The sequence below is a fragment of the Saccopteryx bilineata genome, chromosome 1 (assembly GCF_036850765.1).
Source record: "Saccopteryx bilineata isolate mSacBil1 chromosome 1, mSacBil1_pri_phased_curated, whole genome shotgun sequence".
Classification (NCBI taxonomy): Eukaryota; Metazoa; Chordata; class Mammalia; order Chiroptera; family Emballonuridae; genus Saccopteryx; species Saccopteryx bilineata.
Genome location: NC_089490.1, coordinates 115,268,026 through 115,556,383, shown reverse-complemented (window position 1 = coordinate 115,556,383; position 288,358 = coordinate 115,268,026). Strand labels below are relative to the sequence as shown.

The 288,358-nt window shown below is 37.8% G+C and overlaps 1 protein-coding gene and 1 pseudogene across 3 annotated transcripts; both read right to left on the bottom strand.

Annotated features, from left to right (window-relative positions):
- Positions 1 to 46,862: 46,862 nt before the first annotated feature.
- PTPRO (protein tyrosine phosphatase receptor type O) lies at positions 46,863 to 285,882 on the bottom strand. Of its 3 annotated transcripts, XM_066264542.1 has the most exons (27): positions 285,463 to 285,882; positions 157,610 to 157,883; positions 140,583 to 140,741; positions 138,230 to 138,382; positions 136,082 to 136,525; positions 134,110 to 134,271; positions 131,584 to 131,780; positions 127,653 to 127,773; positions 127,141 to 127,334; positions 125,619 to 125,730; positions 121,613 to 121,764; positions 119,432 to 119,552; positions 104,851 to 104,990; positions 102,561 to 102,693; positions 100,636 to 100,756; positions 89,092 to 89,160; positions 86,654 to 86,737; positions 80,405 to 80,440; positions 76,484 to 76,565; positions 65,540 to 65,630; positions 64,355 to 64,431; positions 63,638 to 63,772; positions 63,288 to 63,410; positions 57,964 to 58,118; positions 53,751 to 53,886; positions 48,884 to 49,004; positions 46,863 to 47,213 (listed from the first exon to the last, which is right to left on the bottom strand). In XM_066264542.1, exons 1-26 carry the CDS (start codon positions 285,535 to 285,537, stop codon positions 48,900 to 48,902), a joined length of 3,651 nt encoding a protein of 1,216 aa, XP_066120639.1. In that variant the 5' UTR covers positions 285,538 to 285,882; the 3' UTR covers positions 46,863 to 47,213; positions 48,884 to 48,899. The 3 variants fall into 3 exon arrangements, with proteins under 3 accessions (XP_066120639.1, XP_066120640.1, XP_066120642.1); XM_066264543.1 differs by lacking the exon at positions 86,654 to 86,737; XM_066264545.1 differs by lacking the exon at positions 157,610 to 157,883 and having other exon boundaries at positions 285,463 to 285,872.
- Positions 71,197 to 71,351, bottom strand: LOC136321422 (U1 spliceosomal RNA; annotated as a pseudogene).
- Positions 285,883 to 288,358: the final 2,476 nt, after the last annotated feature.

Genomic DNA, 288,358 nt, shown 5'->3' with positions numbered 1-288,358 from the left:
ATCTTCTCCCCCTTCAGCTCCCTTCCCAGGTGGCTGCCCTTCATCAACCTCTGCGGGCCACCACTCTCCACTCTCCAGTTCAATCTAGGTTTCAGAAAATGGTCTCATTCTGATATGGTTTATTCTTTAGATTACTTACTTCCCCTTTCTCTCTGTTGTATCTTCAGAGTTGGTTTTGGGAATTGACAGTCCCTGTTGATTCACCATTTTGGTAAGAAAAGGTTGTCATTACACATATAAAAAATTATCCCATCGAAGAAGAAATATTTTAAGAATAACATAAATATTTACCATGTTTGACCCAAACTATAAAAATATTAGCAAATAATACATCAAATTCAAATCTTTTAATTACCCCTTATATCTATGATGAATCAATGGTTAAAATGCTATTTTAGGAAAATCTATAGATAACTATAAATCTCTAAGAGTGATCAAAGATATACAAAATGCACAAATTTCTGCCAGGTAGAAATCAGCAAGACCTCTGACATAACTATTAATCAGATATTACCAAAGATGCAGGATGTTTTTCTGTTCATCATTAGGCCGATTTGTGTGTATAACCATTGTGGTACGTAACAGGAAGAAAAATTTTGCTATATCAAAACAAAACAAAACAAAATCAGATGTGTTCCAATTCAGAAAAACGGGTAGGTGTTGGGTAATAGTAGTAAAAGTTTATGTTCTATATGTGTATTTTATTATAGGAGGTCTGCCTAGTGTCCAAAGATTATAATTGGACTCAGATTTTTTATAATAAATCTGCTATGTGGACAACATTTCTATGAGTACCTACTAACTGGAATAATCTGTTTATATGTTAAAACTCTGTCATGTTCTTATACACAAATTTAGGCAATCCCTGCTAGACCAAAGCACAAAGTGGGCTTAAACTCCAAATAGGCAAAATGAGCGAATCCTGTTTAGTGGGGACGACTTGTGCACAAAAATACCTCAAATATGAGAATCAGGGAACCAAAAGCTGGCCAGGCAGTGAGTGCTAGAAAAATAAAGCCTTTCTCTGATTCCTTGCCCGTAAATCAAACATACAGTATCAAGTGGACAAAAATCTTCTACTTTGTCTCAGTTGGAGAAGGAATGTTTTATTGACTTACTCTCCCCTTACCTCCCTGAGGCAAGATGCTCAATTTCAAGAGACCTGTGGGAGGCATTTCAAAACATGTGAGAGAGAGAAATTAGGAAAGATCAATAGAGAGACAGAGCATGTGGGCTAAGTCATGGTGACAGTTGGGGTTAAAAAGGAAAGAAAAATTCCCTTGAGCAAAGTAGAAGAGAGAACAATAGTGAGATATTAAGATTGTCAGATTTTCTATTTATATATTGTGCCAAGCTATATTTTCTCCACAGCCCTCCCTTTTAACACTGGACTTCAATAAATGTTGACTACATGACATAATCTTTTTTTTTTTTTCATTTTTCTGAAGCTGGAAACGGGGAGGCAGTCAGACAGAATCCCGCATGCGCCCAACTGGGATCCACCCGGCATGCCCACCAGGGGGCGATGCTCCGCCCCTCTGGGGCATCACTGTGTTGCATCCAGAGCCATTCTAGCGCCTGAGGCAGAGGCCCATAACATAATCTTTTGATAGCAATGTTTTGGAGGAGGAAGAAGCAACAAAACGCTCTCACGTTCAATGGTGATGGGGCAAAGAGTTGATAGGAGACGTATGGGGGAAAAGGAAGAATACAGAGGATTAAAAAAAAACACACTTTCAGGAGGCAATAGAAGTACGGTAGCCCAAACACACTCAAGAATTATTAGAAATAGTAGGGATAGTATGCAGAGCTAATGATTCAAATCACATTTCTTATAGTTCTTATTACTCAAAAGACTTGAGAACTTAGACATGTTATATGTAGATGATATATTTGTTCCCATCAGATGTGTGAACTCTAATAATTTTCCCAGGAAGCTCAGAAATTTAGCAAGTCGGACCCTAGTCTGTCTAATATGTGATCCTATTTACCCTAACACAACAGCTCAGAAATAAAAAGACCTCATTTCCTTCCTTTTCCAATGACAGGCACATATTAGGATGGAATTTGGAGATAAATGTAGGAACGTTTTTCCTTTAAGAGTTTATCATTTGACTCTCCTATATTCCTACCTTGGATCTAGGGAGCTACTTCATTTCTTCAAAATAAGTGAGCTACTCAGAGATATTGGAATAGAGAATAATTTTACAGAGAGAGTATTACTACTTATAATAGAGCTATTTCCTAACATGTCATGCAGCAGTGTCTTCTGGGATCTGAATTGAGAAGACCATTCAAATTCACCATGGCCATGCTGAGGGAACAAGAATGGCCCAACTCCTAAAGGGACATCACGAACCCTGATCCTGATCCAGCTTCCAGCACTCCTCTCATCGTCCAAGAGACATATGGTTTCTGATCTTTTTTTATAGCCAGAGCAAGGGAGAACAAGAAACTGAAAATTATTTTCCCAGTAAAATCTAGCCATAATATAGGGTAACTCGAAATGATTTACATTTTAAAAGATCACTGTACTTGAAGATATAAGAAATTATCTTCATATTAAGTAACCATACAGCATACATTATGTGCCACACCAGTAACTCAACCATGAAAAGACAGAATTGGATTTTGAAATAAGTTGAAGATTAAGAATCTTCACAGCCAAAGCCACAAAGTTAACATGAAATCATTCTGCTTCCAAGTAACTTTGTACTTCCCTATTCTGACTGTGCCTCTGAAAAGCTTTAAGAAAGTTCTAAGTGACGTCAGAGAAATGGCGCCATGAGGAGCACTTGCAATATCTCCCCCTGATATTTCAAGATTCAACAACTAGAGACAGAAAAATCTCAATAGCATCTGAAATACACATACATCAAACATAGGTACAATTGGGCAAAAAGATGGCTGCATATATAATCCACTCTGAAGGAAATAAGACGGAGAACGGAGTATTCCGCTTTCCTCACTGACCTGAGGAAGGGCTGCTTTCACTTGGAACTGAGAGGAAGGGAGGGCTGGGGGTGAGGGAAGAAGCTGTTGTGGAGCTACTGCAAGCAGCACACCTTGGCAGAGGTGGGCAAGCGGGTTGCCTGCAGAGGCCAGCACCAGAGCAGCTTTGGGCTTTGTTTACTCCTGGTCTATGATCGCGGGTGGTGTGCCAGTCGTTCCACCTGGCGCTTCTGGCGTGGATGTGCGCATTCACAGATAGAGGGGCTGGGCTGGAGACTGTTAGCAGTGGCCTTCTGCATGAGCTGTAGCCAGAGTTTCTGTGTGATCCCGATCCCCAAGCAACAGGGCAGGAAGTGCGCAAGGGCGAGGTTCCCTATGCCTGGACCTGTCCAGGCAGGGTGCCTCCACCAGCAGATATCGGTTACAAAGCACATTCCTGTGGAGCAGACCTGCGGAATTCGTAGGGGGCTGGACATGCAAGCAGCTTGCTGCAGGCTACCAAACGGCACAAAGGAGAAGCCTGAAGACCCATGGAGCGCTGAGACATACTAATCATACCTGGGGTCCCTTAGAAAGGAGCCTGACCAGAAGTCAGCTCACTTCCCTGCCTGCTTACACTGATGGTTCTGGTTGACAAAACCTTACCCAGAGTTGTTCTTGGAGTGAACCAGGAGGAGGGACTTGGCAGTTCTTAGGGCCTCTTGGCTCTGCAGGCAGTGGCTGGGGCAACTTCCCGCCAGCTGATACAGGTTACAGAGCACATTCCTATGGAGCAGACCTCAGATAGCACTGCGAAAGTTGGGCAGGCTGGGCTGTGGGCTTCCCAAACAGGGCATAAGGCAGAAGACTGTGGATATCAGACCCATGGAGTGCTGAGGTGTACTAGACATACCCTTAGAAAGGAGCCTGACCAGAAGTCAGCTCACTGCCATGCCTGCTTACACTGGTGACTGTGGTTGACAAAGCCTTACCCAGAACTGTGCTTTGAGTGGACCTGAAAGAGGGACTTAGCAGCTTTGGGGCCTCTTGCTCTGCAGGCAGTGGCTGGGGCATCTTTCTGCCAGCTGATACAGATTATAGAAAGACACCTGAAAAGCAATTGGCTCCCAGTCCTGCCTGCATACACTGGCAGTTCTGGCTGGCAAAACCTTAGCCAGCATTGTGTTTTGAGCGGGGCTGGAGGAAGGACTTGGCAGCTCTTAGAGCCTCTTGCTCTGCAAGCAACTTCACAGCTGGGTCCCCAGGCTTCTTGATCAGGAAGGAGAGATGTGGGGAGAGGTACCGGGAAAACTGACTCTCCCATTGTCAGAGCCTGCAATTGCTAACAAGCCCTGCCTACCAGCAAGACTGAGGCCTAGCTTATGTCATCACCATAGCAACACATTAACTGCAAATCTCTACTCAAGAGTGCCACAGGGGCAGAACCTGAGGTACAGTGCCACCAGCCAAAAAGAAAAAGAAAAAAGAAAAAGAAGAAAACCTCTCAAAACCAAAAAACCCTCACATTTTTTATAACTTTTTTCATTTTTTCATTTTTTTCTTGTATTTTTTATCTTTTTTTTCCCACCTTGGTCATTTTATCCTCTTTCTGTTTTATTCTTTCCTTTTCACTTTAAACATCATTACCCATAGGTGTTACATTTTTCATTGTTGTTTTTTTTTCCTATGAGGATTACCTTCCAAACACTTTAACTTTTTTTTTTGGTTTTTGTTTTCTTTTTATTTTTTTCCTTTCTCTTCTTGTTTCTTTTTTTCTCTTTCACTTTTTCTCCCATTCAGTTGTCATTCACAAACAAATTATTTTATTCTGGATTCAAACTTTTTGTGGCATTTTGTGTGTTTTTTACTTTGTTTTTTTATCTCTTTATCATTTCCCACAACTCTGGCTCTCCATTCTATGTAGTTTTTGTTTCACTTACAATAGAATTTTCATTTTTCATTGTATTTTTTCATTTTTCTTCATTTTTCTTTCACTTTTTCTCTCACTCAATCATCACTTACAAACAAATTATTTTATTCTTGATTCGAATTTCTTTCCTTGTGGCATTTTGTGTGTTTTTACTTTGTTTTTTGCATCTTTCTCATTTCTCCCCAACTGAGGCTCTTCATTCTATATAGTTTTTGTTCCACTTAGCACAATAGAATTTTTATTTTTTCACTGTATTTTCTTAATTTTTTTTATCATCTCTTATTAGTGTTATTAACAACACCACTTTCAAATGCCATTAAGGAAAAATAAATCATATATCATGGCTACAAAAGACAGAGATGTAGCTCAGATAGATGAGGAAAAATTTATAGAAAAAATTTTCAATTGCTTGGAAACCTTGGAGTTAAATGACAGAGAATTTAAAATTGAAGTCCTAAAAATATTCAAGGAAATACAAGAAAGCAGAGAAAGGCAGCTTAAGGAGTTCAAAAAACAATTCAATGAACAGAAATAACACATCGCCAAGGAAACTGAACCTATGAAAATAAATCAAACAGAGATGAAAAACTCAATTCATAAACTGAAAAATGAGGTAACAAGCTAATAGAACAGGCCAAATAGAGGAGAGAATTAGTGACATAGAAGACAGGCAACTAGAACAACTACAGAGAGAAAAAGAGACTCTTGAATTTAAAAAAATGAGAAAGCCCTACAGGAATTGTCAGACTCCATCAGAAAGAGCAACATAAGAATAATGGATATGGCCCTGGCCAGTTGGCTCAGCGGTAGAGCATCGCCCTGGTGTGCGAGGGACCTGGGTTCGATTCCCGGCTAGGGCACACAGGAGAAGGGCCCATTTGCTTCTCCAACCCCCCCCCTCCTTCCTCTCTGTCTCTCTCTTCCCCTCCCACAGACAAGGCTCCATTGGAGCAAAGATGGCCCGGGAGCTGGGGATGGCTCCTTGGCCTCTGCCCCAGGCACTAGAGTGGCTCTGGTCGCGGCAGAGCGACGCCCCAGAGGGGCAGAGCATCGCCCCCTGGTGGGCAGAGCGTCGCCCCTGGTAGGCATGCCGGGTGGATCCTGGTCGGGCGCATGCGGGAGTCTGTCTGACTGTCTCTCCCCGTTTCCAGCTTCAGAAAAATACAAAAAAAAAAAAAGAATAATGGATATATCAGAAGGAAAAGAGAGAAAAAATGGAATGGAGAACATATTCAAACAAAAAATAGACAAGAATTTCCCAAGCCTGTGGAAATAATTAGAGCCTTGAATTCAAGAAGCAAACAGAACACTTAGTCTCATCTGTAACAAACCTACTCCAAGGCACATCATAATGAAATTATCACAAACCAATGACAAAGAAAAAATTCTCAAGGCAGCCAGGGAAAAGAAGAATACAACATATAAAGGAAGGCCCATTAAATTATCATCAGATTTCTCAGCAGAAACTCTACAAGCTAGAAGAGAGTGGAACCCAATATTTAAAATTCTGAAAGAGAGGAACTTCCAGCCAAGAATACTATATCCATCAAAGCCATCCTTCAAATACAAAGGAGAAATAAAAACATTCACAGATTCAAAAAGATGAGGGAATTTATCACTAGAAAACACCCACTTCAGGAAATACTAAAGGGGGTTTTCCAACCAGACACAAAGAACAAAAAAACCCAAAACTACAAGTAAAAGCTCCATCAAGATCACAATAAAAACAGGATTAATATTTGTGACAACAAAAACAAAAAAGGGGAGAGGACAAAGATTAACAGTAGCAAAGGAGGATGGAGTGCAGAAGCAATCATGAGATGATGTACTACAATGAACATGAAATGTATCCTTTCTATTATTTAGTGGTAACCACCCCTGAAAAAATCACCACAGAAACACATGGCTTAAAAAAAGAAGTAATAGAGGAATGAAGTATGGAATACAACCACACAAAAACAAATGATAAAAAAACAAAAGAGAAGAGCCAAACAAGATACAAAGCTATCAGAAAGCAATATATAAAATGTCAATAGGAAACCATAAAGTGTAAATAATTACACTAAATGTAAATGAATTAAATTCACCAATAAAAAGACACAGAGTAGCAGAATGAATTAAAAAAGAAAATCCAAATGTATGCTGCCTTTAAGAAACACAACTAAACTATAAGGATAAAAACAAATTCAAAGTGAAAGTTTGGAAAATGATTCTCCAAACAAATAACATCCAAAGAAAAGCAGGTGTAGCCATACTTATGTCTAACAATGCTGACTACAAGACAGCAAAGGTAATTAGAGACAAAAATGGTCATTACATAATGATTAAGGGGACAGTGAATCAAGAAAACATAACACTTCTTAATATATATGCACCAAACCAAGGAGCACCAAAATATATAAGACAGCTACTGACTGACCTAAAACCAAAAACTGACAAATATACAAGCATAGTTGGAGACCTCAATATACCATTGACAGCTCTAGATTATTCATCCAAACAGAAAATCAATAAAGAAATATTGGCCTTAAATGAAACACTAGAACAACTGGATATGATAGACATCTACAGGACATTTCATCCCAAAGCTCCAGAGTATACATTTTTCTCCAGTGTACATAAAAGATTTACAAGAATTGACCATATGTTGGGCCACAAAAATAACATCAACAAATTCAGAAAGATTGAAATTATACCAAGCATATTCTCTCACCATAGAGCTTTAAAACAAGAATTCAACTGCAAAAAGGAAGTAAATAAACCCACAAAAATGTGGAAATTAAACAAAATGCTTTTAAAAAATGAATGGGTCTAAGAAGAAATAAGCGCAGAGATTAAAAGATACATACAGACAAACGAAAATAACAATACAACATATCAGAATCTCTGGGATACAGCAAAGGCAGTAATAAGAGGAAAGTTCATATCACTATAGGCCTCTATGAACAAACAAGAGAGAGCCCAAGTAAACAACTTAACTTCACATCTTAATGAACTAGAAAAAGAAGAACAAAGGCAACCCAAAACCAGCAGAAGAAAGGAAATAATAAAAATCAGAGCAGAAATAAATGAAATAAAGAACAGAAAAACTATAGAAAAAAATCAATAAAACAAGGAGCTGGTTCTCTGAAAAGATCAACAAAATTGACTAACCCTTGGCAAGATTCACTAAAGAAAAAAGAGAAAGGACTCATATAAACAAAATCCAAAATGAAAGAGGAGAAATCACCACAAATATCATAGATATACAAAGAATTATTGTAGAATATTATGAAAAACTATATGCCACCAAACTTAACAATCTAGAAGAAATGGATAAATTTCTAGAACAATACAATCTTCTTAGACTGAGTCATGAAGAAGTAGAAAGCCTAAACCAAGGGTCTCAAACTCGCGGCCCGCGGGCTGCATGGGCCCACCCACCAATTTTGTGTGGCCCGCAGACTGGCCCGCAGATTAATCCACGAAGTTTGATTAGTCTGCAGGCAGCACAAAATTGGTGGGCGGGCCACACGGCCGTGAGTTTGAGACCCCTGGCCTAAACAGACCCCAAAACAGGGAGGAAATAGAAACAACTATCAAAAACCTCCCCAAAAATAAAAGTCCAGGGTAAGACGGCTATACTAGTGAATTCTATCAAACATTCAAAGAAGACTTGGTTCCTATTCTACTCAAAGTCTTCCAAAAAATTGAAAAAGAAGCAATACTTCCAAACACATTTTATGAGGCCAACATAACCCTCATACCAAAACCTGGCAAGGACAACATAAAGAAAGAAAACCACAGACTAATATCACTAATGAATATAGATGCTAAAATACTGAACAAAATACTAGCAAATCAAATACAACAACACATTAAAAAATAATTCATCATGATCAAGTGAGATTCATCCCAGAATCACAACATACATAAAACGGTTAATGTAATACACCATATCAACAAAAAAAGAAACAAAAACTATATCCTATCAATAGATGCAGAAAAGGCATTTGATAAAGTACAACACCATTTTATGTTTAAAACACTCAATAAAATGGGTATAGAAGGAAAATATCTCAACATAATAAAGACCATTTATGATAAACCATCAACTAACATTATTCTAAGTGGCATAAAACTGAGGAATTTTCCTCTAACATCAGGAACAAGACAAGGTTTCCACTCTCTCCACTCTTATTCAATGTAGTGCTGGAAGTTCTAGCTAGAGCAATCAGACAAGAGAAAGAAATAAAAGGCACTTATATTGGAAAAGAAGAAGTAAAGGTTTCACTTTTTGCAGATGATATAACCCTATACATCAAAACCCCCAAAGAATCCACAAAAAGACTACTAGAAACAATAAGCCAATACAGTAAGGTCACAGGATACAAAATTAATATACAAAAGTCTATTGCTGTCCTATATGCCAACAATAAAACATCTGAAAATGAACTTAAAAAATAATCCCCTTCATGGTTGCAACAAAAAAAATAAAATATCTAGGAATAAACATAACAAAGAATGTAAAGGACATATATAATGAAACTACAAAGCATTGTTAATGGAAATCGAGAAAGATACAATGAAATGGAAAAATAGTCCTTGTTCTTGCATAGGAAGAATAAATATAATTAAAATGACTATATTACCCAAAGTGATATACAAATTTAATGCAATTCCCATCAAAATTCTAATGTCATTTTTTAAAGAAATGGAACAAAAAATCATCAGGTTTATATGGAACTATAAAAAAAACCTTGAATAGCCAAAGTAATCCTAAGGAAACAAAACGAAGCTGGAGGCATTACAATACCTGACTTCAAATTATATTATAGAACCAGGACAATCAAAACAGCATGGAATTGGAAGAAAAATAGACACTGAGACCAATGGAACAGAATAGAGAGCCCAGAAATAAAACCACATATATATGGCCAAATAATCTTTGATAAAGGAGCCAACAACACACAATGGAGAAAATGGCATGGGAAAACTGGAAATCCACATGCAAAACAATGAAGCTCTATTACAGTTTGTCTCCTTGTATTAAAATTAATTCAAAATGGATCAAAGATTTAAATATAAGACCTGAAACAATAAATTACATAGAAGAAAACATAAATACTAAACTCATGGACCTTCGCCATAAAGAACACTTTATAAATTTGACTCCAAAGGCAAGGGAAGTGAAGGCAAAGATAAATGAATGGGACCACATCAGACTAAGAAGCTTTTGCACAGCAAAAGAAACTGACAACAAAACAAACAGACAGACAACTAAATGGGAGATGATATTTTCAAACAACAGCACAGATAAGGGCCTAATATCCAAAATATACAAAGAACTCAAAAAACTCAACAATAAACAAGCAAACAATCCAATAAAAAATAGGAAGAGGACATGAACAGACACTTCTCCCGGGAAGAAATACAAATGACCAACAGATATATTAAAAGATGCTCATCTTCATTAGCTATTAGAGAAATGCAAATCAAAACTACAATGACATACCACCTCACATCTGTTAGATTAGTTATTATCAACAAGACAGGTAATAATAAGTGTTGGAGAGGCTGTGGAGAAAAAGGAACCCTCACCCACTGTTGGTGGGAATGGAAAGTAATACAACCATTATGGAAGAAAGTATCGTTGTTCCTCAAAAAACTAAAAATAGAACTACCATATGACCCAGCAATCCCTCTACTGGGTATATACCCCCAAAACTCAGAGACATTGATACGTAAAGACACATGTAGCCCCATGTTCATTGCAGCATTGTTCTCAGTGGCCAAGATATGGAAACAACCAAAAAACCCTTCAATAGATGATTGGATAAAGAAGATGTGGCACATATACACTATAGAATACTACTAAGTCATAAGAAATGATGACATCGGATCATTTACAACAAAATGGATGGATCTTGATAACATTATACTGAGTGAAATAAGTAAATCAGAAAAAACTAAGAACTATATGATTTCATACATAGGTGGGACTTAAAAATGAGACTCAGGGACATAAACAAGAGTGTAGTGGTCACCGGCAGTGTGGAGGGGAAGGGAGGGGGTAGGGAGAGGAGGGGCACAAAGAAAACCAGATAGAAGGTGACGGAAGACAATTTTACTTTGGGTGAGGGGTATGCAGCATAATCAAATGTCAAAACAACCTGGAGATGTTTTTTCTGAACCTATATACCCTGATTTGATTAATGTCACCCCATTAAAATTAATTAAAAAAGAAATTAAATATACAATCAGTTTAATATTTTCATGAGTTAAACTAGGTAAAATTAATTAAATTAAATAATCAATGTCACCTCATTAAAATTAATAATAATAATAATAATAAAATGGAAGTTCTGTCACATTTACATCTACGTTAATGAAATCAAATTCCTGAGTGTATAGGAAAAAGAGACAAAATTATGTAAAAAAGATGATGTAGGTATGAAAGAACATTTCTGGAATATTCAAGTGTTTTTACTGTGAGGTCATCTTAGAAGGAAAGGCATCTCAACTCTGGATCTAGACTCAGCATCTCTCTCAGTCTGACTTTAGATCACTCACCTAAGGTTTCACCCAGGTGAAGAAAATATATACTCTGAGTTCAAATGTCTAGGTTATGACTACTGTAGAAGCAATTGTGTTAAATTCTCTAGAAAGTCACAAAGATTTCTCAATAACACAGATTTGGTCTTAAAGAGCCAAAGTATTTATTGTTGAACAATTTGTATGAAAATGTAACACAAGAATATAGACAATGATATTTTCTGAAACTCTAATATGAACCAAAATGTAACAGGAGTTTCAGTGAAAGCATATTTGTTCATAGGACATCCCACTGTCCCCAAGCTCAGTATCACCACAGTCAACCTCATCTTCTTCTTTCAGAAGTTTTTCCTTTCCAAGATCTTCTTTCCTTGAAGAATGTGAAAACCAACCTGCAGTAGAAAATTCAGGGCCTGGTTATAACTTGAAGATGAATCAGAGTCCTCTAGAACAGCAGTTCTCAACCTGCGGGTCGCGACCCCGGCGGGGGTCGAACGACCAAAACACAGGGGTCACCTAAAGCCATCGGAAATACATATTTTACTTAAAAATGTATTGTATAATAAATATGTATTTTTAAAAAATGTATTGTATAATAAATATGTATTTTTAAAAATGTATTGTATAATGAATATGTATTTTCCAATGGCTTTAGGCGACCCCTGTGTTTTGGTCATTCGACACCCCCCCCCCCCGGGGTCGCGACCCACAGGTTGAGAACCACTGCTCTAGAAGCATCATAATGCTGAACAAGGAGAAAACAGCATTTCTGGGGCCCCAGATTGAGATAATTTCTGCACAGCAGAAAACATATCAGGAAAATCTTTTTTAGAATCAAACTGTTGGTCTCATAATGATTGTCTAAGAAATACCTAAAATAAAAACTAAAAACCTCAGTGAAGAGCTATTTTGTAGTCTATTTAAGCAGCAGAGACATAAAATTGGAGAAAAAAATAATTGTGAACATCCTATTTTTCCCAGTAAGATTGGGCCTAATTATAGGAATTTGGTAACAGGAAGATATAATTCCATTAGTATCTTTTCCATAAGGACACTTAAGAACCAGATCCTGACTTCTCAGATGTTTCACACAGTAATCCCAGCCTGTTCTGAAAGTCCTCAAGTGGATATAGCTGCTTCAGTTTGTAATTTTTCTCCTCCAAGGGACCCACACCCCTTACATGGTCTATTGCAGCAGATGCTTTATTGGGCCTTCCAGCTCCAAAATTCTGTAGATTAGAGCCAGTTTCATGGACATGCAACCTATGCAGTTGAGCAAACTCTCATGCTGTCACTGTCTTCTTCAAAGTCTTAATAATTTTTGGGCAAGGAATCCCATGTTTTCATTTTGCATTGGGCCCTGAAAATTATGAAATTTATTCTGCTATGGATCTTAAGGATATAAGAAATAATTCTCACCCTTCATCCCAAACCTGCCCCCATGAGAACATATACTTATCAGAGTAATTTAATATATTAATAACTATACAGTACCAAAATATAGCCTAGTATTAATGTTTTGCCATCTTAACTGTATTTCTCACTTTGTTGCACCTTAAAGTAACCTCCCAAAATCTCTCAATTCTGTATGTTTAGTGATTGTGAAAATACAACCACAGCATCAAAAAAACATGTGTGGCTGTAACTGCAGTAATGTACCCATCACAAAATCTAGTTATTCGCACTCTCCCTAAAGATACCCAAAAATGACAGAAAGGATTTTTTTTACATTTCTGTAGAAACCAGAAGGTAACTGGTTGTAATTAAGAACTATGGACCCACTCAAAAACTTTCTTTGCAGGGAGGATTTTCAGGAAATAATATTTTCTTATATGTAATTATATATAAAATAAAAATTTAAAAATATACATAAAAATTTTAGATATCATATATAAAAATAAATATAATATATAATAAATATTATTATTTCCCAGAAAATAAGAATAAGACTACAAGAGATTAAAGCTCTCTACTTGTGGGCTAAAAAACAATTTATGGAGTCCAGTGCAAAATAAAATGCAGAGTTTCTTGTTCAAAAACTATCAAGAGCCCTGGCCGGTTGGCTCAGCGGTAGAGCATCGGCCTGGCGTGCGGGGGACCCGGGTTCGATTCCCAGCCAGGGCACATAGGAGAAGCACCCATTTGCTTCTCCACCCCCACCCCCTCCTTCCTCTCTGTCTCTCTCTTCCCCTCCCGCAGCCAAGGCTCCATTGGAGCAAAGATGGCCTGGGCGCTGGGGATGGCTCCTTGGCCTCTACCCCAGGCGCTAGAGTGGCTCTGGTCGCGGCGGGGTGACGCCCCGGAGGGGCAGAGCATCGCCCCCTGGTAGGCAGATCGTCACCCCTGGTGGGCATGCCGGGTGGATCCCAGTTGGGCGCATACGGGAGTCTGTCTGACTGTCTCTCCCCATTTCCAGCTTCAGAAAAATACAATACAAAACAAAACAAAACAAAAAACCAAAAAACAAAAACAAAAACTATCAAGAAGTTAAAGATGCAACAGGAGAGCAATAAACCAAGTGTGAAGTTGGGTCCTATAGGCATGATGACCTGTTGCAATTGCACAGGTCTCCTTCCCATGAAGGTGGCCCTCAGCATCTCCATCTCATCCATTTTACATACAAACGGCTTCAGGAAGACTTTCAGGCACAGAAAACCCTCCATTTTGTAATTGCATTCTAGATCACCTGTCTTCTGCCTGTAACAGCAATATCTTTCTCAGATAGAAAGTATATAGGTAAAGTAGACTTATTCCTAATAATGAGAAAAAGCATCATCCTGGACCTAACAGTGACTTTTTTGTGTGACTTCAAAAAAGTCACATGTTATCTACTTTCTGTTATTTTATTTATGGAGTAGTATTTGGCCATATAATCCCTTTGATCCCTTCAAGTACCAAATCCTAGAATCTATAATTAAAGGTATTCTGGGTAATTGGTAACATCATGCCCATAAAATGTGAAAATGTTCACCAAATCTCAATATATTTCAGTAAGATAATATTTCTCCCACCCTAAAGGAATTTTTAAAGGAGGATTTAAGATATACAAATTGTCTGTTATGAAAACAGTCATGGTGATGTAAAGTACAGCATAGGGAATGTAGTCAATAGTATTGTAGTAACTATGTATGGTGTCAGATGGGTACTACAGTTATTGGGGTAATCACTTCATAAATTATATAAATACTTAATCACTATATTGTACACCCGAAACTAATATTGTATATCAATTCTAATTGAAAAAGATAATTAAAAATTATTTTTAAAAGTTTTACAATTTTTTTGCCTAACCAGATATCTTGGTTTGGAAAATACAATTACATTATCTATATATAAACACATATCTGAAACTGTTACAGCAGCTATGCACATGGAGAACTCAGTCTATTTGAAGTCACGAGGCAATCAATGAGATGTCAGGAAAAAAGCAGACCTGAAGCCAGCTGGAGAAATGGTCCTTTGATTTTCAGACAATGGTCCTTAGAAAACCAGACCTTCCTTTTCAGAGGACTGAGGCTTCAGTTTCCCAAAGCTCGAGTCCCTTCATTGTTTCCTCCACACAAGACCTTTCTACCCTCATCCCCATTCCCGAGAGCAGATTGGCCTGCCTTGGCTGGGCCATGCCCAAAACCAACTTTGTCTTCACATTCCTTGGAGCACAGTGACACCTTGGCCACAGAATCATTTGACAAGTAAGAAATATTCTAAAAACAGACATGAAAAGAGAAATTTGAACATGTGAAAACTAAATAAACCCTTAGAACAGAATCTCAGACTTAAAATATTTTCTTTCTGAAGAGAAGACTCGGTGTTCACTGGGGCCCAGAGAGATATGCTGATATCAGCAGAGAGCTATGATTCCAAAGAGGGACACAGTAGTGCTGTAAATAGCTGCTGTGCCTGCAGATGCTGCAAAATCACCCCAGAGGATGGTTAATGGTCAGAATATGTGAGCAAGGTGAGCGGCCTCCATCTGACTCCAGCTGTTTCTCCTTCCCAGCCTCATGGTCATCATCTATGTCCTCACATAGATATTTACATGGAGGCAAAGGTAGATACAAAAATCTGAATCTGAAACTCACATCTTGAAACACCTTTATATAGAACCACCTTCAAAGTCTCCAGGGCTGCTTTCAGCTCATCAGAACCCTTATCCCTTCATGAATATACCAGGAATTTCTGACCTGGTCATGTGTCCCCATCCCTGGTGCTGAAGTTACTGCTGTCATGTACAATAGGTTTTCTTGGCACTCCTCATCCAAAGTTACTGAGGCTTAGACTCCACAGAAGTAAAGGTATCATTTTCCAGAAATATAAGCTGCCAATTTATCCCCCATCACAATGGACTCCCTTCTCCTTCACTGCCCACAGGCTTCCCTCACCCTCAAGTCCTCCTCGGAGCCTACCTTTGCACTTTTTCTTTCTGCACAGCCGAACTGCCAAGATAAGGAGACAAAGAAACAGGCAGGGTCCCAAGATGAAACTGAGGATACCTGTCACAAATAAGAACCCATGGTTAAGATTTGAGTCTGAATGGGTCCCTGAAGAAAACATATTCTCAGGATAGAAAAAAACATGGGGGAATCCTGCCCCCTACTGTCACCAGTTGGGTGCTCAGAATAGTGAAGTCATAGCTTCAAGCACAATGGGAGATTGTGAGAGCCTGGCAGGGACCGGCTCGGTCCCTGTCCTTTGCAGACCTCAGCCCCATCCTATACTACTCTGAAAAATTTACATAAGACAATTGTAAGTAATGTCAGGAAGTTTCACAACTGGTTCAGAAGCATCATGTTCAGCCCTCTTTCCAGGGATAGGGCTTACCCACATCAGAGCAGGGAGAAAGCTCAGAGGGTTCCCGTTCAGGATAAGAATATCCCCTAAAGGAATGGCACCCATGTGCATGACGAGTGATCTGCCGCTGCAACGATGATTTGAGAACAGAAAGTTTAATGAGAAATACTCTCTTCAGAGACTAAAAAATGCAAATTGGACAGAGGGATGAGTGGAACTATGCAAACAGTCACAACAAAGCCTCAATTGGTCTCACACTAGCATGGCCCTTCCTAGTTGTCCAAAATGAAGACAAATGGGTTGGGCCTACATACCCATGTACTAGAGTCATTAGATAGAAACTATCCCCAAGGAGGGGACAGCCATCAACACCTGTAGCAGCTGAGAAATGAGTGTTTTAGTCAGAAAGAGGGTCACACCATGGCATTTTCCATGGCCACTCTTGGTTCCCCTCTGATTCACTTGCTTTATATGTTAAGTATACATTATTCATTAAGTTCTGATAGCTTATTTTGGTTGGACTCTTACACACTCCTTAGTCTGAGGAAACTTGCAGGAAGAAGGTTAGTAAAACGAGCTACAGATCTTGTCAGTCATTGCAGTTGGGTCTTTTTCTTTCTCTTTCTTTCTTTCTTTCTTTCTTTCTTTCTTTCTTTCTTTCTTTCTTTCTTTCTTTAAGTATTTCCTTCAAGTGTTTATTCCACAATCAAAATAAATCATAATTTAAAAGCAATAACATTTTAAAAAGTAAATGAGTCTGTGTCACAGTTGTATTAATAAAACAGACATAGACCTAAAATGCAAAACTAAACAAGTGTTCTGCTTCTGTGATGCAATAAATACATAACATTTACACATAACATTTCAGTAAAGGTCTAAGATGAAGCAAAACAAACAAACAAAAACTCCTTGGAAAGTGACTGCCCAATAAATAGTGGCATGCTACAGATAATTTATTTATTTATTTATTTATTTTTATTTTATTTTATAATTTTATTTTTTTAATGGGGTGACATCAATAAATCAGGATACATATATTCAAAGATAACAAGTCCAGGTTATCTTGTCGTTCAATTATGTTGCATACCCACCACCCAAAGTCAGATTGTCCTCTGTCACCTTCTATCTTGTTTCCTTTGTGCCCCTCCCACCCCCTATCCCTCTCCCATTCCCCCCTCCCCCCCGTAACCACCACACTCTTATCAATGTCTCTTAGTTTCACTATTATGTCCCACCTACGTATGGAATAATACAGTTCCTGTTTTTTTCTGATTTACTTATTTCGCTTCGTATCATGTTATCAAGATCCCACCATTTTGCTGTAAATGTTCCGATGTCATCATTTCTTATGGCTGAGTAGTATTCCATAGTGTATATGTGCCACATCTTCTTTATCCAGTCATCTATTGATGGGCTTTTTGGTTGTTTCCATGTCCTGGCCACTGTGAACAATGCTGCAATAAACATGGGGCTGCATGTGTCTTTACGTATCAATGTTTCTGAGTTTTGGGGATATATACCCAGTAGAGGGATTGCTGGGTCATAAGGTAGTTCTATTTTCAGTTTTTTGAGGAACCACCATACTTTCTTCCATAATGGTTGTACTACTTTACATTCCCACCAACAGTGGGTGAGGGTTCCTTTTTCTCCACAGCCTCTCCAACATTTGCTATTACCTGACTTGCTAATAACAGCTAATCGAACAGGTGTGAGGTGGTATCTCATTGCCGTTTTGATTTGCATTTCTCTAATAGCTAAAGAAGATGAGCATCTTTTCATATATCTGTTGGCCATTTGTATTTCTTCCTGGGAGAAGTGTCTATTCATATCCTCTTCCCATTTTTTTATTGGATTGTTTGTTTGTTTGTTGTTGAGTTTTATGAGTTCTTTGTATATTTTGGATATTAGGCCCTTATCTGAGCTGTTGTTTGAAAATATCATTTCCCATTTAGTTGGCTTTCTGTTTATTTTGTTATCAGTTTCCCTTGCTGAGCAAAAACTTCTTAGTCTGATGTAATCCCATTCATTAATTTTTGCCTTCACTTCTCTTGCCATTGGAGTCAAATTCATAAAATGCTCTTTAAAACCCAGGTCCATGAGTTGAGTACCTATGTCTTCTTCTATGTACTTAATTGTTTCAGGTCTTATGTTTAGATCTTTGATCCATTTTGAGTTAATTTTTGTACAGGGGGAGAGACTGTAGTCCAGTTTCATTCTTTTGCATGTGGCTTTCCAGTTTTCCCAGCACCATTTATTGAAGAGGCTTTCTTTTCTCCATTGTGTGTTGTTGGCCCCTTTATCAAAAATTATTTGACTATATATATGTGGTTTTATTTCTGGACTTTCTATTCTGTTCCATCGGTCTGAGTGTCTATTTTTCTGCCTATACCATGCTGTTTTGATTGTCGTGGCCCTATAATAGAGTTTGAAGTCAGGTATTGTTATGCCCCCAGCTTCATTCTTTTTCTTTAGGATTGCTTTGGCTATTCGGGGTTTTTTATAGTTCCATATAAATCTGATGATTTTTTGCTCTATTTCTTTAAAAAATGTCATTGGAATTTTGATGGGAATTGCATTAAATTTGTATATTGCTTTGGGTAATATAGCCATCTTGATTATATTTATTCTTCCTAGCCAAGAACAAGGTATATTCTTCCATCTCATTATATCTTTTTCGATTTCCCTTAACAATGGTTTATAGTTTTCATTATATAAGTCCTTTACATTCTTTGTTATGTTTATTCCTAAGTATTTTATTTTTTTTGTTGCAATCGTGAAGGGGATTATTCTTTTGAGTTCCTTCTCAGTTGTTTCATTGTTGGCATATAGAAAGGCTATTGACTTCTGTATGTTAATTTTGTATCCTGCGACCTTACTGTATTGGCTTATTGTTTCTAGTAGTCTTTTTGTGGATTCTTTGGGGTTTTCGATGTATAGGATCATATCATCTGCAAAAAGTGATACCTTTACTTCTTCTTTTCCGATATGGATACCTTTTATTTCTTTGTCTTGTCTGATTGCTCTGGCTAGAACCTCTAGTACCACATTAAATAAGAGTGGAGAGAGTGGACAACCCTGTCTTGTTCCTGATTTAAGGTGGAAAGCCTTCAGTTTAGTGCCATTTAATATGATGTTAGCTGATGGTTTATCATATATGGCCTTTATCATGTTGAGATATTTTCCTTCTATACCCATTTTGTTGAGAGTCTTAAACATAAAATTGTGTTGTATTTTATCGAAAGCCTTTTCTGCGTCTATTGATAAGATCATGTGGTTTTTGTTCTTTGTTTTGTTGATATGGTGTATTACATTAACCGTTTTACGTATGTTGAACCATCCTTGAGATTCTGGGATGAATCCTACTTGATCATGATGTATTATTTTTTTAATATGTTGTTGTATTCGATTTGCTAGTATTTTGTTTAGTATTTTAGCATCTGTATTCATTAGAGATATTGGTCTGTAGTTTTCTTTTTTTGTGCCATCCTTGCCTGGTTTTGGTATGAGGGTTATGTTGGCCTCATAAAATGTGTTTGGAAGTATTGCTTCTTCTTCAATTTTTTGGAAGACTTTGAGTAGAATAGGAACCAAGTCTTCTTTGAATGTTTGATAAAATTCGCTGGTATAGCCGTCAGGGCCTGGACTTTTATTTTTGGGGAGGTTTTTAATGGTTTTTTCTATTTCTTCTCTACTGATAGGTCTGTTTAGGCTTTCTGCTTCTTCTTGACTCAGTCTAGGAAGGTTGTATTTTTCTAGAAATTTATCCATTTCTTCTAGGTTGTTGAATTTAGTGGCATAAAGTTTTTCATAGTATTCTACAATAATTCTTTGTATATCTACGGTGTCCGTGGTGATTTCTCCTCTTTCATTTTGGATTTTGTTTATATGAGTTCTTTCTCTTTTTTCCTTGGTAAGTCTTGCCAAGGGTTTGTCAATTTTGTTGATCTTTTCAAAGAACCAGCTCCTTGTTCTATTAATTTTTTCTATAGTTTTTCTGTTCTCTAATTCATTTATTTCTGCTCTGATTTTTATTATCTCCTTTCTTCGGCTGGTTTTGGGTTGTCTTTGTTCTTCTTTTTCTAGTTCCTTAAGGTGGGAAGTTAAGTGGTTCACTTGGGCTCTCTCTTGTTTGTTCATATATGCCTGAAGCGATATGAACTTCCCTCTTATCACTGCTTTTGCTGCATCCCATAGATTCTGATATGTCGTATTGTCATTTTCATTAGTCTGTATATATCTTTTGATCTCTGCACTTATTTCTTCTTTGACCCATTCATTTTTTAAAAGTATGTTGTTTAGTTTCCACATTTTTGTGGGATTTTTTTCCTCTCTTTTGCAGTTGAATTCTAGTTTCAAGGCTTTATGATCAGAAAATATGCTTGGTACAACTTCAATTTTTCTGAATTTGCTGATATTGTTTTTGTGGCCCAACATATGGTCAATTCTTGAGAATGATCCATGTACACTGGAGAAAAATGTATACTCAGTCACTTTGGGATGAAATGTCCTGTAGATGTCTATCATATCCAGGTGCTCTAGTGTTTTGTTTAAGGCCACTATGTCTTTGTTGATTCTCTGTTTGGATGACCGATCTAGAGCCGTCAGCGGTGTATTGAGGTCTCCAAGTATGATTGTATTTTTGTCAGTTTTTGTTTTAAGATCAATAAGTAGCTGTCTTATATATTTTGGTGCTCCTTGGTTTGGTGCATATATATTAAGAATTGTTATGTCTTCTTGATTCAGTGTCCCCTTAGCCATTATGAAATGGCCATTTTTGTCTCTAAGTACTTTTCCTGTCTTGTAGTCAGCATTATCCGATATGAGTATTGCTACACCTGCTTTTTTTTGGATGTTATTTGCTTGGAGTATTGTTTTCCAGCCTTTCACTTTGAATTTGTTTTTATCCTTGTTACTTAGATGAGTTTCCTGTAGGCAGCATACAGTTGGATTTTCTTTTTTAATCCATTCTGTTACTCTGTGCCTTTTTATTGGTGAGTTTAATCCATTTACATTTAGTGTAATTATTGATACTTGTGAGTTCCCTATTGCCATATTATATCTTGCTTTCTGTTAGTTTTGTGTCTTGTTTGATCCTTCTCTTTCGTTTTTCTATCTTTTGTTTTTATTTGGTTGTATTCCATACATCTTTCCTCTGTTGCTATCTTTTTTATCTCATGTGCTTCTGTGGTGGTTTTTTCAATGGTGGTTACCTTTGAGTAATGAAAAGGGTCCCTACCCTGTTCATTGTAGCGAACTATTTTGTGAGTACTTTTGCACTCCATCGTCCTTTGCTACTGTTAATCTCCGTCTTCTCCCCCTCTTTCTTTTTGTTGTTGTCACAGTTTAAATTTGGTTTTATTGTGTTCTTCTTGGAGCTTTTACTTGTGGCTCTGTTTTTTTTTGTTCTTTGTATCTGATTGGAGAACCCCCTTTAGTAATTCCTGGAGTGGGGGTTTTCTGATGATAAATTCCCTCATCTTTTCTGTATCTGTGAATGTTTTTATTTCTCCTTCGTATTTGAAGGATAGCTTTGATGGGTATAGTATTCGTGGCTGAAAGTTCCTCTCTTTCAGGACTTTAAATATTGGGGTCCACTCTCTTCTAGCTTGTAGAGTTTCTGCTGAGAAATCTGATGATAATCTAATGGGCCTTCCTTTATATGTTGTATTCTTCTTTTCCCTGGCTGCCTTGAGAATTTTTTCTTTGCTGTTGGTTTGTGTCAATTTCATTATGATATGCCTTGGAGTAGGTTTGTTGGGGTTAAGAAAACTTGGAGTTCTGTTTGCTTCTTGAACTTGAGGCTTTAGTTCTTTCCACAGGCTTGGGAAGTTCTCATCAATTATTTGTTTAAGTATGTTCTCCATTCCATTTTCTCTCTCTTCTCCCTCTGATATACCTATTATTCGTATGTTATTCTTTTTGATGGAGTCAGATAATTCTTGTAGGGCTATCTCATTTTTTTTAATTTTTGAGTCTCTTTCTTCTTCTCTCTGTTGTGCCTCAAGTTGCTTGTCTTCTATTTCACTAATCCTCTCTTCTATCTGACCTGTTCTATTAGCTAAGCTTGTTACTTCATTTTTCAGCTCGTGAATTGAGTTTTTCATCTCTGTTTGATTTGTTTTTATAGTTTCAATTTCCTTGGACATATATTCTTTGTGTTCATGGAGTTGTTTTCTGAGCTCCCTATATTGCCTTTCTGTGTTTTCTTGTATATCTCGGAGGATTTTTAGGATTTCTATCTTGAATTCTCTGTCATTTAGCTCCAAGGTTTCCAATATATTAAATTTTTTCTCCATAGATTTTTCCTCATCTAGCTGTGTTACCTCTCTTTCTTTTGTATCCATGATATTCGATTTTCTCTTCCTTAATGGCATCTGAGGGTGGTTTTGTTGATAGTATTAATGAGATTTAATAAAGAATAAAAAGTTAAAAAAAATAAAAAAATAACAAATCGAAAAGAGTTGTTTTTTTTAAAAAAAATTAATAATGAAATAAAGAAAAATAAAATAAAATAAAAATTTTTAAAAAAAGGAAATTATTCCCCCCCTCTTTTTTTCCTCTCCTCTCCTCTCCCCTCTTTCTTGAGAAAATCTTGTGGTGGACTGTGAGTTATAACAAACAATGCCTGTGATGGAGGGCCTGAATTGGGGAAAAGTAATAAAGGGGCAAAAAAGAGAGAAAGAAAAAAAAAAAAAAAAAAAAAAAAAAGAGCGTATGGACCCACAAAAAGCAAATAAGGAAAAAATTTGGGTCAAGAATAAAATGATTTGCTTTTAGGTGTTGGTTTTCTAAGAGTTATGATGAGAGGAATAAGAGGAAAATGGAAAAATGGGGGGACAAATTAAAAAATTACTATTGTATTTAGTGGAACAAGAACTAGATAATATGGAGAGCCAGGGATGGGAGCACTGCTAGTGAGTTAAAAAGGTGAAGTAAAAACCCCCCAAAATGCCACAAACATAGGTTTGAGTCCCAGATAAGATAATTTGTTTGTTATTGAGGTTTGAATGAGAGGAGATGTAAAGGAGAAAGGAAGAAACTAATATAGAGGGAGAAAAGAAAGAGAGAGAGAGAAAAAAAGAGGGAACCACTAAAAGAAGAAAAAAGAAAGGAGAGAGAGAGAGAGAGTTAAGGGTTTTGGAGTGCAACCCTCATAGAGAGAAAGGAAGAGAAGAGAAATGATAATGGGAGATGTAACACTTATGGGTAGTGTAGTTCAGGGAGAGGAGAGAGTAAGACCGGTAGAGAGTTAATCGGTCAAATTGGAGGAGGAAAAAAAAGTCTCAAGAATGAAGATAATAGAAACAAACGAACAAATATAATAAAATGGGATAGGTTATAAAGTCTGCAGATTATTCTTGATTTTGAGAGGTTATCTTCTTGCTTTTTCTTTTCTCTCCCTCTTCCTGGTCGGTGACTCTGTACCCCGGGTTCTGCCCCTTTGGCACGCTCAGGTAGAGGTTTGCAGTTGATAAGTCTCTATGGCAATGTCATGTATTGTGCTTTATTCTCGTTGGGAGTCGAGGCTCATTAGCATTTATAGGCTCCGACAGTGAGAGAGTCCGTGTTCCTGGAGCCTTTCTCCTAGTCTTTCCTTCCTCAATTAGTAGCCTGATAGTCCAGGTATGGGGTTGCTGCTGCCTCTGCCTGGATAGTAAGAGGCTCAAATTGCTGGCAACTCCCCACTCTATTTCCACTCAGCACAGGGCTCTGGGTAAGGCTCAGTCAGTCAGAGCTGCTAGCATAATCAGGCGGGCTTTCCGCCCACTCGAAGACCTCTGGCTCTGCCACTCTATCCGGTAACACAAGCGGGCGCCCACTTCCGGGGCGCTTGGAGGAAACTCTCACTCACTGTCTGCAACCAGGATATCCGGCCAGCAGTCTCACGCTCTGAGTGAAACCCCCAACCGCAGGGAAAAGTTGCAGCGTTGGAATTGAGTCTCGCTCCGTCCCCGTGTGCGGCTTTTGCAAGGCGCTGGGGCGGCCCGAGATTCCGCTTTGGCCCACACAAAGGCCCCTGACTCTGCCCCTCTGTGCGATAACACGGGCGCGCACTGCCGAGGCACTCGGAGGAATCGCTCACTCCTTATCTGCGCGCGCAAACCAGGATATGAGGCCGGCCGCGTTTCGCTCTGAGTGAAACAGCCTCCAGCACGGAAAATCTCCACCGTTGGGATTAGTTCTCACTCCCTCCCGTGCGTGGCTTTCCCAGGGCGCTGGGGCTGCCCAGAGACTCTGCCCTCAGCCCACAGAAAGGCCTCTGACCCTGCCTCTCCGTGGGGCAACACGGGTACCCACTTCCGCGGCTTAGGAAGAAATCTCTCTTCCACTAACTGCGCACCGACCAGGAGACCGGGTAAAATGGCCACTCCGCTTGTCTTTCTTTGTTTGGGTTTGGCGCGAGTGTTAGCTTGTATTGCCCGGGTTGCCACAGGATCAGATTTTCCTCGGCTTGGATCTCTGAGCCACAGCCTGGTTCGGCCGTTTTTGCTGCGGCGGCCTGGATCTATTCACCCCCTTTGCCCGCCTCAGTTTCTATATTCACAGTTACCAGAAAAAGCCGCCCTGTTTAGGTTAGTGAGGAAGGCGGAGCATTTCTTACTCCCTATTTCCTTCGGGGTTTGGTTATATATTTAGCCAATTTTTCACTCAATCATACCTTTGGGTGTATTGCGAAGATTCTGGAAGCTCCAAGTATAGGTTTTTCTGTTTCTGGTTGAAGATCTTGTTGAGTTTTGGGGGAGATTTATCGGTATCGCTTCCTACTCCGCCATTACTCTGACGTCATCTCTCCAGATAATTTATTTTTAACACTTTATTGCAAGATGATAAAAATCTAACTCAAACTCATCATTTTATGCACCTGATTTTGACTTTTGTCTTTCTTCCTCAGACACATCCAAATCCAGAAAGGCTTCTGCACCTCATGCTCAAAAGTGCCACCATAAGACCCAAGGACTTCAGAGCAGACTGCTATTAATGAGTTTGTCTGCAACCTTCACCCAGAACCTCCAGGGAAATTAATTATTTGAACAAGAGTTTTAACTGTCAAATGAACTCTGACAGGCCATATGCACTTCATAAAGAAACCAAAATAGTGTCTTATTATTTTTTTATTTTTCCTTACAAAATGTTAAGTTAGCCACCCAAGTTAAAAAAATTATTTTACAGAAACAAAATTTCAAAGGGTTTATGCCAAAAAGCAAACCAGCCTTTACCCTAACTCATTTGCTTCTGGGCTGTGAAACCACATAGAGGGCAATCAGGCGGTAGATGGTCCCCCCACCCCATCAGAGCCATGGTGGTCCAGTAAGGCATTTGCTCAGGCAGGCTTCATTTCAGGTGGATGAACACACCATTACATTTCTGGGAAAACTTCTGCAGCTCTGGAACTTTGTTTTTCTCAACATAATTATATGCAGTATAATCGAAAGACAGTTGGAGTTGGTGTGCCCATTTGGAAGCAATGAGGATGGTAGGGCAAACATTGCAAGCACCACAAACATTGCAAGAAGACACTGCACAAGCCTGAACTATTCATCTCAGCAACCCCTCCCGTTGGGGAAAAGGTGAGCAGTGAGTGAGTGTCCAGCTACCCCAGTTGAGCAAGACACAGTTAAAGAAACGCATTTCTCTTCAGAAGCACCTAAAATACTTATTATGCAGGGTCATCCTTTCTGGCGGGGGTGAAAAGATTAAGAAAGAGATAGTTACAAATAACAGAGAGTGTTAAAGGGACATAATTCCTGATACTGTGCCTGGGATGTCAGCAGAAAAAGAAATGAGACTTTCCAGTACCAGCCTGGTGAGTTGTAAGAAGAGAAGACAAAAAAGTTTAAGAAATCTGCCACAAGAGAGTGCAGAAAAGTGGAGCACTATGTCCATACAGGTGAAGAATACCCCAAATAAAATAGCATCAACAAATAGTATAACCTATCTGAAGAGAACTGGTAAAGATTTAAGGAGGTGTCTGCCACTACTTCAAATGAATAAACATCAATACAAAAAGCAAAAGAAAAAAGAAAGAAGAGAGAAGAAATCAAAGAAACATCAGCAGCAAAAGATAACAATAATTATTCAGTACTCAAGTTCAAAGTCATGAAATTTTACTATGTAATTGTATTACATAGTAAATTAATAGAATTTATGTATTACATAGAATTTAACTGAAGAATTCAATAAACAAAATGAAAAATGTAATAAAGAGCATCTGCAATGGTACTCTGCAAGTGAAAGATAGAATAAGTGATCTGGAGGCCAGGAACTTTGAAATATTAAGTCAAAGGAGAAGAAACATTATATTAAAGATTTATAAAAGTGAATAAAAGCTTACATGATTTATGGAATTTGATCAAAAGAACTAATATTGATATAATTAGGTTTCCAGAAAAAGAAGAAAGGGAGGAGACAGAAAATTTATTTAAAGAATTAATAGCTGAATATTTCCCAAACCTGGGAAGATACTTCAACATACAAGTTCACAAGGCTAATAAATCACCCTATTGCCTCAATGCAAAAAAAGAGAGAATTTATTCAAAACACATTATGAGACTGTCAAAATAAAAAGTAAAGAGAATACTAAAAGCAATCGGGAAAAAGGATTGTAACTAATAAGAGACACTCTACAGTCCAGGAGAAACATATCCAAAGGGTTAAAAGAAAAATAAAATCAGTCAAGATTACAGCAAAGTTAACTTTCACACATGAAGGAAAAGAAATTATTTTTTAAGCAAACAAAACTGAGGAAGTTCATCACCACTAGACCTGCCTTGCAAGAAATGCTATAAGGAATTCTTCAAGTTGAAGTGAAAAAATGCTAATCAGCAACATAAAAATATATGACAGTATATAACACACTGGTAAAGGTAAATACGCAGTTTGATTTAGAAAACTCTAATTCTGTAATAAAATAGTTTGTTAACCACTTAGCTATAGTATACAGGTTAAAGAAAATTATTATTAAAAATACGTATAGCTACTAAAAATTTTTAACAAATACACAATTTAAAAAGAGGTAAATTATGACATCAAAAATATAAATAGAGAATGAAAGCATGCAGTCTTAATAGGCAAACAAAGGTAAGTTGTTATAGATTAAAAATGACTGTCATCACTGAAATGGTTTATGTAGGCCTAATGGTAACCACAAAACACAATTCTAGAGTAGATGCACAAAAGGTTTTTAAAAGAAGAGAGCATACTAACACAGAAAATCATTAATTTTAACAGGTGGGCAGAAAAAAAGAGAAAAGAAACCATAAAAAATATAAAATAACTAGTAAACAATAAGATAGCATTAGTAATTCTTTATATATCAGTAATTACTCTAAATGTAAATAAATTGACTTTGCCAATCAAAAGGCACATAGTAGCTCAATGGATTAAAAGAAAAGGAGAGGAAGAAAAACCCAAATTATGCTGCCTACAAGAGACTCATTTAATCTTTAAGGACATATATAGACCAAATTGAAAGAAATAGAAAAAGATATTTCAATCAAGTACAAATCAAAAGAGAGCAGGGTAGCTATACTTACACACACAAAAAAATTAACTTTAAGCTAAAGCAGCGACAAGAGACAAAAAAGGTCATTATACAGAATGAAGAGCTCAGATTATTAAGAAGATATAGTGACCATTAATACACACATCTAACACTGGAGCAACTAAATATATTAAGCAAATACTCACAGATCTGAAAGGGGAAATAGGCAGTACAACAACAGTAAGAAAACTTCATTCCCCTCTTTCAGCAATGGAGAGATCATCTGGAAAGGAAATCAAAATGGAAATGTTAGACTTAAACCACACATTAGACCAGCAATTTTCAACCAGTGTGCTGCAAAAATATTTAAAACATGCAATAGCAGACTATTTAGTCAGGGACACTGACCTCTTTTCCCTCAGATTGTCAAATTATAAAAATGACAACAGCTAACACAAAAACACTGCATGGTTTAAATGAATCAAAATTATATCTCTACAATAAAAACTACAAGAATTTTGTAAAAAAAACCCACAGAAAAACCAAGTAATAAAATATCCAATGTTCATGTATTAAAAGAACTAATATTGTTTAAATGTCCATTCTACCCAAAGCATCTTAGTTTCAACACAATGTTTATCAAAATCCCAATGGTATGTTTCCCAGAAATAGAAAAAAAGTCTTAAATTTTATATAGAACCACACACACAAAAAATCTAATAGACAAAGCAATTATAAAAAGAAGAACAAAGCCAGATGCTTTATACTTCCGGATTCCGAACCTGGAATGCTGAGGTCGTCGTTCTAAAGCTTGGGCTTGCCCTGGTCAAGGCACATGCGGGAAGTAACTGTTTCTCATTCCTCCCCCACTTCTGTCTCTCAAATAAATAAATAAAATATTAAAAATAAATAAAATGGTGTAGTAATTAAAACAGTACGGTACCAGCATAAAAATGGACACATAGACCAATGGAACAGAATAGAACACCCAGAAGTAAACCCTCACATATATGATTGACTAGTATGACAAGAGAGCCAAGAACATTTAAAGGAAAAAGAATAGTCACTTCCAAAAATGTTGGAAATATTGGATAATCACATGTTGAAAAATGAATTTGGACCTCTATTTTAAATCAACTCAAAATAAATTAAAAACTTGAACATAAAACCTGACACCGTAAATATCCTAGAAGAAAAATAGGGAAAAGTTCACTGGCATTTGTGTTGGACATAAAAAATTTTTTGGATATGACACCAAAAGCCCAAACAACAAATGCAAAAATTAACAAGTGGGATGACATGTTAAGTGGGCATTATGCTAGATGAGATAAGTCAGACAGAGAAAGACAAATACTATGCGGTACCACTTATATATGAAATAAAAAACAAACAAAAAATCCCCTCAAAACAGAAACCAGAGTGACAGTTACCAAGAACTAGGCTGGGTGAATTGGGTAAAGGAACAAACTTGCAGCCAGTAGATAAATAAATCCTGGACACCTAATTCACAGCATAGAGATTAGAGACAACAATAATGTATTATAAATCTCAAAGTTGCTAAGAGATTACATCTTAAATTTTTCCATCAACAAAAAAAGAAACAATAATTACGTGATATGATAGAGGTGTTAGTTAATGCTATGGTGGTAGTCGTTTTACAATATAAAATATATCAAGTCAGTATATTGTATACCTTAAATTTACATAGTGTTAATTATCAATTATATCTTAATAAAAATATTTTTAAGTGATAACATTAGTACTTGTTTTATTGCTATCAATGGTGAGATAATCAATTTGTATAAAATTGATTCCATTTTCAAACATTTTAATGAGATTCACCTTACTTATTTATTTGAAGAGGCCTGAAAAGAATGTGAAGGTGGACTAACTGGTTTTTATGAAAATAAACAAAAGGGAAGGCATAGGAACAGAAATGTTGGAAAGAGGACCCAGGAGCAGGAAGGCATGTACTTTCTAACTAACAAGACTGGACTGTCAGGTGCAGATTGCTACATTACTAAATGGGGATTAATTTTTAAACTAATTTATAATCTGTACTCCCACGATGTTCCCAGGAAACTACAATTATTCCTAGGTGAAGGGTTTGTTCTGATTATGGTTGTCTTGGGGGCAAAAAATTCTCTGTAATATTGTTACTCAAACAAGTTGGGATTTGTGTTGCCTGTCACCCTTCAAGCCCAATTCATGAGAGACAGAGACCAACCAAGTAGGTATAAGAGTGTCTTTTAACCCAGGCTGGATAGCTCAGTTGGCTGGAGCATAGTCCTGAAGCACAGAGGTTGTCAGTTTGATCCCCCATCAGGACATAAACAGAAAGAGATCAATTTCTTGTTTCTCTCTCACTCTTTCCCTTCCTCTCTCCAACTAATGCATAAAAAATTTAAAAAACCAAGCAAACAAATTGTCAGAAACCTGAGAAGGCAGCGGATCTCAGGTCTGAAAAATTGCCTCAACAGTCTCTCTCGGCTGACTGGCCAGTTATATATCTTTGGGGAGGTTATGATTTATTATTGAGCATGCAGTTAGTCACATAGTAGGGTGCAGGCGATCAGGATCTGGCAGGCAGGAATGTTCTCCAGGATACTTGCTTGACATCAGTGATGACCTGATAGGTGTCCTCAACTTTATTTACAAAGCCCTAGGACCATTGGTCTGCTGTGAACACCTCCATTCTTTTCATAAATTGAATTTATTGGAATGACATTGGTTTGCAAAACCATACAAGTTTCAAGTATACAATTCAACAAAACGTAATCTGGATGCTGCATCGTGTACCAAGCAATGTCTCTTTCAGTCCCCATTTCCGCCCACCTTTACCTAGTCCTCACCCCTTTCCCTCTGACTAGCACAGCATTGTTACCTGTGTCTATGTGTTTTGTGTATATGCTTTTTGACTAATCCTTTCAGCTTCTTTCATCTAGTCCCCCCTTTCACCTCCTCTCTTAATGGAAGCAGAAGTTCTAAGTTTTATTCTCGTTTATCATTTACTTAAATTGATAGACATTGTTTAACTTCTCTTTACATCCTTTTCTCATGTGTGAAAAGTAGCAAATAATAATACAACAGATCTGTCAAAACTGTTCAAGTATTTTTCAGAGCAGGAATATAACCTATTTCGGCTCTACGATCAAGTGAGAAATACATGATATTTTCCCTAGAGAACAAATAACTTCAAATTTTGAATAATAGCAAGTCCTGGCATGAAGATTTGATTAGTTTGGGGGAAGAAGAATATTTTGTGATTCCCCATGGAAGGTCTGACCAGTGTCGATCAATATCATCTAACATCATCTCTCTTCTTGGGAGAAGTGTCTGTTCAGGTCCTCTGTCCATTTTTTAATTGGATTGTTTGCTTGTTTGTTGAGTCTTTATGTATTTTGTATATTAACCCCCTTATCAAAGCTGTTGTTTGTGAATGTAACTCTCATTTGGTTGGTTGTCTGTTTTGTTGTCAGTTTCTTTTGCTGTGCAGTTTTTTTAGTTTGATATAGTCCCATTCATTAATTGTCTTTACTTCCTTTGCCTTTGGGGTCAAATTCATAAAATGTTCTCTGTGGCCAAGGTCCAAGAGTTCAGTACCTACATTTTCTTCTATGAAATTTATTGTTTCAGATCTTATATTTAGGTCTTTGATCCATTTTGAATTTATTTTTGTGCAGGGGAACAAGATGTAGTCATTTCATTCTTTTCCATCTGGTTTCCAATTTTATCAGCGCCATTTATTAAAGAGTCTTTCTTTTCTCGATTGTGTGTTTTTGGCTCCTTTGTCAAAGTTTATTTGTCCAAAGTTTATTATATCTGTGGTTTTATTTCTGGGCCTTGATGCTGTTCCATTGCTCTGTATATCTGTTTTTCTGCCAATAGCATGCTGTTTTTGTTTTGATTATTGGGGCTCTATAGTATAATTTGAAGTCAGGTAGTATGATACCTCTGCCTCCATTCTTTTTTCTCAGGATTGCTTTGGCTATTCAAGGTCTTTTATGGTTTCATACAAATTTGGTGATTTTTTTGGTTCTATTTCTTTAAACAATGTCATTGGGATTTTAATGGGGATTGAATCAAATTTGTATATTGCTTTGAGTAATACGGCCATTTTAACTATGTTGATTTAACTATGTTCATAGTTTTTAACTATAAACATAGGATATTTCTCCATTTCATTGTATCTTTTTCAATTTATTTTAATAATGCTTTATAGTTTTCAGTATATAGAGCTTTCACATCCTTTGTTAAGTTTATCTCTAGGTATTTTATTTTATTTTGTTGTTGTGCTTGTAAAAGGAATTGTTTTTTCGATTCATTTTCTGAAGTTTCATTGTTGGTGTATAGGGAAGTCATAGACTTTTTAATATTTATCTTGTATTCTGTGACTTCACTGTATTTGTTTAATGTTTCTAATAGTTTTTTGGTGGAGTCTTTGGGGTTTTTTATATATAAGATTATGCCATCTGTAAAAAGTGATATTTTTACTTCTTCTTTACCAATATGTATGCCTTTTATTTCTTTTTCTTGCCTGATTGCTCTGGCTAGGACTTCCAGAACTATAATGAATAAGAGTGGAGTGGGCATCTTTGTCTTGTTCCTGATTTCAGAGGAAAAGCTTTCAGTTTTTTATCATTTAGTATGATATTGGCTGACAGTTTGTCATATATGACCTTTATTATGTTGAGATACTTACCTTCTATACCCATTTTATTTTACACATAAATGAATGTTGTATCTTATCTAATGCTTTTTCTGCATCTATTGAAAAAATCATATGATTTTTGTTCTTTGATATGGTGTATTACGTTGATTGATTTGTGTATGTCAAACCATCCTTGTGCTCCTAGGGTGAATCCCACTTGATTGTGATGTTATTTTTTTTTAATGTGTTATTGTATTCAATTTGCTAGAATTTTGTTTAGGATTTTTGCATCTGTCTTCATTAAAGATATTAGCCTGTAGTTTTCTTTTTTGTATTGTCCTAGCCAGGTTTTGATATCAGGGCTATGTTGGCCTCATAAAATATGTTAGGGAATATTGCTTCTTCTTCAATTTTTTGGAAGTCTTTGAGAAGGATAGGTACCAAATACTTTTTAAATGTTTGGTGGAATTCACTAGTGTAGCTATCTGGTCTTGGACTTTTATTTTGGAACAGTTTTTTAAAAAATTTTTATTTATTGATTTTAGCAAGAGAGAAGGGGGGAAGAGAGAGAGAGAGTAATATCGAGTTGCTCCTGTATGTGCCCTGACAGGGAATTGAACCAGCAACTTATGAACTTTGGGACCATGCTCTAACCAACTGAGCTATTCAGCCAGGGTTTGGGAAGGTTTTTAATAGTTGTTTTTATTTCCTCTCTGCTAGTAGTTCTATTTAGGTTTTCACTTCTTCATAACTCAGCATAGGAAGATTGTATAATTCTAGGAATTTATCCACTTCTTCTAAATTGTTGAATTTGGTGGCATATAGTCTTTCATAGTATTCTAGTATGATATTTTGTATATCTATGATGTCTGTGGTAATTTCTCTTCTTTCATCTCAGATTTTGTTTATATGAGTCCTTACTCTTCTTTCCTTTGTGAGTCTAGCCAGGGGTGTGTCAATTTTATTGATCTTTTCAAAGAACTAACTCCTTGCTGTATTATTTTTCTCTATAGTTTTTTTGTTCTCTATTTCATTTAGTTCTGCTCTAATTTTTACTATTTCTTCTGCTGACTTTTGGGTTTACTTGGGATCTCTCTTGTTTCTTGATATAAATCTGTAATGATATAAACTCCCCTTTTATTACTGCTTTTGCTGCATCCCAGAAGTTTTGATATGTGGTATTGTCATTCTCACTTGTCTGTATATATCTTTTGACCTCTGCTATTATTTCTTCTTTGACACAGTCATTTTTTATAAGTATGTTGTTTAATTTCCACAGTTTTGTAGATTTACTTCCTTTTTGCAGTTGAATTCTAATTTCAAAGACTTATGGTCAGAGAATATGCTTGGTATAATTTAAATCTTCTTAAATTTGTTGAGGTTGGTGTTGTGGCCCAACATATGATCTATCCTTGAGAATGTTTTATGCACACTGGAAAAGAATGCATGATCTGATGTTCTGGGAAGAAATGTTCTGCAAATGTCTATTATGTTCATTATGTTTAATGTGTCATTTAAAGCCAATATTTCTTTACTGATTTTCTGTTTGGATGATCTATCTAATGCCGACAATGGTGTCTTGAGATCTCCAAATGTGATTGTGTGTTTGTCTGTTTCTATTTTTAGATCTGTTAGTAGACGCCATATATATTTTGGTGCTTCCTGATTTGGTGCATATATATTAAGAAGTGTTAGATCTTCTTGATATAGTGCTCCCTTATCATTATGAAATGTTCATTTTTATCTCCTGTTACCTTTCTTGTCTTGAAGTCGGTATTGTCAGGTATAAGTATGGCTATACCTACTTTTCCTTTGGTACTTATTTGCTTGGAGAATTGTTTTCCAACCTTTCACTTTGAGTGTACATTTATCCCTGCAGCTTAGATGTGTCTCCTGAAGGCAGCATATGGTTGGATTTTGCTTTTTGATCCAATCTGCTACTCTGTGTCTCTTTATTGGTGAGTTCAGTCCATTTACATTTAAGGTCATTATTGGTACACAAGGATTTCCTGTAGCCATTATATGTTTTGCTTTCTGGTAGCTCTGTATCTGCTTTGGTTCTTTTCTTTTGTGTTTCTGTCAGTTGTTTTTGTTTGGTGGTATTCCATGCTTTCCCCTCCATTTCTTCTTTTTTTACGTGATATATTTTAGTTGTTTTTTTCATGAGTGTTAGGTTGTTGAGAAAAAAAAACTTCAAATATACAAGAGTCCTTTGTCTTATGAGTGCTTCTGTACTCCATCCTCCTTTGCTACTGCAGATCTTTATTCTCTCCCCTTTTATGTTTTTATTGTCACAGATTATCCTTGTTTATATTGTAAACTTGTAGCTTTTACTTGTAGTTTTGTGTTGTTTTGTTCTTTGTATCCAGTAGAATGATCCCCTTGAATATTTCCTGCAATGGAGGTTTTCTGGTGATAAATTCCCTCAGCTTCTGTATGTCTGGAAAAGTTTTTATTTCTCCTTTATATTTGAAGGACAACTTTGATGGTTATATATAGTATACTTGGTTGGTAATTCGTCTCTTCAATACTTTGAATGTTTGAGTCCACTGTTTTCTGGCTTGCAGAGTTTTTGCTTAGCAGTCTGATGACAACTTGATGGGCCTTCTTCATTTCTTTAACTGCCTTGAGGATTCTTTCTTTGTCATTAATTTTTGACATTTTTATTACAGCGTGCCTTGGAGAAGGTCTGTTTCGGTTGAGGTAACTAGGTGTTCTGTTTACTTTTTGGATTTGAGGATCTAACTCTTTCCATAGGCTTGGGACATTCTCATCAATTATTTGTTTGAATAGGCTCTCCATTCCTTTCTCCTTCACTTCTTCTTCTGAAATATCCATTATTTTTATATTGCTCTTTCTGATGAAGTCCAACAATTCTCGTAGAGCTCTTTCATTAAAAATTTTTTTTCTTTTAATGTCATTGCTATTCTTAATATTTTAAAAAATTGATTTTAGGAAGAGGAGAGAGAAGGAGGGAGGGAGAAGCAAGAAAGAGAAGGGTGGGGGAGTGGAAAGAATCAACTTGTAGTAGTGGCTTTTCGTATGGGCCTTGACTGGGCAAGCCTGGGGTTTTGAACCAGCAACCTCAGCATTCGAGGTCAACACTTTATCCACTGTGCCACCACAGATCAGGCATTTAAAAAAAATTATTGAGTCTCTTTCTTCTTCCTTCTGTATCATATCTAGTTGCCTGTTTTTGATGTCACTGATTCTATTATCTGACCTGGTTTATTAGCTAAACTTGCAAGCTCATTTTTTAATTGATTCATCTCTATTTTTAAAGTTCCAATCTCCTTGCTGAAGTATTCATTTTCTGAGCTTATTAAGTTGCCTATTGGTGTTTTCTTGCATCTCGCATCTTGTTGAGTATTTTCAGAACTTCAATTTTGAATTCTCTCTCTCTATTTTTTTGTATTGTTTTCCAAAGTTAGAAGTTTTTCAGTATCACACCAGATTCTCCCTAATCTCTTTGCTCCTTTCAGTGGAAGAAGATCCAGTCACTCTGGTTTTCCTGGGGACAAAAGCCTTACTGTTCGCTGTGAGTGCATCTTATCTTCTGCCTCTGTTTTTTTACCCATTCCACCTTTAGTCATTTGGGTTTGAGGAGCTTTCCAGCAAGACTGTGAGCCCAGCTGGAGTTCCTTTGCTGAGTTATAGCTCTTCAATTTGTTGAAATTTAATGGAGAGAAATCAAGGGTATCTCTAACACTATCATTACTCTGACATCTCTTTTTTTATTTCTATAACACATAAAGGCTACTTATAATCTTTATCTGCTAAATCCAGCATTTTGGCCAACAGGCTCAGTGTTTATTGACTTTTTTTTTCTTCCTCATTATGAGTCCTAGTTTCCTCTTTCTTTGCATGTGTAGTAATTTGTGTCTACAAACTCTTTTGCATATCTGGTTAGACTTGATTTTAGGCTTTGTCTACACTTGTCAAAAATAGTTTATAGTGTGGTGTTTTTACTTATAAGGAACACCTGATTTTAGATGAATTTCTAGAATATTTTGTATCTCTGCTGGATGCCAAGGTGTTTAAAGGTATAAAATGGGTCTCTTCACTTTTGCTGGACTGGTTTTCTAATGTCCCCCAGCATGGCTAACTCTGGTAGCTATTTTCCTCTCTTACCCTTATAGCAGCCACTATCTGGTAAGCATTGGGTAATGTTGCTGTATGTGGCCTGGGTGGATTTGGTTAGAGATTTCTGCAGCTACTCCTTGCCCAACTGCCTCCACTCTGGTGCCATTCTTTGGAAATTACAGCCACTTCCAGTGCCCTGAACTCTAATCTTTACCTCCCCAGTTCAGGACCAACTTGCTCTGTTTGGATACAGTTGTTGCACACAGTGGGGGAACTGTCCCCAAGCAAAGAGCTATTGATTTTCCTTAGCCCCAAGGATTAAGTCCTGTGTTGTTTATGAAAGATGAGCAGCAAGTTTTATTTATCTACCCTCTACCTTTTAAGAGGCACTGGGTCATGGGAAGCTAATGTGAGAGATACTCTATTTAAAAAGTTTCCTCTTATACATACTTTTCTGTAGGAAAATTTGAGATTGACTTGTTTTCTAAAATTAAATTTGTAGAGGCTGCATTGGGGGTTGGATAGAGATATTACCAGGGTTGGGTCTTCTCCCTTTCTTCTCAGTGCTTGCCTAAGGAATATTGTTAAAAAAGTTGTACAGACTTCAATGAAGGAATTTTTTTTTTTTTTTTTTTATATTTCTGAAGCTGGAAACAGGGAGAGACAGTCAGACAGACTCCCGCATGCGCCCGACCGGGATCCACCCGGCACGCCCACCATGGGGCGACGCTCTGCCCACCCGGGGGCGATGATCTGCCCATCCTGGGCGTCGCCATGTTGCGACCAGAGCCACTCTAGCACCTGGGGCGGAGGCCACAGAGCCATCCCCAGCGCCCGGGCCATCTTTGCTCCAATGGAGCCTTGGCTGCGGGAGGGGAAGAGAGAGACAGAGAGGAAGGCGCGGCGGAGGGGTGGAGAAGCAAATGGGCGCTTCTCCTGTGTGCCCTGGCCGGGAATCGAACCCGGGTCCTCCGCACGCTAGGCCGACACTCTACCGCTGAGCCAACCGGCCAGGGCTTCAATGAAGGAATTTATATACAGACTGGCGGTGTCTGAGTAAAAGACAACTTTCATTCAATAAATATTTAGTAAGCATCTACTTTAAAAATTGGATATTAAAGGGAATTCTAGGCATATCACCTGTCCCCCAGGGAACATACAATCTAAAGAACTGTGCAGCTTGCCTTATTTTTTCCTCGAGCTAGTCTTATTGATCTTCTAAGCAAAATTACACCCCATACCTGCCTATTTCCTGGAGGCTGTGGTTTAAACTTGTTGCATTGAGTTTATCTCAAAGAGCATGCCTTGCACAGTTCTGGGTCTGAGATAGGAATTTAAGTCTGAACTCACATCTTTCCTCCCCATCCATTCTGTCTACATAATTTTGGGTTGTTAATCCCCTCCTTCTGCAGGCCCCTCCAAGACCCTCCCCCCTATCACATTACCTCACAGCCTCTTCCTAGACTCTTGTTCCTTTTTATCTCAGAGTTGAGGACAAGAAAAAGCTGAAGAAGCCATCTGCCATGAGCACAGTGTTAGCAGCTCAGTTGTTTGGTGAAAAAGTACCGAAATGTTCAGGTTTCTCATCACATTTGTGAAAGAAAGCTTATGAAAGGAAAAGCTAGCAACATTCTGGTAAGATAGAAGGAATTCTAAGAACTACACTATTAAATTCTAAACTGAATTGGGGGAAGATACGGCTATCAGGTGCTCTGAGGAAAGTGAGGCACTTATGGAACTGGGTTTCTGTATCAGTTGGGATCCTTTAATAGCTGAGATGCTGCCTGAAGAGCCTTGGGCATATTGCCTTTATTTGGTGCTGAGATAAGTTGGGCAATGAACCACAGTTCCTGCCAAGCCAGGCCCAGATGGTCCTGGACCAGGCTAGTCCCAGGGCTCTTTTCTTCCCAACTATGGTCCCAGGCACGTGGCCCAATTTCTGCTTCTTTTCAGGGCTTCCCAGGCAGCTCTCAGGCCACCAGTCTTATCTTGCAACCCTGGGTGAGAAGTGGAATGTCTTTTCTTCGACTTCAATCATTCTTATCACTATAAATGAGCAAACAGTCTTAGTAATGGAAAAGTAAGGAATCACATGTGCACTCTGGTGTGAAATTAATATCTACAGGCCTTTCACAGCTTGTCTTACTTTACCATTTCTGGCTCTTAGATGGAAAGATATGCTAAAGCCTTCTGCCCTCCCATCTATTCTTAAGGAAAGGGAAACAAGGCCTGAACTGGTACGTGCTGAGAAGTTTCACAGACATCCCCCTTTTAACAGATGAAGAAGTTGAAATCCAGATATAAATTCATATATAAAGCCACAGAATAAGTGGAACAACTAAATTTAGACTCAATTCCCTTGAACTTCTATATCTCCTACACATCTTTTATCTCAGATATCATAGGTCATTACATTAGAAAATTTTAAGCAGAAAGTGTTTTTTAAAATGTGAAATTGTATGTAGTGTACCCCTGCATAAGCTAGGTAACAGCGGAGTGTCTCTCACTGCAGCTACAGAGAGGATGCTGCAGCCTCACTTGGAAACTCCTGGTCCGGGTCTCACAGTGCCCTCCATGGAGACCAGTGCAGGTGGACACAAAGGTGGCTTGGGAGCTGACCATTCCAGGGTAACATCTAGACCAGGAAATACAGTTCTCGGTCTCAACAGTCATTTACATCTTTGGGCATTTTCAGATGGTTGACCACCCCTTCAAACATCATTTGTTTAGCTAGGGAAATTACCTTAGGATGTCATCTCAGAGTTTCATATTTATACTTTGGAGTAAAAGTTATATAAAATACTAATAAATCAGGGCAAAATTAGAATTACTTAGATGCTTCCCACTTCTTATACCCCTGTCAGAAATGTGTGTGCGGATGAGCCCTCTAGGACCAAGTTGCAGACTCCAAGTTCGGCAGCACAGAGCATAAAGGGGAGCTGGTCTCGTGCACGGTGTGCTGGTTCTAAACGAGCTCATAGGAAGCTTGGACCAGTGTGCATGCTCCGTCTGGGGTTTCTTGGTGCTCAGATGCGTGGGAGGGTTCGATGGTCTAAATTTGTGGAGAGAGATTCAGAGATTCACATGTCGTTTGTTTGTTGCATGCTGACTCTGCCTGGCCCTCAACTAGTGCTTTATACAACCAGTTCTGCATTTTCCCACAACTCAGTGGGGTAGATATATCCTTTTATTCCCCCTTTTGTAGGAACACTTAAGCTAAGAGATAGTAAGGGACTCCTCAAGGGAACACTGTTAATAAGTGTCAGAGCACAAGCTGCTGTGACTCGAAAGTCGATACTTTTAAAGCATGTCACTCTGCATCCCCCAACCACCAGGCACCATGCTAGGGGCTTTACAGGCTTTACGTGCATCCTTAACGCAACCACGTGGAGGAAGTGCTCTTATTTCTGCTAAGAGGAGGAAACTGTTTCACAGATTAAACAGCATTCAAAAGTTGTGCACACCTAGCCTCTCCTCTTAACCCTACTTGGGCAAACTTACATGTTACCGGCTTCTCTGTCTTAGAAGAAGTAGCCAGCTTGTCAGAGTTTTAGAGCAAAAAATTCACAGTTTGCCCAAAGAATTGCAGACCCTTTCACTAAATGTGAATCAGGCTCTGGCATTGCTCGGCTGAGAGACCCTCTAGCACGGGTTACGTGTACAGGACACAGAACACACACCTTGCCAGTGCACTGGGTAGTGGAGAGTCAAAGCAGACAGCCAGGCGTGGCAGCCCCAGACTCTGACTTAGAGGGTCTGCCCTGCTTTGGCACCACTTACCTGTGACACAAGAGTCCATGCTAGGTCACAGGCTACACTTCCTTCCTATTCCCAGGTTTGAGACTGTATATATGGGGGGCGTTCCGGCGTCACCCTGGGGAAACTGAGCCAGTCCAGCTCAGGGACCAGCTTCAAAAGTTGTTGTGATTTTTCTTCCAGAATTCTCAGATGGCCCTTGGAGACTGTGGGAGGTTTGCTCGTATTGGGGAGCCATGTATTATCATATACTAAGTGATTCCATGTGTTGTTCTCAGCCCTGACATGTTTTCTTTTCCATCTTCTTGAAGCCCTGTGAATCCGTTTCACACTTGAGACAACTGAGTCAGAGTCAGGTGTGGAGTCTTAGCTGAAGTTTCTCTCTGTCCACGGCCCTTCGTTCTAAACCGCTCTGCTCTGCTCTGCTGCTGGGCTCTGTGCTGTGCTGCTGCCAAGTTCATTGGTTAAGAAAGGATGTGATTTAGTTTGGTTTTGAACATGAAGGAACCCTTCCAAGACCATCCTGTTTTGCATTTGTAAAGGCAGTAGTGGTTGCAGTTAACTGTTCCTAGTTGAAACAGTCCTTTGAACTTTGTGATGTTCTTAGACTTGCATAAAGCTATTTTGTGTAAGCTGGCTATGAACTCCCATCCACTGCCTTGGAACTCACCGTGACACACATGAGCCAAAGGCCTGGCTGGCTTGGCATCACCCACATGCCAAGCCTCTTGGCCTCCTGTACAAACTTGGGCTTTTATAGATGTGAGACCTCTGTGAGGCCTATTGTTCATAGGATTCCAGGCCACTGATTCAGAGCCAACAGTCTTGAATAAGGCTAAAAAATTTTAGTGAGTTTCTTAAGTAATGTCCTTGTTATGGGCTTTGGAAAGGGACAAGAGAAAAAGAGAACTGACTTGGAGGAAATCCACTTCTGGAGAAGAATGTATGTATTTTCATATAAAAGTTTATTAAAAGAATCATCATTGTTCTTTGGTCTTTTCCTGACCCCCTGTTTGGATTGTGGGTTAACCTTGCTCTGATCTGTTTCATCTTTAACCTGTTGTCCTGGAATGTTATTGGGTAGTCTCATAGCACTGCTCTGAAAATCTCCACTGCAACTGAGACCAAACAGTTATAAGATGTCTTTTTGCTGCCAGGTTAGTTAAGGGCAGGCTGACTGCCATAGTAGACAATACCAAAATCTCAGTGTTGACACGATAGAAATTTGTTACTTAATCACATCACGGGCCTATGCAGGCAGGCACTCCTCCAGGTGGTGAGGCAGGGGCCCAGGCTCCTTCCCTCTCTTTGGCACTAAAAAAAAGGAGAGGAGGAGAGACAACAGAAATAAAAATTTGATCCCGGGTGATTTTCAGAGGTCAGAGCATGGCATCTTCCTTCCATTTCCCAGAAGTAACTACAAGTGGCTGGGAAGTGTTGCCCCAATGTGCTCTGCTATATTTTCAGGAACAGTATATCTAGTGAATTCTGCTGAGTAACACATGAGCATCTGTGAAGGCCAGGAAAGAAGTTGTTATTTTGGAGTCAGCCAGGAAGAAAAGCTTCAGAAAGCAGGGCGGAAGGTTGGGTCCTGCGCGTGGGCCCCAGAGCCTGAGGCAGCGGGAGTTTTATGAAGGTCTACTGCAGGCAGGAATGAGTGGACATCTTTAATATTCTTTCATGCAGCTCCACTGTCTTGAACACTTTAATGTGGAGAGTAGTTTTGCCTGGACCTTCCAGAAAAAATTTGGTTGCCTTTCTCTTGGGCCTGCATTGGATGTATTGTGTGTCTGTCACAGCACTTGTGACAATTGGCTGCCCTCAGTTTCACTTCTGATTTCCTCTACCAGAATGTGAGTTACTTGGGGAAGGGACCCTGTCTTATCCATCTTCATATGCTGGCCCCTCCTACAGTCCCTGACATGGGCTGCTAAGTAAAATTATTTTCTTAGAGGGTTAGAAATTTAATATTTCTCACATTGAAATGTTACCCTCTATGTTAAACACATTACCTAAAATGAAGCTGGGAATTCTATGCTAGTTTATCAATGAAAAATATGAATAAGAAGCAGCATAAAGTGGAAAAAAAGGTGTTGTTATTTTTAGTTTGTTTTGTTTCTTTTTTCTTTATTTGGCTACCCAGAGCTGGGTTAGAACCCCCAGTAGTTGTCATCATTGACTTAACCAACAGCTTCTCTAGATCTCTGCCTATTAAATTGGTACCTTTTTTTTTTAAATGTAAAGACTTTTTTTAAAAAAAATTTATTTATTGAATTTTTAGATAGAGGGGAAAGAAGGGGGTGTGAAGAAGCAGGAACATCAACTTGTGGTAGTTGCTTCTCATATGTGCCTTGACTGGGCAAGCCCAGGGATTCGACCTGGTGACCTCGGCATTCCAGGTCCATGCTTTATCCTACGTCACCATAGATGGGTACTCTTAAGATATTAAGAGAATATGCACATAGAGAGCTTACTGTTTTATAAAAAACAAACAAACAAACAAAAACACCATTACTCCCCTGGGAATAAGGTATAAATGCCTAAAAGAAAAACCAGGCCTGTTTAAAGCTTTGGGCAGCTTATATTTAGTGATTAAGTTTCATGCCCTGGGCCGCGGCATGCTCACAGCATCTGCCCTTTTATCACAATAGGGAAGTATATTTGGACTTCACACTTATACCCATGAGAAGCATAGACTCGTATGTCCTTGAGGTTAGTAAGGTCCTTAGCTATATAAACAGAAGAAAATGCTTTCTGACAAATGAAGGTATTGAATGCCTTGGAGGTGGCAGATCCATATACTGGACGTGTTCAATAAAAAAGAATTAGGCCCTGGCCGGTTGGCTCAGCAGTAGAGCTTTGGCCTGGCATGTGGAAGTCCTGGGTTCCATTCCTGGCCAGGGCACACAGGAGAAGCGCCCATCTGCTTCTCCACCCTTCCCCCTCTTTTTTCTCTCTGTCTCTTTCTTCCCCTCCAGCAGCCAAGGTTCCATTGGAGCAAAGTTGGTCCAGGCACTGAGGATGGCTCTGTGGCCTCTGCCTCAGGCACTAGAGTGGCTCTGGTTGCAAGGGAGGAATGCCCCAGATGGACAGAGCATTGCCCACTGGTGGGCATGCCGGGTGGATCCCGGTTGGGTGCATGTGGGGAAGTGTTGAGGAGGTTCCTGTTTTGAGAAGGAGGCTAGGCTAGCTTGGAATATCTCATCAAGAAAGAAGTATCAAGTCTTGAAAAAGACTAACATTTTTTTTCTTGGTCCTTCCACAAACAGCAACAAAACTCCGATTTCATAACATTTTTTTTTTAAATCATCACATAGCACCATTTTTACTTATAGTGCCTAGCATATTGTGAGTGGTGAAGAACACTTTCATTGGTTGATTGGTCATTCAACATGATTACATGAACAAGCATTTGTACAGTGACTGGCTGACTGAATAAATGATTCCCTTTATTCCAGGCTTAACACCCCACTTTTCCCAAGGGCTATCACTATGATCTGTTATTTTTGACATCCTTAATGGTTCTGGTGACCTTGTCCTGGACAATCTTCCGTTTGTTAACGCCCCTCTTATAATGCAACTCCCAGAGCTAAACATTGCACTCCATGTTTAATCCAGTGACTCACCAGGATCAGGCCTTGTGCTGAGCATCAGCTGAAACCGAAAACAAAAATCCTGTTGTTCTGGAAGGCCAGGCATCAGAGAGGTCACAGCTTAAATTTCCTTCTAATGTATCCTAATGGGGCTGTTAAGAAACTGGGGGTAGAAGTTTGCAGTTTTCCTATGTGTTGTGTTTTTGTTGTGTTAGAACCCCTTTGACCAAACTGGACATTGTGTTCAGTCTTGGGTATGGCCTCTGGACGCTGAGCCCATGCCAAGTACCAGACGAGAGATCTGTGAGCTAGGAAACGAGCCAGCTAATTTGAAGCACATTACATCAGACATTTCCTGAGGTGCAGAGGAAGGCCTCCTTGCTAGAAAGCAGGGAGGTTTTTGGCTCTTAGAGATTGGCTTCAGTAACTTGAACTCCTTGGCTAAGGCCCAAGCCTCCAGCAAGCAGCTATCATACGGTCTGCAAAAAGTTCAGATCCAAAGCCTCCATCCCCCACCTTACAGGTTGACACCACCACGCACAGCCTTCTTGGAGAGATACACACCTTTTGGGGGGCAAGGAAAGCTTTTAGAAAAAGAGAGACATTATAAAATCTGATTAAAATTTTATAAGAGATTAACTAGGTTTTATAAGAGATTTTAAAAAAATCTGACTAACCTTTATAATTGTTAATTCAGGGGAATAGGGGCAATGGTGGTTTTGTAGTGGAAAATTGTAAACCCTGCTGTCCCTCCAAAATGCTGTCACCTATCATTTTCTTTTTCAAGTTACACAGAAGCACACAATGTGCAGTGATGGGTATATTGTTAACTTATAAATTTGTAAATCAGACCCTAGTGGTCATTTTTCAATGAATTTCAGAAATTGGCTTTGTATCATAGAGATGTTATGAATTGCATGTGCTAATGCCTCTGTATTCAGTGAAAAACAGTACTGAGATTATTTTAAAAAGTAATTAATACTTTAGAGGCCCTGGCAACCTCCCTTCTGAATGCTTAACATTGAGTCCGAGGGTGGAAATGAAGCTGGTTAGAGTGACATTTATGAAAGGACAAGATTCAAAGCACCTTTGTGGGAATTATCACATCTGATACTCTTTATACCCTCAAAATATGGAGCTCTTATTATGTTTTTCAAAAGTTTATTGACTGAGACTCAGGAGAGATAAGTTCCAAAGTCATCTGTGAAGATTAAAACCCACATCTTCTGACCAATTGATGCCTTTCCCACCACAAGCTCACAACCTGAGGGGCAGCAGTGTAGCGGTGTAGGGAGCAGCGATGGAGAGACTGAGGACTGAGACCCTGAAGGGACGACCCAGTAAAGTGCTTTAGTGTGACCTTCCTGTAGTCTAAACTCTGACTCTTCACTCTAAAGTCTGGATACTTCATCTTCTCCTTTGGGAAAATCTATCTGGTACAATTTGATCCCTATCGTGAAGGGGTGCTCAAGAAAAACATGAAGTATTTATGAAGTGCTTTAAGTTTCAGGGGAAGTAATGTTCCCGTCTACAAAGACTGGAAATGTATTCCGGCATCCCCATGTGTGTTATCGGCTAATCCAAGGCTGCCACACTTCCCTCCTGACCTGTCCCTGTGTGAAACTCTAAGGATGTCACATACACATTTGCCACCTTTCTTAGCTGTGTGTGTTCCTGAGAATGGAGTGATACATTATTAACATGTTCAAGAAGGGCGATAAAGGAGGGGGGGGTGAGAAGAGGAGGTGACAGTAGTGAGGCAAGAAGGAGAGAAAGGGAGGTGAATAAAATGACAAGCCTGAGGAGCCCAAGCTGTTCACCTAAAGTCTCTGGGCATCCCCTGCCATTCCCCCTGCAAGATGAACCTGAGCCTCACTGCCAGGACTGGCAAAGAACTGTGCCAAGGTCTGCTGTGGCCAGGTCTTCTCAGTGACGAGAGGCAGTGGGGAGCAGAGCTGTTCACTTGGCATCCTTCACCATCACTAAGGTCACTGATAAAATATTAAAACGATCTTATGTACACAGCTTCATGAAGATGACCGGGAACAATGGAGGGGAGCCAGGGTGAGGGGCAGTGATCCGATCTGCAGAGGAGCAAGGACTCCTGAAGCACACACAGGAAGGCTCGCGACAGACACCCTGCCATAGCGGAGCAGCCAGCTTGTGCTGACTCTCAACTCAAAGTGTTTTCCTCTGTAGAGCCATACCAGCGCCCCTTAGTTCTCAGGAAGGGACACAGAGTACCTGGCTTTAGGATGCCATCTATGCCCTTTTCGACAGCATTCACATCACAATACACAATCATGTACTGTAATTATACAAGATCTAAAGAATGGAATGAAATGTTACTAGTTACACTGGTTCAGATGAAACTGACAACCAAAAAGAAAATCACTGAAAGAAATATCTGTCGAAATTCATAGTGACACTTGACAACAACCCCCCCCCCCCAAAAAAAAAAAAAAAGTAGCCCAAGAATTGTCCTAGCATGCTGCAAGTTCTTTGCCATAACTTCATGAATTCCCAACTGTTTGGGGGAAAGAAATTGCATTTTCACATTCTAGATAGTTCTCACAGAAATAGCTTTCCATGGCTGTGGATCAACAGAAAAAGAAATGCAAAGTCTAGGCACCAAGACTGCTCAGACAGCAATGGAGTCTGAAGAGTCAGACTTCCCTTCCTCTGAGTCGGATCTGGTGGGTTGAAAAAGACCCTGGATGGTGATACAAGTCCAAGAGGGCCAAGGAAGAAACACTCAACTGTTAATATGGAAGAAAACCATCAAGAACTAGAATAAAGACTTAAATATTTGTTTCTACTCTACTTTGAAGCTGAATTACAGCCTGTTGTATTTGGAAAATGTAGGTGACTCATCTCGGGGGAGAACCTTTCCCCCACCCACCCTCCCCATTCCTAATCCAGTAGCTTCATGTTGGAGCGCAGGTATTGCTGGTTCAATGTTCTTGAAGTAGAATTACCATTTCTTTACATGTGGCCATGCCTCTTTTTAACAATGAGGTATAATTTTAGACTAACAATGCCTATCCTTCCTGAGCTATGGTCTTGATCAATCATGTGGGTGGAAAACAATTCAACTTTTTGATAAAATCACACACATACAAAAATTATTGCACTTAAAAACAACAACAAAAACAAAACACTCAGCCCAACCAGCAAAGGGCCAATGCACATCTTCGGAAGGGGCTGTGCTCCCTCCCCTTTGCAGAGCGTCTGGACCTTTCTGGTGTTCAGCTGAATTTGGTCCATTATTAAATGTCCAGAAATGAAAGAGTCCAAAAGACACTGTAGGCTCTTTAAGGCTAAGTCTTCCCATTGCTTCTATGAGACAAATTATTTCCTTGGCCACATATTATAAAGCAGGGGCTCCTTTTAGCAAAATGGCTAGTAGGGTCCTCCAAAACTCTGGATGCTGGGGAGGATGGGTACACATCATGACCTGTCCTGTGAATAAGAGAGAGAAACAGTAAGCAGCCTGCGAGGGGAACGTTGCACATCAACAGCCCTGTGGCTGGTAGTACAGTATATTCCTCTGACTCCAGCACTAGTGCTCAGTACACCCCTCTCACAGGCCAGCGGGCATGGTTGAGCTGTGCATCTTTCTCTGTGTAATTCTTACTTTCTGTGGATCTCAATGTCTTTCTTTCTACCTGCAAACTGCTCTTTCTCTCTTTACTTATTGTTTATCTTTCCTGCTGCCTTGTGATTTGTCCCTTTCTCTTGTGTGTGTGTGTGTGTGTGTGTGTGTGACAGAGAGAGACAGAGAGAGGGACAGACAGATAGGAAGGGAGAGAGATGAGAAGCATCAATTCTTCGTTGTGGCTCCTTAGTTGTTCATTGATTGCTTTCTCATATGTGCCTTGACTGGGGGGCTAGAGCAGAGTGGGTGACCCCTTGCTCAAGCCAGCAACCATGGGCTCAAGCTGGTGAGCCCTGCTCAAACCAAATGAGTCTGCACTCAAGCTGGTGACCTCAGGATTTTGAACCTGGGTCCTCTGTGTCCCAGTCCGGTGCTCTATCCACTGCACCACTGCCTGGTCAGGCTCTTTTTCTCTTTTTTTTTTTAAGTGAGAAGAGGGGAGATAGAGACAGACTGCTGCATGTGTCCTGAATGGGATCCACTGAGCAACCTCCATCTGGGGCAGATGCTCAAAACAGCCGAGCTATCCCCAGCACCCAGAGCTGACACTCAAACCAATCAAGCCACTGGCTATGAGAGGGGAAGAAAAAAAGAAAAGGGAGAGGGAGGGGAAGAGAAGTAGATGGTCACTTCTCATGTGTGTCCTGACCAGGAATTGAACCCCAGATGTTCAAATGCCAGGCTGATGCTCCATCCACTGAGCAAACTGGCCAGGGCCTATCTCTCTTTATTGATGTATATAAAGGCTCAATGCTAGCTCTATCCTGCTACTGACTGGTCCATATGCTACTTCCTCCATATATTTCCTACAGTGTACCTGTTCTTGTCCTCTCCTCACCCTGTCAATGGTCCTGGCCCCTTAGTGTATTCAGACACAGTCCACATTCTGCTCACTGAGTTGAATGGGCAGGTTACTTGTTACTTCAGTCAAGATTACTCACACCTCTAAAATCTAGTCTTCTAGTCAAATTTTGAGCACATGCATTGAATCCTAATGTATTCATAAAGTTTTCAAGTTAAGAGCTTACAATGGAAAAAAATCAAGGCATTTCCAGACTGTGCTATCTCGAACTTTCTACTTTAGGGTGTTTTCTCCAGCTCATGTTTTCTTTGTGATCCCTGTATGACCCTATGTCATCAATAAAATATTTGCACAAAATGTCTAGATAAATAGTGTGGATAATAATATCCTGACATTTATAGGCACAGAGCCAAAATCAGAATAATTTGTGTTTCAGGGTGGAAGGAATGGAGGTCAACTCATCATGAGTTGCTGAAGCTCCCTCACGTCATTCATGCCCACCGACCTAGGTGCCCTGAAGCTCTAAGGTCTGCTGCAGTGTTGTCTCCCCCTACACCCACCTCCCTGTGACCACCTCTGTGGGGTCAGAGCCAGTACAGGGGGTCGACATCATCGTCTGTTGTATCTCAGAACTGCCCCCCCCCCTACCATGATAAGCTCTTCCCTACTTACTGCTCTGGATGCTGAACTAGGACTTGCTCACATTCTCATAGATGACGTCACTGATGCAGAACTGCTGTTTCTTCTTCAGCCATAGCAGCTGCACACACTGATGGATAAAAATGTACTGCTCCTAGAGCGAAAGACAAAGCCATGTTCAGAGCAAGGTATTTTTGTACAAATATGTGCAAAGGTAATATTTTGATATTATGACAGTATTAAATATTATGATCGGCTGTCAAAGGAACCAATTTCTATTTTTAAAGAGATAATTTTATAACTAGAAAATCCAAGAAAATCAACTGTAAAAATATTTTGAGTAATAATAGAACTTCGACTATCATTACTTAATGCTAAAGGCAATGAATATTCAATCAAGAAATCATGGGCTATTTTGAAAAAAGAGAATAGTCTGTCACACCATAATACACCAAAATAAATTCCAAAAAATTTAATAAATTAAGCCCTAAAAATAAAAGAAAAATATAGGTTAATTCCTCTCTAATTACTTTTAGAAAGGGCTTTCTAAACAGCAAAGCAATGGAATAAATTATGAATAAAAACTTCCACCCATTGTATATTTTTTAAGAAGTAAAAAAATTAAAATAAAAGACAAACTAGAACCTTGGAAGGAAAAAAAATTTCTAGAATTATAACAATGTTTATACCTTTATTTTTGTTTAAAACTCATTCAAAACAGTAACACACTTAAATTGACAAATATATAAATAAAAGACATTTATCATTAAACTAAATATTCCTAATATTCCTGGAAGGCACAGACTATGTCTTTTTTATTCCTAATGCCTATTAAATGATTTTTGAAGGAAACTAAGGAATTATTAAAACATATGCAAAAACTGGTCAAACAATCAAAAAGGTAAGTTAAAACAATTGTTTTTCACCTCATAAAGTGAGCAAAGTTAAAGGGAAAGGTAACAATGATGACTTGAGTTGGTTGATGCAGTCATTTTAAGCTACTGATGGAGTGATAATAAAGTGCTAATAAATGGCATTGTGAACACAGATGATAGTAAAAAAGCAAAAAAGAATCCCATTTAATATCTTATAAAAAGGTAAATGGTTTAAGTAATCAATAGTATATTTATATTGAAACATTATTATCTTTAAAATGAAATTTATATAATTTGGGACAATTTGGGATAACACACAGCTAATGTTAAGTGAAAAAATAAAATTTAAATTAGTCTATAGACACATAGCATATGAATATAATTGTGTGAAAGTTATACTAGAATATTCAATCAAGGCTGAGATGAAATATGCCCAAATATTGAGAGTAGCTCCTTTATGTGATAAAATCAAGATTGCTTCATGATCTTCCTCCTTTTTCTTTATTTCCAAGACTTTCTCTATATGTAATACCATAACCTTTAAATAAGACCAGTCAATAAATCCATAAGAACTTAAGAAGCATTTGTATGACAACTTTATACAAAGGATAAGGTTAATACTTTAAACTACACTTGGTGATTTTCACCTGTGTTCTCTAATGAAATTTGGAGAAAATATATGTCCTTATCCTGTTACAATATCACATCAATAACTGAGCTACCATCTCCTTATCACACATCACTCCATTGTTTGCCGTGCTGGTCAGCACTGGGCATGGATAAGGTAATGACCACTTGGTTTCTCACTTCAGAATTACTCAGGGGTCAAACTTGTCTGCAAGAGAGAGAGAGAGAAAGAAAGAAAGAAAGAAAGAAAGAAAGAAAGAAAGAAAGAAAGAAAGAAAGAGAGAGAGAGAGAGAGAGAGAGAGAGGAAGGAAGGAAGGAAGGAAGGAAGGAAGGAAGGAAGGAAGGAAGGAAGGAAGGAAGGAAGGAAGGAAAAGAAAGATGTAGTCAGACCACAGGAAAAGTAAATAAACACTACTTATGGACAGCTCCCTAAGAATTCCTGAGAATCTACGCTGCCAATCAGAAGGATGGGCTGCTCAAAGCAAAGCCCTAACTGACCTCCAGGGAAAGCCTATTAGAGGAAAGTCAAACAAAACGTTTGATAAAAATAGAAGAGAGCCGCACAGAAAGGAATGTCATCTGCAGGTAGCACTTGATGGTTTCAAAGCAGTTAACTAGATTTTGTCATTTCACATAACATGTACTTTACAGCAATTTGCGAATGCTGTCACCCACAATTTACAGACAAAGAATGGAGCTTTGAGAGGCAAAGTGAGATATGTGCAGTGGACATGCTGGGACTCAGGCCTTCTCGTGGGGTCTGGCCTGACAACCCAACTTTCTTTACCCTTTGCTGCTCTTGTGGAGAAGTCCATCATGGCATTTGCAGGTTTGATCCCCGTCAGGGCACACACAAGAGTCAACCAATGAATGCATACATAAGTGGGACAGCAGATCCATGTTTCTCACTCATGTGTCTGTGCTTATTCCCTCTCTCTCTCTCCCTAAAATCAGTCAATAAATTTAAAAAAATATAGCCTTGACATACATCTGAGAGCATGGACAATGCAATCAGTTGCTTCTGCTATTTTTATTTATTTATTTTTAGGGGAGACGGCAGCATCTGAACTCCAGACTGAGAGGGGCTATGTTTCTTCTGCTTTTGCTACAGGACTGAAAGTACTTGACTATTTCCACTATTTTTAGAAGGGGATTTGGTGGTGGAATCCAGGTAAGGAGGAGTCAAGAGGAGTAGGAAAATCAGGAACCAGCCTCAGTACACAATACACAGGTGGCTGATACACATAGAGTGATGAGATGAGAAAGCTGAGGAACAGATTGCTTTACTCTGTTCTTAGCTTATTAACATTGGTAAAGTAGAGTAGGGTGTGAATGGACTCAAGGAGGATGTTAGGAAAAACCCTAACCTTCAAAATACAGGTTGAATCACCAAGAGCATAAACAACGAGGAAATACAATGGTAAAGAACAAGAGGTTCCAGACGTAAGAACTGAAACCAGAGAAGATGCCCTGCTAAGTCCTGAGGGCACTCACAAGTGGAGCTGGCACAACTGGGGAAAGAAAAGAAAGTAACCTGTGGTGAACTTGCCTCTTTTGCTGACTGAATTTTCCCATGGTCATTCAGGGAAGGGATATCATACTTTTAAAAGGGCATTTCCCTAGAGATATCAACCTAAAATGCTGCCATAAACAAAGAAGCCAAACAACCAAAGTTTGGGGCAACAAAGTCTGGAGGAAACCCCCATTTTCTCAGCTTTGCAGGAAGGCACGTGGTGGCTGCTGTGGTTCTGTGTGACTACCACACCCGGGAGCAGGTCATGGCGCTGAGCTGGGTCGAGGGTCTGCCGTGTGGAGGTCCTATTTAAAAAGGGATTAAACTTTTTGTATTGGAAAAGTCCAAAGTAAACAGGCTATAATTAAAGTCTATAAAGTTAGAAAAGGTATAAATTAAGTCAATGTGGCAGAGAGTTTATCAAATCCAAAATCCTTAAAATAAGGGGAGGCTCTTTGAAGTGTGGGGATTAATATACATCCTGGGGAGTTTTAATCACACATTAGGATGTACATTTATGGAAATGAAAACCAAAAATTTGGACCGATTCATAGAGCACAGTGTAATCATTAGGTAGTGGGTTTCTCTGAGAAACCAGGGCATTTTAAACAAGGTCATGTTTATGTCCCCACGGTAGCCAATTACAAGGCAGCAGGATTGGGATGTGAGTGGGCCAAGGAAGTGAGGACGCGAATACATGTTACTTCCTTATCATCCATGAGGCATCTGAATGTGAATGGGTTACTTTTCCGAAGTGGTATGATCCTGCTTTGGCTCAGAAAGAAACACATCGGAACGGCTGTGCCAAGCCTTGCTCAGAGGGGAGTGGGGAGGCAGGAGAGAAAAGTCAAAAGGGTCGTAAAGAAGAAACTCCAGAAGCAAGACAGCAGCCAGCCGGTACCTCAGGCTTTTGAGTATACTGACATCTAGTGGCGTATAATATGAAAAGCATGCGGAAGACCAAGGCTGTTTAATCCTCTGGACTTTAGTAAGAGGTCTGGGCCAGGTTGCGTTCTACCATGTTCCTCTCACACAAACGCCATCAAAAAAGGGATTATTGTACATCTGAAGCTAAAAAGCTGCAGGTATGGCAGGGTGACAAGGATTACAAGCAAGCTATTGTGCTTAGGTTTTGAGGCCCACACTGGTGCACACCCACTGTGGCTCTGAAGGTGTGTGATGCTGTGGGCTGGCACCCAAGCTGAGCGCATTCTGAGGCTCCAAGGGAGGAGGGGACCTGGGAGAAGAGGAGGGGTGGGTGGTTCTAGGGATGCTGCCATGTTGTTACAATCTAAATCCATTCATTCAGATCGCAGGAATTGGAAGTGCTGGTAGGTTGGGGGCTGAAAATCCTTAAAATCATAAGGGAGACAGAAAGCATAAATCCAACCCATGATCATTATCAAAAGTAGATTGGGACACAGAGTCGCATGGCAAAGAAACTGATAACAAACTTTTGAATCGAATCTAACATTTCAAATATAAATTAAATCTCACCAGTTCCACAGTCTCCACTTGGTAGCACTTACCCGGATTGTCTGCTGGAACTCTCACTCTGGGCAAGACTGGTGTGTCTGGATTTGAACCCTAACTCCTCCAAGTTCAAGTTGCATGAACTTGTGTGAATCCCTTATTCTACAAAAGATAGATTTGTGTGCTCTGACTTACTAAAGGGACTATGACACCAATAAAAGTACACTGAATGGATTTTTAGAAGCTGACATGTATTTCTTATATAGCTTGAAGCGTTTGAATGTGCACAATAAGGAAGGATAGCAGATACAAAAATTCTCAAGGCAATTCTATTGAAACAGGAGATGGAATAATGGGAAGTTCATTTTAGTCAAAGGCAAATCTAAAGCTACCTGTGGATTACATTCCTACCTCTGTCTGTACCATGGACATCCGGTAGGACCTCATTTCTGACACCAGCCCTAAGATGTCGACAAACTCATGTGCCCGAATGTGCTGCATGAGCCTGTCCAGGGCGATGAACGTTCCTGTCCGGCCGACGCCCGCGCTGCAAGAAGGGCAGACAACGCTTTACTCAGACAGTGCTTCTACACTGCAGAAAACAAATCAGCGATTCCGATTCCAAAGACAAAATGAAACGACATCATTGAGAAAAGAGACTAGAGTAAACTCCTGAAGATATTTTCCACTTAATGGATATTTTAAACCAGTGGTCCCCAACCTTTTTTGGGCCACAGACCGGTTTAATGTCAGAAAATATTTTCACAGACTGGCCTTTAGGGTGGGATGGATAAATGTATCACGTGACCGAGACAAGCGTCAAGAGTGAGTCTTAGACGGATGTAACAGAGGGAATCTGATCATTTTTTAAAAATAAAACATCGTTCAGACTTAAATATAAATAAAATGGAAATATGTAAATTATTTATTCTTTCTCTGAGGACCGGAACCAAATGGCCCACGGACTGGTACTGGTCTGCGGCCTGGGGGTTGGGGACCACTGTTTTAAACTACACAATTATGGTTGAATTGTCTTCTAATAATGACGTTTCTGAGCATCACTGCTACTTCTGTTAAAGAGGTAAGGGTCTGTACTGCCTTGGCAACCTCTACCCTCAACCTTACCCCCTGCCTGGGGCTTTCTGCTTTCTGAAAAAACTATTCATATGGACCTGGCTAGAAAGTTGGTTCCTGCTGTCAGGGAACTAGACACATAAAAATTCCAATCCTTTGAGTAGCCTTGGAGTTAAGCCCTCACACCCAGCTCAGAAGTCTAGTTGAGATGCCCATAGCTCTTGGACCATATCAATTTGTGTGCCTTCAACTCTAGGTTGAGTTCACCACACCTGACATTCCTTATTGCACGTCTTCCTTTCTCATGAGTTTTAGGCCTGCTTCAGTCTCCCAGTATAATCTTTTATATAGATGCCTCAAAACCAAATTCAATATTTGGACTCCATCAATTACAGCTCCCAAGTCCTAGTGCTCAGAGAGAGTAGAGGGAAGTGGAGTGATTTGTGCTGACCAACTGCTCATCACAGTTCTACATTTTAAAGTCAGCTCTTCTTTTCTTCCAATAACTAAGACTGAAGGGCTAAGTGGTCCCAAACTCCGAATTACAATGAAATGTGAGAAAAGAGGAAGTCAAAACTAACTTGTATGCAGAATTTGCTGGGAGAGAAATTCAGCAGTAAAAGCCTGCAATTCAGAGCTCTACTTTGCTTTTTCTACTTGATAGCCCTCCCCTCCTAGGCCTATCATCTCAGGTGAATGTTCTGCCCTGGGGTGAACACCTATAAAGTCATGTCCAGAACTGTACCTGCTTCCTGCTGTGAACAGAACCATGAGTTCAACCACATGGTTAAGTAGCTGTATTTTAAGCTCTTGGAAAGAACCACTGTGAGATTAGAAAATTTCATCTGGTAAAGCAAAGTTTTTAACCTGTGAATGACTAAGATAGACCAACAGCGAAGACACCCTCCCTGATCAGAAACTTGATAGCTTACAAAACATTTTTCCTTTCCAGGGAGACACATACTCCCACACTCCTCTCTGTCTCCTCTCCTCTTCTCTCTCTCTCCCTCTCTCTCTCTCTCTCTCTTTCACACACACACACACACACACACACCATTCTACTTCACAGAGACCAAGGTGCTAGCTAGACCCAGGATTATAGATCTTTTTGCTTAGGTTGACGTGGCTGCCAGTGCTGCCTCTCACAGCTTTATATATAATACAATACAGTGGGAGCACATTTTTATGCCCTACTCTTTAGAGGTTGCATGAAAATTTTATAACAATATGTCACACCATTGGTATTTTAATTGGTATTGCATTGAATTTATAAATTGCTTTGGGTAATATAGACATTTTAATGATGTTTAATGATGTTTATTCAGTCATAAGAAATGATGACATCGGATCATTTACAACAACATGGATGAACCTTGATAACATTATACTGAGCGAAATAAGTAAATCAGAAAAAACTAAGAATTATATGATCCCACACATAGGTGGGACATAAAAATGAGACTCGGAGACATGGACAAGAGTGTGGGGGTTACGGGGTGGGCGGGAGGAGAGGGACAGAGTTGGGGGAGGGGAGGGGCACAAAGAAAACCAGTTAGAAGGTGATGGAAGACAAATGGACTTTGGGTGTTGGGAATGCAGCATAATCAAATGTCAGAATAACCTAGAGATGTTTTCTCTGAACATATGTACCCTAACTTATCAATGTCACCCCATTAAAATTAATAAAAATTAAAAAACAAGACAACAAAAAAACCCAATATGTCACACCAACAGATTTTTTTTTTTTTTTTAGTAACATACATTTATTTATTTTACTAAATATGGTTCAAAAAAACAAACCAAAAAACTTACTTAAAACTAGTCCAACTAGGTGGACTGGGCTGACAACGACCCAACCCCCTTCTATGTATACAGAACTGGAACCATATCAGACAGCAAGCACTCATGTACACTTTGCCTCTCCTGTTGAACATGAACAAACTTCTCTGAACCAAGACAAATGAAGTTTTACAAGATACAGGCACTTTATGTTCCCAGTTTTAGAAATAAGCCAAGTGAAAAATACTTAGTAAAAGTAACTGGAACAGAGAAAGCTTTAGGAGTTCTACCATTAATTTTAGTGACCTACACTCAATGCAAACAAGAGAGCAGCAAACAAGTAAAACAAAAGTTTAATAGGTTAATGGGCATATATATAAAAAATAATTCAAATTTACTACAACTGGAGAAAAATGCCCATCTGAATCCAACTTAAAGATATGACAATAATGTGCATTAAATTGTGTACACCTACATAGCTGAGTAACATCTGAAAGCTTTGCAAGAGTGTATGGTGAGAAAAGCAAAGGTGCTTTTGATTCCACAGTATCCAATTAAAACAACTTACCAAAAAAAAAAAAAGGTACCAAATACTTTAAAATAAATAGTTCATCATTTTGATGAATATATACATATAGAGTCCACGACTTGGGAATTTAGCTATCTAAAAGCGGCATATCACTATCCAGAGGTGCAGGAGCAAGTTCACATAAATAGAACAGTGTGGCTTCACTAGCTTCGGCCTCAGTCAGTGGCTCCAAGCGAACAAGCTTACTTTGGGACACCAACAGATTTTGATGGAGCTTTGTTCACTTGGTAGAAGAAGAAGGTTAATTTCAAGGATAACTCTTCCCACAAGAAACTAGTGTGGTCTTCGATTTTTGATAATGTAAAAGGTCATAATACCCCCCTCCCTTTCATTTTAACTATCTGGAAATTTAAGACAATTTTAAAAAGCAATCATAGCAACTATGTTTATCTTAATGATCTGAACATTCTCATTTCTCCCTTCTTTCATCTAGCTTTTATATCCGTTTATTATATTCTGGGCTGTGGTTAACTATTTTTAATTTGACCTTGCATTTGGTTTGTGTTATAAACCACTCCGAGTCCTTGATAGGGTAAGGTAATATCTCACAGTGCTTAAGGCATGGCCATGGGGACAGGTGTGCCTCCATATTCGAGTTGCATGAACTTGTGTGGACCCCTTAACCTTTCCGCTCCTCAGTGTTTCCATCTTAAAAGGGGAATAATATCTATCTTGTAGGCTATAGAATATAAGATGGTTATATTATAAATAAACAAGGTACCTAGTAAGACCTCAATCATAAATTTTTCAAAAATCATAATTCATTTTATTGTTAATTCAATCTGATCAGGGGTTTATGGACTAGTGGGCTCTTTTCTTTATAAAACAAAGCCCTTGATGCTTATCAGAAAACACATCTGGTCAGGGGTTTATGGACTAGTGGGCTCTTTTCTTTATAAAACAAAGCCCTTGATGCTTATCAGAAAACGCATCTGGTCTCACCTGTGGTGGCGCAGTGGATAAAGCGTCGAGCTGGAAATGCTGAGGTTGCCGGTTCGAAACCCTGGGCTTGCCTGGTCAAGGCACATATGGGAGTTGATGCTTCCTGCTCCTCCCCCCTTCTCTCTCTGTCTCTCTCTCTTCTCTCTCCCTCTCTGTCTCTCTCTCTCTCTCCTCTCTAAAAATGAATAAATAAATAAAAAATTAAAAAAAAAAAAAAGAAAACGCATCTGATGACTTTACCTGCAGTGTACAATCATGGGGCCTTTGCTCTTGGTAGCTTGCTGTCGGACCACGTGTACGAACTGCAGGATACTTTCTGCAGCGTTTGCTGTGGGCACACCGTGATCAGGCCATGAAGTGTAGTTAAAATGCATCACGTCTTGCATCTCGTCAGCCTTTAGGAAAAAAAGCCAAAGCAAGCATTAATGTCCCAGTCCAGAGTCAGAAAAGCCCAGGCCTCCACTGCAGCTCACACATTAATGGCATCAGAAGGTAAAGCCGCCTTCCACCCCTGGTCTGTATACTTCCCCTTCCAGCTCGGAGCATTGTGCCTGCAACAAAGCAAGATCTGAAAAAAAAAAAACAACACAAAAAAACACTAACTGTATAAAACCTCAAACAGTAGGATAAAGAGGCTAATCCATGCCTGTATAGAGATAAGAGTTTAAGCAGATTAAGGTTTACATCATAGCTTTTGCTATTTAGGAATTTCATCAGCTTCAGCCAATGAATTAAATACTGTGGAAGGTGCTGTTGGTGCTCCGTGCGTCCCCCTTCCCAGCTGCTGCCAGCAGCACATAGCTGTACCCTTCCTCCGGCCATCCCCCAGGGTGGGGAGCTGCCATGCTGGGAAATGCCTAAGAGGCTCTGTTCTCCTGCTCAGGATTCCAGGATTCCGCAGCCAACCGGTGACTGATAACAGGGTACAAAACCCCGGCCCCATTATGGCAGCTGGGGTAACTAACTCTGTGGTGCCATTCATGCCTCAGCACTCTCCTGGGGCCCAGCTGACACTAGATTCCAGTGGTACCCATTGCTGTGTGTGGCTTATTCCTTATCCTGTCCTATCTTATTCTCCTTCTTCCCTTACAGAATTGTCCCAAGACTACTCTTTCAAAAAATCACCTATTTAACAATTTCTGTCCTGGGCTATAGGAATAAGGGGCTTGACCCAAGGTAAACTCACTGAAAACAATTTTCTTATAGCTAAAAGGGTCTTTGCAAAGGCTGTAGTCTACCCTAAGCTCCAACAAGGGTTGTTGTGGAGAAAAAGTATGCTCTTGTTTGTGAAGGACGGTATGGTACCCGTTAGCTGTTATCACCACCACCACCACATCATTACTGCCGCTTACTGTGTTAGCTCTGGCCAGTTATGGGGTTGGTACTGGGAATCCTTATAAGTGTGTATGTTCTGTGTATTTATCTTATCCATATTAATGCATACATCAACTCTTCATATTGTTGGTCCCTCAGGTTGAGTAAATTTCAATTCGGATGCGAGTTATTCAAGATTCACTCTTTTTATACCTACTAATGTGTAAGCATAAAGATTGATTCCAAACCCAGTCCTCACAAAGATCTCTTTCATCCCCCTTCCCTCAAACTTGGTAAGAGCCTAGAATCCACTCAGTGGATGAGATACTATATCATACTTTGGGAGAGTCTGGCCTGACTATGAGTTTGGAGCTCAAGTTTAGTTTCAGGTATTAAAGAAAAATGAAGTCTAAAGAGTCAGTGGTCTTGAGTGGAGTAAAATTTGTATAAATATAGTAAATGTATAAATGAAGTACATAAATATATAATACATAAGATTTGTATGAATATAAACAAGTCCGCACTTCCACTAGACCCACTGTCCCCTCTGCGCCTAAGGCCATACATGCCCAGCCATACACAGTGCCTCTCTCACTGCGAGCTCTTTCTTAGACACACAGAGCCTGAAGTTTGCAAAGATGCTGGCTCCCATCACTGCTGTCTGCAGTCTGTATGGCAAGAAAGTAACCCAAGCATAATAAATTGTGCAGAATGACTCAGTTACTCAAAGCCATGAGGATTTAGGGCTACTCATTCACCATATATATGCAGTACACACACACACACACACACACACACACACACACACACATTGTACCTGGTGAAGTACTATATATATATTATATATAGTATATATATGTTTATATATACTATATATATAATATAATATATATATATATGTTGCCCAGAAAAGTTTATAAGAAAGCTCATTCTTTTAACATGATGATGGCAGGCTTAGCACAAAGATTTGAACAGTGTAGGTTATAGCTATAAATTACAGTTGATCTGAAAATATATTTGGCTAAAATATTCAAGATGCTTCAAAAATAGGAAACATATACATCAGTTTCTCTGCCATGCAAGGCAGAGGACTGGGCATCAGGGTGCTCTCCAGCAGATGAATAGCAAGACACACGTCAAGGAACAAAGGGGCTGTTGCTACTGTTTTGTCTCCAGTTCTTACAAAGTTCATGCCAAGTTTCAAGTAGTGGAAAGTACAAACTGTGTATTATGGTTATCTTCCTCCTTTTTTGTTAAATGTGAAAACCCTTCTGGTTACATCTTATTTAGACTTTCCAAAATTTCCCTTACCCTGATTGCTTCATTTATGCAAACTTACCCTGTTGTGCTCTAAAAGTCACCACGTATCAATTTGAGGGAATAAAAAAGGGTAGAATCAAACAATGAAACACATAGAAAAATATGTTCATTAGTACAGCACAATGTACTTTAGCAATTTAACTTTTATCTAGGGAGCTTAAGACTTTAGATTCTGTTTATGGCCAATTGGGGGCACTCTGAAACCTAATGCTTGTAATTACTGTATAAACACTTTAACAGAAATATTTTAATCTTATGTTTTGAGCCGTTCACATGCTTGTTGTTAAAAGGTCATCATTTAAAAGCAAGGACAAGAAGCATAGTATTGACCGTGAAGTGATCTATGTCATTCTTCCCTGTGAAGGGAATAGACAGTATCTATTTTATGCTCTATAATTTTTTCTCTAAGATGCAAACCTAGGGAAAGATATATTCTGTATTTGTCTAACAGGTTCCAATGACTTTCCCGCTAAAATCACCAAAAAAGCAGAGTTCAAATTGCATTCAGATTGTCAAATATTTTCTCTGATGGAAATCTACTGATGTTTTCCAAATTCTTTATTATTTTTGAAATTATTTATTTATCCACTGCTTTGTTTATTCTACAAAGATTTATTTAGTGGCTAAGGGTTGGGATTACAAGGATTATTATAACAGGGTACTTGCTTCCAAAACTCACACTGGGGGAGGGAAACATGAAGTGAGAGAATTGTAATGGTCTAGCAGGGGTCTCCAAACTTTTTACACAGGGGGCCAGTTCACTGTCCCTCAGACCATTGGAGGGCTGCCAAATACAGTGGTCCTCTCACTGACCACCAATGAAAGAGGTGCCCCTTCCAGAAGTGCAGTGGGGCCTGGATAAATGGCCTCAGGGGGCCGCATTGCGGCCCACGGGCCGTAGTTTGGGGACGCCTGCACGGTACTGAGATGGAGGGATAGCCATGAGACCAGAGCAGAGGAGGAAAGGGATAAAGATCTCTTGAGACAGGGAAGGTGAAACAAAGGAGGTGACACTGCAGTTGAAAATGAGTAAGAATGTGCTTAGGGAACAGGAAGAGATAAACATTTCAAAGAAACAAAACAGCATGAAGCACAGTCTGTGAGAGTCATATAGGGATTTGCCTAAATTCTCAATGTAGTCAAAACCATTGTTAACTTCCAGTGGTGGAGAAGTGATTTATCTTTCATAAATATCAACAAATGGGTCGTTAATGAATGCTTATGTTGTGTTGATATGGACAATCTTTGATTTCATCGTCTGCATTAAGGGTGAGCAAAGATTTTCTGTGCGGGGCAGATGATCAATATTCTAGGGTCTGCAGGTCCGGCATCTCTGTTGCTACCACTCCAGCCTGATGCAGCCAAACACAGTCATGGACAACCTGAAAACACGTGTGTAAATGTGTTGCGATAAACTGTTACCTGTGGGACAATGACATTTGAGTTATATAATTTCCATATAATAGTTTATATGAAATATCATTCTTATTTTGATTTTTTCCCCAAAACATTTAAAAATATAAGACTCATTCTTAGTTCACGGGCTTTACAAAACAGACAGTGGGCAACTTGGTCACAGGCTGTCAGGAAAGGTTGTGTTTAAGTAGCACATTTCTTTTTTTTTGTATTTTTCTTAAGTTGGAAACGGGGAGGCAGTCAGACAGACTCCCGCATGCTCTCAACCGGAATCCACCTGGCATGCCCACCAGGGGGCGATGTTCTGCCCATCTGGGGCGTTGCTCTGTTGCAACCAGAGCCATTCTAGTGCCTGAGGCAGAGGCCATAGAGCCATCCTCAGCACACAGGCCAACTTTTGCACCAATGGAGCCTTGGCTGCGGGAGGGGAAGAGAGAGACAGAGAGGAAGGAGAGGGGAAGGGGTGGAGAAGCAGATGGGCGCTTCTCCTGTGTGCCCTGGCTGGGAATTGAACCCAGGACTCCTGCATGCCAGGCCGATGCTCTACCACTTAGCCAACCAGCCAGGGCCTAAATAGCACATTTTTAATGAAGACTTTCCTATCAAACTGTGTTCTCAGCAGAGAGCATGCTTAAGTGGAGAACTCTAGTAAAAGTTCCCTCTTATTTTCTGGGCGGCCCCATGTGAACAACACAACAGGACAACGTGGAGGACGTCAGCACCCAGCCCGGCACACAGACATTCTGTGTGTGCTCCAGGCTTGTCCTCAGACAGGTGGCAGGCCTCATGGTGGAAACACTGTTCTGACACCCTAACAATGAGAAATCAATAACTTTTCAAAAGAGATAAAGAACCATGATTAAGAATGCCTCAAAATACCTTTGAAATAGTAAAAACTGAACCAGAACAAAATAAGGAAAAGAAGCCAAACAAAGCCAAACCCAACTACTAAATCATGGTTTAAGGGGTCTCCAAACTTTTTACACAGGGGGCCAGTTCACTGTCCCTCAGACCATTGGAGGGCTGCCAAATACAGTGGTCCTCTCACTGACCACCAATGAGAGAGGTGCCCCTTCCAGAAGTGTAGTGGGGGCTGGATAAATAGCCTCAGGGGGCCACATTGCGGCCCGCGGGCCGTAGTTTGGGGACACCTGGCATTTAAATTTAATTGTGCCTTGTATATCCTACTTATACTCATATATGGTTATACGACATGTCCCTCCTTGGTCAGGCCTGGTGAGCAATGACTCACATGTCTTCTGTTGCCCGGGGCTGACCCAAAATGGAGCTAGGGTTTGCTTTCCATTTCTGAGGGCCACCAGGCCAACCACTGCATCAACACCATTCTTGATGAAATGGAAAAAATTATGTTAAGGGGGCCTTTGGTCTTGAAGGAAGCAGTGTTGCCAAGCCTGAAGTGCTCATGATCTTGGCGGATGGTGGGTTGGTCTCCTGACACCTGGAGGGTCCCCTCTGCATGGGGAAAGAATCTGAACTTGTGCTTCATGACTTACGTAATTGATCCGGAAGTGTCTACAGGCCCAGTCATCCTGCTCCTCCTCTGAGGTCATCTCCACGGTGATATCTCCGTAAGCTATGGGTTCTTCTGTGAATGGCCAGTAATGGTCACATTTCACCTGTGGTGGATATAACACAACATTTTCAAACACACAAGTTGGGGAAGGAATGAAGTCTGTGCTCACTGAGGAAAAACAAAAGTGCTTGTGTCTGAAGAACTGTATATGATCATTGCGAGGTGAGCTGTGTGGTGAGACCGGCTTCTGGTGCACAGTAAGCACCCCGTCCATGGCTGTGGCTACGGCAGGTTTTGCTGCTGAGTGAGGGGAGCCCCTTAAGCACTTACCCTTCTTTTCTCATTACACTGAGTGAGCATGACAATGATCTGGGACCTCTGTTGTAGGACCATCTTCCAAAAGTCATTTCTGGTTTCAGGCAGCGGCCCTTGTGTGGCAATGTATTCCTGGGATGAGTTGTATCCCTGAAAGATTAATGACAAATTTGTCATCTAAGGAACCACTGCTAACACCAAATGCTATTCTGCACAAATTAGAAAAGGGTGCAAATGTACTGGGACAGGCCTGTCAAAGGGTCACACACCTTTGTAATGTGTTCTCCTGTGTTCATGGAAGGGCCATCAGAGTAACTGATGATACAGGTCTCTATGATTTTAAGTACAATTATTGAAAAGCCTATAAAATGACACACAATTTTTTTTTGATAACTACTATTTTTATAGATATTTCTAAAATACAGGTGCTCAGGTGGAGCCCTTTGAGTTTGGTTGGTGAAAATACTTAAATGTACAAGAAAGATGATCTTTAATACAATAATGTACTTTCATTTTCACTAGTTCTTTACAAGAAAATATGAACATAACTACTCTCTGTAGTTCTTTCTTCCTGTTGTTTATTCTGAAATGGAATAATGGAGACTGTTCTTTAGTAGAAGAGCTTTCTTTTTAACTGTTTGATGTATCCCTGCATCCCTAATTTTTTTTTCTCTGCTTGGGCTTGAATTCAGGTGTCTAAATTTTTAGGGTTTTTTGTTTTGTTTTTCTTACAGGAATGTAGTTGGCATTGATGTAGTCTGCTCCTTCCTCCTCGTTCATGGAGATTAATCTGACTCGGCTGAAGTCATCTAGAAAGAAGAAGAAGAAAGGAAACATTAAAAATCAGAGTGGAAGGAAGAATGGCTCAGGTCCTCTCTTCCCCACATCCAGTCAAAATAGTAAGTAATACAGTACATAGAAAAAGTACATTTTAGCTTGATATTTTAGTCATACCTCAAATCTTAATCTCTTGTTTAAACAAATACATAAATAACTCTTAGTCACTATTTTCTCCTACCAGCTCTCCTGTCTTTGGAAGAATTAGCTCTCTATTTTTTTTTTGGGGGGGTGTGCAGAATATTTACAGAAACTAAAATTTCGGTAGAGTATGGAAGATCATAGTATAGAAGGCTATAACTTATAGCCTAACTACACAATTTCCATTTCATACAGGGACACCGGGCAACTCACCACCTTTGGGGAATCTAGAAGAGAATGAAGTTGCATAGGCTTTTTGCGAAGGGACTTAGATGAGAAAAGTAGATTCTGAAATGTATACAGATGTAAGGTGTTATAGTGATAAGACTACCTACTATTATCAAGAAACTTTATTAAGGACAAAGTTCTTTTTCTAGAGCTTGTTCACTCTCCTTCTTTCCCCTTTTCCACTCTTTCTCAGCTCCCCCGAGAGTATAGCGGAGAAGAAAGTTATATCTATATTGGATTATATTTTAATTGTCCTGTTGGTACTTCATATTACTTTTTCTCTGTATGTTGCTTTATTAAAAATATTAAGCAACAACAAAACTTTCCAGAAGTTAGAAAGAGGAAGCATTTTAACACACTGAATTCACTTTTCATTTGCCTCTCTTCATTGTCATGAATTGACAGAAAATCTATTATGAGAGCACAGATTATCTGATCCCTGATCTGGCTAAAATATTTTGATCACCAAAGGGCCAAACTGTCAGTCTTTCCTACACATGCAATTTATTTAAAAGCATAATGTTTATTTACACCATCCTATATACAATAGGATCTAATGACATTAGAGCACAGATATTCGATCAGAGATGGCCTTAGGGATACAGACCACAACAGAGTGTGACCAGAGATTGGTGAAACTGATTAATTTTCAATAATCATCCTTTGATCTTTGATAGGCATAAACTGAATCAGTACAATAGATAATCTTACATGGTAGGATGTTTGTGTAACGATTTTTACATCGGTTCAGTGGCAGGTCTGCCGCAAAGTGTGGAATATCCAGTCCAATCAATTTCAACTCCTACAAAAGATAGAGAATAGATTTGAGATTTTCATACACAGTGTGGACTGGATTATTGTTCACATTGGATCGTTCTTCACTCCCAGCCTATAACAGAATCATCACACTCCCTTTGCCATATGATGTTCCAGAGCTCCCATTGAGATAGAATATACTTCTCCACCCAACTCTTGTCTACTTGCTTTGACCAACGAACTTGGGTAGAACTCGTGTTCAATAAGAAGCCTTAAATGTGCTGGTTTGGTTTGGTTTGTCTTCCTGTGTTTCTGCCATCTGCCATGAGAAGAACGTAAGCAGGGAAGCTGCTAGTCCCCAAATGAGGAGACACGTGAAACAGCCCTGACCCTGATCCGTGGCCTGAAGCAGAGTGCCCCTGCTATCGCACAGACCCACGAGTAAGAAAAATAGATGCTGTTGTGGGTCACTGAGATTTTGCTGTTGTTTTTATATGGCATTATTACAGTAATAGCTGAGAATGGAACACATAAATACCTCAGACAGCCTAGTGCTCATTTGGAGAAGGTAAGGATTATGTACATGACACTTAGTATATGAATTATTGAATTATTTGAAAAAAAATTTAGAAAAGAAATGTTTCAGATTTTTAAAGGTATAGAGTAACTGAAATTTATTCAATTTGCATAAATATTTCATATTCTATGAGGACATATCAGTGTTTCTCTTTCAGGCAATGAGGGATAGAATAAGTAGTAAAAGAGAGAGTAAGGAGCAATGTAGGGATATTCTCCATTTCACAAGATATAGGATTGCCAGTCACTAAAATAGAAAAAAAACCAAAACTCAAAAATAAGGATGAATCAGTAGTAGGGAAACAAAACCTTCAGTGAAAATAAGAACATCCAAATATTTGCCTGTGTGGATCAGTACTCCCATAAATCCTATATCAGAAGGCGCATCAATAAGCCATGTTTCTATAAACTGACAATCGTCACATCTCAAAAAGGTTATGCTACTGGAAAAAAGGAGATTTCTAAGCTGCTTTGTCATGTGTCTGAGAGGAAACAAGGGACTGCAGTCAGGCCAGGGGCATCGTTCACGCTGTGGTCTGTCTGTGCGCTGCTCCCTGGAACCGTACTGGGCATTACTAATGCAGCAGATCCAGTTATACTCCTCAACAAACTTGAGGAAAATATTAGTAAGCAGCATATATACCATCAGTAAATGGGATTATCTATAGAGCACTTTTCTATAAGACTGTTATGTGAGGCAGTAGAGAAACCACTTGTACACTTTTTTTTTTTTTTTGTATTTTTCCGAAGTTAGAAGCGGGGAGGCAGTCAGACAGAGTTCCACATATGCCCAATTGGGATCCACCCGGCATGCCCACTAGGGGGCAATGCTCTGCCCATCAGTGTTGTTCTGTTGCGGCCAGAGCCATTCTAGTGCCTGAGGCGGAGGCCATGGAGCTTTCCTCAGAGACCTGGCCAACTTTGCTCCCATGGAGCCTTGGCTGCGGGAGGGGAAGAGAGAGATAGAGAGGAAGGAGAGGGGGAGGGGTAGAGAAGCAGATGGGAGCTTCTCCTGTGTGCCCTGACTGGGAATCAAACCCAGGACTTCCACACTCTGGGGCCGATGCTCTACTACTGAGCAAACTGGCCAGGGTCCACTTGTACATTTTATTTACTCATTTAGAATGTTAATATTTTAAACAAGTCTTACTCTTAACAATTCCTCCCAATTGTTACTCCAATGAATCATAAGCTGGAGGAGTACTTCTCAGGGGAAAAGTTTTTCAGAGTCTTTGAAAGAGTTTCAAAGGGAGTTGGGGACATATGACAATGTCTGAGGAGATTGAACAGTGCACTCTCTTTCATGCCTTTTGTGTCATGATTCCAGTGCTCTTTGCAAAGAATATGCTTCAGAGATCTAGTTCTTGAAACTTCAGTGGCTTCCACACCAAAGCTCCCCGTAGCTCTGTGTGTGTGTTTAATGGTACTAGGATGCAAGCCTGCCTGCAGGCAACCGGGATGGACCGGCCAAAACTGTCCGGGTTCCTCCATTCCTTTGTTTCAGTATCACTTTGACTTTTCTAGCTGAAATGTCTCAAACTTTCTGGCCTAATTTGAAGCCATTGTAAAGCCAAACTATGCTAACTTTGATCCTCAATTCACAAAATTAGGAGTTTTTCCATCTTAACTAAAACCCTTGCTTGACAAATGTCCTCCAAACAGAAGCTTGTCACTGCTACTCTATTACTGGTTTTTCCATTTTAAAGGGTTTTCAACGATGGAATATATTGTTCTTGTAAGAAAGAAACTTAGTTTTAGCAACTTCAACTAAACCAGTCTTAGGTTAGATCCTTTTGGCAACTGTAAGCTTATTTAAATGATGCTTCCATTGTATAAAGTACTTTGGGAATCTACCTCGTTTAGAGAGTGCCTTTATGGATAGCTTGTCCAAACATCTAGCTTATTTTGGTATACCACTTGTAAACTATTGGGCTTTGGAAAAATAGTTCAACATGCCTTAACATCAGTTTAATTACCTCTAAGGTAAAGCTAATAATTCCTCCATACCTCACTGGGCTATAGCGTTAGACTCAGCAAATATCTGTGCAGTGCTATGGATAGTGGTTGTGAAATGTGTTTGTTTTGTTTTGCCTGGCTCCATATTCTGCCCTCCTTTGCCATTTGTACTAACAGACCAACGACTCCCTCCCACGCAAGTCCCCTGCTCTGAAGACAGACTGATAAGCCACAGGAAAAGGACCTCAGACACGAAAGAAATGGTGGAAACAGATTGTGGCGGAGAGCCGGAGCGCATATGGAAGCTGACGAGCTGATTGAACTTTAATTGTGTGTTGCCTCCCTGCTGTAAATGCCCTGAGTTGTTCAGAGAGGTTTAATTGGCTGAACACTGTGAATGTGAATTGCCAAAGCAGAATTGTAGCAAAGCAGGAACCGCATGTACACAAGATGCTTTGCAATCTCCTGTAACTCTGCCTGTCAGTATGTGGAAAATCGAACACAAAGTTTACAGTTCAGTAGCTTTGCAATTTTCTATTTAACCATATGGAAACTCCAGAGGTTTAAATTTTTAAAGAGTCAAAGTATGAAGGGATGGCCTGAAACCAACATAAATCATTTTTGAATTTTGTCAGTTTGGGTTCCAATATAATTTAGCATTGTGGTTTCTTTTTTTCTAGGCCATATATGAATGGGCCTATGAATGGTGGTCCCCCAAATGATATGTCCACATCTTAACCCCCAAAACCTGTGAATGAGGTCTGATTTGGAAAAAGGGTTTTTACAGATGTAACTAAGTTAAGGAACATGAGATGAGATCATTTTGTATTATTCGAGTGGGCCCCAAATTTAATGACAAGTGTTCTCTTAAAAGGGATGAGAGGAGAAGCCATAGACAGGTGGAGGCACGGCTTTGAGTTAGGCAGCTTGTGAGCCAAGGAATGCTTGGAGCCACCAAATCTGGAAGAGTCTCCTCTACAGCCTTCAGAAGGAGCAGGTCCTGCTAACACTTTGATTTTAGAATTCTGGCCTCTAGAATTGTGAAAGAATAAATTTCTATTGCTAAGAGCAGTGGTTCTCAAAGTATGCGCCAAGGCGCACTGGTGCATCCCAGAAGATTTCCAGGTGTGCCCTATGGTATTCCAGAGAAATATGTGCCTGTTAGGGACAAAAAACCACCAGGGTTTTTGGAGTTTAGATTTTTGGGGGACAGAAGTATGGGGAATTGGCTGTAAGCTGACAGTCTGCCCAACCCCCCACCTCACTTGCCTGCTTAGGTTGCAAAAGGCTGTTAAGCTGTGGTGCTGGATTGTTTACACTATCCCCAATGTTCCCCAGAAAGACTGGAAGCAAGTTTCTTCTATCCTTTGTTTGGTATAAAGTTAAGATGATATGTATGGTGGGGGTTTTCTGCACTTGGTAAAATTCTTGGGTTGCCTTGGAAACATGATTAAAGCTCTCATTGATTTGCTAATGGTCCAGTTTGCCCTATAAATAAAGCAAGATGCGGTTTTTGGGTGCACTTTGTTCTTGCCAGCAGCAATTATAGGGCTCGCCCAACCCCATATTTTCTTAATTTACGTATTTTCTTAATTCTGCACCGTTCCCACTTGGGACCTGGAATTACTAGCTGTGCTGGTTCGCAGTATGTGTTCAGATGTAAAAATAAATATAGTTACTCTATTATATCATTTCATTATGAAAATACTGCTCTTTTTGTTAACACATCATTATTATATTTATTATTAACACATCATTATATTATTTTTAGATAAATACACTCTAATAAAATGGATATATTTCTCAAAAAGAAGCGTGATATTGAAGAATCTGATTCTGGAAGTGAGCAAAAGTTAAGTGTAAATAAAATAGGACTTGAAAGCTGATAAGCAGAATTGAATTTATAGCATTTTCCATCACTAAACACTGAACAATACCATTGAATTAGAAACCTATTCATAAAAGCTTCAAGTGATTTTGGTTTGACATTAACAGAAGAAGAAGAACTGGCAGCTATATCCACTGATCGTGGATTGATGATTAAACATAAGGAATTGTCTCTTGAAACCTTATGGATTTCTATAAAAGAAGAATATGATGTGGCAATATCTAAAAAAGCTTTGAATATTTTACTACAATTTTCAACATCCCATTTATGTGAATTAGGATTTTCAACTCTCAACACAATTAAGAGTAAAAAGAGAGGAATTCTTCAATGTATTGATGAGGAAATGAGAGTTTGCCTTTCAAATATATGTCCAAATAAGTCGCTAGGATACATCAGGCTCATGTTTCTCATAAACACAAGAATGAAAAAATTTAACATATTTGTACCAGGACCTGCCAAATTTACTAAATCTTACTAAGAATGTATCTATATATATAAAAAGATAATCTTTTTGTCATTTTAAAATTTTTAACCCCTCTTTTTTACAAATTCTAAAAAGCATACTCAAAAAATGTAACATAAAAATGTTTTTAAATATCAGAATAAATGTATTTTGTTATATTTATTTTTTAATTACCATAAAAGCACACTTGGCCTTTATATTTTTTTCTTTAACATTTGACTTAATTATATAACATATTTCTCAGAACTTTGTATATGGTATGCCTACAATTATTTGTAGGATTTTAAATGCACCCCAACTTCAAAAAGTTTGAGAACCACTGGCTTAGAGTCACAAAGATTGTGGTAATTTGTATGGCAACACTGGGAAACTAGTACAGTCACCAAGGTCCAGTGAAAGTCTATCTCGTGTGTCTGTATTTGAAGCACGCAAGTCTTGAAAAGCTACACACAAATATATGCACCGTATTATTTTGCTAGGGCTGCCATAACAAAATAGCACAGGCAAGGTGGCTTAAACAACAGAAATTTACATCTCACAGTTCTGGGGGTTGGGAAGTTCAAGGACAAGGTGCTGCCAAGTCAGAATTCATTCTGAGGTTTTTCTTGGCTTGTAGATGGCTACCATCTGGCAGTGTGCTCATATGACTTCTTTCTGTGCTGATAGTAGGGGGAAGGAAAGAGAGAGCATGCTCTCTGGTGTCTCTTCTCCCCCCCCCCCTCTTTTTTTCACGTGAACACAGTCCCCTGCTACCACAAATTATGCCATTGAGTTTCCCACATTTGGGAGAATTGCAGGGGTCCGCACATCCGGAGTGCTGTGGATAAGTCTTGCTCTGGGAAACCACCTTCACAATCATGGTATCTCCCCTGCCAGGTACGTATGGTGGTGTCTCTTCTTATAAGGCACTAATCGAATTATGAGTGGCCACTATCCTGACCTCATCTAACCCTAATCACCTCCTAAATGCCCCATCTCCAAATACCATTACACTGGGGGGTAGGGGTTTCAACATATGAATTAAGGAGATACCTTCAGTCCATACAATGTACCATCATCTTATGAGAAGAGCACAGCTATATTCAGGCTTTAGAGTTGGTAGCAATGTTAAGAAGTGATAATCACTTGATGTTTGCTTTGGGATAGGTTGGACATTAGAGTTAGATGAGCCAGGGTACTAGACTACAAAACAAATGAGGAGAAACAATGTGACCAGTGCTGTTGACAAAGAGGTCCCATGTATGGCAAGTAAAAGTCCAATGGAATTGGGTAATCTCCAGTTATCTTTCAGATAATCACAAAAGGAGAGGAAAGGATTTAGAACAAGGTATTGAATGGGGTTCTGTATTAGTTTCATAGTTGTGTCATAACAAAGTAACATAAATTGGGTGGCCTAAAACAACAGAAATTTACTGTCTCACAGTTCTTGAGACTAAAAGTCTGAAACCAAGTTGTCAGCAGGACATATGCCCTCTGAAACATAGAGGGGAATATTTCCTTGCCTCTTCCCAGCTTCTGCTGTGTGGTTGGGAACCTTTGGTGTCCCTTTACCTGTGGCTATCCCTCTCCAGTCTCTGCATTGTGATCGCACAACAGTCTCCTTGTTGTCTCTGTATATTTACATGGCTGTCTTTTCATTAGGTCCCACCCTACTTTAGTATGACTTCATCTGACTAATTATGTCTGCAAATGACCCTATTTCCAAATAAGGAAGAATGGGGTACCGTAGTGATGAGAATCATGGGCTGGAGATGGAAGATGGCTAAAAAGAAAGTCAACCTCAGGAATGTCTAGCAATAGCTACCCTAGCCCTGGGCTCTAGGATGGGATTTAGTGGCAACACTCATATCACTGGACAAATTGGTATGAGCACTTAGAAACGGAGACAGCCTAGCCTCAGTGGCGCTGTGGATAAAGCATCAACTTGGAATGCTGATATTGCCAGTTTGAAACCCTGGGTTTGCCCAGTCAAGGCACACATCACAAGCAATCAATAAATAAAGTGAAACATCTATGAGTTGATACTTCTCATTCCACCCCTCCCTCCTTTCTCTGTAAAATAAAAAGAAAAGAAAGAAAGAAAGAAATGGATACAAAACCTAGGAAACTGGAAATGAGTGGAATGAAAACTCAGGTCCCTGGGTCCCCTACTTCCTAAGAAAAGATGTATATTTTTATTAGAGAGATAATCAGTCTTCTTAGCAGATTCAAAATCAGATGCAGAGTGAAAGAGGAATTATTTCAGTGAATGCAAATTAGCAACTTGTATAGCTTCATGTTTGACTTATAGATGTATTGGTAATATATGTAAATCCAGAAATTAGTTTCAATTTGCATAATGCTTATAAAATTATGAGATTTCACTATGTTAGTGTGATCTCTCTCAATGTCAGAATCAAAATGAATACAACTATTAAGTATTAATATAAACAGAACAAATAACTTTTCAGCTACTGGATTTAACTAGACCAGCTGATTGAGTCACCTTAACACTCTCTTGCATTTCCATTACAAAAGAAAACATTTTTTTCCCTTAAGCCTCAATTGATTATCAATTTCAGGAAAATCTGAGGGCTGTCATGTGAAAGGTCTGAGATGCACCCTGAAATCTGAGAGTATCTCAGGTCTGGGAGCACAATGCATCTCTGAAAATCGATGAGGACAGCCTGACACTGAACTGAGAATATGAGGGGGTGGTTGGGAACCGCAATACTTGGGAAGCTGTCCAATGAAAAAGGAAGTGAGTCAGACCAGTGGGTCACTGCTCGAACAAATGTTCATCTGAACAAACAATCTGAGCTTGTGATGCAAATAAAGCAGACTTCTGAAGAGTAATTTGTATTTTCTCAGCATAGTAAGGATACAATATATCAGGACTTGGCACCAAATAAATTGTATACATATGACCAGAAATGTGCTAAGAACAAAGGTATATGAAAAAAAGTTTCATAATAAATAAAAATACTAAACACTTCTTCAAATCATGGTGTGATGTTTACTTTTATGTGTCAACTTGGTTGGGCTATAGTGCCCAGGTGCAGGGTCAGACATCAAGTCTAGAGATTGTGTGTAACTATAGTTCTTAGATGCGACTAACATTTAAATGACTAGACTTTGAGAAAGCAGATTACATTTCAAAGTGTGGGTGGGCCTTATCCAGTCAGTTGAAGGCCTTGCGGGGGAAAGACTGAAGTCCCTAAGGAGAAAGGAATTCTGCGTCCAGACTGCTGATGTGAGTGGTCACATCTCTTCCTGGGTCCCTAGCCTGCCCCACAGGTTTCAGACCTGCCAGCTCTGGTGGGCATGTGAGCTAATTTCTGAAAACTTATCTCTCCACCTTCTTTTCTCTAAATGCTATTACATCATCTATCTATCAGTCTGTCTATCTATCTATCTATCTATCTATCTATCTATCTATCATTTATCTATCTATATAATCTATGTATTAACTTATCTCTTATAGATTCTGTTTTTCTGGAGAATCCTGACTAATACACATGAGCCATAAAGCTGGGATATATCCTTGTCCCACATTTAGTCCAGTGTTTTCAAAGGAATACTATTGCCTTGGGACAATTCTTTGTTGTGTGGGATTGTCCCATTTATTGAAGAATATTTAACATCACTCTGTCCCTTTCTCCACTCAATACCACCAGTGGCTTATTCCCAAGCCATTATGACAAACAAAAAACACTGCCACACATCCCCAAGTACCAGGACCTGCCTGGTACTGGCCCCATTGAGAATCACTGACTCAGTGCAACCTACCATTTATAGATGAAGAAACTGATGTGATGAGAAATTTGATTATTTTCCACAGCAATTAGTGGCAAAATGGTAATGAGGACCCATGTTGCTGAATTCCCAGTGTAATACATTCTTTCCTCCTTTACAAATCTTATGGAATGAGCCTAGCTGTGTTTAACATCAAGTGTATAAAAGCCCTGAGCCTATTATATACATCGAGCATTTAGCGCATAAAATTTACAATTCTATCTTTCACATTTTTGAAGCATTGCAGCTAGGATCTAATCCCTTATTGTTTGGTTATCCCAGTGTCCTTGCTTTGAAAATAATGCTCTCCTTCTCTGATTTAGCCACGTGTTTCCAGTAAGATTTGTCCTGTTCTTAGTTGGACACCACGGCCCACGTCAGCCAATTAGATTCCTCCCCTGTTATTTTTCAAAATATGAACAAGAGAGTCAGCAGTTCTCTCTGGCAACCATGGAAACTATAGGACATGACACAGGGGTTATTGGTGATTGTGTTTTCCATTGAAACAGATGTTGTTGACAGCAAAAACAGTGAAGTCAAGACAGAGAGAGAAGCAGAAATGAGAAATTAAAAAAAGAGGTTCCAGCTAGGGTGTGGCTCCAGGTTCCAGTCATTCTTGTGGCTGGGTGGCTTCCCTGCCCTCCTTCGAGGTTAGCCATTCATCCTTCCCTTTGACTATTTGACATGGTACCTTTTGAAGAAATTCCCTTTTCTTTGGTCTAAACTAGTCTGGATTGTGTTTCAGTCACTAACAACTAAAATAATCTTTTCTTTTTACCAAAAAAAAAAAAAAGACTCATAGAACTTTTTAAAATAATAATGCAATTCAGAAACACAGTAATAGTCACACCAAAGTTTGATGGGAGGAGCTCACAATCCTCCCAGAAAAGGCAGTGATAGAGCTGTGTCACCAAGGTCATAAACTCTGGAAGAAATAAGGAGGCTGTGGGTGCAGTGAGGTTGAGAGTGTACCTCCATCATAATTTTCATCATCATTATCACAATTAGCTAGAAATTTGTTTTTTTCTGAGATTTGGCTGTTTCCTTTTAGAAGTCTTCTCCTGTCACTGATACTCTTTTCTGAAATGCCATCCTCACCATAGATCTCCAATTCAAACAGAATTTCTGTAGCTTTCAGATATAGCATTTGGTGCAGCATCTTTACTTTCTTATGCACCCGCATGCAACGGTAACTGAGCCAGATTCCATGCGGAGTTTCTCACAGCGCAGGTGGTAGCTAGGGGCTTTGTATCTGGTAACATATAAGGTTCTTCTCATCCTTAACTCCCTTTTAGATTTCCACGCCAGGACTCTTGCTGCATATTAAAGACTAACATTCTCCTTGGTTGATGGGCAGAAAGAAGAAATAAATATAAATAATGAGAAGAAAGCAGCTCCATTCTACAACCTGGTATTTAGTAGAAAAGAGCACATTTGAAGTTTAAAAAACTAGAGTTCCTTTATCTTTCCCTTTTCTCTGGTTTCCTTGAATCATGAACTCCCTGGAGAAATCTACAGCATGTGCACCATCCAGACAGCTCTGTGCTGGGAAATGTGTGGGAAGAATACTTAAGGACCACTTATGGTCCTCACACCGCTGAGACCCAGACTTACTCCTTTCCATCCCCTCTCACACATGGTCTTGGACACAAACATATATGTGTGCTTCTGGAAAAGGAAGTCTTATCAATTTTTTTCTTCTATAGTAACCATGTGTAACTCTTTCCCCAATTTCTCCATGGAAAGAAAACCAAACTTCACAAAGAAATATTAAGTAGAGTGCCAAGAGTCCTGTAGGTATAAGATGCCCACCGTAGACTGCTGCATGCTCAGAAGACACAGTTCCATTTTATCCACCATTGCTGTGGCCTAGGTGGCATGAGATACAGACTAAAAATTGCCTGGAAGTGAAATTCGGTTTCAGATCTCAATTGTCAGTTTGCTTTCCACTGCGATTTCCATCGCCTTGATTTTCAACAGTGGCTTTCCCCATAACCACATTTGTTCGCCACATTACCTGCACCTCCTTTCTTTCATTTGTGTCCCCCAAACTCTGACCTATTAACTAAGAGTTGACATCCTGTCTCTGAACCAGCACATCAGACGTCCCTGAGCCCAGTTACCATCTTGTTTATTCTGCAAACTCACCCAAGCGCCGCCGAGGGAGCAGTGGCACCAATGCAAACAGGCCAGTCCACGTGCCCTTCCTGCCGGGGAGGCAGGATCTGCTTTGTTCACTCACCTCAAATTGAAGAGAAAATTTATAGTCGGAGTCTTTGGCCATATCCCTGAGGTAGGCGTCAAAGTCATCCAGTTGAACCGGGCTTTGCCAAACACAAAGAAATATATGTTTTAAAAATCCTATTGATAGGTATTATTTAACACTGAACTTCTCAAACATGAACATTTGTTTTTGAGAAAATGGAAGTTTTGCTCTCAGAGCACTCACTACTTTTTGTTGTTGTTAAAGTTACCAGTCCTTAATGTATTATAATAAGAAAGCCATCTCTAATAAACCTCCTTGAGACGGAAGAAATCTCTAGAGTTTCAATTGGCTCTTACTCTAGCAGTAAAATATGACATACATGCATGATCATATACATATATATGTTGTTTCTAGAACACTCTGGTTTATTGGGAATAACAAAGGCTTAGACCCGTTTGAGTTATGGTTTTGCTTTATTTACTGGGTGATCTTGGAGAACTTGCCTAATTCTTCTAAGATTCAACAGTCTCATCTATAAAGTACTATTATTATATCACCTCTAAGGTTACACACAATACAGTAAAGAACCTTGTAAGTCTAAACAAGCTTTACAAGTATCAGGACTTGTGCTGCTAGCTCCACTGTTTCGCCAGCACGGAGGCAGGACTGTGGAATGGAGCATATATCCAGAGAGCTCCCTGGGCCTTAGGCTCACTCTGAGAGAGCCACGTTTAGAGGCTTTCATATCTACAAAATGATATGCAAGTTCAGAGGTATAATTAAATAAGACACCTGAGCATATGTTTCTGCACCTGAAGCAAAAATTCTCATCTCTTTTCTTGCTTGGTTTTTGAAATAAAGATTATGTTTTATTGCATAAAGTTTTCTGTAGCTGCTTAGCTTTTCTAGCATCTACCTGTACCAACCTGCTCCCTGAGCTTCTGCAGCGTGCTGAACTTTGCTGTCTAACCCAAGCCTGTCTACTCCATCACGTACCACATGGTTGACCTTTCCTTTAGTCTTATTGCAAGTTCCTCAGCTATGTCGTCTACATGTGGCCTTATAGCCTCCTAGTAAACACACAGTACTTAAGTTATTTGTTTAAAGTTGTTGATAAGCTAATATAAAATTTAATTTGTTTGAAGATTTTAGTATATTTTAAAAGGTATTATACCTCCCAGATAACACATGTAAACTTTAATGGTTTTTCTTAATAATAATATTAATGACTTATATACATAAAACACTATGGATCTAAAATATTTGCATATGTTATCTTGCTTGACTGATGGTTGAGGTAGAACATGACCAACATTACCTATGCCCAGATGAAAGAGTCAAGGTTAAGAGAATCAAGTGGTTAGTCCAAAGTCACTGGGCTACCGAGTGTAAAACCCTGGCTGGCACCCAGGGAGAATGATTCTCAGTTAAAAGCTTTCCCCTTTCAAAGTTGTCACCCTTCCAGAAAAATGGCAAAACATGGGAGCATCGATAGAGATGACAAGTCAGAGAAAATATGGGTTAGAACAAGGCAAAACAGAGAAAAGAAAGACAGAGGAAGAAACAGGAAAACGAAGTATGAACATCAAAGAGAAAAGAAGGATGGTAAAGAGGAGGAAAGGAAAGCTGGGAGGAAGCAGATATCAGTAGGACAAAGATTTAGAGAGGGAGGAGGAGCAGGCGAAGGAAAGCAGTGGTGGGATGGAGATGAATGCCATTGGGAAAGGGGAGGCAAGGGGGCCTCAGGGGGGCATTTGGAGTGAAAGAGAAAAGCTAGAGAAACTGCATAGAAAGGTGGGGAGGGGGTGGAAAGCCCCTCAAGATAGGCTTTTAGAGAAGATAAGATTAGAGGGAAAATGAGAAGAGGGAATGAGGAAGTTGGTTAGAGGCAATGTTTTGGCTTGTGGGCAGTTTCCACCACTCCTAAACTTGCCCAAACTTCTCTCCACATCCTGCTTCTGCTTCTTCTCTTTGCCTGGGTTTTGGGAGTAGCAAGCCCTAATAGAGTCTCCCCTGAGACCCTGTCTCTTATCTGCTCTAGTCTATACCTTGCTACCTCACTTAACAACCCAACTGTTAATTTGGGCAGTAAAAGTCTTTCTGTTTCTGTCAATCATTCCTTCCAGGAGAGAGTTCCTTTCTTCCCTTCAGTGTGGTCTTGTCTCTCCTACATCACTTGATATATACCAATGAGATGCATACTGATTTGAAATCAATTTAGGAAAATATTATTCTATTATTTATATGTGCCAAATTATTATGTCACTCAAGGCTAAATAGTAATATTTTTGCACCAACTTTTCTTTTGTATGATGTACTCTGTAAAGCCAGTAGCCATGGCCACCATCACAGCAGCCTGGCCCATGCAGGTTCTCATTAGATTCGGACAGACAGAAATGAAACAATGGAGCCAAGAAGTGGTGGGCCATCATCTTTAATCCTAGCTTGCACCCGGTGGGCAAGTAGAAACACACACTGGGCTCCAAAACCCACTCATTCAGTGCTAACAAAGCTACTGACTTATTCGAGTTTCCTGGAATCAAAGGTTTCTAGCTCGCCAGCCTTATTCACCTCTGTTCTCCATCTCCTTCCTTCTCCCTGAACAAACTCTGCACAAACTGGCTTCTTCAGCATTCCTCCACCTTGGCTGCCTCTCCTCTCCTTCACGTGGCCTTACTCTGCTCTCCTCTCTGCTCTCTGCCCTCCTCCTAGAACGCAATCACTCTTCCCCCGGAACAATGTGATCTCTCTTCTTTTTAAAACCTTTTGGCGCGAAAGCCCTCCCCCAACACACATTAATACAATCATGCCCATCCCAAGCAAGAAGGGCAACTAATATCATCACCTGGGCAATGGGCTTCCACGTGGGCAGCACCATCTTTAACAAAGTGAGCATAATATATTTTATCTGCCCAACATACTCCATGACTTTTTTCCCATTAGCACGATGTCAAAGATCTGGCTGGAGCTCCTAATTGCCTCATATTAATTCACCAATATTCGAGCCTAGGCAAGTATCAAAAATGAACTCTCTATTAAAGGGATGCTCTACTCTTCAAATGCACGGTTTAACTAAAGGCCTGGAGGTGATAAGCTAAGTAGGCTTTTGAAATCAACTGATGGTTAATTTTCACACATCAGAATCTTAATTCTTATAGTTTAACAGTTCAGTAGATAAGTGAAACTACAGACTAGCAAGAAAAATTGTCTTTTTCTATTATAGAGATTTCCTTAGGCAGTATTTCTCAAAGCATTTATTATAACATCAAATAAACGCCTTTCTTTGCAATAAGCACAGAACATCAATATGCAAAATGGCAAAGGTTTTTGTATAATTTTAATGGAGCTAAAAATTAAATTGTTTTTACAGATTTAGAATAATAGATTTTCTTCAGTAAGACTTTTATAATTCCTAAACCCATTCTTTCTCAGATTCCATATAGTGATAATATTTTTAAAATTGCTGACATGGTTTCTGTAATACGCTTCCTTAGTAATCACTGCCATCATGTGTATTTTAATATGCATTTGCCTCTTTTTTAAAAAGAAATTTTTATAAGAGCTTATTTGAGCCAAAATGAGGACATATGCCTAGGAGCAAAATCTCCAATGCTTCTTGCCTTCTTTCCTAAGCATCGCTTGCTTATATTTGAAGACAAGCAATCTTTTTAATTTGTGAAGTTAACATCATTATAAAGAACATTTTTATATAAGATATTTTAAAATTAAACAGTAAGAAAAATATACTGTATTATATATTCAAAACAGCTAAGAGACTAGACTTCAAGTTAGTTCACCACAAAAGGAAAATGATAATTCTGTGACCTGATGGAGCTGTTAGCTAAGGCTCTGGTGGCAATCATGTTGCAATATATACATGTCCTAAGTCCATGTATGTACTCTTTAAATTTACAGAATGTTCTATATCAATTATATATCAATAATAAGAACACTTACTTAGTCAGTTTTCTCTTCTTTAAACCATTTTTACTCCTGAGAATTAAAAAAAAAAAGTCAAATTTATCTGGGCAAAAGAATTGATTAACACAATGATTAAAGTTGAAGAGTTTTAAATAATTATACCAGGCATCTCAATTTTATTTAATTTGCATTGAACATAGCTCAGGTTTGTTTAATTACTTTTTCTTAAATGAGAAAATAATAAAAATACTGTCAGATTCATTTTATAAAACTCTATTAGATTGCAGAAACATACCTACACTTTATATTTAATATTTGCCAAAAACAGAATTCAGGAAATATGTAATTTCTTCCTACTAGTGATTAAGTTGCTAAAGTATTTTTAAGATATATATAAGGATATCTGCTTCAATACTCTTAGTTCTACAGGCATGAATCAGAGGTTAACAGTGAGAAATTATAGTGGGAAAGTGAATATGTTGGTCTCTTAATTGAAGACTAAAATAGCTGTTTTGGACATTTTTGTTGGGCATGTGAATTTGTGCTATCAGTGTTGGCCTATATCTTACATAATTCTACCATGACATTGTTCGTATTCAATCCTAAACTAGCTTTTAAGCTATTTGGAGAACTGAATCTATTACCTGCTTGTTCTTAATTCATTACTACAATAGTTTGTAAACTCAAACACATGTGATATGAAGGTATGCTTTAGTTAATTACATTTCTAAGGGGGAATTGAGGGTAACAGTTTTCAACCAACAAGTAAGATAACTGATCAAGTTAGCTAATGCTAAGATAGCATCTGCTGAAACAATTCAGATAGTATCTGTTGAAAACTCCATTATTGTATTTTAACGTCTTATGTAAATAATAAATGTGGATACATGATTGTGATATTTTTTATAAGTAATTTTCAAAAGTTTTTGAAAATTGATGGAAGCACCCAAACTTTCAGAATATAAACACTCTATAGTAAATAACCAGGTTGATTTGAGTGAGTACTCTCACCTGCCTAAGTATTTATTTATAATGAGAATTATGAGTGTTTGAATACCTCCATTACTAGAAAGGCTTTAGCATAAAAAAGCAATACTTCCTCTGGGCTTTCCCAGCACTTTACTCATGGAGTATTTCTTACATTGTCTGACTGTCAGTTTGTCAGTCTGACAGTCTGTCTGACTGCTAGAGCATTCTTTCCCTCAAAGCTGAGCACAGCTAATGGAACACATAGTGGGTGGTCAATAAATGCTAATTTGATGGAATTGAAACCAATATCTTTGCTATGTCACCCTGGCCGTTTTACTTAATGATTCATTTAAGAATTTGATACTAAACGTGGGCTCCTGAGGTCCCCTTAGGGAAATAAGAATTGCAGTTGGAGAACAAGTAAGGCAGGATAGAAATGTAGGCAAATATCCAAAAGGCAAGTGACATTTCTGGTTTCAGATAGTTTTTATTTCTTCCCAATTCTGAGTGAAGACAATCTATTCAACAATTCTTGTCCTATTTTTTTCTTGCTTATCCTCTCTTTATCTTGTATACTTTGGATTTAAAGGGAATGAACATTCTGTTCTTTACTTTGCCTCTCCGTCACCCCCTCAAAAATTTCACTGTAATATTGGGCAGAGCTGAATCATATAAGCACTTGGGAACCTAAAGAAATACCTCTTGAATAATTTCTACTCAGCTCTTGCAATGGTGATTTAGTGAACCTTAGGAATCCCACATTTACCTCGTGCAGCAGGAGCTGATTACTTTAGTGCTTTAAAAAGGCAGAATGTTAGCACAGATAACTAGCATTTCTGGCCAAGTCAGAAGGCTGACAGCATATTTTTTGAATGGGAGTAAATTTAGAAAAAGAAAGCAACCTTTCCTAACCAAACAGACTTTAAGGGAAACTGGGAAAAAACAAATGTATGTGGGAGGGTGACACTGAATAAATTCAGTGCTGAAATATTAAGCTGCTACTATTCAGCAGCTATGCATAAATCTGATTCATGGAGGACAGGCCCTTGTTTTTCTTTCAATCTTATTCATCGATGGAATGAACTTTAAACCAATATGAAAGTCTACCACATGTTTTATGTGATTTACTATCATACCCTTATCATATGTGTGAGTCTTCGTGATTTGTGTACAACTTACATTGTTATGCTTAGATTTTGCTGAATTTCTATAGGTATCTTAAGGCATAGGACATGACAGGACTGAATTACAAGACTCCATAGCAATACTGATATTATTTTCCTACCTTTTAAGTTTCTGTGCCAATTCTAAGACTAAAGTCAGGGAAAATTCACTTTTTCTTTTTTTTTCTTTTTTTTTATTAAGTGAGAGGCAGAGAGACAGACTCCCACTAGCACCCCTACTGGGATCCACACAGCAAGCCTGCAATGGGGTGATGCTCTGACCATCTGGGTCTTGCTCTGTTGCTTGGCAAAAGAGCCAACCTCAGTGCCTGGAGCCAACTTGCTTCTGCCCTTCGAACCATGGCTGTGGAAAGGAGGGAGGGAGGGAGGGAGAGAGAGAGAGAGAGAGAAGGAGGGGAGGGGTAGAGAAGCAGATGGTCACTTTTCCTGGGTGTCCTGACTGGGAATTGAACCTGGACTTCCACGCACCAGGCTGATGCTCTCCTGCTGAGCCAACTGGCCAGGTTAAAATGAACTTTTAAACATATAAGTTAAGGCGTTGCTCACAATTTTAACTCCAGCACATTATAAAGAAAGCGTGTGTGTGTGTGTGTGTGTGTGTGTGTGTGTGTACAGGTTACAGTGAAATTTCAGGTGATGTTTGGGTTATTATCTTGTCATTACAGAAATTTTTGTGAATAACTGATAAATAACTACCATTAGACATATGATATCTATGCATATAGGATCAAGCACTTTTAAAAAATTTCCCCTTTTATTTACATTAGGTAAGGTTCAAAATCCTAAAGATTTAAAAAGCTAAGATGCAGCCTTTAGAAGTTCTTCACAGTATGACAGTCTTAGAAAGCCAGCTAGATTGGAATTCTTTGCAAAGAAAAATATAAAGCAACAATGGAGACATGGGGTTTAATGGTTAAAAACAAAAACAATACTCTCCCCAAATTTGAGACATCCCCAGTTTCATAAGCACTACTTACTTTCTTATGAGCTAAATGGAAATTATCCACAAATCTTTAAAAATTGGTCTTAAGAGGGATGTCATTCTCTGAATAAAACATGCAATAAACATGAGCAAAACTGAGCATTTTAAAGCAAATGTTGCTTCATGTTACAGTGTCAACAGTTGAAGATTTAGAATGGGCTGATGAATACTTGAGTACATGGGGGTGAATACAGCAGTAAGGAAATAGAGCAATAACACTGAATCCAGGTCAAGCTAGTCCAGATGAATGGCTTTTCTTGAACAGGAAACACAATCTGAGATCACTAAAGTCAGAAATCCTGGCCCAATACAATTTCGGGACCAAGCCAGCTAAGTACTGGTGTTGTGCACTGATTCTACTAGTATCCTGGGAAAACATATGAGCAACACTATGAGAAATAGAATAGATTTCCACACGAACCACTACACATATCAGGAAAATTTTAGAAAAGTAATAGGAACATTTCTTTTCACAAAGCTGGCGGTTTAGAGAAGCAGCTGGCAATGGGGTTTGGAGGGGGTGAGTTATTAGATAAAATGTAGCAGAGTAGGGAATTCAGGTGGCTTTCTGAGTACAGAGCTAAGCTAGGAGCAGGGACCATGAGTTTTGCTTCTTGTATACTTGGCATGGCACAAGCCTAGGGCTGAGAACAAAGGTTATGATCAGTATATTTCATTGGTTGATATGTGTGCAGTTTACTGAAAGTGACAAAGCATCAGCCTCTAAGTTTTGCAATCTCTTCTGATGTGGAGGTAACCACTTACCATAGTAGGATTGTTCTAAAAACTACTGAACAGTTTTTACCTTAACTTGGATCTTATGTGATTTGATTAGTACTACAAATAATGGCTCTTGAAGCGGGGGGGGGGGGTTCTGCAATTTTATCTTGTGTTCATCTGAGGGACCTACTAAAGAAGATATAGGAATAAGCACAGGTCTGCCTGACATCAGCTTTAAATGACCAGTGGAAAATGAGAATATCAGGGAATTAAATAGAGGGATGAAAAACAATATTATATACATTTTTCTTTCTTTTATTGTAATTGAAATCTGTGAAGGGTACCTTAAGGGTATTTGTTGCAAGTATTCTAATAATGAGTAAACAACTCCAAGATGATTAGATATTGAGTTAAAAGTAAATTTGCATTTTAAAGGACAAAATGGAATTTATGTGCACTTCTCATATCTGAAAACTATCTGATGTTAAATAGTTAAAAAGATTGTGTTGAGTTTACTAAAAACTGTTATTGAGAACAAACTTAGAATAACAGTGAATGAGTCTTCATCATCTAGTCATTCCTCGGACTTTAATATTTATACTTTGATGTCTGCCACGTTACGAAAGTTTTCCCCTACCCTCTCCTTTTAAAATACAAACTTCGGTATTAACAGACTGTATTCTGAGGGAGTCCTTTTTTCTATTTCTTTCACTGAGACTTAAAGTCCTAAACTTTGCCAGCTGTATTTATTCTGTCCTCAGTGGAGCTGAAGGACATCTGACCAAGTGTCATTTTGGATAACTAATGCTCCAGATTGCTTTTCATCTTTTCTTCTCTTGCCCCAAACATAAGCTATTTTTTTCCAGTCCATGAACTTTAAAAAATTTCTTTGTTCTGAGTCTTTCTCAAGTTGTCCACATTTCTGGATCTGTCTGTATGTCCATAATTTACTACCCAAACACCATGGCCTAATACTAAAAGGAAATAATTCTGTCAGTTTTCTGGGAAACCACTACTTTCTTTTTTTAAATAACTAGTCCTTCTAGATAGTTTAGTCTAAGGATTCAAGATGATTATGATTAATATTATTATTATTACTAATATTTTATAGAAATGAAAAGGATACTCTTCAAGATTTGATTATTAAAATAAATTAAAAGCCAAGGAAATAAGTATTTAAAGGAAGCCATTCTTTACAGTGGAAAAAATAGATTTCAGAGAGACCTGGGTTTGGAGCTTGAGTGTTCGGTATAGTATGATGCTAAGATAGTTCATCTTCTTAGGCCTTTGTTTCCATATGTCTAAAGTGGAGTGAAGACATCCTCTGCAAAGTTGTGGGGCAATTAAATAAGATATTTAAACAAAGAGGCTTGAATATGGTCTGTTGGCTCATATTCATTCTTTTTTTTTTTTTTCATTTTTCTGAAGCTGGAAACAGGGAGAGACAGTCAGACAGACTCCCGCATGCGCCCAACCGGGATCCACCCGGCACGCCCACCAGGGGCGACGCTCTGCCCACCAGGGGGCGATGCTCTGCCCATCCTGGGCGTCACCATGTTGCGACCAGAGCCATTCTAGCGCCTGGGGCAGAGGCCACAGAGCCATCCCCAGCGCCCGGGCCATCTTTGCTCCAATGGAGCCTTGGCTGCGGGAGGGGAAGAGAGAGACAGAGAGGGAAAGCGCGGCGGAGGGGTGGAGAAGCAAATGGGTGCTTCTCCTGTGTGCCCTGGCCGGGAATCGAACCCCGGTCCTCCGTACGCTAGGCCGACGCTCTACCACTGAGCCAACCGGCCAGGGCTCATATTCATTCTTAACAAAAACTTGGGCTCTGGCCAGGAATATCAGTGGTTTAAGTGTCATCATCCTAGTACACCAGGATTGAGAGTGTGTTCCCTGGTCAAGGCGCATACAAGAATCTACCAATGAATGCATAACTAACTGGAATAACAAATTGATCTGTCTCTTTTTCTCCTTTGTTCCTCCTTTTTCTCTCTCTAAAACTAATCTATAAAACAAAACAAAGCAAAAAGCACAGCGGTTCTAAACATAGGGTATACAGTCCTCTGGGTTTCTTTATCTTAATGTATTTCTTCCTTCTTGGAAATATGAAACTCTGAAATGAATACAGATGGCAGAGAAAATAGAAAGCATTACTTATAAAGATGAGAGGCCAATATATTGACTCAAGAAGGAACAAATGGCTAGTATAAATGAAAGAAAAGCATGCCAAGAACATCACAAGAAGAAAATTTAATTGGAAATGACTATTGTTAGAATCTTGGTACAATTCACTGCATTTATCCATTTCAATGTATGATTAATAATTTTAGACGCTGCCGACACATAAAAGAATTTTTGCACTTTGTTTACTTTCTAAAAGCTAACTTTTAAAGACTGTGTTAGATAAATAGTAAAAATAAAATCACTTACCAAGGATTAATATAAAATGCCAAAAGATAATCAGTCCAAAGACATGAGGGGAGCAGGGTTAAGAAAGCAAATATACTCCTACGCCTGTGAGCATTAATAGATAACAGATGTAAAGATGAAACAGTGGTAAGAGTTAGTAATATAAATTATGAACAGATATCAGTACATTACTTACTGGAATCAAGTAAAATAAGCACGTTAACTATAATTAAATGTTATTTCATTCTGTGAAATTAAATCTGAGGGCTTAAGTGCTATAATATTGTCAAAAATCAGTTTCATTCACATACAGCCTCTTATTGTAATCAGATAGACATTTTTCAACTTATTCTGTGTTAATTAATCTGCTATTAGGTGATTACATTTTGCATTCAGCTAAATTAGGTGCTTAAATGCCTCATTAGTTAACTCGATTCTTGTTCTTGGATATTACCTTTGCAGTGCCTAAGCCTATTTTAAGGATCCTGTAGAACATTTGGTAGTGAACAGCAGCATGTGGGAGGAAATATAAATGGTGTGTTTACTAGTACTGACCCTGGGGAAGACTCTAAGCTTTTGGGACATGTTCTTATAAAGCTGAATTTCTAGTACACTACTGTGTCTTTCTACGTTATTCTTAGTTTAACTGACATACCATTCCTAAGAACTTTTAACACGGAGGTATGGCATGGCACTCACGTATCATTCGTTCAAGAAAAGTTAGCTCATCAATTGCCTGGACTGTAAATCTTAACCAATACTCAACTGAATGGGAGCAAAATTATTTAGTTTCACTTTAGGTCTAATTAAAACTGTTGGTTTAAAATGCATGGTTTGAACCCAATTTCAGATATTCAAATCACTGGTAAAATAGAACATTCATTAATGCAGATTTTAAAATACCTATGGTTGCATCTATAGTTATTCTGAGAATTAGACGGAGAATGCTGTCTCCTTGTTACTTATTACAAATCTCAACTGAGATATTTATTCTCAGTCAGCCAGTAAATGCTGGTGCTGGCAAATCCATCTGCCAAGAGTTTCAAGAGAATGTTCTTGATTTCATGGAAGGAACTCTTTTGCCTCAGATCTCCCACAGTGGGTTTCCCATATCTATAAGCTGTGACTGGTTGTGTGGACAATACATAGGTCTCTTGAGTCACGAGTGTAAAAGAATCATTTCTTACATGGACCACTCGTTGCTCTGTGACTGGCTGGGCCTTTCTTTTTTAAGGGTGGGGTAGGTGACAAATAAATATCAGTGAATTAGCCTCTTCATCTTGAAAAAAGTGCTAATATATTTGAACAAACTTAGAAATGTTTCCTAACTCTTCATTGTCAAGGGTTTATGGGCTTTTTTCCTCTTCACATTTGGATTGATTATATCTGACTAGCAAAATTGCATTCAGGATAAAATTTTAAAATAGCACAAAAGCATCCTGTTTCAACAAGAATGGGCATCAAGACAGTGCTCACAAAAATTAGAGGATATTCTAAAATGAATATGAAGCGATAACAAATCTTCTAATTTTTGTGAGCAGTATAGATAAGTGCCCACTCAGAGAAGTATAATTTATATTTTAAATAAAGTCCTCCCACTCTCATTGATTCCATAGAGTAAAATCTCCAGTCTCAGATATCTATTTCTTTAAGATTAATCATTTTGGGAGATAATAAAAACAGGAAAAAAGATTGCTTACCAAGAATTAATATGAAATATATATATTTATTAAATGTGCTTTGTTGCTTGCACAAAGGCCAAACTACATCATGTAAGCAGTGATGACTTTATATTAAATGATTACTTAATTAGCAGTTTTGTTGGGTATTGATTGCAGTATATTGTTAATTCTCATATATCACACCATTAGGTATAAGGTCAATCACTTTACTCTCCTGATAATGCTGTCTTAATTCTCAAAATATCTTCTCCCTCTGGATGTTTAATACTCAGAAATAAAGCAAAAAGATGCCATGTTTCCTGATGGAACTTTATTGGCTTTGATATTTATTTACCTGTAAGTATTCTGGGCTATATATTTATACTTGATTTTTGAACAGAAGTGGTGGCTCGTGTCCCCAGGCACTGAAACATGAGTTTTAAATGGGGAAGCTGGTCTGTCTCATCATGCTTTTTGCCATCTCTCATTCAGTGTGGCTCCTGCACTTAAACCTTTCCTGGGCACAGTTATGGACTACTCATATAACAACTGATTTAGTCCTTTGTTTAATACAGTAAATACAGAACGTACCATGACATTTTTGCTATTTCATAATTGTATTAAACTAATATATATCAATAACTCAGTGAAGATCTGACCTTTGAAAGTCCACCGTCAAAGTCATTATGAAAAGATAATCAGACAAAACCATTTATACCCCAGAGACAGTACAGTGAAGTCTGTAGGACACACAGCAGAGCTAAGCTGTCTGGAGGCTCATTCCAAAAGAACACTCACCAGTTGTACGGCAGTTTCCCGTCCCTCTCCAAGGACGCAAAGTTGACAAAAGTTCCAGCCCCACACTCCCTGTGAGAAAGTCAACACAAAGTCAACGTTGCTGCTTGATGGAGCATTCTTTTATCGGCTTATCATTGTAACAATTTTTTTAAAAAAGCTAAAATAAGGCATATGGGTTTCTCTTTTGTATAAAATGTAAAATAGAAAGATAAAGCAAAATAAAATAATTTTTCACAAGGTCACACATCCCCATAGTAAGTTATTTGAAACCAAAGGTTTCAGGTCACAATCCTTTCCAAAGGGCACTCAGAACCCTAAATACGTCTTTGGACTTTTTGGGATTTAATAGCAACTGTCCCAGATAAAATGAGAGTTTTTTTTTTAGTAAATATTCCTGATGGGATTTTGTTTCTTATAGTATGTGGACTTCTTCTCCACAATGATGATGGATCAAGTGTATTGTTTTCTTCTGTCAAGATTTTCTCCTCATGTTATGATGCCTCTAAAATTATCACTTGAGCCTGACCTGTGGTGGCGCAGTGGATAAAGTGTTGACCTGGAAATGCTGAGGTTGCCGGTTCGAAACCCTGGGCTTGCCTGGTCAAGGCACATATGGGAGTTGATGCTTCCAGCTCCTCCCCCCCTTCTCTCTCTGTCTCTCCTCTCTTTCTGTCTCTCCCTCTCCTCTCTAAAATGAATAAATAAAAAATAAAAATAAATTTAAAAAAGATTTAAAAATTAAAAAAAAAATTATCACTTGAGATGAGAGTAGAATAATGATATGTATTAAACAGAGTGGTCTGTGCAGACTTCTTATTCAGAATGTTGGTTATTAATCGGTCAGCAAAAAAATATTGTTAATTTTTTTTCAAGAATTGGATTAAAAAGGTAAACATATTCTCATACCTTTTCCATCCTTTGCTTAATATCATGCATAGCTCACTGGGGCTCACACATCTCATTTTCCCTTTACATGAAATTGATGGACTTCTTCAGAATTGAAGCAGAGATTTTGACAGTATTGGCACAATGTACTAATTACTTCAGTTATCATCCTGTTCTTATTGCATGTTTTAAGAATAGTTTTATTTTTTTTGAAAAGTACACAAATAATTATTATATTGTATTGTATTTTAAATTACACATCATCAGTTGGTTTTTCTATGTTGATTCTTATAGTATATAGGAATTTATTTACATTTAAAATAGAAGGTTATTTTTTACCTTGCATTTTAAGAGTTCTTAAACTGGGGTCTAAGGAAAGAATGTATTAATATACATGGGTAAAAGGTATGTGTTTATTTTCATAACCTTTTACTAAAATTTAGCTGTTCCTTTAATTATTAAATAGGTAAAAAGCCACAGTAATATCATCAGTACTTGTGAAATTTGCTAACATAAAAATTGCAGCTATTTTTCTATAATAGACTTGCAGGTATTGAAATATTGTTCATATTTATCACTATGGGGAAATAGAATTACTAGACACCTACTGAATATTGTTATCTAATGCATTAATAAGGAAGCATACAACACATTTGTTCTTTTAGATATCTTGATGATCATATTTTAGCATAATTAGTTTCTTTCTCAATCCTATGTATATTATTTCGTGCCCTTAAAAAAAGCATTATTCTTGGAAGAGATCCACGGGCTTCATCAGACTGCCTATGGCACAGAAAATATTAAGCATCTCTGCCCTGTTCAGGAATAGAACCACTCTTCTGAAGACCAGACTTCTACGTTCAGCTGCTTACTCCACATCTGCCCTTGTCATCATCTTAAACCTAACATTTCCAAAGCTGTTCTCCCAACTCTGAAACTCTTTCATCTGGAATCTTATTTCAGCTGATGGCAGTTCCATCTCTTTGGTGCTGGGGCTGAAAGCCTTGGAGTCATCCTTGACTCTTACTCATGTCCATTCCACATGCAAGCTGTTAGCAAATCCTGCTGCCTCTATTTTCAAAATGTCTTTGGAATCTGATCATTTTGCTCTCCCCGACATCGCTCCTCCTCTGGACTGAACCACAACCGTCTCTTTCTTGCCTGGATTACTGTCATGGCTCCCTCAGCTCACATGCCTCTCATATGTGCCTTGGCCAGGGGGCTACAGCAGAGTGAGTGACCCCTTGCTCAAGTCAGTGACCTTTGGGCTCAAGCCAGCGACCATGAGGTCATGTCTATGATCCCTCATTCAATCTGGCAACCCCATGTTCAAGCTGGTGAGCCCACGCTCAAGCCAGATGAGTCCATGCTCAAGCTGGATAGCCTGTGCTCAAGCCGGAGATCTCAGAGTTTGGAACCTGGGTCCATGTTCCAGTCTGATGCTGTATCCACTGCGCCAAGCCTGGTCAGGCTCATTTTGTACCTTTAAATATATTTATTTATGACATCTCTCCAGTTTGGTTTTAAGTTCCTAGTAGACAATTTGGATGTCCGAATTTTCTTTGACTATGCCATATAAGCACATTGTAAAAATAGTTATTGGATGATTAAATTTATTAATGAATTGGTGAATGATAGAACTCTGAGAAAGGAGAAGGATGTTACTGATGACAAGTCAGCAGGCTATCATTGGGAAAATATAAATTTAAATCAAATTTCCCAAACCCAGTAGTAACAGTTTTAGTGGTTTTTTTTCTTGTTTGTTTGTTTTTTGGTATTTTACCAAAGTGAGAAATGGGGGAGGCAGACAGACAGACTCCTGCATGTGTGGGACAGGGATCTGCCTGGCATGCCCACCAGGGGGCGATGCTTGGCCCCTCTGGGGCATTGCTCCATTGCAGCTGGAGCTATTCTAGCGCCTGAGGTAGAGGCCATGGAGCCATCTTCAACGCCAGGGCCAACTTTGCTCCAATGGAGCCTTGGCTGCAGGAGGGGAAGAGAGAGACAGAGATAAAGGAAAGAGGGAAGGGTGGAGAAGCAGATGGACGCTTCTCCTGTGTGTACTGGTTGGGAATCAAACCCAGGACTTTCACACACTGGGCCGGTACTCTACCACTGAGCCAACCAACCAGGGCCCAGTTTTAGTTTTTTTTTTTTTTTTTTTTTTTTTTTATGTTTAAGATATATTTTTAGATTCTTTTTTTTTTTTTTAATAAATTTTTATTAATGGTAATGGGATGACATTAATAATTCAGGGTACATATATTCAAAGAAAACATGTCTAGGTTATTTTGTCATCAAATTATGTTGCAAACCCCTCGCCCAAAGTCAGATTGTCCTCCGTCACCCTCTATCTAGTTCTCTGTGCCCCTCCCCCTCCCCCTAACTCTCTCCCTCCCTCCCTCCCATGTCCTCCCTCCCCCCCCACCCTTGGTAACCACCACACTCTTGTCCATGTCTCTTAGTCTCATTTTTATGTTCCACCAATGTATGGAATCATGTAGTTCTTGTTTTTTTCTGATTTACTTATTTCACTCCTTATAATGTTATCAAGATCCCACCATTTTGCTGTAAATGATCTGATGTCATCATTTCTTATGGCTGAGTAGTATTCCATAGTGTATATGTGCCACATCTTCTTTATCCAGTCTTCTATTGAAGGGCTTTTTGGTTGTTTCCATGTCTTGGCCACTGTGAACAGTGCTGCAATGAACATGGGGCTACATGTGTCTTCACGTATCAATGTTTCTGAGGTTTTGGGGTATATACCCAGTAGAGGGATTGCTGGGTCATAAGGTAGTTCTATTTGCAGTTTTTTGAGGAACCACCATACTTTCCTCCATAATGGTTGTACTACTTTACAGTCCCACCAACAGTGAATGAGGGTTCCTTTTTCTCCACAGCCTCTCCAACATTTGCTATTACCCGTCTTGTTGATAATAGCTAATCTAACAGGAGTGAGGTGGTATCTCATTGTAGTTTTGATTTGCATTTCTCTAATAACTAATGAAGCTGAGCATCTTTTCATATATCTGTTGGCCATTTGTATCTCTTCCTGGGAGAAGTGTCTGTTCATGTCCTCTTCCCATTTTTTTATTGGATTGTTTGTTTGTTTGTTGTTGAGTTTTATGAGTTCTTTGTAAATTTTGGATATTAGGCCCTTATCTGAGCTGTCGTTTGAAAATATCAGTTCCCATATAGTTGGCTGTCTGTTTATTTTGATATCAGTTTCTCTTGCTGAGCAAAAACTTTTAATTCTGATGTAGTCCCATTCATTTATCTTTGCCTTCACTTCTCTTGCCATTGGAGTCAAGTTCATAAAATGTTCTTTAAAACCCAGGTCCATGAGTTTAGTACCTATGTCTTCTTCTATGTACTTTATTGTTTCAGGTCTTATATTTAGGTCTTTGATCCATTTTGAATTAATTTTAGTACACGGGGACAGGCTGTAGTCGAGTTTCATTCTTTTGCATGTGGCTTTCCAGTTTTCCCAACACCATTTGTTGAAGAGGCTTTCTTTTCTCCATCGTGTGTTGTTGGCCCCTTTATCAAAGATTATTTGACCATATATATGTGGTTTTATTTCTGGGCTTTCTATTCTGTTCCATTGGTCTGAGTGTCTATTTTTTTGCCAATACCATGCTGTTTTGATTATCGTGGCCCTATAATATAGTTTAAAGTCAGGTATTGTAATGCCCCCAGCTTCATTCTTTTTCCTTAGGATTGTTTTGGCTATTCGGGGTTTTTTTATAGTTCCATATAAATCTGATGATTTTTTGTTCCATTTCTTTAAAAAATCTCATAGGGATTTTGATGGGAATTGCATTAAATTTGTATATTGCTTTGGGTAATATGGCCATTTTGATTATATTTATTCTTCCTATCCAAGAACAAGGAATATTTTTCCATCTCATTGTATCTTTTTCGATTTCCCTTAACAATGCTTTGTAATTTTCATTATATAGGTCCTTTACGTTCTTTGTTATGTTTATTCCTAGGTATTTTATTTTTTTTGTTGCAATCGTGAAGGGGATTATTTTTTTGAGTTCGTTTTCTAATATTTCATTGTTGGCATATAGAAAGGCTATGGACTTTTGTATGTTAATTTTGTATCCTGCGACCTTACTGTATTGGTTTATTGTTTCTAATAATCTTTTTGTGGAGTCCTTCGGGTTTTCGATGTATAGGATCATATCATCAGCAAAAAGTGATAGCTTTACTTCTTCTTTTCCGATATGGATGCCTTTTATTTCTTTGTCTTGTCTGATTGCTCTGGCCAGAACTTCTAGCACCACGTTGAATAAGAGTGGAGAGAGTGGACAACCCTGTCTTGTTCCTGATTTAAGGTAGAAAGTCCTCAGTTTTATGGCGTTTAATAGGATGTTGGCTGATGGTTTATCATATATGGCCTTTATCATGTTGAGATATTTTCCTTCTATACCCATTTTGTTGAGAGTCTTAAACATAAAATTGTGTTGTATTTTATCAAAAGCCTTTTCTGCATCTATTGATAAGATCATGTGGTTTTTGTTCTTTGTTTTGTTGATATGGTGTATTACGTTAACCGTTTTGCGTATGTTGAACCATCCTTGAGATTCTGGGATGAATCCCACTTGATCATGATGTATTATTTTTTTAATATGTTGTTGTATTCGGTTTGCCAGTATTTTGTTTAGTATTTTAGCATCTGTATTCATTAGAGATATTGGTCTGTAGTTTTCTTTCTTTGTGCCATCCTTGCCAGATTTTGGTATGAGGGTTATGTTGGCCTCATAAAATATGTTTGGAAGTATTGCTTCTTCTTCAATTTTTTGGAAGACTTTGAGTAGAATAGGAACCAAGTCTTCTTTGAATGTTTGATAGAATTCACTAGTATAACCGTCTGGGCCTGGACTTTTATTTTTGGGGAGATTTTTAATAGTTTTTTCTATTTCCTCCCTGCTGATTGGTCTGTTTAGGCTTTCTGCTTCTTCATGACTCAGTCTAGGAAGGTTGTATTGTTCTAGGAATTTATCCATTTCTTCTAGATTGTTGTATTTGGTGGCATATAATTTTTCATAGTATTCTACAATAATTCTTTGTATATCTATGATGTCTGTGGTGATCTCTCCTCTTTCATTTTGGATTTTATTTATTTGAGTCCTGTGTCTTTTTTCCTTGGTGAGTCTTGCCAAGGGTTTGTCAATTTTGTTGATCTTTTCAAAGAACCAGCTCCTTGTTTTATTGATTTTTTTCTATAGTTTTTCTGTTCTCTATTTCATTTATTTCTGCTCTGATATTTATTATCTCCTTTCTTTGGCTGGTTTTGGGTTGTCTTTGTTCTTCTTTTTCTAGTTCCTTAAGGTGTGAAGTTAAGTGGTTTACTTCGGCTCTCTCTTGTTTGTTCATATAGGCCTGAAGTGATATGAACTTTCCTCTTATTACTGCTTTTGCTGCATCCCAGAGATTCTGATATGTCGTATTTTCATTTTCATTTGTCTGTATATATCTTTTGATCTCTGCGCTTATTTCTTCTTTGACCCATTCATTTTTTAGAAGTATGTTGTTTAGTTTCCACATTTTTGTGGGTTTTTCCCCCTCTTTTTTGCAGTTGAATTCTAGTTTCAAGGCTTTATGATCAGAAAATATGCTTGGTACAATTTCAATTTTTCTAAATTTGCTGATATTGTCTTTGTGGCCCAACATATGGTCAATTCTTGAGAATGTTCCATGTACACTAGAGAAAAATGTGTACTCTGTCGCTTTGGGATGAAGTGTCCTGTAGATGTCTATCATATCCAGGTGTTCTAGTATTTCGTTTAAGGCCACTATATCTTTATTGATTCTCTGTTTGGATGACCGATCTAGAGCCATCAGCGGTGTATTGAGGTCTCCAAGTATGATTGTATTTTTGTTAGTTTTTGTTTTAAGGTCAATAAGTAGCTGTCTTATATATTTTGGTGCTCCTTGGTTTGGTGCATATATATTAAGGATTGTTATGTCTTCTTGATTCAACTTCCCCTTAATCATTATGAAATGACCATTTTTGTCTCTGAGTACTTTTTCTGTCTTGTAGTCAGCATTATTAGATATGAGTATTGCTACGCCTGCTTTTTTTTGGGTGTTGTTTGCTTGGAGTATTGTTTTCCAGCCTTTCACTTTGAATTTGTTTTTATCCTTGTTGCTTAGATGTGTTTCTTGTAGGCAGCATATAGTTGGATTTTCTTTTTTAATCCATTCTGCTACTCTGTGTCTTTTTATTGGTAAGTTTAATCCATTTACATTTAGTGTAATTATTGACACTTGTGGGTTCCCTACTGCCATTTTATAAATTGCTTTCTGTTAGTTTTGTATCTAGTTTGATTCTTCTCTTTTGTTTTTCTATCATTTGTTTTTGTTTGTTTGTGTTCCATACTTCTTTCCTCTGTTGCTACCTTTTTTAAGTCAAGTGTTTTTGTGCTGGTTTTTTTAAGGGTGGTTACCATTAAGTAATGAAAAGGGTACCTACCATATTCATTGTAGTACCCTATCTTATAAGTATTTCTGTACTTCATCATCCTTTGCTACTGTTAATCTCCATCCTCTCCCCCCTTTTTTTCCTTTGTTGTCACAGTTTAAGTTTGGTTTTATTGTATTCTTGGTGGAGCTGTTACTTGTGGTGTTGTTTTCTTTTGTTCTTTGAATCTGGTTGGAAAACCCCCTTTAGTATTTCCTGGAGTGGGGGCTTTCTGTTGATAAATTCTCTCATCTTTTCTGTATTTGTGAATGTTTTTATATCTCCTTCATACTTGAAGGATAGCTTTGATGGGTATAGTATTCTTGGCTGAAAGTTCCTCTCTTTCAGGGCTTTAAATATTGGGGTCCACTCTCTTCTAGCTTGTAGAGTTTCTGCTGAGAAATCTGATGATAATCTAATAGGCCTTCCTTTATATGTTGTACTCTTCTTTTCCCTGGCTGCCTTGAGAATTTTTTCTTTGTCATTGGTTTGTGTCATCTTTATTATGATGTGCCTTGGAGTGGGTTTGTTGGGGTTAAGAAAACTTGGTGTTCTGTTTGCTTCTTGAATTTGAGGCTTTAGTTCCTTCCACAGGCTTGGGAAGTTCTTGTCTATTATTTGTTTGAGTATATTCTCCATTCCATTTTCTTTCTCTTCTCCTTCTGATATACCTATTATTCTTATTTTATTCTTTCTGATGGAGTCAGACAATTCCTGTAGGGCTTTCTCGTTTTTTATTATTTTTGAGTCTCTTTCTTCTTCTCTCTGTTGTGCCTCAAGTTGTTTGTCTTCTATTTCACTAATCCTATCTTCAATCTGGGCTGTTCTGTTAGCTAAGCTTGTTACCTCGTTTTTCAGCTCGTGAATTGAGTTTTTCATTTCTGTTTGATTTGTTTTTATAGTTTCAATTTCCTTGGTAATATATTCTTTGTGTTCATTGAGTTGTTTTCTGATCTCCCTATATTGCCTTTCTGTGTTTTCTTGTATATCTCTGAGTATTTTTAAGATTTCTATTTTAAATTCTCTGTCATTTAGCTCCAAGGCTTCCAATATGTTAAGTCTTTTCTCCATAGATTTTTCCACATCTATTTGTGTTACCTCTCTTTCTTTTGTATCCATAATATTCGATTTCCTCTTTCTTATCGGCATCTGAGGGTGGTCTTATTGATAGCACTAATTAGAATTAATAAAGAGTAAAAAGTAAAAAAAAAAAAAAAAAAAAAGGTAAAACACCTCACAAAAAAAAAAAACAGTAATAATTTATTATTTCCCCCTTTTTTTCTCTCTTCTCTTTCCCTCCTCTCCCCTCCTCAGGGAAATATCGTGCCTATAATGGAGGGCCTGATTTGGGGTGAAGAGTTCAAGGGGCAAAAAAAGGGAGTAGGGACCTACTAAATGCAAAAAAAAAAAAGGAAGAAAATCTTAGACAAGCATAAGATGATTTGCTTGTAAGTGATGGTCAACTAAGAGATATAATGAGAGGGATAATAGGGGACCAGAAAAAAGGACCAAAAAAGAATAATAAAGAAGAAAAAATAAAAATAATAAATAAAAATCTGTTGTATTAAGTGGAGCGAAGACTAAATACAATGGAGACCTTGGGTTGGGAGGACCCAAAATGCCACAAAAATAAACAAACAAGAAAATAAATAAAAACAAAAGCAAAAAAGAGAAATAAAGCCAAAAAAAAGCCTTGAGTCCCAAATTAACTAATGATTTCGTGATTGAGGATTATATAGGAGGAAAGTAAAATGAGAAAAGAAAAAACGAATAGAAAGGAAAAAATAAGAAAAAAAGAAAAACGAAGGAAGAAATAAAATAGGAAGAGAAAAAAACAAAATAAAGCACGACAAAAAAAACCAAAAAACAAAAGAGGAGAGAGTGAGAGTTAAGTGTTTTGGAGTATAACCTTAAAGGAGGGTGAGGATGAAGAAGAAAAATAAAATGCAACCCTCATGGGTAGTGTAGTTCAAGAAAGGGGAAGCATAAGATGGGCAGAGAATAGAAGGACCGAGGTGGAGGAAATAAAGGCAAAAAGATAGAAGAAACAAACAACAACAACAAAAAAAAATTAGTGGATCAAGTTGTAAAGTCTGTGGGTTTTTCTTGATTTTGAGAGGTTAACTTCTTTCTTTTTCTTTTCTCTCCCTCTTCCTGGTCGGTGACTCTGTACCCCAGGCTCTGCCCCTGTGTCACTCTTAGGTAGGGATTTGCAGTTGATGGGATTCTATGGCAATGTCATATAATTGGCTTTAGTCTTGCTGGAAGTAAAGGCTTGTTGGCGTTTGCAGGGTCCAACGATGAGAGAGTTTGCTTTCCTGGATTCTCTCTCCTAGTCCCCCCTTTCTGAATTAGCAGCCTGGTGATCCAGCTATAAGGCTGCAACTGCTTCTGCCTGGGGAGTAAGAGGCTCAAAGAGCTGGGAAATCCACACTCTATCCCCACTCAGTGCAAGGCTTTGGGAAAGGCTCTGAGAGTCAGGGCCTCCAGTGTAATCAGGCGGGGGTGGGAGTCAATTGTTGTCAAGGTGACTGTTCAGCGCCTATCATTTAGTTGGACCTCTCAACCCAGGCTTTCCACACTTTGTAGCCTGTTTTTGCAGGGAAGAAGAGGCACTAGTCTCTGCTTACGACTAGTGTAGTATAGACCTTATTATCTGCCAAGTCCTTCTTGTTAGCGTTTATCCCTGAATATGGAGGCTCTATCAATCAGAAGTTGCCCCCGCCCCTTTAGCGAGAGGCACTAAAAAATATCACGCCTCTTGTCTTGGATCGCTGAACTGAGAGAGATCTTTTCAATTAGAACCGAGGGTGCGCAGATTTTATGGGTTAAGCTAATTTCAGTGATTGGGTCGCAGCTGTGCTTCCGAAGGTATTTTAGGCTGCCTGCGCGCGCCCCTCCCCCAACGCTTGATTGTTAGCTTGAATGGCTGGGTGAGGTGCCCCGCCCATGGAGAGAATCTCCCAAGCCTCTCCGGCTCGCCCCGCCGCTGGCGGCTGGACCACACCAGGCGCAGGATAATGGAGCCCCCTGGGTGTGCGGGCCAGCAGGGCGCCCTGGGCGCGTGGAATGCCCAAGGCACGCGCGCGAATGGGGCGCTCCAGGCACCGGTGGCCGGCGACCCCCACTCGCAGTGTGCGGGCCGCTGGGAATGTCAGCGGTGCTCAACTGGACCGGGCGCACGCGCGGCTGCTCACAGCGGCTTGCGGCGGCTCCTGGCGGCCGCTCGCGGTGGCGGCTCGCGGGGGCTCGTGGAGGCTCGCGGTGGTGGCTCGCGTCGGCCGTTCGCGGCGGTCGCGGTTCCCAAGTATATGGGCTGACTCACCACAGGCGCACTTCCTTGCGGTTTGAAAGAACGTCTCTGTGGTAGATTCCTCCACACCCTCATCTCTCAGATTCAAGTGATAACAGTCCTTTCGCTATCAGTTTGTGTGGAACTCCGGAATGCTCTGAGGATAAATTTTTCTGTTTCTAGTTGATAAATTTGTGATTTAGGGGAGAGCTGTCGGACGCGCTGCTCACGGCGCCATTTCCGTGACGTCGAAAACAGTTTTAGTTTTTTAAAGAGAACTGATCTTTGTTCTGATACTATAAGGGAAACTTACAGAAACTTCTTGACAATGTGTTCCAATAAGTAATGCCTCAGTGATCGAAGGAATAAGGTATCATTAAAATCATCAATCAAAAGGCTTTTCTAACTACGGTACAAAAAAAAAGAAAGAAACTGCCTGCAACTCTAAATAATATAAACAGAAATGATAGGTAGGGGACCTGTAATGGACCCAATCATAAACTCTACAAATACCTTCTCATAAGAAAGCTTCAACAGAACTAATGAGGAGAGGATTTTTTTTTCCTTTCTTGTGGTCTCCACTTGAGTAACTTCTTTTATTAATCATACTGAGTAGGTGCTGATTTTTGTTTTATTCCAAAATAACTTTGAAATTACCCAAATGTAATGTATTAGTTACTTAATATGCCAAGATCCATAGTTAAGAGGTCTGATCCTTTACTTAACTATTTCAATGGTGATGTTTTCTAAAGTGCTGTTAAGTCTTCTTAGAAAACACAAAACAGAAGTAGACAACTTACTGCTGTAAAATTTAAGTCTGCGAAAGAATACATGCATGATAAATAAAATATTTTAAAGGCTGTGGGTAAAAGATTAACCAAACTTAACTTACCTAGCCATCTGCAGGTGCTTTTTCCTAAGAATGATCAGGGTGACCAGTAGCAATCCAATCAATAGTGTGCTAAGAATGGCCAGCACTGAGATGACTACCACATTGGGATTCATCTCTGTAACTAAACAGATAAGTCATGCATGTTAATTATAGCTTCCATTACATGGAAACTAACAGAACCATTCATTGTTTCTATTTTATTTTAAGAGAAATAGACTTATGATGACAGTAACATCAGGAGCAATGATGCTTGTCCAAGCTGCCAATGACCTCTTCCTGGTCAACTATACATTAGAAGACTGATAAAAAGCATGTAAAGCCTGCATTCTGGATGTTCTTATAAAGGGAAATTATAAACTGTGAATAAGTCCTGTGACATAGTTTAAATTCATTTGAAAACAAACAAACAAAAATCTAGATGTCATTATTAAAGATTTTCATTCTTTAACATTTTCAGAAGCTTGCAAGTTCTTATTTCATGCCCACGACTTTAAAGTCAGAAAACACAACTGTATATTTCACTTATAACTAATAATGTATATAAAAAAGGCATTAGCAAACTACCATCTGCTATAGCACTTAACACATAGCTAGAAGCAGGCATTCTGATGATCTGTAACCATATGTTGAAAGGTTTTTCCATCTGTACAGCTCAAGAGATTAAACCAGTTAATAGGCTCTAGGGACCTTAAGAACAGGGGTTGTGTCCCTTTCATATACTTCATATGATGATCAGTCTACTACGGCACTCAACCCATTGCCTAGTTCATCACACTTCATGGAAGAGCAAGATATTAAAGGTGGGATTAAATGTCAAACGTTTAAAAAAAACTCTAAAAGTGGAGCAGAGGAGAAGATGAGAATGAGGCTTCCCTCTGTACTGACTAAAATCACCGAGCTGGCTGGCAGAGACAATCCCTAAGTCTCTGGGTATTGCCACTTCCCATTTGAGACGACATGGCTCCAGTTCATAGGCAGAGTACTTCAGCAGAAAGAACACTGGACTCATAGTCTGAAAAGCTTATTCAAGTTCCCTTGACTACTGCCATTGGGGAGGCTATTTTATCTCTCTCTGAGCCTCATTATCCTCACTTGCAATTAATTTTAATAATACCAACTGCCTTACTGTCTTGCTGTAGAGATGACAAGAAATACACAACATTATATAATAGAAAAGTGTAGAAGAATGTGGAAATGAGAGACCATTGATATACTTTCTAGGTCCATTTTTGCCCTCTCTTCTGAAAAAACAAAAATCAAAAACCAAAACAAAGAAAGAAAGCCCACACTATTCATCACTGGATGTAAACAGATGTTACAGAACTGAAAATGGATCCAGTAAAGGGTAATGTGATAGTAGGAGTGGATTTATTCACAGAAGATCTCAGATCTCAGAATCCGACTCGAACCAACAGGGTAATAAAACATGTAACTAAGAAAAAGAAAACAGCACTATTCTAGACCTTTCATTATTTTAAAATTTCCTCACTTACAGTTGATTGGCAACTTTTCTGCTCTGAGTAGTTGATATGAAGGGCCAAGGTGGAAGAAATGAACTGAGTGGACCCTGTGACTACTACCGAAGAGGACGATGAACTTGACAACAAATAGCCTTTAGACAGCATGTGTCAGGCTCTTCTGCCCTTTATTTTTAAGCCTCAAAACAACTCAAAAGGTACATATTTTAATTCTCGTTTTACAGATGCAAAAAATAATAATAAAAAAAGGTTCAGATATAGTAAAGTAAAGGTCTTCCCTTAATCACATAGAGATTGAAATTAAGCCCTCCCTGACCTCAAAGCTTGGGAGTTTTCAATAGAACAAACATGGGTTCCATCAGAAAGATAGAAACTAAAAAGAAAACCAGAAAAATTTGGAAAGTTGTAACTTTAAAGACACCAGATTCCACTAATGCATGTAATTACCCATTGTTGAGACGGCTATAAATGTGGGGACACTGGGGCTGTCGTGACTAACGCTGGTGACACTACAGTTGTAGGCAGTGGCAGGAAGAAGGCTGGAGATGGTCACAACATGAGAAGAAACAGAAATCGGTTCCTGGAGATGCAGAAAATAAAACAGATGTTATGTAATCTTCATTTATTTTGATTCTTATATTTTCATAATTGAGTTGGTAATGTAGGGATAGAGTAAAAAATTTAAAAGATGAGAAAGGAGAGCAGTGAAAAATAAGCTACAACAATGCTACGATGAACATAATTTCACAATTACAGGAACATATGTATAGGCCCACAAACACACTATTTATATATTCATACTCCTAGCAGTTAAATTGCTGAGTTAAAAGTTGTATGTTTTGAAATTAATTTTGAAAGCTATGGACAAAGTGTCCTCCATAGACATTTCCAAGTTATCTACCTATTAACAATGTCTGACGACGCCTGTTTCTCTATATTACTTCTAACATAGCACAGAGGCAGACTCCTTGAGCTTTTTATTAGTGGAGATTGTACCTCATTGTGATTTTATTTTGCATTTCCTTTACCATGAGTGAGGTTGATCATTTTTTTCATATGTGTAAGAATTACTTTCTATGAAATGTTTGTTCTGAATTGTTTGCCTTTTTCTTTTTTTTTAAATTTTATTTATTCATTTTTAGAAAGGAGAGAGAGAGATATATATATAGAGAGAGAGGAGAGAGAGAAGGGGGAGGAGCAGGAAGCATCAACTCCCATATGTGCCTTGACCAGGCAAGCCCAGGGTTTCGAACCAGCGACCTCAGCATTTCCAGGTTGATGCTTTATCCACTGCACCACCACAGGTCAGGCTAAATTGTTTGCCTTTATTATTTTTTTTATTTGTAGCCGTTGTATGTATATTAAGGATCCTACCCACTTTGCATTTTCAGCTTTTAACTGGCATCCACCAAAAGCACAGCAACTTTGCCTTTTCAAAAACATTTAATATTAACCTGTTTGATGTAAAATAAGTTGCTTCCTTGGTGAGCCAATAGTCAGACGAGTGACAAGTGCTACCGTACAATATAAAAAGATGAGCCAGCAGAACACTCTTTTTCCAAACAAGGGTCTGGACCACCACCGCCTAAGGAGAGGAAAGGCCTCAGCACTTACTTCCCACTCCTGCCTCTCATTATCCTATAAAAGAATGCTTCTAAGGAAAGACTTCTGCTAACAAGACTCAGCTGTAGTAAGTAACTGCCTAACCATTGTTTTCTTAAAGCTATCACTGCTGTTCAGAGAAAAAAAAAATTCCACTTTTCCTAGAGAAGTTATTTTCAAAAAGGATTCTGAGACTCGGAAAAAGATTCAGCTATTCAGTACAGATCAAAAAGAGATGTTAGCAGAAAGAAATATCAAAAGGGGAAGGGAACGTAGCAAATTTTCTTAACACCCCGTATGAAAAGATTTATACTCCCAGAAATCCTTTTTTCTTCTCAATCTCAGGAAGTTGATTATCTAAAAAAGCATTAATTATTCATGTTTTACAGTACTCATCTATACTCTGTATTTCATGATATTCCTCACAAACTTGCCCTTCACCTTCCATGTCGGGTTGAAAAATATTTTTTCCTCGTGGCTTTGTTAGCCTGAGAGCTGCTGGTTCACCTTCCTTCCATTACTTGATTCATCTCTGCTATCTGTAATTCTAAAGCTATAACAGTGTCTGCTCTCAGCCTTCGTTTTCCCAAACAAAATAGCCCTCCTTTCTAACTAGATACGGACCTTTCATTTACATTCTCTCTGTAACACGGATCTCTCCTGTGGCCCTTGTGGGACTTTATTTACAGGCTAATAATGCAATATCCACAACTGTATGGGAAACAGTGTTTAAAGACAGGAGTGAGTTGTACCATTTGTGTCCCATACAGTGACTCACAAAACTGGCCATCCACTCATATTTATTAAATTCTGTTTTATATGGCAGTGTCTTCATCCCCTCAATTAACTTAATTGCCCAATAGAGAAAATGAACCACTTTTATTCTTCAGGATGAACCTGAGCGGCTAAGGTTTAGGGACAAACGATAAATACAAGGATGGAAATAAACTTGGCAGTTTGGCGAGTTGGTTCTCATAACATATTTTGCGCTTGTTCTAAGCATGGTGTTCATTTCTATCACTGACACACAAAAGCACAAATGAACAGTTTTCATTTTCTATAGTTCAAAGAAATAAAAGATTTTCATCTGGCTCAGCTAATGACCTCAGAAAAGGGAACTCAGCGTTCACAGTACCTGCGGTTCCGCTTCCTGGCTGGAGCCAACCTGTTGACAGAAGACTTGGAAGAAATCAGCGACTCCCTCTTCCACCCACAGCAAAGTCACTGAAGTCTGGGTTTTATTCACTGCAAAGAGTGATTTTGGAGGAGCTGGTTCTGAGCACAGAAAAAGTTTTAAAAAGTTAATCCAATTAAAAATATTGTTTCTTCCTTTACTAATTCGCAAGATAAAATAGCCCCCCCCATCTAAACATGGGTAATTAACAGCACTCTATAAAGACTTCATATTTCTTTTGAAATATGTTTTTTCACAAAGAGTTATCTAACTGCTGCCCCCCCTTCTATTTTATACTTCTCTTTTTGGAGCACTTCTGTTTTCTACTTCAGATTTATTATAGACATGATCTATTAATAGTTTTTATGCATCTATACTGGATTTAGCATTGTCTTGGTAATCTGGAGCTTTGCGGGTGAGCAACAGAAGTCTGCACTCAAAAGGCTGAGAAGAATGAAAGTGATGCATGTGCTCTAAGGGAGAGGCTTAGTCTGGTGCTCAGCCAACAACCTGTCTTCCTTTCTCTGGAGAAAATTTCAAATAATTCAGTTAGGAATGACTTCTTGAAAACATAGTCAAAATTAAAAGGTATAAAGCTAAATAGATGATATGATTTCTTATTTACAGAAAAAGATGGATGAAACAAAAACAACCTCACAGATACAGAGAAGAGACTGATGGTGGCCAGAGGGGAGGAGGTTGGGAGACTGGGTGAAAGGTGACGGGATTGAGAGGTACAGGTTGGCAGTTACAAATAGTCATGGGGATGTGAAGTACAGCATAGGGAATATAGTCAATAATACTGTACTAACTGTGTATGGAGTCAGGTGAGTACTGGAACTCTCAGGAGGATCACTTTATAAAGTATATGATTGTCTAACCACTGTGTATACACTTGAAACTAATTCAAAATAATATTGAATGTAAACTGTCATTGAAAAAATTAAGAAAAGAAAAAGATTGATAGAAAAACTGGATGATTACTAAAATGTTAGAAAACTGATTTATCTTATTCTTTTAGGTATTTTATCATGATCAATAAGTTAATTCGTTAGTCATGTAAGTCATGCTGCCCAGGCCTCTTTCCAGTCATTTTTAGTAATCAGGTCACTGGACTTGTCCTCTTAAGACCAAACCCCTGTCTGGATGTTCCCCAGTTCTAGGAAGTGGTTGGCTGTCTTGTTCCTTCATTCCTGAATCTCTGCTGATCTCCTCCCTGTGCCACTGTCCTTGGGGCATTGCCTTTTCTTTGGTGACTTTCAGTATACAAAGTGTTATGCCTGAACTCAAGTTCTTAAACCAGGGTCCCTGTTACCTGCTGTCAGACCTTCTGGACATTGCTTGTTTGGACATATCATGTCTTGCTGTTGGGTTCACATAACAGCATACTCTGCACACCTGCATGCCCCTGTCAGACAACTACCGTTTGCTTGTTACTTGAATTTCTTTTTATTATCTTCTTTACTCTTTTAAGTCTGTCTCCAGTTACTGGCTTTTAGAAGTATTTGAAAAAGCCCTGGAGGCCATCTCATTCCTTTGACAGGCATATGTCTTTGTATGGGAAGGTTTGGGCCTTCTTTATAGAATATCATCATCATGGTCCTGTCCAGAACCAAGAAGTATGTCAGAATCATTGTTGACATGATTTGTGGCAGGTAACCTAAATTTCTGTCCAACTAAAAAGAACCCTTTGTTCTATCCAGAGAAGACTTGACAAGGTTAAGCAGATGAAGGAGGAAAGAGGTGAGTTAGTCTTCGGCAAGAATAATTCATAGTAGATGTCAGGACTGCTTTCTCATTTGCGGTGATTGTTTACTCCTCCAGACATTGTATTGTCTCAGTTCCCTTCTGATGAAGACTGCTGGTAAAACACGGAGGTCCACTTCCACTTCCCACATCCTTCCTAACTGATACTGCTAATAGGAAAATGAGTCATCAGAGAATACGTCCTCCAGTGATTCTGACTTGAGTAAAAGTTGAATTTTTGGAAGTACGTATGAGGTTGTCTGAGGCAGGGATAAATAATTTGTTAGGCTGAGCCTTGACTAGTTCTCTTTAAGAAATATACACCACTGAATTGCTCCTCAGAGTGTGCCTCTTGGAGAATAATTACAATTCCCAAGACGATTATATGTATTTTTTTCCAATGGGTAGACAAAATCAGTTTAGTTATCCAATATGAACATTGCCCACATCTTAATTTACAGATGTGATTTTTTTTTTTACACATGTATTTTCAATCACCTATGGTCTATGCATACTCAAATATCTCACTGTTACCTTGAACTCCATATGGTCAAAATGGAACCCAGAGTCCTACCCTTCTCACAAATGAGTTCTAATTTCCAACTACTCCTGATGCTCTCAGGAGTACCACCATTCTTTCAATTGTCTAAGCCAACAATTTCTAGGCTCCGTTCTTGCTTCTCAGTCCCAGATAGCATATCTTTCAATAATTCTTGTCATCTCTTCCTTTTTTCTCTTCTTTACATTATTTTTCAGGCTTTGTTGTCACACTTATCAATCATTACAGTAGTCCTTCACTCCTTTTCTCTATCTCTAATAGACTGTCAATGATGGTTTAATTCATTTTTAAACACCACTTTGCTCATGTTAAAGCCTGTCTGTCATGATCTATTGTGATCAATGTCTATTGTTTTAAATCCAAATAAGCCAAGTTTTATAAAGATTCTACTTACATGGGCCACATGCTACCCATCTAGCTTCACCCCACCCCTCCATCACAGAAGTGCCACCAGTCTTCTTACCAACCATCACACAGGTGGCACTCTTTCTTAATTCTTTTATTTCCCCTCATTGTACTCTTTCTTCTATTCTGATCATCCTAAGGTCAAGATGAAGCCTTATCTCTTCCTTGAAGCCTTATCTGATGACTCTCTTTCTTGATGATCTATCCCTTTTCTGACCCTCTCCTGCCTTTAATTATTCCGAATTTGATCTCTGTGAGTGAAGTTCTGATTCTAGTAGGTCCTATTAGATTCCTGAAGAATATGGGCCATGTATTATAAATAAACAATATTGTATTCACCTTGAGCTAGTCACCTGTAGGAACTCAGTATATCTTAACTATCACAGATTTAAAACATAAGTCAAGATTCATTAACCATAGGTGTTAGGATTCAAGCATCCATCAAGACCAGACACACTGAGGTTCTCTGCCATTTTATAGCAATCACGTTTATAAAAGTGATCAGTTTTCAGTGGCAGAATCAAGAAGTCTGTCTTGGATACTGGAGTATTGCTTTCATTTTATCTGGCTAAGAATGTGGATCCATGAAGATGGCTAAGTATTGCTTATTTTTAATGTTACTAAATATTTAAATTAAATGTTATTAGTGTCATACAATAAGGAATAAAATGACACACAAGAACCTTCCCATTTGGCCTCTGTCTTCATGAATTGTATTTCTACAAAATTCGTATGTAAAGCCCTACTCTCCAGCACTTCAAGTTGTGATGGTTCTTAGAGGTGGGCTTTTTAAGAGGTGATTAATAAACATGAGACTATCAAGGTGGGTTCTGACTCATGTTCTTACAAAAAGAGGAAATTTGGGCAAAGAGACATCAAAGATGAATGGGTACAGGGAAAAGGTGATGGGAGGACAGACCTGAAAAGAGGTCATTTGCAAGCCAAACAGAGCGGCCTCAGGAGAAACCAAATGTGCTAAGACCTTGATCCTGGAGTTTCAGCCTCCATGATGAGAAAATAAATTGCTGTTGTTTAGGCCACCCAAACTGTTATATTTTGTTATGGCTGCCCTAGCAAATTAATACAGTCTCTTATTCAAAATATCAAACATATTATAGTTTAGCTCTTAAAAGGTAGGGATAGGAATACCTTGTTCACATTATAAAGAGTAAATGAGGTTTAAAATAATATATATATAAACACTTTATATAATATAAAGAGCCATGTAGATATCAGTTATAGAACATCTTCTGATGATCATTTTCTACCTCCTTAAATCACATTTTGAATTTTAACTTCTTCAAAACTCCCCTGCTCCATAATGCAGATTTCCTTTTGGTTAAAATAATGTGAGAGTCTATAATATTTGATGTGAGAACTTATGAATAAGGGTCAAAGAGAGAGACTATTTTTACAAAACAGGGTAGAGAAACAGGTTTTTTTTGTTTTGTTTTGTTGGCTTTTTAACATTGCTGGTGTTGCGACCAACTATTTGGCTCTCTCTCTTTCCTTCTTTCACCTTATTCAATGTTCCTTCTATATGATTCGAGACTCCAACCTGATTTTATAAGAAAATCAAGTATCATGGGCAGAATGGAAAGCTGAAAAGCCATCTCTACCATTTAATTTAGATTGGATTAGGAGAGGTTCAAGCTGTTCCCCAGGCTCTCCGAGGAGTAAAGGTGACCTTGGATGAAGTACCAGCTAGTGTCTGATTCTTATTCTCTGCTCTGGCAGCAAATCTCTTATTTCCTAGGGAATTCCAAAGGGATCCAGGTTGTAGTATTGAGCCTTGGAGCAGAGTAGAATGTATTTATTGTCTAAATTCCATCTTTCTCTGACAGTTAATGCATTGTTTCTTATTTTAATGTGACCCATTAGTTTAGCTGCAGATAGAATAATGCTAATGAGGTCAAGATGATACCCATAAGGGTCAACTAGATTCATTCTGCTTACATTTCATAATATATGGAATTACTAGATATAAGTAATTAGACCACTTAAGAACAACACTGGGAAAATTTTAAACATCAGGAATTCTATTATAATTAGGCCCCATTAATAAATAAAACAAAAATTTCTCAGGAATTAGAAATTCCTGTCATTTCCATTACATTTTTAAATAAATCCTTTATGGCTTAATGATAGCAAATGTAATATTTCCTTCTATGAATCACTGGGTATGTTCATAGTTTTACCAGCTTATCTAACTTCTAAAGACTGGTAGAATTTTTCAAAGAAAGCTCTCGTTTAACTTTACTTAGTTTCAAAACAAAATGTCTCACTTCTTTTTTTTTTTTTTTTTTGGTTCCAAGAATATGTTTTTACTTGGCACTTTTATTTAGTTAGGAGTTACAGATTGCACAATTCTGAGAACAAGATCCCTGCTCTTATATATTGTTAACCTCGTTGCCTTCACTCTGAACTCATGTCTGAATTAAGTTCTAAAACTTGAAGAAACATTGAAGTCCAGTTAATGCAGACCCTCATTTTATAGACGAGGCAACTGAAATCCAGAGGACCTGAGCCATTTTTCTAAGGTAACACAATTTATCTGCGAGAGCAAGAACTAGGATCCAAGCCTCCATTCCCCTAGTTAAGGATCCTGTCTATACCTGCTCCCCCCTGAAAAATAAGAGTGCTTTCCATTCATTTCCATGCAACTGGGGATGATGGGAACCCCTGAAAAGTTCTTTTGCCTAGAAGACCCACTTATCCAGAGTGAGCACTTGCTTATGTATAAATCAATGTGAAATACCAGAGCCACTGCCCTATGAGTCCATCATTCAGACTCTTCTAATATATTCAAAAGAAACTTGCAAAACATGCAAGTCACTTTATGCTGGGCAGGAGAAATACTTTTAAGGAAGTGCTAAAGCTGTGTGGTATGGTTGTGGGCAGCTGGCCATTTTAGCGAAACTCAGAAGACCCGCAATAAAAGATGGGAGAGAGATATATTAAGAAGAGATATCAGCCTCTAGTGCAGGAATGAAGCCATGGAACGTTGGTGTGCCTGGCAATCTAACCCAGAAAACAAAGCTTGCCTGGGGCTGCTGACCATGCAAGTCTAAACAAGAGAAGTAGCACAGCAATGACCCTCTGCAGACCTAAAGAACATGTGCACGTCTGTAAGAAGTCAATAAAAACTTTCCACAAACTCCCATCATCACCCCTCCCCTATGCACCTCCTCTGTGGATGCCCAAACACTCTCCTGTTCATCATCTTCCTACCGGTTCACCCCGTCTAAGGTCACCTCCTCCACCGGCAGCCTGCGCCATCTACTCCGGTCCAGTTAAAAACATCACTCTAACGAGTCTCCCCCCTAACTACTCTGTATCATCAATCATGTTTCCTGCTTTGCTGAATCATCCTGATTAACTCATGGACAAGTTGTTTCCACCTACTTAAGAAACAAAAAAGAAACAAAAAGAAAACCGAAACAAAACCCATCCAAACCAACTAATACTCTGGTATCCTTTCCTTTAACTGCCCATTAATTTTCTTTCCTCTTTATACTCCTCACAAGTTTTGTTATTTCAGCTGTCTTCAATTTTTTCTCCTTTTATTCTTTCTTGAAATATTTTTAATCATATTTTCCTCACCGCTCCATCCAAATGCCTCCTTCTCAAATTAACACTGACTTCTGGGTGGTGGAGATCAGAGGTCAATCCCACTTCTTATCTTGACTTATCAGTGGGCTTGACAAGTCGATCACTCTCTACTCACCAAAGCACTTTCTTTGCTTGGCTATTAGCACATTGTTCTGTGGCTTTCCTTATTTTACTGACCACTCCTTCTCAGGCTTTGTGGCTGGTTCCTGCTTACCACTTCCACATCTTAAGGTTGGAATGCCCCTGGGCTTAGTCCTTGGATAGCATTCTTCCTTCTTTTTTTTTTTTTAATTCATTCCTTGATAAACTCATCATGTCCATTTTCTGACTATCCTCAAATTTGTATTTCCAGTCCTGAAGTCTCCAAGTGCCTATTGCCTACCCAGAACCTGCTCTTTAATGTTTAATTGACACTTTCAAATGATGGCACATCCAAACCCGAACTTCTGGTCTTTTCCCCAAACCTGCTTCTGCCTAATGTTTACCAACACAATAAATAGTACGTCTATCTTTCCAATTGCGCAGGCCCCAGATCCTGACATCTCCCTAGATTTTTTTCATTCATTCATAGACAGCATCTCTGCCTCATCAGATTTTCTCAGCTCCATCTTCAAAATAAAATTATCATCACCCTCATTACTATCATCCTGAGCCGAGCAAGTAAAATCTCTTATCTAGAGAGATGCAATAACCTCCTAACTTTAAGGTGACTGTGTAATTTATCAAAAGTGTCTAAATAATAATACTTTGGGAGGGGGGAAGGATTGCTAAAGACAATGACTAGTTTGTAGCTGATCCATAACAGATGTAAACTGGTGTTTGAGACAATGGGGATGTATGTCATCTTATCTGACAGCCTTTCCCCTCACCCCTGAACAGCCTACTCTCCCCGAAGTGATCCTGGGAAACTTGCCAGGTCTTGTGACTTGCCTGTTTGAACCATCCAGTAGAGTGTCATCTATTGGGAGCAGAATGTCTGTTCAGTGACTCTTCATTATCAGCTCTTTGTTCCGCTCCGCCTTTTATTTACTACTCCCCTTCTTGTTTCCTCCACTTTAGCCACACTGCCTTACTTTCTTTCCAACTCACCAGGCACACTGCTGCTTCTGGAACTTCGCACCTGTGGCTCTTCTGCCTACAGAATCTCCTCCTGGTAACTGGCTTGGCCCCCTCCCTCCTGGTTCATACTAAACTGTCACCTTTCCAGTGAAGCTTACCTTATTACAAAAATTGTGCCCCTGTCCTCATAACACTTCCTCATTTTCTACTTCATTTTTTAATAAACTTATCACCATCAGACATCTTGTATTTATATTTATCATCTCTTTTTCTCCACTAGAATAGGGTAGAAGTTTTTGTCAGTTTGTTCATTTCTGGATTCTTTGCACAAAGATGAGTGTGTAACACATAGTAAATGCTAAATAAGTATTTGTTGACTTACAGAATGAATTAATTTTTTAAAAGTATAGTACCTTAATGTAAAGCCAGTATCCACAGCCACCATCACAGCCGTCTGGCCCATGCAGGTTCACATTTGATTTGGACAGACAGTAATGAAACAACGGAGCCAAGAACTGGTCATTAGCTTTAATTCTAGCAAAAAATACACACAGCGGGAAAACACTTCCCTTTCCATTCAGGGCTCTCAAAGCCACTGATTTATCCGAGTTTCCTAGAATCAAAGGTGTCTACCTCACCAGCCTTATTTACCTCTGTTCCCCATCTCCTTCTCTCTGCACAAACTCTGCATTAACTGGCTTCTCCCTCAGCACTCCACCATCTTGGCTGCTTCTCCTGGCCTCCTCCACATGGCCTTTCTTTGCTTTGCTCTCTAATGCTAACCTCAGGAACCGAGAGAGCAAGCTCCCAGTCTGCCCCCATTTTATAGTGTAGAAATCAAAATCTTTAATCCAATATACAAACAAGGAAGTCTCTGATACAAAGTCACTTATCTGAGGCATGATGGGATTGCACCACTCCACATCAAAAAGGGTGGGAAAGGCTTAGTCCTAAAACCAAACCCACCCTGCCTGCCCACAGCCTGCCCCCAACACACATTAATATAATCACGCCCATCCCAAGCAAGAAGGGCAACCAATACCATCACCTGGGTGACAGACTTCCACGTGGGCAGTGCCATCTTTAACAAAGTGAGCATAATATATTTTATCTGCCCAACACTTAATCATTTTATTAGCTGTTTTTAACTATATATATATTTCCTTTAACTAAACATATATATTATTTGGTAGGGGTAAGGAGGATAACAAGTTAGTAGCCATTTACTAGAAGATTCAGAAAAAGTATGGGTGGCTAGAGAGAGGAACTTTAGACTTTATGTATGCTATGACTCACAACACTTAACTCACTTCTTATGAAAAATAAGAACTGCATATATCAGAACAACTATATTCCAAAATTGTAAACTCAGTGCCTTTAGTATAAGACTCAACAAATTTTCTCAAGTGGGAATGAGACCGTGAAGGGCAGTACCACTCAAAAGGCTTGGCTTGTATACAGTTACAAATTTCATTTCACCCAAATGTGTATAATTATTTGTAATCTACTAAAATATTATGAGAGAAAGAAACAGATTCTAATATCTCCTAAATTCCTAACATCTGAAAGTAATTTCAATCCTTTTTTTTTGTTGGCAAATTATGTTTTAAAGATTTTTAATTTATATAAAATCTTTCCTGACTGAGATTAAGAAAATCAAGCCAATGTCATTAATATGTAAATTCCAAAACAGGAACAGAAAGCCACACAAATGGGTGTAAGCTTTCCTCCCTGCTCTGTTAAATGTGTCAGTCAATAGAAAAGGGAAGTTTTTATAAAAAAAAAATACACCAAAATCTAAGAAATAAGCAACAGATGGCTATAAATTACTAGACCACTGTTTTTTGGTTTTTTTTATGCAGGCTCAACAGTATGTAGTGGGTCTAATTTCTCAAGGTTTCAGCCTGCTCAGATGATGACATGCACTAAATTACAAATCTCTCCCAGAACCAAAGTTATCTAATTTCTAATCTTGAACCTGCCTGAATACATTTATGATCAGGATAAGGCAGAAGTTTGAGAGTGGGGCTGTAGACACTCTTCCTTTTGGCTTTCTCTGACTCCATTAGCTGTGCCTTCCTAGTCTCTCTTGCTGGTTTATCCTCCTTGGCCCAGTTTCTCAATGCTGGGAAGGTTCTTGTAGGCTAGAACCAAGGGTTTCTCTTCCCCCATATTTCTACTTACTACTTAGTGCCCTCATCCAGGCACTGCCAATTTATATTTCTAGCCTAGAATTCTCTCTTGATCTTCACACATGTTTATCAATAATCTCTTTACCTGACAACTGCCCTTGGATGTTTTCTCAATATTTTTATTTCCAAGGAAGAAGCCTTGATTCTCAACTTACCCCAAATATAATTCTCTAAGTTTTCCAGTCTTTTCAATCTCAGCAAATTTTACCACAATCCACCCTAGTTGTTCAAGAACAAAGCCTAGGAGTCATTCTTAATTTCACTTTCTCTCATTTCCTATTTTCACTCCATCAGAAAGTCCTGTGAACACAACCTCCAGAACAGCTCCTGAATACTGTCTACTTTTCTCCACTTTCATTACCACCCCTTTAGTCAAAGTTACTATCATTTCTCATAGCACGTGTTTGATTTAGAATACTATTTTTAAAGCTAAGGACAAATAGTCCCTTAATTAGTCTCCCTATCTTGACCTAACTATCCTTTCTCTCTTGAACAACTAGAGAGGGATTATTTTTAAATATGTCAGGTTACTTATTTTAAATTCCCTAAAAGGCTTCAAATTGTGCTCAAAGTGAAATTCTCAACTGTATGTTTTACAAATCCAGTATAATCTGGCCTCTGCCTATACCCTCTGCCCAGCATGCTCTGTCCCAACCTTCTTGTGTCTGCTTTCTTGTTATTCAAATATAATCTCATTACTTTCTCAAAGGAAGTTTTTTATATTATATTTTATTTTATTTATTTTTTACTACATAGTCACTCTGCGACTATGTACCACACTATCCTGTTTTAATGCTCTATAAAGTACTTATTATTATCTCCCCCTTTACTGGATCATAGCATTTTGTGAACAGCAAGTGAAAAACTCCTTGGGGCTCATTACTATAAGTAGTCTGGCATCTGAACCATGCTGAGAAGGTTGTTAGTATATATTTAAGTGAATTATTGAATGGCTATTCTATTACTACAGAGCTACGTGGCATTTTAAAACTTCTCATTTTTATTTCTTTTCCTGTCTTTATTTTTTTTAATTGCAAAAGTTGATTGTCTGAGATAAACATATCCAAATTCTCCTAAAGTTTGTCTAGATTTCCAGGTAGATTTATAAAGACTAAGTGTTATGACTGGTTGTTGGTGGAAGCCACAATTGCATGCAGACCAATGAGTTCTTGTAAAATAACAAGTTTTAGTGCAGACTTGATTATTTTTCTTGTCTGCCAAAGGGAGTTTTCATCACATATCATTAGGGCATCATGGAACTTCTGGCAACCTAAGATTCTTAACAGGATGACTGGCTCAAAGCCCTGTGAACAGAATTACTATCGGTACATGATTTTTGTGGATGTTTATTGATGACATAGTAATTGAAAATTCTTGGCAATAATTTTGATAACTCTCTACCCTTGCACATGCCATCTTGGATTAATTTATATTATATTGGATTCATTGAAAGTCTGATTTCTTTATGAGATCTTGTCCTCCACGACAGTAAGTAGAATGACCATAAGAGGCCTCTGTCATACAGAAATTGAACTTTGAATTGTTAGCTCAATCAATTTTGGTCCTAGACTCAAGAATACCATCTGATTCACATAAGCCCTGACAATCTGGGTGCTCAAGTTATATTTTTTGGCAAAGTAAAATTAATTTGACTTCTTTGTATACCAAATAAATGATTTAAAGAAATATACTATGACTAGAATCAAAGTGTTTTAATTTCTCTAAAAGGTAAACTTATTTTGGTTAGATATTAATTGAAATATTATTTTCAACTTTGAGGTCTGCAGTTTCAATTCAATACATTCAGTATCTGTTGAGCATCTACAGTAGGCAAGGTGTTGTGTGTTATAGGAAATGGAAAGAGCTTATAAAACAAAAAATGTGATAAGTAGAATAGGAAATAGACCTTTAGACAATTGAATAAAAAAATTTTTTTTTTTAGTTTCAGGACAGGGGGGAAGTCTGAGAACAAGTATATTATATACAGATGTTTTGTTTCCAGGGAAAAAAAGATAAAGACAGTATTCTGTCTAATATTAAAACACGAACAAGGAAAAGCTTGTTGATTCTAAGGGTTGTGTTTCACTAGAAATAATTTCTGTGAGAACTTGCCTTCATTCTTGAAAGGTTTAAAAGAACTTTCTAAACTAAAAAGTAGTCCTGTCTGTTAACAGGGAGCAATAGAGGCTCAAAACCTCATGATAAGTTTGGGAAACTATCATGGTTTTTACTCAGACTCTATGTAGTGTGAGTATAATTGTACCAGTTCATGACTGTAACCCATATTCACTTCATAGATTATCCATGTCACATAAAAATGACAATGAAGCATGCAGGAGGCCCACTGAATGTTATTTTAATGTCACCACCCCTGAACTTGCACTTTAAGGGAGACTAACAAATCAAGTGAGTTGGACAAAGCAGCTGGGGATTGAAAATCACAGCCACCAGCACTGATAAATCTTGGGGGAAGAAAGGCACAGAGAACGTGAGCATAATCTTCAAATAGTTCGACTTATCCATAAATAAGTTTTAAACTGACATTTACACATAGACAAAATTACAGAAAATGATTAAAATTTATAGGCAGGCTTTTTAAAAAAAAATTATTTTTGTAATAAAAAGATCACGCAATATTGGATGCTGGTGCTCTCCACATTCCTAGAATTCAAGTATGGACTGTTAGGGAAGAAGAGCAGATTGCCTGCAAATGCCCCAAATTAAACTTGACCAGAGACTCAATAGGAGCAGGACTGCCCCCTTGAGGGTATGTTGAAATTTGCAGAATAGTTACCACAGAAGTTAACTGGACTTCTGTGAGCAGAGCAAAAAAATGTTAGATGCCCTGTATAATCAAGAAAGTTCCAAACAGAAAAACTGTCCCATGTACAATCATGTGACTTTTTATTGTTACACCAGAATAAACCCGCTATAAATATAATTACAAGTACTTTATCATGTAATAATATTGGAAAATTCTTTTCAAGAAATTAAGTAAAACAATTTAGAAGAAAGTAGTCAGAAGAAGGATATATAAATGGAATTATGATGTTATTTAAAAATTTCTTAATAATTTACTTTTTCTGCCCATGGTGTCTATTCAATATGTCATGCATTTCCAACTACCAATTTAATTTTAAAGGATTTCTGTGCAAGATTTTAACTTTTACAAGGCAAATATGAGACAAAAATTTTAAGACTTAGTGCAATAAGTTATAAAGAAATGCAACTATTGGGTAAACTAAGGAAAGATTATGTTTTGTTTTGTTTGGAATGCTCTAAGAGTTTTCAAAAGGTCCATTACTTGATACTCCTAGTATTTAAGCTGCAAATAAAATATCCTGGATCAATCTTTACTTATAACCAAACACATGAACATATAAAATAACTAATAATTTGAGACTCTAACAAATACACTAAGACACAGACATCTGAAATAGTAATGTCATTGAGTTGTATTGTTTTGAAAATATTTTATTGCTATTTTATATTTTTTAATTTTTTAAATACAAAATAAGATCTCTGCTGTGAAAATTGTATATTGAATTAAAGTGCATTTATTTGGGTGGTTGATATTCTTAAACTGATTCTGTCCCATGAGGTCGATCACACAGCTTTTTGCCAATCCATCCTCTTTTGCCTGCTGCTAATTACAGGATTATCATCTCTCAGGTGCCTTTAACCACCAGAAACTGAACATACATCTTAGTACAGGGAAGACTGCTGAATGTAGGAGATGTGTTTGTGTTCCATAGTGTCATGCCTTAGTTGTGTTTCATAAGATGAAAAATTATTTGCACATTACACTATAAATTCAAGCTAATTTTCAAGAATATCAATCACACTTTCTTCATTTTCCTTCATCCACAGCTTATTATTTTTCTTGGCTTGTTATCTCTACTTTAATTAAGGTTATTTCCTTCTTACGTGTAGTCTCTTATTACTTATCTCAACTTTAGGTTTTACTCTGAAGTCCACCTGTACTTATGTTTGCTCAGTTATTTACTAGTCAGTATAAATTTGTTCATTCCTTCATTTATTTTTATATTTCTTATATGGAAAAACTACTGATCCTTCTACTTCTTGTAAACTCAAACTTATTCATGTTAATAATGTGTAATCATCAGGCAATTTTATTGTGAATTTTAAAAGAGCTGTATCTGAACATATAGATAGGGATTTCATACTATTTTCATTATGTTATTTTATCTTGAGTTCATATTAGAGTTAGAACATTATATCAAATTAAAAAAATCAATACACGGGTTATTTTACTTATGAATTTTAATCAGTGATATTAAAGGGAACATTACATCATAGTTACATGAAAAGGGAAGGCTTCTGATAGGGTTGAGTACACTGCACTAGACAATCTCTAAGGTCCTTCCAATTCTAAAATCCTGGGACTCCTTAGTTCTTCTAAGCTTACTATGAATGATGGACACTCTTGCCTCCAAGTACAGTAAATATTACACTCACAGGAATTTATACTTAAAATGAACATACTCTTTTGGTTATATAAATCAGTGGTCCCCAACCTTTTTTGGGCCACAGACCAGTTTAATGTCAGAAAATATTTTCACGGACCGGCCTTTAGGGTGGGACGGATAAATGTATCATGTGACCGAGACAAGCGTCAAGAGTGAGTCTTAGACAGATGCAACAGAAGGAATCTGGTCATTTTTAAAAAATAAAACATCATTCAGACTTAAATATAAATAAAGCGGAAATAATGTAAGTTATTTATTCTTTCTCTGCAGACCGGTACCAAATGGCCCACGGACTGGTACCGGTCAGCGGCCCGGGGGTTGAGGACCACTGATATAAATGACTATTTTGCACTTATAAAAGAGTGAGCCATTTTTTGTTACTTCATTGAGCTGAGAAGACCATGCTACACCAAGAGATGAAAACACTAGTTTCCCAGCATGATTATTTTCACACATATGCACCTGTGTACTCATCTTACCTAGTTTGACAAGGCGGAGCATGGAGGTATTACTCCCTCTTTCAGTGCAAGCGGTTACTGAGAGATTGTAGATATCGCCTGGAGGCAGGCTGAGAATTGCAGTCATGACATTGCGGGTTACCTGCAAGATCATCAAAAGCGAAGGTTTAACCTTCTAATAAACTTGAACTATGATGGCAGTCTAAATAACTACAGGATGATCACAGACGTGGCCTCTCTGTTCTGTAATGCAACCTACAATTGATCACAACCATGTCGATGATGGGATGCAGTCAGTTTACCCTGGTTTGGCAGAACTGATACCTAATTTTTTGTTGAGTTCAGTGAACCAGTTATTAAAATGGCACTTGTAATCAGGGTTCCCCTGAAGGTGGGAGCCTGAGCAGCCGCCCAACGTGGAAATCACAAATTTACATTTCTTACTCCTTTTTAACGTTCATCAGCACCACAGCGTATTCTAAGTACCCATATTAATGTTCATTCTGTCCATAGGTGAAAAAAAATTGTAAGTGAGGACACCAATAAAGAAGCTTTATGGAAATATCTTAAATAATAGTTTTATTGTTTTTTGTCAGGTATTATTTAATATTTTTATTAATATTTTAAAACTTTTTCTTATAACATAATCTAGTTTGGGTACCTCCTTTTTTTTTTTTTTGTATTTTTATGAAGTTAGAAGCAGGGAGGCAGTCAGACAGATTCCTGCATGCGCCCAACCGGGATCCACCTGGCATGCCCACCAGGAAGTGATGCTTTGCCCATCTGGGGCTCTGCTCTGTTACAGCTGGAGCCATTCTAGTGCCTGAGGTGGAGGCTATGGGGCCATCCTCAGTGCCCGGGCCAATTCTTGCTCTAATGGAGCCTTGGCTGCAAGCTGGGAAGAGAGAGATAGAGAGGAAGGAGAGGGGGAAGGGTGAAGAAGCAGATGGCCACTTCTCTTGTGTGCCCAGGCCAGGAATCGAACACAGGACTTCCACATGCAGGGCCGATGCTCTATCACTGAGTCAATCGGCTAGGGCCTATGTACCTCTTATATTCTTATTTAAGTATTAAATGCATAAGATAATAATTTACCTTTTGGTATATCATTTTTTATACTTAAAACAGTCATTTGGGCAGAGAAACAGTTGGCAAATTATTTGAATCCCACCACTGAAGCATATGAATATGTTATTTCCTCTAAAAATGATATAAATTCCTCATCTGAGCCAAATGTAAAGTGCCTCTAAACATGCATAATATCTGATATATCAGAGCATTTTGCAATTAATCCCTTTGTTTGGAATAAGTATTACTCTAATATTTTTCCTCATATTCACAGCAAATTTTAGAAAAAGCAACTGCTGGGTTGCTCTTAATAGGTATATTTCTCAGCCCTTGCTGAGACACTCAGAAGAAACCTAACCATGTCTAAATACCTGGCTTCTTAACTAAAAATTATATATCCCAGCATCCCCTAGAGGAAGCTATGTGACTCTATTCTGACCAATGAATAGGAAGTAGAGGTCACGTGGGCAACTTATAGTTTTGTTCACACCCTGTAAGTGCTGGGCTTACATCCCTTCTTTACCCTTCCTGCAGGCTGCAATATGGATGTAATGATAAGAAAGCTTCACCTGTGCAGATGAGGACTACATAGTGTGGCAGCTGGAGCAACAAGAGAGAGAATGTGGACCCCTGGACAGTCCTTACAGATGAGTGCCCTGTTTGTCCCAAACTAGCATGAGAGAGACATAAACTTGGATTTTCTTTGAACTACTATCTTTTATTATTATTATTATTATTATTATTATTATTATTATTATTATAGTCTTTTAGTCTATACCCTAACTAATACACTGTCAAAAAACTTAAAAATGCTGGGAGAAAAGAAATCAGTATTTAGGTGTTGGGAGATATACAAAGAAAATGTTGAAATTTATTAACTGTAGATTTCTTTAAAATGTTTGGCATTCTAAAGTATATATCCTTAAATATAAATGAAATCAACAGTTAAAATGATTTCAGCTATTAAAGATTTAAAAGTACGCTCTATAAGAAAGGAATTTTAATTTTTGTTCACTATCCTATCTCCAGAGCCTAAAACAATCTAACTAGTACACAAACATTTGTTTAATGACTTTCCATAGTTTTTGCATATACATGTTCTGATGTCTAATATTGGGATTCAAAGAAACATACACTCTTTTTAATTTTCTTCTTTCCTTCTGCAACAACCATCCAGTGCAGCATTCTAGAATGGGAGAGGTCAGTGGTGTCATCCCCGTATGTCCAACTTATATATAACAGACTATTGAAATATTCCACAGAAGTGATTTCTGGAGCAACTGGGGCTATAAGGGAGGAAAGAAGAAGACCTTAGTGTAAGAGACACTAATAAACTTCTTTTCAATACAGCTGAAATCCTGTATAAAATTAATTTAAATAATTAAAATACACACCACATGATGGTCCTGAGTACTCATTAGCGCCCTGAAGGTAATATAGTACAAGGTGAGCACTTGTTTCGTGGAACCTCACCTGCATGGCTCAGACACAAGGCATCACCACCTGAATCTGAGGATACCAACGTCTTTTATGCAAATTTCACTTACAAAATTCCTAAAACGTCCACTTGCTTGGGTATACTTGCTGTATCAATCAATTAATCATTAGGCGTTGGTGAACTTACTCTCAAAGAAGTACTGAAATCTCTGGATTCCAGAGAAAATAAATCTTTTTCATTGTAGCACAGCCACAACAGGAATCAAGGGCAGCAGGGTCAGTGAGTACAAGGGCAGAAAATAAATAATTCTATAAAACACAAGCAACGGACAGTGTTTTAACCCCCTGCTTTGCAGTAGGTAGTCTCTTAATAAATGCTGCTGAGGCAAGGATTAAAGAAAGAAAGAAAAGAATTTTTTTTACCATGCTGTAGAATTAAATTCTCTTTAACATTGAGTTTATTAATTTATTTTATATTTTTATACACTTAAAAATTCTGGGAAGAGATCATCACAAGCTTTATCATATATGATCTGTGAAAGTATATTTTAATTATTTTTAAAGTAACAGATAATTCTGAAAATTTGAAGAAGAAATGCACAGCTGACTTTAAAGTCCACGTGAATGGTGGGTTATAGACAGGCAGGTTTTCCATTTCATGACACAACAGAAAACCAGCTAAAGTATTTGGAGGAGAATGTCTACAAATCATAAAGAATTATTTTTTAAAAATGCTACTGAAACTCACAACAAATATTCATAACTAACTGTTTTGAAAAAATTGACAAGATTTGTAATGTAGAGAGTAAAAAACATATTTCTGTTTCGTGTGAAATAACAGTAGCATTTCTATACGTTTGACAATAAAATCTTAAAATATCAACAATGTGTCTTAGCAAGTAACACAAACCCACATCATATTTCAGAATATTCTAATAAATAAACCTGGCTTCTTTATAATTTCTTAATATACTGCTATGTACTTCCTTATAGTCTCATATTCTAAATTTAGTGAGGACAAGAAACATATTTAAAATGGCAAACCCAGAAGTATATATCTCTACTTCACAGGTACAAGGTCTTCAGATTTTTATACTCTGTTGTTACTTTAAGCAAACAATTCTAAAAAAACCCAGCGATGTTGAGTAAGGTGTGAAAAATAAATAAATAAATAAATAATAAATACAGCATAGTGCTGAAGAACCACAAGATGTCACTATTTATTAAACATTATTTTGTAGACAGAATAAATATCAACTTGACTTGCAGACAAAATAATTTGCGTAACCAATCAGGTAGACTTGAGGTCTTAACAAATCACATCTTATTCAAATATTTTTTCCTGTGTCCTTGTATACCATCCAATTTGGCAATTTAGGTCACATTAAAAGCTTGGGAAAGTGAACTTTGAGATCCTCATATGCTGTAAAATTGAAATGAAGAAAGAAAGGCAAAAGGAAAAGCTAAAATTTTAACTAGTTTTAAAAATAAGTATAAACACAAATCAGTTACCATTACGTTTAACAGTGCACATTATATAATTTGAATCTTACACTATCCTGTGGGGTATTATTATGTTCATATTAGAGATGGGAGAGTTGAGAACATCTGTATAATAAGATTAGATAAGACTGTGGACTGCCAATGAGAGCATGACTTAGTAGTTTGCCCCAGAAAAAGATAAGAAATTACTAAAGATTAATTTAATGAAGGTAACAGACTGCTCACTCAGGGAAGCAGTTTGTTGAGTAAGAACAGTTTATGTATCCGGATTGTCAACATAATTGTTTCATCAATCCCAGTCAGTTCCCAGTTTTGAAGGGAACACCTACATCACTTGCCTCCAGAACTCCAGATCCTACTAATGTTTCATTTCTGATGTCCCCTTCTGAGGCATTGCAGTGACTGTCATAGCAAGGTTTAGCCTTTCTGCAGTGAGTTTTTTTATTTTTATTTTTATTTATTTATTTATTTTTTACAGAGACAGAGAGTGAGTCAGAGAGAGAGATAGACAGGGACAGACAGACAGGAACAGAGATAGATGAGAAGCATCAATCATTAGTTTTTTGTTGTGCATTGCGACACCTTAGTTGTTCATTGACTGCTTTCTCATATGTGCCTTGACCGTGGGCCTTCAGCAGACTGAGTAACCCCTTGCTGGAGCCAGCACCTTGGGTTCAAGCTGGTGAGCTTTTCCTCAAACCAGATGAGCCCGCACTCAAGCTGGCGACCTCGGGGTCACGAACCCAGGTCCTCTGCATCCCAGTCTGATGCTCTATCCACTGCACCACCGCCTGGTCAGGCTGCAGTGAGTTCTAATGCATTTGCTTTCGCTCTATTAGCCAGTTATTAGGTAATATTTAGAGTTTTACTAATGAGAAAATAGAAGTGTAGGTTCATTAAGATAATTGGTGCTAAGTTCTAAAGCTGGAAATTAGCAAAGCTCATTCCAGAGGTCTGCTCAATCAATGCTCAATGAAGTGTTCAGATGGGAAGTGTGGGCTTTTTTCAGACATTGTTGTATGAGAAGAGAAGAATATTCTCAGAGAGTTAATCCCAGTAAAGTTAAACTCTATACAATATTGATATAGTGAAGTTTAATTACTGTTAAATAGGTAATTGTTAATCAGCAGCAGCTTAACACAAAGATTGTTAAATAATTGGTATTTTCTACTTTTTTGAGCAAAGGGGGGAACACTAGACATTGTCTAGTAAGGAAAAGTGATGAACTATATATGTTGATTGTGTAAGAGTTCACATATAATTAATTTCTTTAATTTATAAATTTTAACAAAACAAAGCTAGATGTTCAGTGAGAAAAATATTTGTCCAAATTATTCTTTATCTAAAAATATTCCTCTCTTTTCTTTTCTCAGTACACCTCTAATTACAGCCTTATCATCCAAACAAAATTTCTTGAAAAATCTGAATTCAAACAGACAAGGTTAATGTCTCTGATGGTTTTCATTCCATGTTTACTTCTGATCTCCTTGGCCATCTTTGCTAACTGATGATGAACTATACAACATAAGGGTCTGAGATCTAACACAAACAATGGTTTAAGTTACTTGAACTTTGTGTCATGTGTTTTGCTCAGTTGCTTATTTAATTGAGAAGTAACAACAGAAAATCAGAGACTAGATACTATTATCATTCCCATTTTCCCACATGAAAAAAATAAGAGGCTTAGAGAAGTTAATTGGCTCAAAGTTACAGGTGGTAAGCAGCAGAGCTGTGAGTCACATCCAGCTCTACCTGTCTCCAGAGCCTGTTTTAATGCCTGCAGTGAACCACAGTCAGCCTGTAACTTTAAAAATGGCTTAGTAAATAAGGAAACGCGGACACTCTAGAGAATACAGTCATCAAATGGGTAAAGTCAATTGAGTATTGTATGAAGCTCAAAGCTTTGACTGCTACATCTATGCTAGTTGACTTCAAATGCACACATGACTCGAAGGCAGTAACTCTGAATAAAAATAAATCAAGGACAGCAACTCAGGATAAAAATAATATTTTATAGATAATTTTTAAAAGCTATTATTTAAATAAATAATGAATTTTCAGACTCAGGCATATTATCTTCCATGACACTGATGCTCAGTCAGTCCTGAGTATCTGACTAGCACTTTCTGCAGATGTATCCCTTCAGAACCTCCTCAAAATAGTGTTCTTTCCTCGGAAAACCACTTCCTACCACACTCACCGGTTATGAAGCTTATGGTGGAACTGTCACAGCAGCTCAATTCTGGGTCTCCCCATGTCACCATGGTCACTCGAAAGTTGTAGTACCATGCTGGCAACAGGTTGGCTATTCTCTAAAAACAGCAAGGAGACAAAAGACTAAAGGAGGAAATCATATCTTTGGAACAGAGTTATTTTTATTAAACTATAAAAAGAATAAGTAATTTTTATTTTCCTTTCTGTGCCTTGTATTCAACAAATTTTCCATTAAAAAGAAACAACTCTGCCCTGGCCGGTTGGCTCAGTGGTAGAGCGTCGGCCTGGCGTGCAGAAGTCCCGGGTTCGATTCCCGGCCAGGGCACACAGGGGAAGCACCCATCTGCTTCTCCATCCCTCCCCCTCTCCTTCCTCTCCATCTCTCCCCTCCCCTCCCGCAGTGAGGCTCCATTGGAGCAAAGATGGCCCGGGCACTGGGGATGGCTCCTTGGCCTCTGCCCCAGGCACTAGAGTGGCTCTGGTCATGACAGAGCGATGCCCCAGAGGGGCAGAGTGTCGCCCCCTGGTGGGTGTGCCGGGTGGATCCCGGTCTGGCGCATGTGGGAGTCTGTCTGACTGTCTCTCCCCGTTTCCAGCTTCAGAAAAATACAAAAAAAAAAGAAAGAAAGAAAAAAAAAGAAACAACTCTATTGGAATGAGGTGAGACATAAATAAAATGCTACACAAAAATATGTAATTTTAAAAAGTGAGTCAAATGTATATAGTTGAATATTTCCATTATTGGTTTCATTTTGCAGTATCCTAAGTTATATCACACAAGTGAAATAGTACTTATTTTCAAGTGACTGTATATATACACCTCCCTGTTTCAAAGCCAACTGACCTTTCACAACTCTGTATTCTCCCAGGTTGGACCATAAGCATGTGCCTCGATGGGTGTCAATGATCAGAGTCATCCACTGGGTAGGGTGCAATTGTGTACTTCCTGTGTTAACTGTAGGTAACCTGCACTTTTATAATTACTCCAGTTTTAGGAAGGGCAGTCCTTATCTGCTTACTAATGGCCTGACATTATAGCTATTTAACTTATTCGTGGATATCAAGCATTGTCATCATTACAGTTAAGCAGTGTCACCTATATAATTTTGAATGATGAAAAGTAATCTCTTGTGTTTTCTTCCCTAGAAGCAGTAAGGAATAATAAGCACATGATAACTTTACTAAAATGTGGATTGACAAATAAACACAATTAGGGGTGAAAGCTAGTTTCACACAATTCTCTCTCTCTCTCTCTCTCTGTCTCTCTCTCTCTCTCTCTTGAAAACAAAACCTAAAAACAACCCTAAAAGCAAAAACCACCACAAAAGCCTTGATAGTAGTATATGTAAATTTGCTAGTATATGTAACTATACTACTTGCATATAGTAGTTACGTAAATATATTACTTGTGTATATTTACAAAATGATCTAATTTTTTCCTGCCATTTGGCACATACAAGCACATCTATTTACACAGGAAAGTGTGGCAGAGGTTAAAGAAAGATTACCACTGATGCGGTTAAGGAGATAGTCGCTGCTATTTCATAGTAAGTTGTCCACTCTGATGTCATTGTTGCAGGGTTGAAATAAAACATTTCAACCACATATTTTCTGAACACTCCTAAGTAAGGTCTTGTCCAGCTCAAAACCACTGCTGTAGGACCCAGGGGGTAGAGCGTTAAATCCTTTATTCCAGTTGGAACTAAGAAAGGGGAAGGGGAGTACAAAAAAAAAAAGCCAAGAAGGAATGTTTACTGTCTTAGCAATGGCTTCACATTTCTGTCGAATAAGTAAGGTTTTCACTCTTCTAACACAATTGTTAAAAACTAAACATATTTGCTTCTGATTTCCCCCCAAATAGTACAGCTGTACAATTGTAATAGTTTATTACTCTGAAGCTAGGATATTAGATGAACAAGAATGGCTCTCTGACATATGATGATATTCACCTGAGCTTAAATATTGTACCCCTCCAAACAATACTTTGATATAGTTATTATTCTAGTAGCTGGCGACTTACCAATAGCAAATGTCACAGGATCTGAAGGTGGGCCAATCAAAGGGCCTTTTCTTAGGTACATGACAACCTGGTATTGGGCACCAGGAACCAGGTTTTCAATAATAGACTTGCTTGAGTTCACCTTTAAACCAAACACCCAATAAGATTTCTTTAGAGCTGGTGTTTTAAAATGTGACGGAGAGGCTAAAATAGTATTCAGAGACTCTGTGGGACCACAGATGTCTTTGAAATCAGAATCCTTCACTCATGCCAGGGAAGGTCAGATTTCAAAATTAGGATGATTCATAGTCTATGTGAACACTGAAGGGGGCCCAGAATATTCAAATTCTATGGCTCAATTTAATAAGCCCTGTGAACTGCTTTATACCCATCAATGTCAACTGTAACTATGAACACAAGAGACACATCAGCCTCTAACCTTAATCAAATCAGCAATACCATAAGGATAGTCTGACATCCAAAATTGTAGTGTCAGCTGATTACATACAATGAGATCAGTACAGGATTGCCTTTAGTCCCTTGTCACTGAGAAGCATATAATATCTAATTATAAAGATGGAAATGACTTCAAAAATTATCTACTCCAAATCTCTCATTTAATAGATCGAGAAGGTAAAGCCAGAGAATGGCCAAGGTCATATATTTATATTCAGACACAAAGGTTACACGTTGTATGACTTATTGAGATGATGAAAGTTGCCCAGGGATTCTAAACTGATAACTGTTAAAATCAAGTCTGAAACTCAAGTTTTCGTCTCTGTTTCTGACTTTGTTAAGATGAGCATTGAGGGTGACTCCCTCATCCCCCAGTGTACCATATAAACCCAACAGAAACACGGACCAAGGCAGATCACATATAAAAATAAATATACATACATATATGATGCTTCTTAATTCTGAAATTTATGATTGTGAGTTTTGGAGAAAATGCCAAAAGCACACTTATTACAGAGAACTGACTGGGTCTTTTACATAACACTGAGTACTGACTTGATGTTCTATATATATGTATTTACTAGTAAATAGTCCTAAAATGGTTTTTAGGAGAGCTACATCACAGCTCCCATGAACGTTTCCCATGAACATTCACATACAAACACATACACTAAACAAAAAAGCATAAAAAACATACCCATAATGAAGACAAATTTAAAATAATGGTACAATGTACCTACATGGAAGACCAGGTGCTAAGCTTCATGAACTTAAGGTTCAAGTAAAATTTGTTTTATTTCTAACATCTTGCTCAGGATCCACCTCCCACAGGAATCAGTGGCGCTGTAGGAGGAGTAGGGGCACTAGCAGTGACTCTCAAGGGTGACATAGGTGAGAAATAAAGCAGTGGTCATGTGGTACAGTTGATGGTGCAGACTAAATAGGGAGAATGAAACTTTAAAATAGTGAAACATTATATTAACTATTAACATATGTTTGGCTTTAGAATCATACTTATCTTTGAGCTGAATTTTGAATTTTCTATTTAATGTAATCACAGTACCACTGAATATAAAAAAAATATTATTATTTTTCTTTCTGGACAATGATTGCTTTAGAAATAAGCCCAAGTCAGACTGATTCTGGCAAACACCTCTGGATTCATTTGATTAATGGCTACATGACTGTAGGCCAGTCTTTCAGACTTTTTAAACAGATGTTTCCTCATCTGAAAATTGTGTGTGTGTGTGTGTGTGACAATGGGCAATGGGGTAATAATAATCCTCAAAACATTCTTGTGGTAACTGAGATAACACCTTGCAAAATGGATTAGTTTACATCCTCCTTTTAAATATTGGTCTACTTGCTTATAATTTTTAATAGTTTCGTGTTTGCACCTCAAAAAGGTACTATCATAGTGCACTTAAACCAGCCTTTTCTGACTCATTTATAATGGATAACATCTATCTACATCTTTATCCTTTTGCTTCCATGCAAAAGATATGTAATTTGTACACGAGGAGGGGCAAGGAAAATATGTGCCTTGGAGCAGTCAAGTTCTAGGTCACATTCTGTAAAAGAGGCACATTTTTCTATCAATGTAGAGAGCCAGTCATCTTTGGTATTCTCAGGGAAGGAACTAATAAGCTGCACAGTGAGCTGTGATTACTAGTTAATTGGTCCAGCATATTTACTCCTTAATTTAATTCAAGTCAATGGGTGGCCTCATCTTTAAGTGTGGGCTTATCTCAGCACTCTAAGGCTTTCTATGGCTCCAAAGACTGCAATTCCGGAATTCATCTTATCAATTTAAACATTCTCCCTCTTTGAATTTCACTAAATGCCTGACTTTTGTGGCATAAATAGAAACTTTCCAAATAGCTTTCAAACAGCAAACATCTTTTCTTTTCAGTGTATTTCCAGTGTACTCCACATGACTTAATACTTCTTTTGCCTGTAAGGAGGTAAATACTGTGTTTGTAAGACACCAAGAAACAGTGAGTTTAAAATAATGAAATAAAATGTAGTAAACAGTAGAACAAAATAATAAAATGTAATAATAAAACCATGCTTTAAGAAACTAGGACTGGGCTCCAGGCTTGCAGTGGGTATTCCGAGCATCGGAGAGCAAAGTCCCCTCTGGCAACCATATGGCTTGGCTTCATCAGCACTGAAGACTGTGTGTGCGCACATGGTCTGGTAGCTACTCCCAGAGACTGGAGCACTGTCTCCACCAGCCCCTCACCCTCTCCTGTGGTCAACTTAGTCATCCTTCAACACTCCTCTCCGCTGTAATTATTGAGTATTTTACTTTGTGTACCTTTATTTTTTTCCTTTTTAAATTTTATTTTATTTTAAAAATTTTTATTTTTTAAGTTGTGTTGATATGGTTTCAAGTGGCCCACTCAATATATCACCCTCTACACACTGTATTGAGTCTCCCATGTAATTTTATTTTTAAATTAAGTGAGAGCGGGGGAGACAGAGAGACAGACTCCTGCATGTCCCCAGAATGGGACCCACTAGGCAAGCCCCCTATGGGGCAATGCTCTGCCCATCAGGGCATTGCTCCACTGCTGGGCAATGTAGCTACTTTTAGTGCCTGAGGCAGGCCTCATTCCTCCCATGGCTGTGTGTGTGTGTGGGGGGGGGAGGCTAGAGTGGGATAGGTAGAGAAGTGGATGGTTGCTTCCCCTGTGTGCCCTGACCAAGAATCCAAACTGAAACATCAACACACCGGATGATGCTCTACCACTGTGCCAACTGGGCAGGGCCTGTAGTTTTAATTTTTGAATTATTTTTTCATTGAGCATGCATTACTTTTATAGTTAAAATAATAAGAAAAAGAATGAGAAAAAGGTAAACAAACAGAAACTTTTCCACAACTTGCACTTGGTTGTCTCCTCTCTCCTTTCCTGAGGGAAAATTTTCTCACCATTTATGCCAATCCATGTTTACTCACACCCCGTTCCTTCCTCTTTTCTGCAAGCTCATATGGCCTCTTGATCATTTTCTTTTAGCCTTTTAGGCCTTATTTTATACTCTGCTGTAATGATATGTTCACTTATCCATTGTTCTCACTGGATTATAATTTCTACAAGAGCAGGACATATAAAAATTACCTAGGTCCCCAATATCTATCCTAGTACATGGCACGTCATAGTTGCTCAGTAAATTCTCTTGAGTAAAGAATAAAAGCAAAAGGGAGATGGTCATCCTAAGAGAGAGAAGGAAGATGACTGGGACTGAAGAGCCGCACACACTCCTTTCCCTGCTCCTCCCCCGGCTCCCAGTGCTGGTGGAGACCAAGCTCTGCTTTCTGCACCCCCCCCCCATTGCCTGCGAGGGTGAGCCCTGCAGTGATCACTTCCGAAGAGCCGCACACACTCCTTTCCCGGCTCCTCCCCCGGCTCCCAGTGCTGGTGGGGACCAAGCTCTGCTTTCTGCCCCCCCCACTACCTGCGAGGGTGAGCCCTGCAGTGATCCCTTCCCTTACCTGAGTGCAGTACTGCCTCTCTAGCCTCTGGCTCTCCTTCTGTTTCTGGCAGGTGAGTGACACCACAGACACAATGGTGCCGTTGTGGTTCTCTTGGGAAGATGTCCAGGACATCAAGGCAGTGGTTGAGCTTAAAACATGGACACTCACATGCTGGGGCTTCTCAGTTAGCTCTTCAATCCACTCTCCTGAAGGACCTGAGCATTCCAAATGAGAGCACAAGGGATGGTTCAAGCTGAGATGGTTGCAATAAAAGATTGTGGTGTTAAAAATCGTGTTGTTTTCCTTTGCCTGAATAAAGATATTCAAAGTAAGATTGGCAGCCAGACTGGAAGGGCTGTATGTGGTCTGCCTAGCTACAGCCCTCCCCTGCATCACTCATCAGTGACCTAACAGCAGCAGCAACAAAAACAGCTCCACTGAGAGATGGAGGCTCCAACTGTTACATGCACCTGAGGTTAATCTGGAAAATTCTTCACTGGAGAGAATTTACTTCTCTTTTAACAAAGAGTGGGTGCAGCAATGTGGCCCCTCATCAGTGTAATTTCTTTGCTGCTAGGATCTTTGGTCTCTAGAAATAATTACTTTGAGATTCAAACTAGCTTCTACTACAGTTGTGTGAAAAATAGTCAAATTTGGCAACTGCAAGATGAAAGAGGCCGAGTGTGACTGTATTAGGGAAGAAATGAGCAACAGTCTGGTTCAGTGATAGAAGCTGGCTAAAACCTGGCTGATCAGTTGAGGACAAGGTGGGTTTCTCAGGGTAAAATGTTATCACAGAAGTGCTTCCACTAGCTTTGTTCTCTGGTTTCTAAAGGCTTCATTAGCACCTATTGCTGATACAGAGGAAAGACTCCAGAATTGCTAAAGTTATTATTATCTACAGAAATTCCCCGTTGCAAGGCAAATGTGCAACCTTCTTTTATTGGCTTAGGAAACATTTTTCCATTCCTTAACAGAAAGCCATATTCCTAGGCTGGAACCAAGACAGAAAAATGCGCAAGTGGGTGGTGCTGGGGATGGCAGTTTCAGGCTCACTGTAACAATAATAATGATGACGAAGAGATAAGCATTCATTATGTACTAGGCTTTGATATAAATCCATATGTGTTTATATATTTAATTCCTTAATTTCCATATCAAACCTGTGGACTAAGTACTAGTATTAATCTCACTTTCAGGTGAGGTAACTAAGGCAGAGGGAGGGTTAGTGAGTGGGAGTTCACACACAGAAAATCTGGTTCTCAAACCCAGGCAGAGGTTCAATAAATAGTTGTTGAATGTACAACAGAATAAATAAATATAAAAATAGTATAATCCCAGGCTAGGATTTTATAATTTTCTATTAGAAGAAAGATGTACACAAAATAACTCTAGAAAAATACCCCCCCCCCCCACACACACACAAGCTCTGTGCTTTGGGTTATGTGCTATGGAGCAGCAGAAAGTCAGACAAGACAGGAGCCAACATGGCCATCACTACAAGCAGACAAGGAAATCTTTGCGTTAGTGAAATATCTTTAGCCTCATGGGAAAAACTGAATAGTAAACTCTGTTCTCATTCTCAAGTGCTCTCATGTCAAAGATCTCTTACAATTATTGGCTCTTTCAAACCTTCTGCCAATGGTGACATTTTGGGATTCTTAAGTAAAATGGGGCATTTTCAACATTCTTAAGCTGCTAACTAAACTAACCTCTTCTTCTGGTCCCCTCCTCATTCTCTTGCCTACCTTTTGGAAGATTATTTGGCGATGGTGGCATTTTGCCATTGCAGAAGATGGTAAAGTATAGGGCAATCATCCTTTTCTGAGAACAATTTTTATCCATTCCCTTCTGCTTTTTCTTTCTGCTGATCAGAGGCACATTTAACTTCTAATGAGCTACATAACTAACTGCTTTTTTAGCCTCTAAACTTCTGATAAATGTAGTCATATTAGCTAAAAATGTTACAAACATGCACTATTTGTGCAACTGTTAGAGGCTACTTATTGTTCTGCTATTACTCTTCATAGAATCAGTAGAAGCCACCCAGAGACTTGCCATTTAGGATGCTCTATCTTTGTCTTCTTTTGCCAACTTTATGGTGACAACCTCAGTCTTATTAAACTTTAACCTTTGTCTTTGTTTTGAACTCTATAAACTCAATACTCTAATGAGACTTTTCACTTCCTAGTCCAACAGTATTAATTTTTGTTATGGGCTTAAACAAAAATCACATTTCCCAAACTGTGTTCATGTCCTTTGAGAGTTTGTTTTGGCTAGTGTGAAAGGTCAGCTTAATAAATGTGCAAGTATTACAATAATAAAAAAAAAAACCCTTAAGTTAAATGGGTAAGTTTGTAGCTATTAAGTAGATATGTAGCTCCTCTGTTCTCAAAATTTCATGGATTTGGGATTCTCCTGACCTTGAAGAATTCTCAGGGTCTCTGAGGTTTGTTGAATAATTGATGCCTGAGCATCATTAATCTCACCAGTCCCATTGTTCTAGCGCCCCTGTAAGTGCAAAATGGTCTCTTTGGTACTTACTGATGTAAAAACTGAGTGATTTTGCTGACTGACTTTTTCGAGTTTCACAAGATCCTGAGGAACTAAAGGTTGTCACAGATAACTTGTATTTCCCAGGCTCCTTCAGTTCTGTAACAAATTCATGTGCTTCTTCGGCTACTGTCAAATGTTCAGTAAAGTTTTCTAAATCATACAGAAAAAGAGAATATATATGAATTGATAACTGGAAAGGCCTTGACTATAGACAAGTCAACTAATTTTTAAAAAGCATTTTTTATACTGTCTCTTTCCTTTTATTAAATTCAATTATACCTCTAAACTATAGGTACTATAAATAAGAGATAACTAAGAATTCAAGGTGATTTTCACAATACTTTTAAATAACCAAACTAAAATATGGTTTCCAATTCAATAAAACGAGGGTGAGTATATACTGCATATTCTTACATATAGTTACCCAACAAAGTTATATATACAAAATGAAAGTAGAATATTAGAGCATAGCTATAATTGACTTTCTCATCTGGATATAGGATAAAAAATAGCCAGTGACAAATATCCTGTAAGTTCTTTGTGGTAGCATTAAATATCCATAAATGCCTTAAAATACATTGAATTATTTTTAGTTAGAAGTAATTTGTTGGATATATTTTCTGACAATTGTAATATTTCTCTTTTGTTTGCTTCCAAAACTCCTAAAAGTAAAAATAATTTTTATATTTCCCCAAAGTCCATCTCCTGCTGCTTATTACTTCATTTGAAGTTGTTATCATTCGTTGGTGATAGCCTTCAACAGAATACAATAAGTAAGATAAAAGCATGTTTGAACCTTCACGGAAATAAGAATTAAAAATAAATTCTGAGTTACGAAACCTTATTGTCCATAGACTATATTGAGAAACAAAAAAATAAAAACCAGATTAAGGAAACATTTTTTAATACAAATAATTTCAGGCAAATGTTAAGACTTTTGACTCAAATAATTGGAAATGACAAAGGATATCAATTTCATGAAATATTTGGGTATAGTTTACTACCCTACCATCTGGTATAGAGGACTCCACAGATTTTGTGTCTCATTCCACTAAATAAAATAGGGACAAACAATATGTCATATAGGAAACTACATGATCCTAGTGTCCTACTCTGAAAATAAAGCTGTCATTTTAACTTCAAATTTTGGCAACTTGACAACATTTATCACCCAATCTACTAGACTGGAAAGCTCAACATAAAGTCTGTTATTGTAAAAACAAGACAAACAAACAACCAATACATATCTATAAACATCTACCAAACAATTTAGATACTATTCATGACTCAAGTTTACTGAATACCATGGCTTTGCTTTTTATAAATTGGTGGGCTATATAAAGAATGGCTCTCAGATGCTGGAAAAGTGAATACAACTTATAGCAGAATAGCTACAGTGGAAACATCAGTTGCTGGGTGTTTTCTGTCTCACTACCAGCTCCTCTTCTGGAAAATATGAGTGGTGATGCGTTCAGAGGAGCACACCCCGGGGGAATGAGAAGAGTTAGATAAACAGGACACAGGCTCCATACTGTTAGGAAAGTAGCCATTTTGTCAGAAAGAGTCCTTTGCAGCACATTTCAAAATTTATGATATTAAACTTCTCCAGAATATTTTGTAATTTGTGATGCTAGTCAGACTTTTAAGTTCAGTATCTTTCCAAATATAAGGTTTTCCCCAGAAGCCCAGGATCCGTGAAGTGTTGGGCGGCGAAATGCGTACAGGTGCCTGTACTTGAAACTTATGAACTAACCAAACCTGCAGATTCTGATCTGACCTGTTCATTTTGTTTCCTAGTCTCAGTTCACATTGGATACTAAAATTCCTCCCTTTCTTTATTATTTTTCTTTATCTATTAACTGTCTCTCAGCAGTTTTCCTGACCCTAAATTTTAAAATGTTTCAACTTCCTTCCTTTGCTTGAATCATTTCTTAATCCCTCTGATTTTCTATTGCTTTACCTTCTCTTTCTATGTGGATGTGGAACCCATCAAAGGCAGTGGGTGGCCTTGGTGGTAACCAACTCAGTATCATTTGCACAGGGAAAAATGAGAAAAAGCCTGATGGTGACTTCTCAGTCTCACTGAGTGTTTTATTATTTTCATATTCCAGGGGAAGTACACTAACAAATTCATCTTCACTTTCAGGCGTTGCAGATGCACTGTCCCACCAGTGCGGTTGGGATGTAGTTTCGTCGTCAGTGCTGTTAAAATCAGGCCAACCAGAAGAAATGTTGCCAGAGGGAATTTCAGGAGTTTCATCTGTAAAATGGAAGAGTTTGTCCTTTCCCATTGCATCTTGCGATTTCATGAACGATTCATCTGGGAAACTGCCACTCTGTTCTTCCCAATTGTTTTTGTTCATGTTTATAATACGAACTGAGATATTTCGAGGTGGATATGGGGCTGTAAGAAAAATAATTTTTATTTTCAAGTAATTTTTAAACTCTATTCTAGTGAATGCTTAATCTATTTACAAGTCAGATACACAAGCAGATTTACAAAATAGAGTTTAGTTCGACTTCTATATTGCACTGTTTTAATTTATATCAAAAACAGTTGTGGTTTCCAGTATACATACATGTAAAATTTTGTCAGTGATGTGTACAGATTAGTATACCACCGGTTACACTTCATATACTTTAACTTGTGATATTATGCTTGTCCAAGGGGTAATTTAACCACTTTCAAGACAGAGTTCTGTCAGTATCTTTTAGTTTATCATAATAATCTTAAAAAAAAACCAGGTCTCTGTTACTGGACTTTCCTTACAACAAAATCAACTACATATAGTGTACTTATAGCTATCAAGACAAAAATACTCCTTGAGACATAGTTGCACTCAAATGGATTGCTGATATAAGTTGCTCTTAGAAATGTTAACTCACATGTTAGAAATATGGTTTTACTCCTCACCTCTCTAAAATGAAACATATGAGCACAAAATGAGTTTATGTATTGTGGAAGCATACTTTTCTATAAGTAGAAAATTATGAAGGCACATTGCATGGGTTTTAGCTGCAACCGCTTCCACCTATTCTTCAATTAGCAGTTCAAATATCATTTTTCCATGAACTTCTAATAAAAATTAATCTCTCTCTCCTTTGGGTTGTTATATATAGCTTTATACCTCATTTATAATATTTATTGCATTCTACATTGTATTGTTGCCATTTGTTAGAACTTCTATTATTTTTATGGTTAAGAAACCTTTCTCACCAGTCTCTGTCTTCCTCTCAGTACTTAGAACAACTCCCAGGAAAAGAGTTCCCAATTTATGTTTCTTTATTTGAATTGAATAATGAAAAATAGAATCTTAGATGTTGATATGAGATGCATTACATAGTTTCCTTGTCTTGGCCTAATTAATGAGAATCATGACAACTTAGAATTTCAGATTGGAAGGGTCTCAGGGGTGATCTCATCTAAGCCATTCCCAATGTTCATATGAATGTCCTCTCTAGCATTCCTACTGAGTATTTAGGCACAGACAATTATATTGTCTAATTATATTAGACAGTTACATTGGTATTGGTAATGCATATTGAGCAGGCATATATGGATGGATGGGTTTTACCCATCTACCCATCCATCTTTCCATCAATCCATCCATCCATCCATCCATCCATCCATCCATCCATCCATCCATCCATCCATCCTCCGAAGGGTTTTGTATTAGTTACACTACTAAAATTAAGTACTATACATTTTAGACACATCTGAATCCTAATATTCTCCTTTAATAATCTAAAAACCTATATTCAAACATCTTCCATCTGTTGTTCTGCTATATGAGCATATAGAATAAGTAATGTCTACTTGACCCAATTAAGATATTTAATTCTAACTTTTGGTAGGATCATATGCTTTTTATTCAAAGATTATAGATCTATGATTACATGGACATATTTTAGATTTTTCTTATTGAATATTTTGCTCTGTTCCTTTTACACTGCTAGAAAATTTGTTTTAGATTGTTAAAAGTACATATTTATTTTCCTTCTTAGCACTGGAACAGAATTTTTCTTAGAATGATTAAAGAGGTGTGCGCACAACACATATAATTTAACTGAATTTTCTTTACTAAATTTAATTTTTCAGAATACTTACCAGTTCTATGATGTTTGGGTTCATGACTGACACCACTGTACTCCACAAGAGTACTTTTATTAAAAGTTGCCTCAGACACCAGCTGAAAGGTGATGTTACTATAACATATTCCTGGCAGCCAGTGATTAAATACTGTTTTTCCTTTAAAGAAATCTGAGAAGAGAAAATTCAATTATATTAAAATATTGGTCTTCTAAATGACACACTTTCAGCAAGTTCTGACCAATATGATTAAGTATGAATAAATAACATTTATTTCAACTTCTGGCATGGAGTGTAATAAAAATTTGGCATGAGGCTAGAGATGAAAATTTGGATTTTTAGACTCAGTCCTGAAAGGCTTTTTCTGCAAGAATTGGATATAATTGGAGTTAAATTTTGATTATAGGAACATTTGGTGTATTAAGTGGAAAAAGTATATAAAAATTGTGGAGATTAGGTTTATATTAGCTATTTTACTTTAAGATAAAAACCCAAGGTATTTTGCTACTTTATGACTTAGAAAAAGTAATTTTACAAGGATGTTTTCTCTAAGTTCACTTATAAAAACTAGTCAATTTAAAAAGTAGAATAGTTTTAGGCCTTGACTGGTTGGCTCTGTGGTAGAGCATCGGCCTGGTGTGTGGAAGTTTTGGGTTCAATTCTCAAGTTTGATTCCCGACCTGGGCACACAGGAGAAGCACCCATCTGCTTCCACTTCTCTACCTTTCCCCTTTTCCTTCCTCTCTGTCCCTCTCTTCTCCTCCCGCAGCCAAGGCTCCAGTGGAGCAAAGTTGGTCTGAGTGCTGAGGATGGCTCCATGGCCTCCACCTCAGGTGCTGGAATAGCTCTGGTTGCAATGGAGCCAATGCCCCAGATGGGCAGAGCATTGCCCCCTGGTGGGCATGCCGGGTGGATCCCAGTTGGGCGCATGCGGGAGTCTGTCTCTGTGCTTCCCCGCTTCACACTTCAGAAAAATACAAAAAAAAAAGTAGAATAGTTTTATCTGACAGTTGCAGACAAAACCTCAATGAAAAAAGAAGAAAAAAAATGGGTTTTATCTGGAAAACATGAAAGAAAATGACAAATTTAGAGATCTAATGCACATTAGAAAGAACTAAGAGAAAGAAATAAAAAGTTTCACTTACAGAATTAAAAGCCAAAAGTAATTTTAAAAATTAATTGAAAGAAGAGAACATAGTCACTTATTTTTATACTCATGGATTTTAACTCAGCAAGAGTATCAGCGATTGCTTTTCAATCATTCATAAACTTGTATTTATGTGTGATAATAAGTAAATAAGACCTGACTTATTAATTTGCAGATAACCTGTTTTCACTGAAAATAAAAAATTCAATAATTCGTGGAGTCTGTTGTTATGTGTATTTAAATGTTTTAAAGTTTTAAAAAATTAAAATGCATTGCATATGTTTTAAACATTGTCTTATTAAAAATAAAAAAAGGCCCTAGCCAGTTGGCTCAGTGGTGGAGCATCAGCCCAGCGTGTGGAAGTCTTGGTTTGGGTTTGATTCCCGGCCAGGGCACACAGGAGAAGCACCCATCTGCTTCTCCACCCTTCCCTCTCTCCTTTCTCACTTTGAAAAAAAAAAAGAAAGAAAAAATCTAGGGAAGAAAAGAGTTTGTAAAAGCAGCAAGTCAAAGTGATATTTTTCTAGACCTACGTGCTTTAATATACATTCTCCAACTCATCAATTCATGTTTCCAGTTACAATCAGTCAACTCTGACATCATCATCTAAGCCCCCTGCAGAGAAATGTTATGATCTTGTGTTCTGAGAGTATTTTAATTTCCTTCACTTCAATTCACCCCAATGAAGTTGAATGCACTCTCTCCTTCTTTCTCTCCACCCTTGACCCCCACCCCAACCCAGAGCATTCTGTATATTCAGAGAATTTGGCTTATTTCTTTTGAAATTATTAATTCCCCTAACCTCTCTTCTTTCTTTCTTCTCCTTACAGGTTCCCCATCAAGCCAGTAAATGCAGTGGAACTAATTTTTGTATATTAATGCATTTAGTTTATCATATGGATCAATATATACAAAGGATCAAAAAGCATAGTTTCAATTTATTTAATGTAGCAGACATGATACCTTTGACAAGAATAGCATGTAACTGACAATAATTTGAGCATTTCTTATGCTTATGCATGCACATGACTCTAAATAATGAACCAGCTATTCTAAGACTTCATAATAAGATGGTTACGAATCGATAACTATTTTAATGGTTTATTTATGGCCAAATAGTGAATTATAAAGTCTCTTTAGAGCATGAGAGAAGATCATTTGGCAAAAATCATTTAAAAAGTAATAATCAGTAATCATTTATTCAATCTTCTTTTTGTCTCTTACCTTTATATAACATTGTCCGGAAGTCTTTACCTTCCCAATAGCTTATGTTCACCCTTGTGAAAACATTATATTTTTCTGGGTAATGAATTTCAAACAGGACTCCTGTTTCAGGAGAAGGTTTATAGTCATATATCGAAACACTGGTTACAGGCAGAGGTTCTGCAGGAAAAAATAAATAAATGAAGAAAGGAGAAATGGGGCAAGAAGGAGAAAAGTCATTATCCATACTTGGAAGCACCCAGGAGGATGCCTAGGAAAACTTACACATGATTTTATCATATGCGAGCACTAAATTCCTCAGTACTCATGAGTTGAGTGTTCTCCTTAGCAGTAATTAATAAAGTATATTTTACATGGTGTTTTCTAACTATCAAAGAACTTTAATATCTATTTTTCCATTTGCCTTTTTGCAACAACCCTGCATCTAGGAAGAACAAACAAAACAGATAAAAATAGTGATAACTCAGAGACCTGAATTATTTGCCCAAGGTAATTTAACAGCATGTGGCAGAATCCCTATCTCCAGTTTCTCACTTCATTTTTCTTTTCCGCAAGCCAAGAAAATTTCATATTAATAACAGACCAGTAATGGAAAATACATTCTGGCTCTGACCAAGGATAAATATTTAAGTGATCATTTGTTTCTATGTATAAACTCAGCACTTTGTTTTGTGTGTAGAGTATAAGATTGTAAACTATCCTATGTTGTGAGAATTAGAGATTATGATGTTTATTAAACTACTTTTCCTATGGAAGTTTTAATAATGTGTATTCATATTTTGCTCGAGTTGTTAATTCATTACAAACTTTTAATACACTCATTTTTAAACAACTGTGATTGATGTATGCCTGTATTCCTCTGCACTCTACCCTTAAGCAAGAACCTTGGAAGATGACAAAGCTTCCCACACTTCTAATGGGAATTACTGGATATATTTTACTTACATTTATTTTATTCAAGAAAAAAATTAAAATAATTTGGTTTGGAGTCAACTCTTATATTATAAAAAATATTTTGATTCAAAGTTTTAGAATACACAGGATTTTTGGACATCATCTATACACTAAATAATAGCATATGCTTAGTTTAAATTTTACACTTTTAAATTTTCAGTTTAAGTAATATTGGAAACCAAAATATGACTTAGTTCATTCCACAAATACTATAGAGTACCTACTTTGTCTCAGTATGTGGCTACATAATTTTCCTTGTCCCTCAGGATCTTAACCTATTTTCGCTTTCGATTGAAAAGACATAGGAAGGACTGAAGTTACATGTCAAATCTATGATTTTCCCTGGAAGTTCTTTAAAAAAAAAACAAGCCAACATCTTTTAATTATTAGGCAGGCCTTTAGATTGTAACATAGATTGTAATCATGTCTCTGTAGACTATGCCCTATATTCACTATTAAAATGTTTCTATTTTATCTTTGCCTTCATCTTTAGTCTTCCTACTGATGTAACAGTTAAAGTGAACTCACTTATGTGTCATATAAACAAACAACAAAAAAACAACCTCTCTCCTAAAGACTATTTTCCTTCAATTAATCCCAAAGAAATTTTGAACCATTTTACGGTCTTTCTTTCTCTTTGAACTCTATTTACTAACCAAGGGAGGCTACCAAATCCAGCTATTGGCTCTGGATCTAAGAGAAACAATAATAATAATAAAAAAAGTTAAGAGCCAAAGCCCTCCACAGAGCAGTCTCTCTTTCATTGCTGCAGTACAGTTTCACATCCTCACTGGGGTCCTATCTATTGGACAACAAAGTTAGAGGTCCATTCAATCTTTCATGTCCTGAGACATGAAGTCCGCACATCAAAGCTACACTCAGTCTTTGAAATTCAAGTGATACATGAGGATTAGAGGTCAGATACTTTATTTTGTGATTTGTTTTGCTACTGCAAGCTACTTAAATTTTAAACTAAGAGAATTGTTAAATGCCCACTTACATGTTTGCTTCTTATCTTTTCCTCAGCATCAACACAAGTGACCCAAGTCAGCTATATATTCTGAAGTTCAAGCTCAGGCATTAGTGAACCATATTCAATTCAAGATTACTGTTTTCAGTAGAACTCAAATGCATTCTCTAAAAATATTTTACTATATCTCCCGTTACTTCTCTCAATATTATTTTTTTTAAATTAATGATGTGCCACACACCAGAGCTTTTATGACTGTATGATTTTCAGTGATGACAGGATCAAAATTAGATTTAATTCATTACTTCTCTGCCAGCTACCCTATTACATTCTCATTTTTTGTCTTAAAATCCAGGTTGGACTGGACAGAGAAATGGAGTTATTAGAAAACATAGATCATTTATATTTATTTGTTTATTACCTTTATTGTTCTCACGTCCCTTGTTTTTCAATTAAGCTTTACAAACATAGTTGGAACTTCCCCATACTATTTACCCGGACCCAATGTGCTTCCCACTATGACCAGAGGTGTTGATCTTCCCATGTATGGTTTTTATTTTTATATTTGTATGTGGACAATATACATATGAAATGTTATTTCACATGTTTCAAAATATTATGTAAATGGTACCATGTTATATATATATATCATTCTGCAGCTTAATATTATTACCTAACATTATTTATGAGATTGTCTATTTGATTCAAGTACTCTAGAAACTTTATGTTAGTGCTCACTTTACAACTATGAAAACTATACAATTTATCTGTTATTCTTTAGTTAGATAGGTTGTTTTTAGTCATTCATTTTTTCAAATAATGCCACAGTAAATGTTTTGAGACACATCCTTGGATTGGAAATTCTAGATAGTAAGTAAAGTATGCACATCTTCAACTGTATGATATGTTGTCAAAATGTGTTCTAACTTTATATCAATTTACATATCAGTCAACAGTGTATGATAGTTCCTTTTTCTCCATATTCTTTTCCAACATTTGCATCAGCCTTTTTAGTATTTGCTACTCTGAGGCAAGTGAAGTTTTGACCCTGTTTCAGTTTTCTGTTTATGAAAGAGGTTGATTATCTTTTCATATTTATTAGTCATTCAGCTTTTCTTTTCTTAGAACAGTTTGATTTTTTTTTGCTGGTTTCACCTGTTCTTTTTCCTTATTCGCCTGAGAATTTGTCATGCAACCTTTGTCATATACCATATTCTCATTGTCATTTTTTTAGTGTCCTGTGTCTTCCTTCTGGGTTCACCTTTCTTGCTGAAAAACATCAATTAATAACTAAGTTAGTTTACGGGTGTTAAATTCTCCTTGGTTTTGTATATTAGAACATTTATTTTATCTTTATTCTTGATATACATTAGCTGGGTATGAAATTCTAGATGAACAGATTTCCCCTCAGTACTTTAAAGATATTTCTCCATTGTCTTCCTGCACAAATTACTCTAGAAGAGAAACCTTCTATCAATCTATAGTTAGTCTTTTGTACATATTATGCTTTGTTTTCCTTTGGTACCTTCTAAGCTTTTTATTTATTCTTGATAATCTATAGTTTCACCATTATATATTTAGTTTTTTCTTATTTTTCAATTGTCTTATTCGATACTTGGACTACTTTGTCAATCTATGGAGTCATGACATTCTGAAGTCTTGGAAATTCTCATAGTCGTCTCTTACCATATTGTGTCCATAATTTCCTCCATTCTCTTCTTGAACTCTTAATATCATTGATTAGAGTCTATCTCATCTCTACACTTGTGAACTGTCTCACTGTGCTAAATTATGGCAAATGCACAGTATAACCTTTCAATTTACTAAATCTATTTAACTATTATCAGTATAGGAGTGAACCTATTTATTGAAAATTTTCAATTAGTTTATTTTTATATTCAGAAAATTTAATTTTAAAATTTTTATGTTTTGTTAAATAGATTAGTTAACTTTAAATTTATTTAATTAAATTAATTTTACCTAGTTTAACTCATTAAAATATCAAACTGATTGTATATTTAATTTTTTAAATTAATTTTAATGGGGTGACATTAATCAATCAAGGTATATAGGTTCAGAGAAAACATTTCCAGGTTATTTTGACATTTGATTATGTTGCATACCCATCACCCAAAGTCATATAGTCTTCTGTCACCTTCTATCTGGTTTTCCTTGTGCCCCTCTTCTCCGCACACCCCTCCCTTCGCTTCCCCATCCCTGGTAACCACCACACTCTTGTTCATGTCCCTGAGTCTCATTTTTAAGTTCCACCTATGTATGGAATCATATAATTCTTAGTTTTTTCTGATTTACTTATTTCACCCAGTATAATGTTATCAAGGTCCACCCATGTTGTTGTAAATGATCCGATGTCATCATTTCTTATGGCTGAGTAGTAGTATTCCATAGTATATATGTACCACATCTTCTTTATCCAATCATCTATTGAAGAGCTTTTTGGTTGTTTCCATGTCTTGGCTACTGTGAACAATGCTGTGATGAACATGGGGCTGCATGTGTCTTTACATACCACCATTTTTGAGTTATGGGGGTATATTCCCAGTAGAGGGATTGCTGGGTCATATGGTAGCTCTATTTTTAATTTTTTGAGAACTACCATACTTTCTTCCATAGTGGTTGTATTACTTTCCATTCCCACCAACAGTGGATGAGGGTTCCTTTTTCTCCACAGCCTCTCCAACATTTGTTATTACCTGTCTTTTTGAAAATAGCTAATCTAACAGGTGTGGTGAGGTGGTATCTCATTGTGGTTTTGATTAGCATTTCTCTAATAGCTAATGAAGATGAGCATCTTTGCATATATCTGTTGGCCATTTGTATTTTTTCCTGGGAGAAGTGTCTGTTCATGTCCTCTTCCCATATTTTTATTGGATTGTTTGCTTGTTTGTTGTTGAGTTTTATGAGTTCTTTGTATATTTTGGATATTAGGCTCTTATTTGTGCTGTTGTTTGAAAATATCTCCCATTTAGTTGGCTGTTTGTTTTATTATCAGTTTCTTTTGCTGTGCAAAAGCTTTTTAGTATGATGTAGTCCCATTCATTTATCTTTGCCTTCACTTCCCTTGCCTTTGGAATCAAATTCATAAAGTGCTCTTTGTAACCAAGGTCCATGAGTTTAGTATCCATGTTTTCTTCTATGTAATTTATTGTTTCAAGTATTATATTTAGGTTTTTGATCCATTTTGAATTAATTGTAGTACAAGGGGACAAACTGTAGTCGAGTTTTATTCTTTTGCATGTGGTTTTCCAGTTTTCCCAGCACCATTTGTTGAAGAGGCTTTCTTTTCTCCATTGTGTGTTGTTGGCCCCTTTATCAAAAATTATTTGACCATATACATGTGGTTCTATTTTTAGGTTTTCTATTCTGTTCCATTGGTCTGAGTGTCTATTTTTCTGCTAATACCATGCCATGCTGGTTTGATTATCGTGACTCTAAAATAGAATTTGAGGTCAGAACGAAGCCCCCAGCTTCGTTCTTTTTCCTTAGGATTGCTCTGGCTATTTGGGGTTTTTCTATAGTTCCATATAAACTTGATAATTTTTTGTTCCATTTCTTTAAAAAATGATATTGGAATTTTGATGAGAATTGCATTAAATTTGTATATTGCCTTGGGTAATATAGTCATTTTAACTATATTTATTTTTCCTATCCAAGAACAAGGAATATTTTTTCATTTCATTATATCTTTTTTGATTTCCCTTAACAATGCTTTGTAGTTTTCATTATAGAGGTCAGGGGTTGGGAAACTTTTTGACTGAGAAAGCCATAAATGCTACATATTTTAAAATGTAATTCTGTGAGAGCCATACAACGACCCATGTACATTACTCACTATCCAATAAAAATTTGGTGTTGTCCCAGAGGACAACTGTGATTGGCTCTAGCCATCTGCAACCATGAACACGAGCGGTAGGAGATGAATGGATTGTAATACATGAGAATGTTTTATATTTTTAATGTTATTATTTTTTTTTATTAAAGATTTTCTGTGAGCCAGATGCAACCATCAAAGGAGCCACATCTGGCTCACGAGCCATCGGTTCCCAACCACTGATAATAGGTCCTTTACATTCTTTGTTATGTTTATTCCTAGGTATTTTATTTTTTTTGTTGCAACCATGAAGGGGATTGTTTTTTTGAGCTCGTTTTCTGATGTTTCATTGTTGGAATATAGGAAGGCAATGAACTTTTGTATATTAATTTTGTATCCTACGACCTTACTGTATTGGTTTATTGTTTCTAGTTGTCTTTTTGTGGAGTTTTGGGGTTTTTGATGTACAAGATCATATAATCTGCAAAAAGTGACACCTTTACTTCTTGTTTCCCAATATGAATGTCTTTTATTTCTTTTTCTTGTCTGATTGTTCTGGCTAGAACTTCCAGCAGTACATTGAATAAGAGTGGAGAGAGTGGACAACCTTGTCTTGTTCCTGATTTTAGGGAAAAAGTCCTCAGTTTTATGCCATTTAATATGATGTTAGCTGATGGTTTATCATAGATGCCCTTTATTATGTTGAAATATATTCCTTCTATAACCATTTTGTTAACTGTTTTAAACATAAAATGATGTATTTTATCAAATGCCTTTTCTGCATCTATTGATAAGATCATATGGTTTTTGTTCTTTGTTTTGTTGATATGGTGTATTACGTTAACCATTTTACATATGTTGAACCATCCTTGTGATTCTGGGATGAATCCCACTTGATCATGATGAATTATTATTTTAATGTGTTGTTGTATTTGATTTGCTAGTATTTTGTTTAGTATTTTAGCATCTGTATTCATTAGAGATATTGGTCTGTAGTTTTCTTTTTTTGTGTTGTTCTTGTCAGATTTCGGTATGAGGGTTCTGTTGGCCCCATAAAATGTGTTTGGCAGTATTGCTTCTTCTTCAATTTTTTGGAAGACTTTGAGTAGAATAGGAACCAAGTCTTCTTTGAATGTTTGATAGAATTTACTAGTATAGCCATCTGGCCCTTGAATTTTATATTTGGGGAGGTTTTTAATAGTTGTTTCTATTTCCTCCTTGCTTATGGGTCTGTTTAGGCTTTCTACTTCTTCATGACTCAGTCTAGGAAGATTGTATTGTTCTAGGAATTTATCCATTTTTTCTATATTGTTAAATTTGATGGCATATAGTTTTTCATAATATTCTATAATAATTCCTTGTATATCTATGATATCTGTGGTGATTTCTCCTCTTTCATTTTGGATTTTATTTATATGAGTCCTTTCTCTTCTTTCTATTTTTTCCTTGGTGAGTCTTACCAAGGGTTTTTCAATTTTGTTGATCTTTTTGTAGAACCAGCTCCTTTTATTAATTTTTTCTATAATTTTTCTGTTCTCTATTTTGTTTATTTCTGCTCTGATTTTTATTATTTCTTTTCTTCTGCTAGTTTAGGGTTGTCTTTGTTCTTCTTTTTCTAGTTCCTTAAGATGTGAAGTTAAGTGGTTTACTTGGGCTCTCTTTTGTTTATTCATATAGGCCTGTAGTGATATGAACTTCCCTCTTATTACTGCTTTTGCTGCATCCCAGAGATTCTGATATGTTGTATTATTTTCATTTGCCTGTATGTATCTTTTAATCTCTGCACTTATTTCTTCTTTGACCCACTCATTTTTTAAAAGTATGTTGTTTAGTTTCCACATTTTTGTGGGTTTGTTTACCTTTTTTTTTGCAGTTGAATTTTAGTTTCAAGGCTTTATGGTCAGAGAATATGCTTGGTATAATTTCAATCTTTCTGAATTTGTTGATGTTATTTTTGTGGCCCAACATATGGTCAATTCTTGAGAATGTTCCATGTACACTAGAAAAAAATGTATACTCTGGTACTTTGGGATGAAATGTCCTGTAGATGTCTATCATATCCAATTGTTCTAGTGTTTCATTTAAGGCCAGTATTTCTTTATTGATTTTCTGTTTGGATGAATGATTTAGAGCTCTCAGCTGTGTATTGAGGTCTCCAAGTATGCTTGCATATTTGTCAGTTTTTGGTTTTAGGTCAGTCAGTGCTGTATTATACATTTTGGTGCTCCTTGGTTTGGTGCCTATATATCAAGAAGTGTTACGTCTTTTTTTTTTTTTCTGAAGCTGGAAACGGGGAGGTAGTCAGACAGACTCCCACATGCGCCTGACCAGGATCCACCTGGCACGCCCACTAGGGGGCGATGCTCTGCCCATCTGGGGCGTCGCTCTGTCGCAACTAGAGCCACTCTAGTGCCTGGGGCAGAGGCCAAGGAGCCATCCCCAGCACCCGGGCCATCTTTTGCTCCAATGGAGCCTCAGCTGCAGGAGGGGAAGAGAGAGACAGAGAGGAAGGAGAGGGGGAGGGGTGGAGAAGCAGATGGGGGCTTCTCCTGTGTGCCCTGGCCAGGAATCAAACCTGGGACTTCCACACGCCAGGCCGACGCTCTACCACTGAGCCAACCGGCCAGGGCCATGTTACGTCTTCTTGATTCAATCTCCCCTTTATCATTATGAAATGACTGTTTTTTTCTCTGATTACCTTTGTTATCTTGTAGTCAGCATTGTTAGATATAAGTATTGCTACACCTGCTTTTTTTGGATGTTATTTGCTTGGAGTATTGTTTTCCAACCTTTCACTTTGAATTTGTTTTTATCCTTGTAGCTTAGATGTGTTTCTTGTAGGCAGCATACAGTTGGATTTTCTTTTTTAATCCATTCTGCTACTCTGTGTCTTTTTATTGATGAGTTCAATCCATTCACATTTAGTGTAATTATTGACATTTGAAGTTTTCCTAATGCCATTTTATATATTGCTTTCTGATAGTTTTGTATCTTGTTTGGTTCTTCTCTTTTACTTTTCTATCATTTGTTTTTGTTCGGTTGTAATCTATACTTCTTTTCTCTGTTACTTCTTTTTTCAAGTCATGTACCTCTGTGTTGGATTTTTCAGGAATGGTTACCTTTAAGTAATGAAAAGCATACATATCATGTTCATTGCAGTACATTATCTCATGTGTGCTTCTGCACTCCATCCTCCTTTGCTATTGTTAATCTTTGTCCTCTCCCCTTTTTTGTTTCTTTGTCACAGATTAATCTTGTTTTTATTGCGATCTTGATGGAGCTTTTACTTGTAGTTTTATTTTGTTTTTTGTGTCTGGTCAAAAAACTCCCTTTAGTATTTCCTGAAGTGGGGGTTTTCTAGTGATAAATTTTCTCATCTTTTATGTATTTGTGAATGTTTTTATTTCTCCTTCGTATTTGAAGAATAGCTTTGATGGGTATAGTATTCTTGGCTGGAAGTTCCTTTCAAAACTTTAAATATTGAGGTCCACTCTCTTCTAGCTTATAGAGTTTCTGCTGAGAAATCTGTTGATAATCTAATGGGCTTTCCTTTATATGTTGTATTCTTCTTTTCCCTGGCTGCCTTGAAATTTTTTCATTGTCATTGGTTTGTGCCAGTTTCATTATGATATGCCTTGGAGTAGGTTTGTTAGAGTTAAGATAACTCAGTGTTCTCTTTGCTTCTTGAATTTGAGGCTTTAGTTCTTTCCACTGGCTTGGGAAGTTCTTGTCTATTATTTGTTTGAATATGTTCTCCATTCCATTTTCTCTCTCTTCTCCTTATGATATACCCATTATTCTTATGTTGCTCTTTCTGATGGAGTCAGACAATTCCTGCAGGGCTATCTCATGTTTTTTAAATTTATGAGTCTCTCTCCTCTTCTCTCTGTAGTACCTCTAGTTGCCTGTCTTCTATGTCACTAATTCTCTCCTCTATCTGGCCTATTCTATTGGCTAAGCTTGTTACCTCATTATTCAGTTAATGAATTGATTTTTTCATCTCTGTTTGATTAGTTTTCATAGTTTAAATTTCCTTTGTGAAGTATTCTTTCTGTTCATTGAATTGTTTTTTGAGCTCCCTAAATTGCCTTTTTGTGTTTTTTTGTATATTCCTGTGTATTTTTAGAACTTCCATTTTGAATTCTCTGTCATTTAACTCCAAGGTTTGTAAGCTATTGAAATTTTTTTCTGTAGATTTTTTCTTATCTATGTGTGCTACATCACTGTCATTTGTATCCATGATATTTGATTTCTTTTTCTTTAATGGCATTTGAGAGTGGTATTGTTAATAACACTAGCTAAGTGGAACAAAAATATGTGGAATGGAGGACCTGGGTTAGGGGGGAATGACAAAGAGGCAAAAAATGAGGCAAAAACCCACAAAATGCCACAAGGAAAAAAACTTGCATCAAGAATAAAATAATTTGTTTGTAAATGATGGCCAAATGAGAGAAATAGTGTAAGAGAAAAGAAAAAAAGGGAGAAAAAAAAGAAAAAATATACAGTGAAAATGAAAATTCTATTGTATTAAGTGGCACAAAACTATAGAATGGAGAGCCAAAGTTGGGGAAAATACTAAAGAGATAAGAAGTGAAGTGAAAAGCACACAAAATACCACAAAGAAAAAATTTGAATCCAGAATAAAATAATTTGTTTATGGGTGAGATTCAAATGAGAGTAAAAGTGAAAGAAAAAAGAAGAAACCAAAAGAGAGAGAAAAAAATTGAGTTAAGTTTTTTGGAATGTAACACTCATAGAAAATAATAAGAATGGAAAATGTAACACCTACAGGTAATAACATTCAAAATGAAAAGAAAAGAATAAAATGGAAAGAGGATAAAATAACAAAGGTGGAAGGAAAAAAAAGATAAAAAATACAAGAAAAAAATGGAAAAAGTTATAAAGACAGGATTTTTCCTGGTTTTGAGAAGTTATCTTCTTCCTTTTTTTTTATTCTCTGTCTTTTCAGCTAGTGGCGCTATACCCCAGGTTCTGCCTCTGTGGCACTCTTAGGCAGAGATTTGCTGTTGTGTTGCTAGGCCTCAGTCCCCTTGGTAGGTGGGGCTTGTTAGCATTTGCAGGCTCCAATAACGAGAGAGTTTGTTTTCCCAGACCCTCTCCCCAAATCTCTCCTTCCTGAACCAGCAGCCTGGGACCCAGCTGTGAAGTTGCTCCAGCCACCACCTGGAGAGCAAGAGGCTCTAAGAGCTGCCAAATCCCCCCCTCTATCCCCACTCAATGCAGGGTTCTGGGTAAGGCTTTGCCAGCCAGAGCTACCAGTGTAATCATGCAGGGCTGGGAGCCGATTGCCTTTAGGTGTCTTTCTATGAGCCTCTGGGCATGTCTAGTATGCCTCAGCAGTCCACAGGTCTGCTCTCCAGAGCCTGTCTGCAAGCTGCCTGCGTGCCCTTCCCCCCACCACTTCTGCAGTTCTCTTCCCCAGGAGTGTGCTTTGTTAGCCTGTATTGCTGGCGGAGATGCCGCGCCCAGACAGGTCCTGGTGCAGGGAAGTTGGCTTTCGTGCACTACCCACACACTGTTGTTTGGGAAGCTGGGATTATTCAGAAACTCTGGTCACAGCCCACACAGAGGGCCACTACTGACAGTCTCTGACACAACCCCTCTGTCCGGGAACGTGGGCACCCACACCCAAAGCGTCAGGTGGATCCACTTGCACACTGCCCACGCTCACCAACCAGGATACCAGGAGTAAACAAGGCAACTGCTCGCCCACCACTGCCAGGGTCTGCCGCTGATGTTAGCTCCACGTGGGCTGAGCCGTGGGCACACTCTCTCCTTGGCTTGAACGTCTCTGCCCTAGCCTAGCTTTTTCTGTGCCCCCAGCCCTCACTTTCTCTCAGTTCCAAGTGAAAGCAGCCCTTGCTCAGGTCAGTGAGGAAAGTGGAATACTCCATTCTCTGTCTTATTTCCTTCAGAGTGGAGTACATATTCAGCTACGTTTTCTCCCAATCGTACCTTTGTTGGATGTATGTGTATTTCAAATGCTCCTGAGACTTGTTTTCTGTCTCTGGTTGTTGAATTTGCTGAAGATTCAGGGAGAGGTATTGGGAGCACTCCTCATGGCGCCATTTCTCTGACGTCACTCTCTATTTTCTAAAAATTTAACTAATTGATGTTTATTCTATGTGTTTTGTTTTATTCCTATGTTTGCTTCATTATTCTTTGATATTTTAATAGATATAATTCTTACATTCATAAATTTGAACATTATAACATAGTATAAATTTTTTATTATATTGTTACATAAAATATAATTGAAAATGTTAGAGTTGTTTAGTTTTCTATCTTTTTTTCAGCATAGATTTATTCCTGTGTTTTGAAATACAGTGTGTCCGCAAAGTCATGGTGCACACTGTATTTGACCGGTCACAGGAAAACAACAAAAGATGATAGAAATGTGAAATCTGCACCAAATAAAAGGAAAACCCTCCCAGTTTCGGTAGGATGATGTGGCAGCATGTGCGCATGCATAGATAATGAAAGTAACACCGTGTATACAGCGGAGCAGCCCACAGCCATGCCAGTCGAGATGTGGATGGTACAGAGGAAAGTTCAGTGTGTTCTGTGGCTCGCTAAATTCGAATCCGTGACCAAAGTGCAACATGAATATCAGCGCGTTTATAACGAAGCGCCACCAGATAGGAATAACATTACTCGGTGGGATAAGCAGTTGAAGGAAACCGGCAGTTTGGTGGAGAAACCCTGTTCTGGTAGGCCATCAGTCAGTGACGAGTCTGTAGAGGCTATATGGGATAGCTACCTAAGGAGCCCTAAAAAATCTGTGTGTGAGCCCACATCGAACTGCACTGAATAGGTATGAAACTGGGAGAGTTTTCCTTTTATTTGGTGCAGATTTCACATTTCTATTGTCTTCTGTTGCTTTCCTGTGACCGGTCAAAAGTGCACCATGACTTTACAGACACACTGTAGAAACCCTTGGCTAATTTTACGTTTTCTAATCTCCCCGTTTCTTGCTTATTCTTTGCTGTTTTGAAGCAGGTTAGACATTGCCACTTTTTAGCTCACCAGAACCCCCAATCTCGAACCAGGGTACATAGCATTATTTTGGGGTTCTTGGTATTGTGGATGATATGGTGCCTATCACAAATTTATTCCTGGAGTCTAAAGGTAACTAAGCATGGTTCTTTATATCAAGACTGAATGTATGTTCCCTGCATCTCAAGCCTTTGTTTATAAAAAAAGCATCATCATATATGCTTCAATCTACTTCCCCACTTGAGTTTGTGTTTTGTTTCTGATTCATAGAGACAATTACCATGGTCTTGATCCTATCAATGCACTTCTGTTTTTCTTTTTGCTTTGTCATAGGAGTAAAGAGTTTATGACAAAGCAAGAATTAATTGCAATATTTTTACTAGAACTCATTAAATTTCCATTTTTTCTTTTAATTAAACAGTTTTAAAATGATATTTAATATAATTATTTTTCTTCATTAGGTGTCCTACATAATAAAATTTGAAGTTGAAGATGATTGTATATTCCTTAATGACCTTTGCACTATTCATAATTGATCATGAATACAAAGATTTTTAAAGTTCTGGATGTGACTATCTCTCTCCTCTCTAAAAATGAATAAATAAAATAAAAATAAGAAGGGGGTATCCTTGAAAAAAAACAGATGGGTTTGTATAGAATGTTATATTTGTAGAATGCCTCTGTGTAAGCTCTGCAGTATCTGCCACCACTGTCCCCAGGACTACTGACAAAGGAGATAGCTGTGTGTAAACAGTATTTCTCCAATTTCTAAGCAATTATTTTCATGTATTATTTTATCTATTGAGAAAGTACTCTCTAAAGTGTATACAGTATACTGTACTGAAGTTTCACAGCCAATTAAATGTTAATCAGATATCAGAGCCTAAGGATTGTAGAACTCTTTTGAACTAGCCAAGTAATGTTTTTGTGCTAAATTTATTCTTTGCTATGTTTCTCAGATATTTCCCAGAGTGCTGAACTTAGAACACTTATAGAGAAATATCGAAGGACTGGCCCAGGGCCAATTGCTTTGTCGTTGCTTATTTCATCAAGATAAGGATCTAATGCACAATATATGGCTGCAACAAAAGTACCATTTCATTCTCAAGAGCAATGTGTCAACTCTGAATAGATACTACAAATGTTTCCTAAACTTTTTTTTTTAGTGAGAGAAAGAGAGAGAGAGGAAACAGAGACAGAGGGACGAGCAGGGACAGACAGACAGAAAGGAAGAAAGATGAGAGGCATCAACTTGTTGTTGTGGCACCTTAGTTGTTCATTGATTGCTTTCTCATATGTGCCTGATGGGGGCAGGGGGTTCTAGCTGATCCATTGACCCCTTGCTCAAACCAGTGACCTTGGCTCCAACCAGCGACCATTGGGCTCAAGCCAGAAACCATGGGGTCACATTCATGATCCCATGCTGAAGCCAGCAACCCCTTGCTTAAGCTGGTAAGCCCATGCTTAAGTTAGATGAGCCTGTGCTCAAGCCGATGACCTTGGGGTTTCAAACTTGGGTCCTCAGCATCCTAGGTCAATGCTCTATCCACTGCACTACCGCTTGGTCAGGCTGTCTCCTAAACCTTTAAGAAAAGCTTCCATTATAAAAATAAAGATGACAAAATTGTATCATTAACTAATAAATAATAATAATTTTAGAGCTCAAAAGTAATCTTAGTCACTACATATTTGAGGTCCCTCTTTCTTTGAAGAAAAAACTGAATCCCAAAAGTTATCTTATGCTAATGTCAGAAATATTAGTGCATTCGTATACAGTTTTTATATTCCCAACCTACTACACCTGTTGAAATCTAAGATGAAGTAATTGAGCCTTTAAAAATTGGATAGGATAGAAAAGGAGAGACAAAAAACTAGATTCATTTTCAGAAATTACTTTTCAGAAATCAATACCAATTTCCTTTTCTGCTTAGAATGTAGAAAACTGTAAGTCAATCTCATTTTCTGATGCCCAACAATAAGAAGACAAAGCAAAATGATTCATGAGATCATAGCTTTTCTGGCATCTATCAGAGAGGTAAAATTAAAAGACAGAGATTTTCCCGATTGGGATAAAACAAGACCCAACTTTATGCGGTCCATAAGAAACCCATTTACATACAAAGACGTAAATAGATTGAAAGTAAAAAGATGAAAGAAGTATACCATGACAATACTTAGTAAAAGAAAATTTAAAAGTCTACATTAATAAGACAACATAGACTTCAACACACAGCATATTACAACATAGACTTCAATACATAGAATATGGTAAAAAGTTCAACTCAACGAGAAGACAGTAATCTTGAAAGTGTTTGCACCTACGACATAACAACAAATCTTCAAAATATATATCATAAATTAAGAGAAGTGAAAGGAGAAATAGACAAATCCACAGACATAGAATTTCACATTCCTCTCTCAAACACTGTTAGAACCAGAAGACAGCATTAAGGGTGTAGAAGATTAGAGTAGTCATCTTGACTTAGTTGACATTTGTTAAAATTTTACCCAACAAGTGCTCGTAGCCTATACACCAATATAGACCATATTTGGGACCATAAAATAAACCACATCAAGTTTCAAGTAACTAAAATCACACAAAGTATGTTCTCTGATCACAACAGTATTTACTTAAGAATCAATATAAAGATCTCTGCAAAATCAACAAATTTTTGATTATTCAACAACACACTTCCAAGCCCACATGTTAAAGATGAAATCACAAAGAAAAATAGAAAATATTTTAAGTAGAACTCACTTTTTGTGCTAAAATTTCAATAAACTATTCTAGAAATCTTCTAATCAAATACTTAGTTATCAAAAATTTTTTATGAGCCATTAGCTAAAGGGCTGACTCCTCCCTCTTTGTCTAACTAGAAGTGGCTGCGGACATGCTCATCAATGTCGTGTCAGCAAGTCACTATAGTTTTATTTTGCTTTGTGTTTTAGTCTTTTTTTTTTTTGGTTCTTCTTCCAGTTATTTGGTTAAATAAATTGAATTAGTTTTTATTGATCACTTATTAAGTATAAGGCTCATGCTAGATACTTCTGAAATGATGCAAATGAGTAAGGCAAAGCCTCGGACTTCAAGGAGTTGTATTATAGGTATTGTATATCTGTTGTCTGGATCTATTACTCCCAATTCACCTTTTCTGGAACTTGTTTAAGATAGTATTTTACCAGGCATGTCCTTCCTTTGATTCAGCTAGGTCCTAGATTGATTCTTTATGTCTGTAAATCTTGAAGGTCTTGGGTCTGTGCCATTTCTAATTTTTAGGACTCAGTATATATAGATCCTGACACTCTGCCAAGGGAAACTAATTTTTATGACATGTTAAAAGTATGTCCTCTAGCTTGATTGAGTTCTTTCTCCTTGGTGTTTCTGTCCTTTACCCCAATTGAAAACAGCACTTAGTTCTTTTCCTTAACTGTTGACAAAATGATCACATATAGCTGGTATTTTAAAAATTGCAGCCACTGGCAAATTTGCACTGAAGAACAGTGAGCAAAATGAACTTTGTTGAGTCATTAAATTTCTCTAGTGATAAACTCTACCATATTATAGATAACAGTCTTCTTCCACACCTCAACATGTTGCATCTTACTTTGAGATTAGGTAATAAAGTCGGAGTAAAGTGAACACCACATATAGTTAAAACTAATCCTAGGAAATTCTTAATATCAGCATTAACTCTTAAGACATGGACTGATGAAGGTTAAAGTGACATTATTATTTTTTATTGGTATTTTTCTTGGATACTGAATACCAAGGCTATAATGATGGTGAGGTGGGAAATAGCAACTGATAAATAGTTATATTTTTCTCTCTCTCTCAGCTAAAAATGTAAAATAGAATTTGAGCAAGCTAAATATGAGTATAAATTTATGTCTCAAAAACCTAATTGCTTATATGAGAATATGTTATAGAAAAAAATAGCTTAATTATGATCATACTATTAAGTTATATAGTAGAAAACTATGTGGTCCAATCATGAATCTAAAATTGTCATTCAGTCCTAAAACCTTGATAAGGTTTACTTTCTTTGAGTTTTAAATATTTTAAAACAAAATATAGTAAAACATTATCAAAACTTAGCAAAAAATTGTATTCTTAACATAAAGCAGAACTTAGAATTTATGTGACTTGATTTCACTTGACCTTGCCATTCTGAGCTGATTTCTCTTTTAATTAGAATCCCATGAGTATACCCACAAAGAAGAAACACAAAGGACAATATTATACATGATGCTTACTTGTTAATACAGTGATTGATCTGGATGGCTTGGTAACCACATGCCCATTTACCACTACCAGAGTGATTATATAATAAAGGCCATGATAATTGGCCTTAAAGATAACAGGAGGAGGCAAAGTGTTGTTGAATTGCTCAAATTCGAAGAAGTAATTTTTGGATTCACCAGCTATCTTCACAACATACACAGATGATGGACTCATGACATCTGAAGCTTCTAAAGAGACAACGATGTTATTATCATCTTGAACAGTTACACGGAATGTTGTAGCATTCTGTTTAAGAAAAGAGAAAACATTGAGATGGAGGTCAAATTCAGATTATTAACAATAACATTATACTGAGATAATCTGTCCAAAACTAATGTTGTGGTAAGCATTCCTTTGTAAAATAGAGTTACAACATATACCAGGAAAGGCAGAAAGAGAGATTAATTCTCTTATGTCTCATGATTTTTCTTGGGGTTTTACTCTGAGGGTTCTTCTTCATTGAAAAGCTGCTTCCAGTTCATGCATTGTATCATGTGATAAACACAAAGTAAATGTCATGGAAATGAGGAAAGAATGAATGAGTGAAAAATATCTTGGCATTCAACTTACGGAGAAGTCCTTGTTTTCATCTCGGTGGGAGAAGCTGTACAGTTTGAAGAAGCACTCTATTTTACTTTGGTGGAAGAATGCTGTGGTAGCCTAGGAGAATTCTAGAGGAATGTTTCAAGGCAGTTACTTCCTCCCTCCCTCCCTTCTCACCTGCCAGCTCAGAAATCATAAAAACCAGCACTGAGAAACCTGTGATAATCCTCCTCATTAATGGTTAGCCAGTCCTGAATAACAGAAGTAAGATGCTCTTTGAAGAAGAGACCAGGCTACGGGTCCACAGCATATACAGGAAAGTCTATAGTTAGTGGACTGAAAATTTTGCTACAAGTCCCCAGATAAGTCTTTATAGACAGTATTTGAAAGGCATTTGTGTAGTTGGTTTAAATATTTCTTCCTGATTTTTTCTCACACTCCATGGGCAGAACTGGTCCTCTGCTCTCTGGTCTCATCATGCAAGACTCATATACTGTGTACCACTTGCTGCTTTGTTTTCTGTCTTCTTGGTGTGCAGTGGGCGGGGCAAGGGATTTTATGACTCTACACCTCAGGTTTCTCCTCTACGAAAGTGGGACAGAAAATTTGCTGAAACTTGTTAAGGACTTGCAAGGATCCAGGTGCTAAACCAGGCAGTTTATAAACACAGCCATCTCATTTAGTATTCAAATGACCTCATGAGACGGTATTATTATTTTCAATCTCAGTTTGTAGCTGAGGAAACTGAGACTCAGAAAGATTAAGCCATTTGCCCAAGGTCACATAGCTTGTTTGGGCTCAAACACAGATCCACACAAATTAAAACTGAACTCCGTTCTTGTTCCACATATCTGTTTGTCTTCCTCTTTTGACTTATTTTCCTAACCCTGAGTTTGACATACCATATACAACTATAAGTGTTTGTTAAATGAATAAAAAAAATTGCTGATTGCATTAATCATTGGTGGGCATTTGCCTCTTAGAATTAATCTATTCATTAATTTTGGTATCATACATATTGTCAGCAGACAAATAAAGCATGGAGTACTTATCAGTACCCTAACGGAGCCTAAGTCCTCTAAGGGCAAAGACTGTATCTTATTTCTAGCTGATTATCCAGCTTCAGGATCCACCCAACACCACCGCTGCCACCATCACCACCACCACCACCACCACCACCGTACACACCCACGCATGTGCGCAGCTGGTCAGTGAACCCAGACTCAGTCATTCCTGATAGGCGTATGTCACCTGGGTAATCTTTAACGTTTTAAAGTGTCCCTTTATCCACATGGTCTCAATCCTCAGGCACATGGGTAGCTTTCTAATACTGAGTTCTGTACTTGTTGGGGAGGTCATCCAGAGGAGGTGACCTCTGGTTTACTGAAAAGCTGAGCTCTGGCAATTGGAAGCTCTCCCCCTCCTCCCAACCCCATTCTTAGAATGTGCATTCATCTTGTCTTTCTAGTTCCCAGAAACTGCCCCAAGGTTATAACCAGATAGAAATGTGGTGTTGAAACCATCTTAATGGTATACATGACTGACCCCAGTGAAGGCCTCTTGTGTTTGTGACTGAACCCCATTAAGGACTCTATATAAACTTTTAAGATTTGGTGAGCTTGTGTGAAGATCTGCTCATCTTGCACCACCGAAGACAAGCTTTATACACTAAGTCCCCTTGCTTATTAAACCTGCCACTTTCCAACCTGGAGGAGCCTGCCTCTCTTCCATCTCTCTCTGCCCTCCTTGTATAAGGGCTGGTTTCCGATTACAGCCCAGAGGTTCCTGGCCAGTTTGCACACCAAGAGTCTTTCTGGGACCAAAAATAAAATGTGACCCATTCTATACAGTCATGCATTACACAATGACATTTTGGTCAACAGCAGACCATATGTGATGGTGGTCCCATAAGATTAAAATGGAGCTGAAGTTTTTCCATGACCTACTGTGGGGCTGTCATTGTGACCTTGTAGCCTTTGAAACATTGAAAGACCCCTACACATTACTCACGTTTGTGGTGCTACTGGTGTAAGCGAACCTACGACTGCATTGACAATCGTATAAAAGTGTAGCATGTATAATTATGTACAGTACATAATACTATAGAATGATAATTAACAATTATGTTACTGATTTATGTATTTACCTTACTATACATTTTATCATTAGTTGAGAGCGTGCCTTGTAACACCAGCAGCAGCCTCACACACTGTGCTTGATTCAATCTTGTATTGCTTCGTACAGAAACATGCCGTACAGGCATGTAGCCAGGAGCAATAGGCTATGTATTCTGGTCATTAAGGGGTGCACGACTCTGTTGCCGGTGGCCCGGTGGAGTTGTGAGGATGAACCAAGCACTGAATTTGCAATAATATTGAAATCTAGCTTGTATTCATTATTTATTATGGGAGCTGATTTACTCCTCAGAAAACAGTAATTTCACAAACATCAAATTCATATTTATTAAGGTTTTTTTGCTCTATGTTTTAACAGCCAATATCTGAAGTTTTATGATGATGTAAAGAATAGATTCAATTTTGTAAAATGTTTGAGAAATATATGTCTAACGTGTCATGATGCTTCATAGATAGTGAATGTTCCAGGGAAAGGGGCTAATCTTCCGAATCTAAGGACAGCTTTGGGGATGATCGTTATCAGCGACGAACATAAGCATTGGCCTCTGTGCTCCCAGGTTGCTAAAAATAACTAGGGGCGGGCTAATCAGATTCAGTCAGTGGGACTACGAAGAACAAGACACAGGCCAAGTGAGATCTAGATCTAGGCAGTGAGCCTAAAAGAAATGTCACCATCTCACGTCTTCTCTGTCCCCTCGGCTCCAGCTTTTCCTAGGATCTGTATTCAGGAGAAAATTCCAAACATACATTGCATGCATGTAGTCCCTGCAGTATGGATCTGACAAACTTAGGGAAGGCAACACTCATTTATTTGATGGGTAGAAAAAATTTTAAAACTTTTTTTTCTTCCAAGACAGGGTAATAGTATTGCTTGACTACATAGTGAAAATATTTTCACTAAAATTTCCTTTGCATAACAAACTTTCATATAGAAAATGTTTCAGTCCAACACCCTCAATTCACAACTGAGAAAGCAGTGGTGTAAACTGATGTCAGAACAAGGTCTGGGATCCACATGTCCTTGCGGTTACTGGTGAGACTCTTCCCTGCACTGGAGGTATGCAGAGGGAGGCTGTGGGAAGGGCCTGGCTGCAGCAAAGAAGGAAGAGCCCAGGTGCCTGTGACCTGTCCCGTAGCAACACCTGGGGACTAAAACATACGAGAGACAGAGTGAGCAGCACTAAAAAGGAGAAAAATGCAGGATGAATCCCTAGGGTATGGGACCAGGGAGAGGACCTGCCACAGATACACATCAGTCAGAAATCCTGGGCAATCCTCCAGCATCCCTGACAAATGCAGCAACTATAATATTAGCTAATAATTCCCTAATCAAAACCAGGCTGTGCACTGGACATTTTATATATGTTTTTATTTTCTCTTATTCCTTGTAACAATCTTCAGAAATAAGTGCTACTCTCTTCATGTCATTCAAAACAGTTATATAATTTGCTTAAGAGCACAGCAATGAACATGGCACCAGAGAGCCCGAATTTCTAGTCCTTGTTTGTAGCCTATTACCTGTGAGATTTGGGGGAAGCCCCAGGACCTCTTAATTTCAACTTCTTCATTCACGAAATAGTGATAATTCCCAAAACTCATGGAATTTTTATTAAGATTAAATGGCTTTTATGAAAATGATAACAGTTTGAACTCGATACTTATTAGTTGTATTTCAAAGGTGATTGTGTTTTAGTTAAGTCTCAAGTCACTCAATGACCTTTTAATTATAGCAGCTCTATAAACTCCATTTAACTAACTTCAAAACACTGTGAAATTCTGTAATTATGTTCACTGGATATTTTATTCACACAATATTGGAGAGCTATCATTTGTTAATTTAACAGCAAACAAACATTAGCTAAGTGTCAACTTGGTGTCAGGCACGCTGCTAGGTGTTGACAATAGGCAGACGAGTGAGACAGGGATCTTGAACTCCAGGAGCTCAAGCTCTGGTAAGAAAGGCACACTCAAATGCATAATGATGCACAATCTGAGTGTTACTAGCTACAGACTTTGATAAACTGTCCAGTTAATGCCTTGTTTTCTCTGCCTGTCTAGACTCCCTTCTAAGACTGTACCCTCTTCTATAGAGGCCTGCTTCTTTCCCCTAGAAAGCCAGGAAGGGGTCCTGATAAGGGTTGCTAATTATGGTACCCCTCTCCCAGCTCAGAGCAGGAGGGTACCTTGACTCAGGCTTGGTGAATCATTGTTCCAACTCCATTTTTCATGAAGACAAGTACAGGGAGGCCCATGTGGGCCTTGCCCTCCAACTAGAATCCTTGCTTTGAAATTTTATAACTGGAATGAGTGTCAAGGAGCTTTCTCCTCTAATTTCAAGTATGTACCAATGCAAACCTGGAGAAGTCAGTTCCTAATTTCTGCATCGTGAAAATAGTTGCTTGAGGGAGAGGTGCTGTTTTCAATCATCCTAAGGCCCAGCCACTGCACAATGTGGTGACAAGAGTGAATAAATCTTACAGTTTAACTTTTTAAAGCTAAACTTCCAAACTTTGCAGCCAAAGATGCTGGGCAGTATCAGATAATTTTTCAGAGCCATAGACATAAAGAGAAAGACACAATTGATTCTTCCTCTGCAGATGGGTGTGAAGGAAGTTTTCAGAATGGAGGTAGTGCTTGAAAGATGCTCGGGAGTTTCTTTCAGAAGAACAAAGGTCAGAAAAATCATCTGGAGATGGAGGATAGGATGCTCAGAGGAGAAAGTTAATAGTCCTGTCCAAGATGTGACTAGTTAAGGACTTTGGATATTGTTTAGGCCAAAAGAAATTATGAATTATTTCAATGCAAAAAAGTGACATGATTAGATGGATCACAGTTTAGAAAGACCAATATAGTTAGGAGTATGGACCAATAGAGTTAGTAACTGGTAGACTGCGTCCATCAAAAGCCAGTAGACAGTAAGGAGGTTTTTGCAACAGTTCAGGTAAGACATGAGCTCAAGCAAGTACAGTGGTACCTTGACACACAAGCACTTTAAATCATGAGCAATTTGAGAGACGAGCAGTCACTCACGGGATTTTTTGTGTAAGTCATGAGTGGATATTTGAATCACGAGCTTCCACCACCCTCCACTAGATGGCCTGCCAAACATTCTGAAAAGGAGGAAGAAACGAACTTCCATGGACAGGTTTTTTGTTGAAATGGCTTCTAAGTGAAAGTGAAGAAAGTGTGGCGAAAAAGACAAGTCAGTTAAGAAAATGATGATGATTAAGCAAAGTAAAAAAAATAGCAAGTTTAGTGATAAAGTTACATATCATACGTAGTGTGTAAGTTAAATTTTGCAATTGAATGTAGCATTAAGTGTGTAGATAGTAAGTTAAGCAATTGCGCATGAAATGCAAACCTCCTCAGCCAGTCTCCTCCCCCTCCGCCAGCATCGTCGCCTGACCTTGAAGGTAAATACACTTCATAAACCAGTTTATTTCTTTACATTCTCTCTTATTATGTATATATACATATATATATATGTATTTGTTATTTATAAAGTACATTTTCTTATTTAAAAGCATATAAAACAAAAAAAAATCATGTGCTTTTTGGAGGCCGGAACAGATTAATTGCATTCCCATTAATTTAAATGGGGAAATTCGATTTGACACATGAGCAAATTGAATCACGAGCTCGGCCATGAAACAAATTAAACTCGTGTGTGTCAAGGTACCACTGTACTGGCTTCCCCAAGTCTGTCTGTGTGATGTGTCTAGCAAACATTATCAGTGTTCCAGTTAGCAACACAATCAACTATTGGACTTACGAGAGGGCATTTTAGAAGGAACACTTAGACAATTCTTCTGTGCTAAGGTTACCACGTGAGAAATAATGGGATTATCTATTCTTTTAAATAGTAATGTTAATGATGTCCAGTGCTTACATAGCACTTATAGATAGCCATGATTGCGGACGTTATGTAATTCATTGACTTGGCCTCCTGCCCAGGAAACTTTCCAGCAAGATATATTCATTCTCTTCAGTTCCTTCAGGAAAATGAAAGTCCCAGAGCTGCTCTTCCAGGGCAGGGCTCCTCCTGACACTTTCTTAGAATTAGTCACAACTCTCTTTTAAAAATGTCAGAGCAGAATTTGGATGTTGATCTCAAAGGTTCGGAATGATTCCCCTGATCTTCCATTATTTATGCAGTCATTCTGCAGATAGGTTATGAGCAACAGCTGTGTATCGGGAGCTCCTCAGGACACTGGGGATGCACTCTATTTGTGAATGAAAAGAAAGACAGGTCTAATGTGCCTTTGACCTTCCTAGAATTGTGTCTGGTCAATAATAACAGCAATGATGAAGATAAGGATGATGATGATAATATAGCAAAGACCATTAACTTACACAGTGCTTATTATGTGCTGCCAGGAACTGCTGTGATCAATGCTGATAAGTGCGCTACATAAATATATGTACAACTTCTTTATGTGTCCTAAATGTATCTTTTCAGGGAGAATGTGTCTGTTCTTCCCCCTTGCCTGAGTCCATGTTCACACCAGCTCTGCCTTTCATGTCTGACACGCTCAGATACATTCATTTCGGTCTTTACGATTATACACTGCTTTCATCTCTTCTGCCTTTCGTTTGATAAAGGTGTCTGAACTCTACTGTCAGGCAGGTAATATAAATGTGAGAAGTAGTCAAGTGTAAGAGGATTGAATGATGGAATATTTAGAAAATGGGAGGCTGCCTGCATTATCTAAAAGCATCATTAAAAACCACAGTTACAACAAAATAAAGCTACGCTGTCCAAAAAGAACACATTTATAGGCCAATCTCAGCCCATACGCCATCACGTTACAACTCTTGAATGTGTCGCGTTGTCATTTTCTTGACCAGATAGCTCATCTTAGAACCTTTAGCTTCCGATCCTACTCCATCTGTTCTGACCAGCCAGAGTGTCAAATGATAACTAAATTGTGCTACCCATTAAGCATTCATTTAAAGTAAATACAAATGATGTTTCCTTATCAAGTTATCATATGTAAGTATGAAAAATGTCATTTTATTATATATATATTAATGCAGTAATTATTTTTAGATTTCCAATATAGGCTTGGGGGTGGAAGCTCTGCAGAGCTCTTAATTTTGAAGATTAAATAAAACATGCTTGAGGAAAGAATTTAACCTGGCATTTTTAATTGGAAAGAAGCTGTTGTGATAAAGAGATGTGCCAAGTTATTATGTGCTATACAGGATAATAATGTTAACTACTCAAATACAGTTCCTCAAAACATCCTATTAGGCTGTTATCTCACTTCACAGATGAAAACACTGAGATGCAAAGAAATTAAATGGGTCTCAAGGTTTTTCTATTACAATGTGGAGGAGCAGGCACTCAAGGCAATCTTCAACTACACATTTTATGATTCTATTACATGACAGTCCCCAGACTGTAAGATCCTGGGGCCACAATGATTTCCCAAATGCTACCTTTCATATCTGTACTTAATTGATGGTGATCTCCCTCAGCACAAACCAGGACTTATTCCTCTAGAATATGATTGGTAGATGCTCAGAAAATGTGGTGTTATAAAAAAAAAAGGCAATTTTAGGAGGCAAAAATTTTGGAGAAAGCCAAACCTGAGTTCAAATCCCACTTAAGGGGTAGGGTAGTCTCTCATTTCAATTCCTTGAGCCTCTGTTGCATGAGATAAACTATGGAAAGACAATAACTTGTTACAACGAGGTTTTGTAGGGGAGCAAACATGATTCTATGTGTATATTTCCTATCCCAATACCTGATATTTACTAGATCCTCCAAACACAATAGCTAATTGTTGCTCCAAAATTTATGATCTATGGTTTCTCATTGATTTTATCTGGGACATGTAAATTTTAAAACTTGTATCTTTCTAGGTCACTAATGCCATGATTCACGTATTGTTCAATAACCATTCTGATTTTCAGTCTATTTTATTCAATAATCAGTATTACCCCTTTAAGTGTGGCATTTTGAACAAGGGCAGTTAGCATCTCTTTTTCTATCATGCCTGTGTATGACAGCCTGAGCTAACCTGTATGACCGAAGGTTACTATGGGAACAGTTTCTAAGGCCTCCTGTGCTGAGAAGCTAGGGACTTGTGAAGCTGTGCTTGGCTAATGACTGACATGGGAGGAGGTGGGTCCACCATCTAGAAAGCCACAAAATACATTTGTTCTCCACAGTTCAATGATTTGGTAAATTCTAAAAATACACAACTATTTTATGGCTTACTGTGTTATGAAAAATAGGGGTTCCTGACAGGTTAACTCTGCCTGTGGAACAAGTGCTATTTTCATAAAATGGAACATTCACAAATATAATTTTGCTTAAATTTTATTCTATTCTCCATCACCTTTTTTTCTCTTTTTTGGTATTTATAGTTTTACAATAGTTCTACTTCAGAAAGAGGCCTGTAGAAATGTAGCTGTCCTACTTATTAGATGAGACTGTGAAGATGATGGCACTAATCATTTCCTTCAGAATGGATGAGTTCAGTCAAATTTCCCCACAGGCATGAAGTGTCTCTCCAACTGTGACACCAGTTAATTAAATCCTAATGCTAGCTAACAAAGAGTGCGGTCTGCTCACCAAACACACAGCTCACAGCATATTTTGGTGAGCCCCCGTGACTGCTTGTGAGCCCTGGGCTTTAACTCCCCTCCTTGTTGATTTCTTAACATCATCAACAACACCAACAACACTGTCAGACCTTTGAAGCAAATAGCTTCCTGTATCTTCCACCATGGCAGGGATTTTATGGTTTTCTTAGAAGGCTAAGCCCTCCATGCCCAATAAATAAAAGCCCAGCTGTTAAGGGAGATAAAGTACAGTACTTCGCATACATGCTTTGCTCAATGTTTTACCTTCAAGCAGTTCTTAAACATTGAGTGCTTACTGTATTCCTGGTGCTAAGGATATGATGGTTAATAAAAGCAATTTGGTCCCTGTCCCAGTGGTGTTTATAGTCTACAAGAAAAGAGAGAAAATACACTATTTTAAGGAATTAAATAATTATGAGTGGAAAAGGCATTGTTAAGAAGTGCATGATGGTAAAAGAAGACCTAGCAGGATGAGCCAACCTAGAGGAAGTAAGAGTCTATACACGAAAGTACAGGTTACACTAAGAGCTGGCCTGGTGATGAGTTGGAGAAAGAACAAGATCTGTGGAGAACAGTGTAGATGAAGACCTGGGGGTTGAAAGCGTAATGCATTTGAGAAACCTAAGTAACATCAGAATGGCCAATAGTGGAGACAAGATCATGAGATACTTTGTAGGTACTTCTAAAAAAGGTGAGGCTTATTCTTAAAGGCCATGGGCAGCTACTTCAGGTTATTAAGCAGGAAAGTGAAAAAGATTGGATTTGCATTCTGTAATCAAAGAAGAAATTATTATGTTAACTGTTGACTCCCAAAATCCTATTGGTGATTACTTTTAATGAAAAAAAAATACATGATAATGAAGCACTCAGGATAGAAGTGAACACTGGCAGTGTGTGAGCAGAGGGATCTAGGCAAACAAAAAACCCCAACCAAATTAGTATTCAAATTACAAAGAAGAAAATGGCTTTATTCCAGAAAGTAAGGGGGAGAGATAAGAGGGAAACAGCTAGAAAAAAGCATGGATAGAAGAGCCAACAACATGGTGTGATGCTGGGATAGACAAGGGACAATCAGCTAAAGGAAATATCCAGATGGCGAGGACATCAAAGAGCATTTAAAACTGGAAATGCTTAACGTTCCATCTGAAGTGCATTTTGAATAGTAAACAGCTCTCCACCTCCTGAAATCCCAATCCTCACTAATGTTTGCTACACTCACAAATGCTGTGTGAGTGGATCACTGGTGGAATTTGCTGAAGGGGCTGAATTGCACATGCCTGTGTTAGGGCACAGAAGTGGCATTTGTGGAAGTTGAAGCCTGAGGGAAGAGGAAATGGTGAGAGTGAGAACTTCCCCCAAATTGACAGAAAATCCCAAGGTTATTTGAACTTCCATCAGAGATGGAAAAGGATTTAAAGTCAATTTTATTTAGGTCTCAAGGGGGCAGGAAGATCAAAGAACTGCTTGGTGAGGAAAGGCAGAAGTAGGTGTGATTGAAATAGTCTACGAGAGAAATGATGGTGGCTAAGACCCAGTGTCAGGAGAAATTTATAAGGTATATTCCTCACAACTCAGTGACATGAGATTTGATTGGCTAGGGTGTTGATTTTGTACATACACACTTATCATCATCATCACCATCATCATACATAGAACAGATGGCAGATGAGCAGATATTAGCAGGATAGTAATAAGGGTAATGTATACCATTAGTTTGTTCAGTTTGAGATGCTTGTGAAATATCCAAGTGTAGATGCCAAGTAAGGCAATGAGATATATGCATCCAGAATTCAGAAGAGATGTCTAGATCTAATATTTGAAAGAACTGGCCCTGGTCAATTGGCTCAGTGTTAGAGCGTCGGCCCAGCATGTGAAAGTCCCTGGTTCAATTCCTGGTTGGGCACATAAAAGAAGCACTCATCTGCTTCTCTACTCTTCCCCCTCTCCTTCCTCTCTGTCTCTCTCTTCCCCTTCCGCAGCCAAGGCTTCATTGGAGCAAGTTGGCCCAGGTTCTGAGGCTGGTTCCATGGCCTCTGCCTCAGGCACTAGAATGGTTTTGGTTATGATGGAGCAACATGCCAGATGGGCAGAGCATCAGCCCCTAGTGGGCTGGATCCCAGTCGAGAGTATGCAGGAGTTTGTCTCTCTGTCTGCCTGCTTCTCACTTCAGAAAAATACAAAAATTAAAAAGAGAGAATTGGCTCAAACATAGTTAGCTGGAGTCCTGTGAAGCAAGCAGATATCATTGTGTGGTAATAAAACTGTGACTATTAATAGAGCTTACTTTTCTTTTCCTTTTTCTTTTTTTCTTCTTTTCCAAGTGAGAGGTGGGGAGACAGAGAGACAGACTCCTCTATGTGCCTCAACCGGGATTCACCCGGCAACCTCCATCTAGGGCCATGCTTATAATCGAGCTATTTTTAGTGCCTGATGTGGAGGCTCCACAAACCCACCCTCAGTGCCCAGGCTGATGTGCTCAAACCAATTGAGCCATGGCTGTGGAGGAAGGGGGACAGAGAGAGAGAGAGAGAGAGAGAGAGAGAGAGAGAAATAGAAAGGGTTAGGCAAGGGGTAGAGAGCAGATGGTTGCTTCTCCTGTGTGCCCTGACTGAAATCAAACCTGGGACATCCACACCCCAGGCTGACGCTCTACCACTGAGCAAATAGGCCAGGGCCAGAGCTTAGTTTTATTAAACATCTACATTGTATTAAAAACTTTTTAGACATTACTTCAATCCTCTTAAAAACTATTTAAAATAGATATTATTATTATTACTATTTGCATTTTCACATTAGCAGTTGAGCCTCAGAAAGATTAAGTAAGACACTTAAGGTCACATAGCTTTTAAGTGGTGGACATTAGAGTTAAGTCCATAATTCTCTGACTCCCAAGTGTATGCATTAACACTGATGCTCCACTGCTCCACATGTGCTGTACTTCAGACTATCTTTTACTTTATTCCTCGGCACCTATGAGACATGAACATCATTTCAGAATCACTCATCGTTTTTACATGGGAAGTTACAGTATATGGAGGTATTGTGGACAGAATAATGGCTTATAGTGAATAGAACTGAATATGAATGTCAGTTCCATTCACACACAGACTGCCTTTGAGAGCCCTCTCTGGACCTTAGTTTTTTCATTTCTAAAATGGGAAAAGAATGTCTACCTTACAAAATTCAAATAAAAAATATAATTAAGATACATGCCTTATTTTATGCCTTGCACATACTAAGCTTAATTTTGATGGTTTAAAAAAAAGTGAAAATTACACTTAATAATCTGGCCAGAGAAGCAGCTCCCTTAGCACAGTGGGCAGTTTGTCAGTGTCATATAATTGGCTAAGGAAACTTGTTAATTGCATTGCAAAACTTTCTAAATATAAGAAACCTAACCAACAATAAAAGAAATTTAAGTTTTTACTTGTATACAAGTCCTCAAAACTATAACAAATCTTTAAAATAATAATTATACAATTTCAAAGTGAATCCTTTGGGAATGGTGATAGTTCAGATTTATTGTTACCTGAACTAGTTAGAAATATTATTCAATTAGAAATATAATTTTTTCACTATCTTATTAAAATCATTTCTAAACTAGTCTAACTCTCTTATTTCTCCCTTTTTCAAACGACTGAATTATGAAGAGCAACAGAATTATGAGGTTATAGAATCTTAGTAAAACAATAAAATTATGAAAACAGAATTATAAAGAATAAAGAGCAAAAAGTTTAGGTTTTTTTTTTTTCTTACTAGATTGTTGAACATAAAAAAGTTACAGAGCCTCTCCTAGATACACTTTTCATCTGTAAAATGAGGATAATTCATTTTCAACTCTACCTTTGGGATGACTATATCCGATACTGTGTGTATACTACTAGCACACTGGGTGCATTCTAAGTGCCCCATCAAAGCACAGCTCTGATCGTGTGAATGTTCTGGGTTTAAAAACTTGGAGCAAAATCACTGAGGTCATTATTCATTGCTGAGTAAAACCCAGAGTCTTAAGCTTAACACTTAAAACCCTCCTCTATCTGTCCCCAATTAACCATCCCCTCTTATCTGCCTCTACTTTTCTGTCATGAGCTCCATGAGTCCCACAAACCAGTCAAACTGCCCACTCTATATGCCCCAGTGCTGTCCTGTCTGTGGTTCTATTTATGTATTCCTTCTGCCTGAAATATCCCTCCCCCATTTCAAATATCCAATTCTGTCACACATCACTATCAAATGCCACCTTCTTTGAGAGGCCTTCATGGACAACCCAGAAAGTATCAGTCTCCTGTAATCCCCCAGCCCTCTACCTAAGGCTCTCCTGGAACACAGCACTGCACACGAGATCATACAAATCCTGTAAAACGCAGATTGCTCTTAATGTAAGAAGTGGAAATAATTTTAAATGGCTCTTCACTCTTACCAAGATCCTGCTTTCCACATATTAAGTATTTATAACATCCACTTAAAGCATTTAGGTGAATATTTTGCAAATTCATCTTCATTTCATAATGTTAACTTTAAATTGTCACCATTTCTTACTTTCCGCGGCATGAGTAATAGGTTCAGCCGGCACCGATGCCATTTTGAATTACAAGAAGGTTGGAACAACAATCTGATATTTATGTTTTATAAATGAAGCTCAAAAATATCTTTGTCTTTGGGAACAGCTGTAAAAGGACAGAATGCAATTTACTGCACCAAGTGAAAGGATCCTATTCTTGGGGAAAGGATGACATTTATATAAATCAGGCTGTGGTATTTAGTAAGGAAGTATCATTACTTTTGCTTGACACACTGCATTTACTGTTAATTGGCATTTCATCATTAAACATTTGCCTATTGGCCTGGACAAAAATGTATTGAAAAGGGTGAAAAATAGAAATGTTCTCACCATTGAAATAACTTCAAAAACTAGTTATTTTTTTTCATTAGAAAATCTTGGTGGCTTAGCATCTAACCGCACTAATGAAAATTTTTCATAGGATTCTTTCCAGGAATGTTTAATCTCTTCTAGCACCTTTGCCTATTATTTTAAAGTGTTTGTTCTTAAAGGCAGCAGCTGTTCTTGGTGGCCAGATACAAACACTTCATGCCAATTTGCAATAATCTACACTGTTTACACTAAACGATCTTTATTTATAAAGCCTTTATTCAATTCATAATAAAAGCTTAAGTCGTAGCTTGCAGTGCTTTTACCAGTAACAGAGTATGGAAGCGATATGATTTTTTTTAAAACCAATGTCAATGAGCTTTAAGTTCTGAAACCTGCCTTTCCTACCTTGAATACCCTGAATACAATATTTAAAATCAACATTGATTCTCCATTTGTTAACTACTCAGTTTCTATTTTCTCCTTCCCAATAGGCTTCCCCTTCTTTTTTATCTCATTAAAAAAAATTTTTTTTTAAAAATTTTAGTGAGAGAAGGGGAGGCAGAGACAGACTCCTGCGTGCACCCGGACCATGCAAGCCTACTAGGGTACAATGCTCTGCCCATCTGGACCTTTGCTCCCTTGCATCCGGAGTTATTTGGGTTTTTTTTGGGGGGGTTGGTTTGATTTTTAGCGCCGGAGGCGGTGGATCCATCCTCAGCGCCTGGGGTCAACTAGCTCTAATCAAGCCAGTTGCTGCAGGAGAAGAGAGAGAGAGAGAGAGAGAGAGAGAGAGAGAGAGAGAGAAGTGAGAGGGGGAGGGGTAGAGAAGTAGACGGGCCCTTCTCCTGTGTGCCCTGACAGGCAATCAAATGCCGAGTCAACGCTCTACTTGGAACCAACCTGCCAGGGCTTTACCTCTTTTTATTCTTCTCTTTGTTTTGCATCTCATGGTCTGCTTTGTGCCATAGTTAGTTTTGTATATAGATTTCCTGGTAGATTTTAACCTCCTAAGGACAGGAAACCGGATCTCACTTATGAGATCCTGCTTATATTATGGACTCTAACAAACTACTTTGCTATTTGGAATTTTTAAATATTTGTAAATGTGAATCCATACCTCCATTTATCCACCTGCCCATTACATTTATTGAGGCTTTAACTACACATTCTTACTGTGTGTGTCCAGCCTATTGTTATGTTCTGGGGTATTTATTATTATAGCTCAGTTTCTGGATTATTAGGGCAAAGTTGTATCATTGTGTCATAGAAATAAAAAAATACTTGATCAAACAGAGTTGTTAGGGAGAAACCAAGAGTTAAATGGGGAGAGAGGTGGAGTCAGATGAAAAGTAAAGACTAAAGGGAAGCAGGCCTTGGCCGGTTGGCTCAGTGGTAGAGCGTCGGCCTGGCGTGCAGAAGTCCCAGGTTCGATTCTGAGCCAGGGCACACAGGAGAAGCGCCCATCTGCTTCTCCACCCCTCCCCCTCTCCTTCCTCTCTCTCTTTCTCTTTCCCTCCCACAGCCAAGGCTCCATTGGAGCAAAGATGGCCCGGGCGCTGGGGATGGCTCCTTGGCCTCTGCCCCAGGCGCTAGAGTGGCTCTGGTCCCGGCAGAGCGATGCCCCGGAGGGGCAGAGCATCACCCCCTGGTGGGCAGAGCATTGCCCCTGGTGGGCGTGCCGGGTGGATCCCGGTCCGTCGGGCGCATGCGGGAGTCTGTCTGACTGTCTCTCCCGGTTTCCAGCTTCAGAGGAAAAAAAAAAAAGACTAAAGGGAAGTGAAAAAAGAATGAGTAAGAGATAATGAAGAAAATTTATAAATTGAGAATGAGAGTAATAGTGAAGAATAAAAATGACAAAATAAGACTGAGATTTTGTGTCTGTGTTGTTCATGACTCTACCTGTTTTTATTTAATTTCTGACAAAGAAAAAAAATTGTTTAATTTTGAATAATATCTCAGTTGTTTCGTTAGCCACAATCCACCTTCCTTTTTTTCTTATGACTATGTTATAACTTGTTTCTGATTTGCAGAGGATACATTCTTAAAGCCTCCTAGATAAAGCATTCATGAATCATGTGTTACTAAGGGAACTAATAGAGATTTAATCATCTAACTGACCCTGCAGAGGCCTTTCATCCACTTGGCTAAGAGGGTGCCATGGAGATTCAATAATGGATGGAAAATGGAACTTCTTTTATATATATATCTTATTTAGAAAGTCACAGAGGTAGAGGTAAGCCATAGATGAATTGGCTCAGGAAACAAGTTACAGGGACCAAAGAAGGACCCTCGGAGCTTAGGGGAGAGAGAGGCAGGGAGTCACTCCTGGGGCACAGGGGTGGGAAGGGCGTGGGCCTGCTCCTTGCAAATATCTGCCATGACCCCTTTCAGCTCCGAACTTTGAAGAGCTATTTATTAATAAAAGCTGAACTTATGGGCAATTTCTAAGAATATTAAGAGATGCGTGACAGATTTCCTTTTAGGACATAAGTATCCAGGATCTGTTTTCTTCAAAATGACAATTTCTCTCAAGCCATTTCCATTAGCTTAAGCATTGAAGAAACAAATCATAGAACATTTACTGGAAAGATGTAATAATGCTTTATGATAATTCAATACAATATTTTCCAAATTTATTGCTATATAATTTATAATACATGTGATTAATTATATATATAAATATTTAGTATATAACTGTATATATACTATATTTAGTATATCTCTGTTTCTTTGGAATAAGAAATACCATTAATCTGACATATTTGTTTAGTTGATAAATGTGTCTACCTCTTTGTGTATTCCCTTTAGCATTCAAAGTGACTATATTTAAGCCCATTCTAACTGCTATAATTAGAGAAAAGAATAATAGCAATAGTAATAGCTAGCATATATTAAATGCCTAATATATTAATATATTCTAGGGTTTGTTCTAGGTATTTTAGATTAATTATGCCTAGTCCTTAAAACAATATTTAGAGTTTATTATTATTTTATCAATAACTAAGTATCAGAAGAGTAGAAATCAAATAGAAGTAATCCATACAACAATTTGGTTTTTTATTTTATTTTAATTTTTTAAATTTCACTTTACATTCAACATTATTTCATATTAGTTTCAGATGTGATTAGACAGCATAGTGATTAGACAATCATATACTTTACAAAGTGCCAAAAATAATTTGTAATATTTACTTGGTGTCAGCCTCAAGAGCAGGATTGTGAGCAGGAGACTGGTTTCAACTCTAAGGGAGATAAATTCTAAGTAAATATCAAATATTATGACACAAAGCACAAGGTACTCTGGTAGCCAGAACAGCTTACCCAGTGATGGTGGAGTTGATGCATAAAGGATTAGCTGGTACTCAGCTGGCAAAGAGGCTGAAATTCGAGGGATGGTCCAGGCAAGAGAGATGGGCAGGGAAGAAGCACAGCTCCCTCAAGGAACAGGAAGTGTCCTGAAGGCCATGTCCAGGTGTTTGGGCATTACCTTGGGGCAGCTGCAGTATTCTAAGCATGATGCCATGATTAATTGGACTGTTTACCTTCCTGATGTTGGTTATTAACCCTTTAACAGACTTATTAGTGAATATATTATCCCATTGAGTGGGTTGTTTTTTTATTTTGTTAATGATGTCTTTTGCTGTGCAAAAAGCTTTTTAATTCAATATAGTCCCACTTGTTTATTTTGTCCTTTATTTCACTTGCCTGTGGAGATATATCAACAAAAATATTGCTACGAGAATTATCAGAGTCTACTGTCTATGTTTTCTTCCAAGATTTATATGGTTTCACAACTTACATTTAAGTCTTTTCCATTTTGAGTTTGTTTTTGTGAGTGGTTTAAGTTGGTAGTCTAGTTTCTTTTCTTTTTTTTTTTTTTTTTTGCATGCACTGGTCTAATTTTCCCAACACCATTTATTAAAGAGAGTCCTTTGTCAAATATCAATTGACCATAAAGGTGTGGACTTATTTCTGGGTTCTCTGATATGTTCCATTGATCTGTATGCCTGTTCTTATACCAATACCAAGCTGTTCAGATTACAATGGCCTTGTAGTATAACTTGATATTAGGAAGTGTGATACCTCCCAGTTTGTTCTTTATTTTCAAGATTGCTGAGGCTATTCAGATTCATTTTTGGTTCCATATAAATTTTTGGAATATTTGTTCTAGAACTGAGAAGTATGCCATTGGTATTTTAGTAGGAATTGCACTGTATTTATAGATTGCTTTGGATAGTATGGACATTTTAATGATGTTAATTCTTCCTATCCATGAACACAGTATATGCTTCCACTTGTTTGTATCTTCCGTGATTTATGTTTTCAATGTCTTATAATTTTATGATTACAAGTCTTTTACCTCCTTGGTTAAATTTATTCCTAGATACTTTATTTTTTGTTGTCACTGAAATAGTGAAGGAGATTGTTTCCTTAATTTCTCTTTTTGATGTTTTATAGTTGGTATATAAAAATGCCACTGATTTCTAAATATTTGTTTTATATTTTGCCACCTTGCTGAATTCATTTATCAGGTCTAGTAGTTTTTTGGCTGAGACTTCAGGGTTTTCTATGTACAGTATCATGTCATCAGCAAATAATGACAGTTTTACTTCTTCTTTTCCAACTTGGATGTCTTTTATTTCTTCTTCTTGTGTAATTGCTGTGGCTAGGACTTCCAGAACTATGTTGAATAAGAGTAGAGAAAGGGTACATCCTTGTCTTGTTCCTGATCTTAAGGGATTGCTTTTAATTTTTGCCCATTGTGTATGATGTTAGCTGTGGTTTTGTCACATATGGCTTTTATTATGTTGAGGTGTGTTCCCTGTATTCCTACTTTACTGAGTTTTGATCATAAATGGGTGCTGGATTTTACTGAATGCTTTTTTTTTTGCATCGGTTGATCTAATCATGTGCTTTATATCTTTTATTTTATTTATATGATGAATCACATTTATTGATTTGCCAATATTTTACCAGCTTTGCTTCCTGGAATAAATCCCACTTGATGCTTCAAGGAGGAGACTGCTCCACCCAAGAAAGATGGCAACTGTAGTATTTGAGAATGACTCAGCACAAGTGTTTCAGTGGCTGAGCTCCACCGTGTTTCTCCCTGGGTCATCAATTCCACACTCTCCTTGCCTGACTCTAGTCCTCTTAGCCCTCCCTCTTCTAGAGCCCTGGGTAAGTGGCTGTGAATGAGATTTTTTGCACTGGCCCTTTAAGACAGAGCCTGCATCTCTAAGAGCTCCTGTCTCTTTCTCGCAGACAGAAACCTCAGATCTTTTCACCAGCTCTTTTCATTACCTGATGCTGGGTGGGTGCCCCTTCTAGGCTCTGGGACTCTAGGCTGGGGCTAAAGACTCTCCCCTCTCAGGGTGACCATCGCCACAGTGAGAGACCCTCCAGACCCTCAGCCACCAGTCGCTCCTGGGAGCAGGGCAGTGCTTTTTGCATCTCTGCCCTTCCTACCAGTCTCAGTGTGGCTTCTTCTGTGATCCAGGTTATAGACTCCTCTTTGTTTAGTTCAAAGTTGGTTTTTCAAGATGATTGTTCTTAAATTAAGCTGTAATCCAATTTGGTCCTGGGAACTGGCAGTTGGAATGTCTGTCTACTCTATCACCATCCTGTGATAACTACTTTTCAGCTTTTACTTAGAAGTTTCAGGAATGAATAGTTAATTAGCAAGGCCTTGGGACAGCTAGGCTAAACTGAGCCTAGCAAGTCAGTCTTTTTAACTGAGAGGCATTTGCAGTATAGAAACAGGTAACTGAATGAACAAGATAATTTCCCGATAATCCATTGTGCAGCCATCTTTAGAAGAGGTTGGCTTCCCCACTGGAGCAACACATAGATGGAACTCAAAGGCTTTAAGTGACCAAGAAGCCTTAACCTTTTCCATTGCACTTGACAAATCTCCTTGAAACTCTCTGGGTGTCACCCTATGAGCACCAGACAGTGAATTAGAAACCCATATTTAAATCCTGTTACCAGCTTTATGACCTCGGTTAACCCAATAGCCACTTTTAGCCTTAGTTTTACTTAATTTTATATTTTGAGATTCAGATATTTCTTTTTACTTTATGTTTAGAATTAGTATGATAATAAAATAATATGCATAGAAATTGTCTATTACATAGTAGGTGTTCAAAAGAATTAGAGGAATGTATGTTTGAAAACTGTCTGTGAATCTTTCAAGCCTTGGATCTAAATATTCTTTTTCTCACCCCAGGTTTGAATAATTCATGAAGCCACTTCCTCATCAGCCAGTTAAATGTGATGATTTTCACATGGAAATGATGTAGAGTCAGAAAAGAGGGTTGCACCTGTACATACATATCTGAGGCTGTGTGACTTGTGAACCATATTTAGATCTAGAAAGAGCAGCAGTAGAGCTGATAAATGCCATGTAGTAGAGGCAGAAAGTTTGGACTTTAAGAACTAAAACTTTGTTGAACACATATTGACAGAAAGACTGTGCCCTTGGTATAACAGCAAGGTTTCTATAAAGCAGTGACATCATGTTGGCCAACGCAGGAGAAAGGGCAGAGGTGACAGAGCAGAGGAGAATCTGAATTAGGACTTGGAAAGAGCGGTTTCCCTGAGTTGCTTCTGACTGACAGTATCTGAGATCCAGGAGAGCTATAAATGGTAAATAAGCTACATTATAAAAGTCCTGCATTGTCAAGGGTGTTGCTTAGTAATTCACTGCAAAACATAATTAGAAGGAATTTTCTAAATGCGGGGTACTGTCATGGGTCATAAGAGATAGAACATAAAAAAATATGCAGCATTGTTCAGAGAACTTGTAAATATAGCAGGGAACATGAGACATGGACACAAATATGTAACATGGCATGAACAATAAGACAAGGGAACTAAACAAAAGAGATTACATTTAGCTGAAAGAATCAAAGAGTGTTTCATATAAGAAGTGGTATTTTCTTGAATCATAGTCATTACATTTAAAATTAGACAGGATCTTGGAAGTAATTTAGTCTGGTCCTTGGACTGCTGAAAGTAGTGAGGAAAGTTTGTTAGAGGCAGACATTATTATGTATAAGACTCATTCAGAGAAGTTCAAATTTTATTCAGTGATAGCATGCGGCACATGAGAAGAAGCAATGAGAGACAAGGCAAAAGTCTAGATCAGGGGTAGTCAACCTTTTTATACCTACCGCCCACTTTCGTATCTCTGTTAGTAGTGAAATTTTCTAACCGCCCACTGGTTCCACAGTAATGGTGATTTATAAAGTAGGGAAGTAACTTTACTTTATAAAATTTATAAAGCAGAGTTACAGCAAGTTAAAGCATATAATAATAATTACTTACCAAGTATTTTATGTCAAATTTTCGCTAAGTTTGGCAGAATAAATCTTTATAAAACAACTTACTATAGTTAAATCTATCTTTTTATTTATACTTTGGTTGCTCCACTACCGCACACCATGAAAGCTGGAACGCCCACTAGTGGGCGGTAGGGACCAGGTTGACTACCACTGGTCTAGATGAAAGGAAATGCAGAAGAGTCTTGAATACCAGGCTAAGCTTTTGAAAATTGATAATAAGAAACCATTTGACCAGTGTTTGATGAGAACCTACTGTACAAGGCTGTCTACGGGATAGGCCAGAAATGCCAATTCTCCATCCTTACCACCCTCCTCTTATAATCAGTGCTTTCTGCTAGGCAGAGTAGGATAGAGTAGGCAAAACATACCCTGGATGGATTCTTTTAAATAAGATTCTATAAGAAAAATTTCTAATATTAGAAAAAAGATCCTTTGTAATATATGCTATAACCAAATTATGTTGGGAAGTACTAAGCTGGGGAAGTGCATATGTATGTAAAGTTTGGCATTTCAGTATCTTACAGGCTAAAGAAATGAGATAAGCATCATATGTTTTAGAGTAGTTCTACATTGCTATAATATTTCTGCTGATTTTTGACTTGTTATAGTCACCACAAGTAAACACGATTTGGAATTTTTGAAAATTGAAACCGTTCTTTATCTCAATGACACCAGAAGCAATTTTCACTTGTTTCTGTAAGGCAACTTTGAAATAAAATAAAATATTTTCTGAAAAGATTGATGTGAAATATACAATTTCTCTCTTATAAATGGAAATCCTTTTGAAATATACATGACATAAGATAGTGAACCATTAGTTTCAAAAGAACCAGTAATCCAATATATCTATGATTGTCCTTTTTGTTTGAAGACAATAAGATGAAACCCACTGTTGGTCAGATAAGTTTGTAAAATATGATTTTCATATTTTCTCACTTATAGTTTGCACTGAGGGCTAGGTAGCACCAGGTATATGTGGTCTGTGAAATTGCGGATTGCCTTCCTGCTTTGGAGGGGCTATTGTTTTGCTAATGTTGGCTGGAGGGGAGGTTTTTGCCAGATGGTTTTGGGGAGAGAGAAAGAAGAAGAGAAAAGAAGCCATGTTTGTGGACAGGAGCAAAAGAAAGGGAGAAAATGCAGACTGCTGAAGGAAAGCCATGTTGGCAGAGAAGGGAGAAGGTGTGCAGATGGGGAACCAGAGCTGAGGGGCCTTGTGAGCTCCGCTGAGACTGGTGGGGCCTTTGATTCTAAGAGGAACCAGAGAAGATTCTTCTGGTTGTGGAACCTGAGAATGTGTCAGTGGCTTTGGGAGCCCTGAGTGAAAAGGAAGTGTTTTTTCTCCTTGACTGTTTGCTCATCGGCTGGTGCGAGACTTTAATAAAGGAGTGGCCCATCATTCTTTGGCTTCACTGTTGCTTTACTGTCTGCCCAAATCCAATGAGAACCTGCATGTGAATGGCCAGGATGGCCATGACTGCTGGCCGTACACCCACTTATGTAGCTGGCAAATTAGCTCTCAAAAACTTTGCTTTCAATAGCCTTTCTTTTCTGGTGTGGAAAATAATAATTACAAAGCATAGGCTTATGGAAAAGTCCAGAATCAACTTTTAAATGCATCCATCAGAAGCTTTGCTAAGTATTCATTAATTGTCCTTAAGTTTAGTAATTCTTTCATCAGGTGTGCTATCATTCTTAGAGCAAATTTTATGTCACTGTTGCCCTGCTTATCCAAACCATCTCCATCTTTCTTGATGGAGATCAAGTGAGATCAATGAAGGCTGGTAGTAAACAGCTCATCATAAATGCAATAGCATTTAAGACTAAGGTGGCAAATTCCTGATGAGCTAGTGATCTTGCTTGTCACTCACATTGCTTTGCCTTTTTCTTCTCTGCAGATGGGCTGGAATTGAGCAGTCAGATCATGCTGTGATTTTTTTTTTCAGATTAATTTAAGCACAGTTTTGGAGGTAAATATTTATACTTTTATGACATTTATACTTTCTACTGCCCTTTCTTTCCTGCATCCCATTCACAAAGAGAAAAGCATGCCCATTTGTAGTTATCCTAGTTCACTTGTGTGGTAAGAACCGACCTTCAATCCATAGGGTTGGTTCTCTAAAACCTTGTTCTTTCCAGGCAGCCCTCTTCTAGGGGGCTGATGACTTACATGTTGAAGGGAGGCTGCAAGAAGCAAATATGGAAGGAGTCACTGGAAGCCACTCTCTGTGTACCAACATGCAGGGAAGGGAGGTTGCAAATGAAGCATGGTAATCATACCAAGAGTGAGTAATGTAGGATCCTTGCAGGTCTTACGTTTTTGTTTTTGTCATCTGGTAATAATAAGAAGAAAAAGGAAAAGTCCACTGGGACAGCTCTTTCCAAACTTGCTTACACAGGGAGTACTTTCCTGAAACACTCACTTCAGGTGCAATGAGATGGGTCTTTCCCTGCTTTGCCCTTGGACACCAGGGAAAAAGAGAGGAGGGATTGCCTGACTCTCCCATTACTTTAGCTGTTTCAGCAGCTGCTGTTTTGAGTACCTCTTTCCCCGCCCTTGTCTCTTTGGTGGGCAGGACAAGGGACTAAATAGTTTTGAAAGGTATAATTTTCTGTTTCTGCTTCTAATGATTCCCTTCATCCTAACCAGGAGATTTTAATTACAGAGGTGTGGGTATAATAGTAAAATTTTAACCTCAACATAAAACATATTTTAAATGCAAACTCAAAACTTTAAAGGACAGATTTGGGATTCTTTATTTCTTTGTAAATGAAAGGAGACTAGAATAATCTACTGAGGAAGTGCACTGCTGTTACACATTGTTCTAACAGATTAGTACCATGATAAAGAGGTATTAGAGTACTAAGTACTTGTTATTTTAAAAAACTATGCATTTAGTACTTTTTATTAATATGCTACAATTTTTACTTTATAAATATCAATTTCATAAGTACTCTCTGTCCCAGAAGAAATAAATTCATCTGAATTGGATTTGGATGATATGTTTCAGTTGAGCTGTTTCTGTTGTTCCCATTTTGACATTTGGCTGAGTTTTGTCCTGACATGTCAAAGGCCTGCCCTAGGGAAAGAAGGGTTAACTCATAAGGATAAATTACAAAGCAAACACCAAGCAGAGATTTGCAAAACTTATTGTTCATGTCAGCTTAAGTTGGTTCATTTAGTGAAGCATGTTTGTTTTTCTAAATAAAGATACCAATGTATATTTTGCAAAACAGAGAAAAGTAATAATTATCCATGTGATATGGTCACACAAATGTTAGTTAAGAAAATGGAAAAAGGATATCTTGCTTAAGACTCATACTCAACATAGTTCTGGAAGTTTTAGCCAGAGCAATCAGGCAAGAGAAAGAAATAAAAGGCATTCATACTGGGAAAGAAAAAGTAAAGGTATCACTTTGCAGATGACATGATCCTTTATATAGAGAACCCCAAAGACTCCACCAAAAAACTATTAGAAACAATAAATCAATACAGTAAAGTTGCAGAATACAAAATTAATATACAAAGGTCTATTGCTTTTCTATATGCCAACAATGAAAGTTTGGGAAATGAACTAAAAAAAAATTCCTTTTATAGTTGCAAAAAAAAAAAATACCTAGGAATAAACTTAACAAAGGATGAAGGACTTATATACTGAAAACTACAAAACATTATTGAAAGAAATTGAAAAAGACACAATAAAGTGGAAAAATATTCCATGTTCATGGATTGGAAGAATAAACATAGTTAAAATGGCTATATTACCCAAAGCAATACACAAATTTAATTCAATCCCTATCAAAATCCCAATGTCATTTTTTAAAGAAATAGAAAAAATTACCAGGTTTTTAAGGAACGATAAAAAATTCCAAATAGCCAAAGCAATCCCAAGGAAAAAGAATGAAGCTGGAGGTGTCACCCTACCTGACTTCAAATTATACTATAGAACAATGGTAGTCAACCTGGTCCCTACCGCCCACTAGTGGGCGTTCCAGCTTTCATGGTGGGCAGTAGCGGAGCAACCAAAGTATAAATAAAAAGATTTAATTATAGTAAGTTGTTTTATAATGATTTATTCTGCCAAACTTAGCGAAAATCTGACATAAAGTACTTGGTAAGTAATTATTATTATATGCTTTAACTTGCTGTAACTCTGCTTTATAAATTTTATAAAGTAAAGTTACTTCCCTACTTTATAAATCACCATTACTGTGGAACCGGTGGGCGATTAGAAAATTTCACTACTAACAGAGATACAAAAGTGGGCGGTAGGTATAAAAAGGTTGACTACTCCTGCTATAGAGCCATGATAATCAAAACAGCATGGTAACAGCAGAAAAGCAGACATACAGACCAATGGAAGAGGATCAAGAGCCCAGAAATAAAACCACATATATATGGACAAATCATTTTCTACAAAGGAGCCAAAAACATACAATGGAGAAAAGGATAAGCCAGATAAAATTGCTCATATTATTTGAGAAAATTCATCTTTGGAACTAATTGCTTTCTTTAAAAATAAAAACCAAATAACACCAGCCTTCCATTTCTATACAATAAATGCTTGTTAGGTACCTACATTTTGTCATGCTTTAAGGCTGTGTACTTTATGGGAATTTAAATTCTGCCACTTATCAAAGCATATAGAGACATAGTGGTAGACTTTGAATTTAAATATAAAAATATTGAATGAATTATTAATTTTAAAATAGTAATCAATTTCCATGAGTGCTAATATTTTAATAAAAGAAGTACATGATCATGGTATAAGAATTAACACATATAGATTAAAAAATATTAACAACCAATGCAAAAAATATCCCTCATAAATCCATTACCAATGAGTAACCACTGTTATGTTTCCTGAACCTTTCACCATAGTATTGTTCTTTAATAAAAAATGGGATCAGGCTCTGGCTGGCTGGCTCAGTGATAGAGCATCAGCCCAGCATGTGGAAGTCCCAGGTTTGATTCCTAGTCAAAGCACACATGAGAAGCTACCATCTGCTTCTCTACCCTCCCCTCCCCCTTCTCTCTCTCTTTCTCTCTTCTTCTCACACAGTCATGGCTCGAATGGTTTGAGCAAGTTGGCCCCTGGTGCTGAGGATGGCTCCGTGGCCTTGCCTCAAGTGCTAAAATAGCTCAGTTAGTGACAGAGCAGTGGCCCCAAATGGGCAGAGCATTGCTCGGTAGAGGGCTTGCCAGGTGGATCCTGGTTGGGGCACATACAGAAGTCTGTCTGTCTAACTCTCTGCCTCTCACTTAATTTTAAAAAATAGGATAAGACTTCTTTTTAATGTTCATACCTTTTGTTTTTCTAAATTAGTACATGGGAAAGATCTCTGCACATCAAATATTCTCTGCTAATATTCATTTAAAAGGACTGTATGGTATTCTATTCTTGTGTGCATGAAACATTAGAGTGTTGCCAGTTATAGAGCCCACAATGAGATAAGCAGTCCTATGCTTTTCAGTCATTACCACTCAAAAGGTGGTCTATCTATGGGACAATGCCAGTCTGAAACTGTTTATTAATCATCTGTGACAAAGTAAGTGCTTCAATTTGGGGGTAAGCATTGAAATCATTTATAAAAATTTGTCACAGAATGCTCTGTCTGCTTTCATGTGATAATAATAAGTTGGGATTTGTATTTTATATGTCTGCTTTCACTTAATTTAATTTTAGTTTTGATTAAAGTATTGGTCCAAATAGATGAGGGGAGAAAGCTGTTGTTTTAGCACCAACAGTTTAAAAGAAAGAAACCTGTTCAGCTAATATAACTAGATCTCTGAGTCCAGAAATCACATTCTGAGCCAATAGCTAGCTGATAGAAATGCTTTCAATTATATAGCAACTAAAATTTGGGGGAGTGTCTGGGGACACATGTTGTGCTATCCATGGTTGCCGAACTATCATTTCTCAGGGGGGCATGGCTAATTCTTCCAACCTTAAATACTTGATTACTCCAGACCAATCTTTCTCCAAAATTCTAAATCAGGAGAAAAAAGAAAAAGTGGTAATATAAAAGTGAGACTGTTGGTAAAAGAAAAATCGAGAGAGGTAAAGAGGCCTCTTACAGAGAGATTGCCAAGAAGATAAAGAGATGCTTGCTAATTCATTTACTAAGAAACTACAGTGTTCCTTCAAAATTTCAAAAGAACAGCAGATTATATCCTATCCTGTGCAGTGCAAAGCTGCATTGGGGTTGACATGAATAAATAACTTCTTTTTGGAAGAATAACGGAATACTAACCAAGTGAGACTGAATGACCAGTATGTTGTGTCATTCAGTTACACAAAAATTTTTATAGCTTTTTTTTGCTTTAGTTTTTAACATAGAAAAAAATTGCATTCTTTTATCCCTGGCTGGGTAGCTCAGTTGGTTAGAGTGTCATCCAGATATGCCAAGGTTGTAGGCACCATCCTCAGTCAGGGTCCATACAAGAATCAACCAATGAATGCAAAAATAAGTGGAACAACATATCACTGGTTCTCTGTGCATGTGTGTCTCTCTGTTTCTCTTTCTCCTTTCTTCTCTTTCTGTGATTTTTTTGTATTTGAATGACATATTTCACGTACTTTTGAAAGTTGTTATTTTTTTATCGTTACAGTTACTCTTACCCTTTTTTTGTTTTTGTTTGTTTGATTTTTGTATTTTTCCGAAGTGAGGGGGAGGGCGGCAGACAAACAGACTCCCGCATGCTCTGGACCGGGATCCACCAAACATGCCCACCAGGAGGCAGTGCTCTGCCCATCTGGGGTGTTGCTCTGCTGCAACTGGAGCCATTCTAGCACCTGAGGCAGAGGCCATGGAGCCATCCTCAGTGCCCAGGCCAACTTTGCTTCCATGGAGCCTTGGCTGTGCGGGGTTGGGGGTAGATAGAGAGAGAGAGAGAGAAGGGGGAAGGGTGGAGAAGCAGATGGGTGCTTCACCTGTGTGCCTGGCCGGGAATCAAACCCAGGACTTCCACACGTCAGGCTGATGCTCTACCACTGAGCCAACTGGCCAGGGCCCTCTTACACTTTGATAGTTGTGAAGGTCTACTACCTCTTATCAGCTTCCTGTCCACACGACATGGTTATGGGAGCTGCTCCATATACTATAGTGACTCAACCAGCTGAACAGAGCTTCTCTGCTAATGAAAGTTAAGTTAGAGAAATTAGGGACCCTGGCATCTTCAGGAGCTATACAAGCAGATCCTAAAGAGGAGAGGGTGAGAGCTAGGGCTGTGTCCTCTGGTACAGTTGCTAGTGCTTCTTTGCAATAACTCCTGTATTTTGAAATTGACTGTGTCTGTAGCTCTTGCAATGTAAACAGACAAGATTATAGCTATACTACAATTTATTTAATCAAACTCTGATTTTTGTTTATTTAGGTTGTTTCACATTTTCTATGTGATAATTAGTGATACACTGAACATCCCTATGGCTTTATCTCTGCACATATTCAATAACTCTTAAATTTGAGAGAATTTCTTAACATTCACCTGGTTGAAATTTCAGAAGTTGTTGAGAGAAATCAATCCAGTTTGGTCAGCTTGTCAAAAAGGCTACTAAAAATTAAGTGTGCTTTATTAATCATAATAGCACTTACAAAAATTAGAAAAAAAAATTCCATGTATATGTGTGTTATACTTTTTGTCTGTAAAAGATGCTTGATGCTCCAATGAATTTGCAGACCCTGGCAAAAGCAATAGGTTTTCCCCTTTCCTCCAGGGAATATTGATCTGTGCTTACTTTACCATTCACCTGGAAAGAAAACAAAGTGCTTACTCGCCCTCAGTTGCTTTACCTTTATTTTTATGTTATATGCCACCAAAGTTAATTTATTCTTAGTGTTAACTATTTTGCTTGTGAATCAAAACCAAAATGCTGAATAAGGACCTACACGTATTTTGAAATATGATGTGAAACAAGAATTTAATGCATTTTAACACAAGGTACTTCATCTGGGTTGACATGTGTTTTTACATCATAAAGCAAAAAATTTTAAATTGTTGAGAGTGGTCTAGCAGTTGTGCTAATATTTGATAGAATCTGTAAAAGCAGTAAAGGGAATAATTCTGGGGAAGACTTTCTGCTGGGCCACTCAGTTTCAAATAAGCAACACTGTGCCCACTGGATAAAAAAGGAGGACTGGTGAAACAGGCACAACACAGAATGCAGTGGCTGCATAGTGACTCAGAAACCAAGTATATACTTAGCAAATGGACAGAGAGTTTTGGAGGATTTTTGGAACTTAGTATACAGGACAATAGTTGGTCTTGAAAAAAGGAAGTTGCTGAGCTCCAGATCATAATGAGCATTAATATAAATGAAGTAAAGATTCTTGAGTGGTCATAGAACCTTAGCTAAGATTGCCACATGGTAACCTGCAGCACAGATATGGAGAGAGACTAGATGCTCTTCTCAGCGGAGAAAGCAGGTTTCAAAGAAATGATTAAGTAAGAATAATGAACAGTGATTGAAATAATTATATTGTCCTTTATGTTAAGATTTCAAAATCCTGTATAAAGTTTTTCTCTTATTAATATTTTCTAAAATAAAAAAACCAAATATAAGAGAAATAAACCCTTTTCAAATTATCTGAATTTCTAGCAATATTAAAAAACCATGAGTGACATCCATTGTTGTGTATTGGTTTTTGGTTTGCACATAGTGGTCCATCACACCACTTCATGGAGGGAGGGGCCTCCTAGCATTTCCATTCCCTGTCGGACCCACACACAGCACAACACGATTGGCTCTGTTCCCCACGCGGCTCCTTACTGGTAACTTTTCTGCACACCATTTGGGTGCTGTTAAAAAAATTTTTGATAGACAAAGTGTATTTTGGGGCCCATATGTATTGGCTACCTATTTTCTCTGCTGTAATAAACATACTTTTAAAGAACTAATTTTCAATTTGTGCCAAAAATGTTATAAAATACTTTGAATTGGGAATGCTAAAGCCAGAGGAGATCCAAAATTTTTCCCAAAAAATTTTTGTATTGAATCAAAACTGTCTGTGACCCCCTAATTGTGGACACACACACCTGATCAGTATGTCTCCTGGTGTTCCTCAGAATTTCAACTGCGAGCCACGAGACACCATCATTCTTGGGCAGTGACATTGCAGGGACATCCTTCATATTGAAACGTCACATGTATTTTACATTCTTGTTTGCCATTTGCTTGGATTCTTTTAGTGTCTTTGTTAACTGTTTCTAAGGCCTTTTATGACAAAAGATGTTTAAACTTTTCTCTTGCATTACGAACGAAATACGGTGGGTTTTTTCCCTGTTATTTTACTGTGGTGTTTTATTCTTTTGATTGTACCTAAATTGTGTATCAAAAAAATATAATCACATTCAGTTATTAAAAAAAAAAACCCCATGAATTTCTTATTGTGTTTTTATTTGCTTTTATAGTTGCATCCATAGAAAACCTATTTCACTGGGCTATAACAATGATTAGAACCATTAAAATTATAATTGTCTCTTAAAATAACTATAGCTGTCTCTTAGTTTGGCAATCAGCTTGTTCACCCATTAAACAATTTTAGTTACAAAAACAGATAATTTGAGATAGCTTCTTATTGTAAAATCTTTGAAAAATTGAAGTGAAAGAAAACTTAAATACTGCATGGTATTTTTGAGTGGAGAGAAATAATTAAGTGGGATGGCTTTCTAAAAGGTAAAATTTTTGAACAGAAATTCTTTCAATGAGAGAGAAGTAGCTAATCTTTTCTGAGCTACTGAAGGGTGACAGTCACTGTATTCCTTTTCCACTCCCAGATCTACACCCAGAGCCATAACGTCAGTTTTTGGGTCTAACATTGTGATAGCCACATCTGACGGTCCAGCAGTGTCCTTGAAGGAAATATCCACTTTTTTTATTTAGTCAAGGACCAACCTGGGACTCCTGGGTCAAACACCTTGGGCATTTTTCCCTAGGACTGGAAACAGTACCATTCTGTCCCTTGAATGACAAAAAGTTCATAAATTGATGGAACATTTTGTTTATTGAGGTCAACATCCAAATATTGAGTACCGTTTTAAGAAACTAATGACTTTTCTATTTCCAGATAGTCTATGGAAATTCTGTCCTCAACAAAGAAAGATGCTTAATAAGATCATTTGAGAATTTGCCATCAGAGTGGACCAAATATTAAGGCACAACACAAACATGCACACACAACACACACACTCATGTACAACATGCACACACACAACACACCACTAACCTAAAGAGGTATTTGTCACACCTAATCCTTGCAGTAACTAGTACCCTTTTCAGTCTGAAATTTTAACCTTTTGCCTTGCTCCTCCTTGACTGCCCTGGAGAATCTTATTATTGCTCTAGAGAGCTTCCCTCTTGGTTCCATCGCACTATAAACTCCTGACAGCCTCCACCTGCCCAGCCCCTCCTCTCAGTCTCACTGCCTCCCCTGCCATCCTCCTTCTACTTGTTACTTATATTTGAGACCTAGATTCTCACTTTTTCTCTCTACTATCTTTGTAGGTGATCTCTCATCTAAGACTGTGGTCTAGCTACCAGCTAACCAACTATCTGGGCGCCAAACACTCTCGAATATGTTTCTAGTCCTGATAACTCACCCTGAGACCCCTGAAACCTACTTGAATGTCTGAAGATACTTCAAACTCAAAAGAAAGAAAGAAAAGAAGGAAGGAAAGAAGGGAGGGAGGGAGGAAGGGAGAGAGGGAGGAAGGAAGGAAGGAAGGTAGGAAGAAAAACTATTATCAAGTCCTATTGTACTTACCTTCTGAATATCCCTCAATTCTGTTCACATTTCCCTCTCTTTTATTTTGCTCGGATTTCTAGAGTGTTCTCTTCTTATACTCTTTCAGCTGTTTTCTACATTGTATTCAGAAAATCTTTTCAATTTATGAAACTGGGTAAGTTCTCTGCCTGCAACCCTTCAGTGGGTCCTTATAACACTTAAAGACAGAAGTAACTTTATGTGACCTGCCTCAGTTCCCATGTCACTTCAACCTTGATAGTCTTCCCACCTTCCTCTCCATCCACTTACCCTCTGGCTTTCTGTACCCCAACCATACAAATCCTCTAGGATTTTTTAACCGGAATATTCTCCTTCTCTCCTTCAAATTTGTGTGCAATATTCTCTTTTCTCTAAGTGATCTCTCACTCCAGTCTATCCTTGGAATAGTTTATCCCCACTTATAACCTGGCAGAAGGACTCTATTTCCTAGCTTTCTTTGCAGCACAGTGTGCCATGTGACTAAATTCTATTTCATGGTATAAGTAAATATGTTGTATTTTAGATATTGAGAAATTTTCTTAAAAGACAAGCAGCATGCACCCATTTTCCTTTCTGATCTCCTTCCTCTGTTTTGCTGTTTAGTGGTGGCTGAAGCTTCATTTTGCACCAGCAGGTGGGTTGCACTGCCAGGATACTAAGTAGAAAGATGTGAGTTTCCTTATCTTTGATACCACAAAGAACTACGTATCTCATCTTGAAAGAAATACTCAGACTATATTTCAGATTAGAATATTGTGCTTTAAAAAAAGAAAGACAAAAGTGAGAAAGGAATGTAGTAGCACTAAATAAAGAAATAAAATTTAGGTTTAAAATTGTGTTTGTATATTTTAATCTTCAGAGAAGGTAAACTGCATCAAACAGTCTTAAAGTGTGGGGTACTCTAATGCTTTGATGACAGAATATTTAGAAATTCATTCACACTCTCATCAGTGCATTGGGTTTACTTTCATATAATGTAGGATCCTTTTGAAAGAAACTGAATTATATCACAGTAAAGTTCTATATTTTCAACTTGATCACTAATTCTTTTCTAAGTTGAATACAAAAGAAGAAAACATTCTACTCCCACAGATGGAAAAGAACACCATGCGTGATCCATCTGCCTTCCCCTGGACTTCTCAGACAATGCTAAACATAGTGCAGTTTAAGGATCAACATGTTATTTTAAGCATTAAGCACCCTTGCAACAAAACTATCTGTAGAAGGTGTCCAGTTTTTCTGCTTCTCCTGCTCGCACAACAAAGAAAAGCCAGCATGCCCAGAAACCATTCCTAGAGACTCCATGTTTCTTTCTATTCAGGGGGGAAGCTTATTACAAAATCAGATTTTCACAGCTATCGTAAAAACTACTGTAGTCACCCATATCAATAAACCCCAATCCTTCCTTTATAAACATGAATGTATATAGATAAAAATGAATAACCAAGGGTCAACAGAATTTGAGGAAGACTGATACCTTCATGCAAAAGGAAAGAGCTGACCAAACAGAACTAATCATGAAGGAACCCCCTAAAAATGCAATTACAGAAAATAATTTAAAAAGCCGTAGAGAGCGCCTGACCAGGCGGTGGCGCAGTGGATGGAGCATTGAACTGGGATGCAGAGGACCCAGGTTTGAGACCCTGAGGTCGCCAGCTTGAGCGCAGGCTCATTTGGTTTGAGCAAAGCACACCAGCTTGGACCCAAGGTCGCTGGTTTGAGCAAGGGGTTACTCAGTCTGCTGAAGGCCCGTGGTCAAGGCATGTATGAGAAAGCAATCAATGAACAACTAAGGTTTCACAGTGAAAAACTAATGACTGATGTCTCTCGTCTCTCTCTGTTCCTGTCTGTCTTTCCCTGTCTATCTCTCTCTCTGATTCTTTCTCTGTCCCTATAAAAAAAAAAAATCCGGAGAGCAAGAACAAAATGCTATGAAAAAGAAATAATCTGAGATCAATATAAAAATTCTTAGAAATAAAAACCAGAATAACTAAAATTTGCAATTTTAGTGATGACTAAGACAGTTCCCAAACATAAGACACAAAAGACAAAAAAGTATAAATTAAATAGAAAATATGTGGGAAATACAGAATAGATTCAGAATTTACAATATCTGCTTTTCTAGAAAACATGGGCAGAGAGAATGAAGGAGAAAGAACCCCACCCTTTTTTGTCCTATTATGTAAGCATTTTAGAACCTAAGACACATAGCTAAATTAAGAACAGCTTGTCAGGGGGATAAAGGTAGCACTATATTCAATATATCTTAATTTTAAGAACCAGTTTTCTGAGTTAGTATAAAGTGTCAAGCAAATAATAAAAAAAATTTTTTGAGCTGAAAAGGACTTTAGTTAAAAAAAAAAGCCCACTAAATACCAAATAGTAATAATAGTAATAAGAACAACTATAAATATTCCCATAAAGATTGTCAGATTTGCAAATAAAAACATATCCATTTAAGACAGTATGAATTCTTTGTTTACCTGAATTTAAATTTAATTGGGTGTTTGATATTTTGTCTAGCCAATTTAACTCCAAATTTGTATTCATTTAGATGAACTATTTGAGCTCCAAGGATAAAGACATTTCTAAACACTAACAAGGAGAAGAGTGGAGAACTCTGACAAGTTACCAGATTTGCATCAGCCTTCTCTGAAACATAGGAGACTACGTTTGGAAAGATGTTGTAAAGTTTAGACAAAGGATTGGAGACCTAAAGTACTGTACAAACAAAAGTGCTATGTAAATTTGCGGGTCAAATAAATTAATCTACAATAAAAAATAAAACTTCTGTTTAAGATCATCTTAAATGATTAAACAACAGAAGTATTTCAATTAAAGTCAAGAACTAGAAATTTATAAATATTATTACCACTAGTTTTCATTATGCACACATATATACAAAATGAGAAAATATAATTAAAAAGTATAAATATTTCAAAGAAAGAGATAAAGCTAACAATTTTCTTGGGTATGACTGTCTAAGAAAAATGTCAAGATAACTAAATAAGAAACTACAAAAGTAATACAAGAAATGAATATAGCAATTATTTACAAGAAAGACATGCAAACATTAACAATTTTTTCTATATATCAGCAGGACTCTATTAGAAATTTTAATGGAATTTGAGATTTAATAAAAGTGAAAAGCAATGAAAAATTTTATTAAAAAGACTTTAATAAATAGAAAGACACACCATATAGAAATATGATTATTTTCACGGTATCAGTTTTCTTCAAATTAATTTATAAGTACATTGCATTGCTAGTCAAAATGCAACCCCTTCAAAAAATACTATACAACTTAAGCTGATTCTACATATTTCTTTGGAAGAGTAAATGCATGAGAAGAGTGACAAATATTTTTTAAAGGTATGACACTATCATTTATCAGCATCAATGCTCTAAAGTTACAGTAATTAGAACAATGTGATATTTATAAAAGAATGAACAAATTAAACAGTGACATGGAATTAAGGAGTTATAAAGAAACCCATGTAGATATGAAAATCTCTTAGAATAACTTTATTAATTCAAATCAGTGGAAGAAATAGTGGCTAATACAATCTTACCATAGTGTCTAGTCATTGGGAAACAAAGTTTAACAGCAGTAAAGTAAAATAACTGCAGGTTTATCTAGGAAGAAAATACTTGATGCCTAAAGTAGAAAGGCACCGATCTAGCCTCCTGGATGAGACCGGGTGACCTGTGGGATGACAAATATCTGCATCCAATGGCCAGCACCAAAGAAGCCCCAACTCATCCTCACCGTTACATGTGAACCACCTTGGTCCGGCAACAATTCCCAAAATACACTACACACCTCCTTCCTCCTTAACATCTGTTGATGTGTCTTCTGGCTGAAACTCCCTCCTTCTGTTTCCTCATCTGGGAATATTCTCTGTAGTTTTCAAAACTCAGCTAAAATATTTTCTCTTCTGGGATATCTTCCTCAGCTTCTCAGAAAACATAAAATTCCCTCTTTTGTACATGCATTATTTTTTGTTTGTTTATAAAACAACTATAGGTTGATCACTATTTTCTGACTTGTTTTATCATTCTGTGTTCCTGTCTCCCAAAGACTGCATGCTCCTGAAAGTCTAAGACCATTTTATTTTCCAGAGTTTATTTCTCTTAGACCAACCAGTATGCAGTAGAGTGATTAAATTTTTGTAATGATGAATAAATATCTATTTAAAATACTTTCTTTTTATTTCCATGTTCACGAGTTGATTACATTGTCTTGAACAAATTTATTCCTATTTAACACATAATTATACAACATAGAATGTTAAAGGAAAATGGGATATTTTTACCATCAATCAATGTCAGTTTTTCATTTCCATATTCATACTCTAGTGGAAAAGCTTCAAGAAAAAAAACTAACTTGTCAAATGTGTGAATTTTGATGTTCTATAAATATACAATTTAAAATAGAATGTGCTCTACATAAATAAGAATATGTTTCCCTGAAAAGATAATACATATGCTACATTTCATATTCCTGCAATATTTTTTTTTGATAATATTCAGTTACAACTTAAAGTGCTAGGAAAAATGCTGATAATTGGAAATGCTGTCCAGCAAGTCAGAAGTGTATCTCTTTGTAGATTGTATGTCCCATTAACCTGTCATATTTTAAAAGGCTAATGAATTCTCTTCTGATGACCAGACTCTCCTCTAACTTGTCCCCTTAAATTCTCAGCTGGGAGAAAAGTAAAACCAGAAAGACAGGATGGAACTACAAGAAGTTCTCTCCCTGGCATCATCTCTTACCATCAGTATTCATGGCATTGACTCCGAGTCACCTAAGTGCCTTTGAGAAGTAATTAGGATATTGATAGGCAGAAGCAATGGATGCGAGAGAACCTAGGATTATCCTGTTACTCGCCTTTTCAGGGTGATGGTGAAAGCAAAGGAGCAACTCTAAAACCAATAAACCTGAGATGCCATTGAACACATAGATAACAACAAAAAAAAACCCTTCCAGGTCCCCAAACTATAGTATTGGACCCAAATGAATCAATATGTTTGCATTGATTTTGAGGCTTAAGCAAATATCAAAATCAGAGTTATAGGCAGAATGGTAATAATATCTAATTTCCAAAAGTATTTAAAAATGCTTAGTAATTTCTAGCTTTATTTTTCCCACAAAAAGGTTTAATATTAGATCTGGAGGTTCTCAAGACACGGTAAACAACTGGGGCTTGTTTCAAAAGTTCCAAAAATTACGCAGAGCCAGGTATAAGCAGGGAATTGACAGTATCAGACTTACATTTTATTTATTGATTTACTTTTAAAGATTTTACTTATTGATTTTAGAGAGACGGTAGAGAAAGATAAAGATGGGAGGAGGAACAAAAAGCATGTAGAAGTTTCTTCCCATATGTTTCTTGACCAGGCGAGCCTGGTGTTTCAAACCAGCGACCTCAGCATTCCAAGTCAATGTTTTATCCACTGCGCCACCACAGGTCAGCCAGACTTAAATTGTATAATTCAACTAAGGAAACCTGAAGAGTTTGAATCAGAGAAGGAAATGTCCAATAAGTAACTGACTCAATTGATTTATTAATCCTAATAAATCCAGCTCAATATTGGATTATTTCTCTTTTCTTTGAAAACACAAACAAAATAAACCACATTATCTTTCTTTTTCTTGTGCCTTGTCTTTCTCATGAACACAACACTGCTTAAATACAATAATATGCTCTCAAAGGGCATGATATAAATAAATGTGATGCACGAAGTAATTTTCTACCATAGTCTGTTTATTAGTTAGAAGAAAGGCTTCTCAGAGGTCAAACTTTTAGGTTACCACTCTCTGTCCTGTGGCTTAGACAGGTTGAAGTTCACCTGAACTGTTGGAAAATAATTTTTCTTTAGCTTCAGTTAGATATTTCACTACATTTCTCATATGTAATGAAACACTTATTTCCAAGGATCTTGAAAAACCAGGGAAGCAATTTGAATTGCTTCCTCCTCTGCTATGTACTCTTTTTTTGACAATTTATAGGCGCTATTTTTAATGGATGGCTTTACTACTACATTGACCTTTTTCCAAAACTCCTGAATCTGAAAAATTAGATCACATCACTTAGCGTCTCTCTTTCACTACTGAAGCATCTGGAAGTGATAAATAAACTTGTTGACATGAATGAAGGAAAAAACAAGCCTTTCTTAAGAAGCACATGAATATCTGCTAAAAATTACAGCTGATCTGAGCCTATTTATCCTATGATTCAAACTTACCTTTGTTCTTTCAAAATTACATCTACCTTGATTGTTTACTCTAGCTTGAAAATCTAATTTAATATGCATTAACATGCTCTAAGTACACATTGTAGAAAATGTGTCATCTGCTAAGTAAGATCTTAACTCTTGAAACTTTCAGAAATATCACAACTTTTCTACTTTTATTATCATAGTTAAAACTTTTGACCTTACCAGGTGGTGGTGCAGTGGATAGAGCATTGAACTGTGATGCAGAGGACCCAGGTTCAAAACCCTGAGGTCACTGGCTTGAGTGCGGGCTCACTAGTTTGAACACAGGGTCATAGACATAACCTCATGATCACTGGATTGAGCCCAAAGGTCGCTGGCTTGAAGCCCAAGATCGCTGGCTTGAGCAAGGGTTCACTCGCTCTGCTGTAGTCCCCCCCCCCACCCCCCATCAAGACACACAAGAGAAAGCAATCAATGACTAAGGTGCCACAACAAAGAATTGATGCTTCTTATCTCTCTCCCTTTCTGTTTGTCCCTATCTGTCCCTCTCTGACTCTCTCTGTCAAAAAAAAAAAAAGTTAATACTTTTGTATTATATCATGTAATTGGTCCCTCAAATCACTTCTGTTGAGGACTCTTTAAGCATGACCAACTATTGATATATCTATATCTCGGGCAGCTCATATTTCAACCAGAAGAGAGAAAATAAGAGCAGGAGTTGGGCCAGGCAGTTAGTTTTTCATCCGGTAAACACTGACTGAGACCTATCCCTGTGCCAAGCTCTGGGAATATGGCAGTGAGTACAATGGGTGTTAGGCAGTTTACAGGGAAGCGAATCTATATTAGTAATTAATTTGTGTTATAACATTAAGAGCTTGGGGTGTTTAAGCACATTCACATTACAGCAAGGTGAGAGCCCCTCTGCATTTAATCTCTTTGCCTGCATTACTCAGAGTTCTTGTCCATGAGGTGGTCCATAAACTCACGCCTGAATGAAAGTCAGCACACTGCTGCCTTCACTGAGAGTCTTACTACAAAAAACATAACAGCTGATATGAAGAGTGTACCTCATGGTGTACACTCTTACAGTTTACAATCTGGCACAAGCTCCTTATCGCATCATGCACATCCTACAGAGGTCCTTATCTTGCTACAGACTAGTAAAAAAAAATCTGCGGATGGGCAGCCAGTCTTCTTAACGTCACTTGGCAGTGTGCTGCTCTAATCCAGATTCCTACCTTGCTGAGAGCTACCAGCTGTAGACTCAGTTCACAAATGCTGTAATTTGAGGGCAGGCTTAAGAAAGACTAAACCTTAGTGTGAAAGGCCTTGAATAAACCCAGTTTAAAGTAGACTTTGGGGGCAGCACAGACACAAAAGAATGTGGGACAAACCAATGTTCCTGTTCTCTGATTGCATTCCTTTAATCACACTGGTTAAGTCTCTATCAGTCCCTTGTGAAAAGGAATTGCAGTGTGATCAATACGTACTATGTACTCATTAGAGTAACTTCTCAAATGTCACGTGCCTACTCATCTCCTAGGGACCTTGTTAAATGCAATTCTGATTGCTAAGTCTGGGGCAGGCCCTAGTTTTTAAGTTTTTAACAAGCTTCCAGGCAATTCCATGCTGCCGGACAGGTGGTCACATTGAGGAGTGAGGTTTGGTGCTTGTGTATTTACAGTTCATTGCACACATCACCGAAGCAAAGTGGGTTCAGTCATTGTCAATATATCCCTTTGCTGCTTTCATGAAGAAATGAATTAAAGATCCTCTAACTGTTGTATTCAAAATTATTCTATTCAGGGTTATTAAAAACAAGAGTAAATGCAGATAATTCACTCACTTCTGTCTTGATGTCTTATAGCTACAAAGTAATTATTCATTTCTTTTGTCTTCTGCTGGGTAGCATCGCATTTGTTTTGACGGTGTAAGAATTAAACCCTGACCTTTCCCAGAAAGTTGTTCAAGTAGTTCCACAAGGTCTGGGAATCTAGAATCCTGTGACTCTCAGGAAGGAAGGAATAAGGCTAAGGTGTATATGAGTAAGAGAATCTTACCATTTTAGCCAATCAGTATAAGTATGTATAGACAACAATTTAATGTAAAATTTATATTTTCAGCCACTTTTTCACATCTTCTCATATGGAATATTGATTTTATATTACCATTTATCTCTGGCCAACCACTGATAACAGGGCAAATGCACAAAGACAATGAAGAGATAGCCAGGGAACTCAAATGTCCCTGTTTATTACTTTAGAGAAAAATCTACAAAACTCCACTGAGTCACAGATAAGAGCACATTAGCAAAACAAGAGAAAGTGGTAAAACCATGCCCAGCATATAAAGAAATTGCTCATTTCCTGGCAGACGGCTAGCAATAAAAAATCCTGCAAAATTGGATTAACAGAGAGAAGCCATGATTTAACTTGACCATTAATCATAGCATGTGGGAAATGTTAAGTAAGGTTGAGCCTCAGGATTCATTCCTTCATTCAACATCATGACAAGGACATGGTACTGGCAAAGGTTTCAGTCTGAAGTCTGTGCTGTTTAGTACTGCTCAGTCAGATTTGTCCAATGAATATCAGCTAAACACCGTATATGTGTAGGAGATACAAACATGAATAAAAATTGTTCATCATCTCAAGTGGTCTACTGCTATGGGACTGAAAAGATAAATTAGGGATTAAAATACATGAGAAGTATTATTTGTCCCATGTCGGAGTTATACAGTCCCTGAATTTAAGTAGGAGACTTTATCGGGATTCCGACTATGCCACAACTCTTTATCACAATAAAGGTTTTTCTCCTTGTGATTGTTACCTGTTGATATAATTTCGCTTTTCTGTAGTGAAAAGGAGATGCTTGCTCATGTCCTCACAGCAGCCTTTTACTATTTGCAGCTGGCTGTCATATGTAGATAGTTTTCAAACTAAACACATTTCTTTTCCCAAACAATAATAGACATATAGTTAAGTCTTCGCACATTATTTGACTTACATAATTGAGTGTATAATGAATTCATGCCACCCAATAAAAACCCTGATTTATATAACAGAGGATAGAGATAGAGATAGAGATAGAGAGAGATAGAGAGAGAGAGAGAGAGAGGCAATACCTGGGACAAAGTGAAACAGCATATTTTGTTTTTACCTTTTCTTGAGATAGCTGTTGATTACGTGGAAGAATGCGAAGAGACGGTTTAAGGCATTTTGCTTTTGGGCTACCAGATGTGTCAGCAAATAAAATAATTTAGGTTGTGGATAGATTTTCCAGTTTTTGAGAAAATCTGAGTGCATTCTTGTGAAATGCACAGAGCACTTGTCTCTGTCTTAGCCTTGCCATCTTAGCTACGCCATCTCTTCACCATTTTTCTCATTAAAACTTCTCACGCCCAAAATGCTTCCTGGTTTCCACACTATCTTGACAGAGTTAGCTTTTGAGCTTATTGCTGAAGAAATTAATGAGCACTATTGGCCTCACACTCTCCATGGTAATATTATAGGCTTAGAAAATAATTGGGTAGATTTAGGCCAATTTAGCATGCAAAAACAAGTACACATTTAAGAATGGCACTTTTCTAAGTGACTGTATTAGATGACTAAATTTCCTTTCCCAGAAAAAATAGTCACATCCATTTCCTCCTTTTTTGTGCTTTTTAAAATAAAAGATGAGTCACCACTTTGTTTATCATACAGGTATTCAGATAATTGAGTTCCTGGCCAAAGTGATGGTGAGAAAGAGAAACTATCCTGAAAGGTAATTTATAATTGTGATTGAAGCAGTTAAATAAGTTAAAATTTAAAATAAATACTTTCAAAAGCATGAATCAGATCATTGTGACTCAGGATATTCAACAGAAAGGCATACCTTTAACAGAACAACAACAAAAAAAGTGCTCAATTTATCAGTGTAAAATAAAATATTTTCTAGGCAGGAGTGAGTTAGGGCAAAGGAGAATAGAAGAGAAAAGAAAAGAAGATATTTTAAACTCATGTGCCTAACTATTTTGACTCAGCAATAAACCTTGACTGAAGACCTACCGGATTCAAGACCCTGGAGTACTCTGGAATACCTTGCTACTCTGTGCCCTGCAAAACTGGCAGCCTTGGAATCACTGTGATAAATGAGTCTAAATCTGTATTTTAATCACATTCCTAAACCTTACTCATATGGATTTTAAGTTTGAGATGTACACCTATAATGTAAATAGGGGATTGGCATTTCCTAAATGTATGTACAAATTGTTAAATTACTTCTGGGTAATCAAACAAGTCTGGTAAACAGTGAACTAAATAAATATCTGCACAAAAGCAGATGGGAAAAAGATCCATTGTTTCCCTCCTAATTATTTTGAAATTTACATTTTGTACTTAATATTTTTTTTACTGTAAGCTGATATTCTTTTTTTAAATTAATTTTAATGGGGTGACTGATAAATCAGGGTACATATGTTCAGAGAAAACCTCTCCAGATTATTTTGACATTTGATTATTTTGCATACCCCTTACTCAAAGTCAAATTGTCTTCTGTCACCTTCTATCTGGTTTCTTTGTGCCCCTTCCTCCTCCCCTCATTACCATCATACTCTTATCCATGTCTCTGAGTCTCATTTTTATGTCCCACCTATATATGGAATCATATACTTCTTAGTTTTTTCTGATTTACTTATTTCACTCAGTATAATGTTATCAAGGTTCATCTTAGATAAATGGAAATAGTTATTTAACATGTTGATGCTTAAACTTCAATTTTTAACATGTTAGCTGATCCTAAGTCAGTTGTTTTAAATTTTGCTAATTTAGCTAAGGAACCCCTCTGCTCAGGTGGAATATTTTTGCCACCTAAAATAATCATTTAAAATAAAAAATGTCAAAGAGATTTAAGAATATATTAGTGTATTCTTGTGCAAAGCATATAGTAAGGCACTATAAAATCTCACCCGACCATTGACTGTATCAAGGACATCTATCTATTGACCTGTTATTTGTATGAGTATTAGAGATGTTTTATAAAATGGAACACTATTTCTAGTAATTAATGGCTAGCACTTGAAAGCTTAAACCTTTCAGAAAAATGTAAAGATCATCAAATATTCATATATAAGAAGATACAGAATAAAACATTTATCCAAAACAATTACTTTAAGTTGTTTATTATAATTTTCTTATAATGACTCAACCAGTTATAAATAGGGTGACAAAAAAAATAGAAGTCACAGGAATGTTAATTACATTTTTTAATCAAGTCAGAGGGAGGCAGAGACAGACTCCTGCATATGCCCCAACACGGATCCACCTGGCAACCCCAGTCTGGGGCCGGGATCCACCTGGCAGCCCCGGTGTCAGGATGATGTTCTGCCCATCTGGAGCCACTGCTCCACTGATTGGCAACTGAGCTATTTTAGCTCCTGAGGCGAGGCCATGGAGCCATCGTCAGTTCCCAAGGCCAACTTGCTCATTCAAGCCCTGGCTGTGGAAGGGGAAGAGAAGGAGAAAGGGGTGGAGAAGCAGATGGTCACTTCTCCTGTGTGCCCTGACCAGGAATCGAACCCAGGACTTCCACATGCTGAGCCCACGCTCTACTGCTAAGCCAGCCGGCCAGAGCAAATACATGTATTTATCTCCCCAAACAGAGGCAGCTAAACTAATGCTTTAACAACAGAAAAAACATTCTTGGTGACTATCCAATGACCCCATAATACCTTTTCTGACAGTAAAACAATTCACTTTATAGCATTTAAACAGCCAGATTATGGAACTGTTAATAAAATAGTCTTATTTGTCTTGAAATACATATCAAATGTTGAGCTTACATTGTACACTGGTTTAAGGACTAATAAAATACTGAAAACAAACCCCACCTGATTTCTAAAGATTGGTTTTTAAAGGAAACGGTATACCTAGGGCAAGAAATAATAACAGTTTGTGCTTTAAAATCTCGTAAAGCATTTTTCAAGTGCTGTTGTCACTAGAAAATCTGGCATTTCCAGATGCAAGATTCATGGTTTCAGCCATGTGTGAGTGACCTCAAAGACTTTGCAATTTTGCTGACAGTGGGTCTGAATAGGGCTCTGGGAGGGAGAACAATAATCATGATAGTAAATGATCTTGGCAAAACATCCCGCATGTCCCTCTCACAGGTTTAATGGTTCTCTTTTTTCTCATTCAGTGATGATTATTTGGATTGTTTTTAGATTGCTTGAAACATACTGCTTGGCCAATATAACTTATTTTCCCAAAAATTGTGGTAGGGCTGGGTTAAGTAAAATAAAACCCGAAATGCTATTCTTTTGAGTCTTGCTGATAAATCATAGACTATGTGAGACTTAAGCTCTTTTTAAAAATGAAATAATATGCGCTCCCTTCCCAAGTAAATTGTATTCTAATTGCCTCCTTAATTTAAACACCAGAGTGGTTTTTAGCATTGTTATTTACACTCTCTAACTTAAATATTAAATGTGTCCACCTAGCTTTTAGGTCAGAGCTGAATGTGCTAAAGTGTCAAGTTCAGACTGGAAAATGGAATGAGTTTATTAGAACATTCTGTATCAATACAGTCACTGAGGTCCTAGAGCCTCAGTACTTTGCTTTCAGCTTCCTCATTGACCTTTCCAAGGGTAAGACATATGTCCAGGAGAAACAAGTAAAATAGATTATTTACTTTTATTTTTTAATTGAATTTTATTGGAGTGACACTGGTAAACATAATTATACAAGTTTCAGGTACCCAATTCTACAACATATCTCTGTACACTGTATTGTGTGTTCACTCCCCAAGGCAAGTCTTTGTCCATCGCCACTCATCCCCCTGTTCCCTCCTTCACCTCTCCCCACCTCTGGCAATCATCACACTTTTGTCTGTGTCTTCTTTGGTCCTTTTTTTGCTCTATCCCTCTACTGGAGAGTAGATCATTTGAAGAATTTAAAAATAGGATTGCTTTTTCTGAAGCAAGCCTGCTTCGGTCACTAGGGAAAAGACCTGGACAAAACTCTATTTCATTTTTACATGAAATATCATCTATGTTTTATGAATAGAAAATGGGAGCAAATATCTAAAAAAATTAGGCAAATAATTAACTTGGACCATATATAGTTATCTGAATATACCAATTAAGAGGTGGTGGGATTAAAAGCCTGAAAATTTGCTTTAATTCACTCTGGAAGTAAAGATAACATTCTGAATGACCAACATCTTTTCTCCTTTTTAAATTAATGTTTTAAATTACTTAATGATCTAAATAAGATACATTTCAAATATTATCTTTTATATTAATCAACTTCACATTTTTCATAGCAGTTTACTTCTTCAGACTTTAATTTAGTGAGCTAACATTTTTTCATTACCAAAAATATTGCATAATTATCCATGTAATTCTTTTAGGGAGTTAATTGCATAGCATTCTGATCTCAGCTTAGAAAATCAGTTGTCAAGGACACATAATTTCTATGTACCAAACTCTAAACTATTTATCTTTCCAAGTTTATTGTCAAATATGAAGAGCTCTATGAGATGTGGAAGTCAACGATAAATCACTCCTTCAATAAGGAACCCGTGGTTTCCTCATCCCAAATGATTATAAGTTTCAACCCCCTGACTATATACAGTATTTGCTATCTCAGTACTTGGATTTCTGCTAAGATGAAAAATATTTTTACAACTGGCATTTATTGATGATGACAAGCAGATTTGAATCTCATTTATAGACTATACTGATTTACATAGGATAACTTAAATTGATCCTTGCATTTAACTTGGAAAATATTAGTGATGTCCACTTTTACCAGAAGTACATATAAGTTAATTTATATAGAATATATTAGGTTATACTGAACTACTTAGTTTTTCTAGCATGCTTTCTGCTTTTTTCATTCTTGTTTTTTTTTTTCCTCTTGGTAAAGATCTAAATATACATGTCTTTCAAGTTACAAAGGAGTTATTTACACAGTCACTTTTGTATGTTTGGGTCATAAAAAGACCTTGAATATTTATGGAAAGTAAGTGGTACAGAATAAATAATAGATATTATATTGATAATTTCTCAGTTTAATGAATAGATACTGATACCTGGTGTTTACATTAGAAATGAAAGTAAGCAAGCATAATTACCTTAAAAATTTTCATAATATAACATTATTTGTGAATTTTGTTAACTATTTCGAAAACATTTTCATTACCCCCACATCCCCAAGACATAACCTAGCTGCTCCTCTGCTTGTTCAAAGAAAGTCTTTGGGTACCATATATATATATATATATATTTTGTTTCTAAAGTAGATCATTGTTATTTTTTTTTCCAAATTTAAATACATAATTTAAAACTTTTGCCCAGCCCACCTCACTCAGATTCCATGTGCCTTTGCTTTTCTGAAACACCAGTCATATCCTCAGCTGGAGGGCTAATGGAGGGAAATGGCCCTGGGGCTCAGGGATACTCCACCCCTGAAGACTTTATCCTCAAAGAAGGTAATCCTTACACTTCAGAGGTTGTCTGAGTCCCCAGAAGGTAGATGTTATAAAAAAGTAAAGTTCTCAATGCTGTCCTTGCTTGATGTAAAATGTTTTCCAAAAGAGAATGATCCTCTGGTGGCTTGGTAACTCAGTTTAATTGCAAGGGCCCTCAGTCCTGCCCTCCTGGGTTCAAAGCCCCGAACCATCCCCCACCACACCACCCACCCCAGCTCCAGCCCACTGCTGAATCCAGCAACCCCTCGCTGCCTCTGTCAATATCCCATCAGCAAGGCCTTTGCACTCACTGTATTCAAAACCTGGGCCTTCTTCCTTCCTTTCCTTTTTCTGAATTCACCCTTCCCTTACCGTCCCCAGAGTAAATCCTCTTTCTAGTTCTTCCAGCTTTCTAGTTTTCCCTCAGCATAATAGCCCAGCTCACAACCTCAGCTGATAACATTCTTTAAGTCAAAAACTCCTACACAAATACAGTACAACATGAGCCTCCATATTGAATGTCAAACACTGAATATTTATTTTAAAGTACCTTCAACTTTCAGTAAGAAGAGGAAAAAAATCTCCATTATTACATTAGGATACTGAGACTCAGAGTAATTTACCATGGCTATACATTAAAAAAATAAATGAGAGAGATTTGATTCAAATTCAGGACCGTCTATCTTTGCATACTTTTTCTCTCCCCCCTCCACACTGATTTATTATGGTAATGTATTCAATAAAAGTCTTATTGATAATGATTATGCACCTGTGAGGCAATAAATAGTCATGAAATTTCACAACTTTGTGACAGTTCTGATTAACATTTATTCTCATATCAAATAAATGCAAAGATCTTGTGGTATTTAAGGAACTGTTTTCCTTATGGATATTCACAACATGTGTTTGTTGAGTTGATGCTTCTTATGTCAAATTCTGTAATTTTCATGCAAAAAATATATATATTTTCCCTTACGCTGTAAATCTTCTTTCCCCTTCTATCTGCCATCTCTCTGTTTACATTGTCCTTTAACTAGTAACCTGCTGTATCTTAACCAGATGAGCATCATTACCATGAGGCTCTCCCACTATGTCTTCCTAAATTCATTGAATCTAGTGGTCCCTACTCTGAGAGTAAGAGGGAGAGGACCAGCTTCTGATAAGCTGATGGAAGAGTATTTCCCGTGGTTGACGTGACAATAAACATTACTTCTATACTTTTGCCTGCTACTTATAAGAAGTATTCGTGTTGCATTGACAAATGAAAGCAAATACTCTCTTGGCTGTCTCTTAACTACCAGGGAAAACACCTGCATAAAACCATGTTTTTCAGCAGAGGTGACCTACACAGTATAGGTCTGTATACATTGGCCATAAGACTGAGCCCTTTGTTGTCGAGCCTCTCAAAGCTGAAATATCTTGGGGAAAGTAAATTGGCAGTGAGAGACCAAGCCAGGCTTTGAAAACAGATCCAGTGTTTTTGACAATTTTGATATTTATTGGCTGACTTCCACCAGATCCTTTTTTTCTTCAATAAGTTCTGATAAGGGTTTGACTTAGATTCACGTAAGTTAGTTGTTATTATAAAGTATTCTTTTTTGAGTAATAATTATAAGAAGTTAATATAGAAATCCCATTTATTCAGAAAGTAAGGAAGTAAAAATAGAATTGGATTACCTTCAACTTTTATTGAAAGTCTACTAGTCACAAGGCACTCTTTTAGGTAGGTCTTAGAAAGACAAGGGGGTGTTATTGATATATTGAATTTTATAACCAATAAAAGAAAAACATAAGTGCAAAATAGCGTATGTCAAACGGCATATGACAAATACAGAGAAGTGTTTAGAGTGGGTAAGATTAACAAAGGGTTGAGTTTTCAAAAAAGATTTTCTAAAAGGAATCGGCACTTAAATTTCACCTTGAAGCAAAGAGAGGCAAGATATTAATAATAATAGCAAGTACCATTTATTGGATCTTTATGTGTCAAACTTAGTTCTTTGTAAGTATCCAACGTTTTTAACTACACAAGGAGATTGATACTAGTATTGCTATTTCTCAGGTTAAAAGAAACCTGGGGCCAAAAGAAATCACAGTGTTCTTTATCACTTTTAACGTGGACAATAAGGTATATTTTCACATCTGAGAGGTAATGTTTGTGTGAAAAAAATCTCCATAGAAAACTTGACTTCCATCAAGGTTAAAACACTTTCTCAAGATGACGTAAAGAATGGAACCTCACATGACTTACCCACTCTCCAATACTTGGGCATTTAGTCAAACACATGATGTTATTGATCTTATTTGAGGAGAGATACTTGATAATACAGACTTCCATAGAGTATTAAGGATAAAACTGAGCAAATTTATCTCTCTTTTTCTAATCTACGATAATGAAAAAAGAATAGCAATGATTCTAGCAGAGATCTGTAATTATTTTTAACATCATTAAAAATCCCCCTAAAATGGAGAAGCATCCAGGCATATCTAAAGGAAGAAAATATTTATATGGTTAATATAAAATATGTACTCCTTCTTGGAAAGAAAAGTATCTCAATCTTGGAGGCTGAAATTCAATAATGATAAAAGGGAATACTTAAGAAAATAATCTTGAGCTAGAGTCCTGGATTTTAAAAAGATTAAATGTGTCCTTTTTATCAAATACCTGATCCCATGCCATCAGTTCCCGCTCTTTGTCATCATTTAATGTGCTTATCTTGTAGGAACAGTCCACTTTGAAATTGCTAGGAGGTCAAAGTGAATAAACCTGATAAATAAATAGATTGTTTTAAGTCTCTCACACAAAGATCAAAGAAAAATCGGAAGGAATGATCATCTATAGGCTTTCCTTTGTAGTTCGCATTTCCCTTCATTCTTTTTGAAATTTTGCTAACTGAAGGGAAGAAATGCATCTTTTGCTTTTTCTGTTTCTCTCCCAGGACCCAGTGCCATAGACTAGTATTTTGGAGTGCTTTTGGATTAGACATTTAACTAAATTCTAGGGGTTCAATCAAGCCTCAGATTTGGCGATCAACTGAACTGGGAAAAGAAACTGGTAACTTTGTGTCTATGTACAAAGTGAGTTTCTGTGAGAATTAAAATAAACTGGATTAGGAATAGAAGCCATACTAGGGTCTAGACTGACATTTGTCCTTAGATTTTTCTATATAATACTGAGTCCAAAAAAACCACTGGATTGGAGGTCAGAATATAATTTAATATGCACTGAGAGGTGAAGCTTATTTTAAGTAAATGTAGAGGGACAGTGGTATTCTAACTCCTGTGATCCAAAGCCAGTCCTGGAAATCACTCTAATTGTGATTGAATTAAATATTGCAAATAACAGTGGCTATAAACTACTTTATATACCCAAACCTATTACTTTTTCCACATCTTTGCTTTAGCTTCTATTTTAATGAGGATAATATTATGTAATCTCTAAATCCATACCACTTTAGTGACTATAAAAATAACAAAACAAAACAGGGAAAGCAAAATATTGGGAATTTCACTTTGTGTTGATGCAAAATTGTTCTCATCATATGATTTTTAAGTTCTTATACTGTAAACAGAGATTCAGAAAGTGGACAGAATATTAGAATAATACTTTATCATCTTTGTCATTAATGTGACATTTTATGCACTCTTTATAAACACGGTTAGTTACATCAGGACATTTTGAATTGATAGCATGTACTTTTCACTGTGACCTGATTTCAATCCTTTGAGGAGACAGTCATAAGTAAGCTTAATATAATACCACATCATTATTACCTTTATTCAACCAAGGAGGTTCACTAAAGAAAAAATGCATATAAAACAGCCTAATCAAAAAGTGAGCAAATAGGTTATCTTACCGAAAGAAGATTAAAAATCAGCATCTAAATAACTTTTTTAAATGATAGTATTTCAAGTTGGACATTAAATGTAAAACTGTAAGAAAAATTGATGCTGATCAAAGCATGCTCTTATACTGAAGGTTTAGTGTTCAAGATTGATTTGGCTGTTCCAGAAACATAAATTTGACTTGACATTTCATGGTTCTTTATAGCTCTTCTGGTCTTACAGATGCCATTTCCCTGCATGAATCTTTAACATGTGTTGTGCAATGTATGTTAACAGTATCCATGTGCAATGACTGCATACCCAGTGGCCAGCAGAAGATTGTACATATAATTTTTATCATTACAAAGCAAACCATCCTCTGAGTTATAAATAGTGAGTTATGGTTACAAGAATATTACAGTGAACTCAGGGAAACTCTGAATTCTGGTCCCAAACCTTCACTAATTTCTTATCATATGGTAGGTAAAAAAACAACTCAACTGTACCAGAGATTAAAATAAAACAGGTCAACTACACAATAAAAATTAAGTTAAATGACTTTAATATCTTAATCTGAGATAAGTTTTCTTTAGCAGCTATACAGAAATATTTGGCATTTGGACTTGATCTCATAATTGTCAATATCTTATTCACATCTCTTTGTCACTACACCTCATGTCTTGCTCCTTTGGTTTTGTTCCACTGGTAAGACTACCTAGTTCCATCAAGCTTGATACAATGGAGCACTTCATTATTAACTCATCCTCTAGTGTAAAAAAAAGCTGTGGTCTGAGATGTATTTTTTAGAATAGAGATAACTGACTTGCATTAAATTAAAAATGAGACAGTCACTTTAGAATCCTTCCTTTTTTTTTTTTTAAAGTGCAGTATAGTCAAATTAGAATAAAGATAATCTTGGATAATGGTCTACCAATTTTTTTCACCAAAAAGAATACCATTAACTTTATTCTTCCCTCATGGATTCTGTATTATTAAGACATTCTGTCTGCCTAATAGGTAGGAAAAAATGTATTTCCTCATTTGAATTTACCAAAGACAGACAGGGCTATCAATTAGAGTTTCTGATTAGTATGAGATACAATATTTACCACACTGAGGTGGTAAAAAAGTTGGTCCAAAGCTCATATATACAATGTTTCAGTTGGCCCACACAGTCTTAATGCAGGAAAATGAACAATTTCCATTAGAAACACCAGTAGAGCCTTTCTAAAATTTAGAGTTGTTAATCTCTACATTTTTTACAAGATGTCATTTATTTTGCATTCATGTGAATGTGACAATAAAGCAATAAGACTTATTTATTTCCTCAAACATATGCACAGAAATACGTGTTTAACTATCTGCTGCAAAATATTGAGACATATTGCATCTCTAAATTTACAGAAGTCAGCTGACATGTAGAATACAAAGAATATAGATTGTTGAATTAGATAGATCTTACTAAACTTGAGTCATGTTTTAAATTTTTTTCTCTTAGTCTCAGATAATTCACTTATAGAATATGATTTATAACAGTACCTGAAAAACACTAACAACTTTCATGTCATAAAGAGAAACTACTGGGTACAAAACAATCGTAAAATATTGAAAGCCACATTTCTTTAGTCAGTGAGAAGAGGGGAGGCAGAGAGCCAGATTCCTGCATGCACCCCGACCAGGATCCACCTGGCAAGCCCACTAGTGGATGGTGCTCTGCCCATCTGGGGTGTTGCCCTAAATTAAAGGCAGAATTCAATCAAACTGATACTGAATCCCCACATGGGCACCAAAATAATCCTGACAATTCCTTCACTTCATATTGAAAATAAAATGCTAGGCCACTTCTGTGTTTAAGAAGCATGATCTCTCGTTAGGATTCAATGAACTAATAAGATACATTTTATTCTCAAACACATTTTAATTAATTTTTATTTAAATATAAAATATTGAGTGTTCAGAAAAAATACAGATTTTTGGCATAAACAAATGTGCAGTAGATCTTGTCTTTCAATCAACCCTGCAGAATGTGTCTAAGTCTGATTTGCAAAGCAATGCAAAAGGAACAGCCATTGAACCAGTCTAATAAAATCTAACCCATGAAATATTTTATAGTTCATTTGAAGAATCAATTCTCAATATAAAGAGAATTCTCAGTTTTTACCTGTAGGATATCTACTTTATAATTTGTGCATAACAATTTTGTCATCCCTGGCTGAATTTAATCAAGGCATGAGTAGGTGATGTGAGCTGAAGCCACGCAAACTCATTTTATTGCTCACCTAATCTATACATACTACACATGTCATAAGAACATATACAGGGTGTTCGTATGGAGAATAATAATTAATAAATAATAATATGAGAATAAATTCTGTTTCACATACTCATAACTGTAAACCTACTTTTGCCTCAACTTGTATATTTCACAGAGAAATGCACCCAGATGCAGAGACATGGCTTTTATTCATGTCACATTTCCTCAAATAATAGTTCTCACTGTCACCATCAAGAGTGACATCTGCCAAGTAATTATGGCTCCTCCTTTTAGGTCCTTGTGGTTAGATACAACCAGGTTACTAATTTGATCACTCAGTTGTAAGTGGAAGTGTCCTGTGCACTTCTGGGCTGGAATATTTAACTCCTGGTTGAAAACCATGGGAGTCATTTAACTCCTGTTTAAAACTCTGGAGAGTTTTTTTTTTCTCTTTTTTTCTGGTATAATGACTGGCAGTACTTGAGATGATGGCTATTCTACTGAGCTATGACCCTGAATAACTGTGACTGGAAGATGAGAAGAGATTCAGTCATATCGAATGATCCAAAAATAAACTTGTATTGCTTTAAGCCACTAAAATTCTAGGGTCACTTGTTTCCCTGACATTACCCAGGCTATCATTCTGATACAAAACTATATGCAGCACATCGTGCTACATTCAGGGGATAGATGCATCCGTGAACAAGACAGAAATTGTCACAGACCACACAGTGCTTGTATTTTAGTAAAAGCTCTTAGCTCTCCACTGCTAGAGTGGAAATTACATGAGGGTAGGGATCTTTGTACATTCACATCATGGCTGTATTGTAGAGCCAAAAAACTACTCAGGGCAGGGTGGATGCTGCTCTATAAATAGCTTTTGAATAAGTAGTGAAGAAATTGAATGAGCTAATTAAAATATCGAGACTTTCAGTACTGGAAATGTACGAAGTGTGATGACGACCTGTAATGATACAAGAAGCCCAGGTCACATCAGGGGAGTAGAGGACATCTTAGTCTGGGAGTGGCTTTTGAGATTCGGAATTAACGAGGTAAGTGATGAAGTGGTGAGAAAGGAGAGCCTGTTCAAGGTACATGTAATGGCATGTGCAGAGCCACTGACACAGGAAGGACACTGCCATGAAGGAGAAATGACTGTGATTTAGCCCAAGATTGTGAACAGTAGGCACAGTGGTGTAAGGGGCGGATCACGCAGGGCCTTGTGGGCCTTATTAAGGATGGTAGGCTTCAGTCTAAAAAAACAAAGCAATTTGAAGGGAATCAAAATTATACTCAGGTTGCTATGATGAAAACAGACTGGGAAAATTAAAAAAATAGGAGTTTATAGAGGATATCATTTCAATCTCTTGTTAGTTCTAACTCAGAATTAAACATAATGGTTTGGAGCTTAGCAATTTGCCTCAATTTTCTGACTAAAAGTAAGCACTGGCTGGCTCCAGAGGGAGAACCGGCGGTCTGCACAGCCCCTGCTCACTGGTGTGGGGCCTGAGCCTCAGTCAGAGGCAGTGCTGAGGGCGTGCACAGAATGCAGGGGACGTCGTTCATGTCCTTACCAGGGTCTCTTTGGAAGATCTTTGGAAGAGATTTCTTTCTAATTAGATACTAAGAATAAGTTCTCTTTTCTTTAACAATATTCTCTTTCAATTTGAAGGACAGGCAAAAATTCAACCAGATCAATTTCCCTTTCCCGGTGACAACAACAACAAAAAAACTTAGGACAAGTGTGTGACCCACTTGGAGTGCTTATATAGACTCGTGTGTGTATTTATATTACCGCATCTCGGTGGTGGGTTTCTACCCTTGGTTTCACTTTTCAATCCAATCTCCTGCTAAATTAGATCCTCCACGCCTGTTTTATATATTCATTAATGTCATCTTCAAGGTCTTTTGGCACTAAGTACAGTATAAACAAGCATTTCTGAACCACTTCTTACCTCTAATCAGTTAAATTATAATCTTGGTATAAAAGCTAAGCAACACGCTTTTCTATGACATACTTCTAAAAGACATGAAAAATAAGGACCAGATTAATATTCAAATGATTCATGGGTTAGCTATTATGTGTCAGGTGCCGTGGGTTCAATGCTGAGAACAGACAGATATGGTCTGTGCCTTCCTGGTCCTTCTAACATAGTGGGGCAAACCCTGAATCTGTGAGAAACAGGACTGTACTGGGTGGGGGAGGCCCTGTACTGCATACAAGTAGGGTGTCGAGCTGGGCTGCCTGGGTTTGAGGCTCAGCTCCGTCACTTACTTGACCTTGGGCAAGTTACTTAATTATTCTGTGCCTTAGTTTCCTTGTGTATAAAGTAGGAATACGAACAGTACCTATCCCATAGAATTGCCGTAAGGATGCATGAGTGAATGCATTTAAAGGACTCAGAATAGTGCTTGGCAGGGTTGTATTATCTTAGATATTATTATTACCTATAAAGAGAATTTATATACTTTACATAATGCTTCAAGTGTCCCCATGAAACATGCAGTGGGAAATGAAATACTCCTTTTCCTTATTTGCTTCTAACTAAAGCATTCTATGAGGTCACTGAGTGAGAAGAGATCTTGGGAATCATCTTGGGCAATTTTCAACTGATTTAGAAATCTTTACCACTTTCCTGATAGATGTCTCTTTGTTAGCAATTGTAGAAATGTGGATCTTACCTCTAAACCAGACAATTTATTCCATTATGGGACATCTCTAATGGTTAGAAAGCTTTTCTAGGATTGAGCCAAACTCAAAAGGAAAAAAGAAGAAAACTGCAAGAAGTCTGAGTTTCCATCCTGAATAAATACACAGTGGGACAGTAATTTGTAATGCCTAAAACACAGAAACCACTCAGTTGTACATCGTTACTTCCATTAAGTATAGTATATTGAAAATACTGGAAATATAAAATACAAACATTCAGTCCACAAGTATTTATTTATTGAAGACTCACTTTCAATCAGAAACATAGTTAAAGTTTCTGTAAAAGATTAGTCATGGTGCTGAAACAGAGCAGACATTCTAAAGATGTAACTAAATTGACTAAATGCCTGCTTCTGTGACAGGTAATTTAAATTTAATTTCATTTTCACAACCCTCTATGGTAGATAATATTGTTCTTAGAGTAAAGATGAAGTAACTAAGAAACCAAGATTGAGAGAGTTATTTTTCTGAGGAAATATAGCTACAGCTAGTATATAAATAGCAGACCTGGAATTGGAACACATCTCTGTCGGGTTTCCCCACTGTATCCAGAGGATAAAAGGACAAAAGTAATAAGAGGAAATAGAACTACTCATGGGAGGAAGACTCAGTTTCAGGGTGCCCAAGAACCGTTATTTAAAAATAGTATGCCGAAAAGGGGAACTATTAAGAGGCTACTTCTGAACATTTGAACAATGCTATGCTCCTATGAACAACTGATTTCACCAACATAATAAGCAGTCTATTTAATGTGCTGCTACCAATATTGTTAGTATTTAAAGTACTCACCATCCACTTAAACCAGCCCCATTGTAATCATTTAAAATTTCTCCTTACCTCTCCTATATTTATCTTTACATTAAAGATTGGAGCAAAATTGTATTGGGAGCATCAGTTAATTCTTGCCTTCTTCCCATGTTGCCTGCTTTGTAGATATTGCTTTTGTTGCTTATGCCTTTTATTTAATTCTTCAGGGTAACAAAAAGCAGGGTTTGAGTTCAGAGGAGGTAGTGCATTGCCATGATGATGCATATTCCCAACTTCTACAAAGTCTACCTTATAAGGATTAAAGCTCTCAAATAGGTGTGTGTTTGCTTCTATTGGTCAACTAGTGTACAGACATTCCTTATATATTACCTGCATCTCCACTTTCCCTGCATAGAAACCAATAGGATATAAAATCCTTGAGGGCTTGTACTTTTGTTGTTTTGTTTCTAGTTCCTAAAATAGTAGATTGCACACTGATGCTCAATAAAGGTTGGTTGATGGATGAATAAACTAAGACCAGAGCCACAAACCCTATATCCCCTGTGGGCCATTTGGCCTTCTCAATGGACTACACTGAAGGTTATGCATATTAATGTCTTCACTTAGAGGTGAAGGGCATTTAGGAAATCCAAGTTCATTAAAGTGTGGCTGTTTTGAAGAACACTGGATGACTGAGGCCAATTCAAAACAATCTCATTGAAGTAAGTCTTAATTCTCTCTGTCAGCCCAAGGTTGGTTTTAAATCAGAAAGATCTGGCTTAGAACATAACTTCTTCATTGCATTGTCTATAATTTGGGGAGACTCATATATTCTCAACAAGGAGTAAACAACACATGTGAAAGCATATTTCACAGTGATTGGCACATAGCTGTTGCTTAATAAAAGCTTCTTTTTGTTCTTCTTTTGTACAAATAAAACACAGATGTTAGAGATATAGATATTATCAGTTGCTTTGATTTTGATGGCTAAGGAAAGCAAATCTAATTAGAAAGAAAAGCAATCTTTGAGTTAGAAATTTAGGCCAATCATTAAAATATTGTATTATTTCGGTGTATCATAGTACCTTTATATTGAGGAAAAATGTAGTATGGTCTTAATGATGTTTTACAAACAAACAACAAAAATATCCAATAACTCAGGCTTTGCCAAGCTCCTGGATATCCCAAAATGGTGAAATTCTCTAAGATTGCTTTAGTTACATCAGTCATAGAACTTAGTCACTTCCTAGTGGAGTAGTTTCTAAAAACACTCTGTCAGCATTGTGTGTGGTTCTCCTACAATCCATTTTCTTTTGTTACACTTCTCATGGGCAGGCACATGATCAAGTCTATTTTATGGTAAATGCTCAAAGGAAAGGGCTATGATAAGAGAAGTAAAATGACCTAATAAACATGCTTCTTTGACTTCCATTTTATTTTCTTCCTCTACAGAATCATAAAAGTCCACACAAGCTTGAAGAGTGAACTTATGGCATATGAAAAAATATAGCAAGGAATGAGCCTGTAGATATATGATCAGGCACTATGAATTTTTGTTTCCAGACTCTTTGTTCATTGAGGATTTCCTTTTGATTCTTTCCTGATCATATCTTGTTATCATATCATGTTAAGAATCATTTAGGATCCAAATTTTTGCAGTTAGTTTTTAGTTATATAAAGAGTGCTGACCCAAAGAGTGCTGAAACAAAGTTTCTTTCCAGTAACTTCACTTAAAAATATAGTTATTAAAATATATATATAGTTATTCAGTAACATTTAAGACTATTATTACTAAGGATATCTGTTTTTCTCAAAATTAATCATACATGCCAAACTGAATTATATTTCCATATTTTTAAGGAATTTTAAAAATTACACTTGAAGACACAAGGGTTATTTAAATAAGCCCAGCTTTCATGTTTAAACCTTAATTTACATGTGCAAATATACAAATGCATACACCCAAATATATACATTTACATATATGAACCTGTATATTTCTTATCAAATTCATACACACACTTGTACATCCCACATCACATATTTAGATACATCCATGAGGACATATCCAAAGAGGCACCCTACTTTCAAGAAATAAAAGAACATCTATAGAATATAGTACCTTCTAGAAATGATATACTTTCAAGAAATAAAAGAACATCTATAGAATATAGGACCTTCTAGAAATGATATACCAAACACACACACACACACACACACACACACTGGTGGTGTTCTGTGTTCTTAATGGTGAAAGGACTCATGAGGAATTAGACACCTGCTTCTGTTTATAACATCAAGTAGTCCCAAAGGCCTGATTACTTTGAAAAAAACCATACACTTGTCTTGGTTCATTGCTTAATCAATCTTATACAGACACACCAGAATATCCCATTTTGCAATACAGCAGCTTTCATCATCAGTGTGTGATCTTTAATTCTGCAGTACTGTTACATATTGAGAGACAATAAAATGAAATAGGTTGTTATCTCTTGAAAAGCACTAGTAATTCAAATTTGAACAGCTTCAATTTATCAAGATAATTGTGGAAATATGCCTTCCTTTTCTCTTGCTACAGCCAAACATTTAATAGTTCTGCAAATCTTCCTGTACTAAGCTACAGGCAATAAGAAAATAAAATTAAGAATCTTGGTCATAAAATTAACCAATATAAGAGACTGAAATTTCAATTCCAAAAGGGGACAATGAAAAGATTTTTATTCTTCCTGTTAGAATCAGAAGAGTAAAAGCTCTTAGGGGAAAGGAGAATCCCTTTTTCACTCTCTTGTATCTGTAATTTCTCTCTGTCATCTGACTAAAATTAATTTGTACTGTCTCAATCCTAAACAGCAGCCACCACCTTGGTCTGCGTCTTCCTGCCCTTCAAGCCATCATCCCTTTACTCCTTGGTTCTTCAAGAGCCAACCTATTAAACTACTTGAAGCCCCTTGCCTAAGCTTCCCTATACTTCTCAACCCCCTGCAATCTGACATCTGGCCCTGCTCTTCTGCTTCAACTGCTCAAGCAAAGGAAAACAGTCTTCCTATTTTTATATCTATTGGTCTCATTTAATTCTTACTTCCATTGTTAGACTCACCAATATTTCATATTGATGGCCACTTCTCTCTCCTTAAAATATTTTCTTCCCTTAGTTTGTTGAATTTTGTTCTTGTTTTATTCTCCTTGTTGGACCTCTTTCCATGTCTCTATTTACTGCATGTTTTCCCTCTGCCTCCCCTTAAATAGTAGTGTGGCCAGAGTTCTTATCTGTGCTATTATTATGTGTGATTTCTTCCACTGCTGTAGTGTCTTCTCTGGGTGCTAAGTAGAGTTGGGGTTCAAGTTCACCTCAAGTGGACATGGACAAACCCTGCAGTTATTTCTGAGGATCCTGAATGTATAATTATGGCAGTTACATTTGTAGTTGGAAGAATTCCCTCACTAGCTACCTAATTAGGAGGACCAGTCAGGGTAGTAGGAAAGGCTATGTAAAAGCCCTTTAAATGGCATACCCCCTCACCACCTCCAGCAAAGAAAGCAATCAGAAATAGAACTTCAAGCCAAAATTTCAGACATTAACACCACTATTAAGGATGGTGATTGTAAGAGGGAAAGGGGGATGGAGGAAGTAGAAGAGGTAAAGGGGGTGTTAACGGAGATGGAAGGAGACTTGACTTGGGATGGAGAACAGACAATAGAATGTACAGGTGATGTATTAAAGAACTGTATATCTAAAATCTACATGATTTTATTAGTCAATATCACCCCAATAAATTCAATTAAAATTTTTTTTAAAAACTTTAGAGTCGCAAATGTGGAGATTCCCCTTATGATGCAAACTAATTAACTTTTCTGGCCCTTTTATAAACTACATGGATCATGGCATATGACAGTGAACTATCAAAACTTAACCAAGTGGTAAGCTTAATTACCACATGCTGGAGATGGTATCCTTTTGGGGACAGATTAACTCAGCCTCTTGTGCTTGATAATGTGGATATTACTGATCTGGTGAATGTATTCTTCTCAATCCCCCTGGGTAAGAGAAATCAAAAGGAGATCAATATTTAGGGTCACCAGTAACATTGTCATCGTCTTAAGACTTAAACATTACCTGATATATGTTTTCCTGGCTTCTCACACTGAGTTATTTCAGTGTGACAGCTTACATGGAAAAGATGACAATATACATTCATTGTCATGTCTCAGAGCTACTTTAAATCTCCTGCTCTCTGCTGCTACATAGTCTGCAGAGACCTTGATTGTTTTTATATTCTGCAACACATCATGTTGGTTCACAATACAGTGGTACCTTGAGATACAAGCAGACCAACATATGAATTTTTTTAAGATACGAGCTGCGACTCAGTCTGTATTTTTGTTCCAGATCCAAGCGAAATTCCGAGATACGAGTCGTGATTCAGGAAGCTGCCGCTAGTTGGCGCGTTGGCGCATGGGTCCAGTATCGGCAGCACAACACCAGCATCTCGTTCTTTCTCATGTGTTACCCACAGAATCAAGTCGAATCTCGTGTGCTGTACTCATTCTTGCATCATTTTTGCATTATTTACTAACTTTTTGTGTGTGCTATCATGGGACCGAAGAAAGTGAGTGTAAAGGACAGTGGTGAGAAGAAGAAGAGAATGATGTTGATAGAAGTAAAGCAAGAAATAGTAGAAAAACATGAGCGTGATGTACGAGTGAACTGGCAAGACTGTACAACCGCAATACATCTACAATTTGTACCACCCTTAAACAAAAGGATGCCATCAAAAGTGCAAATTCAGCAGAAGGAACTTCAATTCTGTCCCAATTAAGGACAAATATCCATGAAGAAATGGAGAAGCTTCTGCTGGTGTTGGTGAAAGAGAAAGAGCTGGCAGGAAATACAGTGACGGAGACTGTAATATGAGAAAAGGCATGTATTATTTATGGTGACTTGAAGAAGAAAGAACCATCAATCTCAAAAGAGGCAGCAGAAGATACGTTTAAGGCAAGTCATGGCTAGTTTGAAAATTTCAAGAAGAGATCTAGCATCCACTCGGTGGTGAGGCATGGTGAAACTCCAAGTGCTGACGTTAAGGTGGCTGAGGAATACATCACACGTTTTGCTGCGCTTATAGCAAAGGAAGGCTACATCCCCAACAAATGTTCAACTGTGAAGAAACTGGATTGTTTTGGAAAAAAAATGCCCTGGAGGACATTCATCACGGCAGAGGAGAAGAAGCTGCCAGGCCATAAACCCATGAAGGACTGTCTCACTCTTGCATTGTGTGCAAATGCTGGTGGTGACTGTAGAGTAAAGCCACTGCTAGTGTATCATTCTGGAAATCCTCGAGCCTTTAAGACTCACAAGATTCTTAAAGAAAAAATGCAGGTTATGTGGCGTACCAATGCTAGGGCATGGGTTATGCGGCAATTTTTTATTGAATGGATAAATCGCGTCTTTTGGTCCTGCAGTGAAGAAATATCTTTAAGAAAATAAACTCCCGATGAAAGCATTACTAATCCTTGATAATGCTCCAACCCACCCACCTGGTCTTGAGGATGACATTCTCGAGTTCAAATTCGTGAAAGTCCTCTACCTCCCACCCAACATGACTTCAATCTTGCAACCTCTAAATCAGCAGGTCATTTCCAACTTTAAAAAGCTTTACACAAAGCACTTGTTCCACTGCTGCTTTAAGGTGACTGAGAATACAATTCTAACCCTTCCAGAGTTTTGGAAAGATCACTACAACATCGTGATATGTTTACGCATTATTGACTTGGCATGGCAAGAGGTTACAAGAAGAACCTTGAACTCGGCATGGGAAAAGTTATGGCCTGATGTTGTTGCAGACAGGGACTTCGAAGGATTTGAACCAGAGACCGAGACCAAGGTAGAAGCGTTGGAGGAGATTGTGTCCCTCGGAAAGTCGATGGGTCTGGAGGTAGATGAGGGTGACGTAAACGAGCTTGTCGAGGAACATGAGGAGGAACTCTCAACTGAGGCATTGAAGGAGCTACAGATGATGCAACATACAGAGCTTCTGCAAGAGATTAATAGTGAGGAGGAGGTAGAGTCGGAGGAATTGATTTCTACAAGTGAAATTAAAGACATGCTGGCAATGTGGAAGAAGCTTTCAAGTTTCATTGAAAAGAAACACCCAGAAAAAGTTTTAACTGGTCATGCTTCAGCACTTTTTTTTTTTTTCACTTTTCCGAAGCTGGAAACAGGGAAGGCAGTCAGACAGACTCCCGCATGTGCCCGACCAGGATCCACCAGCATGCCCACCAGGGGGTGACGCTCTGCCCCTCTGGGGTGTCGCTCTGTTGCATCCAGAGCCATTTTAGCACCTGAGGCAGAGGCCACAGAGCCATCCCCAGCGCCCAGGCCATCTTTGCTCCAATGGAGCCTCGGCTGCGGGAGGGGAAGAGAGAGACAGAGAGGAAGGAGAGGGGGAGGGGTGGAGAAGCAGATGGGCGCTTCTCCTGTGTGACCTGGCCGGGAATCGAATCCGGGACTCCTACCCGCCAGCCCGATACTCTACTGCTGAGCCAACTGGCCAGGGCCAACTTCAGCACTTTTTAATGACACTTGTTTGTCACATTTTTGTAACATTTTAAAAAGCAGGCAAAAGCAAACCTCTTTGGATAGATTTTTATTCAAAAGTCCTGCAAGTGAAAGTACTGAAAGTGCAGCCAAAAAGGCAAAAACAGGTGATGATTAAATGAAAAAATACATAATGTTAAGCTTAGGTTAAGTTTAAAGTTAAGAAAGTGCATTTTTTTTACAATTAGGTTTTTGTGGTTTCATTTTAAGTAAAGAAAGTACAGTTTAGTTTTAAGTAAAGAAAATGCAATTTTAATTTACATTTAGTATTAAGAAAGTGTAGTGTTAGTTTACGTGTCTACAGTGCCTGCATCCCATCTTCCCTTCCTCCTTCTCCACCATTCACCTCCGTTAGCCGCACTCGTCTGTCTCCAAAGTAAGAATACAGTACTAAATAACACTTTTTTTTAATTTCACATATTTTGTTATGCATTGGTAAAGTATACATGTGTGTTTCTTAATTAAAAACATATCTTTTTTCATAATTTAGGATGGTTTGGGGATGTTTCACAGGGCTGGAACAGATGAAATCTATTTCAGTTATTTTAAATGGGAGAAATTTGTTCGATATATGAGTTGACTGACTTATGAGCTTGGTTACAGAATGAATTAAACTCGTATCTCAAGGTACCACTGTATTGGTGACATAAATAGTAATTTGACATGATTAGCAGGAAGTGGCAAGTATTCTAAGCATCCTAATAGGATGCCTGTGTGCCAACGGGCAAAACTCAATAAAAGATTTACAACAAAAAGCTCTATGATACTAGAGCAAGGCTATTTGTTCTATAGCAACATTTGGAAAACTAATTCCTTATACTGGGTCTTAACAGAGGCTTAATGCTCAATCTTGAAACACCAATTAACTATCAAAATAGAGCTGTATATTATCTAATCCACTGAATCATAAATTTGGGGGGAAAGAGAATATATTTATTATAAATGTATAATTCAGGATTGGGCCTGGGAAGTTCCAGATGATACAAGTAAATTGCATAATATCTAAATCAGCTGTGTGGTACCAGTCCTGTTTCCATAACTCACAGCTATGGCATCGCGGGCTTTCCTATAACTAAATGACAAAGGAGACAACAACTGAGGCCTGACTCACAGATAAGTTGGTGCACTCTGTTCATATAAGTTTTAGTGAATAATTGTTATAGTCTAGGCTCTCTAAGAGATGGTTCTAAAGTACAGGGTGATGGCAGTAAGTCTTCAAAGATAACATTTGGAAGTTCAGTTTCCATGGAAGGATAAATTATCTGAGTTTGGGGCTTTTGGACAAAATGAATGATTTAGCTAGTTCAGGACTCAGAAAAATGACAATTAGAAGGCAAGAGACAACAAAATCTTAGGATAATGCATACAATAGATCTATGGACATGGAAGTAATGTTTACATTTGTTTATCTCCCATGTCAATGTCCATGAAGGAGCATTTTCCTGAGAAGAAGCAACTCAATAACCAAGTAGATAGGAAGACTTGTCCTGTGGATATCAGTGAGCTTCTTACTTTGGTAAACCCAGTACTAGCAGAATGGGACAAATGAACAGTGACCACAGGGAGAGGGATATAACTATGTAGGCTCCATATATGCAGGGCTCTCTTTCTCTAAGGTTTACCTAGCTACTGCCAACTAGTCAGGAACAAACAATATTGAGTCCATATTATGACATTTTCCTTTGAGGAGACCAGTCAGCCACTTGTTGGAGATTGATTTTATCAGACTCAGTCTCCCTAAAGGGAACAGAAATTCATCCTTTCATGAATTAACACCTTCTCTGTATATGGATTTGCTTTCTCTGCCTCTAAGGCCACCACTAACATTGTCATTATCTGATATACAGTGGTACCTTGAGATACAAATTTAATTCGTTCTGTAGCCGAGCTCATAAGTCAGTCAACTCGTATATCAAACTGCCAATACTGGACCCATGCGCCAACATGCCAACTAGTGGCAGCTTCCAGAATCACGATTCGTATCTCGGAATTTCACTCAGATCTCGAACACAGACTGTGTTCTCGGATACAGACTGAGTCACAGCTTGTATCTTAAAAAATTCGTATGTTGGTCTGTTCATATCTCAAGGTACCACTGTATATTATGTTCTTTCACATGAAGTCATCTCAGTTTTATGATACAGGAGATTGAAGAATGGACACATAAACATAAGCCACTTGTCTTACCATGTATCTCATCGCCTAGGAGCAGAATAACAGGATGGTTAGTTAGAGGCCCCATGAAGACACAAATTTAGGCATAAACACTTTGGGTTGAGATGCTGTCCTTTAGGATGTGGCATATTCACTAAATCAAAAGCTTATATGCAGTGTTGTCTCCAGGATTTAGACTATGTGAGTGCCAGAGTCAACAGATAACAGCAGTATTGGCCCCTCTCACAATCCTTTTCAGGGGACTATCTGGTGGAATTTGTGCTCCCCATCTCCACAAAAACAGGTTCCACAGGATTAGTGGCCTTGGTTTCAGAAAGGAAACTGACTGGTTTTTTTTGTTTTTTACCAGAGGATAGAGCTGAAGTACTTACTGTATTCTACTTCAACTTAAAATGACAGCTATCACTTGGTCACTTGGGCTACCCATGGCATTGTGGCAGCCAAAGTGGGAAATTAATGATTTCTCTGAGGTGCCGTGACTGATGATACGTAACAGGAACAGGGTGTATGTGTGGAACCACAGCATCCACAAGGGGTGAATGTTTGTATTTTTGTGTCAAAGGATAATGTGAATGGACAATTATAACAAATGTAGCTCCAAAAAGAAAAGGCAACTAAGGGCTCAGATCTCTGTATGAAAATCAGGGTCACCTCAGCAGATAAGAAAGCTAAGCCAACCGAAGTATTGGCCAAGGGTGAGGAAAATGGACAGAATGAATAATAAAGAAAGGAAATAGATGATTAAAATCAATCATGACCTTGGAACTGGCTACAACAGAAAGGACTTGAGTATGTTCCAATAACTCTTGGAATTAAGTGTTTTCCCAGATTCATGTTGATCACAACCTTGAAGGGGACAGCCTGGCAGGTTATAGTGAACAGAAGGTATGGTGAATCTGAGTGGCAAAGAAATGGGTTGAATTGGCCATATCCTATCATCTTAGACCATCTTTTAGCCCAACCACTGCTCTACTGACTAGTTGAACTAAATGCTTCAACAAGCTTTACCCTGGGTCAGTCATGTAGTGCCTTATATAACTCTTACTACCTGCCATGGGACTTCTTGACAAAATTGTGTGGAATGTCCATGGGACCATACTCAGTCATAATGTGTGCACACGCAATAGGAAGTGCATTATTAAGTTCTAATCATGGGGTTGAGACCTATGAGTGAATACTTCCCTCATTGCCCCCAAACCATCAAGTCTCAACTTCATGAAATCTTCTAGAATGTCCTATAAGATCAAACAATGGTTGATCTTGTGGCAGTTTATGAATGACACATTTTTCAAATTGGTTTTCCTTCTTTCCCTGTTCAAAACCATGGCTCCTCATGTTTGTTTTCTGACTATATTCCCAAAGAAAATAAACTACCTTTATACAAAGCTTGGTCTCTGGTCTCTTTGGAGACCAGGATTAAAATAGGACTTGAAAAAGTTTGGGGAGGAAATTTTAATTTAGAATCTCTCTAGAAACATAACATGAAGAAGCATCTGAGTTCTGTCTATCCATTTCTTGAGTCTGGACAACCAACTGTCTGTGTCAATGGGAAACAGGCAAAGTTGCAAAGAGAGCTACTTGTCAGACAGGAGAGATTAACAGTTTAATCTCACATTGTGATATTGAATATAGAATTCATCTAGAAAGCATTTGACATTGCAAGCCTGGAATTAAGGCAAAAGAATAGAATTGGATAATAGTCAAAGCTGTGAGAAAGAATTAGCTTAACATATTAAATAGATAATAGCAATTTACTAAATGTGATGGCAATATTTGGGAAACATGGTTTGACCAAATCTCATTACAGGTATTGATCGACTTACGACCTATGCAACTTATGACCATTTGACTTTACGACCACAATTGCTAGCCATGACTGCTCTGCGTCTGGAAGCACAAGCATTGCCCAGCTGGGTGTATGACAGTTCGAACCAGCTTCCGGCAGCACTACCATCTCCGCGTGCACCATTTCAACTGTTATCTCAGACTAGGTACAGCAATTTGTGTTTTGTGTCTTGGATATTTTTCATCAAGCCCCTCCCAAGATGTCTATCAAGAGGCAATTGTCTTTGTCTACGCCTCGGCCTGCCAAGAAGGAAAGAAAGACCATCAATCTCAACACGAATATGAAGGTAATTAAGCAGTACGAAGGGGAAAAGAAAATTATGATAAAATATGACTTAAAGATTTTTATAACATCATTTCACAGTACTGTACATATAGCCTACTCAACTTACGACCAAATTGTGTTACGACCGGTCTTGGAACCAATCGTGGTCGTAAGTCGAACACTAGCTGTAGTAAACTGAGCTCCCTGAATGTGAAACTAAAGGAAAAGTTGTTCTGAATGTCATTCTTCATTTTCTCACTCACTGTACCATTCACTCAGAGTACCTAGCTACTTAAAGATTCCCTGGAGGAAAAACTCCTGTCAAAATAGATTTTTCTTTAAGACAGGAAAAAAAATAGACCTTTTTTTCTATGATCAGTCAGTGAGAGCAAGGAAAGAGGTCAAACAAGAGTAGATGTTTTTCTAGAATGAAGACAAGAAGAAACACTTCTTTTGAATTTTATTTTTTAAAAAGATAAAATATGTGCTTATTAAATATTAAAAGCTTCCAGCCACTTATGACAATAATTTCAGAGAATAAAATCATTTAAGGAACTTTACTGTTAATACTTTATAGATATGCTCACTGATGAAAATGTTTTTAAACTCCTCTGAAAGTAATCAGAGTGTTTTAGAGTAACACAGTAAAATTCTCCCTAAATTTACATTAAAATTAGACATGTTGTCTATCCTACTAATAAAAAAACATGATGTATTTATTAAATATAAATTAATGTTGAATACTAAACATAAACTTCTTTCAGGCAGTTGCTCAGTGGATAGAGTGTTGGACTGGGACACAGAGGACCCAGGTTCGAAACCCCAAGGTTGCCAGCTTGAGCATGGGCTTATCTGGTTTGAGCAGAGCTCACCAGCTTGAACTCAAGGTTGCTAGCTTGAGCAAGGGGTCACTCGGTCTGCTGTAGCCCCCTAGTCCAGGCATATATGAGAAAGCAATCAATGAACAACTAAGGTGCTACAACAAAGAATTGATGCTTCTCATCTCTCTCTCTTCCTGTTTGTTTGTCCTTATCTTTCCCTCTCCCTGTCTCTTCTCTTTGTCTCTGTCACCAGAAAAAATAAATAAAAGAGTTATTCAGTCCAGATACTAGTACTTTATAATTTTAGGTGATTTATTATCATTATTTTTTGACATTTCCTGATTATAGGACTCTAGCTATAATCAAGGTCTTTCAAATTGTATAATTTCTGAGCAGCTTAAAGTATGGAGAGAAAAAAGTCTCAATCTCTCTCTCTCTCTCTCTTTTTTTTTTTTTTTGTATTTTTCTGAAGCTGGAAACAGGGAGAGACAGACTCCCGCATGCGCCCAACCGGGATCCACCCGGCACGCCCACCAGGGGCGATGCTCTGCCCACCATGGGGCGATGCTCTGCCCCTCCAGGGCATCGCTCTGCTGTGACCAGAGCCACTCTAGCGCCTGGGGCAGAGGCCAAGGAGCCATCCCCAGCACCTGGGCCATCTTTGCTCCAATGGAGCCTTGGCTGTGGGAGGGGAAGAGAGAGACAGAGGAAGGAGGGGGGGGGGCGATGGAGAAGCAAATGGGCGCTTCTTCTATGTGCCCTGGCCGGGAATCGAACCCGGGACCCCCGCACGCCAGGCCGATGCTCTACAGCTGAGCCAACGGGTCAGGGCCTCAATCTCTTAATTAAAACAGAATTTTACAATATAACTAGGGGTGGTTGGATGGCTATTTCTTCTATCTTAGCCAAAAGAAGTATATAAAATTTACCTGTAATGTTTTTTTTTTCTTGAAATCACATAGTCTTTTCTTGAATTTGTTTTAAAAATTAAAACTTTCTTAGGCAGTCCATATATTGTTTCTCACATGATGGGAATTAATCATACTTCCACCAAGAGGACAAATCTGTGTAGTTAAAAAATAATCTGTGCTTGAGAGGAAAAAGTTTACTCTCTGTTTAGCATTCCCTGAGGGCCTCAGGATTGGCCCAGCTGGAGGTTGTTCTATAATGAGCACTGTGTGCAGCTAAGTGGATCTCTTTTCTTTCCTTATAGTGCCATAACTCACATAAATCAAACTGTAAGATCAGGGGAATAATCAGCCTGGTAGATATACGGCTATAGTCTCTGGCAGAATCAGAAAAACCCTTAAATTCTGAGGTAACAATGGTAACATAAAAACTGTTCTTCTAAGACTGGTGTCATTGAGGAGATATGCTTTTGAATTTGAAAATCACTGTTAAGATTTTTTCTGATTAGGCCCTGGCTGGTTGCCTCAGTGGATAGAGCATCAGCCCAGCATGTGGATGTCCTAGTTCAATCCCTGGTCAGGGCACATAAGAGAAGCGACCATCTGTTTCTCTTCCACTGCATTTCCCCATTCTCTCTCTCTTCCCCTCTTGCAGCCAGTGGCTCAGTTGGTCCAAGCATGGGCCACAGGTGCTAAGGATAGCTTGATTGATTTAAACATCAGCCCCAGACGGGGGTTGCCAGGTGGATCTTGGTCAGGACACGAGGGACTCTGTCTCTATCTCCCCTCCTCTCACTTAAAAAAAATTCTCTCTTAGAAATTTTATACTAAATTTGTTTATAGTCATTGTTCTATTTTCTACCATCTGTTCCTTTGAGAAAATTTATTCTTGGAAGTAAACAAGAATAAAATGAACATTTATTTGAGTGCTGATTAAATATCAGTCACTTATTATAGAAAATGGTTTGTGTGTAATAGGTGCTTAATATATATTTTAAATAAATACCACTTTACCTATAATATTTCAGCCTCACTGTTTCCTCAACTTTTGATAGATAAACATTATCCTCAATAAAAAGCTAGACTAGTTTGATAATATGTTACATTCAAGAAGCAGCAGAGTGGTAGGGAAAAAAGATGAAAAGTACTGCTGAGATTGAGGAATAGATTTAAAATAGACTTTGGGAAGCTTTAGAACTCTCTCAATTTCCATTATTCTTAAGATCTGTTTCTGCAAAAACCCTTCAGTAAAAAGTAATCTAAACCTCCATGAAGATTTGTTCTCGGGACCTCGATGGTGATGCCAGTCCAGTACAAAAGTACCTTTCCCTCCTGCTCTAATGTGTGTCTCTCACAGGACGGTTCGCCATCACCATGGAAGCACTAGTATTCCAAGGCAGTGAAGTCGATGTTCAGCTTCTTGATACCATAATTATGCTTCTTTCTAACAAACTCCTTTGCCCACTTTACTTAGCATTTTAGATATGAATCAGAATATGGTTAACAGCTTCTCATAGGTGCTGTAATTACTTTCTACTTTAATTTTCCATGTATTTTAACAAGATTCCATGTAAAACATCTGGAGATACTACTTACTGCCTGTCCTATAAACTTAAACTCTAATTTGCCCTTGTGACAGTCATGCCATTAGCTGACTCAGAACCAACTCTAATTAATCAACTGACAAATACAGATGAGGTCCACCTGCCTGCACCAGTTTTAGTCTGAATCCAGCACAAAAGAATCCTCTGCAGCATTGCCTGTACAAATTTGTGGTACTGGGAAGACAATCAATTTATTTCTCAGGCCAGATTATAAGGGGAAATTGCAGGGGGGGCTGTCTTCATCCTTTTTCAGAATCAATATCGGGCTTACCTTTCAGAATGCGTCCAATTCACAAGTAGGGAGTGTCCTCTGGATGCTTCTCATGCCCACCCCATACCCCCAACAGTTTGTTAATTAATGAAGGCCAGGTTCTTGCATGGTGTTTCACTTTCGAGTAGTTGGCTTTGCTACTGTTTGGGCTACATTCCAATCTGTAATTATGCTGTACTTTCTTTTAAAGAAAAATAAAATCCCACAAAATAATTGTGGTTTTAATTAGAGAAGATAGCTTTCTTTCCCCCCTACTGCCTGCTTCTTTCTAGCTAAGCATATCCTGCCACTTCATACCTCTGTTCTCTTGGGCAAGTTATCTGACCTAAATGGGATTGAGCTTTCTTTCTAGAGAGAGGTTTTTATACTTCCTTTCTTTTTTTTTAAATTTATATATATATATATTTAATTAATTAATTTATTGTGTTTACATAGATTCTAGTATCTCCCCAAAAGCATCCCCCCTCCCCCATATTCCCCTCAACATCTCCTTTACCCCCCTCCCCACAACTCCCCCCCCCCCTTCCCTTCAGGTTTAATTTCATTCCTCAGTTCACATTGTTCCTTGGATTGCTCAAATGAGTGAGGTCATATGATATTTTTCTTTCTCTGCCTGGCTTATTTTATTCAACATAATAGTTTCCAGGTCCCTCCATATTGTTGCAAAAGGTAATATTCCCATCATCCTTTTCATAGCCCCATAGTATTCCATTGTATATATGTACCACTGCTTTTTAATCCACTCGTCCACTGTTAGACACTTGGGCTGTTTCCAGATCTTTGCTATTGTGAACAATGCTGCCATAAACATGGGAGTGTATTTCCTTTTTTCAGTCGATGATACGGTGTTCTTGGGATATATTCATAAAAGTGGGATGGCTGGGTCAAAGGGCAGTTCCATTTCTAATTTTTTGAGGAATCTCCATACTGTTTTCAACAGCGGCTGTACCAGACTGCATTCCCACCAGCAGTGCAGAAGGGTTCCCTTTTCTCCACATCCTCGCCAGCACCTATCTTGTATTGTTTTATTAATGAGCGCCATTCTGACTGGTATGAGGTGGTATCTCATTGTGGTTTTAATTTGCATTTCTCTTATGATTAGTGATGTTGAACATTTTTTCATCTATTGGCCATCTGTAAATCCTCTTTGGAGAAGTGTCCATTCATTTCTTGTGCCCATTTTTTGATTGGATTGTTTGTCTTCCTGGTGTTGAGTTTTACAAGTTCTTTATAAATTTTGGTTATTAACCCCTTATCAGATGTATTGTCGAATATGTTCTCCCATTGTGTAGTTTGTCTTTTTATTCTGTTCATATTATCTTTAGCTATGCAAAAGCTTTTCAGTTTGAAATAGTCCCATTTGTTTATCCTGTCTTTTATTTCACTTGCCTGTGAAGATAAATCAGCAAATATATTGCTGCGATAGATGTCGGTGAGCTTACTGCCTATGTTTTCTTCTAAGATGCTTATGGTTCCACGACTTACATTTAAGTCCTTTATCCATTTTGAGTTTATTTTTGTGCATGGTGTAAGTTGGTGGTCTTAGTTTCATTTTTTGCAGGTAGCTCTCCAGTTTTTCCAACATCATTTGTTAAAGAGACTCTTACTTCCTTTGTCAAATATCAATTGTCCATAAAGGTGTGGGTTTATTTCTGGGTTCTCTGTTCTGTTCCATTGATCTGTATGCCTGTTTTTATGCCAGTACCAAGCTATTTTGAGTACAATGGCCTTGTAGTATAACTTGATATCAGGAAGTGTGATACCTCCCACTTTATTCCTCTTTTTCAAGATCGCTGAGGTTATTCATGTTCTATTTTGGTTCCATATAAATTTTTGGAATATGTGTTCTATAACTTTGAAGTATGTTATTGGTATTTAATTGGTATTGCATTGAATTTATAAATTGCTTTGGGTAATATAGATATTTTAATGATGTTTATTCTTCCTGACCATGAACATGGTATATGCTTCTACTTTTTTGTGTCTTCCTTGATTTCTTTTATTAATGTTTTATAATTTTCTGAGTACAAGTCTTTAACCTCCTTGGTTAAATATACTCCTAGGTACTTTTTGTTGTTGTTGCAATAGTGAAGGGGATTGTTTCCTTAATTTCTCTTTCTGACATTTTTTTTGTTCATGTATAAAAATGCCTCTGATTGCTGTGTATTAATTTTATATCTGCCACCTTACTGAATTCATTTATCAGGCCTAGTAGTTTTATGACTGAGACTTTAGGGTTTTCTATATACAGTATTATATCACCTGCAAACAATATGAATGGACCTGGAAACTAAAGTTTTACTTCTTCTTTTCCAATTTGGATGCTTTTTATTTCTTCTTTTTGTCTGATTGCTGTGGCTAGGACTTCCAGGACTATGTTGAATAAAAGTGGTAAAAGGGGGCACCTCTGCCTTGTTCCTGCTTTTAGGGGGATTGCTTTTAAATTTTGTCCATTAATTATGATGATGACTTGGGTTTGTCATAGATGGCCTTTATCATGTTGAGGTACATTCCCTGTATTTCCACTTTGTTATGAGTTTTGATCATAAATGGGTGCTGGATTTTATCAAATGTTTTTCTGCATCTATTGAAATTATCATATGGTTTTTCTCCTTCCTTTTGTTTATGTGGTGAATCACATTGATTTATTTACAAATGTTGTATCATCCTTGCCTCCCCAGAATAAATCTCATTTGATCATGTTATATGATATTTTTCATGTATTGCTGGATCCGGTTTGCTAATATTTTGTTGAATATTTTAGCATCTAAATTCATCAGGGATATTGGCCTATAATTATCTTTCTTTGTGTTGTCTTTGCTTAGTTTTGGAATCAGAGTTATGCTCGCCTCATAAAACAAACTTGGAAGTATTCCTTCCTCTTGAATATTTTAAAGTAGCTTGAGAAGTATAGGAGTTAGTTCTTCTTTGAATATTTGGTAGAATTCACCAGTGAAGCCATCAAGGCCAGGGCTTTTATTTTTTGGGAACTTTTTGATAACTATTTCAATCTCATTTGTTGTAATCGGTCTGTTTAGGATTTCTGATTTTTCCAGGTTGATTTTTGGAAGATTATATGTTTCAAGAAATTTGTCCAATTCACCTAGGTTGTTTAATTTTTTGGCATACAGTTCTTCATAGTATTTTCTTACAATATTTTGTATTTTTGTTGTGTCAGTTGTTATTTCTCCACTCTCGTTTCTAATTTTATTTATTTGAGTCCTCTCTCTTCTTTTCTGGGAGAGTCTTGGTAAAGGTTCATCAATTTTGTTTACCATTTTAAAGAACCAGTTCTTGGTTTTATTGATCCTATGTATTGTTTCTTTAGTCTCTATGTCATTTATTTCTACTCTGATCTTTATTTTTTCCTGCCTTCTACTACCTCTGGGCTTTACTTGTTGTTCTTTTTCTAGTTCTTTTAGATGCAGGGTAGGTTGTTTATTTGAGCTTTTTATAGCTTCTTAAAGTGTGCCTGTAGTGCTATGAACTTCCCTCTCAGAACTGCTTTTGCTGTGTCCCATATATTTTGAGTTGTATGTTCATTATCATTTGTTTCTAGGAATTTTTTTATTTCTTCTTTGATTTCATTTTTAACCCATTTGTTATTTAATAACATGCTATTTAGTTCCCATGTGTTTGATTTTTCAGTTTTTCTGGTTGATTTCTAGTTTCATGCCATTGTGATCAGAGAAAATGCTTGATATGATTTCAATCTTCTTAAATTTGTTGAGACCGCTTTTGTGCCCTAACATGTGGTCTATACTAAAGAATGTACCATGAGCACTTGTAAAGAATATATATTCTGCTGCTTTAGGGTGAAAGGTTCTAAAGATATCTATTACATCGAGTTGATCTAGTGTGTCCTTTAAGTCTGCTGTTTCTTTGTTAATTTTCTCTCTTGAGGTTCCATCTAGTGATGTTAGTGGGGTATTAAAATCTCCTACTATTATAGTATTGCTGTTGATTTCACCCTTTATATCCATCAAAGTCTGCTTTATATATTTAGGTGCTCCTATATTAGGTGCGTAGATATTTATAATGGTTATATCTTCCTGTTAAGATTGCTCGCTTTATCATTATGTAGTGACCTTCTTTATCTCTTACTATAGCCTTTGTTTTAAAGTCTATTTTGTCTGATATAAGTATTGCTACCCCAACTTTTTTTTTCATTTCCATGAAATATTTTTTTTCCATCCTTTTACCTTTAGTTTATGTATATCTTTTGTTTTGAGGTGTGTCTCTTATAGACAGCATATGTATGGGTCCTGTTTTCTTATCCATGCAGCTACTCTATGTCTTTTGATTGGATCATTTAATCCATTTACATTTATGGTTATTATTGATATGTAGTTGTTTATTGACATTTTGTTCTTTAAAGCTATATTCCTCTTTTGCTGTATTCTTTCCCCCTTTTCTTCTGTTTACAACAGGCCCCTTAACATTTCTTGCAGTCTTGGTTTGATTGTAATTAATTCCCTTGAGGTTTTTTTTAATTTTTTGTCTAGAAAGCTTTTTATTTCTTCTTCAATTTTAAATGATAGCTTTGCTGGATAAAGTAGTCTTGGTTGTAGGTTCTTATTCTGCATTACTTTGAATATTTCTTGCCATTCCCTTCTGGCCTCAAGTGTTTTTGTTGAGAAATAGGATGTCATCCTTATGGGGGCTCCTTTGTAGGTGATAGCCCTTTTTTCTCTAGCAGCTTTAATATTTTCTCTTTATCACTTAGCTTTGGTATTTTAATTATGATGTGTAGTGGTGTGGATTTCTTTGTATTTCTCTTTAATGGAGTTCTCTGTGCTTCTTGAACTTTTGTGACTTTTTCCTGCATCAATTTAGGGAAGTTTTCAGCTATGATTTGATTGAACAAGGTTTCTTTTCTTTTTTTTTAATAAATTTTTATTAATGGTAATGGGATGACATTAATAAATCAGGGTACATATATTCAAAGAAAACATGTCTAGGTTATTTTGTCATCAAATTATTTTGCAAACCCCTCGCCCAAAGTCAGATTGTCCTCCGTCACCCTCTATCTAGTTCTCTGTGCCCCTCCCCCTCCCCCTAACTCTCTCCCTCCCTCCCTCCCATGTCCTCCCTCCCCCCCCACCCTTGGTAACCACCACACTCTTGTCCATGTCTCTTAGTCTCATTTTTATGTTCCACCAATGTATGGAATCATGTAGTTCTTGTTTTTTTCTGATTTACTTATTTCACTCCTTATAATGTTATCAAGATCCCACCATTTTGCTGTAAATGATCCGATGTCATCATTTCTTATGGCTGAGTAGTATTCCATAGTGTATATGTGCCACATCTTCTTTATCCAGTCTTCTATTGAAGGGCTTTTTGGTTGTTTCCATGTCTTGGCCACTGTGAACAGTGCTGCAATGAACATGGGGCTACATGTGTCTTCACGTATCAATGTTTCTGAAGTTTTGGGGTATATACCCAGTAGAGGGATTGCTGGGTCATAAAGTAGTTCTATTTGTAGTTTTTTGAGGAACCACCATACTTTCCTCCATAATGGTTGTACTACTTTACAGTCCCACCAACAGTGAATGAGGGTTCCTTTTTCTCCACAGCCTCTCCAACATTTGCTATTACCCGTCTTGTTGATAATAGCTAATCTAACAGGAGTGAGGTGGTATCTCATTGTAGTTTTGATTTGCATTTCTCTAATAACTAATGAAGCTGAGCATCTTTTCATATATCTGTTGGCCATTTGTATCTCTTCCTGGGAGAAGTGTCTGTTCATGTCCTCTTCCCATTTTTTTATTGGATTGTTTGTTTGTTTGTTGTTGAGTTTTATGAGTTCTTTGTAAATTTTGGATATTAGGCCCTTATCTGAGCTGTCGTTTGAAAATATCAGTTCCCATATAGTTGGCTGTCTGTTTATTTTGATATCAGTTTCTCTTGCTGAGCAAAAACTTTTAATTCTGATGTAGTCCCATTCATTTATCTTTGCCTTCACTTCTCTTGCCATTGGAGTCAAGTTCATAAAATGTTCTTTAAAACCCAGGTCCATGAGTTTAGTACCTATGTCTTCTTCTATGTACTTTATTGTTTCAGGTCTTATATTTAGGTCTTTGATCCATTTTGAATTAATTTTAGTACACGGGGACAGGCTGTAGTCGAGTTTCATTCTTTTGCATGTGGCTTTCCAGTTTTCCCAACACCATTTGTTGAAGAGGCTTTCTTTTCTCCATTGTGTGTTGTTGGCCCCTTTATCAAAGATTATTTGACCATATATATGTGGTTTTATTTCTGGGATTTCTATTCTGTTCCATTGGTCTGAGTGTCTATTTTTTTTGCCAATACCATGCTGTTTTGATTATCGTGGCCCTATAATATAGTTTAAAGTCAGGTATTGTAATGCCCCCAGCTTCATTCTTTTTCCTTAGGATTGTTTTGGCTATTTGGGGTTTTTTATAGTTCCATATATATCTGATGATTTTTTTGTTCCATTTCTTTAAAAAATCTCATAGGGATTTTGATGGGAATTGCATTAAATTTGTATATTGCTTTGGGTAATATGGCCATTTTGATTATATTTATTCTTCCTATCCAAGAACAAGGAATATTTTTCCATCTCATTGTATCTTTTTCGATTTCCCTTAACAATCCTTTATAATTTTCATTATATAGGTCCTTTACGTTCTTTGTTATGTTTATTCCTAGGTATTTTATTTTTTTTGTTGCAATCGTGAAGGGGATTATTTTTTTGAGTTCATTTTCTAATATTTCATTGTTGGCATATAGAAAGGCTATGGACTTTTGTATGTTAATTTTGTATCCTGCGACCTTACTGTATTGGTTTATTGTTTCTAATAATCTTTTTGTGGAGTCCTTCGGGTTTTGGATGTATAGGATCATATCATCAGCAAAAAGTGATAGCTTTACTTCTTCTTTTCCGATATGGATGCCTTTTATTTCTTTGTCTTGTCTGATTGCTCTGGCCAGAACTTCTAGCACCACGTTGAATAAGAGTGGAGAGAGTGGACAACCCTGTCTTGTTCCTGATTTAAGGTAGAAAGTCCTCAGTTTTATGCCGTTTAATAGGATGTTGGCTGATGGTTTATCATATATGGCCTTTATCATTTTGAGATATTTTCCTTGTATACCCATTTTGTTGAGAGTTTTAAACATAAAATTGTGTTGTATTTTATCAAAAGCCTTTTCTGCATCTATTGATAAGATCATGTGGTTTTTGTTCTTTGTTTTGTTGATATGGTGTATTACGTTAACCGTTTTGCGTATGCTGAACCATCCTTGAGATTCTGGGATGAATCCCACTTGATCATGATGTATTATTTTTTTAATATGTTGTTGTATTCGGTTTGCCAGTATTTTGTTTAGTATTTTAGGATCTGTATTCATTAGAGATATTGGTCTGTAGTTTTCTTTCTTTGTGCCTTCCTTGCCAGGTTTTGGTATGAGGGTTATGTTGGCCTCATAAAATGTGTTTGGAAGTATTGCTTCTTCTTCAATTTTTTGGAAGACTTTGAGTAGAATAGGAACCAAGTCTTCTTTGAATGTTTGATAGAATTCACTAGTATAACCGTCTGGGCCTGGACTTTTATTTTTGGGGAGATTTTTAATAGTTTTTTCTATTTCCTCCCTGCTGATTGGTCTGTTTAGGCTTTCTGCTTCTTCATGACTCAGTCTAGGAAGGTTGTATTGTTCTAGGAATTTATCCATTTCTTCTAGATTGTTGTATTTGGTGGCATATAATTTTTCATAGTATTCTACAATAATTCTTTGTATATCTATGATGTCTGTGGTGATCTCTCCTCTTTCATTTTGGATTTTATTTATTTGAGTCCTGTGTCTTTTTTCCTTGGTGAGTCTTGCCAAGGGTTTGTCAATTTTGTTGATCTTTTCAAAGAACCAGCTCCTTGTTTTATTGATTTTTTCTATAGTTTTTCTGTTCTCTATTTCATTTATTTCTGCTCTGATTTTTATTATCTCCTTTCTTTGGCTGGTTTTGGGTTGTCTTTGTTCTTCTTTTTCTAGTTCCTTAAGGTGTGAAGTTAAGTGGTTTACTTCGGCTCTCTCTTGTTTGTTCATATAGGCCTGAAGTGATATGAACTTTCCTCTTATTACTGCTTTTGCTGCATCCCAGAGATTCTGATATGTCGTATTTTCATTTTCATTTGTCTGTATATATCTTTTGATTTCTGCGCTTATTTCTTCTTTGACCCATTCATTTTTTAGAAGTATGTTGTTTAGTTTCCACATTTTTGTGGGTTTTTCCCCCTCTTTTTTGCAGTTGAATTCTAGTTTCAAGGCTTTATGATCAGAAAATATGCTTGGTACAATTTCAATTTTTCTAAATTTGCTGATATTGTCTTTGTGGCCCAACATATGGTCAATTCTTGAGAATGTTCCATGTACACTAGAGAAAAATGTATACTCTGTCGCTTTGGGATGAAGTGTCCTGTAGATGTCTATCATATCCAGGTGTTCTAGTATTTCGTTTAAGGCCACTATATCTTTATTGATTCTCTGTTTGGATGACCGATCTAGAGCCGTCAGCAGTGTATTGAGGTCTCCAAGTATGATTGTATTTTTGTTAATTTTTGTTTTAAGGTCAATAAGTAGCTGTCTTATATATTTTGGTGCTCCTTGGTTTGGTGCATATATATTAAGGATTGTTATGTCTTCTTGATTCAACTTCCCCTTAATCATTATGAAATGACCATTTTTGTCTCTGAGTACTTTTTCTGTCTTGTAGTCAGCATTATTAGATATGAGTATTGCTACGGCTGCTTTTTTTTGGGTGTTGTTTGCTTGGAGTATTGTTTTCCAGCCTTTCACTTTGAATTTGTTTTTATCCTTGTTGCTTAGATGTGTTTCTTGTAGGCAGCATATAGTTGGATTTTCTTTTTTAATCCATTCTGCTACTCTGTGTCTTTTTATTGGTAAGTTTAATCCATTTACATTTAGTGTAATTATTGACACTTGTGGGTTCCCTACTGCCATTTTATAAATTGCTTTCTGTTAGTTTTGTATCTAGTTTGATTCTTCTCTTTTGTTTTTCTATCATTTGTTTTTGTTTGTTTGTGTTCCATACTTCTTTCCTCTGTTGCTACCTTTTTTAAGTCAAGTGTTTTTGTGGTGGTTTTTTTAAGGGTGGTTACCATTAAGTAATGAAAAGGGTACCTACCATATTCATTGTAGTACCCTATCTTATAAGTATTTCTGCACTTCATCATCCTTTGCTACTGTTAATCTCCATCCTCTCCCCCCTTTTTTTCCTTTGTTGTCACAGTTTAAGTTTGGTTTTATTGTGTTCTTGGTGGAGCTGTTACTTGTGGTGTTGTTTTCTTTTGTTCTTTGAATCTGGTTGGAAAACCCCCTTTAGTATTTCCTGGAGTGGGGGCTTTCTGTTGATAAATTCTCTCATCTTTTCTGTATTTGTGAATGTTTTTATATCTCCTTCATACTTGAAGGATAGCTTTGATGGGTATAGTATTCTTGGCTGAAAGTTCCTCTCTTTCAGGGCTTTAAATATTGGGGTCCAGTCTCTTCTAGCTTGTAGAGTTTCTGCTGAGAAATCTGATGATAATCTAATAGGCCTTCCTTTATATGTTGTACTCTTCTTTTCCCTGGCTGCCTTGAGAATTTTTTCTTTGTCATTGGTTTGTGTCATCTTTATTATGATGTGCCTTGGAGTGGGTTTGTTGGGGTTAAGAAAACTTGGTGTTCTGTTTGCTTCTTGAATTTGAGGCTTTAGTTCCTTCCACAGGCTTGGGAAGTTCTCGTCTATTATTTGTTTGAGTATATTCTCCATTCCATTTTCTTTCTCTTCTCCCTCTGATATACCTATTATTCTTATGTTATTCTTTCTGATGGAGTCAGACAATTCCTGTAGGGCTTTCTCATTTTTTATTATTTTTGAGTCTCTTTCTTCTTCTCTCTGTTGTGCCTCAAGTTGTTTGTCTTCTATTTCACTAATCCTATCTTCAATCTGGGCTGTTCTGTTAGCTAAGCTTGTTACCTCGTTTTTCAGCTCGTGAATTGAGTTGTTCATTTCTGTTTGATTTGTTTTTATAGTTTCAATTTCCTTGGTAATATATTCTTTGTGTTCATTGAGTTGTTTTCTGATCTCCCTATATTGCCTTTCTGTGTTTTCTTGTATATCTCTGAGTATTTTTAAGATTTGTATTTTAAATTCTCTGTCATTAGCTCCAAGGCTTCCAATATGTTAAGTCTTTTCTCCATAGATTTTTCCACATCTATTTGTGTTACCTCTCTTTCTTTTGTATCCATAATATTCGATTTCCTCTTTCTTATCGGCATCTGAGGGTGGTCTTATTGATAGCACTAATTAGAATTAATAAAGAGTAAAAAGTAAAAAAAAAAAAAAAAAGGTAAAACACCTCACAAAAAAAAAAGTAATAATTTATTATTTCCCCCTTTTGTTCTCTCTTCTCTTTCCCTCCTCTCCCCTCCTCAGGGAAATATCGTGCCTATAATGGAGGGCCTGATTTGGGGTGAAGAGTTCAAGGGGCAAAAAAAGGGAGTAGGGACCTACTAAATGCAAAAAGAAAAAAAAAAAAGGAAGAAAATCTTAGACAAGCATAAGATGATTTGCTTGTAAGTGATGGTCAACTAAGAGATATAATGAGAGGGATAAGAGGGAACCAGAAAAAAGGACCAAAAAAGAATAATAAAGAAGAAAAAATAAAAATAATAAGTAAAAATCTGTTGTATTAAGTGGAGCGAAGACTAAATACAATGGAGACCTTGGGTTGGGAGGACCCAAAATGCCACAAAAATAAACAAACAAGAAAAAAAAATAAAAACAAAAGCAAAAAAGAGAAATAAAGCCAAAAAAAAGCCTTGAGTCCCAAATTAACTAATTTGTTCGTGATTGAGGATTATATAGGAGGAAAGTAAAATGAGAAAAGAAAAAACAAATAGAAAGGAAAAAATAAGAAAAAGAGAAAAACGAAGGAAGAAATAAAATAGGAAGAGAAAAAAACAAAATAAAGCAAGACAAAAAAAAAAACAAAAGAGGAGAGAGTGAGAGTTAAGTGTTTTGGAGTATAACCTTAAAGGAGGGTGAGGATGAAGAAGAAAAATAAAATGCAACCCTCATGGGTAGTGTAGTTCAAGAAAGGGGAAGCATAAGATGGGCAGAGAATAGAAGGACCGAGGTGGAGGAAATAAAGGCAAAAAGATAGAAGAAACAAACAACAACAACAACAACAAAAAATTAGTGGATCAAGTTGTAAAGTCTGTGGGTTTTTCTTGATTTTGAGAGGTTAACTTCTTCCTTTTTCTTTTCTCTCCCTCTTCCTGGTCGGTGACTCTGTACCCCAGGCTCTGCCCCTGTGTCACTCTTAGGTAGGGATTTGCAGTTGATGGGATTCTATGGCAATGTCATATAATTGGCTTTAGTCTGCTGGAAGTAAAGGCTTGTTGGCGTTTGCAGGGTCCAACGATGAGAGAGTTTGCTTTCCTGGATTCTCTCTCCTAGTCCCCCCTTTCTGAATTAGCAGCCTGGTGATCCAGCTATAAGGCTGCAAGTGCTTCTGCCTGGGGAGTAAGAGGCTCAAAGAGCTGGGAAATCCCCACTCTATCCCCACTCAGTGCAAGGCTTTGGGAAAGGCTCTGACAGTCAGGGCCTCCAGTGTAATCAGACGGGGGTGGGAGTCAATTGTTGTCAAGGTGACTGTTCAGCGCCTATCATTTAGTTGGACCTCTCAACCCAGGCTTTCCACACTTTGTAGCCTGTTTTTGCAGGGAAGAAGAGGCACTAGTCTCTGCTTACGACTAGTGTAGTATAGACCTTATTATCTGCCAAGTCCTTCTTGTTAGCGTTTATCCCTGAATATGGAGGCTCTATCAATCAGAAGTTGCCCCCGCCCCTTTAGCGAGAGGCACTAAAAAATATCACGCCTCTTGTCTTGGATCGCTGAACTGAGAGAGATCTTTTCAATTAGAACCGAGGGTGCGCAGATTTCATGGGTTAAGCTAATTTCAGTGATTGGGTCGCAGCTGTGCTTCCAAAGGTATTTTAGGCTACCTGCGCGCGCCCCTCCCCCAACGCTTGGTTGTTAGCTTGAATGGCTGGGTGAGGTGCCCCGCCCATGGAGAGAATCTCCCAAGCCTCTCCTGCTCGCCCGGCCACTGGCGGCTGGACCGCACCAGGCGCAGGATAATGGAGCCCCCTGGGTGTGCGGGCCAGCAGGGCGCCCTGGGCGCGTGGAATGCCCAAGGCACGCGCGCGAATGGGGCGCTGGGGCACCGGTGGCTGGCGACCCCCACTCGCAGTGTGCGGGCCGCTGGGAACGTCAGCGGTGCTCAACCGGACCGGGCGCGCGCACGGCTGCTCGCGGCGGCGGCTCGCGGGGGCTCGCGGTGGCGGCTCGCAGCGGGGGCTCGCGGTGGCGGCTCGCGTCGGCCGCTCGCGGTTCCCAAGTATATGGGCTGACTCACCACAGGCGCACTTCCTTGCGGTTTGAAAGAACGTCCCTGTGGTCGATTCCTCCACACCCTCGTCTCTCAGATTCAAGTGATAACAGTCCTTTCGCTATCAGTTTGTGTGGAACTCCGGAATGCTCCGAGGATAAATTTTTCTGTTTCTAGTTGATAAATTTGTTGTGATTTAGGGGAGAGCTGTTGGACGCGCTGCTCACGGTGCCATTTCCGTGACGTCTGAACAAGGTTTCTAACCCTGTTCTTTCTCTTCTTCTTCAGGAACTCCTATGATGCGGATGTTGTTTCTTTTTAGATTGTCACAGAGCTCTCTTAGATTTTCCTCAGATTTTTTCATTCTCTTTTCTTTTGCTGCTCCACTCTGTGTTTTCATATATCTTGTCTTCTAAATTGCTGATTCAATCCTCTGCTTCATCCAGCCTGCTTTTAATTGCTTCTAGTGTAGTCTTCATTTCAGATATTGCATTTGTCATTTCTGACTGGTTATTCTTTATTATTTCAATGTCCTTTTTAATATTTATTTATTTATTTATGTGCTCACTGTGACCATCCATTGTTGTTCTAAGATCTTTCAGCATTTTAATAATCATTATTCTAAACTCTGCCTTCTGTAGTTTGCTTATATCCATCTCACTCAGCTCTTTTTCTGAGGATTTCTCTTGTTGAGTCATTTGGATTGCACATCTCTGTCTTCCAATTTTGTCTGTGTTGCCCTGGACTTCCCTGGTTGAGGCCTGGGGAAAGTCAGTGGGGGATCACTGCCTATGACTGGTTCTTATCCAGATTTTGGGAGCTACAGGTTATCCAGATCTTGTGGCTGCTCTGGTGGATCCAGGTGTTGTTGTAAATATCAGCTGCACTCCTAGGTTTGCTTTTATCTACTCTTGGCCTGGGGAGGAACTTGAATTTTTAAAGTAACTTAACACTGCTGCTGTTGTTGCCTGGGGCTTTTGGGCTCAGGTGCAGCTGGCTTCAGCCAGCCTCCACGACTGCCGCCACCCTGGTTGGGCTCACGGGTGCCCTCGCACTTGTTTGGACTGCCTCTGGTACTGCCTCGATTGGCTTAGATATTAGCGGCCACCTCGGGGTCACGTACACCGCCTTGGATCTCCACCGAGGTCGCCCGTGATGACATTACTCTTGAGGGCGCGTCCGCACCTTGAGCAGGTGCGCGCTCCGTGGTTCCTGCAGTAGCTGGCAGGACTTCTGCCTTCCCTGGTGGACTCCTGCGGGCACCCGCGCTTCTCCACTCAGTTGCTGCTGGGGCTCTACCTTGGCTCGGATCATTGCCAAGGGTGTGCCCAGCCCCAGGCTGGTTTGCATGACTGCCTGGTTCCCTGCAGCTGCCAGAAACTTCTGCCTTTGCTGGCGGTCCCACATGTGCCCGCACGTTACCCCTTCGTTGATTCTCTGGCCTCCACGTCTGCCTTGGGCAGGCCACTCAGGGAGCAGGGGTGTGTGTGAGCCCAGGCTCCCCCAGCGGCAATGGTGGTCCCGAGCTCTGCAGGCCGGTTTGTGTGCGCTCACTCGAACCTTCCCAGCTGCGCCCTGCCGCCTCCGGCCTATCTGCCCGGGGCAAGCACTCAGCAGTGCAGAGGGTGGTGTAGTTTAGACCTCTGCACTGCCTATTTGTGTCTCTAACATGGCGCCTGGTGCTAAGCACCCTTGTTCTAGCTAGGGTAGTGGAGCCTCCGATAGATGGGGCACTTTCTTTCCTTTTGCTGGTGATGCTGGTTCACTTTAAATCTGGGGAGTGACTCAGCCCAGGGGTTAGGGTGTCCTCCTGGAGTTCCAGGAAAGTGGTTTTGAGCGAAGCTCTCCCGTGCAGTTACTTTAATACAGAGCCTGGGTCTGAGAGTCCTGCCTCCTTCTCTCAAACCATGTCTAGGCTTTCTTCTCAGACAAATATAGTCCGTCAGCCCCTTCCTGGCTCCAGGGCTCTAGGCTGGGGTTCCCGTTTTGGGGATAAGGACCTGCAACTCACTGGACAGCCCTCCGCTTTGTGAAAATTCCTCCTGGATGCTGCTCCTCAGTACTGAGAGCAAGGTAGCCTTCTCCGCGTCTCTGCCTTTCCTACCAGACTCAGTCTGGGTTCTTTGGTGATCCTTGGTTGTAGAATCCTCCTAGTTCAGTCCAAAATTTGTCTTTCACAATGAGTTTTCTCAGATTTCAGTTGTAATCCATCTTGGTTCTGGGAAGTGGGAGTTGGTGCGTCTGCCTACTCCATGGCCATCTTGGCTCCCCTAGACTTCCTTTCTTAAGAAAAACAAGAAACTATCATGAGTGCCACATAGCAGCTGTGGTGTTATAATCAGTAAGCAAGGTAAGAGTCTCCTAGTCAGTTCCATAGCTGACTTCAGAGTCTTTCTGACTAGTGGCGTTATGGGGCTAGAAAATTATACTTTTGTACAAATGGCTTCTGCTATAAACAGAAAAATGTGAATAACTTCCTAGCTTATTGTCCTTAGGCCCCAAGATTTATATTAATCCAGTATCTCAAGTTCTCAGTTGCGTCCAAATGTGCTAAAAAGACAGAAAACCTTTTCAGCACACATGAATGAATGATTCGTTAGCATATATACCAATTTGAACATATCATAAATACTTGACACACAGAAGAATTTTTGAGGTAACTTTGGTGAGCATAGTATGTCTTTTATGGGAGCTCATAACTTAAAGAATTTTGCAAAGTCAAACTCCCTTTAAAAAGACACTTTTAATTAGCGACAAATTTAATAGCAAAATCTTAAATCTTACCTTGGGAACCCTGTGTGTTTTTCTTGTCTTAGACTCAGACTCTGTACTGAAATCTCTTCTTTCCCTTTGCCAAAAGACAAAAATTAGCAGTCACAGAGTGACATGCCCAATAGTCCATCCAAAATCAAGATTTGATAAGAAGATCAGCGCTGCCGTTTTCCACAAGGAGAGCTTCTCACTGTAGCAGCCATGGAAGCTTGAGGGCATGGGGAGTCCCAGTGGAGCAGGTGTGGCTGCCTACTGTCCAAGGGAACCTGGCTCATGAAGATTAGGGTAAGGGTGCAGTGACTCTCATCAGCCAGGGATTTGCTCAACCACTTGCAGCTATCTGGGGTTGTGTCTAGTTCAGCATAATAAATTTTCCTTAAACTGCCTTTTCCTTTCATGTAAATGTCTTCTTTAGATAAGACATAACTTCCATGCACTCCCATTTATCGAAGGTAAAGTCTTGCTTTTCTAGTTATTTTAAAACCATATCTCCCTCCCCAAGCAAAAGAAAAACCATGTGGGAATTAGCATACTTCTGAATTCCCAAGACCTAAACACATTTCAAACAGAAAGAGCCAAAACTTCACATTGTTCTTAACTTTTAAGTATAGAACAGATTGTTCTATACTTTTGTTTGAAACGCACATAAATTGAATGACCATGTGGATTGGCCCAATTCAGCTGGAGGGAATGGGGGATGGAAGAAAGGAAGATACCATGGCACTCAAAACCTAGAGTTCCTCAAGACCACCGTTGACTAGGAAGATGTGTTCAGTATAGAAGAAGCAATATCGTCAAACTTAGATTCAGAATACTTGGCAAAGATAGAAACAAATGGTCAAAGTCGGAGAAGTGGTGTGGAGCAGGGACAAAGACTAATTGTGAAAAGGAAAATGAGTCAAGTTCAGAGGAAGATAAAGAATAAGTCAAAGGCAAAAGTCAAGAGATTTAGCAATCAACCCACTAAACATGGCATTGTTTTTGGATCCCAGGCCACAAGTCACTAACTGCAATGAATTAGTATTAGAATAGCAAAATTTGGTATGTCAAATACTACAAAGAGCATGTTCATATTGTTCAATTAATGGGACTATTGAGTCTAGTTTCAAGAGTGGTTCACCTGCTTCAGTATGTATCACTCTGTTTCAGAACAAAATTGTCCCATCTTTTCTTTATTCAGCTATATGTGTGTAGGCACTGCAATAATTCAGAGAAAGTTTTTGGGCAGGTGCCCAGCATTGTTGCTGAAACTTAATAACTTTTGAAAACCATCCCACCTCCTTTCTTGTCAGTCAAGGATGCCTCCCTCGCAAGTTTAATTATGTACAATGAAGAGCCTGGATTTCTGGGCGGTGTGTGGATGTGCTTCTCTCCTTCTAACACAAGGGCTCTTTTGTGATGGCACTACTGTGACCTGCCATAAGATGGTAATAGAAAGCTCTGCAATTACAATGAAATTGACAGATAGATGATAAATGAGGTTTTGGACTAAAGCATTTAGGAACCCACAGAAATCAATTATGGTAAATATTTCCAGAAAACTCACCTGACATTCCTTTGAGAGTTTTTACTATAGTGATTTATTTGTGTAGAGAGAAGCCAAGAAAACACTTTTGCCACTTGGGAAATATGCTAATTCTGTAATAACGAATATTCACAAAAGTACTAATGACCTCTCTTTTTTTAACATATGCTTAGTGGTTAAGTTATCCCCTGGCACATCTGTCATGTTGTACAGTCTTATGCTCTGGAGTGAAGCCTCAAAAAATATCTTGTAAATCTTATGCCTTTTAGATTATATTTTTCCTTATGTATTGTGCAATGATCAGTCATGTTTGCCAGAATTATGAAAGCAACATAGACTTAACAACTGTGGTATCAAACAGATAGTCCTCTAACATAAGCTCATTTGAGCTAAACTTTGTTCTACTGATTTATGTATGATGTATATGCTAATATTTTAATATGCATAATATTCTGATGCCATCAAGTACCAATGAGTTTATAAATTCCATCATAGAGTAATTCTTGTAGTTTTAGTAAAACTAGTAAAATGTATATTATGTAAGTTAGATTCTTTGATCTCTGAAGAAATTTTAAATTAATAGTGATGGCATTTGTGTGCAAAAAGCCTGAAGTCCTTTGCAATTATATTTTGCGTGTCAACCAAAGTTAGGTCTTGAATATGATTGCTTTTGTTTCTGTAGTATGAGTCATGTTCATGTTTTTTTTTTATTAACTAGATCAGACCACTGACTCATATTTAACTGCTTGTCAAATAAAACTTCTAAATTGTGTGGTTTTTAATTCACTCTGTTGCTATTAAGTCACCTCTTCTCCACCCTGAGTTTCCACAGTTGCTTTCTTGGATGCAAATCTAAGCATTGACATTTATCCTCGATCACTTTCATCTCATTTTCAGCCTAGAGCTCTAACCTATTAAAATCTTTTTGAATTTAGATTCTGTCACCCAACATATTCATTATCTTTTAAATCTCGACAAGTTGCAGGAGGTGTGTTTAATCTGTAGCACAGTCAGGGTTGCACAGCTGTTATTCAAAAAATAGAGCATGATTAAACACCATGTAGAGGAGAGGTAATTACTTTCTTTTGTCCCTGGAGAAGATAGTTTCAAAGTTTTGCAAAAGTAAGATATTGAAGAAGCTCAAGGAATTAATCTTCTAAATATTTCTTTCATTTCATATTAATTTCAAACTTCATTTCATACAGAAACTAAGTCCTAATTTATTTTGCTGAGAGAGCACCTAATGTAAAGCCAGTAGCGGCAGCCACCATCACAGCTGCCTGGCCCATGCAGGTTTGCATTTGATTCAGAGAGATGGTAATGAAACTGCGCAGCCAAGAACTAGTGGGCCATTACCTTTAATCCTAGCTTGTACCCAGCAAGCGGGTAAATACAGCGGGAAACACTTTCCTTTCTATTGTATTAAGGCCTCCAAAGCCACTGATTCATCCCAGTTCTCCTAGAATCAAAGGCTCCACCTCATCAGTTCAGCAGAGCTTTACAAAGCCCCTCACCTCTGTTCTTCTTCAGCTCCCCACTAGCTTGCTTGCTTTCTCTCTGCCACCACATGGCCTCTCTCCCTGCAACAACATGGTCTCCTCTCTCTCAAAATGACCTCCTAGCCCCACCTTTTAATACTTTTTGGAATGAAAGCCCTCCTCCAGCACACATTAGCATAACCAAACCCCTTCCCAAGCAGAAAGGTAATTAGCTGTATCACCCGGCAGCGCCATTTATGTGGGCAGTGCCATTTTTAACAATAAAAGTGAGCAAAACCAGAAAATACAGATTTTACAAACTCATTTGCCCAACACATATTAATTTCAAACTTTATTTCATACAGAAACTAAGTCCTAATTTATTTTGCTGAGAGAGCACCTAATTGCCTCCTTAAATAGACTCAGAGTCAGCATAGAAATTAAATTTTTGTCACCTTGAACTTATAGCCTATTCTTTCTTATAGGTTTCAGTCCAATAACATTTTGCAAGTATTGCAAGCTTAGTTTAAATAATTAACTTTAAAAAGCTCATGTAATAATAGAAATACATAATGTTTTAAAATATTTCAACTGAAAGCATTTTGGTAAATAGGTTTAGCTTTTCTAATTTGGTTTTAGAAGGTACTGTATATTTTAGTTTAATGTAATCAGAATAGTTACCTTAGATTTACATTTTAAAGAGTAATTTATTAATACCTGTTGAACGTGCGTGTCATAATTCACTTTTTGGAACTAGAATTTATATTATTTTTTACACTACTTCTAGATTAGGAGATCATTTCTTTAGGAGTATTGGTTTTATATTTTGCTAGACATAGTTCTTAGTTTCCAACTCATTTTCTAGTGAACTCTAAGATTTTATAAACTATTTTATAAAAGAAAGGGCATATGATAATATGATACATTAACTTGAGAAAATGCTGTAAATAGCAGGTATTTCCTGTTTGCTATTTGCTCTCTAAAGGCCTAACATATTCAGAATACATATAAGAAAATGTTTAGGAAACATATTTAGAAACATTTCAGAGTACATGAACTTTTAACATTGAAATTACATTGCATGTGTAAAACAAAATAAAAGAAGTATGACACTATTATACAAACCCTGGCATCTGGCTCTGATGCATATGGACAAGAATAATGTATATGGAGTCAACACCAATTCTTTATTTACTGTCCAATTGGGGTTACATTTCACTTTGTATTGTTTTCTCAGCAGTTGCTGGTGGCTTCCACAGTTTCTGGTGAACCTGGAGTCCTCAATGATAATCAGGGATGCTTCAGAAGCTTGGAGAATGGGCTGTAACTACAGTGTGTTCCAGTAATAGTGACACAGCATGACAATGTCCCCATAAATGGGCTCTATAGAAGAGTTTGTGCTTCTAGGTTATTTTGTTCCAGAAGATTGGTATGAATATAAGAATAATGAAGGGGAGTTATTCTCTAAACAGAAGTTTGATTTAAAGTTGAACACTAGTGGCTGTATAATATATTATAATACAGCTTAGTTCTATATTTTTACTAAATTTCAAAGATTTTTTTTTACATTTCTCAAACATCCACAAAACAAATTTCAAAAATCATTCATTCAGTCATTTGTGTTCTTCAACAAAACCAGACATACTGCTGGATATTCGATCTACTCTGACAAATTGGAATAACTTCTTTTTCTAGGGCAGATACAAGGTTCACTAGCAAAACCCTCTGTAAATGCATCTTGATCAAACAGGCCCCATTCTTTTACTGTTTTCGGTATCTGAAGAAATTGATTCTTGATCTATTTACTGAATATGTATAATATACTCTGTGTTGGTGTATGTTTTTAACAAGTATCTATATGTTGTAGTGAAATGTAGAAAAGAAAGGCTCTTAGAATAAGTAACTTTTAGTAGAACTTACTTTCTCTAAAACAAAGAGACTTTCATCAGAACTTACTTTTTTCTAAAAGACTCTCTACGCCTGGTCTTGAGGTTGGGTTCCCAGGCTGTGGCCTTGGGATAGTTCTGCAAGGTTTCAGATGTTCCCAGAATGTTTCTCCCTGAATTAATCTTATAAATAAATATTGTAAAAAAGCCTGTTTCATTGCTTTGTTTTACTGCTATGCTTCCCCTCTTCCATACTCACCAATCAATGTGCAATTTTGTCTTTAAAAGCTGACTTTAAACTGTGTTTGGGGCCGCATGATTTGACTGACTTAGGTCTCCGTGCAGTCACTAGTTTTGAATAAAAGACTCCTTTAAATTTGAACTTTGGTGTGGAGAACGTCTGTATACTCTTACTAGTTTTGCTACAACTGTAGGTTAAAATATAATGTATGTGAAAATTTAGATTATAAAATGTTTAAATTTTGGAGGCTAATAACATGCTGATTTTTGGTTGTTTCTGCATTCTACTTTGAGACAGTACTTGGAACAGATAATTATACATTTTTTTTCTTTATCATAGTGATTCATTATGATTTATATTATCTGTGTTCTTAGACAATAGATTCAAAGTGTATCACTATATGCTTTGAAAATATATCTTCTGGTCCTGGCCAGTGCTTAGTGGACAGAGCATTGGCCTGGCATATGGATGTCCAGGTTTGATTCTTGGTCAGGGCACACAGGAAAAGCGACCATCTGCTTCTCTCCTCTTTTCTCTCCACCTTTTCTCTCTATTTTCCTCCCATAGCCAGTGGCTCGATGGATTTGAGCGTGGATTTGGATGCTGAGAATAGGTCTGTGGGAGTGCACCAGCCACAGGTGCTAAAAATAGCTCAGTACCTGAGCATCGGCCCATGATGAAGTTGCCAGTGAATCCCAGTTGGGGTGCATGTAGGAGTCTGCCTCACTACCTCCCCTTCTCTCACCTAAAAAATATATATCTTCTGTTCAATAATTAGCCTCAGATTGCTCTTCTGTCTTCTTTTATTTTCAGAGCACCTATTACCTGTCAGACACTATTTTAAGGAGCAAAGGAGACAATAGTGAGCCACACTGGAAAGTTCTTTTCCTGATAAAACTCACATTTTAGTGTAAATACAAAAGTAAATAAAATATGTCCATTTGTGGTGCATTTTATGAAGGATATAAATGTGATGCTGGTAATTTTAGAAAAGTGAAATACACAGAAGACCCACATTTGATTGTCTGGCATGAACAATCTTTTTGAATATGCTGATTTTTAAATGGAGTCTTGAAAGATCAAGAGAAAAGAGCTAATTACTAGAAGAGTTGAAGAACATTTGAAGCACAAGGAACAGAAAGAACAAAGGCTCTGGGTAAAAAAGAAATGCCTGGGAAATTCTAGGAACTCTTTAAGGTCAGTGTGGTTGAAACAAAGTTGGGGTGGCCTTGATAAAATGAGGTTAGGAAGCGGAAAGAGATAAATGCTTTGAGCTAATAAGAGTTCTGCCGTGATGCTGGACACAGGATCAACATTAATAAATCAATTCTGTTCCAGTAAGTCAACAAAAACAAATTAGAAAATCATTCACAACAGAAGCAAAACTTTTTGATATCTGAGAATAAATCTAACAACGGCATTGAAAATGAATAAAATAATAATGAAGGGCCTAAAAGCATGCCTGAATAAGTGGAAAGATCTATGTTTATACATGGGTGAGAATCAATATCACTATAAATGTTAATTAGCCCCTCCACCCAAATCTATCCATTAAGATACAGTTTGCCTCTAGCGGTCTCTGAGGTAATGTACTCTTTCTTTCAGAAATAGCAGGCTAGATATTCCAGAAAATAAAGTTTTTGCACCTCACTTGTGTCAAACTTACTTTGGAGTATAGCCCAGTTTCAACTGAGGTTTTATATTACAGAATTAGAACAAATTCTGGGTGCACCTAATATTCAACTTCGAACACACACTAATATGTAAACTGTAAGCAATCATTTTGATCTCACTCCATAAAATAAATTAGTAGGAAGTAAATAAATAAAAGTGATGTAAAAATGCCAGGAGCCTTTTGGGAGATACACATAAACTGAGCATAAAATCATTAGCAGATGTAATTAAAACTGAGCAGAAGTTCTGGCAGTGACAAATTTTCCATGTTGCCCTAGGATTTTTACCTGCTACTCAAACTTCTATCCACATTCTATACCAACTGGTAAAAGATACAGCCAATAAAGTGAGTAAGAGAGTATATTGTATCAACATATGGGAAACCTGGATATTTGTTCTGTCCTTGCTTTAACTACTGTGAGAACTTGAATAATTTATTTAGTGTTGAGTTGCTTTCATTTATGCAACTTGCAAACTGGATTAGATATTCTCTAAGACTCCAACCTTACTGAACATACTTGACTGTATGCAATAAAAAGGAAGCCAGGTCATGGTTGAAGTTCTGTCTGAAATGTTTGGAAATTTAGGGGGGTAGGGAAGAGATGGGATGGAGGTGAATAATTGTCTTCACTAGGAATCAGGTAAACCAGACTCAAGAATGGTAGGCCCTCTTGACTCAACAGTTTCTATGACAGTTCCATTTCCCTTTATTCAGTCAATCCACAATGAACATCTGCTGATTTGAAAATATTTTCTTAATGTTCATTTCCATTTTGTTTAAACCATTCAGCATATTGAAATTAATCAGTCAAGTTGCTGCACACATCATTCTGAGGAGTAACGGCAGGATGAGTAGAAATCCCTTGTGCCCAATCTGAACCAATCACTCGAAGCCACCAGCTGTTGACAGTAGCAGTCAGAATACATGGGCATGCTGTAATCAGAAATGGAGAGGCACAATTTCCACTAACGTGTTCTAACATTAGTGTATTTCAGCAGCAGAGCTGCTAAGAGAACAAAAGAGAGCAATAGCCTGTCTGCTTATCGTGAATTACTGAGACAGCAGGACTTGTTTAGACTCTGCAAAGGCCAGTGTTCCCACCACATGCGCTGCACAAAACTGCTGTCACACCACACTGTGTAAAGGGGGAAACAGTGGGACAGAGGTAACAAGGAAGCTGAAAACAGCTCTTCTCCACAGTCTTGACCATGGCTCCTGAAACCTCTCTAACCAAAACTATACCCCTAACCTGTCTACCATTGTACAGAAAAGACATATAAGAATAAAAGAAAAGAGATGATTAAAGAATAATCATAGAAGAAAGACATAAAAAAAGAAAACTATCATTTTGCAGCAACCACTACATTTAGGATTTAAACATGGATTATCCTTATGACCTGATTTTCAGAGAGGTTTTAAGTACCTTGTTCGAGTTACAAAGAAGATAAAACATTCTGTTTGATGTAAAGCTTAGGGAACATTCTGCTACAGCATTCAGCTACTAAAGGTGGAAGAGACAAGGGGAAGAAGAATAGAACCATGTCCCAAGAATGAAGTGCTGCTTCATTTCTGGCAAACCCTATCTTCTAAACATAAACATGGAGAAGGGAACCAACTCCAGGGCCCAGGGACCCAGCTTTCCATTGACGGGCACTACGACACAGCACTGAAAACAGAAAAATCAGCCTGACCAGGCGGTGGCGCAGTGGATAGAGCGTCGGACTGGGATGCGAGGGACCCAGGTTCAAGACCCCGAGGTTGCCAGCTTGAGTGCGGGCTCATCTGGTTTGAGCAAAGCTCACCAGCTTGGACCCAAGGTTGCTGGCTCAAGCAAGGGGCTACCCAGTCTGCTGTAGCCCCCTGGTCAAGGCACATATGAGAAGGCAATCAATGAGCAACTAAGGAGCCGCAACGAAGAATTGATGTTTCTCATCTCTCTCCTTTCCTGTCTGTCTGTCCCTATCTGTTCCTCTCTCTGACTCTCTCTGTCTCTCCCACAGACACACACACACAAAAAAAATCAAACAGAAAAATCAGCAAATATACAATATTTGCTTTGTATTATTAATAGAGCACTTAAGATAGAATTTAAAGTGGGAGTGACTTCTTTGCATAGAATGTAGAGAAAAATCAGGAAAAATAATTGAATTTCTAAAGGTATCTAGAAAAATTCATATATGTGCAGCATTTCTTTTCCCAAGACAAGGACACATGAATGAAATATCATTTTGTGTAAAGTTCAACATAAGATGGTTACTATGTGCCACAATTTCTCTATAAATGTTACATTGATTTCATTTAAACTTTTTTTCAACTGTTTAAAATTCCAAATTTTAATTTTATTTTAGTCACTATTAACATCAATAAATTTTGACACCAAAAAACACCCCCCCCCCCCCCCAGCAAACAAAGGCTGTTTATTAATTCAGAGTCTCTGAGCAACACTTCTGCCTGTAACAATATCAGGCAAGGCTCCAGTCACAACTTACACCCGTCATTTTCTGTAATTAAAAGTACACAGTCATATTTATGCATTCTGCCTCCTAGCAGCTGCAGTTAGATTAACTGTGAACAAAGAAAACATTTTGACACAGTTAATTATATGGTTGTCCTGTGCTAGCAAATACCAGCTACCTCCTCAAGTGAATAAAAATAGTTTTTTGGTTATTTTTATTTTTATACATTATACATAGCCATGAAAGTTTTCAGTTTATACTTACACAGAATTTTAATCCTAACACTTTATTCAGTCTAAAAGACATTATAAACTATCTGATAACTTTTAATAAAGGTATGTGATTATCAGATTAAAAATATCTGACCAAAATGTTCTCTCATCAGGCAAGATTATGAGCATTTTAAAAAATACTTCAGGCCCTGGCTGGTTGGCTCAGCGGTAGAGCATCGGCCTGGCGTGTGGGGGACCCGGGTTCGATTCCCGGCCAGGGCACATAGGAGAGGCGCCCATTTGCTTCTCCACCCCCACCCCCTCCTTCCTCTCTGTCTCTCTCTTCCCCTCCCGCAGCCGAGGCTCCATTGGAGCAAGGATGGCCCGGGTGCTGGGGATAGCTCCTTGGCCTCTGCCCCAGGCACTAGAGTGTCTCTGGTCTCGGCAGAGCGACGCCCCGGAGGGGCAGAGCATCGCCCCCTGGTGGGCAGAGCGTCGCCCCTGGTGGGCATGCCGGGTGGATCCCGGTTGGGTGCATGCGGGAGTCTGTCTGACTGTCTCTCCCCGTTTCCAGCTTCAGAAAAATACAAAAAAAAAATACTTCAGATGAGGATAAAGATGAGAATATAATTCAGTTTTATCATTGCAATAGATTGGAGGTCACAAATAAATTCCTACACATCCCTTGTCCAGTCTATGAGAGTGATACTGCTTCTCAGGACATGTCCCACCAGGCACTATATATCCACTCTGGAAATGTCTTTTCTTTTCTTTTCCCTTCTCTCTAATTTTTTTAATTTTATTTTTTAACCTCTAAATTAACAGTTACAATACAATATTATATTAGCTTCAGGTGTACAACCCCATATTATACATTTATATAACTTACAAAGGATCCCCTTGATAAATTTAGCACCCATCTGATACCATATATAGTTATGACTATATATTTGACTATATACCCAAGCTGTACTTTACATCCCCATGACTATTCTATAACTACCAATTTGTACTTCTAAATCCCTTCACTTTTTCTACCCACCCCCCTTAAGCCCCCTCCCCTGAAAGTGTTTTCCTAAGAGTGGGAACTGAAAGTGCCCAGCAAGAACTAGGCTCCTCCTGGGCAGGGAAGGTGGATTGGCAGCTGAGTCATCTGCTGAAGACCATGCAATGAACATGGAAATCAGTGCAAAAGGGAGAGGGGGTTATAGTTTATTACATGAAACCCAGAAGGCCCTGTGTGATTCATGATGAGAAAGCTCATTCTGGGTCACTATCTTCAGTTCATTGCAGGAAAGGGAGCTGGGAGTGAAGTAGTGGTAAGTATAGCACAGATCCTCAACCCGCCTGAGAAAGGCTCTCTCCTCCAGTGCTGGAAGGGGCCGAGAGAAATGCCACCAACCTGATTCAGACTTGCCTTCAGGTCTAAATCCATTTTAATATGTTGTGCTTTTCTCTTCCTTTCTCTCTCCATTTTCCCTCTCTTAGTTTTTTTTTGTTTTAGGACTTTATTTATTCATTTCAGAGAGAAGAGACAAAGAGAGGAAGAAAGAAAGGAGGAGGACAGAAAGCATCAACTCCCATATGTGCCTTGACCCGCAAGCCTGGGGTTTTGAACTGGTGACCTCAGCATTCCAGGTCAATGCTTTATCCACTGTGCCACCACAGGTCAGGCTCCTAGTTCCTTTTACTACTGAAAAATTTTTAAATAATAAAATTGAGAAGATCAACTTAGACTAAAGGAAAGTGTATCAGGAAATATATGCAGAGCAGTGAAATGGCTGTGCTTAAAAATTTTTGCTTTAGAGATCCTTTTATAAATTCCCATTGAAATACACAATAATATACTAACATACACTTAGTGATTATGAAAATAAGCTTTGAAGTCCATCCCCTTTGCTTGGTATTTCATTTCAGTGAAGCTTATTTTTCTTGTTTTCAAAATGGGGGTTAAATTCACCTGTCTCATAGAACTGTTGTGAGTTGAGTATTTAGTAACACAATGTATGTAAGGTGCTTATTACAGCAAGTTCTCTTTAAGTGGCCCCCATAAAATCACTCAGTAATAAATAAATACACATTTTAAAATGGGGAAAAAATGAGCTTTCTTATTAACACTATAGTCAAGTAAATGCTTGTGATTTTCTTAGACGAGTGAAACTACTTAAACTTGAACAGTTTTAGCTTTATGATGTGTGTGTGTGTGCGTGTGTGTGTGTGTAGGGTGAGTGATACTTATAGGTCTAATGGATATTGTAATATGCGTATGAATAGAAACACTAAACTGAAGCTGTACTATTTCAGGGACAGTATGAGAAGGCAGGGTTCTTTGGAAAAGACAATAATGCTGGGAAAAATAGAAGGCAGCAGGAAAAGAGGAAGCCCAAGTATGAGATGGATTAGCTCCATAAAATAAGCCACAGGTATGAGTCTAGCAGGGCTGCTGAGGATAAGACATCACTCACTGATACGGTTGCCAGTAGTCAGAGCCAATGACGGCACATGACACATTAAGGTGAATATCTGGAAAAGAGTTATTAAATGTGAGAAAATACACATTAGTAATTATGCCAGAAGTCAGACCATGCTGAAAACAAACAATTTCTTCAACAATCAAATTCCTCAGGAAGTAGATAATAGATATTTCTTACTAACAATGTTTTTTTCTGAATGACTGATAGCATCTACCTCCCAGAGAAACTGTCAGCGTAGATTTATTGTTTGCTGAATGAAGGTATACGTAAGCTGCTCTTCCCTTTCATGTGTGTGCAGGCTGGACCCCATCCCTCAATCTTTAGGTTGGCCTGAGCAGTACAACCTCACAAGGATAGAAGGTACCCCTTCCCTCTGGGTTCTCACACTTCTGAAAATCCTATGCCCCACCCCCTCCATTCTTTATGTTCACTTCTCTGAAAATAGTGGCTAACCATGAACAACAGTTCTTAATGTCTCCAAAAATGACACTCAAATAATTTGGGGAGAACTGATGTGGTAATGGCTGTTGTTCTAGTGGAATGAGCCTTGTAACACACTCCATGTCGACAGACCCACTACCAGGGCTGCGTGCTGGGCGCTCACTGGGCAGGAGCCAAGAGCCAGGACAATAGAATGCTTCCTCAAAGCACATTCACAAAGCTGGGCCTCCTGGGCTCCCTTTCTCTCGGGAACAAAGTGATGGAGACCGGCTTGCTTTGTGTCCCTTTTTAGTGTGCAGATCATCTGCAGATTTGTAGGCGACATATTTCCCCTGAGTTTATTTATTAGAAAAGTGTCAGTATGTCTAGAACTAGTAGAATATGAGATTTGCATGGAATGGAAAAAAATGAATTAAAAAATATACACAGGTTGCAAGTTATAGACTCAACTCAAATCGCCTTAAGAATAAAAGGGATATGTTTTCTAACATACCGGGTGTAAGGCCAGTGGCCACTGCTGTGGCCATGCAGGTTCCCACTGGATTCGGGCAGACAGTAAAGAAACTGCGGAGCCAGAAGATAGTGGGCCATTCGTGTATTAAAGTCTCCTAACGATGGACAGCAAACAGGCAGGGAAGAACGCTTCCCTTTCTCTCTGAACTTACCAGGACTCACAGCCTGACTGGCCTCAGCACTCCCCAGTCAAACAGACTGGGCTGAAATCACAGGGCTCCCAATCCCCTCAGCACTACCTTTTTTTTTTCTCTCCAGATTCTCCAACCACACAGGCTGGGGGAAAAGTCCTTTTCCCCAGCAAACAATGGCCCCTCCCAAACAAGAAGGCAATCCATAATTTGCAATCTGCCCCCCTGAGGGCAAGCACCCGCAGCCTTCGGTAGACTACACACATTACACACATGGCGCTGCCCCTTGCCAATGCAAAATACAAGTGAGCAAACCTAAACACACTTGTTTCACACCTAAAACACATTGGTTTGCCCAACACTGGGGAAATCCAATAAGACGTGACTGGATCCAGGTATTTGACTAATATCATCAAACAATGTTTTTTCTTCACTCTTTCCTTCCCTCTCTGTTGGCTTTAGTATTTGTTGTGAAGTTTTCTCTAAGTGGTAGAAAGCTGTCCCTGAAGAGCTAAAAGTTTTGTATTTTCTCATTGTTTGATCTCAGAGGCCTCTGTTTCTCTGGGCCCCTAAAGTCTTCACTAGCATATACTCAGAGGCGGCTTTAACGGCGGGCACACCGGAGTGCATGCCCTGGGTTTTGACTTCTGAAAGGCACCGCAAAACCCCAAATTTACACTTTTTTTCTAATGTAAGGAGCCCAATATTTTCTTCTGCATCGAGGCCTCAACCTACCTTGATCCACCTCTGCATACACTGATGATTTTCTTTGGTTCCTGTGCCCATCTCTAGACCAATTTTGGTGTCTAAGGAATTGGACACCCCAGTTGCCCACCCTGACATGTAAGCTTATACTGGAGGCAGGAGTCTTGACGACAGTAGTACCAGAACCACCTAAACTAGAGAAGGAATAATTTCTATATAAGGTACTTATTCATGGCAGGTTTCAAATATTTATTGAAATGCATCATTTGCAAATGAAATGTTGGACGTGAGAATTTTTTAAGCTCAAAGTTATTTGCTTGTATTCGCAGGCTGGTTATGAAATCAAACTGTGAACCTGTATCCTGGGGATTATAGCACTTACATGACACTGTCTTGTCAAGTTTCTGAATCTGGAAAATTGGAAGGTCTCAGTTTCTTCAAGGCCCTCACAAAGTTTATTCTATATAAGAACCCTTTCTCAAGTTTCCATTTTGTATTTCATGGCCAAGATGATGAGACAAAAAGAAAAAAGGAATTAAGATTTTTTTTTTTTCTCTAAAAGCTCATATGCTAAGGGATCCAGTTCTGAAGTTGTCAGAGTGAGCAAAAGAATGCCAAGCCTGGGGTCGGTGGGCCAAGTTCTGCTCTCAGCCACATGCCTGGGGCTTCCATTGCTTTCAATGGGAGTTGTGTGTGTATGTGAACGGAGGACAGAAGTTGGCTGTGTATAAATAGCTCTGCAATTGTGAAACTCCCTTCTTGTGTGTCTGGTACAACAGAGGTAGTCTTTTGCAGTTAGTAGCTGCTTCTCCCTCTAATAAACCAGGCAGTTTCAAGAAATTTCATACCAGAATATTGGATGGCAATTATTTCATTTGAAAGATTTTGATCAGGAAGCATGGAGCAGTATTTGTCCTAAACTTCTCTTCTTTTCCACTAACAAACTCAAGCCAGGTTTAAAACGGGCCTTCGCCATTCATTCCCACGGCTGAGTTGTCTATCTGGTAATTGACTGATATGCAGCTACCTGGGGGGTGGGGCAGATGTCAGTATGTTCACTAGGAGTTACTGAGTTATCTAAAGCAAAGTGCTTAAATTCACACCAGCTGCTAATGCAACAGAGCTGCATGGCACAGAAGGGCTTCCATGGGAACCGGGCTCTGTCCCCAGCAGGCAGGACACAAGAGTTGGATCAGGGGCCCTTTGGTAACCTGCCATGCTGCCAACAGCCCCAGTCTGAAGTGCAGCACAGTAATGTCAGGCTGAGACATCTTCAAGCCTCAGATGAGAGTACCTTGTAGATCAGAGTTAAGAATGAACTCGTACACTATTTCTTAGAAACAGGTGATTTCTCCTAGATTTTTATATAAAACATCCTAGTCAAGGGAAGTTACTTAGAGGTAGATGATTTTAATCCTCATCTTCAGTCCATGTCCTAGTTCTAAACTTCGCACTCGCCTCTACCTGGCTCCTGTACCTCTCTACTTGGATATCTCATTCACACTTTGAATTCATCTAAAATGCAACTTTGACCTACACTACCCCAATTCAGAAATTTTCTACTATGGCCTCTTTGTCTAACAGTGTAATTTTTAATCTAATAATTCAAGTCAGAAAACTGGTTGCATGCTCTGACTTCTCTCTTACCCTTGTTCCACACCGAATCAGTCTAAGCCCAGCTGATTTTACCTATTAAATTTCTCCACTTCCCCCTCTTATTTTGTTCCTCTGCTCCATCCATGCGGAGGGATTCCAGTGCAGATTTTAGCCCTCTTACACCTGAGTCCGATTTTTGTTACCTTGGCACATCCTTTTGGAGGGCACATCTATCTAAGCTTTGGTTTCTAAATCTGTGAAATGGAAATGACACCTATCTAGTTCACAGAGCCGGTTAACAGAAATTAGATTAGATATGTAAAGCGTTGGTATTGTTGCTGACATACAACAAAGTTCTAGGAAATAGAAACTATTATTAAGCAGAGACTTCGTCCTTTCTTGCTAAGAATATTATAGCAGTCTCTCCAAATACAGTCTTCCTCTTCTCTATTTTCTATGATGCATATGGTGGCTAGAGTAAACTTTCTAAAATTGCAAACCTTTTCACATTATTTATCCAATAATATTCTGTGTGATAAATAAGTCTTTGTGTCACTTACCCATCTATTTGTCTCATCTCAAACAGCACCCCTTCTTAACCCAACATTTTATCAACTGGTGCACTACCCATTTATTCATTCATAAAATTGGAAAACAAGCATTTATCATCTTAAAATTGTCTCTTCTCTGAAACTTTCTCCAATTACACTTCAAATAGAGTTGATTCTTTCCTTAATTTCACTGCTGTTTTTTGAAGTATAAGATGTATATATTGCCATTATACTTTAATTGCACTGTATTGGCATTATTTTTCTATAAATCTGTTCTCCTGACCAAAATGGTCTTCAAAACTGTTTTGAAGAACAAACTGTAATTAAGAGTATGTCCTAATATCATTCCCTTCCAAGAGTTTATTCCAGTGCTGTATAAGTTTTCTATTGCTGCCACAATAAAGTTAAAATAACACACATGTATCACCTTGCAACTCTACAGGTCATAAATCTGGTATGTACCTCAATGGGCTAAGATCAAGGTGTTAGCAGTGTTTCCTTTCTGCAGGCTTTAGGAGAAAACGTCTTTGCTCACTCAGGTTGTTGGAAGAATTCAGTTCTTTGCAGTTTGTAGGATTGAGGTTTTCATTTCTTTGCTGGCTGTCAGCTGAGGACTGTTCTCAGATTCTGGAGTCTGCCTGAATACCTTGGCTTGTGGCCCCTTCCTTTATCTTCACATCCAGCAATGGAACAATGGTAGGGTCTCTCTGACTGCATCCTGATCTATTGTTCTTCTACCTTGTTCTCCCAGTTTTAAGGACTCAGGAGATTAGGTTGAGCACAATTAGAAATTCCAGGATAATCTTGCCATTTTAAGGCCTTCCATGTTAATAACTTCTTCACAGTCTCCTTTGTCATATAATGTAGCATATTTATAAATTCCTAGGTTAGAATGTAGAAATCTTTGGGAAATAATTATTCTGCCTCTCAAAAGTGCCTAGCATATTTTAGATGATCAATAAATATTGCTTGCTTAATGACAATATAAACGTATGCAGATGGCATCTGAAGTATTTAGGTCTTTTGAGTATATTAGGTGATTTTTATAAGGCCGTTGATAAATTATGCTCTTTGATACTTGTATCTGATTTATTTGCTATAACTTTTTATAAGAATTCTAATTATTATGGTTTGTATATATTTGCCCTTCATGAGACCATGCAAATGAATTTTAACCAAACAGATGTAATGTATCTTTCTATAATCTGATTTACCATAAATTATAAACATTATTAGTACCAAAAGCTATGTAAAGCCATCAAGAGTCTCATGCTCTGTCTTTTTCATGACTACTTACAGAAAGATTTATTATTTTATTATTTGTATGAAGTTAACATGAACTCATACATTTATTCTAAAAGTATTTGAATGTCTATATGTGCCAAGGTTTGTGAAAGATGATATGTAAAAAGTGGTGAATAAAACTTGGTCTCTTCCTTACATGGCTTACAGAATAATTGGGAAACAGATAATTAAACAGTAATTATATCTGTAGGATAAGCAGATAAAGAAAAAACTTGTTTGGGGATACAAAGATAATAAAGATATATTTATATTATACTCAAGACAACTTTCTTCTCAAAAAATTAATATTATAGACTGGTTTGGAATACAAATATATGAACAAATATTGCCACTGAAGTGTATGTAAATCAACCTAATGATAGACATAACTTCAAGTTACAGTGATGTCCTAAGGAGGAAGGAGGCTACCACACTTGGAGTGTGGCTAGGATAGTTTCAGTGAAGAGAAGACTTCAAGTTGTGTCTTGAGGAATAAACAGGACTTTTCCAGATGGATGTATAGGGATGGAGTGGAGAGTAGTTCTACGGAGAAGGGAAAAGCTTATGCATTTCTGCCTACTTGAGAGGAGAGGTCAAGGATGCATTGTGGATAAAGGTCTTAGTGAGACCAGGAGGATGAGTGCACACTTGTTTTGTTAAGCAGAGAGTGTAAGAGAAAAGAATTTTCCAGGCAGAGAGAATGGCTTATACAAAGGACTGGAGGATGCTGAGAATGAATATTTGAGGAACTGAAAAAAGTTCAGAATGACCACAGCATAAAACATGAAGAATGAGGAAGAATGGATACTAAAGAAGTAGTCAAAAACCAAATCAAGAAGGAGTTTTAAGCCCATGAAGGAGTGTGGATTTTATTCAAAGAACCATGGAAAGCCATTTACTTGTTTTAAAGAAGAAAATGAGATGACAGATTTTATCTTGCTCAATTCTTTTATCTAATGACTAACTGAATTAGCTGGACATTCCCCCACTCCATGATGGAACTAATCTCTTCCTTCTATATCAAGAGATTACTCCTTCATTGATCATCTCATTTCTTTTTTTTAACCACACCCTCCCCCCAAAAATAGAATATGCAGGATTCTTAGGAAAGATTGGCTAATGTTCTTCTAGTCTATAAAAGCATACTTGAGGGAAGTATTAACTTGTCTATGATCAATATCAGGTGAGGTTGAGCAGAGGTTTTTTCCCTCAAGCTCCTTCTGCCTCTGACAAGCTGTGGACAACTTCTTATGGCTTCACATCTGAGAGAATGAGAAGTAAGCCTCCAAATATAAAAATGACACTGGTACACTATTGGGGAGGCAATAGGAAAAATAAGATAGCATTTTGAAAACTTAAGTAAAAAGAAGATTTGAAATAAAGTTCCTAGAGGCAAAGTTCTAACTGATACAGTTTGGTTTTATCATGATAGTACATTTATGATAGTCAACAACTGCTAAATGAGGAGAAAAATGTAGCAGGACTTAGACTTGGTACCAAAACAGAGGTTTGAAGATATGAGTGGTTTATATGTTTGTCAGAGACTACAGAGGCACTGAAGCCTGAAAGTCAAGAAAGACAAATGAAAACAAAAGTTTAAAGTTAAGATCCAGTATGTTAAAAAAAAGATGTTCAAGGTATCAGAGAAATGAGACCTACTAAAATATAGAAATGAAAGACTCTTAGCATAAATAATTTTTGGCAGAACTTACTTTCTCTATACAAAGAGATTTTTAGCAGAACTTACTTTTTCTAAAAAGACTCCCTACCCCTGGCTTTGAGGCTGATCTTCCGGATTGTGGCCTTGGGCTAGCTTTGCAAGGTTGCAGGTATTCTCAGAATGTTTCTCCCTGAATTAACCCTATAGATAAACATTGTAAGAGAGCTGTTTCACTGCTTTGTCCTACTGCTAGGCTTCTCCTCCTCCCCATTTCCCAATCAGTGTGTTTGTCTTTAGCCCCAGACTGTGTTTGAGGCCGCATTGATTGGAACGACTTAGGTCTCTCTGCGGTCACGCGGCATTATTAAAACTCCTTAATTGGGCTTCTTGATTGTGTAGCAGGATGTCTGTTTCTTGCTGTTCGATACAACACTATTACATTTGTGAAAGTTTCTGATTCATAGTTTGTTCTTAAACACTAAATGGCTGGAAGAATAGCTTCCGCACAGAACTTATGTAGTTGTTTTCTGATGTGTTAAGGTATATATTCCAATGATTATATGTGAGAAAAAAGAGAAGAAAAAGGAAAAGGATAAGAAGGAGGAGGAGGAGGAAGAGGGGGAGAAGGAGGAAAAGGAGGGGGAGGGGGAGGAGGGGGAGGAGGGGGAGGAGGAAAAGGAGGGGGAGGAGAGAGAAGGGGAGGAGGGGGAGGAGGAAAAGGAGGGGGAGGAGGAGGAGGGGAGGAGGAGGGGGAGGAGGGGGAGGAAGAAGGGAAGGAGGGGGAGGAGGGGGAGGAGGAGGAGGGGGAGGAAGAGGAGGAGGGGGAGGAGGGGGAGGAAGAAGGGAAGGAGGGGGTAGGAGGGGGAGGAAGAGGAGAAGAGGAAAAGACTTTCTATATATAAAGTGCAATAATAAAATTATAGACCAGAGAGTAAAGAGGAAAGATGAAGAGAAATAGTAACATGGTAGGATGATAGGCGACTGGTAGGTGTGCACAGCTGGAATTGTGTTATTCCTCTGTGCTCTAAAACAGTTTAGCACCCAGTGCCAATCATATCCAGTTTTGACCTTGAGAAATGAAGTGAGCACAGACTACCTGGTCTTTCTTGCCATGAGCTGTGGAATTCCTCCTAATTTATCAAGGAGGCATGGTGCCATGGAAGTGAAAGGTTGGTATGCAAGACCATCTGGTGAGATGCAACTTGTCAGTCTCCCAGATGGTTTGTGAATGAGAGAGGCTTGATGTTGAACTGAGATCAGCATATGAAAAGAGCCAAAAAATCACAAGCTTAAAACACATTATTTTTTCATATAGTATTCTGAAAACTTTTAAGGAACTAGTATATAAATTTTATATGATGTGAAAGATCATATATAAAAGTTTTAATTCATAACTTAGAATCATTTAAATAACGTATACCACATTTGCTTTCAACTCTTTAAAAAGGTGTTTTATTAATCCTAAATTGCTGTTTTAGGAGGAAGAAATTGATATTATTTTCATTGATTAATTTGCATATTTCCAAGTTTGATGACACTGCTGTGAGAGGAGGTCTGGTAGAATTTGGTTACTCTGAACAGTCAGTGCCATGCTTATGAAATACACTTTATTAGTTAAAGATAACCTGCTTTTTGAATCTAAATTTCCAAATAAATGTATTTTAGCACTATTTAGATTATGCTCACCAATGAGTCTGAAAAATAATGTAATCAGCAAACAGCAATTACATTCACAGTATCCATATTTCATATGTCCACATAATTCTGGTATTTTTAACATTAACCAGATTCAAAAGTGTGAATTTTGAAATGGTGCAAATTTCTTATTATTTCCTGTTTTTATCAAAACACAGAACCTGGTTTTTATATGTACCTTGTATTTTAGTAACTTTTGCCTCTGTTAATGTGATGGGGGGCGGGGGGGGGGGAGTTCTCAGCTTCTGTCTCAGTGAAATTCAGACATGCTTGAAGAATTAGTGGAACAGGAATTCCGGAAATCCATTGGCTCACAGCTGACAAGCTCTGAGGGGAAAGACATAAAGAAGCAAAATACAATCTTGACCCAGTAAGAAAGCCTTAGATATCAAGTCAAAGGAAATTTTTGAATGCATCAGGGAAACCATTGGGGCTGGCAGTGGTAGCGCCTAGTGCAGTGGAGGAGTGCAGGGCCTAGAAGGGCACAGGCGACACCCAGAAGAACTCAGCTTCCATGGTAAATATCCCACTGGACAGTCTGAGAAATACCTAGGCTGGCATTCTGTGGGAATAAGGCTGATGCCTCTTGTGTACTGATGGGGTCAGCTGCTCTATAATTGAAGTTGTTACTGTAAAGATGTACACATTTGTACCCACAGATGAATGAAACTCCCAGAAACAGTAAATGATTAGCGCAGTATTTGTCATACAATTGTTCAATAAATGTTCACCGAAAAAACAAATGAATTATGGTTAAACATAACTAATGAAAAATGATTAGTGATCATAGACATAAATACTGCATGAATAGAAAGCTTGACAGTATGATATTCAGGAAGTTGGGTGAAAATAATTTTGTATGAAAATGTTCTGGTCGGTAGATAACAGGTGGAGCTGAGCTGAAACTATTTTACCATTAGACATAAATATTTTATAAGTACTATATATGAAATCATTCCAGTCACATAAGCAAGCCATGATTACAAGTGACCCAGAGTTAACCTGGATAGGACAAACCTGACTTTTTCATATATAGAGAGGATATATTGCAGTATTAATAACAACCTTCTGTGACCCACTACACACAAGGACAGCTGCACATAAACGTGGAGAAACCACCTCTGTACCAAACAGATAAAACAAGGGGATGCAATCTCTTTAATAAGATAGCACCATGTATTTAAATTTTGCCTTACAATTTACAGAGTGCTGTCACAGGTTATCTCGTTTAGACGGCTGGGTAACCCCGAGAAGCAGCAGCGATCACGACTCTCACTCATACAGAGAGGTGAAGTGACTAAGCAATTTGGGGCAAGTAGTCTTTCCTCAAGGCTGTCTTATTTCATTGATAACTCTAACATCTTTTTTTTAAATCAGGTACAGTACTTGGTTTTCTCTCACCTGAGGCATATACTATATGTTTTATAAGCTATTTATCTAAAACTTAAAAAGTACGCTCATTCAAAAATTCTTCCCAGCCGTCATTTTGCTTCGAAGTGATAGAAATCTATAAAGGTGGTACACCTTTAATAATAGTTCAGCACAGTTTGTCATGAGCTGTCTGTTCCTTCAAATATAATCATGAAACAGATTGAGAGTAACATATGAAATGCTGAGCTCTCCGGTTAAGGCAGAGGCCTCATTTCATTCAGATCAACTCCAGACAGATCAGACAAAAGACATGGCTGAGCGATTATTCCGTTTTTTTCCAGTCATGGTAATACATTCCCAGCTCAAAGCTGAGACTATTTACGGAGGGGATGGTGTGGTATAGTGTGCTTGGCTAATAACTCTCTCAGCAGGACATGTCCTAAAGAAGTAATAGTCACATTCTGCAGAAGCATCATTAGTTTATATCTCATCAACAAACTGGAAAATATTTAAATGGAAAAATAACATCCCTTCGGGCCTATGAAATAAGCTCCTTAATATTATGTTAACAGTTAATGTTGTTCTTCCACATGTCTTTGCAAATGCTCCAATAAATTAAATTTTAAAAGGAAAACAAATAAAACTCTTATCTTCAGGTATGCTTTTTCTTTGCAAAACCAATTTCACAGAGCAGTCAGATATGTAATAATGGGCCTCTTGGGGATGTAATTTTTTATGCAACTTGACATGCAAGTCGTGAGTAATTAATTATGTCTTCTATTTACACTTTGTCAGATAAGAGTATTAAACAGAAGATCTGAGAGGAACACAGAGCACTACCATTAATCTGTTTAATTTACAAATCTAATGCAATCAAAAGGAAGACATTAGTGTTCAAATTGTTTTTTGTCCAGGTGGTATCTTTCATGGAGGGAAAGGCATTTCTGAGGTGTAAAAGCCACATAAAGACAGCAAAGCCATAAAATCTCTCTCGTGCAGGCTTCTCAAGCCAGGGCAAAAATCTTCCTGGGTCTCTGTTATTGTCCTAAAAAGCTCTGGATATGCACAAATGGACATACAGTTTCTCCACATCAGTAAATTTATATTACATTATATTCAGATCTGTGCATTTATTTACCAAGGTGCTAAAGCCCCAGACCCATTAAATTGAAGAAGGTGATGAACAAGGGTATAAGCCTGACACTTGTGAATTTATAAGAATCTTTTCACAGTCAGCAGGCTCTGGTCTGGGACTATATGACTGACAAACCCATTGACAGAAAGGACCAAATGCAAGAAAGATTTTGGACGATCAGGAACCAGTTGTCCCCAGGAGTTACCCTTACCTAATTTCTGTCCAAATGGCAGTCCCCACCAAGAAACTGATTCAGTCCCCCATGTCTCAGGAGGTTTCCAAGGAAGAGGAAGAGGGAGACAATGCGAGTTAGGGAATAGGGAAATCAAAGCCACCTCAGAGTTTTCACACAAAACACATTAGTGCACACAGGTTCTGTGTACAAACAGACCAAAGTTTCATTCCTAACTCCTTCAGAGCCTCTCAGAAACTCAGTATCCCCCTTACTGAAATAATGATACTAATACACAAAATAAGGTCATGTATGTAAAGTCTCTGGGACAGTCCCCGATAAATTGCAGCCACTCAATAAAATGGTAGTGATTGTCAGTGTCATCACCATCACCTCTAGTAAGGCAATAAAGTTAGGAGAGTTATCTTCTAATTTCTGCCTCAGAAAACTGTATCAGTTGTTTCCCTGGGGACAGACCTTATATACAAATATGGCACTACTGGTAGGAGTTGAGTAGGTAGAATGTTTATGTATATAACAGACAGTTTTAGATCTCCTATTTAGTTTTGGCTAGTAAAATGTAATTTTAACTTGTAGTTTTAAATAATGTGTAAAACTGTAGAAGAAATCCTACAAGGATGGGGGCATATATATGTGAAATATAATTACTGTAATAAACATGGCAATTTTTGGTCACATGCAGGGAATATAAATTTGAAAATATACTGACAGTTACAACTTGTCTCTAAAATAAATTCATTTAGTTTTCACTTATCTCTTAGAATGCCTAAAGATTCCTGCATAAACACCATGATCCAGGGGAGTCAGAATTTAGGGACTAATTTACTCAGCCACTCAAGCAACAAAGGATTATTTTATCTAATTAAGACAGAGCACACATATTTAGAATTAAGCATTTGCATTTCATAGCAAATTCAGAATTCTAAAAGCAATTAAAGTGAAAATGAGGTATGATAATTTTTTTCCTACACACCACTGCTGAGCTAAAGCTCATTGTAACATTTGCCTCGGTAGCACCTTTGAACAGAAGGTTTGAATAGCAGTTTATGGCTGGGCAAAACCACCTTTTCCATCTCACTTCCATCACCTTAGGACCCAAATCCATCCTCTGTTTTATTCAAGCCTCCTAAACATTACTTACATTTCCTTACGCTCTTAACTTTTGATCTTCTATTTTTCTAAGCTGGAATGTTTTTCTTAACCTTAGTCCATCTATCAGAACTCGATCAGACAAGGTTCAGATTAAAGTTTGTCTTCCTCCACGGAAACTGCTCGTTCAAACCTAAGTGCTCTCCCTTACCTGAATGTGAGATCACTTAGCAAACTGTCGCGTTCATTTGCAAATTAATATATTATTTCTTCAGTCTTCTCCTATGTTATTAAAGTCATATATTGCCGTTTAACTTGCCCCATGTTTATGGTATTTTCCCTTATATTAAAAACTTCCTGATGGCATAACTGTTTTATAGTCTTTAAAATGATGAAGACAGTCCTTCCTTATGTGTCCAGATTAATACACGTTTGATGATCAACTGGCTGAAATATAGGTTGGAGCAAAAGTAAGTGTACAGTTGTATTCATTTTTTAACATATTAATAAATAAATATTAATACAAGAATAATATTTGTGTTTTGCAAGCAGCTTTACAGTTGTGAGTACACAAACAGAGTTATTCTTATATTATTATTTATTAGTTATTGCATTAGAAAGTGACTACAATGGTAAACCTATTCTTGCCCCACCCTGTATTTAAACATTCCCCTTCCTATATCTTCCATTTATATCTCCTGTTTACTCATCTCTTAAGCTTGTCTTAAACTTTATATTTCATTCTAATTTATTTATTCTATTCCCAGATGTTACCTATTAATTGCTAAAAAAAATAATGGAAGAATGTCATTATTTAATTTATCAATAAAGTATTTTGCTCTTACCTCCCACAATGGTCATTTCTATGACTTCATTTTCAACTGATTCTCTGAAGAGTCATTAAAACGTTGTCTTCAACGTTGGTGTTATGGAAATTATAAATGATAATGCCTTAACATTTAATCATTTCCAGAACTCGGTAGATAAATCTCCTAAGACTATACAGTTCAATATGGAAACTATTTTCTAATGCATTTGAGTTTGTAGCTAATGGTGTTTTGTTGAGGTCTTCGTGTATTGTCCGAAATTTCCACATTTGCTTAGATAGCTTTACTTTCCTTGTGAGAATAATTATTGCCTTTTAGAGACAGTCCTCAAGAAAGAAGTTATATCTGTTAACTGTTAAGATAATTAGCAGAGGGTCAGGCACTCAAAAGAAGTTTTTAAATATTATTTGACTAAATTAAAAGTTTGTAGGAAATTTCAAAGAAATATATAGGCAAGCTCCATGCATCCTGCACCCCAACTTCCCAAATGTAGACATATTGCACAACAAAAGAAAATATCCAAAACTAGGAAATATCTTAACTACAAAATTGTCATTGATACAATCCTTAGAACTGATTCAGATTTTACTATATATGTACAGATATATATATTATGTACATTGTGTATGTGCAGATATATATTTATTTATCACAAGAATAACTTCATGTAACACTCACCATGATAAAAATATACACGTTCTATTACCACAAATAATGGCTATGTTACTTCTTCATAATCTTGTTTATCTCCTCACCTCTCTCACCCAATTTCCAATCTTTGGCAACCATGAATTTGTTTTCCATCTCCATACTTTTGTTGTTTCAAGGATTTTTTTAAAAAAGGAATCATATAGTAATCAACTTTTTGTGATTGGCTTTTTTTGACTCAGCATAATTTTCCTGAGGTTTATTTAAGTGGCTGTGTATATCAATAGCTCATTCGTTTTCATTGCTGAGTATTATTACATGGTATGGAAGTATCAGTTTGTTTAACCATTCACTTATTGGAGGACATTTGGGTTATTTTCAGTGTTTGGCAAGTACAATCATGGCTGTTATGAACATTCCTGCATAGGTTTTAGGTTTTGATGAAGATAGTTACAATTCATCTTCTATGGCTAATTTATCTTGTTGGAGGCAGTGGTTTTCAGAGATGGGTGAGATGGATGAAAAGCTAGTGACCATATACTGCATCAAACAAGTTTGTTAGTATATTCAGGAAAGAGTAACCATCTGTCCTGGTTTTTACAAAATAAGTCAATTTATGTCTGTTGTCTGTTGTAATGAGCTCTTCACTTTTGTAAGTGACATGGCTGGTTTGATAAATTATATAATCACTCTGGTTAAGATTACTTAAAAATTCCAAGGATGGCTAATATGCCTGCTTAGCTATGATGAATTGAATTTAATTTTCATAGATTGCCATTTTTCAGTCTTTCTGGGTACCTATAAAGTGACTTTCTGGAGTCTGAGAAATGCAATAGTCTTCTTGCAATGTGGAAGTCCCTACTGTTCTTACTTCCTCTCTTTCTGCTAACAAAAAAGTTTTTTCTTGTGAGTCATGTTAATGGTTGGGGACAGCTTGCAAGTTCATGTCTTAGCACCACAACTGGAGAGGAGAGGACTCTTGCTCACCATTGCAAGTTTGCAAACAATTGCAAGAATAAATTTTTATAGATCTGGCTTAAATTACATGCCGGTCTCAAAGACAGTGGTCAGTGAGATGCGGGCCCTAAGTGGGCCTGGCTTTGTCACAGTTTGTCCTTTGACTGACCACTCTGTCCAGTGCATTGAGGTCAAGTAGGAGGATAGTATCCCCTTTACAGACTATATGGATCAAAAAGGAGGAGATTTCCTCAAAGGATAGTAGGTTACATTGCTACATGCCACACAGCCAGCAAGGAGCATAGCCAAAAGTTAATCATATATCTTTTTGCCTTGAAAGCCTATATTCTTGGCCCTGACCAGTTGGCTCAGTGATAGGGTTTCGGCTCAGTGTATGGAAGTCCCGGGTTCGATTCCTGGTCAGGGCACACAGGAGAAGAGACCATCTGCATCTTCACCCCTCCTTTACCTCACCCCCCTTCCCCCCCTCCCCACAGCCATGGCTCAAATGGTTTGAGCAAAGTTGGTCCTAGAAGCTGAGGATGGCTCCATGGCCTCACCTCAGGTGCTAAAATAGCTTGGATGCTGAGCAATGGAGCAGTGGCCCAGACGGGCGGAGCACTGACTGGGAGGGAGCTTGCCAGGTGGATCCTGGTTGGGCTGCATGCTGGAATCTGTTTCTGCCTCCCCACCTCTCACTAAATAAAAATATAATAATAATTTTTTTTAAAAGCCTATATTTTTAAGAGTTTGGTTTGTTGTTGTTGTTTTTTGTTGTTGTTTTTTTGTTTGTTTTTTGCATAGAATTTAGCTGTGGAGAAATAGGAAATAAATGCCTGTCAATATAGCATCTGAAGTTTTTCTGTGTAATCAATAGTCACCCTAATGAAAGCACACATATAGTTAACGATCCCCAACACTTCATAATTATGATCAGTATAGATGATCATCCATGTCTTAACTGATGCAAATACAAATACATTCACCCAATGACCTGTGACTTACTGTCTTAAATTGCAAAGGACTAAAAATGTCCATGTCTTGAAAATTATCAAAATATATTTAAGTGAAAAGAGCATCTTAAAATAGAATGACAGTTTGTACCTTCCCCCCCCCCACTTTTTTCCTCACACATTCAGATACACAGACATAGAAATAAATTTGGAAAGATAAATCCACAGATGGTAGTTATTCTAGAATGAAATGTATAGGAATTACGACTTTCTTTTCTTCTGCCTGATGTACTTTATACACTTTCCACAGTGAATATTACTAGTTTTCTAATTTTAAATATATTTTAATAAAATCCCTCGGTATGATGATGCATGTTTGATTCAGACGTAAAGATTTCAAATTAAGGACTCCCTGCTGCAGAACCATAAGAAACTACATGGTAAAAAAACACTAATTGAAGGCCTCAGAATAGCAACAAGAATTTCAATAGAGAGATTCTCATTAGATTTCCAATTAACTTTCAGGAAAAAATAAAGTAAAAAGCGCAGCAATCAGATGAAAAAGGACTCAAAAGATACAGCTTAACTGCATCTTTTTTAACTATAAACACAGTTGACCTTTGAAAAACATGGATTAAAACTAAGTGGGTCCACTTATAAGCAGTTTTTAAAATAAATATTATAAATGAATTTTCTCTTTTTTACAGTTTCTTAACATTTTTATGTCACTTTATTAGAAGAATCCAGTATATAATACATATAACATAAAATATATGTAAATTGACTGCTTATGATATCAGTAAGTCTCCTGGTCAACACGTTCATAGGTAGTTAAGTTATTGGGGAGTTAAAAGTTATATGTGGAATTTTGACTGCATGAGTGGTCAGTGCTCCAATTCTGTGTTGTTCAAGGATCAACTATATACAAAAAGTGAATTAAAGGAAACAACCTGGAACACTTCCAAAGAGTGGCTGATTTTTAGCAGATTCAACAGTTTTAGCTAATTAAAAAGAAACAATGTATTAGCCACGTTTTTAGAACAAAGTCCATGGTACTTAATTCTGAGTCCTTGCCATCAGTTCAGCACCGTTTGGACAATGCCAGAATCTCCGTATTACAAATCCCAAGTGTCTAACTGTTTTGAGGGAGGCCAACAGTCATTTCTGAGAGACTAATTAAAAAGTATAATTAAGTTAGGGAAAATTGTAAAGGAAATTCCCCATGATGATCCAAAATAAACTTGGCTAAACTGCATCACTATATTTATATGTAGATAACTCTATTGTATCAGTGCATTTCACACCATCCTGGTTTTATTTTTTTTCTGTAATCCATTAAGGGACTGCTGAATAATACATTACAGACAATATATAATTCCCTTGGCATTCTATTATTCACCATATTAATCAACTTAACATTCAGAAAGTTTAGAAACCAATTTTTCTCTCTAGATAGAATCTTGGAATTTTAAGTACGGTAGATCCAAGTAATGAGGTACTTCTTATGGGAATAGTGTTAGCACTTACTATAAATCTGATTCTTATACTTTGTATTTGGCAAGAACATCCCCGTTTTTATGATTACACTTTAGTTTTCAGCACACTATCAAAGTAAATAGAAATCTCACAGCAATATTATCAGAATCTCTTTTATAGATCACCAACTTGTTTTAAAATGGAAACTCCTGGTTTATCTGAGAGACATGTATGATAATGACCTTAATTCTGATGCAACAACACAGAAGAAGAAAGAGAAACATATAAATGTGTTCTGGAAGATTTCCAGAAATCTCAATTTGATATTAAAAAGATGATTAAACTTAATAAAAATAATTTATTAATCATAGATTATTGTTATTTTTATATTCTCCAGATGCTGTTCTCCATATTAAAAATTCATAGATGAAGGGATGTCCTTTTAGCCATGTATGTGAGTACATAAATAATCTGATCACAATTTTCCCCCTATTCTGGCTCTAGAGTATATATTGATTTATCAACAGGCATAAAATTAAAGACATAGAAAAAATTAGAACTGACTCAGACTTCCTAGTTTTACCAGCGCAGCAGCAGACTGTGGATAGAGATTAGCATAAAATAATGTAATACTTTTCAACTGTCTGGTGAAATACTGAACGTTATAATTTATAGCATTCATTTGGAGCATATGTTTTTGTATTTTAGTCATTTGAAAATCTTGACAATCCAGTTTTTTTGGTGTATATATACAAACATTTCAATGCATACTAAACTAATTTAATGAGCCCATTTAACTAACTGTCCATGCTTAGATAATAAAATATTTATTATATAGTATTCAAATCACCTTTTTCATATAAAATTAGCTGTTAGGACCTTATACAGAAAACTACATTCATCTTCTAAAATCCAATTTAAAAATTCCTATGCAGTACCCATTTGCTTTTATTAAAAAATTGGCCTGACCTGTGGTGATAGGTCAGGTCCGTGGATAAAGCATCAACCTGGAATGCTGAGGCTGTCAGTTTGAAACCCTGGGCTTGCCTGGTCAAGGCACATACTAGAAGTAACTCTTACAAGTTGATGCTTCCAGCTCTTCCCCACCCCCTTTCTCTCCTCTCTCATAAATTAATAAATAAAATCTTTGAAAAAATTGAAGTAATAATTTTCAGGAATAAAAAGAACATAAGTTTAAGTATTGAAGAAAAATAATAATTGATCATCTGAGCTTCAATTATTCATGTGAGTTTCCAGAAATGTCTTTAGAGATCTAGAGTCAATCTGTGTACGTACATCAATAGGCACAGTGAAAGAAAAATCAGGAAAAATATTACTTTAAAAATTCTTTTCACGGGACTCCTGCATGCCAGACTGATGCTCTACCACTAAGCCAACCGGCCAGGGCACACAGGAGAAGCGCCCATCTGCTTCTCCACCCCTCCCCCTCTCCTTCCTCTCTGTCTCTCTCTTCCCCTCCCACAGCCAAGGCTTCATTGGAGCAATGTTTGCCCAGGCGCTGAGGATGGCTCTGTGGCCTCTGCCTCAGGCACTAGAATGGCTCTGGATGCAACAGAGCAACGCCTCAGATGGGCAGAGCATCACCCCCTGGTGGGCATGCCAGGTGGCTCCCGGTTGGGCGCATGAGGGAGTCTGTCTGCCTCCCCGTTTTCAACTTCAGAAAAATACAAAAAAAAAATTCTTTCACTTTTATATTTTCAAATTGTGAAGCCAAGAAAAATTACTTAGGCACACATTATTTTTCCTCAGTGGTTTACTCTGACTTAATAAAATATCAAGGAAAAAAATGTGTGAGGGACCTTATTTTGATGTCTAAGAGATCATTTTCACTTATGGTAATAAAACATCTGCTCCCTCCACAAGATCAACCAAACAGCATTTCCAGCTCATTCTGACTGCACACCCTCTCCAACACCCACTCAGCATGTCTCCCTGATAGACTCCTCCTGGCTCCGCGCCCTGTGCATCAGCTCCAGTCTTCACACTGGCAGGCTTGCATCCAGCTCTTCTTCTGTCTTGAGTCTGACCCAGACCTTCTGTTTGACCTCTCTCATCCCATTTATTCATTCAACAAACTGAGCATCTACCACAAGCCAGGCACACTTCCAGCCGTGGGGACATAACAGTGAACAGAACGGATAACGTCCTTGCTCTCGTAGAACCTAGAAGCATTCCAATGGAGGAGCTAAATAATAATGAAGACCTAATATAATGTCATGTAGTGAGTGATATATTCTCTGAAGCAAATAAACCTGGAACAAAGTGGTAAAATTTTAATGATGGCGTGATTTTAGATTGGCTGTTCTAATATTGAAGAAATACTCTTTGAACAGAGATTAGAATAAAATAAAATCTGCAGTAATAGAATGCTTACTATGGATCATGCATTTTTCTTACTCTGAACCCCTTACCATGGTTCATGATGGGGACCCTCTGGGTAGAATAAGATTGTCTTCTACCCAACTGACTATTGTGACAAAGAAAGAGGAAAAAGGGTAGTGAGCAGAAAATGTAGGCTGGTGTAAAGAGCTTATAGAGAGTGGTATGATGGGAAATTGAGGACAGGACAGGGAGGTGACGACCTTTTCACATTTGATCTTTGTAACCTATCACATCTGTTGACAAAGCAATTGTTCTTAACATGTAAGAAAACAGAAACTGTCACAACATGGTGACTCTTGAAATGAAATGGAGATACAAGTAATGTGTGCAAGCTACAACCAGACATAGTTCATCTTAAGACCAAACCAAACAACCAAACAGTGGTCCAAGCATGGAACAGCCAGCTCTCAGCTATTAGTAGTTTCACCATTTAAGACCAGTTGGCAGTAATGTTACAGACAAGGTCTAACTACCAGCTTGAGATTTGAACTAGATAATGTTTTAAAAGTATAGTCTTATGATTCAAATGTACTGCACAAAATATATTGTTCTCTTGTCATGTATTAAAATAAAATTGGAAAATAGTGTTAAAATGAATTTTTCATTTCTTTAATAGTCAAAAGCCAAAGAAACATTTTGCATGTACAATTATCAAATCTAGAGTTATAAAATCCCTAAAATAAGGAGAATATGTATACTTTTTCATCCCAAGGAGTTTCTTGAATATCAATTTTTGATAAGAAAGTTGGGGGTGGTTGGTTTTTCTTCATGTAAATTTTTCTGATTTTGAAATTTAAATTATAATTTTTCTTGCTGCTATATTTTGCTTAACATTAAGGTTATAGTTCTCATTTTTAAAATGAGAGAGATAAAGAAAAAAGTATCTGGTGTACAACCATAGTTACTGTTTCTTTTTTTTTTTTTTTTTTTATTTATTCATTTTAGAGAGGAAAGGGAGAGACAGAGGGAGAGAGAGAGGAGAGATAGAGAGAAGGGGGGAGGAGCTGGAAGCATCAACTCCCATATGTGCCTTGACCAGGCAAGCCCAGGGTTTCGAACCGGCGACCTCAGCATTTCCAGGTCGACGCTTTTATCCACTGCGCCACCACAGGTCAGGCCCATAGTTACTGTTTCTGAGAGTATATTCACTATGTCTATAAATCACTTTTATCAAACTGATTCTACATTCAAATTTGGGAAATACTTTACATATATGCAGCTCCCTTTTGGAAGACATAACATATATTAACATACTAAATGTTTTGGAAAATCTCGATACAAAATACTAATAAATGAATTAGTAGTAGTTTAAACAAAGTTCAATAGATTACTGCCCCAATTCATGTCATTGCAGATGCTGATTTTCAATAGCACCTGCTAACATTGCAAGATATTCCATGGAGCACATTTTGGAAGATGTTTCCCTATACTCATTTTTATTGCTCTACCTATTGATTTTGCTTTGGCAGTTTTTACTGTTCTATTTATTTCCTTCTTTCTTTAGTTTTATATGCAGCACTTGTTGAGTGCTTACTGTATTCTAGGCACTGTTTAAATACTTTCTGGTTATTATCTCACTTACTACTGGTAATAACCTTCTGAGATAAAAACATAACAGGTCAGCAAAAGGCCCCCAGAGAGGTGAAGTAACTCCCTATACCCTGCCGCTGGCAAGTGCAACACCCAAGAGCAAAGACTGAAACCAGGTCTCCCCTACCTGACACCTTCGCTCTTAACAAATAAGCGACCAGTTACTCTTCAGCTCGCGGAGGCATACTACCCCTCCCAACCTCCAGAGATGCCAACAGCCAACAGCTTATCTAGTTCTCAGTCCAACAGGACCTTCCAGACCTTAATTCATTGAACCTTTCTGTTGCTTTTTTGTTGTTAGCCAATCTCCTTCACTTGAATTTTTCTAGACTCCAGGTTTCCTTGATTCTGTTTTCCTCTTGTATCTTTCTGGCTGTTCTGTCATTGCTTTAGGTTCCTTATTAAGTGTTGGAGCTCCTCAAGGCTGCATCCCAGCTTTCTGCCCTTTTCTCCTTCGCCCTTTTCTGAGACATCCCCATTCACATCTTCAGGCCTGTACTCTCTCCTTGGCATCTTACCATATCCAAGTACTGTACCTATTTTATTAAGCACTTCAAATTCTTAACTTCTACCACTAAACTCATTGTGTCCTGTGTCAGTTGGGATCGCAGCAGGACACTCAGTGGAAATTCTAGAGGGTTTAAACAAGGGGCTGCTAAAAAAGATGTGGAGAAGGAATAATGATACCGAGCAGGGATGGAAAAGCATTCAGGGACAAGGAGCCGTGAAAAAGTATTACCCTAAGGGACAAGGCAAGGAAGTTATTCCTGGAACTTGACCCAAACTTTTCCTTGTAAGAGGTGTGGTACTGCAAGATTGGAAGAGGACATGAAGCCATTGCTTAACAGGGGCCAGCCAGGGTGGAGACTGTGTGAATAAGCATGCTGCTTTCTTTATCTTCCCAGTAATCTTCTGCTAGTGGCTCCTATTAGTCAAACTCAGTACAAGCCAAAGAGCCAGGGACCCTGAACCAGCAGCCTCCACAGGGCAGCCTCTGGCCTTGAACAGGATGGAGGGGGTAAGTGATCTGGGGAGGAATGGACACTAATCAGTACACCTGCTACCTTAAAACTGCAACATCTCAAGCAAAGCTGTCCTTCCCTGGAAATTACCCTTGAGTCCTCTCTCCCCAATTTCTCACATCTAATCAGTCTTTTCAGTGTAGATATTTTAAACATTGTCTCTTTTACTTTAGTTCCTTTTCCCATCACCTTGGTGTCCACACTTGTCATCTCTTAATTGGCCCATTACAACAACCTCCTGATGGTTTAACTGCTTCCAGGTCTGCTCTACCTGGGATAGGCTTGCTTACAGACAAAGGCTCCATCTGAAATGCAAATCGTACCCATTAAGCCTTAATTAAGCTCTTTAATAATCCTCTTCACCTAAACAATGAAGACCCTACTTTCTGGCACAGCATATAGGAGGCTCCCAGAGCTGGCTTCTATTGCTTCATTTCCTTTGTATACATTTGTATTTTCCTAAACACTGTCCCATTTTACCGCATTGAATCTTGACTCATGCAGCTTTGTCTGCATGTCTGTATTTTCTAATCTAACTCCTCCCATGTATAGGCTTCAAGACTCAGCTCACGTGTCACCTTAGAAGAAATCATTTCCTAAGTCATAAGATATTGTGTGTCTCCTCTAGCACCCCCATATCTTTCCCCAATAAAAACCCCCATATCTTTCCCCAATATGATCACAATTTAATGACATTTTGTTATTCTATATTTATTTTCCCACTATGCCATTTGTGGGGACTCAACTTGTTCTATTCTTATACCTACAATATCTAATATCATTCCTGTGACACAATAGAAGCTCAGTATATGTTTGACTAACTGAATAGTATTGGACAGTAAATCATTATTCTGGGATTTAAAAGATAGACTTAGTATTGAAAAAAAGTAACTTTTCAGTGTGGGCATTCTAACTTTGGGGAAAGACTGGTCAGCCAAGAATGTTTTCAGGATGCTCAAGGAAACTAAAAGGCAAAGAGGGATTAATTAGAAGTTAAAACTAGGATAAAAAAAGAAGGAATGTTAAAGTAGAATCCTAATTCAGAAAGTAAGGTACAAGGAGTTAGAAACCAGACCACAGAAAGGACCAGCTGTACAAAGGGCACGAAAGAGTCTGTGGAATGCTCTAACTGCTGGTTTCGATGTGCCAATCACAAGCTCCTGTGGATGAAACCAAGAGGGGATCATGATTGGAACCAGGACACAGGCCCCTATTTGGTCTCTGGTATGGGCTAAGGGCAAAGACAGCAAGAGACAGAAATTTCACTGCAGCTGACTCAGTGAATAGGTGGGTCAGAATGAAGAAACAGGATTAAGGTAGACTCGTGATAACATTTTCTCACACTTAAGTAATTTATTTTTAAAAGTAGCTTTGCAGAAAGAGAAAAAATATAACAAGTATCAGTTGTATGAAATAGAGTTAAATGAGATATTTTAAAAAGGAATTGTTCATCATTTAAATCACATATACATTAATATTAAAAATATAATTCATATTTTGGACCCTTAAGTTGTACATTGTGTCCCTATTTATTTTATTTGTTAGTAAAATGTCTAAAATTGCCATGGTTATTTGGTTTTAATTTTCTTCATAATAAGAACAGTTTTGTTAGGAAAAAGCACTGCACAGCATTTCTATTTAAGAACAGTTAAAAACCAAATAAATGAAGAGTATTTAAAAAGAAAATTCATTTACCTTCATATAAATAGAAGAATAGCAATACATTTGGTTTCATCAAACATTTTTCATTTGATTCCTTCCCTACTTTTCACTATATCTATTTCTTACAGAAATTATCCTGCATGCTTATAATACAACTCTCCAAGTCAGAGTCTTATTTACAGTTCTGGTTCTCTGTTTCTGAAATACTTTTTCCAAGCACGTATCATTTTTTCTCTCTTTCATATAAATGTTTCAACAAAAAACAAAAGAAACTCTCCACCCTTGTGTAGAGTTAACTTTTTATCAAGAAAACTCTACACCCTTGTTTCACACTTGCTCTGTTTGGTGATATTAATATATTCAGAATATTAGGCAACCAGAATGCCTACAGAAGGTAAACACATGTTCTACTGGAAAATTAGATTCGGAATGAATGAGTCGAGAATGATTTTGTGACACAGGAAAAAGATATGATTCTACTTACAGAAATAAATTTGAATATGCAACATTTAAAACAAAACAAAACAAAAAAAACCTGAAGATCAGAGTTCTGAAAACCCAGGCCAAGCTTGCAAAAGGCCAAGCTTACTAATTAGAAGTAATTAGTGATCACAAATTCCATGGGAGGTGTTTATGAAGGTTGTTGACATATTCTTCTGAATGGCTGGCAGAAACAATATGGAATCTGCTAGAGCCAACAGCACCAGGAAAGAAGACAAGAGCTTTGGATTCTGCCTCCAGCTTTATCCCACCCTATTTCTCCTCCTACCCATTTGTACTTCTGCCATGGTAACTTTGATTCACCTCTTCAGGTCAATAACAAGGATGCAAAGAAGTCTTTCACATATTTATGTAAGCAGAAAGAGCTGATACAATGGGTTTCTAAGGCCACCATAAACGAGTTCTTTAAGGTTCTGTCCCTGGATTACACATTCCCATAGAGATAACCAAGACCAGGTTATATAAAAGGTTTCATCTCTTAAAGGCAAAGTTCTGGCCAAAGAAAAAATTAGGGGGACTTCTGTTAAAGGAATGTGGTAATCTTTGTCAGTTGTGGTTGGTAGTAGTCATAAAAGAAGGATAATATGGAAGAAAAAACAAGAATATCACCTGCATTTGTGTGCACTGCCTTAAGATGTAGGTCACATGAAGAGGCGTGGAAAGCTATTTCCCTTAGTATTTTAACTCTACTTTTTAATTCATTAAAATAGATGGCAGTTGAGGTAACATTGATAAATAAATGAGACATAAGGAGAATTACTTTTATGAAAAAAATAACATCAGTATTTTAGCTGTGATTCTAATAAGTTCTTATGAGGAACTGGTAACATTTTTTAGTGTAATTATTGCATTGTAATTATAAAGATTTAATTCACATAACAATAATTTTTTCCTGTTTTCCTTAAAGATGTGTTCACAAGCCAATATTATTATATTTAACACAGCTCAGTCAGAAACTATTTATATAGTGCCAAAAATTTGAATCCTGTTTCCTAAGCTTCTGTTATATTCCTATTACCACATACTAAGCAAAGTGGAAGACAAAAATTTACAGTAGACATTCCTTTATTTCAAAAATATTCACTACATAGTTGGAGTAATGAAATGAATACACTACTTTCCAGTAATAAGTGCTTTCCAGTAAAGCTCATCATTTCATTGGGGCTACGCTTCTGAAAATGCAACAGCATTGAAATTATGTACCTAAAGGTATTAACTTAGGAAGAAAATGAAAAATAAATATGTGTTCATTGCTGTCAAGTTGCTGCTAAGCCTTCTATTTTGCCATACTACTGTCAGTCATAATATTTTATACAGGTACAGCATCTGTATCTAACACCAGAGACCTTTTGCACACCCTCAAGACTCAAGTTATATTTATAAGACTCGGGAGTCAATGCACTTATGAATACCTTTAGTTGGATATTTAGATGATAGAAATAGTGTTATATTTAATAAAGTACAACTCATATATTGCTTGTAATTTCCTATGTATATAAATGTATATTTTTATGGGCCAAAGTGAGGCATAGGTATAGTGTGAATTTTCTATTCTTTCCTAAAATAATAACACAACAAAACAAAAGCAAAAAGATGCACACAATGGGAAGTATTATCATCAATCTCTATAGAAACCCATCCCAATGAACTTTTTTCAACTTATGGGGGATGTCACATATAAAAGGACTTTATTAAAAGGTTGGCAACAACATTTATCAAGGGAGTCAGTGACACAGAAGCAAACTTTATTCCTAGGATAATGGTCTAGGCTGCTTCAGAAAGATGGAAAGAGTATGGTTCATCTGCCAATATTATATAATATAGAATGTGGATGAACCCTCAATGAGGAGCATGAAAGTGTGTGTGTGTGTGCATGTGTGTGTTCATGCATGTGTGTGTGTGTGAAAGAGAGAGAGAGAGAGAGAGTAAAAGGAAGAAAAATAAAAGGAAGAGGAAGGCATAGAAAAGTGGAGAAAGGCAGACAGACCTTGGAAAGTAGATATTTCTCCCGACTAGGAGTACTATGGCCAGCATCACAACACTCACATTTTATAGAATTAAACATAAATATCTTTCAGAGAATATAATTAAGACCTTCTTTTCAAATTTGTTGTTCTTTGATTATAAGTCAGGTAAGAGCAGAAATGGAAAGAAATATGTAGAGGAGGTTAGGAAAGAAAGAAGGATTCATGCCAAGCCTATGTTAGGGAACCATTCCAGTTGACTGTTAATGAGCATCATTTCAGGGAAAGCAGAATTTACATTCCTATGATGTCATTGTCTACAATTTGTATCTTAGCTGACAAAATCCTGACATAGAGTGAGCTGATACAGGAAGCAATATTCAAGGAGAGGTTTAGTAAAGATAAGATAAGTGACAGAAGTTACAGTGTTTTCAAGGTGAATTATGGAAACATGCACAAGAGGGAGACTCCCCAGATAAATACTCTATTTATATTCATATGTGGGTAAAAGACTTTGAGATTGATAGGCTTCCAGTATATTTGATAACAGAGTTCTACTTTTGCTTCTATTTTTATATATGCCATCAATATTGATATTGAATTTTAAAAATGTATAACCAACATTGTGCTTATGCAACACCAGTTATGCAGATATTTGCCTCATAACATACAGTAGATGATTTAGATCATCTGAGATGCTGGTGAAATGTACCCATCACTAAGCCGTGGATAAGGAATGATGCATAAAGACATCCATGGCCAGACACATTTGGAATCCTTAGTGAAACTGGTTAGAGCCAATCATGCAGATTCAAATGTTCAGAATTTCCCACCACTTATACCAAGCTGCTTCTTTCTGATCTGTGAAAAAAAGACAAAACTATAAATCAAACTTCATATTTGAGTTTATCTGTGGTTTTTAGACCTTTTCATTTTCATGTGAAGCATACTTCAAATGGACTAGTGAAATATTTATTGACATCTGAGAACTACAGAAAATTTGAGTGGTAGGCCAATGGGTTGTTTCTAACTTAGCACACGTAGATCTCTTTGGTTTTATCATTAAGATTCAATTGACATCTCGGTATTTAATAATGGGATTTTTTTCTATGTTTCTGTGACTACCCACATGTTAAGTCTATTTTACTTTATTTATTTATTTAAATTATTTCTTTAGGTCTATTTTACTGACACAGATTCAAGACCTTAAATGCAAAAGTTTCTCCAAATTATAAAGAGACTAAATTATGTGCCAAGTTTACCATGTAAAATACTATTCCCAAAATGTAAATGCATTAACCTCATGTGCCCAATTTGCTACTTTAAACATCTCTTGTCAACTGTAACAGGTAGTGTTAAATGAAGTAGCAAATGTGAAATATCTGGAAGACTGTTGGGCACATAGTGTATGCTCAGTATATAGAAGGCTGACTGACACACAGTGCATGTTCAGTATATAGAAGACAGACACATAGTGTGTGTTCAGTATATATGAGACTGACTGCCACACAGTGTGTATTTAGTATATATGAGACTGACACAATGAGTAATCTTGTCTCTGTTATACTTTATACTCTGGTAACATAAAGCACTGCATTTATATAAAATAGATTAAAGCTTTACAAAATTAGTTGTCCCATTACAATATTTACTTGAATGGTAAACTTTATCAGTGCATTTACAGTGTGATGAAGTTCACCATAGCTGACACCAGTCTGCACGCATGCAGAAGTACAGTTATTATGTGGAACAAGGTGCATCCCTATAACAGTCACTGAGAATACCAGTATGCCAGAAATGACTATTTTATCATTCCAGTATCAAGTTTTGATGAGAACTTTTGCTACATTTTTTACATTTAAATTGCAGTACACTATGCCCACTCCCAAACCATTTCTAGAATTCGCACTCACGATAAAAAATTTGAATAAAAACCTGCAGTTGTGCCAAAGGTTGGATTTGGATCAGATGTCATACATAGAGGTCTTATCTGTTATTTAGTAAAAGGTGTGGGGATTCAATTTGTCACTTTGGATGCATGACAAGTGTTTCATATACAAAGAATCATGACAGAATTAGATAAATAAAAAAATTAATAAAAATCTTCAGTCTAATACATTGTAGCATGTGCTCATAGAGCTGCAACCTCCTAGTGAAAACAGAGGACCAAGATGATTTTTAACCAGATTTTAGATAAAATTAATATTTAAACTTAAGAAGAATGTAAAAGCATATTAAATAAAATTTAGAATCTTCTTTATGCACTTTGTTGCTGTTCTTCTCTCAAACTATTTTTCTATTTTCCATTAAGATAAATAAAAATGTGCAGTATTTAAAACTGACCCTGTTCTCAAGCTGTTGGTCTTGTTCCACAATCTCCTTGTCAAGTATTCATAATTACTGGTGCGTGTAAGCAAGTAGTGACTCTCTGATAAGAAAACATTTGCATCTATTCATGTTCCATTCATTACTAAGAAAAGTACCGCCGTGGTGCTGAAAGAATAGCTCCCCGTAACCAGTCGACTTGGTTTGTGCTTTGCAGAGAATGAACAGGAAAGACTCAGGACAAAACTAAAGTAGACCCACTGAAGACAGAGTGGTAGAAAATCACCTCACCACTTCACACCACTTCCCAAGAAAAGATCTAGCTAAAATTTATTTAATTTTTTAAAATGTATAGATGTGGAACTAGAATTAAAAAAAAAAAAAGGCAGCCCCTTTCCTTTTCTTCAAAGTAAAACCCTGAAGTAGAATTCTTTAGAAACAGACACACAGAAAATAAATTATACAGAGCTTCCTGCCATTGAAATTTAGAGATACCATCCTCTGTAAATACAGTAGGGGAAAGTCTTGAGACTTTGTACAGGGTACGGTCAGGTTGGAGATTAGGACTTGGGGAGACAGCAGTCCTCTCCAGCCTCAAGCAACTCTTTTTCAAAGATAACGACGCTCACGACCCACCCCCAGCAGTCCATGGGCAACCGGGGAGCTCAGGCTCGGGGGTATAATTCCAGCAGAAGGTAAATCAGGACAAAGCAGGCTGACACTCGGTTGGGGGAGGCGGAAAGGTTAAGCAGCACTGGGGTGTAGAACGTAGGGACCAGAAAGTAAAGTGACCTCGTTTTGCCCGAGGAAACATAATCCAACGAGCCCACCTCTAATGTGGATACCGGCGGCGGTGAAAGCACAAAGAGTGAACGCAGGCGGGAGCAAACTTCCCTGTTCTTCCACTACCTCCCTCAAGACCGCGGGGAACAGGCACACGCTGGGACAACAAAGCGTGCGCCAGGCGGTGCCGCCAGGGCTTCCGCGGCGCGGCCATCGCGTCTCGGGGCGCGCGTTCCCCTCGGCAGAGACGGGGCCGCCGGGGGACTCCCTACCTTGAGCAGCACAAAGAGCCCGAGCAGAGGCAGGAGGCTGCGGCCGCCGCGCGTCCTCGTGGGGAGCTGCCCCATCGCGGCGCGGACGAGGATCCGGAGAACGGTGGGGCAGGCGGGTTCCCCTGGTGGCGGCTCACAATGGCGAACCGGGGCTGCAACCTCAGACCATGGGCGCCAAGGAGGGTCCCGGAGGGCGCATGGTGCCTTTTCAGTCTCCCTACGGCTGCTCCCTTTGCCGCCTTGCGCTTGGCGTCCTGCAGGAACGTGCCAGGCGCTGCTGTTCTTTAACAGCTGAGGATGGAGAGGGTGGGGATTGGAGTGGGCGAGGCTCCGCAGCCGCCGCCGCCGCTGCCAGAGGAGGCGCGGGGTCCGCGTGGTGAGCGAGAGGCGGGGACCTGCCCCAGCTCGCCCGGGCCCTCTGGCAGCAGGAATATTCTCTGGGCTGCGATTCATAAAGTGACAGCAGCCACCCAACCCTCCCACCAGGGTCTGCCCGCTCCTCTTATCGTTGGACAGCCCCTCTCCCGACTCCGCCCCAACCCTTTCCACAGTCTCGGACTCAGGAGTTTTGTGGGGCTTCCCTGACTGCTCTTGAGCAAGTCGGTGTGGTGGGACCAGATCCCAGTCCCCTCTCAATCTCCCTACATTTGTTCTCGGTTGTGGTTATAAAGGACCAGTAACACCTGGAAGGGAGTGGTAGGTGTGACTGTAGTGATGGAGTGTGTGTGTGTGTGTGTGTGTGTGTGTGTGTGTGTGTGTGTGTGAGAGAGAGAGAGAGAGAGAGAGAGAAAGAGAGAGAGAGAAAGAGAGAGAGCATGTGAGAGAAAGGGAATAACCCTTCCTTCTCTCATTTTCCCTATCCCATTTAAACCCTCTCATACTCTCCATCCCACACTCAGCAAGAAAGATATAGCCCAATTATATACATTTTTCCATTTGAAATCAAGAACTTTTGTAAATTTGAAGGACTGCCCTTTGATAACATTCAAATTGTACATGCAAAATGAACTTTCACAGTGATGCATTCTATATTATTTTATTATGTTTTGCTATGGTGTCCTTTTATTTTTTCATCACCACTTCTATCAAAATTTGCTTAGCATTTTATGTCTTTGTACATATGCATATATGGACCACTTTAGGGAAACAATAACAGCAAACAGGAAGCAGTGAAACATTCTTCAATAATTAGCATTATTAATACTCCATTAAATATGTAAAACTGTAATTAGATTGCCAGAGACCGCAAGTATTTTTTAACAATCACTGAAAATTTTCTCTCCAGCATAAAGTATTTTACATAGCTGTTGCTGAATAAAATAGTTTTATTTTTACTGCATTGAAAACAATTACAGTTTTGTGAATCTTCCTAAGAGAGACTCCCAGAAGAATGAAAAGGTCGTGTCATCAACAATGTGGAGTTTTCAATGCACAGAGTGTGCTGTGAGTTTATTTGAACTAGTAACTGGCTTTCCAATGCAATATTTCCAAAGTACAGTAAATCTTGTTATGCTGTTTTCAAGATTTCGAATCAATAAGAAGAGCCATTTGCAACATACAGTGTATATGATAATGTGTGCTTCACCATTTGCTTCAAAACGTTTGTTCTGATTTAATTGTCCCAACAATACTGATAAGTAAAGAAGGCTGAGATCATTATTACCAACTACTTTCCTCATAACACACCTTCTCTTGGAGAAAAGATAAATGTAGAAAAGCAGAGGCTTTTACATGCCCTACGACAAGTGTTTAAACTCAATTCTCACAAACTGAAATTAAAGCTATTACCTCTGGAAATAATAATAAGGTTTTTAATGACCAAGAGATTGGAAGATCTTTTTTAGATCTGTAGAAAGTTTGTTTGGGTTAGAAAAGAAATCTTTTCCTAAATATCTAAAAATGTATCTATGCTTATGTAATTCACACTGTCTCTTCTATAGAAAGAGAAGCAAAAGCGACCATAGAGCAGGAGCTGTGATCCATCCCTCTGAGAGGTTTAATGAGAAGTCAAATGGAACTCTTATAGTGCCCTTGCCAGTGAAGCTGAATTCTGTCCTCCAGGGACCAACTCTAATGTAGTTCAGTATGTTTAGTCCTGGCTTCGCTGCTGAAATCGCCTACAAGGCTGCCTGTCAGCAGTTTCGGTATTAGAGAGCTGTATTTATGAGGGTTGCTCAATGACAAATAGTTTATATGAAATGCGGCAAAGACCCAAGCTATGGCTCTCCAGACCGTAGTCCACTTGAAAAGCACAGTAACAGCCATGTAGTTTGTCATCCATTTCTCACATATTACAATGACTATCACATATGAACTGTAGATTATGTGTAATATGTTTTTATTTTATTTATTTATTTATTTATTTTTTACAGAGACACAGAGAGAGTCAGAGAGAGGGATAGACAGGGACAGACAGACAAGAACGGAGAGATGAGAAGCATCAATCATTAGTTTTTCATTGCGCATTGCAACACCTTAATTGTTCATTGATTGCCTTCTCATATGTGCCTTGACTGCAGGCCTTCAGCAGACCGAGTAACCCCTTGTTCGAGCCAGCAACCTTGGGCTCAAGCTGGTGAGCTTTTGCTCAAACCAGATGAGCCCTCGCTCAAGCTGGCGACCTCAGGGTCTCGAACCTGGATCCTCTGCATCCCAGGTTCTGATACTCTATCCACTGTGCCACCGCCCGGTCAGGCGTGTAATATGTGTTTAAAATGAGAAGACCAAGCAACATTTTGACTCTCAATTCATTTGAGCATTTGCTTTAGTTTTGCTCTTGATGAACACTGGGTTCTTGCCTAAAAGATGTGTTGACAATTCATAAATTCTCTGTCTTTCAAAATCAGAATGATTGACAGGCCTCAGGTAAATAGCATGTTTCAACTGCCAAGACATA

Bases quoted from the DNA above. Each gene is read 5' to 3' on its own strand.
- PTPRO (XM_066264542.1), bottom strand. From the start codon at position 285,537: ATGGGGCAGCTCCCCACGAGGACGCGCGGCGGCCGCAGCCTCCTGCCT. The intron at 127,774-131,583 runs GTAAGGGAAGGG...TTTGGTTTAAAG, and splicing joins AGAGGCAGTACTGCACTCAG to GTGAACTCAAGCAAGTCTAT. The intron at 63,773-64,354 runs GTAAGAAAAACA...TTAATCTTTCAG, and splicing joins TCAATGCCAACTACATTCCT to GGATACAACTCATCCCAGGA.